At 43.7% G+C, this 288,358-nt stretch overlaps 2 protein-coding genes and 1 non-coding gene across 6 annotated transcripts; 2 read left to right on the top strand and 1 right to left on the bottom strand.

Moving 5' to 3' along the window:
* The first annotated feature begins 65,628 nt into the window (after positions 1 to 65,628).
* LOC121536555 (beta-galactoside alpha-2,6-sialyltransferase 2) lies at positions 65,629 to 150,877 on the top strand. Of its 4 annotated transcripts, XR_005994880.1 has the most exons (8): positions 65,629 to 65,812; positions 128,340 to 129,460; positions 133,205 to 133,302; positions 135,172 to 135,273; positions 143,425 to 143,599; positions 144,307 to 144,446; positions 149,053 to 149,191; positions 149,531 to 149,620. XR_005994880.1 is itself a non-coding variant. In XM_041843928.1 (7 exons), the coding sequence occupies exons 2-7, from the start codon at positions 128,434 to 128,436 to the stop codon at positions 149,059 to 149,061; spliced, it is 1,551 nt and encodes a 516-aa protein (XP_041699862.1). In that variant the 5' UTR covers positions 65,629 to 65,812; positions 128,340 to 128,433; the 3' UTR covers positions 149,062 to 149,318. The 4 variants fall into 4 exon arrangements, 3 of the variants coding, with proteins under 3 accessions (XP_041699862.1, XP_041699860.1, XP_041699861.1); XM_041843928.1 differs by lacking the exon at positions 149,531 to 149,620 and having other exon boundaries at positions 149,053 to 149,318; XM_041843926.1 differs by lacking the exons at positions 144,307 to 144,446; positions 149,053 to 149,191 and having other exon boundaries at positions 149,531 to 150,877.
* trnat-ugu lies at positions 106,770 to 106,845 on the top strand. The gene has a single exon. It is a non-coding gene; the product is annotated as a tRNA-Thr (tRNA).
* tmtops2b (teleost multiple tissue opsin 2b) lies at positions 146,274 to 183,375 on the bottom strand. Its single transcript, XM_041843930.2, has 4 exons — positions 183,005 to 183,375; positions 168,259 to 168,584; positions 156,068 to 156,301; positions 146,274 to 146,502 (listed from the first exon to the last, which is right to left on the bottom strand). Exons 1-4 carry the CDS (start codon positions 183,369 to 183,371, stop codon positions 146,287 to 146,289), a joined length of 1,143 nt encoding a protein of 380 aa, XP_041699864.2. The 5' UTR covers positions 183,372 to 183,375; the 3' UTR covers positions 146,274 to 146,286.
* Between the last annotated feature and the right edge of the window lie 104,983 nt (positions 183,376 to 288,358).

The raw sequence follows: 288,358 nt of genomic DNA, 5'->3' as shown, positions 1-288,358 counted from the left end.
AAAATATTACATGACATATCTACCACATATCTACAATACAAAATCCATGTGTACGTGTGTGTAGAGTGCGTGTGATATCAAATCAAATCCAATGTTATTTGTCACATGCGCCGAATACAACAGGTGTAGTAGACCTTACAGTGAAATGCTTACTTACAAGGCCTTAACCAACAATTCAGTTTTAAGAAAAATAAGTGTTAAGTAAAAAATAAATAAGTTTAAAAAAACAACAACACTTTTTTAAATTAAAATAAATAAATAAATACAATTAACAAATAATTAAAGAGCATCAGTAAAATAACAGTAGCGAGACTATATATAATGTGTCTGTGCCTGTGTGTCTCTACTGCTAGCATTAGTTACCTGATGTGGAATAGAGTTCCATGTAGCCATGGCTTTATGTAGTACTGTGCGCCTCCCATAGTCTGCACTGGACTTTGGGATTGTGAAGAGACCTCTGGTGGCATGTCTGTAATTGAATTCTGATTGACTGAATATCATATCTGTTCTATAGTGAACGAAAATATAAACGCAACATGTAAAGTGTTGGTCCCATTTTTCATGATTTGAAATAAAAGATCACAGAAATGTTCCATATTCACAAAAAGTTTATTTCTCTCAAATTTTGTCCACAAATGTGTTTACATCCCTGTTAGTGAGCATTTTTCCTTTGCCAAGATAATCCATCCACCTGACAGGTGTGGCATATCAAGAAGCTGATGAAACAGCATGATCATTACACAGGTGCACCTTGTGCTGGGGACAATAAAAGGCCACAAATGTGCAGTTTTGTCACGGCAGTGGCATGGCAACTGTGCTTGAATCCGAAAGTGCAGCAAGTGAAGTGTGTGATAATGAATGGAAAATATCCCAGGAGTGGTCAGTACACGTCGCCTGACCCGTATGGTAAATGGAAGGAAGGAGAAAAGCCAGTCGATATTATTGTCGTTTGAGGAGACTCTACCTGAATATGTGAAGCTTGGATATGTGAGGTATGTCATGAGAGCATTTGTGTCCAAACCATTACAGAAGTATGATATTGAGGAATCTGTGAATGGAAAGTGTTGCAACTATGGTGGGTATCATACTCCGGACTTCCTTGAGTGCCCTGTTAGGGTGAAGGAGGTCGAGGTGTCAAGGATCAGGGCTGCGCAGCGGATCTCCTATGTGGAGGCGGTGAAGAGAGTCTAAGGGGCAAGAGGCAACAGTGTTGAAGATATGGCTGTGGATGCATTGCAACCAGTTGCTAGTGTTTTAAGTCCATCGGGTGATCTGGATACACTCATTGTGAAGAAGGTGGATTTTGTGGCATTTATAGCCACAGTGATTAATTGTACAGCACAAGTGTCTAAGAAGTCCAAGAAGATGGATATCATTATATCTGCTGCTGATAAGTTTTTGGGGCTCCAAGACTTCACGGCAGAAGCACTACAAGGACTATTGTCGCTAGGAAATGTCCCGCCCTCTGCCACTTCTGAGCCTGTGTTGGGACCTGATTAGAATTAGTTTATTATTACAGAAAAGCAGGTTGATTTTGTTTAGTTAATTTCTTTTTTGGTAGTTTGTATGATATTTTCTTTATTTATTTTCCTTTTTGGGATCCTTGTTATCCACCTGCACAGTAGGTGGCGGAATGCACATCCAATTGTTGCCAACGCCATTATACCATAGAAGAAGAAGGTTCAAGACAAACTGTTGCACACTGTTATCGCTGCCAGGAATCTCCACCAGAGCTGTTGCTAGAGAATTGAATGTTAATTTCTCTACCATAAACTGCTTCCAACGTCGTTTTAGAAAATTTGGCAGTACGTCCAACCGGCCTCACAACTGCAGGCCATGTGTAACCACACCAGCCCAGGAACTCCACATCCAGCTTCTTCACCGGCGGGATGGTCTGAGACCAGTCACCCGGACAGCTGATAAAACTGTGGGTTTGCACAACCGAAGAATGTCTGCACAAACTGTCAGAAACCGTCTCAGGGAAGCTAATCTGCATGCTCGTTGTCCTCACCAGGGTCTTGACCTGACTGCAGTTTGGCGTTGTAACTGACTTCAGTGGGAAAATGCTCACCTTCGATGGCCACTGGCACGCTGGAGAAGTGTGTTTTTCATGGATGAATCCCGGTTTCAACTGGTCTGGGCAGATGGCAGACAGTGTGTATGGAGTCGTGTGGGCGAGCGGTTTGCTGATGTTAGCAAACCATTCTCTTGAGTAGGTTCTTGTGAGGACGAGAGTGTGGAGAACGTATAAAACATTGCATTTGATAAGCGTTCGCACTCCCCCTTCTGTATTACCTCACGCTGCACATCCCCATTCACTGAATCTTCTTCTAGCCAGGACAATGGCAACAATAGAAACAAAACAATATATCACAAAGCAAACGTTTTACTTCACAATTATCAGCTAGCTCTATGTGAATCATAATAATCTAGCTAGCCAGATAGTTAAACAGGCAAAAATGACCTAAAACTAATGTTATACAAGATAGATGTACATTTTTCATGGGTAGCTAGCTACCAATTCTACGTAGCTAGCTTGCTAGCCAGTTAGCCCTATTGATTTACTATGGATTTACACATTCTCTGAACTTTCTTCCAGCCAGGACAATGGCAATAGAGGCCAAACAAGATATACACAAAGCAAACGTTTTACTTCACAATTATCAGCTAGCTCTATGTGAATCATAATAATGTAGCTAACCAGATAGTTGAACAGGCAAAAATGACCTAAAACTAATGGTCTTTGTGGTTAGCTAACAATTCTTCATGGATATCTGGCTAGCCAGTTAACCCTATTGACTTGCTATGGGTTTGCGATTTACACACACTACAGTGGGTATTGTAGACAGGTAAACATGGCAAAATTAACACAGCATGTATTTATAAACATATCAAGATAAAATATTGCAGTCAGGCAACATATGAGATGCGAATATGCAACATTTCATTCCAAAGTCGGAGTGTATTTTCTCTCGCATCAGCTCAAATAATGGCCGCCATTGACTTCAAGAAATGTAGCAAAAATTTTTACATGGTTGCATCATATTTCTGAGCATTCTTTCCGTTGAAGCTTGCATGCTTCAAAATACAGTTGAAGTCGGAAGTTTACATACACTTAGGTTGGAGTCATTAAAACTCGTTTTTCAACCACTCCGCAAATTTCTTGTTAACAAACTATAGTGTTGGCAAGTCGGTTAGGACATCTACTTTGTGCATGACACAAGTAATTTTTCCAATAATTGTTTACAGACAGATTATTTCACTTATAATTCACTGTATCACAATTCCAGTGGGTCAGAAGTTTACATATGTAACCGGTGTGAAATGGCTAGCTAGCTAGCGGTGCGCGCTAGTAGCATTTCAATCGGTGACGTCACTCGCTGTCCTCTGGTCTGATGAAAAAAAAAAAAACAGAACTGTTTGGCCATAAGGACCATCATTATGTTTGGAGGAAAAGGGGGTAGGCTTGCAAGCCGAAGAACACCATCCCAACCGTGAAGCACGGGGGTGGCTGCATCCTGCTGTGGGACTGGTGCACTTAACAAAATAGATGGCATCATGAGGAAGGAAAATTATGTGGATATATTGAAGCAACATCTCAAGACATCAGTCAGGAAGTTAAAATTTGGTCGCAAATGGGTCTTCCAAATGGACAGTGACCCCAAGCATACTTCAAAAGTTGTGGCAAAATGGCTTAAGGACAACAAAGTCAAGGTATTGGAGTGGCCATCACAAAGCCCTGACCTCAATCCTATAGAAAATGTGTGGGCAGAACTGAAAAAGCGTGTGCGAGCAAGGAGGCGTACAAACCTGACTCAGTTACACCAGCTCTGTCAGGAGGAATCGGCCAAAATTCACCCAACTTATTGTGGGAAGCTTGTTGAAGGCTACCTGAAACGTTTGACCCAAGTTAAACAATTGAAAGGCAATGCTACCAAATACTCATTGAGTGTATGTAAACTTCTAACCCACTGGGAATGTGATGAAAGAAATTAAAGCTGAAATAAATCATTCTCTCTACTATTATTCTGACATTTCACATTCTTAAAATAAAGTGGTGATCCTAACTGACCTAAGAATTTGAATTTTTACTAGGATTAAATGTCAGGAATTGTGAAAAACTGAGTTTAAATGTATTTGGCTAAGGTGTTGTCAAAGGCTGAGGTGTATGTGGTGTGGGAGTCAGGCGCAGGACACCGAAGCTAAGTCCAACAAAGTTTACTGGTGAAACTACAAGGCAAAGACACAGTAAACGGCCTCAAGACAGAGGCGAGCTATACGCAAACAATGCGTAAAACAATAAACAACGAAACAGATACAAAACACGCAGCACTACGGACAGGCGAAAAACAACACACAACCTAACCAATACAACACAGGCAACTTATAGAACACGTAATCAGACACAAACGGACACAGGTGTGACAGACAGACAAAAGCAATCACACATAGAAACATTCAACGGTGGCAGCTAGTACTCCGGTGACGACGAACGCCGAAGCCTGCCCGAACTAGGAGGAGGAGCAGCCTCGGCAGAATCCGTGACAGTACCCCCCCTTGACGCGCGGCTCCAGCCGTGCGCCGACCCCGGCCTCGGGGACGGCCAGGAGGATGCGGACCCGGGCGCGTGGGATGCCCATGGTGGAACTCCGTCAGGAGGGATGGATCTAGGATGTCCCTCCTAGGCACCCAGCACCGTTCCTCCAGACCGTACCCCTCCCACTCCACGAGATACTGGAGACCACTCATCCGGCGCCTCGAGTCCAAGATGGTCCGGACCCTGTACGCCGGGGCCCCCTCGATGTCCAAAGGGGGCGGAGGGGTCTCTCCTATCTCATGTTCTTGGAGTGGGCCAGCTACCACCGGCCTGAGAAGAGACACATGGAACGAGGGGTTAACATTATTGTACTCAATAGGCAGTTGTAACCTGTAACACACCTCGTTCAATCTTCTCAGGACTTTAAAGGGCCCCACAAACCGCCGACCCAGCTTCCGGCAGGGCAGGCGGAGGGGCAGGTTTCGAGTTGAGAGCCAGACTCGATCTCCCGGTGCGTACACCGGTCCCTCACTGCGGTGGCGATCGGCGCTCGCCTTTTGTCGACGGATGGCCCGCTGCAGATGGACATGGGCAGCGTCCCACGTCTCCTCCGAGCGCCGAATCCACTCATCCACCGCAGGGGCCTCGATCTGGCTCTCGTGCCAAGGTGCCAGGACCGGCTGATACCCTAAAACACACTGGAAAGGTGTTAAATTGGTGGAGGAGTGGCGGAGAGAGTTCTGGGCCATCTCTGCCCAGGGGATATACCTAGACCACTCCTCCGGCCGGCCCTGGCAATAGGACCTCAGAAACCTACCCACATCCTGGTTGACTCGTTCAACCTGCCCATTGCTCTCTGGGTGGTACCCCGAGGTAAGGCTCACCGAGACCCCCAAGCGTTCCATGAACGCCCCCCAGACTCTGGAGGTGAACTGGGGACCTCGGTCAGACACAATATCCTCGGGGACCCCATAGTGCCGGAACACGTGGGTAAATAGGGCCTCAGCGGTCTGTAGGGCAGTAGGGAGACCCGGCATTGGGAGGAGACGACAGGCCTTAGAAAACCGATCCACAACGACCAAAATGGTGGTATTCCCCTGGGAGGGGGGTAGGTCGGTCACAAAATCCACCGAGAGGTGGGACCATGGTCGTTGTGGAACGGGCAGGGGATGTAACTTTCCCCTGGGCAAATGTCTAGGTGCCTTACACTGGGCGCACACCGAGCAGGAGGAGACATAAACCCTCACACCCTTAGCTAACGTTGGCCACCAGTATTTCATGCTAAGGCAGTGCACTGTCCGGCCAATACCTGGATGTCCAGAGGAGGGTGATGTATGAGCCCAATAGATAAGGTGATCACGAACCTCGAGCGGAACGTACGTCCGCCCCACAGGACACTCGGGGGGAGTAGGGTCGGTACGCAGTGCCCGCTCGATCTCCGCATCGACCTCCCACACCACCGGAGCCACCAGACAAGACTCCGGCAGTATGGGAGTAGGTTCAATGGACCTCTCCTCTGTGTCATACCGCCGGGACAGGGCGTCTGCCTTACCGTTCTGGGACCCTGGGATGTATGTGATCTTAAAAACAAACCGGGTCAGGAACATGTTCCACCTAGCCTGACGAGGGTTCAATCTCCTAGCTGCCCGGATGTACTCCAGGTTACGGTGGTCAGTCAGAATGAGGAAAGGGTGTTGAGCCCCCTCAAGCCAATGCCTCCACACCTTTAGGGCCTGGACTACAGCTAACAGCTCCCTGTCCCCTACGTCATAATTACGCTCCGCCGAGCTGAGCTTCTTAGAATAGAACGCACAGGGGCGGAGCTTAGGTGGCGTGCCGGACCGTTGAGACAGGACTGCCCCAATACCGGCCTCGGACGCGTCTACCTCTACTTGGAATGGTAAAGAGGGATCCGGATGCGCCAGCACCGGAGCCGAGGTGAACAGGTTTTTCAGTTTGACAAATGCCCTGTCCGCCTCAGCTGACCACTGCAAGCGAACCGGACCCCCCTTTAACAGGGACGTAATGGGAGCTGCAACCTGTCCAAAGCCCCCGGATAAACCTCCGGTAGTAATTAGCAAAACCCAAAAACTGCTGCACCTCTTTTACAGTGGTTGGAGTTTGCCAATTACGCACGGCCGACACACGGTCAACCTCTATCTTCACACCAGACGCGGACAACCGATAACCCAAAAAGGAGACGGACTCCTGGAAGAACAAGCATTTCTCTGCCTTGGCATACAAGTCATGCTCCAACAGTCTCCTCAACACTCGGCGCACCAGGGCTACATGCTCGGCTCGTGTAGAAGAGTACACTAGGATGTCGTCGATGTATACTACCACACCCTGCCCATGCATGTCCCGGAAAATCTCGTCAACAAAGGATTGGAAGACTGAAGGAGCATTCATTAACCCGTATGGCATGACGAGATACTCGTAATGACCCGAGGTGGTGCTAAATGCTGTTTTCCATTCATCCCCCCTCCCTAATGCGCACCAGATTGTACGCGCTCCTGAGATCCAACTTTGTGAAGAACCGCGCTCCGCGTAATGATTCCGTCATAGTCGCAATCAGTGGAAGAGGGTAACTGTACTTAACTGTGATCTGATTGAGACTACGGTAATCAATACACGGGCGCAAACCCCCGTCCTTCTTCTTCACAAAAAAGAAACTTGAGGAAACCGGGGAAGTGGAGGACCGTATGTATCCCTGTGCCAAGGACTCGGCTATGTAAGTCTCCATAGCCGCAGTCTCCTCTTGAGACAGGGGATACACACGGCTCCGCGGAAGTGCCGCTCCTGTTTGGAGATCTATCGCACAATCCCCCTGTCTATGAGGTGGTAGCCGTGTTGCCCTCGTTTTGCTGAACACAAGTGCTAAATCCTCATATTCAGGGGGAATGCGCATTGCGGGCACTTGGTTCGGACTCTCTACCGAGGTCGCCCCTAAGGAAACACCTAGACATCTCCCTACACACTGGGCAGACCACTCCATAAGAGCCCTCTGTTGCCATGCAATGGTAGGATCATGGGCGCTTAACCAGGGAAGCCCCAGCACCACGGGATACGCAGGAGAGTCAAACAGATAAAACTGAATGATCTCCTCATGACCCCCCTGCGTCGTCATCTTAAGTGGTGCTGTGACTTCTCTGATCAACCCCGACCCCAACGGCCGGCTGTCTAGGGCATGAACAGGAAAGGGGGCTTCTACCGGCCGAAGGGGAATTCCTAACCTATAACAAAATGCACGATCAACAAAATTCCCAGCTGCGCCTGAATCTACTAGCGCCTTATGCTGGGAATGAGGTGCCACCTGTGGAAATCTCACAGGTATACACATGTGACCAACAGAGAGCCCTGGGTAAGTGGGGCGCCTACTCACCTGGAATGACTCCCCAGTGCGTGACCTGTTGTCCCCTCTCCCAGGAGACCCTCCCCAGCACCTGGCCGCGGTGTGTCCTCCACGGCCACAGTTGGTGCAGGGGATGGCCCCCCTCGGGTTCTCTCTCCTCCTCTCTCTAGCGCCAGCACCTCCGAGCTCCATGGGAATCGGCTCGGAGGTGCTGGAGGGTGGAATGGACAACCCCCACTCGGGACGTCCGCGGGTAGCCAGCAGGGTGTCGAGACAGATGGAGATGTCCACCAACTGGTCGAAGGATAGGCTGGTGTCCCTGCAGGCCAGCTCACGACGAACGTCCTCTCGTAGGCTACACCGGTAATGGTCGATGAGGGCCCTCTCATTCCACCCCGCATCCGCCGCTAGAGTCCGGAACTCCAGGGCGAACTCCTGTGCGCTCCTCTTCCCCTGTCGGAGGTGGAACAGACGCTCCCCCGCCGCCTTCCCCTCAGGTGGATGATCGAAGACAGTCCTGAAGCGGCGGGAGAACTCTGCGTAGGTGATGGTAGCGGCGTCTATTCCCCTCCATTCGGCGTTGGCCCACTCCAACGCCTTGCCGGATAGACAGGAGATGAGGGCGGAGACGCTCTCGTATCCCGAGGGCGCTGGGTGTATGGTGGCCAGGTAGAGTTCCACCTGCAGGAGGAACCCCTGACACCCGGCTGCAGAACCATCATATGCCCTCGGGAGCGAGAGCCGAATGCCACTGGGTCCCGGTGCTGAGAGAGGAGGACTGGCCGTTGGTGACGGGATGGTGTGAGAAGGCGTGGGCACCTCTCCCGTAACCAACCGGCGCAGAGTGTTGGACACCTCGTTCATGGCGGCCCCAAGTTGCCGGATCATGGTGTCTTGGTCGCTGATCCGATCCTCCAGCGACTTGGGTGCCGCCACTGCTCCTGCTGACTCCATACTGGTGTGTTGTTCTGTCAAAGGCTGAGGTGTATGTGGTGTGGGAGTCAGGCGCAGGACACCGAAGCTAAGTCCAACAAAGTTTACTGGTGAAACTACAAGGCAAAGACACAGTAAACAGCCTCAAGAAAAACAGAGGCGAGCTATACGCAAACAATGCGTAAAACAATAAACAACGAAACAGATACAAAACACGCAGCACTACGGACAGGCGAAAAACAACACACAACCTAATCAATACAACACAGGCAACTTATAGAACACGTAATCAGACACAAACGGACACAGGTGTGACAGACAGACAAAAGCAATCACACATAGAAACATTCAACGGTGGCAGCTAGTACTCCGGGGACGACGAACGCCGAAGCCTGCCCGAACTAGGAGGAGGAGCAGCCTCGGCAGAATCCGTGACAGGTGTATGTAAACTTCCGACTTTAACTGTATGTACAAACGGAGTACGCATTCGAGAAATGCCCTCCGGGCTCCGTTTCACATACTTTGATTTGGACTCATCCTTCGACCTTCCCGTGCTCCAATTTACGTGCTCAGGCAGGGTAGTATGCATTTTGAGAAACACCCCTTGTCACTGAGAATATGTTCCTCATTTGAAACAGGTGGCACAACACACATATCTTCTGACATGCTCCTCTTAGTGAAATTTCACAGTTCCTCATTTCACTTTCATGTTTAAAATAAACTGGTAGTGTTGTTGTCGAGAACTCACACACACTCACACACAGACTCACGTTAACACACACACAAAGACTCACGAAGATATTCACATACATGTACACACACACACATATCGTTCAATAATCTACATGGCAAAGTATGATGACAGTATGCAATGTGATGAAATGTTTCCAATCTACACCATTATTATTTTCAAAATTCTTCAAGCTCTGTCAAATTAGTTGTTGATCATTGCTAGACAACAATTTTCAGGGCTTACCATTTTCAGGACATCTACTTTGTGCATGACACAAGTAATTTTTCCAATAATTGTTTACAGACAGATTATTTCACTTATAATTCACTGTATCACAATTCCAGTGGGTCAGAAGTTTACATATGTAACCGGTGTGAAATGGCTAGCTAGCTAGCGGTGCGCGCTAGTAGCATTTCAATCGGTGACGTCACTCGCTGTCCTCTGGTCTGATGAAAAAAAAAAACAGAACTGTTTGGCCATAAGGACCATCATTATGTTTGGAGGAAAAGGGGGTAGGCTTGCAAGCCGAAGAACACCATCCCAACCGTGAAGCACGGGGGTGGCAGCATCATGCTGTGGGACTGGTGCACTTCACAAAATAGATGGCATCATGAGGAAGGATATATTGAAGCAACATCTCAAGACATCAGTCAGGAAGTTAAAATTTGGTCGCAAATGGGTCTTCCAAATGGACAGTGACCCCAAGCATACTTCAAAAGTTGTGGCAAAATGGCTTAAGGACAACAAAGTCAAGGTATTGGAGTGGCCATCACAAAGCCCTGACCTCAATCCTATAGAAAATGTGTGGGCAGAACTGAAAAAGCGTGTGCGGGCAAGGAGGCGTACAAACCTGACTCAGTTACACCAGCTCTTTCAGGAGGAATCGGCCAAAATTCACCCAACTTATTGTGGGAAGCTTGTTGAAGGCTACCTGAAACGTTTGACCCAAGTTAAACAATTGAAAGGCAATGCTACCAAATACTCATTGAGTGTATGTAAACTTCTAACCCACTGGGAATGTGATGAAAGAAATTAAAGCTGAAATAAATCATTCTCTCTACTATTATTCTGACATTTCACATTCTTAAAATAAAGTGGTGATCCTAACTGACCTAAGAATTTGAATTTTTACTAGGATTAAATGTCAGGAATTGTGAAAAACTGAGTTTAAATGTATTTGGCTAAGGTGTATGTAAACTTCCGACTTTAACACATACATGTACACACACACATATCGTTCAATAATCTACATGGCAAAGTATGATGACAGTATGCAATGTGATGAAATGTTTCCAATCCACACCATTATTATTTTCAAAATTCTTCAAGCTCTGTCAAATTAGTTGTTGATCATTGCTAGACAACAATTTTTAGGGCTTACCATACGGCCTCATGGTGAAATCCCTAAGCGGTTTCCTTCCTCTCCGGCAACTGAGTTAGGAAGGACGCCTGTATCTTTGTAGTGATTGGGTGTATTGATACACCATCCGAAGTGTAATTAATAACTTCACCCTGCTCAAAGGGATATTCAATGTCCGTTTTTTTTACCCATCTACCAATAGGTGCCCTTCTTTGCAAGCCATTGGAAAACCTCCCTGGTCTTTGTGGTTGAATCTGTGTTTGAAATTCACTGCTCGACTGAGGGACCTTACATATAATTCATTGTATATGTGGAGTACAGAGATGAGGTAGTCATTCAAAAATCATATTAAACACTATTATTGCACACTGAGTGAGTCCATGTAATGTATTATGTGACTTATTAAGCAAATGTTTACTCCTGAACTTATTTAGGCTTCCTTAACAAAGAAGTTGAATACTTATTGACTCAAGACATTTCAGTTTAGAAAAACATAATTCCACTTTGACATTATAGGGTAGTACAGTGCCTTTGTAAAGTATTCAGACCCCTTGACTTTTTCCACAGTTTGTTACGTTACAGCCTTATTCAAAAAAATTATTTTTTTATCCCCCTCATCAATCTACACACAATAGCCCGTAATGACAAAGCAAAAACAGGTTCTTAGAAATGTTTGCTAATATATTACAAATAAGAAACTGAAATATCACATTTACATAAGTATTCAAACCCTTTACTCAGTACTTTGTTGAAGCACCTTTGGCAGCGATTACAGCATCAAGTCTTCTTAGGTATGACGCTAAAAACTTGGCACACCTGTATTTGGGGAGTTTCTCCCATTCTTCTCTGCAGATCCTCTCAAGCTCTGTCAGGTTGGATGGGGAGCATTGCTGCACAGCTATGTTCAGGTCTCTCCAGAGATGTTCGATTGGGTTCTAGTCCGGGTTCTGGCTGGGCCACACAAAGAAATTCAGAGACTTGTCCCGAAGCCACTCCTGCATTGTCTTGGCTGTGTGCTTAGGGTTGTTGTCCTGTTGGAAGGTGAACCTTCACCTCAGTCTGAGGTCCTGAGTGCTCTGGAGCAGGTTTTCATTAAGGATCTCTCTGTACTTTGCTCCGTTCATCTTTGCCTCGATCCGGACTAGTCTCCCAGTCCCTGCCACTGAAAAACATCCCCACAGCATGATGCTGCCACCACCATGCTTCACCGTAGGGATGGTGCCAGGTTTACTCCAGATGTGAGGCTTGGCATTCAGGCTAAAGAGTTCAATCTTGGTTTCATCAGACCAGATAATCTTGTTTCTCATGGTCTGAGAGTCTTTAGGTGCCTTTTGGCAAACTCCAACGGGCTGTCATGTGCCTTTTACTGAGGAGTGGCTTCCGTCTGGCCACTCTACCATAAAGGCCTGATTGGTGGAGTGCTGCAGAGATGGTTGTCCTTCTGGAAGGTTCTCCCATCTCCACAGAGGAACTCTAGAGCTCTGTCAGAGTGACTACCGGGTTCTTGGTCACCTCCCTGACCAAGGCCCTTCTCCCCCGATTGCTCAGTTTGGCCAGGAAGAGTCTTGGTGGTTCCAAACTTCTTCCATTTAAGAATGATGGAGGCCACTGTGTTCTTGGGGACCTTCAATGCTGCAGAAATGTTTGGTACACTTCCCCAGATCTGTGCCTCAACACAATCCTGTCTCGGAGCTCTATGGACAATTCCTTCAACCTCATGAGCTTAGTTCAACTAGGGTTGCAAAGCTACCTGTAATTTACCAAAGTTAACGGAATCTTGGGTCATTTTGGTAATTAACAGAACATCTATGGCAATCTATGGTAACTTTTGTAATTTATACTTGAATAACTTAAAAAATATATATTCATATATAGTATCGATTTTTTATATCTGTGTCCATGTTGTCCATGAGTTTCTAATAGATAGACCATATGGTTCAAGAGAAAATAGCTCAATTAATGAAAAAAGCATCTAATCAACAATGGAATTATTTTCCATTAACTCTGCAACTCTTCCAACTATTTACTTTTTTCACAACTGCCACCAGTTTGAAGCCAAAACATTGACAACAAATGAATATTGATGTAGAAAAAAAAAAAGTGTGTAAATATTTTTTTTTATAGATATTTCATGCTTAAACCCTCATATTAAACACCAATGGTATTCACTAAGTTGATGGTTTATATTTAGGATAATGTTTTCAAATAAAATCATCTTATTTAATTATTTCATATATTGTACATGTGATAAGGCCACACAGAAGGCCATAAATAATTACAGACACCTGTGATAATCTGAAGTACCCAAAAATGCAACTAGATTTAATCTTACAAAATTCCAAATAAACCTTGAAAGTTACAAAAATTCTGGTAGTTTACTGGTAAACCTCAAACGTTTCCAGTAATATCTTAGCTAGCACATTTGGTTCCTTGTGGGAACGTACGTTTTTGGTTTCCCATTGGTCCTGGGAACAAAGCCACACACAAACGGAAATTAATCTGTTTAGGCATTAATCAGCAAACACATTTCTTTTTTTATTGTGGCATGGCGTCAGTGAGAGTCAAACCTATGATCTTCTTTTCTCTAGCCTTCACTGATACAAAGCTGTTAATTTTAGTCTATTTAATTAGACCCCATATCAAAGGAAACAAGCGCTCATTAAGATCGGGTGTGTCCAATTAGAGGGCGCGGACAACACACCTGAACACACTTAACAAGATAGAGGATAGAGAGAGTTTTGTTGACGCTGAGAACAGAATGTATATGTTTTTAAATAACATTCTTAGAACATTCTTTGAATATTACTAATGTTTTCTTGTGTTTTTTATGGAAAGTTTTCTTAATGTTCTGAGAACATGACTTTAAATAGAACCATGAGGAAACCTGCAGAAAACATTATGCTGTAGTACTGAAATTCCCACAGAAGAATGTTGTTTCTTAACATTCTCGGAACGTTCTAAGAACATAATTTTAAATAGAACCATAAGGAAACCTGTAGAAAACGTTATGCTGAAGTACTGAAATTCCCACCTAAGAAACATGGTTCTCAGAATGTTATGTGCTAGCTGGGTATCCTGTACCATTCCCAGAACATTGTGGGAAGGTTGTATGCAAAATAACCATAGGACAACCATGCTCTCACCAAGCTCTAAGAAACATATGGAACGTTTTGTGCTAGCTGGAATACCCTCCATTTGCAACCCAAGTCGTACCCCATCAGAACCCAAAGTATACGTTTATTTTACTTCAATGTTTGTAAATAATGTGAAATGTAAACAAACACTGTATAGCCTCAAAACATGGTTAAAACTATACATTTGATATCATAGATGGTCAGTCCTTGCATCCATAGCTCTGTCTATTAATCTGAGAATGGTTACATTTCGCCAGACCCATCCCTTAGCTTTTTACAGAAAGAGGCACAGGGAGAACGTATTTTCAATGAAGGATTCTAGCCATAAACCACTCCAAAGTGGGTTGGAATGGAACGGATAGCGCTAATAACTCCGGTTCTAGTTCCTGTTAGAGCTCTGTAACACCAAGGCTGTGCCCTGGTCCCACTCCTCCCAGCCTGACAGTAGTAGAGTGAGAAATAGCAACATTAAAAAATTTAAACCCTGCACGAAGACAGGCCCTCAGAGCGCCATAAAAAATGCATGGGCCGGTCCTCTCACACTGCCAAGAGAGGGGCCTACTACTGTGTGTGTTTGTGTGCGTGTGTGTGTGTGTGTAAGTGAAATACACTAACATGTCTATGCTTGTGGTGGAATTGATTCTATTAATTCCTTTTGTGTTTCCATTTGACTGTTTTAGTTCTGTTTCCATATTGTACATCTGTTTAGCTTTGCTCAGTATCTTTTCTCAGTTCTGGGTTCTATTAATATACAGCCTGAATTTAAAATGGATGAAATATGTTTTGTCACTGGCCTACACACAACACCCTATAAAGTCAAAGTGGAATTGTGTTTTTCAAAATTTTTACAAATTAATAAAAAATGAAAAGCTGAAAGCTCTTGAGTCAATAAGTATTTACCACAAAGACCAGGGAGGTTTTCCAATGCCTCGCAAAGAAGGGCACCTACTGGTAGATGGCAGGGACAAAAAAGACATTGAATCAGTGGAGGCTCCTCAGAGGAGGAAGGGGAGGATCATCCTCCTCAGTGAATTTCATTTAAAAAAATTAAATCATTTTTAGATAGAAATATAATAAATATATTCACGTCACCAAATAATTGATAAAACACACTGTTTTGCAATGAAGGTCTACAGTAGCCTCAGCAGCACTCTGTAGTGTGCATCATGGTGTAGCCGGAGGACAGCTAGCGTCTGTCCTCCTCTGGCTACATTGACTTCAATACAAAACCTAGGAGGCTCATGGTTCTCACCCCTTCCATAGACTTACACAGTAATGATGACAACTTCCGGAGGACGTCCTCCAACCTATCAGAGCTCTTGCAACATGAACTGACATGTTGTCTACCCAATCAATGGATCAGAGAATTAATCTAGTACTGAAAGCATAAGTTACAGCTAGATAGCACTGCAGTGCATCAAATGTGGTGAGTAGTTGACTCAAGAGAAAGACAATAGTTGAACAGTTTTTAACAAATTAATTTCTTCCAAAATTAAGGAGAAGCGAAAGAGAGCTATATTTGGTTGTATTATTTTAAACTTTCACTTTCACTTGCGAATGCAGCTAGCTAGTTTAGCCTACTAAAACACCCAGCTCAAACAGAGAGGGATGCTATGTTAGCTAGCTGGCTATGGCTATTCAACACTGGAACTTTTTAAGTCTAGGTAAGCTTTTGGTTGTATTAATTTATTGTCACTGTGACCACCGGAGTAATTGCTAAACTGCATTCTGACTGTACACTGTACTGCATGATTGTAGCGGGTTTATTCATGCGTTAGTTCTAGTATGTTGACTATGACGTGACAATGATGTAGGCTGTGTGTAGCTGTTAGCGGTCATGATATGAAGGTTTGGCTTGGAAAGGTTTTTTCGCCTGGTCACAGACAGCTGATGTGTTGTACACTGAAGTCCACAAACAAAGGGAAAAGGTGAGAGGAGGAGAGTGCACAGATACAGTGGGGGAAAAAAGTATTTAGTCAGCCACCAATTGTGCAAGTTCTCCCACTTAAAAAGATGAGAGAGGCCTGTAATTTTCATCATAGGTGCACGTCAACTATGATAGACAAAATGAGAAAAAAAAATCCAGAAAATCACATTGTAGGATTTTTAATGAATTTATTTGCAAATTATGGTGGAAAATAAGTATTTGGTCAATAACAAAAGTTTCTCAATAATTTGTTATATACCCTTTGTTGGAAATGACACAGGTCAAAAGTTTTCTGTATGTCTTCACAAGGTTTTCACACACTGTTGCTGGTATTTTGGCCCATTCCTCCATGCAGATCTCCTCTAGAGCAGTGATGTTTTGGGGCTGTCGCTGGGCAACACAGACTTTCAACTCCCTCCAAAGATTTTCTATGGGGTTGAGATCTGGAGACTGGCTAGGCCACTCCAGGACCTTGAAATGCTTCTTACGAAGCCACTCCTTCGTTGCCCGGGCGGTGTGTTTGGGATCATTGTCATGCTGAAAGACCCAGCCACGTTTCATCTTCAATGCCCTTGCTGATGGAAGGAGGTTTTCACTCAAAATCTCACGATACATGGCCCCATTCATTCTTTCCTTTACACGAATCAGTCGTCCTGGTCCCTTTGCAGAATAACAGCCCCAAAGCATGATGTTTCCACCCCCATGCTTCACAGTAGGTATGGTGTTCTTTGGATGCAACTCAGCATTCTTTGTCCTCCAAACACGACGAGTTGAGTTTTTACCAAAAAGTTATATTTTGGTTTCATCTGACCATATGACATTCTCCCAATCCTCTTCTGGATCATCCAAATGCACTCTAGCAAACTTCAGACGGGCCTGGACATGTACTGGCTTAAGCAGGGGGACACGTCTGGCACTGCAGGATTTGAGTCCCTGGCAGCGTAGTGTGTTACTGATGGTAGGCTTTGTTACTTTGGTCCCAGCTCTCTGCAGGTCATTCACTAGGTCCCCCCGTGTGGTTCTGGGATTTTTGCTCACCGTTCTTGTGATCATTTTGACCCCACAGGGTGAGATCTTGCGTGGAGCCCCAGATCAAGGGAGTTTATCAGTGGTCTTGTATGTCTTCCATTTCCTAATAATTGCTCCCACAGTTGGTTTCTTCAAACCAAGGTGCTTACCTATTGCAGATTCAGTCTTCCCAGCCTGGTGCAGGTCTACAATTTTGTTTCTGGTGTCCTTTGACAGCTCTTTGGTCTTGGCCATAGTGGAGTTTGGAGTGTGACTGTTTGAGGTTGTGGACAGGTGTCTTTTATACTGATAACAAGTTCAAACAGGTGCCATTAATACAGGTAACGAGTGGAGGACAGAGGAGCCTCTTAAAGAAGAAGTTACAGGTCTGTGAGAGCCAGAAATCTTGCTTGTTTGTAGGTGACCAAATACTTATTTTCCACCATAATTTGCAAATAAATTCATTAAAAATCCTACAATGTGATTGTCTGGATTTTTTTTCTCTCAATTTGTCTGTCATAATTGACGTGTACCTATGATGAAAATTACAGGCCTCTCTCATCTTTTTAAGTGGGAGAACTTGCACAATTGGTGGCTGACTAAATACTTTTTTTCCCCACTGTAGTTGCGATAAGGAATTATATATACAACGAGCAAACTGATCATGCTGTTTTTATGTGGCTGCTATGAAAGTGAACTGTGTTTGCGTGTGATCAGGGATGTATTCATTCCGTCTATTCTGTTGAAAAACGCTTCTTAAATGGAAGCAAACTGAACGAAATGGGGACATACATACCTGAATTTGTCCAATAGAAACTCTCATTTGCAACTGTTGGACTAATGATTACACCCTAGATCAGCTAGATGCAGGCAAGAATGTGCAAGACAGTATTGAATGTGTCACTGTCTGTCACCTTGATTACTCAAAATGATCTCGACCTGTGCACCTATGTTGTAAACTTTAATTCATAGGTGGTTACAGGGAAAATTTGAGTATCATGTATTAGCCTAAACCTGTCGATGTTACATTGAGCTGGGTGAATGGAATATGAATGACAGTCATCCAATATGCTATAATAGAAATAAGGCCATGATAATATATATATTTTTTAAACATCCTCCCTCATCTTAAATGGCACCGACTGCCACTGCATTGAATATCTCTTTGAGAATGGTGATGTTATTAATTACATCTGAGTCATTTAGCAGACACTCTTATCCAGAACGACTTACAGAAGTGAGTGCATACATTTTCATACTTTTTTCATACTGGTCCCCCGTGGGAATCGAACCCTGGCGTTGCAAGCACCATGCTCTAACTACTGAGCTACACGGGACCAATTACACTTTGGATGGTGAATCAATACACCCAGTCACTATAAAGTTACAGGCTACCTTCCTAACTCAGTTGCCGGAGAGGAAGGAAACCGCTCAGGGATTTCACCATGAGTCCAATGGTGAATTTAATGTTTAATGGCTGTGATAGGAAAAAAAATGATGATGGATATACAACATTGTAGTTACTCCACAATACTAACCTAATTGACAGAGGGAAAAGAAGGAAGCCTGTACATGATATAAAATATTCCAAAACATGCATCCTGTTTGCAACAAGGCACTAAAGTAATATTGCAACAAAACAAAAATGGCAAAGCAATTCACTTTTTGTCCTGAATACAAAGTGTTATGTTTCGGGCATATCCAATACAACACATTACTGAGTACCACTCTCCATATTTTCAAGCATAGTGGTGGCTGCATCATATTATGGGTATGCTTGTAATCGTTAAGGACTGGGGAGTTTCTCAGGATGAAAAAAAAAAACGGAATGGAGCTAAGCGCAGCCAAAATCCTAGAGAAACCCTGGTTCAGTCTGCTTTCCACCAGACACTGGGAGATGAATTTACCTTTCTGCAGGACAATAACCTAAAACAGAAGGCCAAATCTACACTGGAGTTACTTACCAAGAAGACAGTGAATGTTCCTGAGAGGCCGAGTTACAGTTTAGACTTAAATCTACTTGAAAATCTATGGCAAGGCCTGCAAATTGTTGTCTCACAATGATCAACAACCAATTTGACAGAGCTTGAAGTATTTTGAAAATAATAATGGGCAAATGTAGCACAATCCAGGTGTGGAAAGCGCTTAGAGACTTATCCAGAAAGTCTCACAGGTGTAATCACAACCAAAGGTGCTTTTACAAAGTATTGAATCAGGGGTGTGAATACAGTGGGGGAAAAAAGTATTTAGTCAGCCACCAATTGTGCAAGTTCTCCCACTTAAAAAGATGAGAGAGGCCTGTAATTTTCATCATAGGTACACGTCAACTATGACAGACAAATTGAGAGAAAAAAAACCAGAAAATCACATTGTAGGATTTTTAATGAATTTATTTGCAAATTATGGTGGAAAATAAGTATTTGGTCACCTACAAACAAGTAAGATTTCTGGCTCTCACAGACCTGTAACTTCTTCTTTAAGAGGCTCCTCTGTCCTCCACTCGTTACCTGTATTAATGGCACCTGTTTGAACTTGTTATCAGTATAAAAGACACCTGTCCACAACCTCAAACAGCCACACTCCAAACTCCACTATGGCCAAGACCAAAGAGCTGTCAAAGGACACCAGAAACAAAATTGTAGTCCTGCACCAGGCTGGGAAGACTGAATCTGCAATAGGTAAGCAACTTGGTTTGAAGAAATCAACTGTGAGAGCAATTATTAGGAAATGGAAGACATACAAGACCACTGATAATCTCCCTCGATCTGGGGCTCAACGCAAGATCTCACCCCGTGGGGTCAAAATGATCACAAGAACGGTGAGCAAAAATCCCAGAACCACACATGGGGGGACCTAGTGAATGACCTGCAGAGAGCTGGGACCAAAGTAACAAAGCCTACCATCAGTAACACACTACGCCGCCAGGGACTCAAATCCTGCAGTGCCAGACGTGTCCCCCTGCTTAAGCCAGTACATGTCCAGGCCCGTCTGAAGTTTGCTAGAGTGCATTTGGATGATCCAGAAGAGGATTGGGAGAATGTCATATGGTCAGATGAAACCAAAATATAACTTTTTGGTAAAAACTCAACTCGTCGTGTTTGGAGGACAAAGAATGCTGAGTTGCATCCAAAGAACACCATAACTACTGTGAAGCATGGGGGTGGAAACATCATGCTTTGGGGCTGTTTTTCTGCAAAGGGACCAGGACGACTGATCCGTGTAAAGGAAAGAATGAATGGCGCCATGTATCGTGAGATTTTGAGTGAAAACCTCCTTCCATCAGCAAGGGCATTGAAGATGAAACGTGGCTGGGTCTTTCAGCATGACAATGATCCCAAACACACCGCCGGGCAACGAAGGAGTGGCTTCGTAAGAAGCATTTCAAGGTCCTGGAGTGGCCTAGCCAGTCTCCAGATCTCAACCCCATAGAAAATATTTGGAGGGAGTTGAAAGTCCGTGTTGCCCAGCGACAGCCCCAAAACATCACTGCTCTAGAGGAGATCTGCATGGAGGAATGGGCCAAAATACCAGCAACAGTGTGTGAAAACCTTGTGAAGACTTACAGAAAACGTTTGACCTGTGTCATTGCCAACAAAGGGTATATAACAAAGTATTGAGAAACTTTTGTTATTGACCAAATACTTATTTTCCACCATAATTTGCAAATAAATTCATTAAAAATCCTACAATGTGATTTTCTGGATTTTTTTTTCTCATTTTGTCTGTCATAGTTGACGTGTACCTATGATGAAAATTACAGGCCTCTCTCATCTTTTTAAGTGGGAGAACTTGCACAATTGGTGGCTGACTAAATACTTTTTTCCCCCACTGTACTTATGTAAATGAGATATTTCAGTATTTCATTTTCAATATACAGTGAGGGAAAAAAGTATTTGATCCCCTGCTGATTTTGTATGTTTGCCCACTGACAAAGACATGATCAGTCTATAATTTTATTTGAACAGTGAGACACAGAATAAAAACAAAAAAATCCAGAAAAACGCATGTCAAAAATGTTATAAATTGATTTGCATTTTAATGAGGGAAATAAGTATTTGACCCCCTCTCAATCAGAAAATTGCTGGCTCCCAGGTGTCTTTTATACAGGTAACGATCTGAGATTAGAAGCACACTCTTAAAGGGAGTGCTCCTAATCTCAGCTTGTTACCTGTATAAAAGACACCTGTCCACAGAAGCAATCAATCAATCAGATTCCAAACTCTCCAGCATGGCCAAGACCAAAGAGCTCTCCAAGGATGTCAGGGACAAGATTGTAGACCTACACAAGGTTGGAATGGGCTACAAGACCATCGCCAAGCAGCTTGGTGAGAAGGTGACAACAGTTGGTGTGATTATTCGCAAATGGAAGAAACACAAAATAACTGTCAATCTCCCTCGGCCTGGGGCTCCATGCAAGATCTCACCTTGTGGAGTTGCAATGATCATGAGAAATGTGAGGAATCAGCCCAGAACTACACGGGAGGATCTTGTCAATGATCTCAAGGCAGCTGGGACCATAGTCACCAAGAAAACAATTGGGAACACACTACGCCGTGAAGGACTGAAGTCCTGCAGCGCCCGCAAGGTCCCCCTGCTCAAGAAAGCACATATACAGGCCCGTCTGAAGTTTGCTAATGAACATCTGAATGATTCAGAGGACAACTGGGTGAAAGTGTTGTGGTCAGATGAGACCAAAATCGAGCTCTTTGCCATCAACTCAACTCGCCGTGTTTGGAGGAGGAGGAATGCTGCCTATGACCCCAAGAACACCATCCCCACCGTCAAACATGGAGGTGGAAACATTATTCTTTGGGGGTATTTTTCTGCTAAGGGGACAGGACAACTTCACCGCATCAAAGGGACGATGGACGGGGCCATGTACCGCCAAACTTGGGTGAGAACCTCCTTCCCTCAGCCAGGGCATTGAAAATGGGTCGTGGATGGGTATTCCAGCATGACAATGACCCAAAACACACGGCCAAGGCAACAAAGGAGTGGCTCAAGAAGAAGCACATTAAGGTCCTGGAGTGGCCTAGCCAGTCTCCAGACCTTAATCCCATAGAAAATCTGTGGAGGGATCTGAAGGTTCGAGTTGCCAAACGTCAGCCTCAAAACCTTAACGACTTGGAGAAGATCTGCAAAGAGGAGTGGGACAAAATCCCTCCTGAGATGTGTGCAAACCTGGTGGCCAACTACAAGAAACGTCTTACCTCTGTGATTGCCAAAAAGGGTTTTGCCACCAAGTACTAAGTCATGTTTTGCAGAGGGGTCAAATACTTATTTCCCTTATTAAAATGCAAATCAATTTATAACATTTTTGACATGCATTTTTCTGGGTTTTTTGTTGTTATTCTGTCTCTCACTGTTCAAATAAACCTACCATTAAAATTATAGGCTGATCATGTCTTTGTCAGTGGGCAAACGTACAAAATCAGCAGGGGATCAAATACCTTCTTCCCTCACTGTATTTGCAAAATGGGTTATTGTCTGTAGATAGGTGAGAATATTTTTTTTTTAATCCATTTTGAATTCAGGTTGTAACACAATGAAATGTGGAAAAAGTCAAGGGGTGTGAATAATTTCTGAAGGCACTGTTTACACTGAGTATACCAAACATTAGGAACACCTTCCTAATATTGAGTTGCACACCCTCAATTCGTCGGGGCATGGACTCTACAAGGTGTCGAAAGCGTTCCACAGGGATACTGGCCCATGTTGACTCCAATGCTTCCCACAGTTGTGTCAAGTTGGCTGGTTATCCTTTGGGTGGTGGACTATTCTTGATACACACGGGAAACTGTTGAACGTGAAAAACCCAGCAGCTTTGCAGTTCTTTACACAAACCGGTGCAACTAGCACCTACTACCATACACCGTTCAAAGGCACTTCAATATTTTGTCTTGCCCATTCACCCTCTGAATTGCACACACACAATCCATGTCTCAATTGTCTCAAGACTTAAAAATAATTGTTTAACTTGTCTCTTCCCCTTCATCTACACTGCTTGAAATGGATTTAACAAGTGACATCAATAAGGGATCATAGCTTTCACCTGGATTCACATGGTCAGTCTATGTCATGGAAAAAGGAGGTATATAACAATATATGCAATTTAGCAGATGCTTTTATCCAACGCAACTTACATTCAGGCGTGTGTAGCACATTGGGATGTGGGAAACATAGTCATCCCAATTGCATGCCAAAAAGCTAGCTTTTCACGTGGTGTTATGCTTCAGGAGGGCGGTCACATGTGCTAGCAAAGCAGAAGTCCTGGGTTCAAGCCTCGGTGTGAGACAAATCAGGAGGAAGTGGTACTCGCTAAGCAAGCAGCGTGACATCCTTTGCAAATTTTTTTTATATGGGTGGCCCCACGAATCGAACCCACTATCCTGGCATTGCAAGCACCATGCTCTACCAACTGAGTTACAGAGGACCACTGTATTATATACGGTTCAGTATCAATCTCAAAGGACTCTGACAATAGCATGCTAGTTAGTTTGTCTTTTTCTTTCTAATGACTGCAACGGGACCTTCTGAGAGATGCCTTTTTCTGGAGCCCTATGAATATGACCAGGAGTAATAAGGACCAGGAAAAACAATATTTTGTTGTTCAATAGAGAACTATGATATTCTGGCCTCTGACCCATACTGCAGCACTGTGGACAGTGTAGGGTTCCGTTCAGGAGAGTGGAGTATATTTGTACGTGTGTGTGTATGTGTGTGTATGCAGGCTATTTAATGCTGCATAACTTCTGCTCCATAACTCCTGCTCCATTGCATCTGATCTGAAAACAGTACCAAAAAAACAAACACACACACACACACACACACACACACACACACAAACACACACACACACACACACACACAGAGAGCTATGTGTTATACTTGTGAGGATGTTTTGGGGACCAACAATTGATTCCCATAAAAAATGATATTCTCTGAATTTTTGTTGGTTTTATAATTGTGAGGACTTCTGGCACACACACACACACACACACAGACACACACACAGACACACACACACACACACACACACACACACACACACACACACACACACACACACACACACACACACACACACACACACACACAGTCTTGCGCTGCTAACCTATTTTCTCTAACCCCTAACCCTAACCCTAAACCGTACCCTAACCCTAAACCGTACCCTTACCATAAACCTAATTCTAACCCTAACACTAATTCTAACCTTAACCCTAAACCCCCTAGAAATAGCATTTGACCTTGTGGGGATCAACAAAATGTCCCCAGTTGGTCAAATGTTTCTTGGTTTACTATTTCTGGTCCGCACAAGTATAGTTAAACACGTCCAAACACACACACACACACACACACACACACACACACACACACACACACACACACACACACACACACACACACACACACACACACACACACACACACACACACACACACACACACACCTCCCCAGCTGCCGATATGGAGCTCGGTTCACATATTGATTCAATTGTCCCCAACTAATCATTACAAGCTTCACCCATGGCTGGGCCTGTACATGAAGACTTATGACACTGTCGGATTTGAGATGAACTGCCATGTTTGTGAGAGAGTCTGTGTGTGTCATGAAAGTAGAAGTTCAACTTTAACTTTAATAAGTTCAAGCTGACCAGATGACAGTGATAGTGCCGAGCGATTAGTGGTTTTTGAGGTCGGTTCGGTTTCGGTTCTATTATTTTACGGTTTTTGGTTTTGATTATTTCTTTAGATGTTAAATGCACTTTGCATTATATGGGTTGAATGCTGTAACACAGAATAAAACAATTAATAAAAGTCCCATGATGGTAGTGACTGCCCATTTGTCACGGATTCAGCCGAGGCTGCTCCTCCTCCTTGCTCGGGCAGGCTTCGGCGTTCGTCGTCACCGGAGTACTAGCTGCTACCGATCTATGTTTCTGTGTTCTACTTGTCTTGTCTTTATTGTTCACACCTGGTTCCCATTAGGTATTGATTACTTCCCTATTTAACCCTCTGGCTCCCACTGTATGTTGTGCGTGTTTGTTCATGTTTGGTTGTCGTCTGGTGAGCGGGTTTGTTCCTCCCTGCGTGGAGGTTATGTTATTTACGTTACCTACGAGTAAAGTATGTTTTCGATTAGCTCTGCGTCCTGCGCCTGACTTCATCCTACCGCATCACACTGACATCCTGACACCATTACTGCTGATCACTTATTAACCATCATTTATTCACATGACTTATTTGTTTTATTTGTGACTTTAATATTTAAATCCAAGTCTCTATAGAGCTGCTGCCTATGCTGTCTGACAAAATCACTATTTGAGTAGTTCTTCAAAGTAAATAAGGCATACTAACTATCAATCACTTAGTTCATGTATTTTCGGCTGGCGAAGCAACTGCTTTCTATTCCTCGCCATCTCTCTCTTTGTCTGCTCTGCAGAGACTGGACAAGTTTAAGCAGATGCGGAATGGATTATGGTCATTGTAGTTAATTACCACTTTGTCTGCACTAAACTGTGTAGAATATTGGCCTGTTGGAAACTACAACTCCCTACTATATTGCACAGCTCAGGCTGGATCTGATTTATCTCTACAGAAACTGCACATGGAGGTCACAGAAAGAAAAAAAACCCAAATGGAATTCAAATAATTGAACCGATGTTGATCAATTAGTTGTTTAAAAACCGAAAAATTACCAAAAGTTTTGTTAATCACTCAGCACTAGACAGTGATGAACCTGCCTATATCTACTTCAGACCAGTGGTGTCTAGGACCCTGTGATGCTATGCAGAGTGTCATTTGATAAGCCTGTTTAACATTCAGCAAGAACCCTCAGCTCTCAAGTAGCCCCAGTAATATGCTTTTAACTCATCCTCCCGAGAGAGACGAGAGTGTGAGGAGGAAAGTGAGAGGAGGGAGACAGAGGGGATGGAGAGAGAGAGAGAGAGAGAGAGAGAGAGAGAGAGTGGAAGAGATATCCTTGAAGGAAGAGTGAAATTTCACAAGACATATTTAATTCTTGCCATGATACTCAGGATAATGCCTACAGGGCCCAGGTCCCAGACACTTTTAAAAGCTTTTGATAAAAGACAGACAGAAGCCCATCCCCATCTGATTTCGTTAGCAGGAACAGTGTTACTGCAAATGACTGCCACAGGCTGTTGGATGGAGGCCATCTCAACTAGTTCTAGTTGTGGATTACACGATGAAGCTTCTCATTCAGACTCAAAATTCTCTAAACATCTCTAAAGTTTCTCACTTCATCCATGATGTGCAGAATATAATCCATTTTGAGCTGACAGTAGATACGTTCAACACACTGTTGCGTCCCACATAGACCATTAGCATAGTCTAGGCTCTGCTGAAGACTTCAATAGATTGGGTTTAAGCAATATGGTAATTGCAAAAAAATTCTCCAGATTGCTTACACCTAAGCAATCATTTTATACAGGATATGGGGTTGATTTGGGATTCAGAATGAGTGTGGAGGGGTGAGGTACCTGAGTGGTTGTCTGGGAGTGATTAGCTGACCAAGGAGATCATAATAACACCTGATTGCTTTGAGTCGCTTTCAGGCCCTCAGCTCATCAACACGCACGCACACACACACACACACACACACACACACACACACACACACACACACACACACACACACACACACACACACACACACACACACACACACACACACACACACACACACACACACACACACACACACACACACACACACACACACACACACACACACACACACACACACACACACACACACACACACACACACACACACACACAGGGGCATCTCTCACATCTCAAATCAACCAGATGAATATTCAACTAAGTAAATAAACTGCCCAGTAATTTGATCAGTCTCACAGATGAACAAACAGTGGCAGGCTTCCACTCTATGAAAAGCCAAGTGACATTTACTCCTGATGTACTGAGCTGTTGCAACCTCTACAACCACTGTGATTATTATTTGAGCCTGCTGGTCATCTATGAACGTTTGAACATCTTGGAGAAAAATCTGGCCTTAATGGCCATGTACTGTTATAATCTCCACCCGGCACAGCCAGAAGGGGACTGGCCACCCCTCAGAGCCTGGTTCCTCTCTAGGTTCTACATCTGCATTGCTTGCTGTTTGGGGTTTTAGGCTGGGTTTCTGTATAGCACTTTGTGACATCTGCTGATATAAAAATGGCTTTATAAATAAAATGTGATAGTAAAACAAACACCATTTATTTTTTACATATCAAGGTGCATTTATGTAATGCACCTTGGTATGATCGTGGGGTAGCAACAGATCCGCAGTCTAGGAAATGAAAACAGCCATGACATCAAATAGGGATATTTTGGTGTGTTCTGAAGATTATACAATTCTGATGGATTATTGGAGATGGCCCTCCTAATCTTGTGGGATTATTTGGAATGCTCGGTTGGGAGAGGTGGATTATTAGGTAACAAAGGGTTGCGAGTCAGGAGATGGAAAGAGGGGCTGACAGGACATCAGAACATATCCTGTTTATACCTGACTGGGTTTAACAGATCCGCCTACGAATGTCTGGGCACGTTGTAGCTACACCTGGCATTAAAATGTGTCACTGCCATGTGCCCCATTCAAAGAGTGTAGAGGAAACACTAAGAGAAGTGGAGAGTAGTGGAGAAGAGAGATAAGTTTCGATTAACCTTGCTGAACACGTCCCTCATGCCTGGGTCCAACTCTCAGACCTTTTTCTCTTGATCTCTTCCCCTTGTTCCTTCTCTATCTGTCCGTTATTCAACCCCCCCCCCTCTCTCTCTCTCTCTCTCTCTCTCTGTCTCTCTCTCTCTCTCTCTCTCTGTCTCTGTCTCTCTCTCTCTCTCTCTCTCTCTCTCTCTCTCTCTCTCTCTCATCTCTCAGCCCCCCTCTCTCTCTCTCATCTCTCAGCCCCCCCCTCTCTCTCTCTCTCGCTCTCGCTCTCTCGTCTCTCAGCCCCTCTCTCTCTCTCTCTCTCTCGTCTCTCAGCCCCTCTCTCTCTCTCTCTCTCTCTCTCTCTCTCTCTCTCTCTCTCTCTCTCTCTCTCTCTCTCTCTCTCTCTCTCTCTCTCTCTCTGCCCCTCTCGCTCACTTTTTTCTCTTCTCACTCTCTCTCCTCTCTCAATTTCAATTCAATTCAATTCAAAGGGCTTTATTGTCATGGGAAACATGTTTACATTGCCAAAGCAAATGGAATAGACAATAAACTGAGTGGCGCAGTGGTCTAAGGCACTGCATCGCAGTGCTAACTGTGCCACTAGAGATCGTGGTTCGAATCCAGGCTCTGTCGCAGCCGGCCGCGACTGGGAGACTCATGGGCGGCGCACAATTGGCCCAGCGTCGTCTAGGGTAGGGGAGGGAATGGCCGGCAGGGATGTAGCTCAGTTGATAGAGCATGGCATTTGCAACGCCAGGGTTGTGGGTTCGATTCCCACGGGGGGCCAGTATAAAAAAAAGATGTATTCACTAACTGTAAGTCGCTCTGGATAAGAGCGTCTGCTAAATGACTAAAATGTAAATAAACAAAAGGGAAATAAACAAGGGAAACATTAGTAAACATGACACTCACAAATGTTTTAAAAGAATATAGACATTTCAAATGTTATATTATTGGCTATGTACAGTGTTGTAACAATGTGCAAGTAGGTAAAGAATGAAAGGGAAAATAAATAAACAGATAAGTATAGGTTGTCTCTCTCTGTCTGACTCTGTGATTAAAGGAGAGGGTGTATCCACCTCAGGCCCTCCGTTGAGAGAGAGTGCTTTCCATGATTACAGGAAGTTAAAATATCACCACACTACTCCAGTCTGCTCTTTTTGCTTTTATCAACAATCAACTTATCTAAGTCTCTGCCACTCAGTCCTCCATCCTCTCTCCTTTTGATTGTAACCTCCTTCTCTTTCTCTCAATCTCCCTCAGTCAGTCAGTCAGTCAGTCAGTGAGTGAGTGAGTCCGTCAGTCAGTGAATCAGTCAGTGAGTCAGCCAGTCAGTGAGTCAGTCAGTCAGTCAGTCAGTCAGTCAGTGAGTCAGTCAGTCAGTCAGTCAGTCAGTCAGTGAGTCAGCCAGTCAGTCAGTCAGTCAGTCAGTGAGTCAGCCAGTCAGTGAGTCAGTCAGTCAGTCAGTGAGTCAGCCAGTCAGTCAGTCAGTCAGTCAGTGAGTCAGCCAGTCAGTGAGTCAGTCAGTCAGTCAGTCAGTCAGTCATTGAGTCAGTCTTCTGACTGTCTTCTGTCCCCAGCGTTGTCTGGTTCAATCGGATCAAAGCTGCCCCACCAGCCTCTGTGTAGATGGATAGAGACAGTGTGAAGCTTGGGGAGCCTCTGTGTAGATGGATAGAGACAGCGTGAAGCTTGGGGAGCCTCTGTGTAGATGGATAGAGACAGCGTGAAGCTTGGGGAGCCTCTGTGTAGATGGATAGAGACAGTGTGAAGCTTGGGGAGGGGGTGGAGAAGGAGGGAGAGAAAGAGAGGGGATGTGAGTGTGACATCGGTTTGAAAACAGAGCTCCAAACCAGGCCCAGTATATCAAACCCTGTCAGCATTTTCTGTTATTTTGCTATTCTCTTCATCAATATGTAGAGATACCCTTCAGTGAAGGATCTTGAAATACAATTCTAGAGAAATGTTAGAGTGGGAAATCATCGACAGATAAACAGAGACAGTGAATGAAATAAAAAGAGAGCAGGTGCCAGTGTCAGAGAGAGCCAGAGGGAGGGAGAGAGAAAGAGAGCCAGAGGGAGGGAGAGAGAGAGCGGGGGAGAGAGAGAGAGAGAGAGAGAGAGAGAGAGAGAGAGAGAGAGAGAGAGAGAGGGGGGGAGGGGGAGAGAGAGCCTCCACTGGGATATATCTGTCTCACACTGTAAATCAATGGAAGCCATTAATAATTCCCCTGGAACTGGATATATTGCTTTCATTGGGGACGGACCTATACCATCCGTCTTTCTCTCCTTTCTCATTCATTCTATCCATCATATTCATCCGCCGTTATCCCTCAATCACTATCACTCTATCCATCATATTCATCTGCCGTTATCCCTCACTCACTATCACTCTATCCATCATATTCATCCGCCGTTATCCCTCAATCATTATCACTCTATCCATCATATTCATCCTCCATTATCCCTCAATCACTATCGCTCTATCCATTATATTCATCTGCCGTTATCCCTCACTCACTATCACTCTATCCATCATATTCATCCGCCGTTATCCCTCAATCATTATCACTCTTTCCATCATATTCATCCGCCGTTATCCCTCAATCATTATCACTCTATCCATCATATTCATCCTCCATTATCCCTCAATCACTATCGCTCTATCCATCATATTCATCCGCCGTTATCCCTCAATCATTATCACTCTATCCATCATATTCATCCGCCGTTATCCCTCAATCATTATCACTCTATCCATCATATTCATCCGCCGTTATCCCTCAATCACTATCACTCTATCATCATATTAATCCGCCGTTATCCCTCAATCACTATCACTCTATCATCATATTAATCCGCCGTTATCCCTCAATCACTATCACTCTATCCATCATATTCATCCGCCGTTATCCCTCAATCATTATCACTCTATCCATCATATTCATTCCGCCGTTATCCCTCAATCATTATCACTCTATCCATCATATTCATCCTCCATTATCCCTCAATCACTATCGCTCTATCCATCATATTCATCCGCCGTTATCCCTCAATCATTATCTCTCTATCCATCATATTCATCCGCCGTTATCCCTCAATCATTATCACTCTATCCATCATATTCATCCTCCATTATCCCTCAATCACTATCGCTCTATCCATCATATTCATCCACCGTTATCCCTCAATCATTATCACTCTATCCATCATATTCATCCTCCATTATCCCTCAATCACTATCGCTCTATCCATCATATTCATCCGCCGTTATCCCTCAATCATTATCACTCTATCCATCATATTCATCCGCCGTTATCCCTCAATCACTATCACTCTATCATCATATTAATCCGCCGTTATCCCTCAATCACTATCACTCTATCCATCATATTCATCCGCCGTTATCCCTCAATCATTATCACTCTATCCATCATATTCATTCCGCCGTTATCCCTCAATCATTATCACTCTATCCATCATATTCATCCTCCATTATCCCTCAATCACTATCGCTCTATCCATCATATTCATCCGCCGTTATCCCTCAATCATTATCACTCTATCCATCATATTCATCCGCCGTTATCCCTCAATCATTAATACTCCCTGTCTGTCCCTCTCTCATTCCCTGTGTCTGTGCATCTCTACACTCTTAGAAAAAAGGTTCCAAAATGATTCTCCGGCTGTCCCCATAGAACAACCCTTTTTGGTTCCAGGTAGAACTCTTTTGGGTTCCATGTAGAACCCTCTGTGTAAAGGGTTCTACATGGAACTCAAAAGGGTTCTACCTGGAACCAAAAGGGTTCTACCTGGAACCAAAAAGGGTTCTTCAAAGGGTTATCCTATGGGGACAGCCGAAGAACCCTTTTAGGTGCTAGATAATACCTTTTTTTCTAAGAGTGTACTGTACCTTTCTCTGCGAAAAGGGTCTCTCTCTCTCTCTCTCTCTCTCTCTCTCTCTCTCATCCCCATGCATGGAGAGTCTTTAAAACTAGTTTTTCAACCACTCCACAAATGTCTTGTTAACAAACTATAGTGTTGGCAAGTCGGTTAGGACATCTACTTTGTGCATGACACAAGTTTTTCCAATAATTGTTTACAGACAGATTATTTCACTTATAATTCACTGCATCACAATTCCAGTGGGTCAGAAGTTTACATACACTAAGTTGACTGTGCCTTTAAACAGCTTGGAAAATTCCACAAAATGATGTCATGGCTTTAGAAGCTTCTGATAGGCTAATTGACATCATTTGAGTCAATTGGAGGTGTACCTGTGGATGTATTTCAAGGCCTACCTTCAAACTCCTGGGAATCATGGGAAAATCAAAAGAAATCAACCAAGACCTCAGAAAATAAATTGTAGACCCTCACAAGTCTGGTTCATCCTTGGGAGCAATTTCCAAACACCTGAAGGTACCACGTTCATCTGTACAAACATTAGTATGCATGTATAAATACCATGGGACCACGCAGCTGTCATACCGCTCAGGAAGGAGACGCGTTCTGTCTCCTAGAGATGAACGTACTTTGGTGCGAAAAGTACAAATCAATCCCAGAACAACAGCAAAGGACCTTGTGAAGATGCTAGAGGAAACAGGTACAAAAGTATCTATATCCACAGTAAAACGAGTCCTATATCGACATAACCTGAAAGGCCGCTCAGCAAGGAAGAAGCCACTGCTCCAAAACCGCCATAAAAAAGCCAGTCTACGGTTTGTAACTGCACATGGGGACAAAGATTGTACTTTTTGGAGAAATGTCCTCTGGTCTGATGAAACAAAATTAGAACTGTTTGGCCATAATGACCATCGTTATGTTTGGAGGAAAAAGGGGAAGAAGAACAAGCCGAAGAACACCATCACAACCGTGAAGCACAGGGGTGGCAGCATCATGCTGTGGGGGTGCTTTGCTGCAGGAGGGACTGGTGCACTTCACAAAATAGATGGCATCATCAGGAAGGAAAATTATGTGGATATATTGAAGCAACGTCTTAAGACATCAGTCAGGAAGTTAAAGCTTGGTCGCAAATGGGTCTTCCAAATGGACAATGACCCCAGGCATACTTCCAAAGTTGTGACAAAATGGCTTAAGGACAACAAAGTCAAGGTATTGGAGTGGCCATCACAAAGCCCTGACCTCAATCCTATAGAACATTTGTGGGCAGAACTGAAAAAGCGTGTGCAAGCAAGGAGGCGACAAACCTGACTCAGTTACACTAGCTCTGTCAGGAGGAATGGGCCAAAATTCACCCAACTTATTGTGGGAAGCTTGTGGAAGGCTACCCGAAACGTTTGACCCAAGTTAAACAATTTAAAGGCAATGCTACCAAATACTAATTGAGTGTATGTAAATTTCTGACCCACTGGGAATGTGATGAAATAAATAAATCATTCTCTCTACTATTATTCTGACATTTCACATTTTTAAAATAAAGTGTTGATCCTAACTGACCTAAGACAGGGCATTTTTACTAGGATAAAATGTCAGGAATTGTGAAAAACTGAGTTTAAATGTATTTGGCTAAGGTGTATGTAAACTTCTGACTTCAACTGTAGATATGAAAAACAGGCAGAGTGTTGTCTCTGCTTTATCACAGGATAAGGCTGTCTAACAACCCCTCTGCTCCACCCTTGAACCCCTCTGAACCCATTAACCCCCCTCCATAGATCTCTAACCCTGACTGGACCCCCCTCCATAGATCCCTAACCTTGACTGGACCCCCTCCATAGATCCCTAACCCTGACTGGACCGCCTCCATAGATCCCTAACCCTGACTGGACCCCCTCCATAGATCCCTAACCCTGACTGGACCCCCCTCCATAGATCCCTAACCCTGACTGGACCCCCCTCCATAGATCCCTAACCCTGACTGGACCCCCCTCCACTTGTCATTTCTTCTAATTTTTCTACCGCTCCCTCTCTCTGCCCCTCTATCTTTCCATCCACTCCTACTTCTTCCCTTGTGGAGATTTATCACGCGTCTCATTGGTCCAGACAGACAGGAAGTCACACAGGAAGTGCCACTGCAAGATGCCTCAATCAGGAAACAGCCGAGAGGAAGATTGGCTGTTTTTGTAGTATATTGGCAGGGATGGCACACACGCACCTCTCTCGCTCTCTCTCTTTCTCTCTCTCTCTCGCTCTCTCTGACACAGAGACAACACTCTGCCTGACTAATCATTATGTCCCTAACTGGAAGTTTCCTATCTGGGGATAAGAAACACATGCTTCCTCTCTCCAATGTAAGACTGCATAATAAGGAAGTTCAATATGAGTCCTGAACAGCTATTATACAATTCTAGCAGAGAACATCCAACATCATAAACACATATGGTACAGAACAGAGGAGGAGAGACAGAGAGATGGAGGGAAAAAAGATAGAGGGAGGGTACCAAAGAAAGAAATACAAAGAGAGAGAGAGGAGAGAGAGATGTAGAGGGAGATACACTCTTAGAAAAAAAGGGAAACGTATTTGTTTTTCATCTTTGCAGACCTCAGGAGGGAGGAGGGTGTTAGTTTCTCTTTCAGCCCTCCAGTATCTGTCACTGAACTCAGGAGGGAGGAGGGTGTTAGTTTCTCTCTCAGCCCTCCAGTATCTGTCACTGAACTCAGGATGGAGGAGGGTGTTAGTTTCTCTCTCAGCCCAAATGAGTCAGCACAATTTCATGTAGTTCAACAGGGAGTCATTTCAATCAGTTCAATGAGTAGTCAGTTCAGTTCGGTGTTTTTTAAACTGCAAAACAAATACATTTCCCACTGCTGGGATAATCAATCTAACGTGAACTTGAACTAAATTCAGTGTGGTGTCAATTCAATTCAATGTGGTGTCAATTCAATTCAGTGTGGAGTCAATTCAGTTCAGTGTGGTGTCAATTAAATCCAGTGTGGAGTCAATTCAGTTCAGTGTGGTGTCAATTAAATTCAGCGTGGAGTCAGGTCAGTTCAGTTCACTAATCTAGTCAGTTCAGTTCACTAATCTAGTCCACTTCAATTAATCCAGTCAGTCCCTAGTGTCTCTGCATATCTAACTGATGTCTCATTAATGGCTCTGTGTGAGAAACATGAGGAGACGTGCGCACGTCGCAGGCAGGCAGCGTCTAGTTGAGTTCTGGCGGACTTGTTATTCCACCTCAGTCTGCCAGGAGGATGAGTCATTCATGTGTATTAATGTTAACGTCTTCTGATGCACAGCACTGTGACACATCTTGCTATTTCCTGTCATAACACATGGACCACGTGTCCGAAGAAGGAACAACTCCTGGTCATACTTACGAACTCAAACGTGTTGATGTGTTTGTTTGTTGCTCTGCGTTGGCTAACGTGCTGCCAATCATTAAGTTCTACAACTCTACAGGACACTTCTAGATAAACAATAGAAGACTCAGAAACGTATCCCACCCATTTCAGAGGCCTAATTGTTTTCTTTCTCAGTGCTTTCCTTTTAACTGTAAGTGGCATGGAATCTCTGATCTCTGCCATCATACCCCCCCGTCCCCTTAACCCCCAACTATCCTCCCCCAGTGTCCCGCATGCATCTGGGCCATGCAGGCCAGTCAGTCCAGTCAGGCGTGGGGAGGGTTGTATAAATGTTATCTCAAGGTCTACCAGTCTTTTAAAGGCATGCTGCCAGGGCAACACCATTGGTTGCCAGCGCTGAATGGGTCTGTGCTGACCCCCATTCTCGTTGCCGTCACACTCGGGTGAACATGCAGAATGACCCTCTCATTCCACAGCCTTAATGGTCGCCCCCGGGCAGCCCTTGGCAGCATTTCACAGAGATGCACTATGGGTAGAGAGGAGAGGAGGAGCAAGGCTGAAGGTTTTCAATGGTTTGGGTTTATGTTCTGACTGTATGTTACCGTGAGTGAGTGAGTGTGTGTGTGTATGTGTGTGTGTATGTGTGTGTGTGTGTGTATGTGAATGTGAATGTGAATGTGTGTGTGTGTGTGTGTGTGTGTGTGTGTGTGTGTGTGTGTGTGTGTGTGTGTGTGTGTGTGTGTGTGTGTGTGTGTGTGTGTGTGTGTGTGTGTGTGTGTGTGTGTGTGTGTGTGTGTGTGTGTGCATGTGTGTACGTGTGTGTACTACATCTAGAGAGATGGTGGTTCCATTGTCCTTCCCAGTTTTAGGTGTGCACGCACACAAAGTTGAAAGGGTTAAGATCTGTGAAGGGTTATGGGGATCAGGCCTGATTTCCAATGATGACATCATCATTGTTCTGGATTAGGGGCTGATCTAGAGGGGTTTGAGGTTCAGAAGACCAGGTCAGAGATCAGATCACAGAGGAACACAAAGAGGATAGGGAGGTTCAGCGCGGAGCTAGTTTGTTAAGAACCTGGATTTATTTGTAAGACCTTTCAAATCCTTTGACTGGGGAACACTCTTCAATAGAGTATGCTAGGGGGGGGGGTAGCGGAGTTCTTCGAAAAGTAGAAAGGAACAGTAAACCTGGTTTAAAAAAACAGATAAAGCAACACCTCAGGGCACAACGCCTCTCCCCTATTTGACCTGGATAGTTTGTGTGTATGTATTGATATGTAGGCTACGAGTGCCATAAAAAAAAATATATATATATGTAGTTCTGTCCTTGAGCTGTTCTTGTCTATTCATGTTCTGTATTATGTTATGTTTCATGTTTTGTGTGGACCCCAGGAAGAGTAGCTGCTGCTTTTGCAACAGCTAATGAGGATCCTAATAAAATACCAAATACCCATCATCCAGAAATGTAGCTCAATATACTGTCAAGAACTGAGATGTGTTTAATAGGCGAATCCTTTCCATTTTGAATATGGACATATACACCGCAGTATATTAATTGGTTGTATACCAGTACACCGCAGTATATGTCCATACAGCTTTTTTCTATAGTTCCTCAGAGTGTAAAAGGATCTGTGCTGAACACACACTTTCTGACCACATGCAGAACAGGAAGCAGTACATTGTGATGAAACTGCCGATGGTGTGTGTGTGAGTGTGAGTGTGTGTGTGTGTGTGCTTCCAGACAGCAGAGGATATTCAGCATGTAGCCTATACCCTATGAAAGTCCCGCCTACTTCCTGGTGCAAGCCTGTCTGTTTTTGAATTGCCGTCAAGATTATATAATCAAATTCATGAAAATGGGGTCATTTAAGAGATATGTAAAATTATATTTGTATTTAACTTTACCAAATGTATTTTATGAAGGTTTTCGATTACGAAAAAAATAGCACAATCAAAAACCTTCATGAAAGGCATCAGGTAGAAATAAATTAATCCACGAATACGAATATAATTTTACATATATCTTAAATGAACATGTTTTCATGAATGTGATGATGTAAGCTTGAAGCCCATTCAAAAACAGTATGGGACTTGCACCAGGAAGTAGGCGGGACTTTCATAGGGTATTCCCTTATAGTCAGCCAGTGGAGGGTCAGTGAACTGAGCTATGTATTTTCACAGTAAATACCAGGTCATTTAAAGTAAAGTGCTTCCAGAAAGGCATCTAAAATGTATTTTAACTATAATGTGGTATATTTCCTTGACCTTGGTTGACGTTATCAATAGTATTTAATGAAAGAACGCTGCACCCTGCAACAGTATAATAACTTAGCCCAAACTCTCCATGCTTTCAGCTCTGTGGAACTGAAGGTCATATGATTGAGGCAGAATTCCTGTCCTCTCAAAATATATTCTCCTCCATCCCTCTGTTGATGTCTGTTAACTTATCTTTTTCCCTTTTGCATACCGATATCGAGATGCCCTCATCCACGGAACATCAGACTGAAAGTCAAATTGCTGTCAATTGCATGACTATCTGGCCATTCGGCATTCTGAATAGCTCTTTGTAATGTTTCTGCTCACACGGAAGTGTTTAAAGTTACCTGCTTCCCCCTCCTTTTGCTAACTGTACCAATACTGTGAAAATACTTGTACAGATGTCTCTAAGCAACTCAACTATGTGTTTTAGTATGTGTAGCACATGGGGATGTGTGAAACATACTCCTCATCCTGAAGTGTCTCCCACTTGCACCACCGAATAGCGCAGACTGGTAAGACGCTTCAGGAGGGCGGTCACGTGTACTGGCAAGGAAGAGGTCCTGGGTGTGCGCTGAATTAGGAGGAAGTGGTACTCGCTAAGCAAGCATCTTGACATCCTTCATATACAATATGCTTGATTATATGTTCTGGCAAATTCGTCCTTATACTAATCAAAGAACCAATGCATTTCAGAGTTTTTGTAGAATGAAGATAGACTTTATTACATACGTAATAGAGCCGAGGTGGTTTGCAAAACATCTAATTGTCCACCTCCCAGCTCTCAGTTATATGGTAATTTTACATACATTTTTATCTTAACCCCTCACTGTTGGGTTCCACCACCACTGTCTTCAGTTTCCCCCTCTTGACCGCTCCGCCCACTTCCTTAGTTTATGATAGTGGCGAAATCTGACTTCTATTCAGTTTGGAAACAATGGTGGTGTGACCAATCAAGCTTTGTCATGCACAAATAACAGCCCTGTCATGTAAAAAATAATCATGTTCAGTTTGAACTTTGTTCAACCCTGGCTCACCCTGGCTTGACCTGGAGATGGATTGTGGACAACATGGCAGGCCCACAATCAATCTCTCAAACATACCCAAGCCTAACCCCTCTGTCCAAAGCTGTCACGCTATAATTTAATCAGGAAGACGCTCAAGGAGAGACAAAGGGTTCAGCCTGGTGTCAGTCACTGATAATATAATACAACCGAAGACAGGTCAGATGACCAGAGAACAAACACATAAACCCAGTGAGAGAAACCAATTACGTTCTTGCCTATCAACAGAGATGTATCAATGGTTATCCCTGGCTCCGTGTTTGTTGATTAATCATGTCTATCCCATAGTCCACTGAACAATCCTCATCATATGGTTAAAATCTAACAGAGCCATTTCACAATTCCCTGAGCTATTTCCTTGCTCTGTTTCAGGCCTCTTCTTGTCATGTTGTGATTAACTATTTAACCATACATTGTTAGCTTGTCATTATGTAATTAACTATGCTTACTATGCTTAAATGGAAAATCCCCATCAGTTTCAAAAGCAACTATGTTGGAGAACATGTTTTACGCTGGTGGGTTGATGTTGTGCTAGAGAAGTGTCGTCCATGACATTGGGTAGCAGATGTGTTGTATGCTACACTCTTAGAAAAAAGGGTTCCAAAAGGGTTCTTCGGCTGTCCCCATAGGAGAACACTTTGAATAACCTTTTTTGGTTCCAGGTAGAACCCTTTTGGGTTCCATGTAGAACCCTCTGTGGAAAGGGTTCTACCTGGAACCAAAAGGGTTCTAAGGTTCTAGATATAACTTTATTTTCCAAGAGTGTAGCAATTGTGTTGGGAGCTGACCAGGGTGAATTTCATCCTGGAGGGTTAAGGAGTTGGCGAGTGTGTTTGGCACTAGTGTTTGAAGCTAGCAAGTTTGACTGGCTCTGAGGAGTATATTCTCCTCTCATGTGTGAGCTTCTCCACGTGCTCTGCTACTCTGCAATCAGCCTCCATTGTTTTTGTGACCAGCAGGTGCTGATAAGCTCTGAGGGGAGCCAGGCATGACAAGTTGCACAGCACCCACTTAGGGGAAGGAGTGCCAGGCATAGCAAGTTGCAAAATGAAAATTCATATTTTCATTAGCGAGTGCTAAAAAATGCTCACACTCCACTTTCACACTCCACAATCTAACTCAAACGACTTGCATCCAACCATGTGAAATAACTGCAAGTATGCTGTTATGTGTGCCTGGAGTTTTTCATGGTCTGCCTACTATTGACTCTTCTATCATAACAAACTAGTGACCAGAAGAGAGGTTGCTGGTGTCTTCTCTATTAAAGCTGCAATATGTAACTTTTTGGGGCGACCAGACCAAATGAACATAGAAATGTGTGTTACAGATCTGTCATTCTGATTAAAAGCAAGTCTAGGAAGCAGTAGATCTGTTCTACGTGTGCTATTTCAATGCTTCCCGTTCGTAAGTTTCACGTCTTTTACTTTAGGTTTTGTACACCAGCTTCAAACAGCTGAAAATACAATATTTTTGGTTATGGAAAATATATTTCACAGCAGTTTAGATGGTACAATAATTCTCTACACTATACTTGCTTGTTTTTGTCACATAAACTGAAATTAGGCGAACTATTAGAATTTTACCAACCAGGAAGTGGCAGAGCGATTTTTGCACAGTGCATCTTTAACTATCTGCATTAAATTAAGGATGTAAGGTCAAACAAGATGTAAGAGGGCAGCAGTCTCAGTTTCTTTCTTTCTTTCTTACTTTCTTTCTTTCTTTCTTTCTTTCTTTCTTTCTTTCTGTTCGAGGCGAGAAGAGCAAAAAAAGGAGAGCGAGGAATCAGGTCAACACTCAACACACAGTAATCCTCTAAAGAAGGCTTTGCATCAGTCCACTGCCAAACACTCTGATGTGTCCTTCAAAAGAACGACTGGAAAAAGGGATGAAAACAATAGGAGGGAAGTATCAGGAAGGAGTGGAGGATGGGAGAGAGAGGTAAAGAGAGGGATATGAGAATTGTAATCATTTTATGCCTATCTCCCATCCTAGCTTTTATAAAACAGCTTGAAGCACTCCCACTGACACTGAAGCAGGTTTTCATCTAGAAAACCATTGTACTTGGCAGAACATTTAATTTGACTTGGAGGAGACGGATTCATGTATCTCAAGGCTAATTTTGAATTGCTAAACTTTATTTGAAGTCACAAAAGGCTGCCATGAGACTAACATCACCTGTCACAACTAGTGAAAGTGCACTGCAGTGTTATGACCAATGAGACACAACTTGTGTCTAACGTTTACCTTTTGTCATAAGAGGATTTTGTTGTTATAAGTTCTCTATGAGCGATGCTATATGATTCATTCGACAGCATCATGTTTCCTTTATCATGGACCCCCCCTGTAAAGTGCTGATGTTATAATCTCTTTGACGTGTTGCTCTGAGATCAACTTCTGCTCTGCTCTGCCTGGCGGCTACAGTAGGAGTTCTGGGGAAGAAAGAGACCAAATCTGCCTAGGTAATGCCTCAGCAATAGGACAAGTAGTGCCAAATAATCAAGGTTGCCTGTAACATATTCTTGAATAATATATAGCTGACTTGAATAATCTCAACTCTCTTGTTTTAAGAATGCAGACTTCATGCACAAAGACTTCCTGCACATCAGATTAGGCTGCAGAGCAATGACAGCTGTGTCACAACAGCAGAGATAACACAGTGTGTTATATATAGAAAAGACAGGGCCTGGCTGTTGGTTTGTTTGTTTGTAGTTAGGACGTGTGTGTGTGTGTATGTGTGTGTGTGTGTGTGTGTGTGTGTGTGTGTGTGTGTGTGTGTGTATGTGTGTGTGTGTGTGTGTGTGTGTGTGTGTGTGTGTGTGTGTGTGTGTGAGGTGTGTGACTGCTTCTGTTTGTACATGATGTGACTGCATTGTTGATGTTGTATAAGTCAAGTGTTTGTATTGAGTCTAGGTGTTTGCACATACGTGTGTATGTATGTCTTGACTATTGACGTATAGGTGTGTGTGTGTGTGTGTGTGTAGGTCTTTGTGTGTGTTTGTGTGTGTGTGTCGTGTGGCGTAATAGAGCTGCTAATTGCTTAGCGTCTCGCTGGTGGAGCTGTAGCAACCGATGGAGACGTTCCTCACTGAGGGCCAGTGCACATACACAGACATGTCCGTCAAGCGCTCCGTCACCATGGCAACAACCTACTTCCCAGCGAGAGAGCTAGCGAGCGGCGGGCGAGCGTAACGGAGCCCCTGTCAGAGGAGTATGAAGAGACAGAGCTCTGCCAGGGGAAGGTGTAACGGTTATTACCGCCCCCACCATGTCTGGTTGTGTTAAAAGGAGTGAGGGGGAGGAGAGAAGGAGACGTGAGAGAGGCACAAAGTGAATGTGAAACAACTAGAAGTGAACTAGAACCATTTCTCCATTATTGTGCCTGGGTATAAGCCTGTTTGTGTAGATAGAAGTGGACAAGTCCCTGTGTGCGTGTGATTATGCGTGTGTGTGTATGTGTGTGTATTCGTGTCTGCGTGAGTGTTTTCAGGAATACGTTTGGGTAGGCACGCATTATGCAGGTGTATGCTTTTACAGTACATACACATATGATGTTCATAGTTCACAGTCATATTTTCCTATCCTCTTTCCCCTTTTCCCAATTGGTTGTCAGACTGGACTGATTCTGACAGTCCTGACAGTGAGCCTGGAGCCTTATCTGTCAAACACCATATAACCATTACAGACATTACATCCAGCTTACATCTCACCACCAGCCTGATAATGAGCAGATTACTGAGAGAAATCAGGGGAGAGAAGTGTGTGAAAGATGTGACACACACTGTGTGGTTGTGTGTGTGTAAAAGAGAAAAAAACATCAAAGACATGCCAAGCTTAGCCGACTGTTATAACTGTACATAATATGTCATTTGTGTAAGACATTAAGATCAAAATGTGTTCATCATATTGAAATACAGAGTTGTGTTATCACCTTACATTGTTGGATTTGGAGAGGATACTGTTTGTTAGATGGGTATGATGAGTAACACCATGTTCTACTTCAGAGAGAGTAAGCGGGTAAACGACAGATGAACAGAGGAAGAGAGGGTGTGAAGACAAGAGAGTTAGAGAACATCACGGAGGAAACAGTGTAAATGAGGTGGCGATGATAAGGGGAAAGTCCCTAATGTTCTGGGAATTGAGAAGGGGTTATATTTAAAAGATAGATTCAGAGAAAATGTAAAGGATGCTGGGGAACAACAGAGGGTTCAAATTTCTCGTGTGAAAATTGAGAGCGAGAACAGAACAGCAAAGTGAACAGGATGGAGAGAGAAAAAAGAGGGGAAAGGGTGAGAGAAGGGGACAGGAGTTGATGTTAAGAGGGAGAGTGGGGGTGGGGGGGCTACTAATTGGCCTTCAGAGAGAGGTGAGAGAGCTAGCCACACACACACAGAGAGGTGAGAGAGCTAGCCACACACACACAGAGAGGTGAGAGAGCTAGCCACACACACACAGAGAGGTGAGAGAGCTAGCCACACACACACAGAGAGGTGAGAGAGCTAGCCACACACACACAGAGAGGTGAGAGAGCTAGCCACACACACACAGAGGGGGTGAGAGAGCTAGCCACACACACACAGAGGTGTAGCGTTATGTTTACAATCACAGCTAGTCTCCAAAGGGCTCTGGTGTTTTCATTCTGTAATGACCAACAAACCATTTGGCTCATCTCTCTCTCTCTCTCTCTCTCTCTCTCTCTCTCTCTCTCTCTCTCTCTCTCTCTCTCTCTCTCTCTCTCTCTCTCTCTCTCTCTCTCTCTCTCTCTCTCTCTCTCTCTCTCTCTCTCTGTCTCTCTCTCTCTCTGATCTGTGGGAAATATGTGTCTCTAAGGTGGTCATACATTTGGCAGGAGGTTAGGAAGTGAAGCTCAGTTGTCCATTTTGTGGACAGTGGGCACCAGACATGGGACAACTTGTTAGGCCTACTGCTGCTAGGTAGCTCTCTCTCTGCTCTCTCCCTCCCCTCTGTCTGTCCTTGATTGCAGGAGTGAAGTCTGGTGTGCGGGAGTCAGGGTTCCAGCTGCAGCTCATTCACCATAATCACCTCAGCCTTTAAGACCCGGTCAAACTTACCACTCATCGTCAGATCATAGTCAAGACGACCATGTTAGTCTCGCTGCCGACTCAACCTGTTTATTTTTGCTCTTTGTGTTTTGGCCTGTTCTATTTACTTTTTCTCCTGTGCCACAGATATTTGGAACCTGACTCCTGCCTCCGCTTCACTCCTGCCACCACCATCCTGCTCTCCACTACCGGACCTCTCTTTTGGACTCACCACGGACACTAGGACATTACGGTACCACACCTACCCTGACCTGGATCTGTTACCCTCCCTGTAACCTGGACTTGCTCTTCCCCTATTATTGGAAACCTGGACTATTGAACATTTTAAATAAACCTGTTAAACCTTCTCTGGCTTGGTGTACTTGTCTGCATTTGGGTTCTAATACTGGTAAATCATAACAGTATGATCTGACCATCATGAACCCAGCAGACAGTAGCTTGGATACCACCCCAGAGTGCACTCAAATTTGGACTGCCATAGCCAATCAGGGCATTTTACTTGGCCAACATGATACCCTGTTTAAGACGATTGCTGAGGACAGTCAGGTGCTGCTTAATCAGGTTCAATTACTCACCAATCAAGTGTCTGCCCTTACTACCCCTTCAGCCCAGATCAGAGAGCCTTTTGTTCCTGCTCCAGAGCGCTATGACGGGAACATGGGAACCTGTGGCGATTTTTTGACTCAATGCTCGTTAGTGTTTGAACAACAGCCCCTCACCTACGCCTCAGAAAGAGCCCGTATTGCCTACCTTATCAACTCTACTAGCGGTTCCGCTCGTGCCTGGGGATCCGCGGTCTGGGAGAGTCAGTCGGACATTTGCAACGCTTACGTTGCCTTCACCACTGAGATGAGGAAGGTTTTTGACCACCCCGTACGAGGCAAGGAGGCTGCGAAACGGTTGTTTTCTCTTCGGCAGGGGGCTCGCAGTGTGGCGGAGATGGCAGTGGAGTTTCGGACTTTAGCAGCAGTGAGTGGTTGGAATGACGAGGCATTACAAGGAGTGTTCATCAATGCTTTGTCTGAGACTTTAAAAGATGAATTGGTGTCATATGATGAATCGCCTAAGCTGGATAATCTTATTTCACTCACCATCAGGTTGGATAATCGGATTCGGGAGCGCCGCCGGGAGAGGAGTGTTAGTTCCAAGCAACCTGTCTGTCATCAACAAACTCCTCCCCGCATCTTCCCTACGGAGAAAGCCGTGTCTTCCCGAGTCGATACGAGGAGCACTGAACCCGAAGCCATGGAGGTGGGTCGGGTGCACGGTTGTCCTCAGAGGAGCGTGCACGTCGCATTCAGGCTCGGGTCTGCCTGTATTGTGGAGAAGCTGGTCATTTCGTTCCTTCCTGCCCAGTTCGTCCGGGAAAAGGGCCGGCTCATCATTAATGGGAGAAGTTTTGGTGAGCCGAGCAGCGGATTCTTCCTCTTCTCCCCGCATTCTGCTCCAGGCATCCCTCCAGTGGCAGTTCCAGAATCTCTCTGTTAGTGCGCTGATTGACTCTGGTGCAGACGAAAGCTTTTTGGATAGAGAGTGGGCTCAACAAATGGATTTGGAGACTGTTCCTATGGACTGTCCGCTGCAGGCTAAGGGTCTGAATGGACAATTGTTGACCCATATTACCCATCAGACTGTTCCTGTTTGTCTTAGAGTGTCGGGAAATCATCAGGAGAACATTCAATTCCATATTATCGACTGCCCACAGACCCCTCTGGTCCTTGGTATCCCCTGGCTCATAAGACACAATCCACACATTGATTGGGTGACAGGTAGAATTGTTTCATGGAGCACATTTTGTCATGTGAATTGTTTGTGTTCTGCTCTGACTCCTGCCAGTACTGTGCCTCGACCTCCACTGGAGTCCATGGATCTTTCTAATGTTCCTGACGTGTATCATGACCTGGCATCCGTTTTCTGCAAACACAGAGCTACTTCTCTTCCTCCTCACCGGCCTTACGACTGTGCCATTGACCTCCAGCCAGGAGCCCCGCTCCCCCAGCAGTCGCCTGTACAATCTCTCCCGGCCGGAGACGGAGGCTATGGAGAACTACATTCGGGACTCCTTGGCGGCAGGTATTATGCGTCCTTCCTCGTCACCTGTAGGAGCGGGATTCTTTTTGTTGCTAAGAAGGATAAGACCCTCAGACCCTGTATTGATTACCGTGGACTTAACAACATCACCATTAAGAACAAGTATTCTCTGCCTTTGATTAATTCTGCTTTTCCCCTCCTTCATGGTGCTACCATCTTTACGAAACTGGATCTACGAAATGCGTATCACCTGGTGCGCATTCGTAAAGGTGATGAATGGAAGACTGCCTTCAACACACCCTTGGGACATTTTGAGTATCTGGTTATGCCTTTTGGGTTGTCTAATGCCCCTGCTGTTTTTCAGGCACTAGTCAATGATGTCCTTCGGGACATGTTGAATCGGTTTGTTTTTGTCTATCTGGATGATATCTTGATTTTCTCAGAGTCCTCCCAGGAACATGAACTGCATGTGCGCCAGGTGTTGCAAAGGTTGTTGGAGAACAAACTGTTTGTGAAGATGGAGAAATGTGAATTTCATGTGTCTGAGACCTCTTTTTTGGGTTACATCATCGCTCAGGGGGAGTTGCGGATGGACCCAGCTAAGATCTCTGCTGTCACGGACTGGCCAGCCCCCTCTACCCGCAAACAACTTCAACGATTTCTGGGGTTTGCGAACTTCTATAGGAGGTTCATCAAGGACTACAGCCGCATTGCGGCGCCACTCACCGCTCTCACCTCCATCTCACGACCGTTCGCTTGGAATGAAGGGGGCCGAATCAGCGTTCGAAGAACTGAAACATCGCTTCGCCTCGGCTCCCATTCTGATGCAGCCGGACCCCGACCGCCAGTTTGTCGTGGAGGTGGATGCATCTGACACTGGGGTAGGTGCGGTGTTGTCACAGCGTTCTCCTGAAGATAACAAACTGCATCCCTGTGCTTTTCTCTCAAGGAAACTTTCTCAGGCAGAGAGGAATTATGATGTTGGCAATCGTGAACTGCTCGCCGTTAAGCTGGCTCTCGAGGAGTGGCGACATTGGTTGGAGGGGGCAGAACAACCCTTCATCGTTTGGACGGATCATAAGAATCTGGCTTACCTCCAGTCAGCGAAGCAGCTCAACCCCCGTCAAGCCAGGTGGGCACTATTTTTTGGGAGATTCAATTTTTCTCTGTCTTACCGTCCTGGGTCACGCAACGTCAAGCCTGACGCCCTGTCTCGTGTTCATTCGGCTGTTGATACTGGTAGTAACCCTGAACCCATTTTGCCTCCTACCTGCAGTATTGCGGTCGTCACATGTGACATCGAGGGGATTGTTAGACAGGCTCAACATCATCAAGCTGACCCTGGGAGGGGTCCTCCTAACCGGATGTTTGTCCCTGAGTCTGCTCGCTCCCAGGTACTTCAGTGGGCTCACTCGTCTCCCCTTACCTGTCACCCTGGAGTTTCGCGGACCCTTGACTTTGTGCGACGGAAGTTCTGGTGGGCCACGATGGAGGCGGACACTCGAGCCTTCATTGCTGCTTGTACGGTATGTGCACGAAGTAAGAACTCCACCCAGGCCAGCGCTGGTCATCTACGACCTCTACCTATACCCAGCCGGCCCTGGTCGCATATCGCTATAGATTTTGTCACTGGACTTCCCCCTCGTCTGGAAAGACTGTAATTCTTACGGTGATTGATCGTTTTTCTAAGTTCGCTCATTTTTTGGCCCTACCTAAACTGCCCACTGCCAGAGAGACGGCTGATATTTTGGTTGAACATGTGTTCCGCTCTCATGGTCTACCCACGGATATTGTCTCTGACAGGGGTCCCCAGTTTGTCTCCCAGGTGTGGAAAGCTTTCTGTAAAGCTTTGGGCATTACATCCAGCCTGTCCTCTGGATATCACCCCCAGACCAACGGGCAAGCCGAGAGAGCGAACCAGGAGATGGAGACCGCTCTTCGGCTGTGTCACAGGGTCTAACCCTGGGTCATGGAGCTCCATGCTCCCCTGGGTGGAATATGCTCATAACACCTTGACTAACGCTTCCTCTGGTTTGTCTCCTTTTCTGTGTGCTCTGGGTTATCAACCTCCCCTGTTCCCTTCTCAAGAGAGGGAACTGGCGGTACCCTCGGTGCAGTCCCACATGCGCCGCTGCTTCAAGGTCTGGAGGAAGGCCAGGGTAGCTCTGTCCCGAGCTTCGGCGTACATGCAGAGGCAAGCCAACCGTCACCGGTCCCAGGCTCCCGGTTACTCTCCTGGTCAAGAGGTATGGCTGAAGTCACGGGACCTTCCATTGAAGGTGGAGTCTAAGAAGATGGCGCCTCGTTTTATAGGACCGTTCAAGATACTGTCTATTGTTAACCCCTGCGCGGTTAAGCTACAGCTTCCTGCCTCCCTACGGGTTCATTCCACCTTTCATGTTTCCCAGATTAAGCCTGTGTCGGTTAGCCCTCTGTGCCCGCCCTCTCGTCCCCCTCCTCCGCCCAGGATCGTGGGTGGGGGTCCGGTCTACACTGTCCGGCGACTTCTGGATGTTCGCCGCCGGGGTCGTGGTTTCCAGTACCTGGTGGATTGGGAGGGTTATGGTCCTGAGGAACGTTCCTGGGTGCCCAGGAGCTTCATTGTGGATCCTGCTCTGGTCCGAGAGTTTCATAGGTTACATCCCGATAAACCCGTCGGCCGCCAGGTGGCGTCCGTAGAGGGGGTACTGTTAGGCCTACTGCTGCTAGGTAGCTCTCTCTCTGCTCTCTCCCTCCCCTCTGTCTGTCCTTGATTGCAGGAGTGAAGTCTGGTGTGCGGGAGTCAGGGTTCCAGCTGCAGCTCATTCACCATAATCACCTCAGCCTTTAAGACCCGGTCAAACTTACCACTCATCGTCAGATCATAGTCAAGACGACCATGTTAGTCTCGCTGCCGACTCAACCTGTTTATTTTTGCTCTTTGTGTTTTGGCCTGTTCTATTTACTTTTTCTCCTGTGCCACAGATATTTGGAACCTGACTCCTGCCTCCGCTTCACTCCTGCCACCACCATCCTGCTCTCCACTACCGGACCTCTCTTTTGGACTCACCACGGACACTAGGACATTACGGTACCACACCTACCCTGACCTGGATCTGTTACCCTCCCTGTAACCTGGACTTGCTCTTCCCCTATTATTGGAAACCTGGACTATTGAACATTTTAAATAAACCTGTTAAACCTTCTCTGGCTTGGTGTACTTGTCTGCATTTGGGTTCTAATACTGGTAAATCATAACACAACTATAGTTTAAAATATGCTTTGTGGAAAGTAAAAAAATGTTTAGCGGAACAAATAGTTAGATTGGAGGTGACTACAACTATTTGAATACAGATCTGAGAAAGTGGGAGAACCTATTCAAGTAAGTAAATATATTTTGAAAATGATAGCTACAGGAACTTTGTGTGCAGGCTAACTCAAATGAGCTGCTAACGTAATGTGTTCGCTAGCTAGCTAACTTTACATACTGTATAGCTAGCCAATAGCTAACTTAATATTAGCTAGTTAGCTACCTATCTTGATGTATTTATTGTTGTAACTCGAAATGCATTTGTAGCTAGGTAGCTAGCTAACTAACAGACATGGAAGAGGGCGTAGGGATTAGCTAGCAGTTCCAGCTGTCAGATGGGAGAGCAGGTTACTCTGGATAGGGCAGGTACCTTTGTGGGAGGACATTATGAAAAGATTCTCCAGTTCCAATCCCTAGCAAGAAACTATGAGGACAGAGAGATATAGCAACATAATATTCAGTGCTGTCTAATTTGATTATAATTTCTTTGTGATGTTTTCTGTCCTTAGATACAGAGAGCCATGAAACCCTGTTTGCAGATGAAGCGGTCCCAATGAATGTCCCAAGAGGGTACATCCTTGTATGCCATGGAATATATGTGATTATATTGTTAGCAAATTTTGTAAACAAAAATACAGTTTGCTCAATTAGTGACAAAACATTTGAGACCCTGATGTTCATCAAATTCAATTGCCATCTTAAATGATTAAGCAAGATCTAAAATGACCATTAAAGAACCATTATGACGATGACGTAACGAGTAATGTAGTGTTTGATGTAGAGAAATTCTGAAAAATAAATGTTAAACAATAAAACAAAATCTGTTTGGTTTATATTTGTTTTGCTTTCCATTATTTCGATCGATAAATGTTAATGTTTAGCACGTTTTAATTTTTTTCTTCAATTATTAATTATTTAATTCTAGGCTATTAAGATTAATATCTGAAAGCCCTCCAAACCACGTGATAATATATTTAGACTCATTAAACTAACTGTTCTAGTTTTTGGTTCTTCATAAAATATTTGGCATCAAATACATATTTTGGGGTTTTCAAATAGAGGAGCAAGTTCAGAAGGGAAACCCGAGTGCGCCGCCTCAGGCTGACGCATCAGCTGAGATGGCATCAATTAGAGGAACAATCACGCCTACCTTATTAGTGGTCTATTCAAGCTGAGCAGGGTCTGCTCACTCATCCTGCTACTGCTACTATGCGCTGGCTTCTTACTCCCACCACCACCCCAGCCTCCACCTGTTAGGTTTTGTGTTCCTGCCAGGGGGGATTGGTATAGTTTACCGCGCTCACTGCCTGTAGGCTATTTTATATTGATGCTTTGATTGGGCAGTGAGCTACCCTGAAGGAGCAGAGCCTATATCACCAATACTTGCATTATTCATTGCTTAATGAATGGTTAAACATATTTCTACGTTTTCTTTCTGAACTTACATACTGTATATTCAAATACCTTCAAATATTATTTGTTTTTCTGAGACCTGTATTTGAATATGAAAGGAAATAATTGCCAATAATTGACTTTAGTTGATTCTCTATATTCGACTACCTCAAGTATTTTAAAAGTTGGTATTTTCAAATAAACTACAAAATACAACTATTTTCTGCCCAGGTCTGGTGGGTACATATCTTGTATTTTCTTGAGAGCCAGGTCTGCCTATGGCGACCTCTCTCAATAGCAAGTCTATGCTCACTGAGTATGTATATAGTCAAGGATTTTCTTAATTTTGGGTCAGTCACAGTGGTCAGGTATTCTGCCACTGTGTACTCTCTGTATAGGGACAGATAGCATTCCTGTTGCTGTCCTGGGGCTCTGTGGGGTCTGTTTGGCTGAGGGGACTCTTCTCTAGGATTATCTCTCTGTAGGTGAGGGTTTTGTGGTGGAATGTGTGGGCACCGCTTCCTTTTAGGTGGTTGTAGAATTGAACAGCTCTTTTCTGGATTTTGATAACTAGAGAGTATAGTCCTAATTCTGCTTTGTGTTGTACACAAAGTATATTTTAGCAGAATTCTGCATGCTGTGTCTCAATTGGGTGTTTGTCTCATTTAGTCAATTCTTGGTTGCTGAGTGGACCCCAGACCTCACAACCATAGAGGGCAATGGGTTCTATAACTGACTGAAGTATTTTTTGCCAGATCCTAATTTGGATGTAAAGTTTTATGTTCCTTTTGATGGCATAGAAGGACCTTCTTGCCTTGATCGTTCACAGCCTGGTGGCATTGTTGTTTAGGCCGAGGTAGATATCATTATTTGCGTCTAGATAGAATTTGTATTTGTTGTCCTGGCAACTGAACCTTTTTTTGTAACACCACTATGTTCGTCTTATGGAGATTCCCTGTCGGGCCCAAGTTTGACAGAATCTGTGCAGATTGATTTCTGAGTCCAGTAGGGTGAGGCTGGGTGCTGCAGACTGTTCTACATTTACATTTACATTTACATCATTTAGCAGACACTCTTATCCAGAGCGACTTACAAATTGGTGCATTCAACTTATGATAGCAAGTGGGACAACCACTTATTATTATATTTTTTTTTATGGGGGGTGGGGGAAGAAGGATTACTTTTATACTATTCCAGGTATTCCTTAAAGAGGTAGGGTTTAAAGTGTCTCTGGAAGGTGGTCAGTGACTCCGCTGTCCTGGCGTCATGGGGGAGCTTGTTCCACCATTGGGGTGCCAGAGCAGCGAATAGCTTTGACTGGGCTGAGCGGGAACTGTGCTTCCGTAGAGGTAGGGGAGCTAGCAGGCCAGAGGTGGATGAACGTAGTGCCCTCATTTGGGTGTAGGGTCTGATCAGAGCCTGAAGGTAAGGAGGTGCCGTTCCCCTCACAGCTCCGTAGGCAAGCACCATGCATGGTCTTGTAGTAGATGCAAGCCTCAACTGGAAGCCAGTGGAGTGTGCGGAGGAGCGGGGTGACATGAGAGAACTTGGGAAGGTTGAACACCAGATGGGCTGCAGCGTTCTGGATAAGTTGAAGGGGTTTAATGGCACAGGCAGGGAGCCCAGCCAACAGCGAGTTGCAGTAATCCAGACGGGAGATGACAAGTGCCTGGATTAGGACCTGTGCCGCTTTCTGTGTAAGGTAGGGTCATACTCTACAAATGTTGTAGAGCATGAACCTGCAGGATCGGGTCACCGCTTTGATGTTAGCGGAGAACGACAGAGTATTGTCCAGGGTCACGCCAAGGTTCTTTGCACTCTGGGAGGAGGACACAATGGAGTTGTCAACCGTGTTGGAGCGGGCAGTCCTTCCCCGGGAGGAAGAGCAGCTCCGTCTTGCCGAGGTTCAGCTTGAGGTGGTGATCCGACATCCACACTGATATGTCTGCCAGACATGCAGTGATGCGATTCACCACCTGGTTATCAGAAGGGGGAAAGGAGAAAATTAATTGTGTGTTGTCTGCGTAGCAAAGATAGGAGAGACCATGTGAGGATATGACAGAGCCAAGTGACTTGGTGTATAGAGAGAATAGGAGAGGGCCTAGAACTGTGCCCTGGGGGACACCTGTGGTGAGAGCACGTGGTGCGGAGACAAAAAATAAACTAAAAACATGCTTCATATTGAATTCATATTGAGGTGAATTACTACATAAAGTTAATAATGAGAATTATTGTTATTATGATTTGGTTTTTGTGATTATTAATTTGATTTGATACCTGTTATTCTGTTTCCTTTGTTATGCAGCACACAAAAAACTATCCAGTAAATATACCACTTTGTGATTAAAGGAAATCCTGCCTCAGTCTCCTCCATTCCTCTCAGTCACCTGACCCGTAACCACCTGTTCACCCTCACTATTGTCAGTCATCCTACCTGTCCGGCTACACCCACAGATTCCAATAACCTACCTGTCCGGCTACACCCACAGATTCCAATAACCTACCTGTCCGGCTACACCCACAGATTCCAATAACCTACCTGTCCGGCTACACCCACAGATTCCAATAACCTACCTGTCCGGCTACACCCACAGATTCCAATAACCTACCTGTCCGGCTACACCCACAGATTCCAATAACCTACCTGTCCGGCTACACCCACAGATTCCAATAACCTACCTGTCCGGCTACACCCACAGATTCCAATAACCTACCTGTCCGGCTACACCCACAGATTCCAATAACCTTTCAGTGTTATTGTAATTCGTCAAGTCATATGCTGCATGTGCCACAGAACATGTCTACAGATCCACGTCACTCACTGTATCTAATTAATTTGAGACAGTCAGAATCTTTATTGGGAATGCCCTGACTCTTGCCAGCAGTGGTCAGAGATTGGCTCAATCTATTTAGCAAGCCTGCTGTTGCCAATGCATCAGGGTTGGGGTCAACTCCAATTCAATTCCAGTCAATTCAGAAACCAAACCAAATTCCAATTCCAATTCAAAATGTTCCTCATTGAAAAGCACTGAAGACCCCAACCCTGCCATGTTGACCCCATGCTATGTTGACCCCAACCCTGACTACTAGATAGCCATGCTACCAAGGACATGATTGGCTATATCGTCACAACTATTGAATCAAGGACAACTACAACTTGAGGGTTAGGGGTGAGGTTAATTTTGGAGTCACCTCTCAATGCACAGAGGTTTAGAACACATGAAGAACATTATAAAGAAAGTTGGTACCATCTGCTGTAATCCAAGTCACAATGCTGTTCCTGGTGTCCCTGCCTTCAGCCCATCTTCTAAGAGCCGAACCAGTATCCGGACGGGTGTTTTTCAACACTGCTTTGTGACATGTTGACTCAATCAGTGGCGACACGCTAATCAGTGGAAACAGATGGGATGAAATGACCAGGACGACCGCCGAGGTAGGATGGCTCCATCGCTATGGAAACAGCTATGCTTGTTTTGCGTTGCTAATGGCCCTGATTACAGTGGCTGGGATGGATCTGAGCAATGACCAGATGTTCAGAGGATGTTTAGAGACCAAAGATGAAGAAGATGATACGCTCCCTGACTCCATCATATGGTCATAATACTGAACAGAAAATTATGATGATGATGATGATGATGACAACATTGAGAAAGAGAGTAGGAAGACGAGGACCACAATAACAGTGATGACATACAGCAGATAATGATAATGTGACATAGAGACTAATTCATTAGGAGATTAAAATGGAAACCGCATGGTCACCCAAACACTGCTCTACAGTTTCAAAACATCACAGACAGGAAGCTAATGAACTACAGCACCAACGCCGTCAGTGAGAGGAAGAGTGATGAAGCTCACCCGTTAACGAGAGAGGTGATTTAATCTCAAATGGGTCAACTAAAATGGTGAGGAGGAGAGTAATCTAAAATGAGGAGAGTAATCTAAAATGAGGAGAGTAATCTAAGATGGTGAGGTTTAGGAGATCAGTCTAAAATGGTGAGGAGGAGAGTAATCTAAGATGGTGAGGTTTAGGAGATTAGTCTAAAATAGTGAGGAGTAGGAGAGTAATCGAAGATGGTGAGGAGGAGAGTAATCTAAGATGGTGAGGTTTAGGAGATCAATCTAAAATGGTGAGGAGGAGAGTAATCTAAGATGGTGAGGTTTAGGAGATTAGTCTAAAATGGTGAGGAGTAGGAGAGTAATCTAAGATTGTGAGGAGGAGAGTAATCTAAAATGAGGAGAGTAATCGAAGATGGTGAGGAGGACAGTAATCTAAGATGGTGAGGTTTAGGAGATTAGTCTAAAATGGTGAGGAGTAGGAGAGTAATCTAAGATGGTGAGGTTTAGGAGAGTGATATAAAATGAGGAGAGTAATATAAGATGGTGAGGAGGAGAGTAATCTAAAATGAGGAGAGTAATCTAAGATGGTGAGGTTTAGGAGAGTCATCTAAAATGGTGAGGAGGAGAGTCATCTAAAATGAGTAGAGTCATCTAAAATGGTGAGGAGGAGAGTAATTCAAGATGGTGAGGAGGAGTGATATCTAAAATGAGGAGAGTAATCTAAGACGGTGAGGTGGAGAGTAAGCTAAAATGGTGAGGAGGAGAGTAATCTAAAATGAGGAGAGTAATCGAAGATGGTGAGGAGGAGAGTAAACTAAGACGGTGAGGTGGAGAGTAAGCTAAAATGGTGAGGAGGAGAGTAATCTAAAATGAGGAGAGTAAGCTAAAATGGTGAGGAGGAGAGTAATCTAAAATGAGGAGAGTAATCGAAGATGGTGAGGAGGAGAGTAAACTAAGATGTTGAGGAGGAGAGTAATCTACGATGGTGAGGTTTAGGAGAGTAATCTAAAATGGTGAGGAGGATAATCTAAAATGGTGAGGAGGAGGAGAGTAATCTAAAATGGTGAGAAAGAGAGTAACCTAAAATGGTGAGAAGGAGGAGAGTAATCTAAAATGGTGAGGAGGAGGAGAGTAATCTAAAATGGTGAGAAAGAGAGTAACCTAAAATGGTGAGAAGGAGGAGAGTAATCTAAGAGCCAATAGGACGCCAGATGCAGGCTCAGATGCTGATTCTTAAAGTATTTAAAGCAGCCAGCCTGGTCAATAGCTATGTTCAAAGAAACGGCTCAGAGGAGGTACTGGATGTTGAAAGATGAGATATACAAACATGCGCATGCATGCACACATCACACACACACACACACACACACACACACACACACACACACACACGTCTCACGCTCAATGCTCTCTCTTTCTCACACTTACACACGTGCGAACACGGGCACACATCAGTCAGTCACTATAATCCATGCCCGGTGCAAAGGCAGGGATACGAAGTGTTGGTGATTGACACTCTGTACTGTACATATATGGACACTGGCATACCTGGATAAGATGATAAGAACCTGGCTCAGGTGCTCAGCTACCACACCTGACCTGGGGGGAGGGGAGGGGGGGAGGAGGAGAAAGAGGGGAGGGGAGGGGAGGCAGAGAGGTTTCAGGATAGTTTAGGGCAGGGGTGTTTAATCCGGCCCGCGAGATGATAAAAAAAAAAAAAAAATTCAATAAAATAAACTGCTGTTCCAATTGCGTCCACTGGATGGCGCAATAGCAATTGTGTTAAGCAAGCAAACTGTTTATACCGGGGCAGAGCAAGTAGGTCAAGCACGTGCAGCCAATGAGCTACTTTGTTTTGCCCGCGATATTTATTACGGCTTCTACTTTTAACATTATGTGCTTTGGCACCCTCATTGCCCCAATATGTCTCTGTCAAAAAAGAGAAAAGTGGACGCAGAGTGCAGAGTGTTCCAAGAAAAATGGTCATCCTATTTATTCACGGAATTGAATGGGAAAGCTGTATGTTTGGTGTGTTCAGAGCATGTTGCAGTGCTGAAAGAATATAACCTTCGTCGCCACTATGTGAGTCTTCATGCTGACAAATATGACAACTTTCAAGGACAGCGGAGATGAGAGAAGGTGAATGAACTGTTGGCGGGTCTGAAGAAACAGCAGTCTGTGTTTACTCACAGCCGAGACATCAGTGACGCTGCAGTGAAAGCTAGCTACCTCATTGCTAATGAAATCGCAGTGGCTTCAAAACCATTTAGTGAGGTTGAATTTGTAAAAACATGCATGATGAAGGCAGCGGAGATTGTGTGCCCTGAAAAGCGGCAGGCTTTTGCAAATATCAGCCTGACAAGAAACACAGTTGCAGACAGGATTTCTGATCTTTCAGTGGATTTGGACAGCCAGTTGAAGCAAAAAGTAAAGTCATTTATTGCGTTTTCGTTGCAATTGATGAAAGCACGGACATTACAGATGTTGCACAACTGGCCATTTTCATCCGCGGAGTTGATGACACATTGACCGTCACCGAGGAGTTCGTGGAGTTGGTGCCGATGACAGATACAACGACAGCAGCTGATATTTTTACCGCACTCGTCGGGCGCGCTGGACAGGGTCGGAGTGGACTGGTCCCGCGCTGTCAGCCTGGCTACAGATGGTGCGCCCTCAATGATCGGGAAAAAAGCAGGCGTTGTGACAAAGTTCAGAGAGAAAGTGCAATCTGCAAATGGAGGACGTGATTTTTGACTTTTCACTGTATTTTGCACCAGGAGGCTTTGTGTTGCAAGTCATTAAAGATGGATAACGTCATGAAGGTGGTCATCCAAACTGTTAATTTCATCCGATCCAGAAGCCTGAATCACCGTCAGTTTGACAGCCTTCTCAGAGAGAAAGACCACATCTATGGCCTGCCATACCACACTGAGGTAAGATGGTTAAGCCGAGGTGCTGTGCTGAGGCGTTTCTTTGATTTACGAGAAGAAATTGAACAGTTCATGAAAGAAAAGGGCAAAACAGTGTTAGAATTTCATTCCGCAGAATGGATGCAGGACCTTGCATTTATGGTGGATGTTACAGAGCACCTGAATAACTTCAACAAACAGCTGCAAGGATGCAACAAAGTTGTCACGCAGTATTATGACAGCATACGTTCTTTCAAGTTAAAGCTGTCATTGTGGGAGACGCAACTTGCCGGTGGTGATGCAGCTCACTTCCCCTGTCTGAAAAATGTGTGCGCGACCCAACATGTGGCAGACATGAAGCGGTTCAAAGATAAAATAACGGGACTGTTACGGGAGTTTGAGCAACGCTTTCAGATTTATGTTTATATGTTTTTATGTTGATGTGCTATTGTTTTTAATTGATTTTATTTTATTTGTATATTTAACCTATTCTTGACTCTGTGGTTCTTGCACTTGTTTGGGGAACAGGATTTCATTATTTTTATCTACATTTCTGCCTGAGAAATGACACCCTGATATAGTTCTGTGATCAGTGATATACTTCTGTTAATCACTGAGGCATTGTGTGTTTGTGTGTTCTTTGTCCTCAGAACTTTCAAATAACTTGAGGTGTTTTATGATTAATAGTGATGTTGTGCTTTTGGACACTGTCCTCAGGCTCCAGCTTTATGTTTATATGTTTTTATGTTGATGTGCTATTGTTTTTAATTGTTTTTATTTTATTTGTATATTTAACCTATTCTTGACTCTGTGGTTCTTGCACTTGTTTGGGGAACAGGATTTCATTATTTTTATCTACATTTCTGCCTGAGAAATGACACCCTGATATAGTTCTGTGATCTGTGATATACTTCTGTTAATCACTGAGGCATTGTGTGTTTGTGTGTTCTTTGTCCTCAGAACTTTCAAATAACTTGAGGTGTTTTATGATTAATAGTGATGTTGTGCTTTTGGACACTGTCCTCAGGCTCCAGCTTTATGTTTATATGTTTTTATGTTGATGTGCTATTGTTTTTAATTGTTTTTATTTTATTTGTATATTTAACCTATTCTTGACTCTGTGGTTCTTGCACTTGTTTGGGGAACAGGATTTCATTCTTTTTATCTACATTTCTGCCTGAGAAATGACATCCTGATATAGTTCTGTGATCTGTGAAACAGTTCTGTTAATCACTGAGGCATTGTGTGTTTGTGTGTTCTTTTTCTTTAGAATTTTCAAATAAACTTGACGTGTTTTATGATTAATAGTGATGTTGTGCTTGTACTATTTTGGACACACTGTCCTCAGGCTCCAGCTTTATGTTGTATGTTGATCGTATTAAAACAAAGAAAACAATCTGAAGTTGTTGTTTTTAAGTTATATATACCATGATTTTTCCGGTCCGGCCCACTTGGGAATAGATTTTCCTCCATGTGGCCCCTGAGCTAAAATGAGTTTGACACCCCTGGTTTAGGGCCTAAGGCAATTTACCTTGACTTATTTCCTGAAACTGCTCAGGCCATACAGACCATTTACACAGACACACGCTCGCTCACATACACACACACACATTCCCAACCCCTATACATTATGTAATTTGAGGTGGGAGAGAATTCAACACAGTGACAGCTCAACTGTGACAGTGTGAGTCATCTGCTCTGAAGTGGTCTGTGAGTGTTTCTCTGTGGAGATCTATGAGTGTTTGAGTGTGTGCGTCTGTCCGTGCATATGTGTGTATGTGTGTGTGGGGGGGGCGGGCGGGCGGGCGGGGGGGGTATTTAACAAGTGGTGAAGTCTATGTGTGAGTGTGTGCAACTAATTGCTCATCCATTTTCAGTAGATAGATATGTAAGTGTGTGTATAAACAGATGTTTCTGTGTAAAGGTTTTGAGTATTGGTGAGTATTGGTGTTGTTCTGTGACTGTGTGTATGTCAGTCTTTCAGTGCTGCACATCCTCTGTTAGTCTAAGCTGCATGGGTCATCTCTGCTGCTCTATCTACTGAGATCTCTCCTCTGCAACATGTTTTTCCTATAGGTCATTGCTGTACGACAATATGCTCTCAGCCAGTATATAGTACCTAGTAGGCCCTATACCTGCTAAAACAAAGATCAAATGAAATAAAAAGTATTGCTCTCTCTTTGTGTCCATTCTCTCCGTGTAGCTGTGACTGTACATGTCCATCCGGCTGGCCAGCTTCTCTCTGTGTAGCTGTGACTGTACATGGCCATCCGGCTGGCCAGCTTCTCTCTGTGTAGCTGTGACTGTACATGGCCATCCGGCTGACCAGCTTCTCTCTGTGTAGCTGTGACTGTACATGGCCATCCAGCTGGCCAGCTTCTCTCCGTGTAGCTGTGACTGTACATGGCCATCCGGCTGGCCAGCTTCTCTCTGTGTAGCTGTGACTGTACATGGCCATCCGGCTGGCCAGCTTCTCTCTGTGTAGCTGTGACTGTACATGGCCATCCGGCTGGCCAGCTTCTCTCTGTGTAGCTGTGACTGTACATGGCCATCCGGCTGGCCAGCTTCTCTCCATGTAGCTGTGGACAGTACATGGCCATCTGGCTGGCCAGCTTCTCTCTGTGTAGTGATGTATTATTCATGGTAATATGCCTGTGTTCTGATGTAATTGCAGTGTGTTACAGAAGTGTCTGCGTCTGATGGAGCACAAATGAATAAATAAATCGGGATGGCGGAGCCATTTGGACGTTTGACATTTACTGATGAGACAATTAAGTGAGCAGCGCACAAACCCACAGGCAGCGGCGCAGGAAAACACATGCCCACACTTCCACAAACAGTTTAAACACAACACACACACGCTGAGCACAAATGAAAGACGAACACACACCAACCAATAGTGGAGCTCAAACAAACACACACATGATACACACACATGATACACACACATGATAAACACACATGATACACTCACAAAAGCACACACACATGACTGCATGCAAACTAACACAAACTATCATGTGATGTCTCCGCTAATTTCTACCTTTTTATTACACATGGACTCAAAGAAATAGTGGCACCAGGTGATATAGTGGCACCAGGTGATATAGTGGCACCAGGTGATATAGTGGCACCAGGTGATATAGTGGCACCAGGTTAGGTAAGTCTTGGAAAAGACAATAAGATACACACACACACACACACAAACACACACACACACATAAAAACACACACACACAAACACACACACACACACACAAACACACGCACACACACACACAAACACACACATACACACAAACACACACACAAACACACACACAAACACACACAAACACACACATGCAGCAGCCATGCCTCACTCCATGGGACTACATATAAATGTGACTTTGCTATTTAGCATCCTAGAGATAATATTCCTTCATCATGTAAGTGTAGGTCTGCAAAATGATGTGACAGATTTAACAGTCAAGCAAATTAGGCTACACGTTTTTCATGATAGGCTATGAGTTGTCACCCCACAAGCAGGTCTATGAGGGAAATATTTACAGTTTTTCCCAATTGCTAACACACTAAAATGACATGCACAGCACAATTATTTAAACTGACACACAGAGAGCAAAACCTCTTCTCAAGTCTCCAAAAGTCTAAACACATTTTCTGCTTTACACACATTTTGCAATTCAAAATTGCACTTTTTAAATGCCCTGCACACAGTTCTCTGCATAAGACACAACAATCTGACATAAAGTCACATGTTTGCCATTTCAAAACACTGCCATTCAAAATGACACTACATTAGCTAATTGGCCAATACATGTGCCACCTGACCAAACACCTCAATGGTTAATTGTTACCACTTCAATCAGGAAGTAAGCACTGTGAAAAGACCACAGGTGAGCACCTTTTGTTTTACAACAACAATGGAAGAGATTGCAGAGAGAGGAAGAGGAAGAGGAAGAGGGAGGGTGAGAATGAGAGGGGGAGGAAGAGTGAGAGGTAGGGGTAGAGCTGGTAGAGGAGTTCATGGCCAAAGAAGACGACAACTTTCAAATGAAATCAGAGCAACCTTAGTTGATCATGTCATCAACCATGGGCTGACAATGCGAGAGGCTGGACAGAGAGTGCAGCCCAACTTGAGCCGTTTTACTGTCGCCTGTGTCATCCGGACATTTAGACTGGAGTACAGGTATGTAACCAACATTTCTTTCACACTATGTAGTACACCCCATGTCATAATGTATCAGTTGGGTGACACCTGTTTATTCATGAATGGCTGATGTCATACACTAACTGCACAAGTTTCCTGTACAATTTACTCTACTGTGGGGGAAATATCTTTAGGCTGCATTGTCCAAGCCCTATATTTTTTATATTTTTGTTTTTCTGAAGGACTGAGAGACGCAACCATGGTGGAGGAAGGGTCCAAATGTTCACCAGGGTACAGGAAGCTGCCATTGTAAACTTGGTTTTGGAAAATAATGAAATCAGATTACGATAAATTCAAAGCCACGTCATCCAAGACAACACCATATTCAACAACATTCAACGAGTCAGTCTGTCCACATTGGCTCGCATTCTCAAGCGAAAACAAATCAAAATGAAACAAATGTACAGTGGGGAAAAAAAGTATTTAGTCAGCCACCAATTGTGCAAGTTCTCCCACTTAAAAAGATGAGAGGCCTGTAATTTTCATCATAGGTACACGTCAACTATGACAGACAAAATGAGGAAAAAAATCCAGAAAAGTCACATTGTAGGATTTTTAATGAATTTATTTGCAAATTATGGTGGAAAATAAGTATTTGGTCAATAACAAAAGTTTCTCAATACTTTGTTATATACCCTTTGTTGGCAATGACACAGGTCAAACGTTTTCCTCTAAGTCTTCACAAAGTTTTCACACACTGTTTGTCACGATCGTCATACACAGAGGACCAAGGCGCAGCATGGAATGCGAACATACTTTTAATTTGAATGATCACACGAACAAAACAACAAACGATACGAAACGTGAAGTCCTTGGTTACAATACAAACCATATGGAACAAGATCCCACAACACACTGTGGAAAACAGGCTGCCTAAGTATGGTTCCCAATCAGAGACAACAAGCAACAGCTGATACACGTTGCCTCTGATTGAGAACCACACCGGCCAACATAGAAACAAAATAACTAGATAATAACCCTAGCACACAAAACACATAGAAACAACACACCCTGGCTCAACATAACAGAGTCCCAGAGCCAGGGCGTGACACTGTTGCTGGTATTTTGGCCCATTCCTCCATGCAGATCTCCTCTAGAGCAGTGATGTTTTGGGGCTGTCGCTGGGCAACACGGACTTTCAACTCCCTCCAAAGATTTTCTATGGGGTTGAGATCTGTAGACTGGCTAGGCCACTCCAGGACCTTGAAATGCTTCTTACGAAGCCACTCCTTCGTTGCCCAGACGGTGTGTTTGGGATCATTGTCATGCTGAAAGACCCAGCCACGTTTCATCTTCAATGCCCTTGCTGATGGAAGGAGGTTTTCACTCAAAATCTCACGATACATGGCCCCATTCATTCTTTCCTTTACACAGATCAGTCGTCCTGGTCCCTTTGCAGAAAAACAGCCCCAAAGCATGATGTTTCCACCCCCATGCTTCACAGTAGGTATGGTGTTCTTTGGATGCAACTCAGCATTCTTTGTCCTCCAAACACGACGAGTTGAGGTTTTACCAAAAAGTTATATTTTGGTTTCATCTGACCATATGACATTCTCCCAATCCTCTTCTGGATCATCCAAATGCACTCTAGCAAACTTCAGACGGGCCTGGACATGTACTGGCTTAAGCAGGGGGACACGTCTGGCACTGCAGGATTTGAGTCCCTGGCGGCGTAGTGTGTTACTGATGGTAGGCTTTGTTACTTTGGTCCCAGCTCTCTGCAGGTCATTCACTAGGTCCCCCCGTGTGGTTCTGGGATTTTTGCTCACCGTTCTTGTGATCATTTTGACCCCACGGGGTGAGATCTTGCGTGGAGCCCCAGATCGAGGGAGATTATCAGTGGTCTTGTATGTCTTCCATTTCCTAATAATTGCTCTCACAGTTGATTTCTTCAAACCAAGCTGCTTACCTATTGCAGATTCAGTCTTCCCAGCCTGGTGCAGGTCTACAATTTTGTTTCTGGTGTCCTTTGACAGCTCTTTGGTCTTGGCCATAGTGGAGTTTGGAGTGTGACTGTTTGAGGTTGTGGACAGGTGTCTTTTATACTGATAACAAGTTCAAACAGGTGCCATTAATACAGGTAACGAGTGGAGGACAGAGGAGCCTCTTAAAGAATAAGTTACAGGTCTGTGAGAGCCAGAAATCTTGCTTGTTTGTAGGTGACCAAATACTTATTTTCCACCATAATTTGCTAATAAATTCATTACAAATCCTACAATGTGATTTTCTGGATTTTTTTTCCTCAATTTGTCTGTCATAGTTGACGTGTACCTATGATGAAAATTACAGGCCTCTCTCATCTTTTTAAGTGGGAGAACTTGCACAATTGGTGGCTGACTAAATACTTTTTTTCCCCACTGTATAAGGTGCCGTTTGAGAGAAACTCTCAAAGAAACAAACAGGTCAGACGAGCATATGTGGATGTAAGTACGATATTGACTGCAGTACACTACGCGCAACATTGTTTCCCAATGTACTGGATAACACCATATTGACTACTTTTGTTCTTTGTTTTCAGGGAGTACTGGAAATGGATGCTCATGCAATCCCACATGAGTTCATCTTTATAGATGAGGCTGGGTTCAACCTAGCAAAGACCAGAAGAAGGGGGAGAAATGTAATTGACCACAGAGCCATTATAGATGTTCCTGGCCAACGTGGTGGAAACATCACAATGTGCGCTGCCATCTCCAATAAGCATGGTGTCCTCCACCGTCATGCCAACCTTGGACCATACAACACAGCCCATATTCTCACATTTCTGGACAGACTCCACAACATTCTCATACCAACAGAGCGTATGAATGATGCAGACCATCAAAGAACCCGGTACGTTGTAGTATGGGACAACGTGAGCTTTCATCGTGCAGCCCCAGTCCAAAACTGGTTTGCTGACCACCCACCATTTCTCGTGCAATACCTCCCACCATACTCACCATTTCTGAACCCCATAGAAGAGTTCTTTTCGGCATGGCGGTAGAAGGTATACGACCGGCAGCCTTTGTGCGCATGCCTCTTGTGCAGGCTATGGAAGAGGCATGTGATGAGATTGATGTGGGTGCAATTCAGGGATGGATAAGGCACTCAAGGCACTTCTTCCCTCGATGTCTGGCAAGGGAAGATATTGCCTGTGATGTGGACGAGGCGTTGTGGCCAGACCCTGCTGTGCGGCAAGATGCTGACTAATTATCTTTCTTGCCTCTTTTTTTTCTATATATTTTCTCTGCACATTTTTTCTGCAATTTTCTTTTTCAGTTTACTGTTTTTTGTGAGCATATTTTTGTTCAGTCCAATGTAAATATATCTGCTGTGCATATGTTGCACTGACTTGTTTAGTGAAAAAATAAAAAAAATGAATGATTCAACAGCATGTGTGTGTATCTGCAAATATTTATGTGCATGTGAACAATCTGAAGAATATTCAGCAAATTTGAACTATTTTAGCATTATGGCAAAGCATACTAAAGATGAGTGTGCTTTTCATTATGCCCAAAAGTGTGTAGTTGGTTAGACAAAAATCTGGCAATATGAATAAAGTGTGTGCCATTTCGTGCAAACGTTTGATTTTGATAATGCTGTATGTAATTTTGGTTGCAGTGCTTCATTTTGCAGGATATATGAGGTGTTTTGCAGTTTGGGTGTGTGGTTTTGTGAATTGTGTTAAGTATTTTGATAAAACCAGCCTATTTTGCAAAATTGTGTTTTAGCAATTGGGAAAAACTGTAAGTTTCAACTTCCTACATCAAAAAGTATTATTATACACTGAGTGTACAAAACATTAAGAACACCTGCTCTTTCAATGACATAGACCAGTGTTTCCCAACCACAGGTGTACTACTGTAGGACCCCTGTGGGGTACTTGGCCTATCCACAGGGGGTACTTGAGAAGAGTCCTGAGACCATAGGCCTTCTGGTAAAATACACTATGAGGGGGTACTCTGAGCAAATCAAAATTCAGTTGGTGGTACAGTAACCGAAAATGGTTGGGAACCACTGACATAGACTGACCAGGTGAATCTGGGTGAAAGCTATGATTCCTTATTGACGTTACTTGTTAAATCCACTTCAATCTGTGTATATGAATGGGGGGAGACCGGTTAAAGAAGGATTTTTAAGCCTTGAGACATGTATTGTGTATGTGTGCCATTCAGAGGGTGAATGGACAAGACAAATTATTGAAGTGCCTTTGAACAGGGTATGGTAGTAGGTGACAGGCGCCCTGGTTTGTGTCAAGAACTGCAACGCTGCTGGGTTTTTCACCCTCAACAGTGTCCTGTGTGTATCAAGAACGGTCCTCCAAACAAAGGACATCCAGCCAACTTGACACAACTGTGGGAAGCATTGGAGTCAACACGGGCCAGCATCCCTATGTAACGCTTTGGGCACCTTTTAGAATCCATGCACTACGAATTGAGGCTGTTTTGAGGGCAAGGTGTTTTTAATGTTTAGGAAGGTGTTCTTAATGCTTTGTGTAGGTCCTATGGGTAGCTAAAATTGTAAATTAACTTTCTGGCCATTTACCTCGCTGAATAACAGTTGTCTGCTTCAAATAAACTCGTGGTTGATCCCGAACACTCAAAGGCTTTATTTCACGCTAGGTTACAACCTTCAAGAGGAAGAGCCATCGAGTCTCCGCCTACCAGACTCAAGCTGAGGGAGCATGAAAAAGGATAGCAACAATGTGAGACGACACCTAAAGTGCAGCTTTCATGAATCGGATTTGAAACAGCACTGTGAAGCCGGACCACTGCCCACACAGCTCGGTTAACGGGAGGAACAAACGGACAATAGCCTACCTTCTCCTAAAACAATGAAGACGGGGCACATTTCCTAGGTAAGGCTTTAATTGTTCCCTGCAGGATTTGCAGGCAGTTGCGCCTCATGCTTCAGAGCGCTTTGTGCTAAAAGCCCGCATTAGACTACATTTTAACTATGAGCAGTCACTTGGCAAAAGATGTGGCTCAAGAGATTCAACCAGCGGTCGATGTGGTTTTTAGAATGGATGTATAAACGAAACATAATTGGGCAAGAATATTCAATAGCAAATAAATAGCCTGAACGGTTTACATTAACGGTTTTATCTTTGCACAGTCAGAATGATAAAAGAACCATAGCCTACTGCACTGTTATATTGTTTTTATCCTAGGCTATCATCATACTAGCCTACTACTGAATAGATTTAGAAGCTAACGACAACCTTTGGATCATAATTAAAGCATGCAATACCGCGTGCGTCAACATTGTAGCCAAGCCACACATTTAACACACAGCCTACTTTGTGTAAATACAGTGGGGGAAAAAAGTGTTTAGTCAGCCACCAATTGTGCAAGTTCTCCCACTTAAAAAGATGAGAGAGGCCTGTAATTTTCATCATAGGTACACGTCAACTATGACAGACAAAATGAGAAAAAAATCCAGAAAATCACATTGTAGGATTTTAAATGAATTTATTTGCAAATTATAGTGGAAAATAAGTATTTGGTCAATAACAAAAGTTTCTCAATACTTTGTTATATACCCTTTGTTGGCAATGACACAGGTCAAACGTTTTCTGTAAGTCTTCACAAGGTTTTCACACACTGCAGGTCTACAATTTTGTTTCTGGTGTCCTTTGACAGCTCTTTGGTCTTGGCCATAGTGGAATGCAAATTAATTACTTAAAAATCATACAATGTGATTTTCTGGATTTTTGTTTTAGATTCCGTCTCTCACAGTTGAAGTGTACCTATGATAAAACTTACAGACCTCTACATGCTTTGTAAGTAGGAAAACCTGCAAAATCGGCAGTGTATCAAATACTTGTTCTCCCCACTGTATAGCAGTGGTGTGTGTTTGTATTGTTGAGATATAGCAGTGGTGTGTGTTTGTATTGTTGAGATATAGCAGTGGTGTGTGTTTGTATTGTTGAGATATAGCAGTGGTGTGTGTTTGTATTGTTGAGATATAGCAGTGGTGTGTGTTTGTATTGTTGAGTTATAGCAGTGGTGTGTGTTTGTATTGTTGAGATATAGCAGTGGTGTGTGTTTGTATTGTTGAGTTATAGCAGTGGTGTGTGTTTGTATTGTTGAGATATAGCAGTGGTGTGTGTTTGTATTGTTGAGATATAGCAGTGGTGTGTGTTTGTATTGTTGAGATATAGCAGTGGTGTGTGTTTGTATTGTTGAGTTATAGCAGTGGTGTGTGTTTGTATTGTTGAGATATAGCAGTGGTGTGTGTTTGTATTGTTGAGTTATAGCAGTGGTGTGTGTTTGTATTGTTGAGTTATAGCAGTGGTGTCACGATCGTCTATAAAGGGAGCAGACCAATACGCAGCGCGTTGAGTGAACATGATGACTTTAATTGATAAAGCACGTAAATACAAAACAAAAGACGATAGTGAAGTCCAACAGTGACTATGACTGAAACGGAACAATAACCCACAAAGACAAAGTGAAAACACCCAGTATATATATGGCTCCCAATCAGAGATAACGAGCCGACAGCTGACACTCGTTACCTCCGATTGGGAGTCATATGACTACACAGCCAACATACCCAAAAACACAACAAAACGAACACACCCTGACTCAACATACAAAGTCCCAGAGCCAGAGTGTGACAGTACCCCCCCCTAAAGGCGCGGACTGCGACCGCGCCTCAATCCAGGCTAAACCAGGGAGGGCTGGGCGGGCATACCTCCTCGGCGGTGGCTCTGGCTCCGGCCTAGACCACCACCCCACCATAGTCACTCCCCGCTTACGTCGCCTCCTCCATATGACCACCCCCAACTAAACCCCACTGGATTAAGGGGCGGCACCGGACTAAGGGGCAGCACCGGACTAAGGGGCAGCACCGGACTAAGGAACAGTACCTGACTAAGGGGCAGCACCGGCCTAAATGGCGGATCCTGGCTGGCTGGCTCTGGCGGATCCTGGCTGGACGGCTCTGGCGGATCCTGGCTGGCGGAAGGCTCTGGCTGATCCTGTCTGGCAGAAGGCTCTGGCTGATCCTGTCTGGCAGAAGGCTCTGGCTGATCCTGTCTGGCAGAAGGCTCTGGCTGCTCCTGTCTGGCGGAAGGCTCTGGCTGATCCTGTCTGGCGGAAGGCTCTGGCTGCTCCTGTCTGGCGGAAGGCTCTGGCTGCTCCTGTCTGGCGGAAGGCTCTGGCTGATCCTGTCTGACGGAAGGCTCATGGCAGACGGGCGGCTTTGCAGGCTCAGTACAGACGGGCAGTTCAGACGGCGTTGGGCAGACGGGCAGTTCAGGCGCCCGTTGGGCAGACGGGCAGTTCAGACGGCGTTGGGCAGACGGACAGTTCAGGCGCCCGTTGGGCAGACGGGCAGTTCAGACGGCGTTGGGCAGACGGACAGTTCAGGCCCCGTTGGGCAGACGGCAGACTCTGGCCGTCTGAGGCGCACCGTCGGCCTGGTGCGTGGTGCCGGAACTGGAGGTACCGGGCTGAGGACACGCATCTCAGGGCTAGTGCGGGGAGAAGCAACAGGGCATGCTTGGCCCTGGGGACGCACCGTAGGCCTGATGCGTGGTGCCGGAACTGGAGGTACCGGGCTGAGGACACGCATCTCAGGGCTAGTGCGGGAAGCAGCAACAGGGCATGCTTGGCCCTGGGGACGCACAGAAGGCCTAGTGCGGAGAGCAGCAACAGGGCATGCTTGGCCCTGGGGGACGCACCGTAGGCCTAGTGCGGAGAGCAGGAACAGGCCGGGCTGGGCTGGCGACGCGCACCGTATCCCTGGTGCGAGTGGCCGGAACAGGCCGGGCCGGGCTGGCGAAGCGCACCGTATCCCTGGTGCGTGGAGTAGGAACAGGCCGGGCTGGGCTGGCGACGCGCACCGTATCCCTGGTGCGAGTGGCCGGAACAGGCCGGGCCGGGCTGGCGAAGCGCACCGTATCCCTGGTGCGTGGAGTAGGAACAGGCCGGGCTGGGCTGGCGACGCGCACCGTATCCCTGGTGCGAGTGGCCGGAACAGGCCGGGCCGGGTTGGCGGCGCACCGTATCCCTGGTGCGAGTGGCCGGAACAGGCCGGGCTGGGCTGGCGGCCGCGCACCGTAGGCTTCGTATGAGGCTCAGGAACAGGCCGGGCTGGGCTGGCGACGCGCACCGTACACTTAGTGCGAGAGGCCGGAACAGGCCGTACCGTACTGGGGACACACACTACTGGCTGTACCTCGGGATTAGGAACGGGCCGGACCGGACTGGATACACACCTCAGTCTCTCACGCCGTGCCTCTACATCTCCTTTCCCTACTTTGGCCAGTGACCCCCTTAACCTGGTAGCCTCCTGAATCCGTCCCTTCTCTGCCTCCGTCAGCCCCCTTAACCTGGTAGCCTTCTGTATCTGCCTTGTGGCAGCCTCCTGCTGCTCAGTCGCCCAAGCCATGTGCCCCCCCAAAAACTTTTTGGGGTTGCCTCCCGTCCTTCCGACGATGGCCCTGCTGACGCCCGTTGCTCCTCTCGCCGTCGCCTCTCCACCGTCTCGCTCCAAGGACGGCGATCCATCCCATCGAGGATCTCCTCCCAAGTCCAGGACCCTTTTCCGTCCACCAGTTCCTTCCATGTCCAGACCCTTTGTTCCTGGACGCGCTGCTGGTTCCTTTATGGTGGGTTATTCTGTCACGATCGTCTATAAAGGGAGCAGACCAATACGCAGCGCGTTGAGTGAACATGATGACTTTAATTGATAAAGCACGTAAATACAAAACAAAAGACGATAGTGAAGTCCAACAGTGACTATGACTGAAACGGAACAATAACCCACAAAGACAAAGTGAAAACACCCAGTATATATATGGCTCCCAATCAGAGATAACGAGCCGACAGCTGACACTCGTTACCTCCGATTGGGAGTCATATGACTACACAGCCAACATACCCAAAAACACAACAAAACGAACACACCCTGACTCAACATACAAAGTCCCAGAGCCAGAGTGTGACAAGTGGTGTGTGTTTGTATTGTTGAGATATAGCAGTGGTGTGTGTTTGTATTGTTGAGTTATAGCAGTGGTGTGTGTTTGTATTGTTGAGATATAGCAGTGGTGTGTGTTTGTATTGTTGAGATATAGCAGTGGTGTGTGTTTGTATTGTTGAGATATAGCAGTGGTGTGTGTTTGTATTGTTGAGATATAGCAGTGGTGTGTGTTTGTATTGTTGAGTTATAGCAGTGGTGTGTGTTTGTATTGTTGAGTTATAGCAGTGGTGTGTGTTTGTATTGTTGAGATATAGCAGTGGTGTGTGTTTTTATTGTTGAGATATAGCAGTGGTGTGTGTTTCTATTGTTGAGATATAGCAGTGGTGTGTGTTTGTATTGTTGAGTTGTAATAAGGGTGTCTTTTTTTCATTTTTTGATTGTCCAAACTCTTGGGGTCTGTTATAATATGGGCTCAGCAGTTATTCAGTACCCCCGAGAGAGATGGAGCTGTGGGATCAGTCAGTGACAGAATGTGCAGCTCTCCCCAGCTCTATTCTGTATTTATATATTTATCTATCCATTCATCTGCTACATGGACTAGAGCGTGACACTAGATGTGCACTCTCTTTCTCAAGCTATCCTCTCTGTCTTGCTCACTGTCTTTTCTTTCTTTCTTTCTTTCTTTCTTTCTTTCTTTCTTTCTTTCTTTCTTTCTTTCTTTCTCTTTTCTCACCTCTCTCGCTCTCTCTATTAATTTTCAATTTAAGGGGCTTTATTGGCATGGGAAATATAAGTTTACACTCACAAAAGTTCCAAAAGAATAAAGACATTTCAAGTGTCATTATGTCTATATACGGTGTTGTAATGATGTGCAAATAGTTAAAGTACAAAAAGGAAAATAAATAAACATAAATATAGGTTGTATTTACAATGGTGTTTGTTCTTCACTGGTTGCCCTTTTCTTGTGGCAACAGGTCACAAATCTGTCACAAACGTTGAGAGACGGGTCAGACCAAGGTGCAGCGTGAAAAGCGTACATGTTTATTAACTAAATAAACATTCAACAAAACAAGAAACAACGTAACGTGAAGTCCAAAGGGCTATACACATACCAGCCTAACAGGAACAAGATCCCACAACTAAGGTAGGCAAACAGGCTACTTAAGGATGATCCCCAATCAGAGACAACGGTCGACAGCTGCCTCTGATTGGGAACCACACCCGGCCAAACATAGAAACACAACCTAGAACTGCAACATAGAAATAGATTAAACATAGAATATATAACATAGAATTCCACACCCTGACTCAACAAACAAGAGTTCTATAGGTCAGGGCGTGACAACATCTTGCTGATGCTATGACGCTGTCATAGTCCATGTGGGGTCAAACGACATCAGGAGGGCTAGCTCAGAACATCTGAAAAATGGATTTTAAAGAACTGATTTTAGCATTAAAAGACAAAAAAACGGTCAATCATTTCAGGTCCAGTACCACTCGCCTACAAATTCTCACAAGGCACCCCAACCTCCACCCCCTTTTTCTCCGTCTTTTCTTCATGCGAATTACAGGGATTTGGGCCTGGTCTCGAGAAAGCAGTATATCCTTCGCGTTGGACTCCTTAAAATAAAAAGATTTGTCCAGTTTGAGGTGAGTAATCGCTGTTATGATGTCCAGAAGCTCTTTTCGGTCATAAGAGATGGTAGCAGCAACATTATGTACAAAATAAGTTACAAACAATGCGAAAAAACAAACAAAATAGCACAGTTTGATTTGTTGATTTGATTTGAATTGGTTAGGAGCCCGTAAAACGGCAGCCATCCCCCCTTGGCATTACATGTATAAGCCAAGCTGTCACATGAAACCGCTCGCATGTGCAGTGCTCGTTTGACCACAGTGTTTTCCCGCTAATTGCATTATGGAATGAACATTCACGCGTAACCTACTGCCTTGTGCGAATTGCTGCGCTTATAATGTGAAGAAATAATAGTTTATTAACATTTTAAGCTAAATGTTCTGATCTGTTGCATCCGACTCATTGCTTTTTAACGTTGTTTTTAAATGTAGCCTAAGCATACTGGTTGGATGAATTTGGGATCTATCGTCCCATAACAGTCCCAGGGTCTGTTTGGAATACAGTGCTTTCGGAAAGTTCAGACCCCTTCCCTTTTTCCACATTTTGCTAAGTTATTAAATGGCAAAAATGTCTGTTTTTGCTTTGTCATTATGAGGTATTGTGTGTAGATTAACAAGGAAAAAAAACAATTTAATCAATTTTAGAATAAGGCTGTAATGTAACAATGTGGAAAAAGTCAAGAGGTCTGAATACATTCCGAATGCACTGTAGGCTAGTTCTTTCTCGAATAGGTACACTTTTCTACTATGGGGGATAGTAGATTGACATAGGCTAGTGATTTTGCTGTTTGATACTCATCTTGTTGGCTGGGGAAAAGTAAATGTGGACAGTTATTGTAACATCTTCAAAGTGCACATAAGAATTCGGTAAGAAGGACCGCAAATCGTTGCATCCTCGACTTGCATGTTCTGTTAATCTAAATGGGATTTGTGTCATTCTGAGCACCGTGGGTAGACGTCCTAATCAGGTTACGCACCCAACGCATATGGTGCCGGCAGATTTCACGGTAAATGTAAATGTTGCCGGTCAAATGTCCGGCACCACATTTTCCTAACGGAAACCCTGGTGTGTGTGTGTGTGTGTGTGAGTGAGAGAGTGTAACATGTAGAAGATAATCTAATCCAAGATGGCGTAGCAGTGCAGTCGTGTTTTTGTCGTGTGTCTGTAAATAGCCTGTAAATATCCTGTTTTTTTGTATTTTCGCACATATTTCCCTATCAGACTTTTCATCCTTCTACAAAATATACTTTCCTGCAACCCGCCTCACTCAATGTGGAACGGATTCTATTATTGACTTACCTTTTATCTAGAATCTCCAGTTGAAACTAGCTAGCCAGCTAACTAGCTACGTGCTATTAGCCACAGTTAGCGGTATTTCACCCAGAACATTGGATTTTTCTGCCAGAATAATTTAATCACTGGACATTAATCACCGGATCGCAACTAGCTAGCCGCAACCGAATGGATGTTGCTGTTTGGCTAATCACCACTGCCCCCGATGCAAGCACCAGTTAGCCTCGAGCTAGCCTAGAGCCAGGCCCATATCCCGGCTATCTACCTCTCGGTCTACCGGACGGGAGTAGCCAGCTAACTAGTTACTTGCTATTAGCTACCGTTAGCGGTTTTTCACCATTGTCCGTGGCCTGCACCACCTACCAGCCAGCTCTAGTCTGGACTATTATTCGGCCAGTCTGCACTGTCTGCACAGTGCGTTATCGACCCAGAACATATCGGTTTTTCTGTCGGAATCACTGAATCACTGGACCTTTAACACGGGATTCATCGCTACCAGCTAGCTGTAACAAAATTGCCGTTGTGGTTTGGCTAATCAGCCTGAGCTAGCTTTGAGCCAGGCCCATGAGTTGAGCCAGGCCCATCTCCCGGCTATCTACCTCTCTGTCAACCGGACGGGACCACCTAGTGTTGACACGGAGCCCCGCCGATCCAACACGACTGGTCTGCCGACAAAATCGTCTGATGTGGTTACAACAGGCTTCCCGTTACGACGTCGACCACGAAGATTCCATCTGCTAGCCCCGGCCCGCTAGCACACGCTAGCCGTGGCCTCTTGCTCGCTAGTGCTTTAGCAGCCCCCGAACTACCTCCGAACTATCCTATTGCTGTTCACCGGACCTTATGATAACTCAGCTATACAGCTGATGCCTGCTGGACTGTTCCTTTTTACGGTACCGCATCCTGTTTATGTTTAGCCTCAGCCCAAACTGTGTCGCCATTACCAGCTGATGTCTTAGCTCTCTCAAATTACACCTGTGATTGCTTTATGCCTCTCTCCCATGTCAATATGGTTTGCTTATTGTTGTTTCGGTTATTTCTTATTGTACTATTTCACTGTAGATCCCCCAGCCCAGCTAAACCTGCCTTAGCTCCTTTGTCCCACCCCCCATACACGCGGAGACCGACTCAATCGGTGCCTCCAGTGATTTTATCTCTTTCATTGTTACCCAACGATTAGGTTTACCTCCACTGTACTCATATCCTTCCATATCCTTGTCTGTACATAATGCCCTGAATCTTTTCTACAATGCCTGGAAATCTGCCCCCTTTATTCTCTGTACCCAACGCACTAGAAGACCAGTTCTTTAAGCCTTTAGCCGTATCCTTATTCTAGTCCTCCTCTGTTCCTCTGGTGATGTAGAGGCTAACCCAGGCCCTGCAGCCCCCAGTATCACTCCTACTCCCCAGGCGCTATCATTTGTTGACTTCTGTAACCGTAAAAGCCTTGGTTTCTTGCATGTTAATATCAGAAGTCTCCTTCCTAAGTTTGAGTTATTCACTGCGTTAGCACACTCCGCCAACCCTGATGTTCTAGCAGTGTCTGAATCCTGGCTTAGGAAGGCCACCAAAAATTCAGAAATGTCCATCCCCAACTATAACATTTTCCATCTAGATAGAACTGCCAAAGGGGTGGAGTTGCAATCTACTGTAGAGAGAGCCTGCAGAGCTCTATCATACTATCCAGGTCTGTGCCCAAACAGTTTGAGCTTCTACTTCTAAAAATCCACCTTTCCAGAAATAAGTCTCTCACTGTTGCCGCTTGCTACAGACCACCCCTCAGCCCCCAGCTGTGCCATAGACACCATATTGTCAAGAACAGAAGAGGACCCAAGAGCGCAAGTTCAAATTCAGAGTTCTTATTCAAGGTTACAGGCGGGAAGAGGAGTCCCAGGGTGTCAGGGGTCTTTCAGGGTCCTCCTGTGGGTACCTGTGCTCGGGGGTCACCAAATGTCCGGGGGTGTCCAGTCCAAGTGCTTAGTGTGTGTGTTCCCCAGTGATGGAGCGGCGTATCGGGCTGAGGGTGGTGAAACGTCTGGGCACGCTCATCTGGTGGTCGGAGACCTGGGGAACACACACACACAACAGCAATATGAATGGCAGGCAGAAGTACAGATCAGGGCTGGGCAAATATCGTGGTGAGAGACAGAAGGCAGAAACGAGTTACCGGAGGGGCTGAAGATCGGAGAGTAGTCGAGGTCCAGAAGGCAGGTTGGGATAGACGGGGCAGTAGAACAAGGAGGCAGTCAAGAAAGGATCGGTATCACAAACAGGAGTCAGAGCGCAGACAGGCAGGTTACTGGTCCGGGTTTGAAGACGATCTGACAGGGCTTGGCTGAAAACCAGGGCTTGATATACTGGGAGAGGTAGTGGGGAAATGCAGTTCAGCTGGCAGAGTAATTAGAACAGAGTGAGGCAAGGTGAGGATGGTGAGTGGGAAATGCAGTGCAGCTGGCCAGGTAACAAGAGCAGAGCAGGGCAGGTGGAGCTAGTTAGGCTGAGTAGAGAGAGGGAGGTGAGCAGAGTGGAAGATAATTGAATACAATTAATGTTGCTACCAGGGAGAGAGAGTGCTCATGACAGGACCCCCCCTCCAAGGGACGGCCCCAGAAGTCCCAAGAACAACATCATGCCGGGAGGGTGGAGGGGAGCAGGCGGCGGGTCAGAACTCCTCCGAGCGGTCCGAGTGAATCTCCTCATCCTCAGAAGGAGCTGGAGGGTCACGGTCGGGAGACAGGACAGGCACTGAGACAGGAGCAGGGCGGGCCGGACGGCTAGGAACCCCTCTTGGACGGCCCCCTACGGATTGCAGGCTGATCAGGATGTAGTCGGTGGAAGTCAGTGATAAGGGTCCGGTCCACTATCCTCCTGGCCGGGATCCAGGTCCTCTCCTCTGGACCATATCCCTCCCAATCAACGAGGTACTGGGAGACCCCTACCCTTCGCCTAGAGCGGAGCAGCCGCCGGACGGTGAAGACAGGACCGCCATCTACGAGGCGCGGAGGAGGTGGCGCCGGAGCTGCAGGGACCAGGGGACTTTCATGGACCGGCTTGACCTTGGAGACGTGGAAGGTGGGGTGGACCCGCATGGAAGCGGGCAACTGAAGTCGGACCGCCGTTGGACTGATGACTTTCTGCACAGGAAAAGGACCAATGAAGCGAGGGGCCAGCTTTCGTGATACAACCCGCAGCGGCAGATCCCGGGCAGACAGCCAGACCTTCTGACCAACCCGGTAAGTAGGTGCTGGGGTCCTCCGTCGGTTGGCACCGACGGCGTAGCTGGTTCCAGACTTCAGGAGCACAGTGCGAGCCTGGGCCCAAGTGCGGCGGCAGCGGCGGGCATACGCAAGAGCAGACGGACAGGTGGCATCCGCCTCCTGGCTGGCAAACAGTGGAGGTTGATACCCGTAGACACACTGAAAGGGGGAGAGCCCGGTGGAGGAACTGGTGAGTGAATTATGGGCATATTCCACCCAGAGCAGGTGTTGAGCCCAGGCCCGGGATTTTGGGAAGCCACACACCTCAGTGCCTTCTCCAGCTCCTGGTTCATGCGTTCAGTCTGGCCGTTTGACTGCGGGTGGAATCCAGACGATAGGCTGGCGGTGGCCCCAAGGAGATGACAGAACTCCTTCCAAAAGGTTGCTGAGAATTGCGGGCCCCGGTCTGACACTATATCCTGGGGTAGGCCATGGATACGAAACACATGTTCCAGGACCACCTGGGAGGTCTCTTTAGCAGAGGGTAGTTTGGGAAGGGGGCACGAAGTGGGTCATCTTACTAAAGCGGTCAACAATGGTAAGGATGACTGTGTGTCCGTCAGAGGGCGGAAGGCCCGTAACAAAGTCCAGTGAAACGTGGGACCAGGGCCTCTTGGGTATGAGTAGGGGTTGCAGCAACCCAGCAGGAGGCTGGTTGGGAGTCTTGTTTCGGTTACAAGTGGGACAAGCTCGGATGAATTCTCGGACATCCCGTCTCATCCCCCGCCACCAGAACCGCTGGCGGACCAGATGAAGGGTGCGAGTGATGCCGGGATGACAGGCCAGACGGGATTCGTGCCCCCACTGAATCACAGGTGACCTGAGATTTGCTGGAACAAACAGACGGTTGGGGGCGCTGGTGCTTGGACCTGGCTGGTCCCGAAGAGCCTCCATGACCTGCTTCTCGATCTCCCAGGTGAGGGCCGCTACGACCAAGTGGCTGGGAAGAATGGGAGCTGTCATGGCGGTGGTCTCGTCCTTCTGAAACATCCGGGAAAGAGCATCAGGTTTGATGTTGCGAGATCCCGGGCGGTAGGAGAGCGTGAAATTGAAGCGCGTGAAAGAACAGAGACCACCGCTGTTGACGGGAGTTCAGCCTCCTGGCTGTTTGGATATACTCCAGGTTCTTGTGGTCTGTCCACACTACGAATGGTTCCTTTGACCCCTCTAACCAGTGCCGCCATTCTTCAAGGGCGAGCTTGACAGCCAACAGCTCGCGGTTCCCAATGTCGTAGTTGCATTCGGCAGGGGTTAGCCGACGGGAGTAGAAGGCACAGGGGTGCATCTTGCCATCCTCAGCTGCTCTTTGAGAAAGCACTGCACCCACTCCCACGTCCGAAGCATCTACCTCCACCACAAACTGCCTTGCTGCATCTGGCATCTGGAGGATGGGAGCAGAAGTGAAACATGTCTTGAGGATATTGAAGGCCTTATCAGCAGCTGATGTCCATTGGTACGGTTGTTTAGTGCTGGTTAGCGCCGTGAGGGGTGCAGCCACTGTGCTATAGTTTCTGATGAATCTCCTATAAAAGTTGGCAAAGCCCAGGAACTGTTGCAACTTCTTCCGAGACTCAGGAACTGGCCAGGAAGTGACAGCCGACACCTTCGTGAGATCCATCTGAATGCTGCCCTCGGTCACCACATACCCCAGGAATGAAACGGTCTTGGCATGGAACTCGCACTTCTCTGCCTTCACGAAAAGAGAGTTCTCCAGCAGGCGGCGCAGGACCAACCGGACGTGGTGCGTGTGTTCTGACAGAGTCTTTGAGAATATTAAAATATCGTCCAAGGTACACAAATACGAACGTATTTAGCATGTCCCTGAGGATATCATTCACTAGGGCTTGAAAAACTGCTGGGGCATTGGTGAGGCCGAAGGGCATGACGAGATATTCATAGTGGCCGGTTGGTGTGTTGAACGCTGTCTTCCATTCGTCTCCCTCCCTCATCCGCACCAGATGGTAGGCATTGCGAAGGTCCAGCTTAGTGAATACAGTGGCTCCCTGCAGCAGTTCGAAGGCAGACGAAAGTAAGGGCAGTGGGTAGCGATTCTTAACCGTGATGTCGTTCAGACCCCGGTAATCTATGCATGGACGAAGAGAACCGTCCTTCTTGCCGACAAAGAAGAATCCCGCTCCTGCGGGGAAGACGACGGTCTAATTATCCCCGGAGGCAAGAGAGTCATTAATGTAGTCCTCCATGGCCTTTCTTTCCGGGGCTGACAGTGAATACAGACGACCCTTGGGAGGTGCTGTGCCAGGCAGGAGATCAATCGCGCAGTCATAGGGTCTGTGTGGGGGTAGAGATGTCGCCTTGGATTTGTTGAACACCTCTTTCAGGCTGTGGTAACAGGCCGGAACATTGGATATGTCGGAGGTAGCGCTAGATCCTTCCCCGGTGAACGGGCAGGGTGGCCCCCCTTAAACAGGTCTGGTGACAACTCCTTCCCCACTCACGGACTGTTCCTGTCTCCCAGTCGATGTGGGGGGTTGTGCTGACGGAGCCACGGGTATCCAAGAATGAGTGGTTGGCCAGGTGAGTGTAGGAGGTGAAACTGGATGGACTCCTGGTGGTTTCCTGACAGCAGGATTGTCACAGGGGCGGAGATATGAGTGACAGTGCCAAGATGATGCCCATCCAGGGCTCGTGCAGGAATGGGTTGTGTCAGTTGATGATGGTTCACGCCCAGTTGCTGTGCAAGCTCAGGGTCCATGATGTTTGCTTCGGCTCCGGAATCCACAAGGGCGGCCAATGTATGAGTCTTGTCAGAAAGCTGAAGGCGGAGATGAAGCAGGGTCTTTCGGATGGAGGGAGACTGAAGGCTTGTTGAGCTCACCCGGATCTCCCCTACACCTGGTGAGCTACGGCTTTTGCCGGACAAGTAGCGACACGGTGATTCTCGCCACCACAGTAGAGGCAAAGGTTGGAGCTTAGACGGCGCCGACGCTCCTCGGGAGTCAGAGAGGCACGGCCAATCTCCATGGGCTCAGGCTGATTGAGTTGGCTATGGGACTTGACAGGCAGGGGCTGGACAGAAGCGGTATCGACCCGAGTACGGATGGCAGGTTGACTGAGACGGCCCTTCTCCCTCCTCCGGGTCTGTATACGGCGGTCAATGCGAACGGCAAGGTCAATGGCGGCATCAAGCGTTGAGGGCGGGTCATGGGAAACAAGCTCGTCCTTGATATAGTCCGCCAGGCTATGGAGGAAGGCTTGCACCAGTGCCTCTGGGTTAAACGAGCTTTGACTGGCCAGGGTACGAAAGTCAATGGAGAAGTCTGCCACTGTCCGATTGCCCTGACGGATGGTGAGCAGAGCTTGTGACGCTTCGGCTGTTGGCGAGCCTAGGTCAAAGACCTTTAACATCTCCTCCTCAAAGGCACTGAAGGAGGCACAGGCTGGGGTTTGCCGGTCGAATTCCGCCGTTCCCCACAACCGAGCTCGACCGGTGAGATGTGTGATGACATACCCCACCTTGGCTCCCTCTGTTGAGAAAGTCCTGGGCTGTAGTGCAAACTGGATTCGGCAGCTGCTCAAGAATGGTCTTACTTGCTTCTGGTTGCCATCAAAACGTTCCGGGTTCCCAATCCTTGGTTCAGGAGCGTGGGGATCTGGTGGCAGCACTGCCGGGCCTGCAGCATTGGGACCTCCAGCGGAGGGATGAAGGAGTATCGGTGGTACAGGAACAAAAGGACCAGGGGGGGTGCAGGTGGAGTAGCCGGGCTTGAGAGTAGTTGCAGGGCTTGGGCTAGCTGTTGTTGCTGCAGTTGGAACTGTTGTTGCTGCTGGTTGAATAGCTGGAGAAGGGAAGCGATGTCGCCAGCCATCCGATTTATGTCTCCCTCAGAGCGTTCCAGTCGCTGTAGGGCAGTCCTCTCTGGCTCTTCCTCCATCGTGGTCAGGGGAGTGCGCTGGGTCCATGATGGTCAGATCGTTCCGTCCAAGAACAGAAGAGGACCCAAGAGCGCAAGTTCAAATTCAGAGTTCTTATTCAAGGTTACAGGCGGGAAGAGGAGTCCCAGGGGTGTCAGGGGTCTTTCAGGGTCCTCCTGTGGGTACCTGTGCTCCGGGGTCACCAAATGTCCGGGGGTGTCCAGTCCAAGTGCTTAGTGTGTGTGTTCCCCAGTGATGGAGCGGCGTATCGGGCTGAGGGTGGTGAAACGTCTGGGCACGCTCATCTGGTGGTCGGAGACCTGGGGGAACACACACACACAACAGCAATATGAATGGCAGGCAGAAGTACAGATCAGGGCTGGGCAAATATCGTGGTGAGAGACAGAAGGCAGAAACGAGTTACCGGAGGGGCTGAAGATCGGAGAGTAGTCGAGGTCCAGAAGGCAGGTTGGGATAGACGGGGCAGTAGAACAAGGAGGCAGTCAAGAAAGGATCGGTATCACAAACAGGAGTCAGAGCGCAGACAGGCAGGTTACTGGTCCGGGTTTGAAGACGATCTGACAGGGCTTGGCTGAAAACCAGGGCTTGATATACTGGGAGAGGTAGTGGGGAAATGCAGTTCAGCTGGCAGAGTAATTAGAACAGAGTGAGGCAAGGTGAGGATGGTGAGTGGGAAATGCAGTGCAGCTGGCCAGGTAACAAGAGCAGAGCAGGGCAGGTGGAGCTAGTTAGGCTGAGTAGAGAGAGGGAGGTGAGCAGAGTGGAAGATAATTGAATACAATTAATGTTGCTACCAGGGAGAGAGAGTGCTCATGACACATATGTGAATTGATTGCCCCCCATTTATCCTCAGAGTTCGTACTGCTTGGTGACCTAAATTGCGACTCGTTCATTTTAGACGTTAGTTCGCTTGACCTGCTGGCCGCAATGAATACAGCAGGATTAATACGCAATCCTCCGGCTCAGCGGCTCCGGAGACATGCTCCGACCATCAACTATAAAATAGATTATGCTGCATTCACCATAGATAAGAAAAATACATGTTTAGAACTGATAATTGATCGCATGGTGCAAGAATGAATGCAATTCATTATTGAATGTTATGATGGACACAGCTTTGTAGAATCAAAACATACACACAACCTCTGCTCAACAAACTCAAACTCGAGAACGAATCGTTTGTGGTGCTGCTGTTCCCGAACGATATGTGCTTATCACTCTCATGGCAGTCAAGCAATGCATTCCGACGAGTCGTTCACAATCTAGTCTGGTTGTGGCCACAACTAGACCTCATTTCAAATGTATCAAGAAATAATCGTATTTGAATGCCTAGCAATCAACAAATGTACATTGTTTTAAAGCACACTTTTACAAGTCTGTCACAAATGACCGCTCCAATAAGCCCCTCGTGGTGAACGACATGTGAATGAGAGGCTTGTATAATAATGACTCTTTAGAGTTTTCAGTTTATCATTCGCCGGTGGGTGATCCTGCATGCTCTGGGCATTACTGACTCAAAATAACGAAATGAGTCGAAAGATTATTTATTTTGACTGAACGAGTCAAAGATCCATGTCAGTAAAAAGAGACTAACTTCCCCATCACTACATGCAGAGTGAACGGCAAGAAAGTGCTTGTGACTCCGTGGTCGAGCAACTGCTCTTGCCATGAGTGACAGGGGGCAGGGATTGGTGTGGTAAGCGGCAGTTAGCAGCAGGAAGAGAGAGAGCGAGAAAGAGGACTCAAGTAGCAAACCAACTATAAAAATTGACATTACACATGCCAGAATTGCGTATCACATTTAACAAACCAAACATTGAAATACTGTTATAGAACGTGAAGTAAAAACCCAAACCGGTCCGTGCATTAATACCGGTATATAATAAAATACGGTATACTGCCCAGCCCTAACACACACACACACACACACACACAACAGGATATTCGTTACTCTTAAACCGTATATTGATACGAGGATATTCAGTGCAGTACAGAACAGTACAGTACAGTACCTTATCATTACTTCCCCCTCCCCACCAACTCTGAAAAGCAGGATAATGCAGTTACTACAGGGCCATTGGACAGTAGAAAGGAAAGAATCGGCTATGAAGATTTGAGCAAGTACATGGGCAGAGATATCTGTCCTTAATTGAGGGTTATGGTTTAAGAGTAGCGGTTATATGAGCCCAGCCTTCAAAGGAGGAGGGCTACAGTCATCAAAACCAGCTGTGGCCCTCACTCTGTCTCTCTGTCTGTCTGTGAGAGGAGAGGAGCGGAGGAGGATGAGGACACGCGGGGCAATGAGAAACACGTGGGTAATTAGACAGTAATAATTGGTTATAAACACCCTGTGAAGTTGTATAGGGGCTTTAGTGAGACGTTTGTTTAGCTGTTGTGTCTTTCTATTAGGTGACAGGAGGTGTAAGTCACCTGTTTTTCAGTGTGGTGTGCTGTTTACATAAGGACTGTTTAACGTTTGGACAATGTAACTAGAGCAGGAAAAACTCATTTTTCTAGATGCACCTAGATGGCAGAGAGAGATCAAGCTGTCAGAAGAGATGTATGTCCTAGTCCAGTGTGCTGTGGCTGTAGTTTAGTGAAACCCGACCCTCATATAGTCTGCTAACCCTAACATGTGAAAGCCTGTGATGTAATCAGCTCAAATCCTGTTAACTTCTCGCTGGAACATAATGTTTGACTACCTGTGTGTGTGTGCACTTCACCTCCGGGGCTATCAGAGGTTATCCGAACCTAAACCCCTTATGTAATTGACTGTCTCTTGTCCTGTGATTAGTGGTAATTTATTGCGGGCCCTAGTCTATCAAAATAGATTGCTGGGTTTCCGGCCTTCCAGGCTAAGACTACTCCTTAGACGTCTTGCCCTGCGGTGTTGCAGGATTTGAAAACATTTTCTATTCAAAACATACAATAATTCCAAACCTCATACAGTGCCTTGCAAAAGTATTCATTGCCCTTGGCGTTTTTCCTATTTTGTTGCATTACAACCTGTAATTTAAATGGATTTTTATTTGGATTTCATGTAATGGACATACACAAAATAGTCCAAATTGATGAAGTGACATGAAAAAAATAACTTGTTTAAAAAAACTATACAAAATAAATAACGGAAAAGTGGTGCATGCATATGTTTTCACACCCTTTGCTCTGAAGGCCCTGAATAAGATCTGGTGCAACCAATTACCTTCAGAAGTCACACAATTAGTTAAATATGTCACATGATCTCAGTATATATACACCTGTTCTGAAAGGCTCCAGAGTCTGCAACACCACTAAGCAAGGGGCACCATGAAGAACAAGGAGCTCTCCAAACAGGTCAGGAACAAAGTTGTGGAGAAGTACAGATCAGGGTTGGGTTATAAAAAAATATCCGAAACTTTGAACATCCTACGGAGCACCATTAAATCCATTATAAAAAAATTGAAAGAATATGGCACCACAACAAACCTGCCAAGAGAGGGCCACCCACCAAAACTCACAGACCAGGCAAGGAGGGCATTAATCAGAGAGGCAACAAAGAGACCAAAGATAACTCTGAAGGAGCTGCAAATCTCCACAGCGGAGATTGGAGTATCTGTCCATAGGACCACTTTAAGCCATACACTCCACAGAGCTGGGCTTTACAGAAGAGTGGCCAGAAAAAAGCCATTGCCATTGCTTTTTGGCCATCAAGGAAAACGCTATGTCTGGCGCAAACCCAACACCTCTCATCACCCCGAGAACACCATCCCCACAGTGAAGCATGGTTGTGGCAGCATCATGCTGTGAGGATGTTTTTCATTGGCAGGGACTGGGAAACTGGTCAGAATTGAAGGAATGATGGATGGCGCTAAATACAGGGAAATTCTTGAGGGAAACCTGTTTCAGTCTTCGAGAGATTTGAGACAGGGATGGAGGTTCACCTTCCAGCAGGACAATGACCCTAAGCGTACTGCTAAAGCAACACTTGAGTGGTTTAAGGGGAAACATTTAAATGTCTTGGAATGGCATAGTCAAAGCCCAGACCTCAATCCAATTGAGAATCTGTGGTATGACTTAAAGATTGCTGTACACCAGCGGAACCCATCCAACTTGAAGGAGCTGGAGCATCCCTTGAAGAATGGGATGTGCCAAGCTTATAGAGACATACCCCAAGAGACTTGCAGCTGTAATTGCTGCAAAAGGTGGCTCTACAAAGTATTGACTTTGGGGGGGGGGGAGGGGGGGGTGAATAGTTATGCACGCTCAAGTTTTCAGTTTTTTTGTCTTATGTCTTATTTCTTGTTTATAAAATATTTTGTATCTTCAAAGTGGTAGAAATCAAATGATACAAACCCCCCAAAATCAATTTTAATTCCAGGTTGTAAGGCAACAAAATAGGAAAAATGCCAAGGGGGTGAATACTTTCGCAAGCCACTGTATATAACATTTTTTTTATATTTATTTTTTCCCCCCATTTTCTCCCCAATTTCATGATATCCAATTGCTAGTTATGGTCTTGTCTCATTGCTGCAATTCCCTAACGGGCTCGGGAGAGGCGAAGGTCGAGACATGCGTCCTCCGAAACATGACCCGCCAAGCCGCGCTGCTTCTTAACACACTACTCGCTTAACCCGGAAGCGAGCCGCACCAATGTGTCAGAAGAAACACCGTTCGACTGACGACAGCTTGCAGGCACCCGTCCCGCCACAAGGAGTTAAACCCTCCCCTAAGCCGGACGGCGCTGGGCCAAATGTGCGCCGACCTATGGGGCTCCCGGTCACGGCCGGTGGTAACACAGTCCTGGGATCGAACCCCAGGCTGTAGTGGCGCTTCAGCACTGCGATGCAGTGCCTTAGACCGCTGCGCCACTCGGGAGGCATAACATTATTTTCTTACTGCACACACATCTTTTTTTCCCCTCATCGGTCACAAACTCTGTTAGTGGTTTAGATTGAATACCACCTCCAGACAGTCCACTCCCCTGGGTGAGGTCACTTGAGATATACTGGTCCCCCAGAGCGTTTACGGACGGTCATCCTTCCTATGGTCATTACTCCCAAACGGCCCTCCAGAGGACAATGAGAACGCGTATAGCGGCCAGGGGGAAGTGTCCTTTAAGTGTCACTGTGAGTTGACTCAGTCCACTTCTTCAGATGGAGTGGCTGTGCCGCTTTCAGCCCCTGTGTTTATGGGCCATAATGGGAGATGTAGTGCTGCTGTAGAGCTGGGATCCCTTCACAGGACCTTGCTCCTGGCAGGTTGCGTTCGAGAGCACTCAGCGGTCTGTCTCCGCAGCCCAAAGGCTGTCATTAAAAGACGTGTGATTTATCAGAGAGCGGATGCGCTGCGAAGGTCGCAATTACACAAGAGACCATGCATTGCCTGGAGTCTTGTCTTGTCTGTCTTCTGTTCTGTTCTCTTCTCTTCCAGGGTTTTTTCTGGATCAAAAAGGGGCTTAGGTGGCGGGCATGGCAGGGGGTGTGGCAATGTGTGCAGTCGTCACGATTTTAGAGAGCATTTTAGAGCCCCCCCCCATTTTTAAAGCACATTTTCTGCAATTCTACACATTTTGCCTTGGAGCTGACAGAAAATGTTGCGGTTTTAAAAATAATTTCCTGCAATTTGACACATTTTCCATGAAGCTGAGAAAATGGTAAACATGAAAACATGGTGCATTTGTAACGCTAATTTCCTGCAATTCTGTGCATTTTGCCATAGCTAATGCTGTTTGTTTTTGGTTGTGTTTCAGATATTTTTTGGCCCAATAGCCATTAATGGTAAATTGTGTCATTTTGGAGTCTCTTTTTTTGCTAAATAAGAATAGAATATGTTTCTAAACACTTCTACATTAAAATGGATGCTACCATGATTAGCGATAGTCCTGAATATATTGTGAATAATGAGTGATTAGTGACACAGATGCACAAATACCTGAGAGGTTAGCATGTCTTGGGGGTATGATATCTGTGCGTCTAACTTTCTCACTAATCATTATTCACGGTCCATTCAGGACTATCCGTAATTATGGTAGCATCCATTTTAATGTAGATGTGTTTAGAAACATATTCTATTATTTACAATAAAAGTGACAAAAAAATGACACAATACATTATTTACCATTCATTTCTATAAAACAGCAAATTCATCCAACAAGTTTTCAGAGTCACAAGCTTGATGTAATCATTGCATGCTAGGAATATGGGACCAAATACTAGACTTTTGATTACTTTAATACACATATATGTGAATTTTGGTCCCCTAAAATGGGGGACTATGTACAAAAAGGGATGTAATTTCTAAACGTTCACCCGATATGGATGAAAATACCCTCAAATTAAAGCTGACAGTCTGCACTTAAACCCAATAGTCATTGTATGATTTCAAATCCAAAGTGCTGGAGTACAGAGCCAAAACAACAAAAATATGTTTCACTGTCCCATTTATCTTTTCTAAAAACGGTATAATCTTTTAAAAATAATATCATAAATAGGACTGGTGGATTTAAGTCACACATACATGCAACTAACAAAAATATATGGAAATGTCTGCTCTATCCAAAATTACAACCAACTAATTGCTCCATTTCCGCAAAAATGGAAGAGGCAAGTGGAAGGGGGAGAAGGTAAGGAACTTGTTTGTTGGCCCTGTATTAAAGACCAACACTGGTTAAAGAAAATTGTCATAAATAAAAAAGTATACATTTCATTTAAGGACCAACAAATGTACTGCTGTGCCATACAGGTTGCAAAATAGTTGGGAAGAGATTTATATATATATTTTCCTTCTTAATTATTTTATCCTAACCATACCACCCCTCCCCTAATTGGAGTAAACTAATGGACAACAATATTTAGGCTTCTACTTCCAGCTTATACATACTATATACATTTTACAGAGACAGTATATTTTATAGTAGTTATCTTGTTTATTTTTTTAGTCCCACCCTTCAGCTCCCCTCAACCCCTCCCATCTACCTCTGAACAGCATCCAGTTTTGATTTCTATTTGCTATATATTTTTCAACTGTGCTGTGATGTTCAACAAAAGTTCTGAACCTTTCTATTCTACATTTTTTTGCTAAGAGTATTATTATATTATTGATCGATTTGACTATGGCTTTTCAAATCACCCTGCAGTGCTATTTGCAGACTTAGCTCTAGGTAAGTGTTGCAATTCTTCAGCCATTCCTGAACCTGCTACCAAAAACAAGCTACATATGGGCAGTACCAAAACAAGTGATCTAAGGATTCTGTCTCTACGCAGCAAAATCTGCAGCGCTGGGATGGTTGTATCCCCCATATATACATATTTATTTATTTATATATTTGTTTGTTAGCTGCATGTATGTGTGACATAACTCCACCAGTCCTATTTATGATATCATTTTTAAAGATTATACAGTATTGCAAAAAACAAAAAAAACAAAAATTAGTATAGTTGAGTTTAACCATAATATTTGTTGTAATATTTGATCTGTCTTTTCTGGTCTATGAAACTGAAATAGAAACCAACTTTCTATGGCTTGTTTTAAAAACAGCGATATTTTTGAGATTATTTCATTTTCAAATAACCGAAAGTGAGAGGTTGTAATCTGAATAAAGGGAAAAAGGCCATTCTTGAACATCTGGTGAGCCATTCTTACTAATCTGCTAGAGAACCAGGTCGGATTTAAGGATAACTTTTGTGTGACTGCAGCCTTTAGTGCTTTAATATTTAATAATTTCTGCCGTCCTAATTCATATTCATTATATAAATAGGCCAGTTTAATTTTGTCTTGCTTGCCATTCCAAATAACATATTATGTTTTTGTTCAGATAATTTAAGAAACAAGTCGTTAGGCGTAGGCAGGGCCATAAGCAAATAGGTCAACTGGGATATGACTAAAGGGTTTATCAGGGGGATTTTTCCACAAATAGAGAGGTATTTTCCATTCCATGGTAGCAAAATCTTATCTACTGTATTTCTGCGAACTTTCTATTAAAATGTATTGTAGTGAGATCATTTCTTTCTTTCGGGATGTGAATACCTAGTATGTCCACTTCACCGTCAGACCATTTTCTTGGTAAACTGCACGGCAATGTAAAAGTTGTTTTTATTTTTTTGTGATCCAATACGTAATATAGTACACTTATCATAATTTGGTTGTAATCCAGAGAGGTTAGAAACATTATCTAGATCCTCTGAGGCTGTGGAGGGATCCAAATTGTAGATTTAAAAGAACACGAATCATCAGCGTGCAATGGCACCTTTTGTTTTTAAGCCCTGTGGAGTGATTATTTTGTTACTGAAGAGGAGATACATTTATTTTTTATTTTTTTAGATACCACTGGGTTTGGCTGTTGTTATTTCTGTTGTCTCAGGATGTGGGTGAAGTTGAATCTTATATAATCTTGCAATGCCTCTATAGCAGTTTTCTCATGAACTACGGAAATGGTGTTTCACTGACTGCAGAATGAGTGGTTGTTTAAAAATATTTTGAAAGGTCTTGTGTGTATTGGCACTCTTATGGTGTAATGTCTGTGCTTGCCCATTTAAGATAAAAACGTATCTTAAGCAAGGCTTATCAATCAGTCAATGCAGTGAATCAGCAGTGCTACCGTCTGGCAATGAAAAAGCAAACAGGACATCTGCTGACTGACACATGGCTGTGTGTTTTCGTGTGTGTTAAGCAAGAGATCATGCACACTGCATGATTAACACATCGGTCATGTATTTTGGAGGGATCACTGTCTCCCCTCTTGCTTTCTCTCTCCCTCTATTTTCATGTATCTCCTCTCTCTCCCCTTCTGTTACTCTCTCTTTCCCTCTCTCCCTACTTATTTATCTCTCTCTTGCCATCATTCTAAATGAAACGTCCTCCACTCTAATAATTACAGGAAGTCTGTACCCTTCCCATGGTGCACTGGTGGGTGACGGAGGACTAAATTGGTGCAGTGTGTGTGGGTGGGTGGGTGGATGGGTGGGTCTGTCCAGGTGGGTGCTAAATATAAGCACAGTTAGAGGTAGAGGGACACAGTTTGGTGCTGTAGGGGTGTTGGGGATTGTTTGTTATAAGCCTTGTGTTCTCACAACCAGGTGGAGCACTGACACTTCGTGTGTGTGTGTGTGTGTGTGAGGGAGGGAGGGAGGGAGGGAGGGAGGGAGGGGGGGGCTGGCTTTTGGCCTAGCACAGGCCCTCCCTGTTTTGAGCCACAGGTCAGGTGTGAATCCTGTGGAACAGATGGAAGGTGATACAATCACAGATGTGTGTGTGAATGGGGTGTATGTGTGTTGTTGGAGAGGGTTCTGGTCCCCTATGGTACGTCTTGTCTAGGGTGTAGCTCATTCAATAAGAAATATGTGAAAATAATACGAAATACAGTACTAGCACACTGATGCCTGTTTGAGAGTATTTTAGCACTACTAATGCAGACACTGCCATTATAAAGATGATCATTATTAATATTACACTTTCCAGGTGTTCAGAATCCTTTCCATGGTACAGTATGGGGGAAACTCACCTAATTGTATTTTTCACTAACAATCTGTTGGTTTAGTAAGAGAATGCTAGAGGGGGAGGATGTCTAGACAGAGACCATAATCCCACAATAACTATAATAACAGTAATATCAACCATAATAACAGTACTAACATAATGACCATAATAACAGTAATAACATAATAACCATAAAAACAGTAACATAATAACAGTAATAACATAATAACCATGACAACAGTAATATCATAAGTGATAACATAACATAAGTGATATCTTAACAGTAATAGTATAACAGTCATAACATAACAGCAATACAATAACCAAAATAACAGTAATAACATAACCATAAGTACTATAATAATCATAACTGTAAAAACATAATAACCATAATACCTGTAATAACAGTAATAACATAACAGTATTAACATAACCATAACTGATAGCATATCAACCATAATACCTGAAATAACCATAACTGTAATAACAGAACCAAAATAAAAGTACTAATGTAATAACATTATAACAAAACAGTACTAAAATAACCATAATAACAGTAACATAATAACCATAACAGTAATACCATAATGGTAATAACAAAATAACCATAATAACAGTAATATCATAACTAATATAAGTCATAACATAATAACAAGTTATAACATAACAGTGATAGCAACCACAATAATATATATATATATATCGTACTATCATAACAGTCATAACATTATAACATAATAACAGTAATAACAGTAATAACATAATAACCATAACAGTACTAAAATAATAACCATAACAGTAATAACAGTCATATATCATAACAGTACTAACGTAATACCAGTAATAACATAATAACCATAACAGTAACATAACTGTAATAACAGTACTAACATAACAGTGATATCATAACAGTAATATCATAACTCTAACAGTCATAACATATTAACAATCAACATAAGTAATAACCATATTAACTTTAATAACATAACACAAAACCATAACAGTAATAACCACAACAGTAATAACATAAGTCGTAACATAACAGTAATAACAGTAATATTATAACAGTAATAATGTAATAGCAGTAATAACAACCATAATAACAGCATAACATAAGTCATAACAGTAATAACAATACAGCCATAATAGCAGTAATAATAACAGTAATAACAGTAACATAACATAATAACAGTCATAACATTAATAACATAACCATAATAACAGTCATAAGATAAGAACCATAACAGTAACATAATAACACTAACATAATAACTATGACAGTAACATAATAACAGTACTAAAATATAACAGTAATAACATAATAATCATAATAGTAATAACATAATTACTATAATAACAGTAACAACATAATACCAGTACTAGCCATAATAACCATAACAGTAATGTCATAACAATAGTAATAACCTAACCATAATAACAGTAATGACATAATAACCATAACAGTAGTAACATACTGACCCTAATAACAGTAGTAGATCAGCTCATTATCTTAGGTCAAAGGGCTTCCCTGAAACATCATGAGACCCTACCAGAGCCTATGTAACCACATGGATGGGTGTGTGTTTTTTAAAGCAAGAGATGGCGATTAAGCGTGCACTGCATTCTCTGTGTGTGATTGGGAGTGTGTGTCTGTGCACTAGCCTTTGTCTGTGGCTGGCACCTAGCATGTGGAGCTGAGCTCACACTGCAGGCCACTGAGACCCACAGCTCATTCCAGCCATCACACCGCCTGCCACTCAAACACACACAAAGCCTAGTGCACAGATAGAGTTAAAGTCGGAAGTTTACACACACTTAGGTTGGAGTCATTAAAACTAGTTTTTCAACCACTCCACAAATTAGGACATCTACTTTGTGCATGACACAAGTAATTTTTCCAACAATTGTTTACAGACAGATTATTTCACTTATAATTCACTGTATCACAATTCCAGTGGGTCAGAAGTTTACATACACTAAGTTGACTGTGCCTTTAAACAGCTTGGAAAATTCAAGAAAATGATGTAATGGCTTTAGAAGCTTCTGATAGGCTAATTGACATCATTTGAGTCAATTGGAGGTGTACCTGTGGATGTATTTCAAGGCCTACCTTCAAACTCGGTGCCTCTTTGCTTGACATCATGGGAAAATCAAAAGAAATCAGCCAAGACCTCAGAAAAAAAATTGTAGACCTCCACAAGTCTGGTTCATCCTTGGGAGCAATTTCCAAACGCCTGAAGGTACCGCGTTCATCTGTACAAACAATAGTACGCAAGTATAAACACCATGGGACCACGAAGCTGTCATTGGGTTCCCGAGTGGCGCAGTGGTCTAAGGCACTGCATCTCAATGCTTGAGGCGTCACTACTGACCCCCTGGATCGATTCCAGGCTGTATCAAAACCGGCCGTGATTGGGAGTCCCATAGGGCGAAGCACAATTGGCCCAGCGTCGTCTGGGTTTGGCCAGTGTAGGCCGTCATTGTAAATAAGAATTTGTTCTTAACTGACTTGCCTAGTTAAATAAAGGTAAAATAAAGGTAAAATAAATACGCGTTCTGTCTCCTAGAGATGAATGTACTTTGGTGCGAAAAGTGCAAATCAATCCCAGAACAACAGCAAAGGACCTTGTGAAGATTCTGGAGGAAACAGGTACAAAAGTATCTATATCCACAGTAAAATGAGTCCTATATCGACTTAACCTGAAAGGCCGCTCAGCAAGGAAGAAGCCACTGCTCCAAAACCGCCATAAAAAAGCCAGACTACGGTTTGCAACTGCACATGGGGACAAAGATCGTACTTTTTGGAGAAATGTCCTCTGGTCTGATGAAACAAAAATAGAACTGTTTGGCCATAATGACCATCGTTATGTTTGGAGGAAAAAGGGAACAGCTTGCAAGCCGAAGAACAACATCTTAACCGTGAAGCACTGGGGTGGCAGCGTCATGCTGTGGGGTGCTTTGCTGCAGGAGGGACTGGTGCACTTCACAAAATAGATGACATCATGAGGAAGGAAAATTATGTGGATATATTGAAGCAACATCTCAAGACATCAGTCAGGAAGTTAAAGCTTGGTCGCAAATGGGTCTTCCAAATGGACAATGACCCCAAGCATACTTCCAAAGTTGTGGCAAAATGGCTTAAGGACAACAAAGTCAAGGTATTGGAGTGGCCATCACAAAGCCCTGACCTCAATCCTATAGAACATTTGTGGGCAGAACTGAAAAAGCGTGTGGCCTACAAACCTGACTCAGTTACACCACATCTGTCAGGAGGAATGGGCCAAAATTCACCCAACTTATTGTGGAAAGCTTGTGGAAGGCTACCCGAAACATTTGACCCAAGTTAAACAATTTAAAGGCAATGCTACCAAATACTAATTGAGTGTATGTAAATTTCTGACCCACTGGGAATGTGATGAAAGAAATAAAAGCTGAAATAAATCATTCTCTCTACTATTATTCTGACATTTCATTTACATCATTTAGCAGACGCTCTTATCCAGAGTGACTTACAGTTAGTGAGTGCATACATTTTCATACTGGTCCCCAGTGGGAATCGAACCCACAACCCTGGCGTTGCAAGCGCCATGCTCTACCAACTGAGCTACACGGGACTTAAAATAAAGTGGTGATCCTAACTGACCTAAGACAGGGAATTTTTACTAGGATTAAATGTCAGGAATTGTGAAAAACTGAGTTTGAATGTATTTGGCTAAGGTGTATGTAAACTTCCAACTTCAGCTGTACACACACAAAGCGTAGTGCACACATACACACACAAAGCCTAGTGCACACATACACACACAAAGCCTAGTGCACACATACAGTGCCTTCAGAAAATATTCATACCCATTGACTTATTCCACATTTTGTTGTTACAGCCAGAATTAAAAATTGATTAAATGTATATTTTTCTCACCCATCTACACACAATACCCCATAATGACAAAGCTGGGTCTCCCGAGTGGCGCAGTGGTCTAGAGATCCTGGTTCGAATCCAGGCTCTGTCGTAGCCGGCCGCGACCGGGAGACCCATTGGGCGGCGCACAATTGGCCCAGCGTCATCCAGGGTAGGGGAGGGAATGGCCGGCAGGGATGTAGCTCAGTTGGTAGAGCATGGTGTTTGCAACGCCAGGGTTGCGGGTTTGATTCTGAAGGGGGGGGTATGAAAAAAATACAAAAAATAATAATAAATAAATACTCAAAATAATGTATGCACTCACTAACTGTAAGTCGCTCTGGATAAGAGCGTCTGCTAAAGGACTAAAATGTAAATGTAAATGTTTTTAGACATTTCTGCAAATTTATTGAAAATGAAATACAGAAATCTCATTTACATACAGTGCATTTGGAAAGTATTCAGACCCCTTCCCTTTTTCCACATTTTGTTGCGTTAAGCCTTATTATAAAATTTATACAATTGTTGTTTTTTTCTCATCACTCTACACACAATACCCCATAATGAGAAAGCGAAAACAGGTTTTTAGAAAGTTTTAGACATTTATTAAAACTAAAAAACAGAAATACCTCATTTACATAAGTATTCAGACCCTTTGCTATGAGACTTGAAGTTGAGCTCAGGTGCGTCCTGTTAACATTGATCACAACTTGATTGGAGTCCACCTGGGGTAAACTCAATTGATTGGACATGATTTGGAAAGGCACACACCTGTCTATATAAGGTCCCACAGTTGACAGTGCATGTCTGAGCAAAAACCAAGCCATGAGGTCGAAGGAATTGTCTGTAGAGCTCCGAGACAGGATTGTGTTGAGGCACAGATCTGGGGAAGGCTATCCAAAACTTTCTGCAGCATTGAAGGTCCCCAAGAACACAGTGGCCTCCAGTGGCGGCTGGTGAAAAATATTCTCGGTGGGGCTGTGCCATACTTTTTTTTTCCTGTAACCATCGCGATATATTTTAACACAAACTGCAGGACAGCAGTGCTCAGTGAAACATTCAGTAATTATTTAATGCCAATATTAAAAGTTGAGGCATTCTTACACAAAAACATATTACACAAACCCAAGCCTTTCATTTGCATTTAAAGTGAACTTTTTACCATTGGTAGTAAACAGGCAACGCAACAGGCATGCTGTCAGAACAGAGTGGAAAGTGGACAATAACATGAAATTATTATAAAGTTTATAGGAAATCTTACACTGTATAAAAGGATGTATAATATAGAAATGGATATCAAGTGGATGAACTCAAACCTTTGACTGGAAGAATAGCATACAGTATTTTATGATCATACTAAATGTGACTAATTGTTAATGTGCTCCAGAACTGCAACAATTAATTGATACAAAACAACATATATACAGTAATATTAGCAAAGACACTATTAAGACTTTCTAGAGTACCATATATAACTGGATTTTTTATGCTAAGGTCAACTATATACAAAGAAACATGCGGCCAGAGCTGCTCTGTGTGTGTGTGTCTGTCATCTTATTTGTACAGGAATTTTGCCCGTCTGTCCTTCTGAGTGGCAAACCTCTCAATGACCCTTTGATTAAAGTCAGGAATGTCCCTGACAAGTTTCTTCTCCATGGAGAGCATGGCCAGAGCGTTCAGGCGATCCTGTGTCATGCTGTTTCTCAGGAAGGTCTTGATCCTTTTCAGTGTAGAGAAGCACCTTTCTGACTCAGCAGTTGTCATGGGTGTGGTGATGAGGATCTTGAGGAGGCTGGCAGTCTCTGTGAAAGTGCTCTGAAGGTTGTTCTCCATGAAGAACTGGTACAGGGGCACTGCACCACTACAAGCCTTGAACTCACTGTTCTCATAGATGAGGGACAGTTCGGTTTTGAGCTTGGCCTTGTTCAACATGGGGTACGCCTCCACGGTTGTTTCAAGCGCTGTATCGGGAACTTCACACTGTGTTGTGGGAACAACTCTCCGTGCAATAGTGTTGCGCTGATGAGGTGCTGGGTGAAGGAGAACCTCTCTTTGGCATGACTCAGGATGGTATCACATACCTGTAAAAGATACATCATCAGCTTTAATTTGCAATTAAGCTATTTTGATGCAAGTGATCCTGACTGACACATGCCTATGTCCAACTCAAGTATATGATTACCAAGGTGCTGATTGTTCAGGGTTTTGGCTACATACTACCAGGCCTGAAAAAAGTTCTATGGGGAAACACTGACAATTACATCACAACTTACCTCTATAGCCAACCTCTGTTGTTCTCCTGGTCCCAGCATCCTCCGTCGCTTGATGGGCTGTTGCTGCTCGTCAGATGCGCTGTCCCCACACAAAGAGGGAATTGAGGCCCTGGGTCCAAAAAATAAAGTTTAATTTGATAACTTGCAATCAGACTTCTTAGCTCACTGTAATTCCCCCTCAACACACAACCAGTGACTTATATATATATATAGACAGACAGACAGACAGACAGACAGACAGACAGATAGTGTGTATATACACACAAACTATGTCTAGTAACTGCTTTTAACCTGTGATGTACATAATTAACTGATGTTATTACGTTTTAAAGCCTTTTTCTATTACATTTGTGAGAGGGATGCAACATAATTTTGTTCTGCTGTGCACTTAGCAATAAAGTTAATCTTCAATAACAACTAGGCCTCTTCTAGAAATTGACCTGGTGGACACCTGAATAATTATTACAAACTGTGTAGTACTTTCCTGCATTATTATCAACGTCTGATTGTGTCTTTTGGACAAACACTTGTTCTCGTGGTCGAGTAACAACAACTGCGCTCCTTGAGTGACGGGGTGGTACTTGGTGAGAGAGGGAGAGAGACGACCCAAATTGCGGAGTAAACTAGAAAAACGGACATTACACATGGCGGAGTGGCATTACCACATTTAACAAACCAAACATTGAAATACCGGTATATAGTAATATATAGGCAACATACCGTAAATCTGTATCAATTATGTATCAGTTTTACATGTGACCCATATCAAATTTGCGCATTCACACTGAAGGAGCACACAAATGCAATGCTCATTTGGCGTGATTGTCGTGGTAACACAGGTGAAAAAAATCCTGAATGGCATCCTAATGGCAGCCATTTTGGTTAGGGAGAAATACAAACAACTCTACTGCCATACATTCCAATTAGACTGAAGGCATACAGTTGTGTCCAAATATATTGGCACCCTTGGGCTTTTCTTAAATAATTCCCTATTTCTTCTAAAATCAGTTGAAATTTGAGAGGAAAAAATGGGTCTCCACACCTTTAATTATATTTCTGTAAACTTAAGTTTACAATTGTAATTTAGAAAATATAGACAAATGTCATGGACTAAATTATTGGCACCCTGGAGCTAGTACTTGGTTGCACAGCTTTTGGCCAAGATAGCTGCCAACATATGCTTATTGTAGACATCAATGAGCTTGCTGCACCTTTTCTGCTGGCAATTTGGCCCATTCTTCAGCAGCAAACTGCTGTAATTCTTCAATGTTTGAGGGTTGCACTCCACCAACTTCTTTTTTCAGATCTTGCCAAAACTAATGTGGTCCCGTGTAGCTCAGTTGGTAGAGCATGGCGCTTGCAACGCCAGGGTTGTGGGTTCGTTTCCCACGGGGGCCAGTATGAAAAAATGTATGCACTCTTAACTGTAAGTCGCTCTGGATAAGAGCGTCTGCTAAATGACTAAAATTTTATGTAAATGTCTTCTCTTTCCTTTTAAAATACTAAAACAAATATAATTGTGACGGCTCTATGATAATCACTCACTTTGATGACCAGACACATTTAGGCTTTTAAACTGTTGTAAGTGAACTATTCATCTTTCTAACAGCATCTTTATCAGCCAATAGTAAATATAGTTATTTACCTGATTGTTAGCATGCTTTCTGTGAACCTCTGGACAAGTGCTTTAATGAAGACAGGGTCGATGTTCCTCTTCTGCAGCTGGCTGAAAAGCATGTCCACATTTGGCATGATCTTGTGGAACAGTGCCAGGAAAAACAGAAAGCCTCGTCTTCGAGCATCCTCACAAAGCCCCCCGCCTCTCTGACAGTCGGGGCATCAAAGTTCCCAGAGTCTCTGATGGTCTGGAAACACGTTAGGAGGTCATCCCTGTACTCGTACACAGTGTTTACAGCGCGACTGTGGAAGTTCCACCGTGTTGTAGAGGCTCTGGGAGTCTCCTCGTGCCCACGCAAGGCCAACTCAAAAGCCCCACAGAACTTCACACAATCGATAATTTTGGATAGAATGTGCCTGTTTTTATCCACCTCCTCATTGTGTTTCCTCACCGCAATCCTGTGGCCGTCATCCAGCTGCGTAGCAATGTTCACCCTTCCTAATACAGCTAGCTTTACAGAGTTGTCCATGTGTGCCCTGGTGTTCTCATGTTTCTTTACCTTCTCTGACAGGTGCTTCATATCCCTCACTCCGGTACCTGTCCATGCTGAATCTGACCCCGTCGTTTTAAAAAAGCAAGCACGGAAAGCAAAATAAAGCATTAGCATCAGTGCACCCAGCTAGCCAAGCCTTCCTGGTGTACCAGCTACGGGAGAAGCCGCGCATATACTGCTTCCCTTTCTCGCTAGCCTGCTGTCTGATTGAGAGGTCAGGTTGATCTGGGCCCAGCTCTTTCACCCGAACTTTCTCTGACAAAGTTCTCCTCTCAAACGGATCTTGGAGGAGAGATTTCACCGAGTTAGGGTTGGGTCTTGGAGGAGTAACGTTTGCGTTCGCCATTGTCGTCTAGTAAAAATGGCGCCACTGGAGCCCGGTCCTTATTTTATCAGGGGCGAGCTTGGGGCGATAAAATAATCGCCCTCCTTGGATTCGAATTAAAATCGCTGATTAGCTACATTTTATGTCATACATTCATATCTTAAATTAGCAATTGGCTTAACTGCTACGTAGACCCGCCTCCTCGGGGCACTTTCTGTATCGCCCAGAGCTGACGAGGCGTTTGACAGGCAGAGGAAAGGTTGCGAATATGATTTTCTATCATATCTTACACATATTACTGTGTGCATTCCATATTTCAAACACACAAATATTGACATACTGATGTTTTTATTATTATTATTATTATTTTTATTTTTTTATTTTTAAAAAAAATAATTTTATTTAAGGGGGCGGCGCCCTAGCGCCCTCTATCGGCCAGCCGCCACTGGTGGCCTCCATCATTCTTAAATGGAAGAAGTTTGGAACCATCAAGACTCTTCCTAGAGCTTGCCACCCGGCCAAACTGAGCAATCGGTGAAGAAGGGCCTTAGTCAGGGAGGTGACCAAGAACCCGATGGTCACTCTGACTGAGCTCCAGAGTGCCTCTGTGGAGATGGGAGAACCTTCCAGAAGGACAACCATCTCTGCAGCACTCCCCCAATCAGGCCTTTATGGTAGAGTGGCCAGACGGAAGCCACTCCTTAGTAAAAGGCACATGACAGCCTGCTTGGAGTTTGCCAAAAGGCTCTCAGACCATGAGAAACAAGATTCTCTGGTCTGATAAAACCAAGATTGAACTCTTTGGACTGAATGCCAAGCGTCACATCTGGAGGAAACCTGGCACCATCCCTACGGTGAAGCATGGTGGTGGCAGCATCATGCTGTGTGGATGTTTTTCAGCGGCAGGGACTGGGAGACTAGTGAGGATCGAGGGAAAGATGAACGGAGCAAAGTACAGAGAGATCCTTGATGAAAACCTGCTCCAGAGCACTCAGGACCTCAGACTGGGGCGAAGGTTCACCTTCCAAAAGGACAATGACCCTAAGCACACAGCCAAGACAACTCAGGAGTGGCTTCGGGACAAGTCTCTGAATGTCCTTGAGTGGCCCAGTCAGAGCCCGGACTTGAATCCGATAGAACATCTCTGGAGAGACCTGAAAATAGCTGTGCAGCAACGCTCCCCATCCAACCTGACAGAGCTTGAGAGGGTCTGCAGAGAAGTATAGGAGAAACTCCCCAAATACAGGTGTGCCAAGCTTGTAGCGTCATACCCAAGAAGAAGTCCTGTGTAGCTCAGTTGGTAGAGCATGGCGCTTGCAACGCCAGGCTTGTGGGTTCGATTCCCACTGGGGACCAGTATGAAAATAACTAAAAAACATGTATGCACTCACTAACTGTAAGTCGCTCTGGATAAGAGCGTCTGCTAAATGATGTAAATGTAAGACTTGAGGCTGTAATCGCTGCCAAAGGTGCTTCAACAAAGTACTGAGTCACGGTTTCGGCTGAGACTGCTCCTCCTCCTGGTTCGGGCAGGCTTCGGCGTTCGCCGTCCCCGGAGAATTAGCTGCCACCGTTGAATGTTTCGTGGTGTGATTGTTTTGGTCTGTGTTGTACTCCTGTGTCTGTTTGTGTTCTGATTACGTGTCCTATAAGTTCCCTGTTTTGTATTGGTTAGATTGTGTGTTGTTGTCTGCCTGTATTTCGGAGCTGCGTGTTGACGCTCTGTTTGTTTGTTTAGTGTTTACGTATGGTTTACGTATTCACTCGCCTCTGTTTGTTTCGAGGCCGTGTATTGTATTTTTGCACTTTTGACTAGTAAAGTCTGTTGGACGAAGCCTCTGTGTCCTGCGCCTGACTCCTCAACCACATCCACATCGGTTCTTCTGACAGAACAACACACCAACTATGGAGTCAGCAGGAGCAGCTGCGACACCCAAGTCGCTGGAGGAACGGATCAGCTATCAGGACACCATGATCCGGCAACTTGGGTCCGCCATGGACAAGGTGTCCAACACTCTGCGCCGGTTGGTTACTGGGGAGGTGCCCACGTCTTCTTACACCATCCCACCACCAACGGCCAGTCCTCCTCTCTCAGCACCGGAACCCAGGGGCATTCGGCTCTCGCTCCCGAGGGCATATGACGGTTCTGCAGCCGGGTGTCAGGGGTTCCTCCTGCAGGTGGAACTTTACCTGGCTACCCTACACCCAGCGCCCTCGGGATACGAGAGCGTCTCCGCCCTCATCTCCTGTCTATCCGGCAAGGCGTTGGAGTGGGCCAACGCCGAATGGAGGGGAATAGACGCCGCTACCATCACCTACGCGGAGTTCTGTTCCACCTCCGACAGGGGAAGAGGAGCGCACAGGAGTTCGCCCTGGAGTTCCGGACTCTAGCGGCGGATGCGGGGTGGAATGAGAAGGCCCTCATCGACCATTACCGGTGTAGCCTACGAGAGGACGTTCGTCGTGAGCTGGCCTGCAGGGACACCAACCTATCCTTCGACCAGTTGGTGGACATCTCCATCCGTCTCGACACCCTGCTGGCTACCCGCGGACGTCCCCGAGTGGGGGTCGTCCATTCCACCCTCCAGCACCTCCGAGCCGATTCCCATGGAGCTCGGGGAATGGCGCTAGAGAGAGGAGGAGAGAGAACCCGAGGGGGGCCATCCCCTGCACCAACTGTGGCCGTGGAGGACACACCGCGGCCAGGTGCTGGGGAGGGTCTCCTGGGAGAGGGGACAACAGGTCACGCACTGGGGAGTCATTTCAGGTGAGTAGGCGCCCCACTTACCCAGAGCTCTCTGTTGGTCACATGATTATTCCTGTGAGATTTCCACAGGTGGCACCTCATTCCCAGCATAAGGCGCTAGTAGATTCAGGCGCAGCTGGGAATTTTATTGATCGTGCATTTTGTTATAGGTTAGGAATTCCCCCTTCGGCCGGTAGAAGCCCCCCTTTCCTGTCCACGCCTAGACAGCCGGCCGTTGGGGTCGGGGCTGATCAGAGAAGTCACAGCACCACTTAAGATGACGACGCAGGGGGGTCATGAGGAGATCATTCAGTTTTATCTGATTGACTCTCCTGTGTACCCTGTGGTGCTGGGGCTTCCCTGGTTAAGCGCCCATGATCCTACCATTGCGTGGCAACAGAGGGCTCTTATGGAGTGGTCTGCCCAGTGTGTAGGGAAATGTCTAGGTGTTTCCTTAGGGGCGACCTCGGTAGAGAGTCCAAACCAAGTTCTCGCAATGCGCATTCCCCCTGAGTATGAGGACTTAGCACTTGTGTTCAGCAAAACGAGGGCAACACGGCTACCACCTCATAGACAGGGGGACTGTGCGATAAATCTCCAAACAGGAGCGGCACTTCCGCGGAGCCGTGTGTATCCCCTGTCTCAAGAGGAGACTGCGGCTATGGAGACTTACATAGCCGAGTCCTTGGCACAGGGATACATACGGTCCTCCACTTCCCCGGTTTCCTCGAGTTTCTTCTTTGTGAAGAAGAAGGACGGGGGTTTGCGCCCGTGTATTGATTACCGTAGTCTCAATCAGATCAGGGTTAAGTACAGTTACCCTCTTCCACTGATTGCGACTATGACAGAATCATTACGCGGAGCGCAGTTCTTCACAAAGTTGGATCTCAGGAGCGCATACAATCTGGTGCGCATTAGGGAGGGGGATGAATGGAAAACGGCATTTAGCACCACCTCGGGTCATTACGAGTATCTCGTCATGCCATACGGGTTAATGAATGCTCCTTCAGTCTTCCAATCCTTTGTTGACGAGATTTTCCGGGACATGCATGGGCAGGGTGTGGTAGTGTACATCGACGACATCCTAGTGTACTCTTCTACACGAGCCGAGCATGTAGCCCTGGTGCGCCGAGTGTTGAGAAGACTGTTGGAGCATGACTTGTATGTCAAGGCAGAGAAATGCCTGTTCTTCCAGGAGTCCGTCTCCTTTTTGGGTTATCGGTTGTCCGCGTCTGGTGTGGAGATAGAGGTAGACCGTGTGTCGGCCGTGCGTAATTGGCAAACTCCAACCACTGTAAAAGAGGTGCAGCAGTTCTTGGGTTTTGCTAATTACTACCGGAGGTTTATCCGGGGCTTTGGACAGGTTGCAGCTCCCATTACGTCCCTGCTAAAGTGGGGTCCGGTTCGTTTGCAGTGGTCAGCTGAGGCGGACAGGGCATTTGTCAAACTGAAGAACCTGTTCACCTCGGCCCCGGTGCTGGCGCATCCGGATCCCTCTTTACCATTCCAAGTAGAGGTAGACGCGTCCGAGACCGGTATTGGGGCAGTCCTGTCACAACGGTCCGGCACGCCACCTAAGCTCCGCCCCTGTGCGTTCTACTCCAAGAAGCTCAGCTCGGCGGACCGCAATTATGACGTTGGGGACAGGGAGCTGTTAGCTGTAGTCCAGGCCCTAAAGGTGTGGAGGCATTGGCTTGAGGGGGCTCAACACCCTTTCCTCATTCTGACTGATCACCGTAACCTGGAGTACATCCGGGCAGCTAGGAGATTGAACCCTCGTCAGGCTAGGTGGAACATGTTCCTGACCCGGTTTGTTTTTAAGATCACATACATCCCAGGGTCCCAGAACGGTAAGGCAGACGCCCTGTCCCGGCGGTATGACACAGAGGAGAGGGCCATTGAGCCTACTTCCATACTGCCGGAGTCTTGTCTGGTGGCTCCGGTGGTATGGGAGGTCGATGCGGAAATCGAGCGGGCACTGCGTACCGACCCTACTCCCCCGAGTGTCCTGTGGGGCGGACGTACGTTCCGCTCGAGGTTCGTGATCGTCTTATTTATTGGGCTCATACATCACCCTCCTCTGGACATCCAGGTATTGGCCGGACAGTGCACTGCCTTAGCGTGAAATACTGGTGGCCAACGTTAGCTAAGGATGTGAGGGTTTATGTCTCCTCCTGCTCGGTGTGCGCCCAGTGTAAGGCGCCTAGACATTTGCCCAGGGGTAAGTTACATCCCCTGCCCGTTCCACAACGACCATGGTCCCACCTCTCGGTGGATTTTGTAACCGACCTACCCCCTTCACAGTGGAATACCACCATTTTGGTCGTTGTGAATCGGGTCTCCAAGGCCTGTCGTCTCCTCCCAATGCCGGGTCTCCCTACTGCCCTACAGACCGCCGAGGCCCTATTTACCCACGTGTTCCGGCACTATGGGGTCCCCGAGGATATTGTGTCTGACCGAGGTCCCCAGTTCACCTCCAGAGTCTGGGGGGCGTTCATGGGAAGCTTGGGGGGTCTCGGTGAGCCTTACCTCGGGGTACCACCCAGAGAGCAATGGGCAGGTTGAACGAGTCAACCAGGATGTGGGTAGGTTTCTGAGGTCCTATTGCCGGGACCGGCCGGAGGAGTGGTCTAGGTATATCCCCTGGGCAGAGATGGCCCAGAACTCTCTCCGCCACTCCTCCACCAATTTAACACCTTTCCAGTGTGTTTTAGGTTATCAGCCGGTCCTGGCACCGTGGCACGAGAGCCAGATCGAGGCCCCTGTGGTGGACGAGTGGATTCGGCGCTCGGAGGAGACGTGGGACGCTGCCCATGTCCATCTGCAGCGGGCCATCCGTCAACAAAAGGCGAGCGCCAATCGCCACCGCAGTGAGGGACCGGTGTACGCACCGGGAGATCGAGTCTGGCTCTTGACTGGAAACCTGCCCCTCCGCCTGCCCTGCCGGAAGCTGGGTCGGCGGTTTGTGGGGCCCTTTAAAGTCCTGAGAAGATTGAACGAGGTGTGTTACAGGTTACAACTGCCTATTGAGTACAAGAATATTAACCCCTCGTTCCATGTGTCTCTTCTCAGGCCGGTGGTAGCTGGCCCACTCCAAGAAGATGAGATAGGAGAGACCCCTCCGCCCCCTTTGGACATCGAGGGGGCCCCGGCGTACAGGGTCCGGACCATCTTGGACTCGAGGCGCCGGATGAGTGGTCTCCAGTATCTCGTGGAGTGGGAGGGGTACGGTCCGGAGGAACGGTGCTGGGTGCCTAGGAGGGACATCCTAGATCCATCCCTCCTGACTGAGTTCCACCGTGGGCATCCCACGCGCCCGGGTCCGTGTCCTCCTGGCCGTCCCCGAGGCCGGGGTCGGCGCACGGCTGGAGCCGCGCGTCAAGGGGGGGGTACTGTCACGGTTTCGGCCGAGACTGCTCCTCCTCCTGGTTCGGGCAGGCTTCGGCGTTCGCCGTCCCCAGAGTATTAGCTGCCACCGTTGAATGTTTCGTGGTGTGATTGCTTTGGTCTGTCTTGTACACCTGTGTCTGTTTGTGTTCTGATTACGTGTCCTATAAGTTCCCTGTTTTGTATTGGTTAGATTGTGTGTTGTTGTCTGCCTGTATTTCGGAGCTGCGTGTTGACGCTCTGTTTGTTTGTTTAGTGTTTACGTATGGTTTACGTATTCACTCGCCTCTGTTTGTTTCGAGGCCGTGTATTGTATTTTTGCACTTTTGACTAGTAAAGTCTGTTGGACGAAGCCTCTGTGTCCTGCGCCTGACTCCTCCACCACATCCACATCGGTTCTTCTGACAAAAGGGTCTGAATACTTATGTGAATGTAATATTTCCTTAATTTTTTAAGCTCTGTCAAATTGTTTGTTGATCATTGCTAGACAACCATTTTCAAGTCTTGCCGTAGATTTCCAAGCAGATTTAAGTCAAAACTGTAACTCGGCCACTCAGGAACATTCACTGTCTTCTAAGCAACTCCAGTGTAGATTTGGCCTTGTGTTTTAGGATATTGTCCTGCTGAAAGGTGAATCCATCTCACAGTGTCTGGTGGAAAGCAGACTGAACCCGGTTTTGCTCTCGGATTTTGCCTGTGCTTAGCTCCATTCTGTTTCTTTTTTATCTTGAAAAAGTCCCCTGTCCTTAACAATTACAAACATACCCATAACATGATGCAGCCACCACTATGCTTGAAAACACAGAGAGTGGTACTCAGTAATGTGTTGTATTGGATTTGCCCCAAACATAAGACTTTGTACAAATGTTTTGGGTTATTACTTTAGTGCCTTGTTGCAAACAGGATGCATGTTTTTGAATATTTTTTATTCTGTACAGGCTTCCTTCTTTTCACTCCATCAATTAGGTTAGTATTGTGGAGTACCTGCAATGTTGTTGATCCATCCTCAGTTTTCTCCTATCACAGCCATTAAACTGTTTTAAAGTCACAATTGGCCTCATGGTGAAATCCTTGAGCGGCTTCCTTCCTCTCCGGCAACGGAGTTGGGAAGGATGCATGTATCTTTGTAGTGACTGGGTGTATTGATACACCATCCAAAGTGTAATTAAAACTTCACCATACTCAAAGGGATATTCAAAGTATGCTTCTTTTTAATTTCTACCCATCTACCAATAGGTGCCCTTCATTGTGAGGCATTAGAAAACCTCCCTGGTTTTTGTGGTTGAATCTGTTTGAAATTTACTGCTCGACTGAGGGACCTTACAGATAATTGTATGGGTGGGGTACAGAGATGAGGTAGTCATTAAAAAAATAATGTTAAACACTATTACTTATTATGTGACTTGTTAAGCAAATGTTTACTCCTGAACTTATTTAGGCTTGCCATAACCAAGGGGTTGAATACTTATTGACTTAAGACATTTCAGCTTTTCATTTTTAATTCATTTGTAAAAAATACAATAAAAACAGTTCCACTTGACATTATGGGGTATTGTGTAGGTCAGTTACAAAAAATCTCAATTTAATTCATTTTTTATTCAGGATAAACACAAAAAAATGTGGAAAAGGTTAAGGGGTGTGAATACTTTCTGAAGGCACTGTATACACACACACACACACACACACAGAGACAGACTGTCGAAGGCATTCATCTAGGCCTAATCGACTCTCCCCAGCCACTTCGTTGCACAAGACCCAATAATAACAGGCGCTCTGCTGGCCTGTTCCTGCCCTAGCCCTAACCCAGCAGGCTCCCCCAGCCTGAACCTACCCTCAGCTAAAGCTAAGTCACTCTCTCTCCAGCCCCAACCTGAGCCCCAACCCCAACAAGCTGAGAGCTGCTTCAACTGGTGTTAGGAACATTTGTTTCAAGGAACTGTTAGGCTGTTATATCTGACCTGTACAGTGTAGCTCTGCAATGAAAATAGAGGATACAAACAAACAAACACTCACGCTCACATAAAAACACATATACACACCTTTTCCCAGCTATTCTCTTTGGAATCTAGCATTAGAACAGGGTTTCCCAAACTCGGTCCTGGGGCCCCCCCTGGGTTCACGTTTAGTTTTTTTGCCCTAGCAGGACCAAGTTTGGGAACCCCTGCATTAGAAGACTGTGTGAGAATGGGAGTGAGCAGGGCAGGGCCAACGGCCTACAGCTCTCCTGTTTTCACACAGCTTTTTTCAGGGCCTGGCCTGGCTGTTATTGGCTGCTTCTAAGACAGGTTCACATTCTCTATTTCTCACCCCCATCTCTTTCCCTCTCTCCCCCTTTTTTTCTACCCTTCTGACTGAAACATCAGATGTCACTCGTTCAGACCATTGATGAGAAATGGGGGAGTTCTATTGTCTCAGTCAAGCCCTTCATTAACTCTTCTCCTCTCTGGTTCATGTTATCGTTCATCCTGCGAGTATTATAGTTACCTCTCTATCTTCAGTTTGGATACACACACACATACCTGTACACACAAAGTATCAGGGAAGTGAGGGTGGCCTCCTGTAGCTCAGTTGGTAGAGCATGGCACTTGTAACGCCATGGTTGTGGGTTCGATTCCCACGGGGGGCCAGTATGAAAGATGTATGCACTCACTAACTGTAAGTTGCTCTGGATAAGAGCGTCTGCTAAATGACTAAAATGTGGAAGGAGAGAAGATAAGTGTTTTTATTCTGAAATAACGTTATTGTTGGCCGATGGATTAAGGTTTTGCCTGAGTGTGTGGGAAGGATTTACCCTCCAATATTTAGCTCATAGGATGAGGAGGAGATATGAACAACAGATTATCCCTCACTCCAACAGAGATCTCTGCTTCCCTCCATCTCCATTCCTCAGCATCCCTCTCTTCCTCCTGCATCTCTCTTTCATCTTTCTTTCTCCTCACATCTCTCTCTCCTTCTTTATCTCTTTCTCTCTCCCTTCCTGTCTTTGTTTCTCTTTTTTGGGGTTGGGGGTTTGGGGGTGTATTATTTTCCCCTAACACTGATGGGCAGTACCAAAACAAATGATCTAATGATTCTGTCTCTTTGCAGCATAGTCTGCAGAGCTGGGATGATTGTATCCCCCATATACATAACATTCTATTGGTTGCAATAATTGTGTATAATAATTTAAATTGAAAAACTCAAGTTTGGAATCAGGCGTTGTTTTGTGTATAATTCATAAACCATGTTCCATGGAACCGGCATTTTGCAACCTGTATGGCGCAGCTGTCAATTTGTTGGTCCTTAAATGGAACTGGTCTACTTTTTTATTTATCCCTTTTATTTTTTTAACCAATTGTGGTCTTTAATGTAGGGCCAACAGACAAGTTCCTTACCTTCTAATGTAGGGCCAACAGACAAGTTCCTTACCTTCTCCCCCTTCCACTTGCCTCCACCATTTTTGTGGAAATGCTGCAATCAGTTTGTTGTAATTTTGGATAGAGCAGACATTTCCATATATTTTTGTTACCTGCATGTGTGATATAGTAATAAATTATGTATCATTAAGGCAAAATGTTGGGAAATGTCAAAAGTTAAATATAGTAAACATGATTGACATTCTATAATTCAGATGTATGTTTAAATAAGCAATATAGCCAATACAGTGTGTAACCATGCCTTAATGTATGAATGTGTATTATTTTTGAGAAAGGGTCTGCCACCAATATAATGAGATAAGGGGAAGAGGCCATATAGAAAAGCGCCCATGGTCTTTTGGAGTAAACAACATGTGTTGTTGGACTTTGAAAGATAATAGTGGCGTGGCAGTTAAAGAAGTTAATCAGTGATCTTAAGGGGAGTAGCTTTGTAAGCTATGTATACATGACTGTGCATTTGTGTGTTATATAAGAGATATCTAAGCAAAAGAGAGACAGTTGTTCCATGGAGCAAGCTCGGCTTTATTATGCAATAAAGTCTAATTTTAAGTCGCTCTGGATAAGAGCGTCTGCTAAATGACGTAAATGTAAATGTAAATGTAATTCTTGGATTCACAAGCTCCGGTCTCTTGAGAGATATTTTTTAGTTGACTATTTTCTAGTCAAATATTTCTACGACAGTGACAACTCCACCAGTCCTATTTATGATATAATTTACTTTTTGTTGTTGTTGATTAATTCATATATTTGGAATTTATCCATAATATTTGTTGTAATATTTGTTCTGTCTTTTCTGGTGGATGAAAGTGTCTCTCTTTTTGCCTGAGCAGTCTGTGGTTTCTAGGCCAGACACTAGGCATGAGGGTGGAGTTGAGATGATAATCTCAGAGAGAGGCAGAGAGAGAGAGAGAATGAGAGGGAGTGGGCGTGAGCAGAAGATCTGCTGGAAAGGTCATCTGATCCATGCATGCTTTTATTTTTTTTCTTAACAGTTCACTTCACCACTCTACATTATCCTATCCTCTACTATCTAGGAGTAATCCTATTTTATAACATACTGCTGCTCAATCCAGCCTTAATCCAATGGAACAGTCCTACTGTACTTTACTATAACCCTTTACATCAGCGTACTCTGATGCAGTCCTATGCTATCCTGTGGCAGCTATAAGAAACTTGATGGTAAAAGGACCTAGCAGGGTTGCCAACTCGGACCAACCTCAATCATGGGGATTATGGGATTTCTTTAACATTGTTTACGTTTCAGTTATTTTATATTTCATTCAGGAATATTCCTGAATATCTCCAAGCCAAACTAGGGGGGTTAGCATAGCAACCTTCTGAGCTGGCATTTCACTCCACTAGCACTAGAGCTGGGAGATCCAATATGCCATTTCAGCAAGACAAACTAAAACGCTAGCAGTTAGTAGATACAGGATTGGATATGAGAGTAATATCACCTCTCTGGCCCCTGCAAGTGGAGTAGGGTGAACCTGTAGGTGAGGAGCAGGGAGAGAGTGGAGACGGATCCTGGCAGGCAGCATAAGTACTGAGTAAATGGAAATATGATATTTCAGTTTTTTATTTTTAATACATTTGCAAATAATTCTAAAAACCTGTTTTGGATTTGTCATTATGGGGTATTGTGTGTAGATTTGATGAGGGGGAAAATCAATTTAATCCATTTTAGAATAAGGCTGTAACGTAACAATGTGGAAAAAGTCAAGTGGTCTGAATACTTTCCGAATCCACTGTATATAAAGGATGTGTAAAGAGAAAATTAAAGGGTGTATCTAGTCAGTTATCTAGTCAGGTATCTAGTCAGTTACACAACTGATTACATTCAACCGAAATGTGTCTTCCGCATTTAACCCCTCTGAGCAGATGTGTGGGTTAACAGCCTTCCTCAAGGGCAGAAAAAAATAAGCAAACACATTTGCTGTTCGCCAAAAGACATGTAGGAGACTCCCTAAACATATGGAAGAAGGTACTCTGGTCAGATGAGACTAAAATTGAGCTTTTTGGCCATCAAGGGAAATGCTATGTCTGGCGCAAACCCAACACCTCTCATCACCCCGAGAACACCATCCCCACAGTGAAGCATGGTGGTGGCAGCATCATGCTGTGGGGATGTTTTTCATTGGCAGGGACTGGGAAACTGGTCAGAATTGAAGGAAGGATGGATGGCACTAAATACAGGGAAATTATTGAGGGAAAACTGTTTGTCTTCCAGAGATTTGAGACTGGGATGGAGGTCACCTTCCAGCAGGACAATGACCCTAAGCATACTGCTAAATCAACACTTGAGTGGTTTAAGGGGAAACATTTAAATGTCTTGGAATGGCCTAGTCAAAGCCCAGACCTCAATCCAATTGAGAATCTGTGGTATGACTTAAAGATTGCGGTACACCAGCGGAACCCATCCAACTTGAAGGAGCTGGAGCAGTTTTGCCTTGAAGAATGGGCAAAAATCCCAGTGGCTAGATGTGCCAAGCGTATAGAGACATACCCCAAGAGACTTGCAGCGGTAATTGCTGCAAAAGGTGGCTCTACAAAGTGTTGACTTTGTAGAGCCACTGGGATTTTTTGTTTGTTTCACAATAAAACATATTTTGCATCTTCAAAGTGGTAGGCATGTTGTGTAAATCAAATGATACAACCTCCCCAAAAAATCCATTTAAATTCCAGGTTGTAAGGCAACAAAATAGGAAAAATGACAAGGGGGGTGAATACTTTTGCAAGCCACTAAGTCTTATCAACCAGCGCATAAACTGAGAGACTAGTCCGTCTGTCTTCTGTTTGACAGATTTGTGCAGGTATATTTGTAGTTCTATATCTGTTGTATCTCTGTTGTAGTCTCCTGAGTGGCACAGTGGTCTAAGGCACTGCATCGCAGTGCTAGCTGTGCCACTAGAGATCCTGGTTCGAATCCAGGCTCTGTTGCAGCCGGCCACGACCGGGAGACTCATGGGCAGCGCACAATTGGCCTAGCGTTGTCCAGGGTAGGGGAGGGAATGGCCGGCAGGGATGTTGATAGAGCATGGCGTTTGCAACGCCAGGGTTGTGGGTTCGATTCCCACGGGGGACCAGTATGAAAAAAATATATATATATGTAGTCGCTCTGGATAAGAGCGTCTGCTAAATGACTAAAATGTAAATGTATATTTGTCTGCCATGTCTTTTGTCTCTCCTCTCTTTCATTCCCTTGCTCTCCCACACCCTAATCCCCCTCTCTCATCCTAGCTCCTCTTTCTTTCCTTCTCTCTCTCTTGCTCTCTCTCTCTGTCTCTCTGTCTCTGTGTCTCTGTCTCTGTCTCTCTCTCTGTCTCTCTCTCTGTCTCTCTCTCTCTGTCTCTCTCTTTCTCTCTCTTTATCTCTCTCTCTCGCTCTCTCTCTCTCGCTCTCTCTCTCTTGCTCTCTCTCTCTCTCTCTGTGTCTCTCTCTTTCTCTCTCTTTCTCTCTCTCTCTCTCTCTCTCTCTCTCTCTCTCTCTCTCTCTCTCTCTCTTGCTCTCTCTCTCTCTCTCTCTCTCTCTCACACATACAATAGTTTCTCATTGTGTCTCTCTTTGTTTCTCTCCCCCTCCCCTCTCTCTCTTGCTCTCTCTCTCTCTTTCAGTATGTGGTTTGGTCTGCCATGTAAAGTAACGACCACAAACCTCCTTGGGGTAAAGGGCTAACGCTTAGGCTAATGTTCTTAACGCTCTCTTTTTTCTCAGAGGGATTTTAGAGAGTATTAAAAAGATGGTGTTGAGTGTGTAGACCTACAGGGACTGTGTGAATGGTGAGAATGCTTCTAGAGATCTGAAACAATTGGATATTAAAGATGTAGTCCGGCCTCCCGAGTGACGCAGCGGTCCGGCGCCACTACAGCCTGTGGTTCAATCCCTGGCTGTGTCACAGCCGGCCGTGACTGGGAGCCCCATAAGGCGCCGCACAATTGGCCCAGCGTCGCCTGGCGGGTCATGTTTCAGAGGACTCATGACTCGACCTTCGCTTCTCCCGAGCCCGTTGGGGAGTTGCAGCAATGAGACAAGATCGTAACTACCAATTGGATATCACGAAATTGGGGAGAAAAAGATGAAGTACGGGATCTTATTTAGCACAACAAATTCATAACATATTGTATGAATTAGATTCGTAACATATCATACGAAATGGATGACGTAGTACGTAAAAAACGGGGACCTGTTTTCGCTCGTGAGTCAAAAAATTGTCTGTCCTCGGTTGCAACACTCACTACAGAGTTCCAAACTGCCTCTGGAAGCAACATCAGCTCAAGAACTGTTCGTCAGGAGCTTCATGAAATGGGTTTCCATGGCCGAGAAGCTGCACACAAGCGTAAGATCACCATATGCAATGCCAATCGTCAGCTGGAGTGGTGTAAAGTTCGCCGCCATTGGACTCTGGAGCAGGGGAAACGCGTTCTCTGGAGTGATGAATCACGCTTCACCATCTGGCAGTCCGACGGAAAAATCTGGGTTTAGCGGATGCCAGGAGAACGCTACCTGCCCGAATGCATAGTGCCAACTGTAAAGTTTGGTGGAGAAGGAATAACTTGACTGGCCTGCACAGAGCCCTCAACCCCATCGAACACCTTTTGGGATGACTTGGAACGCCGACTGCAAGCCAGGCCTAATCGCCCAACATCAGTGCCCGACCTCACAAATGCTCTTGTGGCTGAATGGAAGCAAGTCCCCGCATCAATGTTCAAACATCTAGTGGAAAGCATTCCCAGAAGAGTGGAGGCTGTTATAGAAGCATATTAATGCCCATGATTTTGGAATGAGATGTTCGACCAGCAGGTGTCCACATACCATGCAGTGTATTCATACTATTTTTTTCTTTCCTTGTATTTTGTGAATGAGTGTTCTCTTCTCTCTCTCTCTCTCTCTCTCTCTCTCTCTCTCTCTCTCTCTCTCTCTCTCTCTCTCTCTCTGTCTCTCTGTCTCTCTGTCTCTCTCTCACTCTCATATATACAGTGTATATATACAATAATTGTTTTGGTTCCTTGTATTTCATATTCCAGGGTGTGTGTACCTTTTCCTCTATCTGTCCTCCCTTGGGCCTCATCCCAGTTCTGACTCAGTGTAGCCCAGGGTTCCCTGTGTGGCCTGGTGTGGGAGGTCTGGACAACCACAGGGGCTCCCTGAGACAGCTGCTTCCCTGGGCTTGGCCACTGCATGGTCAGCCCTCAGGGCCGGAGAACCATAATTAGGAGAGAAGGCGTTTCCTGCCCTCTCATAGTTTCCCCGTCTCCAGAGATGTGTTCCAACAATACAGGCCCAAAACATATTAATAGAACCGTGCAGTTGAAGTGTCAAACAATTTAATGGTTTATTTATTATTACTCTGTGTATGTGTATGTGTGTGTGTGTGTGTGTGCTTGTGCTTGTGCTTGCGTATTGTAACATAATTTCACATCATAGTCAGATCATCCATAGTATACTGTACAGCTAAATATCCAACATAGTGTTAAAGAGAATACAGCCTGTGAACGGGTTAGGCCGTTAGAGTTAGCAGAAGTTCAAGAGAAACCTTTACTACAAAACATACACTGTAGTTGTTTTGAGGAAGTGATGTGTTTGAGTTATTGATAGAGCTCTGAGGCCTCATTTATAAATGTTGCGTATGCACAAAATATGCCCCAAAACATGCCTGAGCCAGTTTTCACGCAAAAATGGGCATTTATAAAAAGTGAAGGTGCTTATCCTGCCGCACAGTTTCTAGTGGTTGAAGTCTTGCATTGCAAGAAACTAGAAGTAGCCTTGTGCAGGAATATATGACGACACTCTTATTCATAACAAAAGAACAGGTAGCTAACTATAATAACAAGATGCAATAATTTAGTGAGAAGAGCGAAAATCTATTTATTTTATCTTTTCATTCTAAAATAATTAGAAATAGGCATGTTTCCTATTATCTATTTAGTTTCCATGATCATTGCAGAATAAATTCCTCACATTTTCTGACTGTGTTAGTTTCATACTCGTGAAATAGCCTATAGGCCTACAACAAGTTAGAATAGGCTACCATTCGTTCCATCGCTCATTTAACTGGACCCACTTCACAGTAGCCCAGTAAATGCAGTGGCTTGCGAAAGTATTCACCCTTGGCATTTTTCCTATTTTGTTGCCTTGCAACCTGGAATTAAAATTGATTTTTGGGGGGTTTGTATCATTTGATTTACACAACTTTGAAGATGCAAAATAATAAGACAAAGAAACTTGAGCATGCATAACTATTCACCCCACCCCCAAAGACAACACTTTGTAGAGCCACCTTTTGCAGCAATTACAGCTGCAAGTGTCTTGGGGTATGTCTCTATATAAGCTTTGCACATCTAGCCACTGGGATTTTTGCCCATTCTTCAAGGCAAAACTGCTCCAGCTCCTTCAAGTTGGATGGGTTCCGCTGGTGTACTGCAATCTTTAAGTCATACCACAGATTCTCAATTGGATTGAGGTCTGGGCTTTGACTAGGCCATTCCAAGACATTTAAATGTTTCCCCTTAAACCACTCGAGTGTTGATTTAGCAGTATGCTTAGGGTCATTGTCCTGCTGGAAGGTGAACCTCCGTCCCAGTCTCAAATCTCTGGAAGACTGAAACAGGTTTCCCTCAAGAATTTCCCTGTATTTAGTGCCATCCATCATTCCTTCAATTCTGACCAGTTTCCCAGTCCCTGCCAATGAAAAACATCCTCACAGCATGATGCTGCCACAACCATGCTTCACTGTGGGGATGGTGTTCTCGGGGTGATGAGAGGTGTTGGGTTTGCGCCAGACATAGCATATACCTTGATGGCCAAAAAGCTCAATTTTAGTCTTATCTGACCAGAGTACCTTCTTCCATATGTTTAGGTAGTCTCCTACATGCCTTTTGGCGAACAGCAAACGTGTTTGCATATTTTTATCTTTAAGCAATGGCTTTTTTCTGGCCACTCTTCCGTAAAGCCCAGCTCTGTGGAGTGTACGGCTTAAAGTGGTCCTATGGACAGATTCTCCAATCTCCGCTGTGGAGCTTTGCAGCTCCTTCAGGGTTAGCTTTGGTCTCTTTGTTGCCTCTCTGATTAATGCCCTCCTTGCCTGGTCCGTGAGTTTTGGTGGGCGGCCCTCTCTTGGCAGATTTGTTGTGGTGCCATATTCTTTCCATTTTTTAATAATGGATTTAATGGTGCTCCGTGGGATGTTGAAAGTGTGGGATATTGTTTTATAACCCAACCCTGATCTGTACCTCTCCACAACTTTGTCCCTGACCTGTTTGGAGAGCTCCTTGGTCTTCATGGTGCCGCTTGCTTGGTGGTGCCCCTTGCTTAGTGGTTTTGCAGACTCTGGGGCCTTTCAGAACAGGTGTATGTATGTGTGTGTGTATATATATATATATATATATATATATATATATATATATATATATATATATATATATATATATATATATATACACAGTGGGGGGAAAAAAAGTATTTAGTCAGCCACCAATTGTGCAAGTTCTCCCACTTAAAAAGATGAGAGAGGCCTGTAATTGTCATCATAGGGACACGTCAACTATGACAGACAAAATGAGATTTTTTTTCTCCAGAAAATCACATTGTAGGATTTTTTATGAATTTATTTGCAAATTATGGTGGAAAATAAGTATTTGGCCAATAACAAACGTTTCTCAATACTTTGTTATATACCCTTTGTTGGCAATGACACAGGTCAAACGTTTTCTGTAAGTCTTCACAAGGTTTTCACACACTGTTGCTGGTATTTTGGCCCATTCCTCCATGCAGATCTCCTCTAGAGCAGTGATGTTTTGGGGCTGTCGCTGGGCAACACGGACTTTCAACTCCCCTCCAAAGATTTTCTATGGGGTAGAGATCTGGAGACTGGCTAGGCCACTCCAGGACCTTGAAATGCTTCTTACGAAGCCATTCCTTCGTTGCCCGGGCGGTGTGTTTGGGATCATTGTCATGCTGAAAGACCCAGCCACGTTTCATCTTCAATGCCCTTGCTGATGGAAGGAGGTTTTCACTCAAAATCTCACGATACATGGCCCCATTCATTCTTTCCTTTACACGGATCAGTCGTCCTGGTCCCTTTGCAGAAACACAGCCCCAAAGCATGATGTTTCCACCCCCATGCTTCACAGTAGGTATGGTGTTCTTTGGATGCAACTCAGCATTCTTTGTCCTCCAAACATGACGAGTTGAGTTTTTACCAAAAAGTTATATTTTGGTTTCATCTGACCATATGACATTCTCCCAATCCTCTTCTGGATCATCCAAATGCACTCTAGCAAACTTCAGACAGGCCTGGACATGTACTGGCTTAAGCAGGGGGACACGTCTGGCACTGCAGGATTTGAGTCCCTGGCGGCGTAGTGTGTTACTGATGGTAGGCTTTGTTACTTTGGTCCCAGCTCTCTGCAGGTCACTATGTCCCCCCGTGTGGTTCTGGGATTTTTGCTCACCGTTCTTGTGATCATTTTGACCCTACGGGGTGAGATCTTGCGTGGAGCCCCAGATCGAGGGAGATTATCAGTGGTCTTGTATGTCTTCCATTTCCTAATAATTGCTCCCACAGTTGATTTCTTCAAACCAAGCTGCTTACCTATTGCAGATTCAGTCTTCCCAGCCTGGTGCAGGTCTACAATTTTGTTTCTGGTGTCCTTTGACAGCTCTTTGGTCTTGGCCATAGTGGAGTTTGGAGTGTGACTGTTTGAGGTTGTGGACAGGTGTCTTTTATACTGATAACAAGTTCAAACAAATGCCATTAATACAGGTAACGAGTGGAGGACAAAGGAGCCTCTTAAAGAAGAAGTTACAGGTCTGTGAGAGCCAGAAATCTTGCTTGTTTGTAGGTGACCAAATACTTATTTTCCACCATAATTGCAAATAAATTCATAAAACATCCTACAATGTCATTTTCTGGATTTTTTTCTTCTCAATTTGTCTGTCATAGTTGACGTGTACCTATGATGAAAATTACAGGCCTCTCTCATCTTTTTAAGTGGGAGAACTTGCGCAATTGGTGGTCCCTCCTATGAACAGCGCCGGAGAAGATGGCTGCCGTTTTACAGCCCTCTAACCAATTGTACTATTATGTGTGTTTTTCCGCGTTATTTGTAATTTATTTTGTACATAATGTTTCTGCCATCGTCTCTTATAACCAAAGAGAGCTTATGGATATCAGGACAGCGATTACTCACCTCGCATTGGACGAAGATTTTTTCTTCAACGAGGCGTTCGCGAAGGATATCCTACAGACACCCGACAAGGCCCAGATCCCCGTCATTCGCGTGAGGAAGAGACGGAGATATCGCGGACGCAGATCCGGGTGCCTTGTAAGGATCCGACGGCGAGCGAGTAAACTGCCTCTCCCATCAATCCTATTAGCCAACGTTCAATCTTTTGAGAATAAAATTGACGATTTAAGATTACGGTTATCCTACCAACGGGACATTAAAAACTGTAATATCTTATGTTTCACGGAGTCGTGGCTGAACGACAACAATGATAACATTCAGCTAGCAGGCTATACGCTACATCGGCAGGACAGAACGTCTGACTCTGGTAAGACAAGGGGTGGCGGTCTCTGTATATTTGTAAACAACAGCTGGTGCACAAAATCAAATACTAAGGAAGTCTCGAGGTTTTGCTCGCCTGAGGTAGAGTATCTTATGATAAGCTGTAGACCACACTATTTACCAAGAGAGTTTTCATCTATATTTTTCATAGCTGTCTATTTACCACCACAAACCAATGCTGGCATTAAGATTGCACTGAATGAGTTGTACAAGGCCATTAATCAACAGGAAAACGCTCATCCAGATGCAGCGCTCCTAGTAGCCGGGGACTTTAATGCAGGGAAACTTAAATCCGTTCTACCTAATTTCTACCAGCATGTTAAATGTGCAACCAGAGGGAAAAAAACTCTAGACCACCTTTACTCCACACACAGAGACGCATACAAAGCTCTCCCTCGCCCTCCATTTGGCAAATCTGACCATAACTCTATCCTCCTGATTCCTGCTTATAAGCAAAAACTGAAGCAGGAAGCACCAGTGATTCGGTTAATAAAAAAGTGGTCAGATGACGCAGATACTAAGCTACAGGACTGTTTTGCTAGCACAGACTGGAACATGTTCCGGGATTCTTCAGACAGCATTGAGGAGTACACCACATCAGTCACTGGCTTCATCAATAAGTGCATCGATGATGCTCGTCCCCACAGTGACCGTACGTACATAACCCAACCAGAAGCCATGGATTACAGGAAACATCCGCACTGAGCTAAAGGGTAGAGCTGCCGCTTTCAAGGAACGGGACTCTAACCCGGACGCTTATAAGAAATCCCGCTATGACCTCCGACGAACCATCAAACAGGCAAAGAGTCAATACAGGTCTAAGATTGAATCATACTACACTGGCTCTGACGCTCGTCGGATGTGGCAGGGCTTGAAAACTATTACAGACTACAAAGGGAAGCACAGCCGCGAGCTGCCCAGTGACACAAGCCTACCAGACGAGCTAAACCACTTCTATGCTCGCTTCGAGGCAAGCAACACTGAAGCATGCATGAGAGCACCAGCTGTTCCGGACGACTATGTGATCACGCTCTCCGTAGCCGATGTGAGTAAGACTTTTAAGCAGGTCAACATTCACAAGGCCGCAGGGCCAGACGGATTACCAGGACGTGTACTCCGAGCATGTGCTGACCAACTGGCAAGTGTCTTCACTGACATTTTCAACATGTCCCTGACTGAGTCTGTAATACCAACATGTTTCAAGCAGACCACCATAGTCCCCGTGCCCAAGAACTCTAAGATAACCTGCCTAAATGACTACCGACCCGTAGCACTGACGTCTGTAGCCATGAAGTGCTTTGAAAGACTGGTCATGGCTCACATCAACAGCATAATCCCAGAAACCCTAGACCCACTCCAATTTGCATACCGCCCCAACAGATCCACAGATGATGCAATCTCTATCGCACTCCACACTGCCCTTTCCCACCTGGACAAGAGGAACACCTACGTGAGAATGCTATTCATTGACTACAGCTCAGCATTCAACACCATAGTGCCCTCTAAGCTCATCACTAAGCTAAGGATCCTGGGACTAAACACCTCCCTCTGCAACTGGATCCTGGACTTCCTGACGGGCCACCCCCAGGTGGTAAGGGTAGGTAACAACACATCTGCCACACTGATCCTCAACACGGGGGCCCCTCAGGGGTGCGTGCTCAGTCCCCCTCCTGTACTCTCTGTTCACCCATGACTGCATGGCCAGGCACGACTCCAACACCATCATTAAGTTTGCCGACGACACAACAGTGGTAGGCCTGATCACCGACAACGAAGAGACAGCCTATAGGGAGGAGGTCAGAGATCTGGCCGTGTGGTGCCAGGACAACAACCTCTCCCTCAACGTGACCAAGACAAAGGAGATGATTGTGGACTACAGGAAAAAAAAGAGGACTGAGCACGCCCCCATTCTCATCGACGGGGCTGTAGTGGAACAGGTTGAGAGCTTCAAGTTCCTTGGTGTCCACATCACCAACGAACTATCATGGTCCAAACACACCAAGACAGTCGTGAAGAGGGCACGACAAAGCCTATTCCCCCTCAGGAGACTAAAAAGATTTGGCATGGGTCCTCAGATCCTCAAAAAATTCTACAGCTGCACCATCGAGAGCATCCTGACTGGTTGCATCACCGCCTGGTATGGCAACTGCTTGGCCTCTGACCGCAAGGCACTACAGAGGGTAGTGCGTACGGCCCAGTACATCACTGGGGCAAAGCTCCCTGCCATCCAGGACCTCTATACCAGGCGGTGTCAGAGGAAGGCCCTCAAAATTGTCAAAGACTCCAGCCACCCTAGTCATAGACTGTTCTCTCTGCTACCGCACGGCAAGCGGTACCGGAGTGCCAAGTCTAGGTCCAAAAGACTTCTCAACAGCTTCTACCCCCAAGCCATAAGACTCCTGAACAGCTAATCATGGCTACCCGGACTATTTGCACTGCCCCCCCACCCCATCCTTTTTACGCTGCTGCTACTCTGTTAAGTATTTATGCATAGTCACTTTAACTCTACCCACATGTACATATTACCTCAACTACCTCAACTAGCCGGTGCCCCCGCACATTGACTCTGCAACGGTACCCCCCTGTATATATAGCCTCCCTACTGTCACTTTATTTTACTGTATATATAGCCTCCCTACTGTCACTTTATTTTACTTCTGCTCTTTTTTTCTCAACACTTTTTTTGTTGTTGTTTTATTCTTACTTTTTTTGTTTAAAATAAATGCACTGTTGGTTAAGGGCTGTAAGTAAGCATTTCACTGTAATGTCTGCACCTGTTGTATTCGGCGCATGTGACCAATAAAATTTGATTTGATTTGATTTGACTAAATACTTTTTTTCCCCACTGTATATATATATACTGAGATCATGTGACAGATCAAGTGACACTTAGATTGCACACAGGTGGACTTTATTTAACTAATTATGTGACTTCTGGTAATTCAGGTAATTAGTTGCATCAAATCTTATTTAGGGGCTTCATAGCAAAGGGGTAGAGCAGGGGTGTCAAACTCATTTTAGCTCAGGGGCCACATGGAGGAAAATCTATTCCCAAGTGGGCCGGACCGGAAAAATCATGGTATATATAACTTAAAAACAACAACTTCAGATTGTTTTCTTTGTTTTAATACGATCAACATACAACATAAAGCTGGAGCCTGAGGACAGTGTGTCCAAAATAGTACAAGCACAACATCACTATTAATCATAAAACACGTCAAGTTTATTTGAAAATTCTAACGAAAAAGAACACACAAACACACAATGCCTCAGTGATTAACAGAACTGTTTCACAGAACACAGAACTATATCAGGGTGTCATTTCTCAGGCAGAAATGTAGATAAAAATAATGAAATCCTGTTCCCCAAACAAGTGCAAGAACCACAGAGTCAAGAATAGGTTAAATATACAAATAAAATAAAATCAATTAAAAACAATAGCACATCAACATAAAAACATATAAACATAAAGCTGGAGCCTGAGGACAGTGTCCAAAAGCACAACATCACTATTAATCATAAAACACCTCAAGTTCTTTGAACGTTCTGAGGACAAAGAACACACAAACACACAATGCCTCAGTGATTAACAGAACTGTTTCACAGATCACAGAACTATATCAGGGTGTCATTTCTCAGGCAGAAATGTAGATAAAAATAATGAAATCCTGTTCCCCAAACAAGTGCAAGAACCACAGAGTCAAGAATAGGTTAAATATACAAATAAAATAAAATCAATTAAAAACAATAGCACATCAACATAAAAACATATAAACATAAAGCTGGAGCCTGAGGACAGTGTCCAAAAGCACAACATCACTATTAATCATAAAACACCTCAAGTTATTTGAAAGTTCTGAGGACAAAGAACACACAAACACACAATGCCTCAGTGATTCACAGAAGTATATCACAGAACTATATCAGGGTGTCATTTCTCAGGCAGAAATGTAGATAAAAATAATGAAATCCTTTTCCCCAAACAAGTGCAAGAACCACAGAGTCAAGAATAGGTTAAATATACAAATAAAATAAAATCAATTAAAAACAATAGCACATCAACATAAAAACATATAAACATACATCTGAAAGCGTTGCTCAAACTCCCGTAACAGTCCCGTTATTTTATCTTTGAACCGCTTCATGTCTGCCACATGTTGGGTCGCGCACACATTTTTCAGACAGGGGAAGTGAGCTGCATCACCACCGGCATGTTGCGTCTCCCACAATGACAGCTTCAACTTGAAAGAACGTATGCTGTCATAATACTGCGTGACAACTTTGTTGCGCCCTTGCAGCTGTTTGTTCAAGTTATTCAGGTGCTCTGTAACATCCACCATAAATCCAAGGTCCTGCATCCATTCTGCGGAATGAAATTCTAACACTGGTTTGCCCTTTTCTTCCATGAACTGTTCAATTTCTTCTCGTAAATCAAAGAAACGCCTCAGCACAGCACCTCGGTTTAACCATCTTACCTCAGTGTGGTATGGCAGGCCATAGATGTGGTCTTTCTCTCTGAGAAGGCTGTCAAACTGACGGTGATTCAGGCTTCTGGATCGGATGAAATTAACAGTTTGGATGACCACCTTCATGACGTTATCCATCTTTAATGACTTGCAACACAAAGCCTCCTGGTGCAAAATACAGTGAAAAGTCAAAAAATCACGTCCTCCATTTGCAGATTGCACTTTCTCTCTGAACTTTATCACAACGCCTGCTTTTTTCCCGATCATTGAGGGCGCACCATCTGTAGCCAGGCTGACAGCGCGGGACCAGTCCACTCCGACCCTGTCCAGCGCGCCGACGAGTGCGTAAAAATATCAGCTGCTGTCGTTGTATCTGTCATCGGCACCAACTCCACGAACTCCTCGGTGACGGTCAATGTGTCATCAACTCGGATGAAAATGGATGAAAATGGCCAGTTGTGCAACATCTGTAATGTCCGTGCTTTCATCAATTGCAACCGAAAACGCAATAAATGACTTTACTTTTTGCTTCAACTGGCTGTCCAAATCCACTGAAAGATCGGAAATCCTGTCTGCAACTTTGTTTCTTGTCAGGCTGATATTTGCAAAAGCCTGCCGCTTTTCAGGGCACACAATCTCCACTGCCTTCATCATGCATGTTTTTACAAATTCACCCTCACTAAATGGTTTTGAAGCCACTGCGATTTCATTAGCAATGAGGTAGCTAGCTTTCACTGCAGCGTCACTGATGTCTCGGCTGTGAGTAAACACAGACTGCTGTTTCTTCAGACCCGCCAACAGTTCATTCACCTTCTCTCATCTCCGCTGTCCTTGAAAGTTGTCATATTTGTCGGCATGAAGACTCACATAGTGGCGACCAAGGTTATATTCTTTCAGCATAAATAGGATGACAATTTTTCTTGGAACACTCTGCACTCTGCGTCCACTTTTCTCTTTTTTTGACAGAGACATATTGGGGCAATGAGGGTGCCAAAGCACATAATGTTAAAAGTAGAAGCCGTAATAAATATCGCGGGCAAAACAAAGTAGCTCATTGAATGCACGTGCTTGACCTACTTGCTCTGCCCCGGTATAAACAGTTTGCTTGCTTAACACAATTGCTATTGCGCCATCCAGTGGACGCAATTGGAACAGCAGTTTATTTAATAGAAAAATTGCAGCGCATTTTTATACTTTACAAAATTATTATTATTATTATTATTATTATTTTTTTTTTTAAATCATCTCGCGGGCCGGATTAAACCCGTTTGCGGGCCTGATCCGGCCCGTGGGCCGGACGTTTGACACCCCTGGTCTAAACAATATAGCGCATCATCTAAGACAAGTGTAGCCGCTGAAACAGTGCTATGTCCAGGTCTAAAACCAGATTGGTGCTCATTAAGAATAGAATGAGAAATTAAAGTTCTAAGCTGAGATTTGGCCAGGGACTTTGGCAAGACAAGATACAGTAGCTACCTTGAAAATTGGACGATAGTTATCCAAGTCAGAAGGATCTCTGCCTTTGTGTAAGGGGAGGACTTGTGACGTTTTCCAGATTTTAGAGAGAACCTCAATAACAATTGCAAGTAAATAATATAGGTTAATGATTCTGCAATAAGTGGGGCAGAAAGCTGCAGGAAAAAGGGATCAAGTGAGTCAGCCCCAGGTGGATATTTTTTTTACATCGATCTTCAGTAAGGCACTTAGTACATCATTGATATCAAATGGTTGAAATGAAAATGAGGAATGTGTATCTGGGACTCTATCGGTCTCTGCAACATGTCTCGAGGTGAGTAAAGGACTCCCTCTGCTGGAATCAGTTTTCAGAAGCTATTTTATTAAATATTAAAAGCACCATAAATGTCCATCTTATACAGTGCATTGGGAAAGTATTCAGACTCCTTGACTTTTTCCACATTTTGTTATGTTACAGCCTTATTCTAAATACCCCATAATGACAAAGTGAAAACAGGTTTTTAACAATTTTTGCAAATTTATATAAAAAAAAAAAGACTAGCCATGAGGTGGAAGGAATTGTCCGTAGAGCTCCGAGACAGGATTGTGTCGCGGCACAGAGCTGGGGAAGGGTACCAAAACACGGTGGCCTCTATCATTCTTAAATGGAAGAAGTTTGGAACCACCAAGACTCTTCCTAGAGCTGGCCGCCCGGCCAAACTGAGCAATCGGGGGAGAAGGGCCTTGGTCAGGGAGGTGACCAAGAACCAGATGGTCACTCTGACAGAGCTCCAGAGTTCCTCTGTGGAGATGGGAGAACCTTCCAGAAGGACAACCATCTCTGCAGCACTCCACCAATCAGGTATTTATGGTAGAGTGACCAGACAGAAGCCACTCCTCAGTAAAAGGCACATGACAGCCCACTTAGAGTTTGCCAAAAGGCACCTAAAGACTCTCAGACCATGAGAATCAAGATTCTCTGGTCTGATGAAACCAAGATTGAATTATTTTGCCTGAATGCCAAGCGTCACGTCTAGAGGAAACCTAGCACCATCCCTACAGTGAAGCATGGTGGTGTTAGCATCATGCTGTGGGGATGTTTTTCAGCGGCAGGGACTGGGAGACTAGTCAGGATCGAGGGAAAGATGAACGGAGCAAAGTACAGAGAGATCCTTGATGAAAACCTGCTCAAGAGCGCTCAGGACCTCAGAATGGGGCAAAGGTTCACCTTCCAACAGGACAACGACCCTAAGCGCACAGCCAAGAGAACGCAGGAGTGGCTTCGGGACAAGTCTCTGAATGTTCTTGAATGGCCCAGCCAGAGCCCGGACTTGAATCCAATCGAACATCTCTGGAGTGACCTGAAAAATAACTGTGCATCCAACCTGACAGAGCTTGAGAGGATCTGCAGGGAAGAATTATATAAATTCCTCAAATATAGGTGTGCCAAGCTTGAAGCGTCATACCCAGGAAGACCTGTAATCACTGCCAAAGGTGGTACAACAAAGTACTGAGTAAAGGGTCTGAATACTTATATAATACAAACTGTTTTTTTCTTCGTCGTTATGGGGTATTGTGTGTAGATTGATGAGAAAAAAAACGGTTTAATCAATTTTAGAATAAGGCTGTAACAAAATTTGGAAAAAGTCAAGGGGTCTGAATATTATTTCCAAATGCACTGCATCTGTTATGGGACCAGAGGCTGTCATAACCTGCTGGGGTAATGAGGGGATGGAGTTTTGTTTCAGATATATGACTACCTTCCGGAAGGCAGCTGAGTGCACTATGGTGTTGAACGCTGCGCTGTAGTCAATTAACAGCATTCTCACGTAGGTGTTCCTTTTGTCGAGGTGGGAAAGGGCAGTGTGGAGTGCAATAAAGATTGTGTCATCTGTGGATCTATTGGGGCGGTATGCGAATTGGAGTGGGTCTAGGGTTTCTGGGATGATGGGGTTGATGTGAGCCATGACCAGCCTTTCAAAGCACTTCATGGCTACAGACGTGAGTGCTACGGGTTGGTAGTCATTTAGGCAGGTTACCATGGCATTCTTGGGCACAGGGACTATTGTGGTCTGCTTGAAACATGTAGGTATTACAGACTCGGTCAGGGACAGGTTGTAAATGTCAGTGAAGACACTTGCCAGTTAGTCAGCGCATGCTCTGAGTACACGTCCTGGTAATCTGTCTGGCCCTGCGGCCTTGTGAATGTTGACCTGTTTAAAGGTCTACGGAGAGTGTGATCACACAGTCATCCGGAACAGCTGGTGCTTTCATGCATGCTTCGGTGTTGCTTGCCTCGAAGCACGCATAGAAGTAATTTAGCTCGTCTGGTAGGCTCGTGTCACTGGGCAGCTTGCGGCTGTGCTTCCCTTTGTAGTCTGTAATAGTTTGCAAGCCCTGCCACATCCATTGAGCGTCAGAGCCGGTGTAGTAGGATTCAGTCTTAGTCCTGTATTGACGCTTTGGCTGTTTGATGGTTCGTCGGAGGGCATAGCGTGATTTCGTAACCGGGGAGAGACTTTTATTTCTCAAGCATCTGAAGGACTGCCAGTCAGACAGACATAGAATCAGTCAGCCTTTCTCTGATAGTTCATGAACCAGGGATTAGCTCTATCCCTTACCCTTAGTTTCTAGAACGGAGCATGCTTATCTGCAATAGAGTTGAGCAAAGAAGTAAAACAAATTAGGGCCTGATCCGAGTCAGAGATATCTGAAACAACCCCCCATTCAGACATTCCCTGATCAGACAATAATTTTTGCTAATTGAAATTCCTCTCATTTCTCTGAAATAATGTGAGGGCGAGATTTAGGTAGCTTTGCATCTCTTATGCAGGCAACGGGACAATGGTCACTGAACTCATTAGTAAAAATTCCATTGGCTGTATATTTATGAGGGGTATTTGTCCAAATAATATCTAAAAGAGTAGATTTTCTTGGTGTTTAAAGTTGGGGCGGGTTGGTTCAGTTATCAACTGACTTAGGCTGAAAGATATCTGCATTGAGCTAAATCTATCAGAAGCTGGCATTAACTCATCCAGATTAATATCACCCAAAATGTATAATTCAGATTTAGCATAGTTAGATAGCAAGTCAGACAATTACCGAAGAACACATGTTGAGGTAGAGGGAGGATGATAAATTCCCACTAGCGTAAGTTGGGCATTATTACCAAGGCCCACATTTGGGACTAGACATTCATATTGCTAGGGACAGAGGTAGTGAGAGATACATAAAATGTAAGGTGTCTTTTGTAAATATGATGACACCTCCAACTCTGCCAACTCTGTCAGATTTAAAAACATTATAACCAGCCAGAGACACATCAGTATCTGGCACAGTCTTATTTAGCCAAGTTTCAGACATTACCAGAATATCCACGTTGGTTTGAGAGGCCAGAATTATATACCTAGGGGGAAAAAAGTATTTAGTCAGCCACCAATTGTGCAAGTTCTCCCACTTAAAAAGATGAGAGAGGCCTGTAATTTTCATCATAGGTACACGTCAACTATGACAGACAAATTGAGAGAAAATAAATCCAGAAAATCACATTGTAGGATTTTTAATGAATTTATTTGCAAATTATGGTGGAAAATAAGTATTTGGTCACCTACAAACAAGCAAGATTTCTGGCTCTCACAGACCTGTAACTTCTTCTTTAAGAGGCTCCTCTGTCCTCCACTCGTTACCTGTATTAATGGCACCTGTTTGAACTTGTTATCAATATAAAAGACACCTGTCCACAACCTCAAACAGTCACACTCCAAACTCCACTATGGCCAAGACCAAATAGCTGTCAAAGGACACCAGAAACAAAATTGTAGACCTGCACCAGGCTGGGAAGACTGAATCTGCAATAGGTAAGCAGCTTGGTTTGAAGAAATCAACTGTGGGAGCAATTATTAGGAAATGGAAGACATACAAGACCACTGATAATCTCCCTCGATCTGGGGCTCCATGCAAGATCTCACCCCGTGGGGTCAAAATGATCACAGGAACGGTGAGCAAAAATCTCAGAACCACACGGGGGGACCTAGTGAATGACCTGCAGAGAGCTGGGACCAAAGTAACAAAGCCTACCATCAGTAACACACTACGCCGCCAGGGACTCAAATCCTGCAGTGCCAGACGTGTCCCCCTGCTTAAGCCAGTACATGTCCAGGCCCGTCTGAAGTTTGCTAGAGTGCATTTGGATGATCCAGAAGAGGATTGGGAGAATGTCATATGGTCAGATGAAACCAAAATAGAACTTTTTGGTAAAAACTCAACTCGTCGTGTTTGGAGGACAAAGAATGCTGAGTTGCATCCAAAGAACACCATACCCACTGTGAAGCATGGGGGTGGAAACATCATGCTTTGGGGCTGTTTTTCTGCAAAGGGACCAGGACGACTGATCTGTGTAAAGGAAAGAATGAATGGGGCCATGTATTGTGAGATTTTGAGTGAAAACCTCCTTCCATCAGCAAGGGCATTGAAGATGAAACGTGGCTGGGTCTTTCAGCATGACAATGATCCCAAACACACCGCCCGGCAACGAAGGAGTGGCTTCGTAAGAAGCATTTCAAGGTCCTGGAGTGGCCTAGCCAGTCTCCAGATCTCAACCCCATAGAAAATCTTTGGAGGGAGTTGAAAGTCCGTGTTGCCCAGCGACAGCCCCAAAACATCACTGCTCTAGAGGAGATCTGCATGGAGGAATGGGCCAAAATACCAGCAACAGTGTGTGAAAACCTTGTGAAGATTTACAGAAAACGTTTGACCTGTGTCATTGCCAACAAAGGGTATATAACAAAGTATTGAGAAACGTTTGTTATTGACCAAATACTTATTTTCCAACATAATTTGCAAATAAATTCATAAAACATCCTACAATGTGATTTTCTGGATTTGTTTTTCTCATTTTGTCTGTCATAGTTGACGTGTACCTATGATGAAAATTACAGGCCTCTCTCATCTTTTTAAGTGGGAGAACTTGCACAATTGGTGGCTGACTAAATACTTTTTTCCCCCACTGTATAGTGGCACCAGGTGATTTAGGGGTACCAGCTGAGGGAAGTCTTGGAAAATACAATAAGATACACACACACACACACACACACACACACACACACTAATACCAAAACCTCTGAAAAGACTGGGGATTTATCATTTTAATCAAAGTCAAAACATTCAGGTCCACTTTAGATGAAGACTAACTGTCACGTTTGACCTCTCACCTCTGCAGGCCGTCCGGCTGTCCTCTCTGCTGTGACCCGGCCTCTGACTACTGATTGGAGCTGGCCTGGTGTGCGTATAGGTGTGTGAGAGAGTGTGAGGAGATGAAGTCCAGTATGCGTCAGTGGCGGAGGCTGCTGTTGGTGGGCATGTTGACGTGGGCCCTCCTCTTCCTGGCTCTGCTCTCCTACTTCCTGGACACCTACGTGTACAACGAGCCACATACCTCCGCCAGCTCCTCACTCTCCCAGCACCCCGACACACGGCGCCTGGCATCCATCCAAGGCACCCCCCACCAGCAGCACCGCTCCATCATAGGCTCCCGGCCCGAACCCACCTACACCACCTTTACCATCCCCTACCCCGACTCCGACCCTAACCATTACCCAGACTCAGAGCCTAGCTCCACCTCCACCACCCCAGAGCCTGGCCTGGAGCTGAGCTACGGGACCAGCCAGGAGAGGGAGGGGGGCAGCCACCAGCAGCAGGACTACCTGGACCCCCAGACCCTGGCTGCCTGGTCCTCCTTCAGCACGGAGAACGTGGGTTCCCACTTTGACCAGACGGTGACTCGCAGCCGTGAGAGAACTGCCTGGACCGCCTCCGACCGGGGGCCCAACCGCACCACGCGCCGGTCCTCACGTGAGGACGAAGAGGAGGAGGAGGGGGTAGAGACAAACAACAGCCACAAGAGGAGGACCATGGTGGGGGGGCATGGGGGGGAGAGGCGAGGAAAAGAAGAGGATGATTTAGAGGAGTACTACTTCTCCAAGTCTTCCCCGCTGCTGCAGCGACTCTGGCGGGGCAAAGTGTCCTCTGGGATGCTGTCCCCGCAACTGCAGCTTTCCATGCGGAACTACCAGAGCGCCAACAAGCACCACGTGGCCTATAAAGGAGGCCGGCGGACTGCCCAGAGCCCCAGGGAACTGCTGTGTGAGCTGAAGGACCAGGCCCGGCTGAGGACGCTGGACGGGTCCGAGCAGCCCTTCTCTTCGCTGGGCTGGGCCCGCCTGGTACCGCGCCTGGCCCTGGAGAAGCTCTACAGACAGGGGGGCCAGAGGGGCTTCAGGAGCTGTGCTGTGGTGTCCTCTGCTGGGGCTATTCTTCACTCAGGCCTAGGGAAGGAGATCGGTGAGTGGAGGGTAGAGGGGGAGGGAGGGGAGGGAAGGAGATCGAAGACAGGGGGATGTAGGGATGCAGGTTAAACGGGATGAAGGGATTAAAGGAGAACTGGGAAACTTGAAGCTTTTATCAGTACAGTAGATTAAAAAACAACTTTGTTTTCGCTTTTCCCTAATACCCTAATGAATAATACCCTATGTGTTGTGACACTTTTGTGACTGTGTTATGACTGTGTGTCTCAGAGTGTGAAATACAGCATTGATCCTGATCAATTTTCTCTGTGACAACCCTGCCTCTGTGGCAGTCTGTCTGTGTGAGGGGAGAATGATGGCTCTTTACGCCGTGACATCCACAGCATTGATTGGAAAGTAAAATTGTCATGTAACTCTATGGACTTCCCCATTCGCCTCTAGCATAGTGTTAGTTTATTGTAGCAGAGAGACGTTTTGGCTTGGGCTTTATACTGTCTCTCACACACTGAGTAGCAGACATCGGTCACCCTGTAGTAACAATCTCTGTGATTGGCTGAAAGGGCTTTGGCATAAGTAATTCAAAGCCAATCAGATCTCCAGAAGGGTCTTGATGAGTTAGTTTGGAAATCATCTATATACTTTTAGAATACTTTGGCCAACTGCATTGTGTTACCTGTGTGTGTTTGTGTGTTCTGTTCTCTGTGTTTGAGGCTCTATGGTGCATGGGGAGAGTGTGAACTCAGGGACAGATGGCTCACTTTGGAGAAAAAAAGGAACCCTTCTGGTAACGAATCAAGTTAGTTCACATCACCCATGTAGATTAGTGATGCAAATTTTGGTAAATTTTGCTGCCGACTAACTGACCCTCATGAACCAGTAAACAAATGTTGTTGTTTTTTTCTCACAAAGTACAATGACGTGACCAACAGAAAATACTACCAGTAATCTGTATATAATGACGAGATGCTTATGTTTCCGCCATAACAATGGGAGTCGTCCCAAGATGGGAAGGCAGGCGACAAGTTTAGGCCCAAAATAAGCCCATAGAAACGCATTTGACTTATTTTGGACAGATTTTGGCGACAGTGAAATCTCTCGCTTCGTCTCTTCCTCTCTGATACTATGCATGCATACAAGGACCGGACATTTTTCATTAACATACAACATTAGCAAGCCTATCTTCTCACAGTCAAAAGGCTGTAACTTATTATTGAACATGGAACTCCTGTAATGAAGCAGCTAATAAAACTTCATTTTCAAACATTTGCCCAAATACAATTCGCGGAAAATGTCCAGTTCTAAACTGCGCACCTAATGCGAGCAGTTCCATATGTTACACGGTATTGACTAGATGGGATACAGTTTGTCAGAATTGACTTTTCGTAGCAGGTTAGGATAATTAACGTAGCAGGTTAGGATAATTAGGTTAAGGTTAGGAAAAGGATTTGGGTTAACTAAAATTCAAGAAAAATCGACTTTATACATCAATTTGACATAAACCGTATATCATCTAGCCATGATCGCAATCCTCCTCCTGAAAAAAAGCTAATAGTAGCCAGCTAGCTAATCGCTACATCTCGGTTTGTGGTTGTGCGTGGTACTGTGTAGCATTATATCCATCTTTTCACTATTATGGCTGTACGCTGGTTATGCAGGTAAGAATGAGGACATGTAGCTTATCATATATTCCTTACAGTTTATTAGCTATCTAAATTATTTATAATGTATTTATTTAACTAGCACCGTTCAGATATCTACAATGTAGCTAACTAGCCTACATTTAGCTTGTACCTAAAAGGCAAAACAAATTTGACGCCACAGTGATGTTTTCATTCATATGTGTGGATTTATTGCACTTTGGCTGACATTTATGTTCTCAGAGAGCAAAATTGCTGTCAAGGAACCGAGTATGAAAAATGTATGCACTCACTAACTGTAAGTCGCTCTGGATAAGAGCGTCTGCTAAATGACTAAAATGTACAGTTCGTACTGGTAGAGCAGACCAGTGCCTGTCAAAGTCCCTTCAGTTACACACGTTGACCACTAGGCAGCACTCTTTCTGTGTCTATGAGTAGTGATACTGTCATGCGCTGTTACATCAATGCACAGAGCTGAATCCTGCACCAGATCGTTCATGTACCGGAATGTTCATGTCAAATGGCTATTCACACCTACCAGTCATTCAGCACAAGTGTTTTGGCTATGGCTGAAAGCAGAGGGCTTTTTCTGTCACTATGGATGGATGGAGGGAGGAGAGGAGCAGTCAGGGTGAAGGGAAAGCGGTCCCTTCTTTCAGGTCAGGGAGACTTACTTGTGAAGAGCTTCAGCTCCACTGCCAGGCTTCTCAGTGTATCACTAGAGGTAAAGAAGATGCAGGTACTCCTGCTCTCTCTCGCACTCTCTTTCTCTCTATAGATATTTTGTGTTCTTTGTGCATTTAACCCTGTTTGTCTGTTTTGAGCTGTAGGTGAACATTGTGTGTGTGTGAATCCTGTTTGTTCTAATTCCCCAGAGCCACCATGCAGACCGATGGCCTTAAACAGCTAAATCATAGTATTTGGCCAGAGTAAACAGTCTGGACCAGCTAAATCATAGTATTTGGCCAGAGTAAACAGTCTGGACCAGCTAAATCATAGTATTTGGCCAGAGTAAACAGTGTGGATCAGCTAAATCATAGTATTTGGCCAGAGTAAACAGTGTGGACCAGCTAAATCATAGTATTTGGCCAGAGTAAACAGTCTGGACCAGCTAAATCATAGTATTTGGCCAGAGTAAACAGTGTGGATCAGCTAAATCATAGTATTTGGCCAGAGTAAACAGTGTGGATCAGCTAAATCATAGTATTTGGCCAGAGTAAACAGTGTGGACCAGCTAAATCATAGTATTTGGCCAGAGTAAACAGTCTGGACCAGCTAAATCATAGTATTTGGCCAGAGTAAACAGTGTGGATCAGCTAAATCATAGTATTTGGCCAGAGTAAACAGTCTGGACCAGCTAAATCATAGTATTTGGCCAGAGTAAACAGTCTGGACCAGCTAAATCATAGTATTTGGCCAGAGTAAACAGTCTGGACCAGCTAAATCATAGTATTTGGCCAGAGTAAACAGTCTGGACCAGCTAAATCATAGTATTTGGCCAGAGTAAACAGTCTGGACCAGCTAAATCATAGTATTTGGCCAGAGTAAACAGTCTGGACCAGCTAAATCATAGTATTTGGCCAGAGTAAACAGTCTGGACCAGCTAAAACAGTCTGGACCAGCTAAATCATAGTATTTGGCCAGAGTAAACAGTCTGGACCAGCTAAATCATAGTATTTGGCCAGAGTAAACAGTCTGGACCAGCTAAAACAGTCTGGACCAGCTAAATCATAGTATTTGGCCAGAGTAAACAGTCTGGACCAGCTAAATCATAGTATTTGGCCAGAGTAAACAGTCTGGACCAGCTAAATCATAGTATTTGGCCAGAGTAAACAGTCTGGACCAGCTAAATCATAGTATTTGGCCAGAGTAAACAGTCTAGACCAGCTAAATCATAGTATTTGGCCAGAGTAAAGAGAAGACGGACTGTTGGATGCCATCTAGGGGCTGGTCCTTTATGAGCACTTGATTGATTGGCCTTCCATATTTTTCTTTGACTTAGTTTAATGACACTTGATTGTCTAAATTGAATGACGCTTGATTTTCTTAGCTGAGTGACATTTGATTTTCTTAGTTGAGTGACACTTGATTTTGTTAGTTGAGTGACATTGAATTGACTTATGTTGTCTTTGTCTGTCTCCCAGATTCCCATGATGCAGTTATGCGGTTCAACACAGCACCTACAGAGGGCTATGAGAGGGACGTGGGGAAGAAGACCACCATCCGCGTCATTAACTCGCAGGTGTGTGTGTGTGTCAGTCCAGTGATGAAGGAATTATTTATTTTCACAGGGGGTGCAATAAAAAAAATAAAAAAAATGTTTTTAAGCCCAGTTGAGATATTTTTCTGGTTATCATTTCTGGCATTTCTGTAATAAGATACACGCAGCTTGTCTTCTGTCATAACTTGTCGCCCCAGAATAATAAATAAAGCGCTGCTCACCAGAATAATGTCATAAATCAATAGAATGAATGCATCAATAATCTGACATCATAAAGTTTTCTTTCATTTCTGCTTCTCTTGTGCAACGAGGACGTTTAGGGGCCGGGGAGGAAAACATTAAAATTCTTCCCGTGCAACATTTCCAAATGACATCAGTTTGACCTCTTTTCAAGAAATGAAACGCTGCAAAAACGATCAACCATGTTTCTGATGAGATTTCAGTTCGACTTGGATGCATTTATGCGTTTGAAATACTGTCAGTTTAATGTAACAGTGTCAATTGATGAAAAATATTGAGTTCCTAACCGCGCATTCGCATTCTCTCAAGAGATGGTGAAAGAAATAAATCACATTTCTCCTGTCCTGTTCCCGAGACAAAATCAACATTTGGTGTAGTTACCATTTTACTACAAGAAATTCATAATTATGCAGGAGTTCATATTATATTACGCTACATGTTAGAGGTTATAAGCCTACAGTCAGTGTCCAGATGTCAGTTACTGTTCCATTTAGCCCATCTAAACGTCAAACCGCCGTGTGTGTGTGTATGTGTGTGTGTGTGTGTGTGTGTGTGTGTGTGTGTGTGTGTGTGTGTGTGTGTGTGTGTGTGTGTGTGTGTGTGTGTGTGTGTGTGTGTGTGTGTGTGTGTGTGTGTGTGTGTGTGTGTGTGTGTGTGTGTGTGTGTGTGTATGTAATAAGACCAAGAGGAACTACAACAGGTCTCACAACACAGCATGAATATGTGCCTGCAATCAAGTACCATTTCTGAGGAGTGGTTCAGCATTTTGAATGGGCCATTTCTCATTCAGATACACAACAACATGCGTCCAGACATATCAGCCTGATTTGCACTTGAATGACAATGTGATTCAATCTAAGCATGGCCACAGTCACAGGCACAAGTGTGTAATGAGCGTGTGTATGTGTGTGAACCAGCTGTCCTCCAGTAAGTGGAGTGATCACCCTCCTTGATACCAGAGGCATTATGACTACGGGGGAAATCACCACAGCTCCAGTTGAGCCATCTTCTCCCTACTCCCACTCTCAGCACAGAGTACAATGGAGTAATCACACACATACACACACAACACACACTCACACTCACTGACACACACACTGACACACACACACTCACACTCACACTCACACTCACACACACACACTCACACACACACACACACACACACACACACACACACACACACACACACACACACACACACACACCCACACACACTCACACTCACACTCACACTCACACTCACACTCACACTCACACTCACACACACTCACACTCACACTCACACACACACACACACACACACACTCACACACTCACACTCACACTCACACTCACACACACACTCACACACACACACACTCACACACACACACACACTCACACTCACACACTCACACTCACACACTCACACACTCACTCACACACACACTCACTCTCACACACACACACACACACACACACACTCACTAGTACATTCTACTACTGTGACACTAATAATCCAAGCACCCGCTGAGCACATTCTACAGTGGACCCACAGCTACCATGGTTAGAGAGAGAGAGCTATGGAGAGTGTGTGTTTTCACTTGTTTGGGCACTGCAGTGTTGCATCTAGTTTCCAGTGTAAACTTTGACCCCTCCCCTTTACAGATCCTGGCCAATCCCAAGCACCGCTTCAGCACCAGCTCCCTGTATAAGAACGTGACTCTGGTGGCCTGGGACCCTGCTCCGTACGCTGTCAACTTACACAAGGTGTGTGTGTGTGTTTGAACCAGACACTATTCTCTACTCTTACCTTGCCCACTCCTCTCTGAGAGGCCCAGTAACGGCATCTAAAAGGCGATTATTTAAAGAGCGTCGCTCAGCAGAGCCCCAAAGTCCTGTTGAATGGGTGGAGGACAGTAATGTTAATGAGGACCTGTAGTTGTGGAAGAGTTAGCCCCGTTTGTCTCTCTAACCCACGGCCTGAAGGGACAGGATGCTACATCATGTCAACTTTCTATACCCCACACTCCTCCTTTCTCCTCTTCTGCCCTCCATCCTCTTCCTCCCTTTTACATATTTTACGTGTCCTTGAAATCTCTCCGATTTCCACTTAATCACCACCTACAGTTGAAGTCGGAAGTTTACATACACTTAGGTTGGAGTCATTAAAACTCGCTTTTCAACCACTCCACAAATGTCTTGTTAACAAACTGGCAAGTCGGTTAGGACATCTACTTTGTGCATGACACAAGTAATTTTTCCAACAATTGTTTGCAGAAAGATTATTTCACTTATAATTCACTGTATCACAATTCCAGTGGGTCAGAAGTTTACATACACTAAGTTGACTGTGCCTTTAAACAGCTTGGAAAATTCCAGAAAATTATGTCATGGCTTTAGAAGCTTCTGATAGGCTAATTGACATAATTTGAGTCAATTGGAGGTGTACCTGTGGATGTATTTCAAGGCCTACCTTCAAACTCGGTGCCTCTTTGCTTGACATCATGGGAAAATGAAAATAAATCAGCCAAGACCTCAGAAAAAAATTTGTAGACCTCCACAGGTCTGGTTCATCCTTGGGAGCAATTTCCAAACGCCTGAAGGTACCACGTTCATCTGTACAAACAATATATGCAAGTATAAACACCATGGGACCACGCAGACATCATACCGCTCAGGAAGGAGACGCGTTCTGTCTCCTAGAGATGAACGTACTTTGGTGCAAATCAATCCAAGAACAACAGCAAAGGACCTTGTGAAGATGCTGGAGGAAACAGGTACAAAAGTATCTATATCCACAGTAAAACGAGTCCTATATCGACATAACCTGAAAGGCCGCTCAGCAAGGAAGAAGCCACTGCTCCAAAACTGCCATAAAAATCCAGACTACGGTTTGCAACTGCACATGGGGACAAAGATCGTACTTTTTGGAGAAATGTCCTCTGGTCTGATGAAACAAAAATAGAACTGTTTGGCCATAATGACCATCGTTATGTTTGGAGTTAAAACTAGGTTGTTTGCAAGCCGAAGAACACCATCCCAACCGTGAAGCACGGGGGTGGCAGCATCATGCTGTGGGGGTGCTTTGCTGCAGGAGGGACTGGTGCACTTCACAAAATAGATGGCATCATGAGGAAGGAAAATTATGTGGATATATTGAAGCAACATCTCAAGACAGTCAGGAAGTTAAAGCTTGGTCGCAAATGGGTCTTCCAAATGGACAATGACCCCAAGCATACTTCCAAAGTTGTGGCAAAATGGTGTAAGGACAACAAAGTTGTGGCCATCACAAATCCCTGACCTCAATCCTATAGAAAATTTGTGGGCAGAACTGAAAAAGCGTGTGTGAGCAAGGAGGCCTACAAACCTGACTCAGTTACACCAGCTCTGTCAGGAGGAATGGGCCAAAATTCACCCAACTTATTGTGGGAAGCTTGTGGAAGGCCACCCAAAATGTTTGACCCAAGTTAAACAATTTAAAGGCAATGCTACCAAAAACTAATTGAGTGTATGTAAACCTCTGACCCACTGGGAATGTGATGAAATAAATAAAATCTGAAATAAATCATTCTCTCTACTATTATTCTGACATTTCACATTCTTAAAATAAAGTGGTGATCCTAACTGACCTAAGACAGATCATTTTTATTAGGATTAAATGTCAGGAATTGTGAAAAACTGAGTTTAAATGTATTTGGCTAAGTTGAATGTAAACTTCCGACTTCAGCTGTACATGTATGTTGACAGTCATAAAGCTGCTAGTTTTAGGTTTCCCCCTTCTCTCTCTCTCCCCTCCTTCCCTCTCTCCCTTTCCTCATTTCCCCCGCTTTCTTTTTCTCTCACTTCCCCCTCCTCCTGTCACCTCTATTTATTCAGAGACTATTACGTCAGCCACAGGACCAATCAGCCTCTCTCTCATCCTCTCTCATCCTCATTCTTCATCTATCTCCCCCCCTATCCCTACCTCTCTCTGAGCTGAGGTGTTTGCTCAGTAATAAGTCCCGGGGAAAAGGACAAGGCTATGATGATCATTGTGAATCAGAGATTAATAGACTTCATGAGACTCCTGGGTCCGGCAGGTTAATCCTCCTGGAATTGCACTCGGAAATGTAATCACCCCCCTACTTCACCCTATCCTCCTCCTCCTCTCCTCTCTTTTCTAATATATATTGAATTATTTAGTCCTTAGCCCAGGTCTGTTATGTCATCACTTCAGGAGACATTCTGTCCTCTCTCTCTCTCTCTCTCTCACTGATTAATACATTTTACGATGGCTTTTAGACTAATACAGTGTTTAATTAAACAGGAGCGAACATAAGTGGAGACTGTTAGCAGGTGTTGCCTGAATTGTTGCAAAAGATTGTTGCACAGATCTACACACACTATTGTGTGTGTGTTTAGCAGTTTTACGTCAGTAGAGCCCAGACGTCAGGCTGTTAACTTGCTGACCCTGTCTTTCTCCAGCGCTGCGCTGTCTCTCTCCGTCTCTCCGTCTCTGAGAGCTGCCTGCCATCCATCACTCAGCACTTCTGACCGTTCATTAGGAACAACTCTTAATTGAATGAACACTTATCAGCCCAGAATTTGATTAAACATTTATTCACACCACTAAAGTGGTGTGGTGGCCACTAGAGATCTTGGTTCGAATCCAGGCTCTGTCGTAGCCGGCCGCGACCGGGAGACCCATGGGGCGGCGTCGTCCAGGGTAGGGGAGGGAATGGCCGGCAGGGATGTAAGCTCAGTTGGTAGAGCATGGCATTTGCAACGCCAGGGTTGTGGGTTCGATTCCCACGGGGGGCCAGTATGAAAAATATAAAAAGAATGTATGCACTCACTAACTGTAAGTCGCTCTGGATAAGAGCGTCTGCTAAATGACTAAAATGTAAATGTAAAGTCTGCACAACAATTGTTTTTTCACCCTGCTCAAATTGGTCTCACTAGACTCCCAGCCGACAGAAAATAACAGCTGTAAAAATGTGTATCCCTGTGTGTGTGTGTACTTGATTGCAGGTCTGTTTGCCAGTGTCAAAATGTTTATATATGCGTCCAGCTCGCTCCGTTCAACGCTTGCTTTGTTATCATACCAATTTGCTGTGGCTGAGGCGTGGAGCTGATGTGTGGAGCTCCTTGGTAACAGCAGAGAGCTGAATGGCAGTCCGACAGGTTGCCTGTCTTTCTCCAGAGCCCTCACCCACCCTCCCAGGCAATTACATCCTGCACTGGGACTCACTCGACTATTTATCCAATTACACACTAACTCGTTTAACCAGTACCAGGCATTTAACCTAGAGTCTCAGACCATAACAAATAAATGTTCCATTTTAAATGGATTCGGCTGAATGGCATGTACAGTGAGGGGGAAAAAGTATTCAATCTCCTGCTGATTTTGTACGTTTGCCCACTGACAAAGAAATGATCAGTCTATAATTTTAATGGTAGGTTTATTTGAACAGTGAGAGACAGAATAACAACAAAAAAATCCAGAAAAACGGATGGCAAAAATGTTATAAATTGATATGCATTTTAATGAGGGAAATAAGTATTTGACCCCTCTGCAAAACATGACTTAGTACTTCGTGGCAAAACCCTTGTTGGCAATCACAGAGGTCAGATGTTTCTTGTAGTTGGCCACCAGGTTTGCACACATCTCAGGAGGGATTTTGTCCCATTCCTCTTTGCAGATCTTCTCCAAGTCATTAAGGTTTCGAGCCTGACGTTTGGCAACTCAAACCTTCAGCTCCCTCCACAGATTTTCTATGGGATTAAGGTCGGGAGACTACCTAGCCACTCCAGGACCTTAATGTGCTTCTTCTTGAGCCACTCCTTTGTTGCCTTGGCCGTGTGTTTTGGGTCATTGTAATGCTGGAATACCCATCCACGACACATTTCAATGCCCTGGCTGAGGGAAGGAGGTTCTCACCCAAGATTTGACGGTACATGGCCCTGTCCACCGTCCCTTTGATGCGGTGAAGTTGTCCTGTCCCCTTAGCAGAAAAACACCCCCAAAGCATATTGTTTCCACCTCCATGTTTGACGGAGGGGATGGTGTTCTTGGGGTCATAGGCAGCATTCCTCTTCCTCCAAACACGGCGAGTTGAGTTGATGCCAAAGCGCTCCATTTTGGTCTCATCTGACCACAACACTTTCACCCAGTTCTCCTCTGAATCATTCAGATGTTCATTGGCAAACTTCAGACGGGCATGTATGCTTTCTTGAGCAGGGGGACCTTGCGGGCGCTGCAGGATTTCAGTCCTTCACGGCGTAGTGTGTTACCAATTGTTTTCTTGGTGACTATGGTCCCAGCTGCCTTGAGATCATTGACAAGATCCTCCCGTGTAGTTCTGGGCTGATTCATCACCGTTCTCATGATCATTGCAACTCCACGAGGTGAGATCTTGCATGGAGCCCCAGGCCGAGGGAGATTTACAGTTATTTTGTGTTTCTTCCATTTGCGAATAATCGCACCAACTGTTGTCACCTTCTCACCAAGCTGCTTGGCGATGGCCTTGTAGCCCATTCCAGCCTTGTGTAGGTCTACAATCTTGTCCTTGACATCCTTGGAGATCTCTTTGGTCTTGGCCATGGTGGAGAGTTTGGAATCTGATTGATTGATTGCTTCTGTGGACAGGTGTCTTTTATACAGGTAACAAGCTGAGATTAGGAGCACTCCCTTTAAGAGTGTGCTCCTAATCTCAGCTCGTTACCTGTATAAAAGACACCTGGGAGCCAGAAATCTTTCTGATTGAGAGGGGGTCAAATACTTATTTTCCTCATTAAAATGCAAATCAATTTAGAATATTTTTGACATGCATTTTTCTGGATTTTTTTGTTGTTATTCTGTCTCTCACTGTTCAAATAAACCTACCATTAAAATTATAGACTGATCATTTCTTTGTCAGTGGGCAAACGTACAAAATCAGCAGGGGATCAAATACATTTTTCCCTCACAGTATGTATATATATATATATATATATATATATATATATATATATATATATATATATACAGTACCAGTCAAAGGTTTGGACACACCTACTCATTCAAATCAAATCAAATCAAATTTTATTGGTCACATGCGCCGAATACAACAGGTGCAGACATTACAGTGAAATGCTTACTTACAGCCCTTAACCAACAGTGCATTTATTTTTAACAAAAAAAGTAAAAATAAAACAACAACAAAAAAAGTGTTGAGAAAAAAAGAGCAGAAGTAAAATAAAATAACAGTAGGGAGGCTATATATACAGGGAGGTACCGGTGCAGAGTCAATGTGCGGGGGCACCGGCTAGTTGAGATAGTTGAAGTAATATGTACATGTGGGTAGAGTTAAAGTGACTATGCATAAATAATTAACAGAGTAGCAGCAGCGTAAAAAGGATGGGGTGGGGGGGCAGTGCAAATAGTCTGGGTAGCCATGATTAGCTGTTCAGGAGTCTTATGGCTTGGGGGTAGAAGCTGTTGAGAAGTCTTTTGGACCTAGACTTGGCACTCCGGTACCGCTTGCCGTGCGGTAGCAGGGAGAACAGTCTATGACTAGGGTGGCTGGAGTCTTTGACAATTTTGAGGGCCTTCCTCTGACACCGCCTGGTATAGAGGTCCTGGATGGCAGGAAGCTTGGCCCCAGTGATGTACTGGGCCGTACGCACTACCCTCTGTAGTGCCTTGCGGTCGGAGGCCAAGCAGTTGCCATACCAGGCGGTGATGCAACCAGTCAGGATGCTCTCGATGGTGCAGCTGTAGAATTTTTTGAGGATCTGAGGACCCATGCTAAATCTTTTCAGTCTCCTGAGGGGGAATAGGCTTTGTCGTGCCCTCTTCACGACTGTCTTGGTGTGTTTGGACCATGATAGTTCGTTGGTGATGTGGACACCAAGGAACTTGAAGCTCTCAACCTGTTCCACTACAGCCCCGTCGATGAGAATGGGGGGCGTGCTCAGTCCTCTTTTTTTTCCTGTAGTCCACAATCATCTCCTTTGTCTTGGTCACATTGAGGGAGAGGTTGTTGTCCTGGCACCACACGGCCAGGTCTCTGACCTCCTCCCTATAGGCTGTCTCATCGTTGTCGGTGATCAGGCCTACCACTGTTGTGTCGTCGGCAAACTTAATGATGGTGTTGGAGTCGTGTCTGGCCATGCAGTCATGGGTGAACAGAGAGTACAGGAGGGGACTGAGCACGCACCCCTGAGGGGCCCCCGTGTTGAGGATCAGTGTGGCAGATGTGTTGTTACCTACCCTTACCACCTGGGGGCGGCCCGTCAGGAAGTCCAGGATCCAGTTGCAGAGGGAGGTGTTTAGTCCCAGGATCCTTAGCTTAGTGATGAGCTTAGAGGGCACTATGGTGTTGAATGCTAAGCTGTAGTCAATGAATAGCATTCTCACGTAGGTGTTCCTCTTGTCCAGGTGGGAAAGGGCAGTGTGGAGTGCAATAGAGATTGCATCATCTGTGGATCTGTTGGGGCGGTATGCAAATTGGAGTGGGTCTAGGGTTTCTGGGATAATGCTGTTGATGTGAGCCATGACCAGCCTTTCAAAGCACTTCATGGCTACAGACGTCAGTGCTACGGGTCGGTAGTCATTTAGGCAGGTTATCTTAGAGTCCTTGGGCACGGGGACTATGGTGGTCTGCTTGAAACATGTTGGTATTACAGACTCAGTCAGGGACATGTTGAAAATGTCAGTGAAGACACTTGCCAGTTGGTCAGCACATGCTCGGAGTACACGTCCTGGTAATCCGTCTGGCCCTGCGGCCTTGTGAATGTTGACCTGCTTAAAAGTCTTACTCACATCGGCTACGGAGAGCGTGATCACATGGTCATCCGGAACAGCTGGTGCTCTCATGCATGCTTCAGTGTTGCTTGCCTCGAAGCGAGCATAGAAGTGGTTTAGCTCGTCTGGTAGGCTTGTGTCACTGGGCAGCTCGCGGCTGTGCTTCCCTTTGTAGTCTGTAATAGTTTTCAAGCCCTGCCACATCCGACGAGCGTCAGAGCCAGTGTAGTACGAGTAGTTCTTGCCATAATATGGACTTGGTCTTTTACCAAATAGGGCTATCTTCTGTATACCACCCCTAACTTGTCACAACACAACTGATTGGCTCAAACGCATTAAGAATGAAAGAAATTCCACAAATGAACTTTTAACAAGGCACACCTGTTAATTGAAATGCATTCCAGGTGACTACCTCATGAAGCTGGTTGAGAGAATGCCAAGAGTGTGGAAAGCTGTCGTCAAGGCAAAGGGTGGCTATTTGAAGAATCTCAAATATAAAATATATTTTGATTTGTTTAACACTTTTTTTGGTTACTACCTGATTCCATATGTGTTATTTCATAGTTTATGATGTATTCACTATTATTCTACAATGTAGAAAATAAAGAAAAGCCCTGGAATGAGTAGGTATGTACCAACTTTTGACTGGTACTGTATATAGAGATATTATGAATGCTGCAGTAGCCACATTACATTTACATTTTTGTCATTTAGCAGACGCTCTTATCCAGAGCGACTTACAGTTAGTGAGTGCATACATTATTATTATTATTATTATTATTTATTTTTTTATATACTGGCCCCCCGTGGGAATCGAACCCACAACCCTGGCGTTGCAAACGCCATGCTCTACCAACTGAGCTACATCCCTGCCGGCCATTCCCTCCCCTACATTGAAAGCCACATTTAAATAGGTTGTAACACACCTGTTCACCTGCAAATGACTGTCTGTCTCTGTATGTATGTCTGTCTGTCTCTGTCTCTCTTTCTGTTTCTCTGTCTGTGTCTGTCCATCTCATATTTCTCAGGTATGCCAGTCTAGTGTAGACTATAACTATTATTCCCCTCTTTTTCTCAAAACTCCCTCCTTCCTTTCTCTCTCTTTCTCTCTCCCTCTCTCTTTCCCGTCTCTCTCTCTCGCTCTCGAACAGTGGTATGCCAATCCAGACTATAACCTGTTCAGTCCGTACGTGGAGCACCGGAGGCTCCACCCCACCCAGCCCTTCTACATCCTCCACCCCAAATATTTGTGGCATCTCTGGGATGTGATCCAGGGCAACACCCAGGAGACCATCCAGCCTAACCCACCCTCCTCTGGGTTCATAGGTGAGACTATGTAGACACATACATGTGTGTGTGCGTGCTGTGCGCGCACATACACACGTACAAGTGCACGTGTATACACACACGCACACACACTCACTCACACACTTGCACAAGTGTTATATAAAGCAGGCTCTGTAGTTCTAATGTTAATGTCAGAGAGTCAGAGAATCGGCCAGTCGACCTCTCTATGTTGTGTAATAGAGTGCTTGTGCCCAGCGGCTACTTGGCGTCATGTTATTGTATTATTATAAAACAGCCCTACAGGACCCGTCCTATAGCAACACATAAGTGGTGGTCGGGGGGGCATCCTGTGCAATTTTGTTTAGGTATACGGTAGTCGTTTAGTTCAATTTGTCTCACAAAGATTGTATTGTCCCCAGTGGTGGTGTATTGCAGTGTGATATTACATATTGCTTTGGTAATTAGGTCATTTTGGATTGCTTAGTAGACCAGTGAAACGGAAAATCACACAAGAAACACAGATCCACAACGTCAGACTGAATTCAGCACTTTCTTTGTACTGGTTGGGAGGCGGGGCGGGGGGGGCAGAAGACGTGGGGGGGGCACCACCCCAAACATCACACATGAGTTAATGAGTTCAAAGCCAATTCTCCCCAAACAAAATGCTGGCAGGTCCAGCAAAGTCCCATCCCCCATCTGTGAGATCCATGTAGTTCCTCAATAGAAAAGTTCACGATCACCCACAGCCGCCAGATCTCCCACAGCCGCCAGATCTCCCAACGCCGCCAGATCTCCCAAAGCCGCCAGATCTCCCACAGCCGCCAGATCTCCCAGAGTCGCTAGATCTCTCACAGCCGCCAGATCACCCATAGCCACCAGTGTACCAGTATCCTTCAGATCTCAACGGATCCGTATCCTGTAGAAATTAGTCTTTGTTCTCTTGATTAACTTGTATAGTCTTTGTTCTCTTGATTAACTTGTATAGTCTTTGTTCTCTTGATTAACTTGTATAGTCTTTATACAAGTTAATCAAGAGAACAAAGACTATACAAGTTAATCAAGAGAACAGTCTTTGTTCTCTTGATTAACTTGTATAGTCTTTTGTTCTCTTGATAAACTTGTATAGTCTTTGTTCTCTTGATTAACTAGTATAGTCTTTGTTCTCTTGATAAACGTGTATAGTATTTGTTCTCTTGATTAACTTGAATAGTCTTTGTTCTCTTGATAAACTTGTATAGTCTTTGTTCTCTTGATTAACTTGTATAGTCTTTGTTCTCTTGATTAACTTGTATAGTCTTTGTTCTCTTGATTAACTTGTATAGTCTTTGTTCTCTTAATGAACTTGTATAGTTTTTGATCTCTTGATAAACCTGTATAGTATTTGTTCTCTTGATTAACTTGAATAGTCTTTGTTCTCTTGATAAACTTGTATAGTGTTTGTTCTCTTGATAAACTTGTATAGTGTTTGTTCTCTTGATAAACTTGTATAGTCTTTGTTCTCTTGATAAACTTGTATAGTCTTTGTTCTCTTGATTAACTTGTATAGTCTTTGTTCTCTTGATTAACTTGTATAGTCTTTGTTCTCTTGACTAACTTGGATAGTCTTTGTTCTCTTGACTAACTTGTATAGTCTTTGTTCTCTTGATTAACTTGTATAGTCTTTGTTCTCTTGACTAACTTTGTATAGTCTTTGTTCTCTTGATTAACTTGTATAGTCTTTGTTCTCTTGACTAACTTGTATAGTCTTTGTTCTCTTGATTAACTTGTATAGTCTTTGTTCTCTTGATTAACTTGTATAGTCTTTGTTCTCTTGATTAACTTGTATAGTCTTTGTTCTCTTGATTAACTTGTATAGTCTTTGTTCTCTTGATTAACTTGTATAGTCTTTGTAGTCTTTATCATCTCTTTACTGGTTAATATAATGTAATATAATATAATATAGCTAATATATCCCATAGCTTATTGCACTTTAGTCAGTGACTGCGTCTCAAATCACACCCTATTCCCCTTACTTCTTTCCAGAGCCTTATGTAGTGCACTACTTTGGGGAATAGGGTGAGATTTGAGACGCAGCCTCAAACTCTCATCAGTCTTCACAGTTCGGACAGCACAGAGGCTGGTAGTAGCATAAGCACTGGCTGTGTATGTGTGTGGGGGTTGGGGTGAAATGTGACAGAGATGCACCTTATCACTTGGGCAGTGCTGTGTGTTTAGAGAACAAGCACTGGGGTTTGCCAGTGTGTTGAGCGGTGGTATTTACATCAAGACAAGCAGACTGTCAATAGAGCAGAGTGACATCAAATGGTACACACACACACACACACACACACAGAATTCATACACACATACACAGAATTCATACACACACTTCGTCTTATGCATGCAGAACACATGCTCACTATTGTACAGCCTCCGTCCCATCCTCCATCCTCCATCCTCCATCCCCCATACACTCACTTACTTTCTCTTGCACACACATGGACAATTTCACTCCCACATACACACTTCCACATGTACAGGTAAACACAGCAGTCAGTAAACAAATCGAAGGGGTTGGGCACGAGTAGAGGAGAGACCCCCGAGGGGTTTTATGCATGGGGCTTGGAGCATTCACGGTCGTGATGGTCTATTGGCGTGCACCGCTCAGCTAGCTAGCTAGCTACTGTATCATCATCATCCAACAGTCATCATTCAGGCTTCCCCGTCGGCCTTCCTGGCGCACCTGCTCAGGAAGTGACCTCTGGAGGGTTGGTGCGCTCAGTGGCCGGGGTGCTGCAGCCATAGTTGTGGGTACCAGTGGAGATCTGGGCAGTGCAAGCCACTGTGTTGCTGTATACACGCCGGTTGAGCTGGATGACGGTGGTCTTGGAGGGCATGGAGGAGAGGCCGTTCTCCATGGAGCGCCGTTCACACCGGAACAGGATCAGGAAACACCTGTAGAACTGAGGGAGGGAGGAGATATTAGTGGCGAGGGAGAGATTAAAGGGGAAGAATGGGTAGGGCAGATATGGAAGAAGGGGGTGAGGTGAGCAGGACAGAAGGAAGAGGTGGAGGAAAAGGCTGTTGCTACAGCAATGAGAAGCCAAAACATCATTATCCATGTTCTCTTTTTGCTAATTTGGTTGCATGCACCAACCAGGATTCATACATGGAGATCGTTTATTTACAATTTCTATGTGCGTATTGTTACATGTTACCATGGTAGCTGATGATTCTATGACCTCTATCATGCAATGTCTCTGGGTTGTATGAACAGAGTGCTAATATGACGCCACTTCCATTCTTGGTCAATAACGTTTTAACACTTTAACTGCACTTTGATTATTTGGTGGCCTTCTCCCTTTTGTGTCTATAGCAACAACACACACTAGCAAGAGAGGTCGTGGAACAGTCACCTGCAGAGTGACTTGGTGTGACCCTTGTTCCGTCTGCCTTGAGAGGTTGGACAAATGAATCCATTCCCTGAGTTTACCTGTCACATTTCTCTCTGATGTCTCAAAGCTAAACAGGAAGAGAGGTAGACGGAGAGGAAATGCCCCTCTAAGGACCTCACTGCATCAGCAGAATAGCATCAAAGACAGTACAGTAAGAAGATAGGCAGAAACTGCTTCCCAGATCACACTTGTTGGCTAGCTAAGCTCATGCGCAGAAACACCTCATTGGGTCCAACTTTCGTGTAGCGCCGAACTCGCATGTGCAGGCCGTCAAATCAAAGGCACTCTTTCGCTATAACGTTGGTTTTGATGATAATTTAAATGTCAGATTGTCACTTTCACAAGGTTTGTAGTAATGACAGTTTTGGCTACTTAAAACATTGGCTCCAATCTTTGCATTTAGATTTCGAGAAAATGACCAGTGTGAAAACGGGGGTGAATTTAGGGCTGTATATGTGAGAGATGGGCACATGGTTACGAGGGGTATGCAGACTCTAGTCTCTGTGTTGTAGGTGTGTTTGGGACGTGTCTATGTCAACACTGTGTCCTGTTCACTGGGTGGTTCATCATTTGCCTGGTATCCAGACTGAATGTATGTTCCATTTCACTATAGTTAAGTGAAACAATAGTGCAACAGAGCTTGTATACCAGGCAACTTCATAATCACATAATTCAATGTATGGATTGTAGGGCTGACCCCAATTGGTCGATTGTTTTGTCGATAGGCTGTTGGTCGACCAAGATTTGTTTTAGTCGATCAGTAGCAAATATATGTGTATATATATATATATATATATATATATTTTTTTTTTTTTATAGCACACAACACACCTGACTTATTCGTGCCCATTTCAGTGAACAAATCCATTGCGGAGGCCGAGACTAATCCATTGTGGAGGCCGCGGGGATGGCACTGTCCAAGAAGAAGGGGAGTGTGGCTAAGATGCACAATGCACTTCTCTCTCCAGAATGCGCTCTCTCCCGCCAATTTGTCCACATTCATTAATCCATAAATGAATTGTGTGAATTGTTTGCGTTTGGTTGTTAGTGTCTATCAATTCCACATTACATATATCACCAGTAGTACATTTACTGTTAATTCCTATCATTTCTAATCTACAATGTTTGTTTGGTTATGGTCATTTCTGTTAATACATTCAATATGTTATTATTCCAGTATTTTACTGCTCTCATTGTCGGAGTGGACACATTGTTTGCAGAGCGCACAACCTATGCTACACTTGTGAGAGACAAGTTTTGGTGTATTTCATTCCATTTACAAGTTTTGTCAATGTTGAGTAAGGACGCACCCCTGATTACGCATAGAAGTAGGCCTATAGTGCCCATTTGGGGATCTGATAGTATTTCTGATTGGCTTAACGCACCACCACTAATGATCTGTGGAGCTTCTCAAAGTAATGTTTTCTTCACCTCAAACAGCAAGCAAACAAAGTCTGTTTTTACATCCATTGAAAATGACAGTAGTTCCTCATTGTATTTGAAAAATCTTTCCAGCTCTCTCCCTTTCGATAACCACTCAGCGTGAAAGGGGAAAAATGTCATGCTGATCCAGTGGAAATGTCAAAAAATAGGCCTACCTGATTCTTATCCCTTGCGCAAATAGCCAACAGCTGTGTCTGTCTTGAGCTCACTGGCGCAGGAAACTCTGAGGGCCCAGAATATTTTATACAATGTTGCAAGTTTGCTAGCACGAGCTTCAGGTCAGACCCAAGTTAATAGTTGATACAATGTTTCAAGTTCGTTGCAGACAGGCCATGCGTAGCCAATGTGATCTTATAGGATATTTATTTTTATCAGGATATTTTCTACCTGCAGTCTGCAATGTTTTTATTTGTTGGCTTTATAGGCTGTTTTTACATAGTTGGCAATGGCGATATAAGTTACTTTTTAGGTTTGTATCATTTTCATTTAGATTTTGATAGACCTTTGATTAACCACATTACAATGAATTTGAGATACGAAGACGACGTTATAAATTAAATGAAATTGTTCCACGAAAATGTGCATTTGAAAACCATAACTGGCATGCAATTGTAGAAATTGTAGAAATTGTAAGATAAATTGCCATTCCACATGAGAAAGGTTGCCGACTTCTCGTGTAGACTATTACCGGCAACTTCGGGAGAGTAACGGCAGAATCTGCGAAAGCCAGTAGGAGCGGGAGGAGGATGGTCAGGTTAAGTTTTTTTTCTTCTGCTTATCTTGATCTTTGGCTCCCTCTTGAATCATTTGTGTCTTATTTCATCTAACAGTGTGCTTAAAGCATCAGACAAGGTAAATGCATATATAGTTGATTTTATTAAAACACATGGGGTGTGTCTATGTATGTAAAAATGCACATTTAAAAATGTCTACCAATCGATTGGTCTAAAGAACAGACGACTTTCAGTCGATCAAAAACTTTTTTTGTCAGGGACAGCCTAATGGATTGTGTGTTTTGTGGAACGTGTAACTTGTCTGTGTGTATGCTAGAATATCTAACCCCTCATGCTCTGCCTTGTCGTTGTAATTACAGGCATCCTCCTGATGATGGCGCTGTGTGAAGAGGTCCACGTGTACGAGTACATCCCGTCGCTGCGGCAGACAGACCTGTGCCACTACCACGAGCAGTACTACGACGCCGCATGCACCCTGGGGGCGTACCACCCGCTGCTCTATGAGAAGAGTCTGGTGCAGCGCATCAACACAGGCCCTGAGAGAGACCTGAAGAAGAAGGGCCGCGTCACCCTCCCCGGCTTCAGCACCGTCAACTGTGACCTCTGAACTAGGAACTCATGAACTCTGACCCTCAGCAGAAGCCAAACATGGAACCACCACGACTCCACAGGACTAAGGGAAAACAGTGGAGAACCCAAGCCATAGCCCCTCTGTGTGGGATGGGATCAAACTGGAGGGTACAGCTACATAGATGTAGCTCTAACTACATCTGTCAGGATTTATCGACAGAACCCACATGGGTCAAAACCCCGCCTTCCTCAGAGGTTACTTTCTAAATGTAATCAACTACAGTTACTAGTTACCTGTCCAAAATTGCAATCGGTAACGTAACTTTTGGATTACCCAAACTCAGTAACATAATCGGATGACTTTCAGTTACTTTTGGATGACTTTCCCCTTTAGAGGTGTTAGAAGTGGTCTCTGACTTGTAGTCAGACTTGCTCAGGTGGAACAAACTTAAACTTGCCCCTTTTTTCAATTCTTAATTGAATGTCATTAAGAAAACAGAACGGTGTCATAATGTATTTTTTTTCCGCAAACATCCTTTCTAAATTTAAAAGTAATCCAAAAAGTTATGAGCTAGTTTTTCAAAAGTATCTGTAATCTGATTACAATATTTTTGCTGGTGACGTTACTGATTACAGGTAGCGGTTTTTGTAATCAGATTACATGTAATCATCTACTTTTCAACCCTCAGAGGGTAACGAGCCCAAGACATGCCCAATGTGAACATCTCTATCTCTGCCATTGCTGATCCGGAAGAGAGGAGAAGAGCTGTCTAGGGTAGCAATAGATAAGTGTCTTTAGATAGAGAAACTTTTTTGATATATCTGGATGTTTTTTGCTGTTGTGAAGCGTTGTTTCTCCAGAGCACTGGTTGCTCTTCTTTCTTAAAAGGACTTAAAGGACAGTCCACAGTTTTTTTATGGTGGGTTATGGGTCTCATGGGGTGGTAAATTAATGTTTGAGAAAATTAGCAGTGGTCCGCACTGAATGTCTCACACACGTCCATACCAAACACACTTGAAAATGTACAAACTCGGCATACACCAGCCACACACTCCCGACAACATTTTTTATTTTATTTTTTATTTTTAGTCATTTAGCAGACGCTCTTATCCAGAGCGACTTACAGTTAGTGATTACATATTTTTTTTATACTGGCCCCCCGTGGGAATCGAACCCACAACCCTGTCGTTGCAAACGCCATGCTCTATCAACTGAACTACATCCCTGCCGGCCATTCCCTCCCCTACTCTGGGCCAATTGTGCGCCGCCCATGAGTCTCCCGGTCGCAGTCGGCTGCGACAGAGCCTGGATTCGAACCAGGATCTCTAGTGGCACAGTTAGCACTGCGATGCAGTGCCTTAGACCACTGCGCTACTCAGGAATTTGTAACATGTAACACACTTGAAGTTTTATTGGAAATGTACCTCCATACAACTTCAAAGACAATACATACACAACACACACCCATACCCTGTACATACAGGTACATATTGCTCCATACAGGCACACTGGAATTACACCAAATCCTCCTCATCTTCTCAGTATTTTCTAACCAAGATGGAGGTACATTGTTTTTTATCTACAACCGTCACATTTTGCTGTATTCGACATTCCTTAAATGTTATTTTCTATTCTTATTTGTTGTTGTCAAGGATTTTGAATGCTGTTGCTTGTGCTGCGCTTTATGCCCAGTCATTCTCCTGTCCAATCCCCAAGCTTGACTGTACGGGACCACTTACCAATAAACAGATTGTCACACTCCCCACTTAGCACTTTAAGACTGGCTGACTGGCTGGTGACTGGCTGCCACATCAAGGGCATAGCTGGCGGGTAGTTGGGTACCAAACCCTGGAAAACACATTGGTTGCCCATTCTTGGACTTAATCCAATACAATGAAGTCCTTTTAAGGTCTGTGAATACCAAAGGATGAGAGGCTAGGGGATAGGCGCTAGGGGGTAAGAGAAGGGACTCATAACACATTCTCAAAACAGCTATAACCCTGTGCCTAGTGGCCAAATTAACACTGGGTTGCCTTTCAAAACACCCACGGACTGATAATTCACATATGCCATCTATTTAACTGCAGTGTCATTGTTAAATTTTTTTATTGCTTATTTAATTGTTTAATAGTTGAGAAAAAAGAAGGCTGCTAATCAGCCCATAGCTCAAACCGTCCCGTGTTCTGTTAGTGGTGAGTAGGAGAGGTCACTAGTCAAACTCCCATACTGTCCAGTGTCCACCCCATGCCAAAAGGCAATTGAACCAACGCCCTTTCTCTGACGTCTCTTTAAAAGCAGCTGTAGCTACTGCGATGATTGACCTGTCACTTTGAATGTAAATCACACCACCTCCCACTGTCATGGTCAAACCTCTCCTTAGGGCAGTCCACTCTACGAGCACTACCCTGACTATGTACCATTTGATGGAGTCAAGTGAATGAGGGTTCCAGTCCAGCAGGGTTCAGTAGCTGGACTGCCTCCCAGGCATACAGCAGAGCATAGTCTAGTTCTACTTTAAGCCTATCATTCATCATGTGTCATTTTGACTCAATACTCCAATATTGGTCTAAAATTACTATTTTGCCTGAGCTTGCAGCAGGAGACCTTTTCTTATCGTGGCAGGGATTTAAAGCAGTAATATCTCCAGACTCACTCCTGTGTTTTAATGGGTTTTCTTATTTACCCTGACTCTGTGCCAGACTTGCCTGCAGTACATTTCAGCTAGCTATCGCCAGCGCGCGCGCGCGTGTGTGTGTGTGTGTGAAGGAAAGGAGATGGGGGTTTTCTCAGAGACCTATCCTAATAGTTCATCCTATTGGGCTCTATATGTAATTCTACAGGATCACTATCTGGCCATGCTAGAATGGACAGCGGAGGCTCAGTGCTTTCCAACCACAAATCCGCTTACAACTACTAAGCTTCACCTTTATCCCCAGCTGACCCAATTAAACCAAACAGATCATGTACTTGTTGTCCATCTCACCTATTTGTCACTGTAGTCCTCTGTGTAATGGCCAGCTAGTGACCATTCCCTGGCCAGGGACAACTGGGAGGGGTTGACATTGGCAGTCAGTGACCGAACACAAATAAGAGATGTGTGTTTGTGTATTAGCGTTTGTTATTCTGTAACGTGTTGCTGTGCCCTTGCTCCAGGAACAATGCTTAACCAGGGTTGCAGAAATGAATTTATCCAGTTGTAAACATGGCAGACAAACGCTGCTTGGGATAAACTGAGGCATCTGTTGTTGTATTCAGGTGACAGAAGAGAGACTGAACAGGAATACCATTTAGAGTTAGAGCTGTTTTTAAATCTTTGATGTGAGGACTGTGTCTGTGTGAGGGGAACTCTGATGGCTCTTTGCAATTTTTTTAATTGCTTGTAGTATTGTATGTTTTTTTTTCACGTTGAATGTTGTACATTTTTATAAATTGTGTTCATGCAGGGCTCCCTTGGAAAAGAGGCCTTGGTCTCAATGTGACTCCCTGCTAAAATAAAGGTTAAATAAAAATAAATAAAGCCTTGGCAGTAGCTCGGGTAGCTAACGCAAGTCTTCAGGTCTCAGGCAAGGTTACTCAGCACGCAAGCGTGGTTCCGAATAGCTGTTACACCACAGGCAAGAAAAATATCACACCTAATGGAAATAAAATATTTTGAGCCAGATCTGACATCTCATTAAGACATGGCTTTAAGGAAAAAGGCGCACTGCTGTGTAGGGCCAAGAGATCTAAGAGTGGAACAAGGCTTTGGTGAATCTGTCTGGAAGAGTCTCTCTCACACAGTGTATCAAATAAAATCAAATTTTGCAGGTGTAGACCTTACCGTGAAATGCTTACTTTCAAGTCCATAACCAACAATGCAGTTCAAGAAATAGAGTTAAGAAAATATTTACTAAATTAACTAATGTATGACTTGGGTGACTGGAGACTTTGACAAATATTTGGGCCTTCCTCTGACACCGCCTAGTATATAGGTCCTGGATGGCAGGAAGCTTGGCCCCAGTGATGTACTGGGCCATACGCACTACCCTCTGTAGCGCCTTACGGTCAGATGCCGAGCAGTTGCCATACCAGGCGGTGATGCAACCGGTCAGGATTGTCTCCTGAGGGGGAAAAGGTGTAGTCGTGCCCTCTTCACGACTGTCTTGGTGTGTTTGGACCATGACAGTTTGTTGGTGATGTGGACACCAAGGTGTGGACACCAACTCTCGACCCGCTCCACTACAGCCCCGTTGATGTTAATGGGGGCCTGTTCGGCCCTCCTTTTCCTCTAGTCCACAATCAGCTCCTTTGTCTTGCTCACATTGAGGGAGAGGTTGTTGTCGTGGCACCACACTGCCAGGTCTCTGACCTCCTCCCTATAGGCTGTCTCATTGTTGTCGGTGATCAGGCCTACCACTGTTGTGTCGTCAGCAAACTTAATGATGGTGTTGGAGTCGTGCTTGGCCACGCAGTCATGGGTGAACAGGGAGTCCAGGAGGGGACTAAGCACGCACCCCTGAAGGGACCCAGTGTTGAGGGAGTTGTTTAGTCCCAGGGTCCATAGCTTAGTGATGAGCATTTGTGGGCATTATGGTGTTGAACGCTGAGCTGTAGTCAGTGAACAGCATTCTCACATACTGTAGGTGTTCCTTTTGTCCAGGTGGGAAAAGGCAGTGTGGGGTGCAATTGAGATTGCGTCATCTGTGGATCTGTTGGGGGGGGTATGCGAATTGGAGTGGGTCTAGGGTTTCCGGGATAATGGTGTTGATGTGAGTCATGACCAGCCTTTCAAAGCTCTTCATGGCTACCGACGTGAGTGCTACGGGGCGGTAGTCATTTAGGCAGGTTACCTTCGCTTTCTTGGGCACCGGGACTATGGTGGTCTGCTTGAAACATGTAGGTATTACAGACTCGGTAAGGGACAGGTTGAAAATGTCAGTGAAGACACTTGCCAGTTTGTCCGCGCATGCTCTGAGTACACGTCCTGGTAATCCGTCTGGCCCCGCGGCATTGTGAATGTTGACCTGTTTAAAGGTCTTGCTCACATCGGCTACAAAGAGCGTGATCACACAGTCGTCCGGAACAGCTGATGCTCTCATGCATGCTTCAGTGTTGCTTGCTTCGAAGCAAGCATAAAAGGCATTTAGCTCTTCTGGTAGGCTTATAATCTCTGATTCATCCCTTATCACATGTAACATATATTAAATAATTTAATAAGATATATATAAAAAGAATGACAGCTGTAAAACATTATCCTAAGTATAAACCATGAACTTGGTGAATACCATTGGTGTTTAATATGAGGGTTAATAATAATATGCCATTTCGCAGACGCTTCTTTCCAAAGCGACTTACAGTCATGTGTGCATAAATTTTTATGTATGGGTGGTCCCGGGGATCGAACCCACTACCCTGGCGTTACAAGCGCCATGCTCTACCAATTGAGCTATAGAAGACCACATCTCTTATTTGGGTTTCAACATGAATTTTACTTTTTTACACACTTTTATTTATTTTACTATGTCAATATGTATTTGTTGTCAATGTTTTGGCGTCAAACTGGTTGCAGTTAATTGAAGATGATTCCCTTGTTGATTAGATGCTTTTTTTCATTAATTTGGCTATTTTTTCTTGAACCATATGGTTAGAAACCCATGGACAACATGGACGCAGATATAATAAATGAATACTATATATGAATACATTTTTTATCTCGCTCGCATCCTTTTCTGTACGGTGGAGATTCGCAGCGCCGCAATACTGACTTTGAAATGGAAACATTTCACAGCTTTTAAGTTGGAGCCTTGTAAGTTGTCCTCTGAGATTTCTAAGAGGGCTTTGAACAAAGGCCGAGAGGAGAGGTAGAGAGAGAGTGGGGGATTCATCATGACCAATGTGTTATTAAAAAGCCTATTTCATTTTCAGCCTTTTGATTAGTCATTTACAGGTTTTTTATTCAACTTGAAAAAGTATTTAAGTTGACTGTTTGGATAAAATTAAATTGTTGTTCATTCATTGTTCTTTTTTTACCATGTAAATAAAGAAGTTGTACATGTACAAAGGATCTGTGTGGAGTTCTAAAGACTTAGGTCAGGATTCAATCTGTGTCGACAATGCGCCATTTAAAGGTAATTTCCAATTGAGCCGACCTCTCAGCGTTTAGCGTGAATGCAATCAGAAACATTGCCTTTAAAAGCCACATCCTCAACAATGCGCAATCGGATTGAATCCCGGCCTTAGATTACCGACAAGACTAACACATGCACACACATACATTACCAAGCACACCACATACACACTACTACCCCATCCTCTCCCCTCCACAAACAACCCCCTGCTGCCTCACCTGTTTGTTCATGAGGATGTAGATGAGGGGGTTGATGACGGTGCTGCTCTTGGCCAGGAGGGAGGGCACCACGGCAGCCACGGGGGTGATGATGCCGGGCCGGCCGAATGTGGCCATCATGGCCACCACGCCGTAGGGCATCCAGCACAGTATGTAACACACCACCGTGGTCAGCACCATAAACAGGATGTGGTGCTCTCTCCGCCGCGCCGCCGTCTTACGGATCTTACCCACCTAGAGACAGGAGAGAGTGAGTGAGGGGAGGAGAGAAGAAGAGGAGAGAGGAAGGGGGAAGAGGAGAGGAGTAGGAGAGAGAGGAAGAGGGGAGAGAGGAAGGGGGAAGGGAAGAGGAGAGGAGTAGGAGAGAGAAGAAGAGGGGGGAGAGGAAGGGGGAAGGGAAGAGGAGGAGGAGAGAGAAGAAGAGGGGAGAGAGGAAGGGAGAAGGGAAGAGGAAGAGGAGGAGAGAAGAAGAGGAAGGGGGAAGGGAATAGGAGGAGGAGAGAGAGGAGGAGAGAATGTGTTTTCACCCCAGGGACAGACTAAAATAGTATTTTGTCCAAATAGACATTTGTTTGCTGTTTTCTGTATTTGTTTGCTGTTTGTTATTGTCAATCCTCTGGACACCACACACACACACACACACACACACCTAATGTACCGTAAGACTCTGGACTCTAATACGTTTGATAAATGTGTATATTGAGGAGGGAATAGTATTACGATAGGGAGGCAGGTAAGAGGGACTGTGTGTGTGTGTGTGTGTGTGTGTGTTTGAGCTGAAACAGCATGGTGGCGATAAGGTGAGAGTTTAATAGAAGTCCTCTTAGACACGACAGAGTCCCTGGGGGTGAGCACACAATCTGCTCAGGTCTAATATCTCTAACTTTCTCACGCTGTCTATCTCATTCACCTGATATCTCCCTCCCTCCCTCCCTCTCTCTTTCTCTCCCTTTCTCTGGTTGTGCCCCAATCCTGCAGCATGCTCATTGTTCTGCCTGAGGGCTTCTGTCCTAACCCACAGAGAGACAGTGATAATCAGTCCATCCGTTCTGTGCCGCTAACCTCCCATTTCAGCAATGGAATGCCTGACGCTCCATCCATCTCCCCCCACGCTCCCTGTCAGCCCAAAGAACGAAAGGGACAGTAGAGAGAGGGAGAGATGAAGAGAGAAAGAGATTCTATTCTCATTCCTCAATTTCAGAGGATTAAGGCACTTCCCCTCTCTCTCCATCCTGTTCGCCGTTCAACTGAGAATGAGAACGTGCACATAAACAGACCCCTTGTGACCGACAAGGTTCGAACCCAGTGTGTTAATCTATTGAGCTAATGCCTAAGGCATTCTGGTCTCAGGCAAGGTTTAATCTGCCACGCTGATCCTCAACACGGGGGCCCCTCAGGGATGCGTGCTTAGTCCCCTCCTGTACTCCCTGTTCACCCACGACTGTGTGGCCAAGCACGACTCCAACACCATCGTGAAGTTTGCTGACGACACAATGGTGGTAGGCCTGATCACCAACAACGAAGAGACAGCCTATAGGGAGGAGGTCAGAGACCTGGCAGTGTGGTGCCAGGACAACAACCTCTCCCTCAATGTGAGCAAGACAAATGAGATAGTCGTGGACTACAGGAAAAGGAGGGCAGAACACGCCCCCATTCACATCAACAGGGCTGTAGTGGAGCGGGTCGAGAGTTTCAAGGTCCTTGGTGTCCACATCACCAACAAACTATCATGGTCCAAACACACCAAGAAGGTTGTAAAGAGGGCACGACAATGCCTTTTCCCTCTCAGGAGACTGAAAAGATTTGGTATTGGTCCCCAGATCCTCAAAAAGTTCTACAGCTGCACTGTCGAGAGCATCCTGACCGGTTGCATCACCGCCTGGTCTGGCAACTGCTCGGCATCCGACCGTAAGGCGCTACAGAGGGTAGTAGTGTGTACAGCCCAGTACATCACTGGGGCCAAGCTCCCTGCCATCCAGGACCTCTATACTAGGCGGTGTCAGAGGAAGGCCCAAAAAATTGTCAAAGACTCCAATCACCCAAGTCATAGACTGTTCTCTCTGCTACCGCACGGCAAGCGGTACCGGAGCGCCAAGTCTAGGTCCAAAAGGCTCCTTAACAGCTTCTAACCCCAAGCCAAAAGACTGTTGAACAATTAATCAAATGGCCACCCAGAGTATTTGCAAGATGTTCTTATCACTATCTGATCGAGATCTGTTGCATCTACACATGGTAATAAAATGTATCTTATCTGCCCACTGAATGTCTCTTATCTGCCTGCTTTGTCAGTATTGTGACCAGATTCCCTGGTCCCTCCCTGCATGCAAATGAATCCAACCTGCCTTGGATCTCCTGTTATGACACAAGCTGTATACATTGACAGAAAACATCACACTTTTATAGTCAATAGTTTTACACTCTCACCATCACAGCCTACTTTTGTTATCCAACAATTTAAATAACATAAAATCAAATGTTATTGGTCACATACATAAGACATAATTGGCTACTGTCCGGATAACCTCGACCTGTCCACAGCCGTACAAACAAATATTCAGAGAATCTCTCCCATCCCTAGAAAAGACACCACACAAACGAGTTGCGTATCTCTATGTGTGTACACAATACAATTATTGCACAGTATACATAAAAATTACACGTGGCCCCTAATGCACAGTACAAAAAACAGAAACAGGCTTAAGTTACAGAGTAGGCTACAAAGTGCATCTCCGAATGGCGCAACGCATTATCCAAACAGGTTCGGACAGGGTTGGATGTTGACATACATTGTCTTTATATTATTGTAATCTTGTATTGTAAATAACCTTTAGAATAGGCCTAAACAATACCAAAGGTAAAAAGGCAACATGCTGCGAGTACGACTACGGTTTAGTTTCCTCCAAATCATTGATCAGTGATACTCCGCTAACGGAACGTCAATATGATAACCTATAGCAAGGATTGATTTTGCTCTCCTCCCCAACTCTTTGAGAATGCAAACACATTCTGACCGTTCTGATTGGTCCCAGACACCGATGGGTTGGGCCAGAGCTGGCCTACAGGAATCATGAATCACGTCATTTTGACGTCAGCACAAATTACTTCTAGGATGGCAGGTTAACACTGATGTATGGAACGATCAATAGAGCAGCGGAAGTAAATTCAAGATGAGTCGTCAGGGGCAACGTAAATACTGCTCTAATAGCAGAACAGCTGTATTCATCGTCGATTGGTCAGTTCTTGACACCATGCAGTGACCCTGACCATCCATGGGGATGCTGTTGAGTAATGTTGCAGACTCAAATTAATTTGTCCACTGAGCCCCACAGTGCGGTAATTGCGTGAGCAAGACACCTTTAGTGAAAGCTACTTATTCTTATCAGAGGAAGTCCTAACAGAAGAAAGGAATTATTTAGAGGCGGGGTTAAAGCGGAGGCGGGGTTAAAGCGAGGAATCAGTGACTAACAACATTGTTGGGGATGCTACTCTGAAAACTTAGTTTACCAAGCTACCAATTACGTCACACTGGAATTTAAACGACACTAAAGCTACCCTTAAGAAAAATATAGTTTACTTAACTAAAGTTACTTTGAAAAAGTAGTTCACTACATCCAAACTACTTCTTGAAAAAATTTACATGTCATGCCCTGACCTTAGAGATCACCTGTATTCTCTGTTTGGTTAGGTCGGGGTGTGATTTGGATAGAATCTATTTTATTATATTTCTATGTTGGCCGGGTGTGGTTCCCAATCAGAGGCAGCTGTCGATCGTTGTCTCTGATTGGGGATCATACTTAGGCAGCCATTTTGCCTACCTTTAGTTGTGGGATCTTGTTTCTGTTTAGGCTTGTTGCTGTTAGCGGTTAGAACTTCACGTTCAGTTGCTTTTGTTATTTTGTCAAGTGTTTCTTTAATATATTAAACATGTACGCATACCACGCTGCACCTTGGTCCAATCCTTTATACAACGAACGTGACAGTACATCCGAAATGTCATAGAATACAAATTGCAATAACAAATTTCTTTGGGGTCATACGTTAACAGAATGTGTAATTTTGCCTATTAAACACAAAAACGATGTGTCAAGTGAGAATTAGGCAGGTCTGATGTGGGAAAATAAATGAATATCTTGCCAACTTCACCCATAGCTTATTATTTTGTGCAAAAAAGTTGTGTGTAGTTCCAGTAGATAGCTACACCACTACACAATTAATTAACTACTGAAAACACTACCAAGATTTGAATTAAGTTAAACTACAGTACCACCAAGCAACTGCAAAATGTAGTACATTTCTAGTTGACCTAAATGTAGTTCACTACTCCCCAACACTGACTAACAACACACACATTCACAGCAAAAAAACGAAAAGTCACGCCAGAAACTACAGAGAGTATGTGTGCATGTACGTTCATGCATGTACAGTGCCTTGCAAAAGTATTCATCCCCTTTGGCGTTTTTCCTATTTTGTTGCATTACAACCTGTAATTTAAATTGATTTTTATTTGGATTTCATGTAATGGACATACACAAAATAGTCAAAATTGGTTAAGTGAAATGAAAAAGATAACTTGTTAAAAAAAAAATCGTTAAAAAAAATTACGGAAAAGTGGTGCATGCATACGTATTCACCCCCTTTGCTATGAAGCCCGTAAATAAGATCTGGTGCAACCAATTACCTTCAGAAGTCACATAATTAGTTAAATAAAGTCCACCTGTGTGCAATCTAAGTGTCACATGATCTGTCACATGATCTCAGTATATATACACCACTGTTGCATTGGCTCTGAGTCGGGTTCTCTGTCTTCAAATGTTCAGCCTAAAGAGAGGGGATTTTTGTGTGTGTGTGTGTGTGTGTTTAACAGTGATGATGTGTGTGTGTGTGTGTGTTATCAGTGATGATGTGTGTGTGTGTGTGTGTGTGTGTCCTCAGAGCAAGAACTCGTGAGTTGGAAGAACTGAGAGACCTATGGCGTGGGTGTTGTCCTTGGCCACCTGCTGACAAGGCTGACAAGATAGGACTCTTTTGTCCATTGTTATAGGATAGGAACAGCATTGATTGAAAACAAACGCCCAACACAAAATGGGTCATGCACAAGATTTTAGTCAGACCAAGCTATAACATTATATATTTACTACGACAGTACATTCAACCAAAAGCTAATATAACAAAGGCATCAGAGATTATTTATAATCTGTCACAGAAACTGGAATCCATCTCCCCAGATCAGTCAATAAATGCTTCTGGTATTGACTTATATGCTGCCCCTGTCTTCATGTTGTTGCTGGACATATCTTTTTTAAAATGTGTGTAGGTCACCTAAATCATCAGAAAAATTGCCCCTCCTGAGAATTTTTTCAGGAGCCGCCACTGTATACACCTGTTCTGAAAGGCCCAAGAGTCTGCAATACCACTAAGCAAGGGGCACCACCAAGCAAGCGGCACCATGAAGAACAAGGAGCTCTCCAAACAGGTCAGGGACAACGTTGTGGAGAAGTATAGATCAGGGTTGGGTTATAAAAAAATATCACACACTTGGAAAATCCCACAGAGCACCATTAAATCCATTATTAAAAAATGGAAAGAATATGGCACCACAACAAACCTGCCAAGAGAGGGCCGCCCACCAAAGCTCACGGACCAGGCAAGGAGGGCATTAATCAGAGAGGCAACAAAGAGACCAAAGATAACCCTGAAGGAGCTGCAAGGCTCCACAGCTGAGATTGTAGTATCTGTCCATAGGATCACTTTAAGCCGTACACTCCACAGAGCTGGGCTTTACGGAAGAGTGCTCAGAAAAAAACCATTGCTTAAAGAAAGAAATAAGCAAACACGTTTGCTGTTAGCCAAAAGGCACGTGGGAGACTCCCCAAACATATGGAAGAAGGTACTCTGGTCAGATGAGACCATCAAGGAAAATGCTATGTCTGGCGCAAACCCAACACCTCTCATCACCCTAAGAACACCATCCCCACAGTGAAGCATGGTGGTGGCAGCATCATGCTGTGGGGATGTTTTTAATCGGCAGGGACTGGGAAACTGGTCAGAATTGAAGGAATGATGGATGGCGCTAAATACAGGGACATTTTTCAGGGAAACCTGTTTCAGTCTTCCAGAGATTTGAGACTGGGACGGAGGTTCACCTTCCAGCAGGACAATGACCCTAAGCATACTGCTAAAACAACACTTGAGTGGTTTAAGGGGAAACATTTAAATGTCTTGGAATGGCCAAGTCAAAGCCCAGACCTCAATCCAATTGAGACTGCTGTACACCAGCGGAACCCATCCAACTTGAAGGAGCTGGAGCAGTTTTGCCTTGAAGAATGGGCAAAAATCCCAGTGGCTAGATGTGCCAAGCTTATAGAGACATATCCCAAGAGACTTGCAGCTGTAATTGCTGTTTTTTTGTCTTATTTCTTGTTTGTTTTACAATAAACATCTTTTGCATCTTCAAAGTGGTAGGCATGTTGTGTAAATCAAATGATACAAACCCCCCAAAAATCAATTTTAATTCCAGGTTGTAAGGCAGCAAAATAGAAAAAATGCCAAGGGGGGTGAATACTTTCGCAAGCCACTGTACATGCTCACATGTTTCTCAGGGCATTTGCCTGCGCTCACTTGGAGTGGCTTAGAGTTTTGTGAAAGCTGCTGGTTGTGAGTCCGGGACTCCGAGTCCCACTAAACAGATTGGTATTTGGTAATCCAGCCAGCACTCAGCTAACCCCCTCATTCACTCATTCCTGGCCCTGGCTCTATCTGAGGTGCATTAAAGTGTGATGGGTTGGCATCAGGATCGCATACACAGACGTTTCGGCTTAACAGTCTTCTTCAGTTCGAACCTACACTGAGAAATGTCCCTTAACCCAAACCCTCACACGTCAACTACACACACTAGCTGAGGCTGGGGCAATATTTACACAGCTTCACTTGAACATTTGTTTTGGCAGCATTAATCCACCCAGAGATGTTTACTGGTTGGCGCCGACGAAGATGGCGGCCTTGCGACTAGCTCTTAGGAAACTTTGCAGTATTTTGTTTTTTTATGTATTATTCTTTACATTATTAGCTCAGAAAGTGTTTTGTATCATTACATACAGCCGGGGAAAACTATTGGATATCAGAGCAGTGGTAACTCACCAGCATTACGACCAGGAATACGACTTTCCCGAAGCAGATCCTTTGTTTGCTCTCCCCAGGGCAACTGAACTGATTCCAGTGGCTGACCCTAAACATCGCCGGCGGAGGAAAGGCACTCAGAGAGGCCTGCTGGTTCGACTTAGGAGGCGCGCACACCACCCACCGCTTCCAAGTATACTACTGGCTAATGTTCAGTCTTTGGTTAACAAGATCGACGAACTCCGGGCAAGGATTTTTTTCCAGAGAGACATCAAGGCCTGTAACATACTTTGTTTCACGGAAACATGGCTCTCTTGGGATATTCTGTCGAAATCGGTCCAGCCAGAGGGGTTCTCAGTTCATCGCGCAGACAGGAATAAATATCTCTCCGGGAAGCAAAGGGCGGAGGTGTGTGTTTCATGATTAACGACTCATGGTGTAATTGTAGTAACATACAGGAACTCGAGTCCTTTTGTTCACCCGACCTAGAATACCTCACAATCAAATGCCGAACGTATTATCTCCCAAGATAATTTTATTTGGTTAGAGTCACAGCCGTGTATATCCCCCCTCAAGCAGATACCACGACGGCCCTCAAAGAACTTCAATGGACTTTATGCAAACTGGAAACCACATATCCTGAGGCTGCATTTATTGTAGCTGGGGATTTTAACAAAGCAAATTTGAGGACTAGGCTGCCGAAGTTCTATCAACATATCGACTGTTGTACTCGCGCTGCCAAAATCCTCGACCATTGCTATTTGAACTTCCGGGATGGTTATAAGGCCCTAGCCTGCCCTCCTTTCGGGCAAATCTGACCACGACTCCATTTTGCTCCTCCCTTTCTATAGGCAGAAACTCAAACAGGAAATACCTGTGCTAAGGACTATTCAATGCTGGTCTGACCAATCAGATTCCACGCTTCAAGATTGTTTTGATCACGTGGACTGGGATATGTTCCTGGTAGCTTCCGAAAATAATTTAGACGAATACACTGAAATGTTGACTGAGTTTATCAGGAAGTGTATAGGTGATGTTGTGCCCACTGTGACTATTAAAACCTACCTTAACCAGAAACCGTGGATAGATGGCAGCATTCACACCAATCTGAAAGAGCGAACCACCTCATTCAACCATGGCAAGGTGACTGGGAATATGGCAGAATACAAACAGTGTAGCTACTCACTCCGCAAGGCAATTAAACTGGCAAAACATCAGTATAGAGACAAAGTGGAGTCGCAATTGAACAGCTCAGACACGAGACGTATGTGGCAGGGTCTACAGACAATCACGGACTACAAAAGGAAAACCAGCCACGTCGCTGACACCGACGTCTCGCTTCCAGACAAGCTAAACACCTTCTTCGCCCGCTTTGAGGATAACACAGTGCCACTGACGAGGCCCACTACCAAGGACTGTGGCCTCTCATTCTCTGTGGCTGACGTGATTAAGACGTTTAAGCATGTTAACACCCGCAAGGCTGCCGGCCCAGACGGCATCCCTAGCCGCGTCCTCAGAGCATGTGCAGACCAGCTGGCTGGTGTGTTTATGGACATATTCAATCTCTCCCTTTCCCAGTCTGCTGTTACCACATGCTTCAAGATGGCCACCATTGTTCCTGTACCCAAGAAAGCAAAGGTAACTGAACTAAATGACTATTGCCCTGTAGCACTCACCTCTGTCATCATGAAGTGCTTTGAGAGACTAGTCAAGGATCATATCACCTCTACCTTACCTGTTACCCTAGACCCACTTCAATTTGCTTACCGCCCCAATAGATCCACAGATAATGCAATCGCCATCACACTGCACACTGCCCTATCCCATCTGGACAAGAGGAATACCTATGTAAGAATGCTGTTAATTGACTATAGCTCAGCATTCAACACCATAGTACCCTCCAACCTCATCATCAAGCTTGAGGCCCTGGGTCTGAACCCCGCCCTGTGCAACTGGGCCCTGGACTTCCTGACGGGCCGCCCCCAGGTGGTGAAGGTAGGAATTAACATCTCCACTTCGCTGATCCTCAACACTGGGGCCCCACAAGGGTGCGTGCTCAGCCCCCTCCTGTACTCCCTGTTCACCCATGACTGCGTGGCCAAGTACGCCTCCAACTCAATCATCAAGTTTGCAGATGACACAACAGTAGTAGGCTTGATTACCAACAATGACTTGACCACCTACAGGGAGGAGGTGAGGGCTCTGGGAGTGTGGTGCCGGGAAAATAACCTCTCACTCAACGTCAACAAAACAAAGGAGATGATCGTGGACTTCAGGAAACAGCAGAGGGTGCACCCCCCTATCCACATCGACGGGACCGCAGTGGAGAAGGTGGAAAGCTTCAAGTTCCTTGGCGTACACATCACCGACAAACTGAAATGGTCCACCCACGTAGACAGTGTGGTGAAGAAGGCGCAACAGAGCCTCTTCAACCTCAGGAGGCTGAAGAAATTTGTCTTGGCACCTAAAACCTTCACAAACTTTTACAGATGCACAATTGAGAGCATCCTGTCGAGCTGTATCACCACCTGGTACGGCAACTGCACCGCCCGCAACCGCAGGGCTCTCCAGAGGGTGGTGCGGTCTGCCGAACGCATTATCGGGGGCAATGTCACACGATGTCACAGGAAGGCCAAAAAGATCATCAAGGACATCAACCACCCGAGCCACTGCCTGTTCACCCCGCTATCATCCAGAAGGCGAGGTCAGTACAGGTGCATCAAAGCTGGGACCGAGAGAATGAAAAACTGGTTTTATCTCAAGGCCATCATACTGTTAAATATAATATAATAATATAATATGCCATTTAGCAGACGCTTTTATCCAAAGCGACTTACAGTCATGTGTGCGTACATTTTTACGTATGGGTGGTCCCGGGGATCGAACCCACTACCTTGGCGTTATAAGCGCCATGCTCTACCAATTGAGCTACAATAGCCATCACTAGCACATTAGAGGCTGCTGCTGCCTATTGAAATCACTGGCCACTTTAATAAATGGAACACTAGTCACTAATAATGTTTACAGTCACTTTAATAATGTTTACATATCTTGCACTACTCATCTCATATGTATATACTGCCTTCTATTCTATAATATTCTACTGTATCTTAGTCCATGCTGCTCTGTCATTGCTTGTCCATATATGTATATTTTCTTAAATTCCATTCCTTACTAGTTTTTGTGTGTATTAGGTATATGTTGTAAAATTGTTAGATATTACTTGTTAGATATTACTGCACTGTCGGAGCTAGAAGCACAAGCATTTCGCTACACCCGCTATAACATCTGCTAAACACGTGTATGTGACAAATACAATTTGATTTGGTTTGATTGGATTTGATTTGAGAAGGTATCTTGGAGGTGTCCTGAACTCAAGCCAAACGGCCATTCTGATTGTAAATGTAGAAACACCAAGTAATGGAGGATAAAATAACAAGCTTGAAATTAGTGATGGGGAAAATCGATACAGTTACATATCGCAATATTATTTGGGATGATATTATTTCGATAGTTTGACTCCAAGTATCGATTTGTATTTTTAAAAAAACGTTTTTTTATTGTTAGGGAGCGTCATAGCCCTGGGAAATAGGGGTGCTGAGGGTGCTGCAGCTCCCCCTGAAAAATCGAAAAAATAATAATAATATTAATTAAAAAATAATAATACAGCACCCCCAAACTACTTCCCGCAGCAATGGGTAGCGTTAGCTAGCGCTAGTCGGCTGTACCTGTGCCAAAACTCTGGTATTTTTCATCCTATAACTTTAAATAGTGAGCCAACAAGTTTTCACCACTTTTATTTCCATTACTGATCAAAACTAATTTTCTCATGCTTTCTCTTGTCTCTCTGCAGCAGACATATAATGAGCAATATTTTTGTAACATCAAATTGCAATAAAATCACAGTATCAAATCGTAATACATATAGAATCGTGAGAATCGCAATACATATCGTATCGGCACCTAAGTATCATGGTAATATCGTATCGTAAGGTCCCTGGCAATTCCCAGCCCTAGTTGAAATGACCTCCTTTTCCAGACTCACTAGGTGTTCTAGGAGGTGATCTTGGAGTTAATTGACCCCCAGAATAACATGCATGGGCAGGTGCATGGATCACACTAATCTGGATTAAAACACAATAAGGGTTTAGTTTAGTTGTGGGTATAGTTCTGAAATTGATCTCAATAGTGAGTCAGATTCAATTCAATTTGGAGGGCTCTCCAAACACACACACACACACATTACTCACTCTTTCACATCTCCAAACACACACACACACGCATTACTCACTCTTTCACATCTCCAAACACACACACACACGCATTACTCACTCTTTCACATCTACAAACACACACACACACGCATTACTCACTCTTTCACATCTACAAACACACACACACACGCATTACTCACTCTTTCACATCTACAAACACACACACACACGCATTACTCACTCTTTCACATCTACAAACACACACACACACGCATTACTCACTCTTTCACATCTCCAAACACACACACACACACGCATTACTCACTCTTTCACATCTCCAAACACACACACACACGCATTACTCACTCTTTCACATCTCCAAACACACACACACACGCATTACTCACTCTTTCACATCTACAAACACACACACACACGCATTACTCACTCTTTCACATCTCCAAACACACATACACACGCATTACTCACTCTTTCACATCTCCAAACACACACACACACGCATTACTCACTCTTTCACATCTCCAAACACACACACACACGCATTACTCACTCTTTCACATCTACAAACACACACACACACACACACGCATTACTCACTCTTTCACATCTACAAACACACACACACACACACGCATTACTCACTCTTTCACATCTCCAAACACACACATTCTTTCTGTCTTTCGTTTGCTCCGTCTCTCTTTTAGTACATCGCTCAATGTCAATACTTTACTCTCTCCGCGTCTGTCTCTGTCTCTCTCTCTCCCATCATCCATCTACCTGCGCTCTTCTGGGATGAGGGGGTTATAGTCCCCCCCCCCGAACCCCTACCCACACACCCACCTGTTTGATGGCCCACAGCAGCCGACAATAACAGTAGACCATGATGACGATGGGCAGACCCAGGCAGAAGATGAACAGACAGATGATGTAGGCGTGGGACTGAGCCGTCCTCTGGGTCCAGGACACGGAGCAGCTGGTGCCGGCCCCCTCCAGGTCATAGCTACTCCAGCCCAACAGGGGGGGTACCGTCCAGATCAGGGAGTACAGCCAGGAGCCCCCCACGGCCAGCAAGGGCTTGCGGTAGTTGGGACCACGCTTGTTGTATACAGTCAGGGTACTGTAGCGGTCATATGAAAGGACCACCAGGGAGATCAACGACACGATACCTGGGGAGGGGAGGGAGAGGAGAGGAGAGGAGAGGGGGAGGTGGAGAAAGAGTGGTAAGAGCAGCGGAAGAGAGGGAGAGAGACATTGGGTGGGAGTGAGGAAGGGAAAAGGGAGAGAAGACCGAAGGAAGGAAGGAGTGAGGAAGGAGGAAGGAGGAGAAAGAGAGATTCATTGACCAATTGTTGGCTGACTAAATGAGAAAGCAGATTGAGTTGAAGAGTTCCACAGATCGATCTATTGGGAAATTAACACACTCATAAAGGGTTAGTAATAAAAACGCCTTGGGGAGACATGGTGGCCCTCTAAAGTCAAAGCACTAAACATAGGAGCTGGATAAGAAGAAAGATAGCTAAAGAAAGAGGGTAAATGTCTGCTCGTTGATTGTTGCTCCCTCCGGTGATATTTTAACAGCTCGCCTCAATCTCTTTCTGCCCACCGTGATCCTCTAGCATTTTTATTAGCTGCTTTGATAAATCTTCAATGAAATGTCTGACTGGCAGCACATCTCTCTACACTTTTTCTTTGGGTGCTTGAACACATTTGAGGTGTTCTAACACTCAGACAGACAGTAAGGACATGAGGTGGGGACACAGGCAAGTGGGAGAAACAGTGGATGCTGGGATTGAACCCTGGTCTCCAGTGGGGAGCCGTACAGCTCTGTGCAAAGATCTCTATTTGTAACATCTTTCTACCGCCTCTGTGCCTAAAGACCAATACGCGGTCCCTCCGGGATTCCTTTTACAAAATCAACAACTTCCTGCATATTATGTGAGGGCTTGCAAATTTGACCAATCACCACACTATTTCCGCATAAAACAGTCAAATCATTGCAATATTATTGCATAAAACTGACCCATCACCGCAGCACAAAAAAGAGGGCTTGCAATTTCAACCAATCACATCACATCAATGCATTTTCACAACAAATTCATTGCAAATTGCCTTGCAAATTGTCCGAATAGTCACACCAAAATCAATAATTTTTGCCCACAAATATCACAATAAATCCCCACTAAATCCTGGAGGGACTGAATACATAATTTCATAGTACTTGGTGAAAAATCTGTGTTGTTTCTTCCTGTCTTGAAACGTGGTGGTTTTGCTCTAAATACCAACACCAACAGTTTGAGCTAGAGTTTTTAAGGAGAAACAAGTGGAAAGGATCACAAGAAGCGACAAATTGACCTTTGCTGTGACACAACTTTATTGGTGGGAGTCTTATGATCAACTTTTCTGATAATGAGCCAAAGCTTCCTACATCGTACTGGTGTATTCAAGTCATAAGTTAAACGTAAAGTACATTATAACACTATCTCCTCCAAAGAAAGCTGCAGCAACTTCATCAATGTTTGACGTAAGCAGATGAGATTGTGTGTGTGTGTGTGTGTGGATCCAATGTTTTTGCCCAGTGGTTACTGTTGCCTTCTCCCTGGGCTGCATTTACAAGTCAATTTTCCCCTTACAGGAAGGTTGATGTTTGTGTGTGTGTGTGTGTGTGTTTAAGTCAAGGGAAAGAATGAAAATCCGCAATACTGCTGCTGTCCCTGAGGAGTTGAGTTTACCACCACAGCTTTCCCTCTACAGAGAGGTGGGATTGTCTGTAAACTCCATCTAACCTTGGCCTTGGAGGCAGATTCTGACCTACAGTGGGTGAGGAAGGCTTTACCTCCCTCTCTTCTCTGCTCTTTTTGTATCAGAGAGCTGCCAAATTCACGAACCGCTTCTCCAAGAGGCTTTGATCTCAGCCACAGTCTAATCTAGCACAACTATGTGTCTAATTGTAACATCTGAATGTGCAACAACACATAGAGAACACATGTAAATGTACTGAATATAAACATGAACACATTTAGCTATCTCATCTCCATAGTTATGTGACAGTGCTTCTAGGAAGGTTCCACACTGATTTAATAACGCATTGTCTCACATCAGCAGAACGCGAGGTGATTCTATTGGGCACATCACTGACTAAACGCACGCACGCATGCACACACACACGGCACAAGCACACGCACACACTCTTTCTCTCTCTCTCTTTTCCTCTGTCGCTCTCTCTCTTTCTCTCTGTCTCTCACGCTCTCTCTTTCTTTCTCTCTCTCTCTCTCTCTCTGTCTCATAGTGAGAATGGAAATACGAGAATTGAATCTTTTTATTGTTCCTGCATTATGTATTCCATCTGCCTGCCGTCTGCCTAGAGAGCTGTTGGCGACTGTCTACCATGGTGCATCACTGGCCAGATCTGGGCTTTTATTACCTTGCTTTATTTTGGAAGGCCGTATGGTAATTTTATGCATTCTAAATCAATTTTATGTGCAGGAATATTAAAATTACAACATCTAACCTTTCTGTTATTTTCAAGCAATGTGGAAATGTTTCTGACTATCATTATATTAATTGCCTTGTTGACACAGGATTGATTATATCATAAATTACACTTTGGGGATGTTACAATATGTCATGACCACACTGGTAAGGTAGGTAACAATGTGAAAATGTCATAGAGACATGATGAGTTCAGAATGTGATGATGTCATAAAGGCAGGTATGATTAGGAGCATAGAGATCCTATTAAATTACTAGAGGGGCTGTGTCATAAACCCTCAAAGTTCCAGAATGGTCTGAAAATGGCAGCCATTGTGGTCAGGGAGAAATCCAAAACCAGTCTGAAAAAGAGCGCCACCATGTGTCTGAAAGAGGTGCCGGTTTAGATTATAGGTACAACTGTCCAAGCGCCCCGGTTAGAGGACGTAAATGACCAGTAGGAAACAGGGATACAATTCACACTTTATTTCCATAGACCAAACAGACACACATACGGCAAACAGGAAGAGGAGACTAGCAGGGCCGTAACTATGAAAACACAGAATGTTTGTTCTAATTTGAAAAAATATATTATAATGAAAATATATTTTTTACACAATAAAGAAGATAAATTACGGGTCAACATCTAAATATTGCTCCCAGCGTAGATCAAAGCTCAGAACGGTTATATTATTGATCTGAATGAGTTCTAATCGCGCCTACCCTCTTTGCAAACGAGTGGAATCATTAACAGTGGTTTGTTAATTATGTTCGCCTGTGTCCCCCGGATTTGCCTTTTTAGCGGCACATTCACCACTTTCTCAAACGGCTAACTCCGCCCTTTCGCAACACAGGCTTCCTACACAGGCCTTTTATCCGCCTGAGACGTGAAAGAAACTACTTCAGCTTGGAGTCGGCTCAATTAGGCATCTAGAGACGCTGCTGACACCGAGATGCCGGATAAAAGGCCATTTTAAAACCTTCCGGCGACTCCTTTTGTGTCTACAGAGAATGAGTGCACAACTGGTAAATAAAAAGTTGCTTATATGTCAGTCAGTTAGGTGGCTAGCTGCCAGCAGAGACTTCTATTGCATTAACGTTAAAGGGTTCTGGCTAGTATTACTTAGCCAGTTAGAAGGTTGAAGTAAAAAGCTAACATTAAACGCAGCCTACCTCAGCAGGAGCAAAAAATAGGCTACTAAGTTCTCATAATAACTTTACTTTACAGAGAGTAGGCTACTGAGACAGACAGTGATGTGGCGCTCAGTGGTGAGGCTGAGGCAGGCTGCAATGCACCGAGGAGGAAGAAGAGGAGATAGATACTTTTTTTCAATTTTGTACTTTAACTATTTGCACATCGTTATAACACTGTATATAGGCACACTATGCCATTTGAAATGTCTTTATTCTTTTGGAACTGTGAGTGTAATATTTACTGTAAACTTTTTATTGTTTATTTACATTTACATTTACATTTTAGTCATTTAGCAGACGCTCTATTTCACTTTTGTTTATCCATTTAACTTGCTTTGGCAATGTAAACATATGTTTCCCATGCCAATAAAGCCCCTTGAATTAAATTGAATTGAGAGAGGAAGCAAGCAGAGAGAGAGGTTAGTACAGTGGTTCCCAAACTTGGGGTCGGAGAAAATCTGTACTAATCTTATCAAACAAGTAAGGTCATTTATTAAAAGAAGATACTGTATGTTTCAATATGAACCTCCACAGGACCTGTCTCCCCTACATTAAAATGCAATCAAAATGCAAACAACACAGTTCTAAAAATGTTGTTGGTCTTATCTCAATCACCCACTGGAGTTTATAGTTTACCCATCACCCACCTTTTTTTTTTCTTTACCACTGAATCACTGATGTTAAAACAGAATCGTAAGTAATATTCTAATAATTAATATGAACGTGATTATCGATCATCTGTGTGCTCTATTGATGTCTGTTTGTGCAGAGCTTGATTAGTAATGCCTAGCAATGTAAACGCTATGTAATTTGAGAAAAGAGATATCTATGTAAAGAGTTTATGATTTTATGCAATTCATCATTACAACTGACTGAACAGTTGCTGATGCTACATGTCAGTGTGAATCATTTCTCATATTTCCCCCCTTTCAGGGGTATAACATTACAATTGCAAAGCTAATAGGCTATGTGTTTGTAGATGGAATGAGGTGAATGAAGTGACAGCAGCCAAGGTTCTCCAAATATCATTTTGACATTTTTTTATTGTATAGAAATGCAGTAAATGAGCTTCAACTTTCAAAAAATGTCCCCTTCCGCACATCACAAAAACTAAAACCATGTTTTACGGCCCTGGAGACTAGTGGTAAAAGTGATAGTGTAAGTGGTTTATGGTCAGTCACTCACGTTTATTGCCCATGTGGAAGGGTCCAGCTGGTGAGTTGGTGTGGAGCCCTGGAGTTTATAGAGCTGTGGTCAACCTGGGCTCCTGGATGCAACTAAATAGTTCAGGGGCAGCTAAAACCCCAGGCTAGGCCACTGATTGGCTGACCGGCTGTCACATGATTCAGGTTACCCCTAGCAACAGAATGTTCCAGGGGAAAAGGTGTGAAAGTTGAATGGGAAAGAATGTTTGTTTTCCCGAATTTGTGGGCGTGGTCGAGGGGAATTCCTTATTATTACGTGAATATCGACTCGGAGTATCATTCCTCTAAAACTGTCTGGCTAGCTAGCTAACAAACATATAATGCAGATAATCTTCCAATTAATTGTTTTACACAATCTCTTATCACAGCACTGGCAATCCATGGTTGACCAATTCCCTGACCAAAATGGCTGACCTTTTATCCCATCATAAGAAGGTTGATATCCATTCTAGTATTCTAATTCCTAATTCTATGATTAGGATATGATGATATAATAAAGTGAGTGATGTGATGATGTAAAGACTGTGTTTTCCTAGCTCGGCTGTTTCTGAAATATGGCAATTTATCAGCAAGCTAAGTGAACTTCCTCAGGTGTTCAGATGTTGTTCGGTTTAAATACTGACACCTGTTTGTTAATAGCCAGAGGCTGTCTTTTATTGAGATACACATTTTGAATAATCAAATAAGATTCCTTACTATACACGCTGTCGCACGTGCAAACACACAGCCACCCACCCAACCGCCCGCCTACACACATGCACACACTGTGTCCTCTCCTGCAACAGCAGCAGCAATGACTGTCCTCATTAAAATGCCATTACCTGGGCTGTTCTGTATCACCAGGCTCAGTGAGGAGTGTCCAAATTAAAAGGCCATTACCTGGGCTGTTCTGTATCACCAGGCTCAGTGAGGAGTGTCCAAATTAAAAGGCCATTACCTGGGGTGTTCTGACTATCCCCAGACTCAGTGATGCATGACAACATTTAAACCTGCCTGAAGACATTTGATTTACTGCCTAAGCAGAGATTAATGAGATGATGACTTTAAGGCATGAAAAATAAGTCATCAAATAAAAACTAAGTAATATACACAACTTAAATATTTTATTGTTTCATAGTAATAATAGTTATAAAAAGACTGAATGTTCCTGAGTGTCCGAGTTAAGAGTTTTGACTTAAATCTACTTGAAAATCTATGGCAAGACCTGAAAATGGTTGTCTAGTAATGATCAACACCAATGTGACAGAGCTTGAAGAATTTTGAAAAGAATAATGGGCAAATGTTGCACAATCCAGGTGTGGAAAGCTCTTAGAGACTTACCCAGAAAGACACGCAGCTGTAATCACTGCCAAAAGTGCTTCTAAAAAGTGTTGACTCAGGGGTGTGAATACTTATGTGAAGGAGATATTTCTGTATTTACTTTTCAATACATTTGCAAACATTTCTAAAAACATATTTTCATTTGTCATTATGGGGTGTTGTGTGTAGATAGGTGAGAAAAACATCAATTTAATCCATTTTGAATTCAGGCTGTAACACAACAGAATGTGGAATAAATCAAGGGGTATGAACACTTTCTGAAGGCATTGTATTACTCCTACCATAAAGCTAGCATGCAGTAGTTGTTAAATTATGTCGTCATATACACTATATATACTTCAAGTTAGTTGATTAGGCTATTTCAGCCACACCCGTTGCTGACAGGTGTATAGAATCGAGTACACAGCCATGCAATCTCCATAGACAAGCATTGGCAGTAGAATGGCCTTACTGAAGAGCTCAGTGACTTTCAACGTGGCACTGTCATAGGATGCTACCTTTCCAACAAGTCAGTTCGTCAAATTTCTGCCCTGCTAGAGCTGCCCCGGTCAACTGTAATTGCTGTTATTGTGAAGTGGAAGCGTCTAGGCGCAACAACAACTCAGCTGCAAAGTGGTAAACCACACAAGCTCACAGAACGGGACCGCCGAGTGCTGAAGCGTGTAGCACGTAAAAATAGTGTGTCCTCGGTTGCAACACTCACTACTGAGTTCCAAACTGCCTCTGGAAGCAACGTCAGCACAATAACTGTTCGTCACCATGCGCAATGCCAAGCGTCGGCTGGAGTGGTGTAAAGCTCGCCGCCATTGGACTCTGGAGCCGTGGAAACACGTTCTCTGGAGGGATGAATCCCTAATTAGTGCATAGGTACAGTATTTTATGGTAAGGATCAGGTCTAACCTTAGCTTCATCCAAAACAGAGACCAATGGGTCCTGGTGATGTACACAGACAGCATTGCAAACCTGGGTTGATCTGCATGACTCATGACCGCATTAGCTCAGGGAGCTAACACAAATCTTCTGTTGTTCCAATTTTATTGGATCGCTAATCTTGTACTTTCATATCTGCGTTTACTTAGTAATGTGTTCATGAGATTTGTATAGGAGCTTTATGGATTACATTTTTAGCAGACACTCTTATCCAGAGTGATTTACAGTAGGGAGTGCATACATTTTTGTATTGGTCCCCCGTTGGAATCAAAACGCATAACCCTGGCATTGCAAGCGCCATGCTCTACCAACTGAGCCTCACGGGAACACAGGATAAAGTGTATCATCATTATGAACATTATAATGAGCAGGGCAGCAGATTTATTGACAGCTACAAATGGGTCCTGCATGAGTTCACAATAACAAGCTGACATCAAGGACATCTATTTAAAGTAGTTGGGTTATGTTTACTCCCTTTACCTTTTCTCCCCCTCCTCCCCTCCCTACCTCCTCTCCTCCTCCCCTCCGTAACTCCTCTCCTCCTCCCCTCCCTACCTCCTCTCCTCCTCCTCTCCGTAACTCCACTCCTCCTCCCCTCCCTACCTCCTCTCCTCCTCCCCTCCCCACTCCCTCCTCCTCTCCTCCCCCTCCCCTTTCCCTCCTCCTCCCCTCCCCTTTCCCTCCTCCTCTCCTCCCTCCTCCCCCCTCCCTACCTCCTCCTCCCCTCGCCTTTCCCTCCTCCTCTCCTCCTCCCCTCCCCACTCCCCTCCCTACCTCCTCTCCTTCTCCCCTCTGTAACTCCTCCCCTCCATTCCTCCATATCTCCTCTCCTCCTCCCCTCCCTACCTCCTCCCCTCCCTAACCCCTCCCTACCTCCTCCCGTCCCCCTCCCCTCCCCACCCCCTCCTCCCTCCCCTCCCCACCCCCTCCTCCCCTCCCTACCTCCTCACCCCCCTCTTCCCCTCCCTACCTCCTCCCCTCCCTACCTCCTCTCCTCCTCTCCTCCTCCCCTCTGTAACTCCTCCTCCCCTCCCTGCCTCCTCTCCTCCTCCCCCTCCCTACCTCCCCTCCCCACTCCCTCCTCCCTACCTCCTCTCCTCCTCCCCTCCCCCTTTCCCTCCTCCTCCCCTCCCCCTTTCCCTCCTCCTCTCCTCCCCTCCTCCCCCTCCCTACCTCCTCTCCTCCTCCCCTCCCCTTTCCCTCCTCCTCTCCTCCTCCCCTCCCCACCCTACCTCCTCTCCTTCTCTCCTCCGTAACTCCTCCCCTCCATTCCTCCATATCTCCTCTCCTCCTCCCCTCCCTACCTCCTCCCCTCCCTAACCCCTCCCTACCTCCTCCCGTCTCCCTCCCCCTCCCCACCCCCTCCTCCCTCCCCTCCCCCACCCCCTCCTCCCCTCCCTACCTCCTCACCCCCCTCCTCCCCTCCCTACCTCCTCTCCTCCTCACCTCCTCTCCTCCTCTCCTCCTCCCCTCTGTAACTCCTCCTCCCCTCCCTGCCTCCTCCCCTCCCCCCTCCCTACCTCCTCTCCTCCTCCCCTCCCTACCTCCTCTCCTCCCCACTCCCTCCCCCTCACTACCTCCTCCCCTCCCCACTCCCTATCTCCTCTCCTTCTCCCCTCCATAACTCCTCTCCTCCCTAACCCCTCCCTCCTCCCTCCCCACCTCCTCTCCTCCTCCCCCTCCCTTCCTCTTCTCCTCCTCCCCTCCCTTCCTCCTCTCCTCCTTCCCTCCCTATCTCTTCCCCTCCCCCCTCCCTACCTCCTCTCCTTCTCCCCTCCGTAACTCATCCCCTCCTCTCCTCCTCCCCTACCTTGTCCCCGCCCTACCTCCTCCCCTCCCTATCTTTTTCCTCCTTTCTCTCCGTTGCACATTCCACCACCATTTCTCTTTCTCAGTTCTCCACTCTGTCAACACTGTCAAATACAGTATAAGGCTTCATGAACTCTGGGCACCTACACAAACCCAGTTGATATTATTGATACAGAGCTGCATTCGTCATGAGGTCCGTGAATGCTCCCTTCCATTCTCGTCCGCTGGTTCTAAATCGACAGGGATAACAACAGTGTGATGGAATCTGTTTAGAGCAATATTCCACACAGCGCTCTAACCATGCATGTTTGGTTTGATTTTTAAAAAAGATGTGCGGCCCTCTGTTTCGATGTGGCACTCGAGCCAAAAACTTTGCCCACCCCTGGAACACTGCACCAACTACGCAGCACTCTCTAAGCAGATCAGTTGTGGTACAAGTGAAGCCATAGCATCTCTCTCTAAAAAGTAATGATGGATGACACTACTTGTCAAGTTTTATTGGTGTTTATTTAAGTTTATTTGTGTTTATTTGTCCTTATCAATGTTCATTCCTCCTGACTGCTTAACTCTGTTTTAAGGAGTGACGTAACAGATGCAACACAGTTCTTTGTTCTCTGTTTAGAAGCCTCCAGAGTTATAGCGCAGCAAATCCTCCAGCACTGTGGGGTTCTGGTGGGTTACCAGTGGTTCAAAGGTTGCTTCAATAACATTCTATGGGCATCTAAACTTTTTTTTAGCCTGCACCTTAAATGTGGTATATATACCTGGAAATAAACAACCAGGATGTACAGTCGTGGTCAAAAGTTTTGAGAATGACACAAATACTAATTTTCACAAAGTCTGCTGCCTCAGTTTTGATGATGGCAATTTGCATATACTCCAGAATGTCATGAAGAGCAATCAGATGAATTGCAAAGTCCCTCTTTGCCATGAAAATGAACTTAATCCCCCAAAAACATTTCCACTGAATTTCAGCCCTGCCACAAAAGGACCAGCTGCCATCATGTCAGTGATTCTCTCATTAACACAGGTGAGAGTGTTGAGGAGGACAAGGCTGGAGATCACTCTGTCATGCTGATTGAGTTAGAATAACAGACTGGAAGCTTTAAAAGGAGGGTGCTTGAAATCATTGTTCTTCCTCTGTTAACCAGGGTTACCTGCAAGGAAACATGTGCCGTCATCATTGCTTTGCACAAAAAGGGCTTCACAGGCAAGGATATTGCTGCTAGTAAGATTGCACCTAAATCAACCATTTATCGGATCATCAAGAACTTCAAGGAGAGAGGTTCAATTACATTTACATTTTAGTCATTTAGCAGACGCTCTTATCCAGAGCGACTTACAGTTAGTGAATACATTTTTTTGTAGTATTTTTTTTTTTCATACTGGTCCCCCGTGGGAATCGAACCCACAACCCTGGCGTTGCAAACGCCATGCTCTATCAACTGAGCTACATCCCTGCCGGCCATTCCCTCCCCTACCCTGGACAACGCTAGGCCAATTGTGCGCTGCCCATGAGTCTCCCGGTCGCGGCCGGCTGCGACAGAGCCTGGATTCGAACCAGGATCTCTAGTGGCACAGCTAGCACTGCGATGCAGTGCCTTAGACCACTGCGCCACTCAGGAGTGCAATTGTTGTGAAGAAGGCTTCAGGTTGCCCAAGAAAGTCCAGCAAGCGCCAGGACTGTCTCCTAAAGTTGATTCAGCTGCGGGATCGGGGCACCACCAGTGCAGCGCTTGCTCAGGAATGGCATCTGCACGCACAGTGAGGCGAAGACTTTGAGGATGGCCTGGTTTCAAGAAGGGCAGCAAAGAAGCCACTTCTCTCCAGGAAAAACATCAGGGACAGACTGATATTCTGCAAAAGGTACAGGGATTGGACTGCTGAGGACTGGGGTAAAGTCATTTTCTCTGATGAATCCCCTTTCCGATTGTTTGGGGCATCCGGAAAACACCTTGTCCGGAGAAGACAAGGTGAGCGCTACCATCAGTCCTGTGTCATGCCAACAGTAAAGCATCCTGAGACCATTCATGTGTGGGGTTGCTTCTCAGCCAAGGGAGTGGGCTCACTCACAATTTTGCCTAAGAACACAGCCATGAATAAAGAATGGTACCAACACATCCTCCGAGAGGAACTTCTCCCAACCATCCAAGAACAGTTTGGTGACGAACAATGCCTTTTCCAGCATGATGGAGCACCTTGCCATAAGGCAAAAGTGATAACTAAGTGGCTCGGGGAACAAAACATCGAAATTTTGGGTCCATGGCCAGGAAACTCCCCAGACCTTAATCCCATTGAGAACTTGTGGTCGATCCTCAAGAGGCGGCTGGACAAACAAAAACCCACAAATTCTGACAAACTCCAAGCATTGATTATGCAAGAATGGGCTGCCATCAGTCAGGATGTGGCCCAGAAGTTAACTGACAGCATGCCAGGGCGGATTGCAGAGGTCTTGAAAAAGACTCTTTCTTCTCCATCTCTCCCACCCACTTCAGTCCATCCCTATCCAAAACAGTGGGAGTGTGTGTGTGTGTGTGTTTGTTTGTGTGCGTGCCTGCGTGTGTGTGTGTGCGTGCATGTGTGTGCGTGACATGAAGTCTCTCACTAACATGTCTGTCTGTGTTTGACGGTCTCTCACTGACAAGTCTGTCTGTCACTAATATGTTAGTGAGAGACCGTCAAACACAGACATGTTAGTGAGAGACCGTCAAACACAGACATGTTAGTGAGAGACCGTCAAACACAGACATGTTAGTGAGAACCTGTCAAACACAGACATGTTAGTGAGAGACCGTCAAACACAGACATGTTAGTGAGAGACCGTCAAACACAGACATGTTAGTGAGAACCTGTCAAACACAGACATGTTAGTGAGAGACCGTCAAACACAGACATGTTAGTGAGAGACCGTCAAACACAGACATGTTAGTGAGAGACTGTCAAACACAGACATGTTAGTGAGAGACCGTCAAACACAGACAGACATGTTAGTGAGAGACTGTCAAACACAGACATGTTAGTGAGAGACCGTCAAACACAGACAGACATGTTAGTGAGAGACCGTCAAACACAGACATGTTAGTGGGAGACCGTCAAACACAGACATGTTAGTGAGAGACCGTCATACACAGACAGACATGTTAGTGAGAGACCGTCATACACAGACAGACATGTTAGTGAGAGACCGTCATACACAGACAGACATGTTAGTGAGAGACCGTCATACACAGACAGACATGTTAGTGAGAGACCGTCATACACAGACAGACATGTTAGTGAGAGACCGTCATACACAGACAGACATGTTAGTGGGAGACCGTCAAACACAGACATGTTAGTGAGAGACCGTCAAACACAGACATGTTAGTGAGAGACCGTCAAACACAGACAGACATGTTAGTGAGAGACCGTCATACACAGACATGTTAGTGGGAGACCGTCAAACACAGACATGTTAGTGGGAGACCGTCATACACAGACATGTTAGTGAGAGACCGTCATACACAGACATGTTAGTGAGAGACCGTCATACACAGACAGACATGTTAGTGAGAGACCGTCATACACAGACAGACATGTTAGTGAGAGACCGTCATACACAGACAGACATGTTAGTGAGAGTAGGCAAGTCAAGGAAGCAGCCAGACCCAAAGACATGTTCACTGAGTTCAGAGAAAGTCCAATGTAGTCACAGTCGAAGTAAGAACAATGAGAAAGTTGGAAATAACCGAAAATATCTTAAAATATTCCTTCTTAAAGCCTTGGGGTTGGTCTTCTGGAAAGAATGACATATTCCCTGCTTGTCTGAGTTAGATAACGGAGTGGAAACAAAAAAAAATTATTCACTTCAAACCAATCGGCACCTTTCATGAAGACATCCACCTGCTGTTTCTTCACGGTTGCAATTTCAGGGATGTACACATGCCCAAAAGTATGTGGACACCTGCTTGTCGAACCTCTCATTCCAAAATCATGGACATTTAAATGAAGTTGGTCCCCCCTTTGCTGCTTTAACAGCCTCCACTCTTCTGGGAAGGCTTTCTACTAGATGTTGGAACATTGCTGGGGGGGAAGAAGGCAAAGGCTTCACTAAGGCAAAATAATCATAATTAATTGGACTTATATATAATATATATACAGTAACGTTTAGATAAATTATAAATGATAATTTATCCAATAATTTACTGTCCTTATATATATGGATAAATTATACAAATTATAAATTATATGGACAAATGATTGGATTATATATAATCCAATCATTTATCCATATAATTTATAATTTATCTAAACGTTACTGTATATATATTATATAAGTCCAATAAATTATGATTATTTTGCCTTAGTGAAGCCTTTGCCTTCTATGTTTTATTACACAACGTATTGTGTACTTATTATACAGCACGTTGATGATATTGTATGCTTATTGTAGGCTAGGTCTTCTTCACTACACAGTGCATTATAACCTATGCTCTGCTTTAGCGCATTTCAAACCACCAGCCGACACCCCGTCTCACCGGCAGAAACACCTGTAGCTAAGTGGGTACCGTTATATATATGTTGATTTTATATATAGTCCAATAATTTATATTGATTGGATTTATATTTACATATTAACTAAACAATTTAATTTAATATGTGAAAAAAAAAGGTTGGAGATCCGACAAGCACTTAAGACATTATAGTTCCTGTAGAGGTGCTTTTAGCCCAGTGGGCTGCAGACTCTTAGAGTCTCTCTAGACAGACATATACACAGTGCATTATAACCTATGCTCTGCTTTAGCGCATTTCAAACCACTAGCCGACACCACGTCTCACCGGCAGAAACACCTGTAGCTAAGTGGGTACCGTTAGGCTATTACGCACATTGCGCATCTGGACATCAACGCGAGACAAACTCTCCCAAAATAAAACTCGAAATGCTCCATTGACATATTGTGACAAGTTGGGGACACATTAGGAAGAAACTTGTAGCAATTAATGTATGTGAAAATAACTCATTTGAAGACATTTAGAATCATTTTCTTAAAACTTGATTTGAGTATAAGAAACTGCTACCCGGTGATTTAGTTGCCAAGCTATTCAAATTCTTGCAGCGCGGCCAGTTAAATAAAACTAACCTATATGAATAAGGCAGGCTAAACCATCTAAAGGTTTTAGTGCAGGCTAAACGTTTTAGGACTATGTAATTACATTTTAAAGATGATACAAGTTTAAAGTCCCATTCATTGACACAGCAGCCCTACACTGTAAAAACATTTATTTGTTGAGTCATCTTAAAAAAGGTTGTTACTCTGCTGCCTTAAAAGTGTAAGTTAAATCCAATCTGAATGTCATGTTGCATTAACTTCATCTAAAGTTACTTCAACCTAGTATAGTAAGTGAAACTGACACATTTGTATTAAATGACTTGTTGAGTGAACCTGATACTTTTAGTCAAAAGTAACATTCTTGTAAAATTATTCACCATGAGCGAGCATAATTGGGACTAAACCTCATCTGGAGTTTGAACTGCTATGCCACCAGGTCTGTGGTCATGGAAGAAATTGGCAACAGATTTACTGCCAAGAGTACATTAAGCACTTTGCTATAATTTCTCACTGACAGCGCAAGCAGTGAGCCTTTATTAGGCTTTAGAGAAGCATCTCGGACAGACTCACCGAAGCAGGAGTTGATGAAGCCGTACCACAAGCAGCCGTGGCGGCCCAGGAGCCACTTTCCCTTGATACTGGAGGTGAAGCTGAGCGTGGTCCCGAACATGCACACCAACATGTCGCTCACGCTGATGTTGAGCAGGAGCATGTTGACCGGAGTACGCAGCGTTTTAAACTTGCAGAAGAGGAGCAGTACGACGAAGTTGTTGAGGAAGCCAAAGGTCATGATTAAGCCCAGGAACACGGAGAGCACGATGAAGCCAGTCCTGGACAGGGTCTCTTTCGGCGTGTCGCGCCATTCCCGGTCCAGGAAGCTGAACGGGTCGTCGCTCCCGTTGTAGGTGTAGTTGATGCCAGCCAGATCAGAAAACATCCTGGATGATGTTCACGAACGCTCATATTACTCGGGCGGGGAGAAGTTTGGCTTAGTTGGGGCAGGCAGTGCGCACGGAGCTCATACCATAATTACCTGGCCATGTCACTCTCTATCTCTTGCCCCCCATGTCAGCGCTCCACCGGAATGTTCAGACCTCCTTTTAATAGGCTAGTCTACAGCTTGTCGCGTTAATCCACGTCGTTAATCACGGTGAAATATTACTTTTACTTTCCATTGGTACAATATTATGTTACGGAAAAAAAAAAATCTACTAGACAACTGCGCTGCGGTCGTTTTCTCCAGCTTTGAGCGTCACTTGAAAAAAAAGTATATTTCAAATAACGTTGTTACAAGTGCAAGCTCACAAAAGACTTGTGGTGATATTGTGTCCCATCAAGTCTAGTGAAGATTGGAGGAGGTGATAGCTCAACTGCGTGGCGATGGCGCAAGGCAATCCCGGGGTGTGCAGCGAGGCTCATCCCGTCCCCGGTGTCCATCGCCGTTACGCGCGGACTTCACAGTTCATTCACAAATCTCGAGTGTCACAGGGTGGGTGCGTAACGTGTTTCACACACTGTTCCCACTTGCTAGGAAATTACTAAAATACATTATTGATTATTTCTCATTATATTATTGCTGACCCACATACACTAAGGGTGCATTAACCGTTAATCTTAATTTGGCAGATTTCTTGCCAATTACTTCACATGGAAGTTATATTTAGCCTACAGTATTATATTTTTGTTCAATAGAGTACACCATTTCCATTTTTTGCTTCAATGGCCAGGCGACTGTAAAAGTTGGCTCTCTTTTGTCTTTGTGATCTAAATCCCATCTTCAGTTCTTGTGTACCGCGCGCCTTTGCTACTGTTGAATTTAGTGATCAGTGAGGGCGCGCGAGCCTGAGAATCCTCTGTTCCAAGCACCGTGCAGATGATTATAGCCAGATTTTACGTCACGAGAGAGAGAGAGAGAGAGAGAGAGAGAGTATTGTCCTGCTCGACTAATCGACTGGCATCGAACCCTGGCGGTCAGCGCTCTGCATTCCAAAGTCAATTTTACCCACTTCCAGACAGAAATTAACACTTCACTTCCAAATCCAAATTATGTATGGTTAAATGTTGTAAGCGTAGGAGAGTCAGTTTAATTCTGTGACAATAATAACCCACTGGGCATAGACATCAGTCAATTCTACATCTATTCCAAGTCGGTTCAACGTAATTTCATTGAAATTAAGTGGAAACAACGTTGATTCAACCAGTGTGTGCCCAGTGGAAACATTGACAAAAGGCTTCAATGACATAATGCGTTATCGGACAGCTAGATATACTGTACCTACTTACATTTTGGAAGCCTTTAGTTAAAATATGAGACATAATTGTAATCAGAAGATACCATTAACATGTCAATTTCATTGGTAACAAAATAAAAAGCAACAGAATAACTGCAGAATAAATAATGCTGGAATTGAAAATTGTACACCCAAGGTAGGCTACTGCCCCTTTAAGAGCTAGAATAGATTCTGTACCTTATGTTGTGATTCTCATCAAATATGTTGTCTTCTCACACTATTCTAACCTCACAATCAATAAACAGCTTATGAAGCTCTCTTAGCCTATAGATCACATATTGCAAACAAATAATCTGAACTAAAAACTCCACACATTATGGAATTTCTGTGCGTCCTTGACAATCGCTAATCAATATCCAAAAAACAGCACACATTTTTTTACGCGACCCTGCACATCATCGTCTCTCTTTTGTGGCACCAATGTGAGGGTTTATGGCAGGGGAAACGGTGTTGCAGTAGTCTAGTCTGTGGTGCGTAGTGTGTGATGTGGGAATAATGACAAGCGAACCTGGCGAGCTTTGCGTTCACATTGTCCTAAAAAAAGTGAAGCAGACCACGGAATTCAAGCGAACCGAACTCAGACCACCTCTCGAGATGGTCTCAGTTCGGTTCACTTTGGGGGCTCTTTTGACAGTCTGAGTTCCTTTAGTGTTCACACTGCACAAAAAATTAAGTGAACCGCAATGAGTTCACAAAAATTGTCTGAAAGGGAATAAGTGTGAAAACACCCTAAGTCTTTGGGATAATAAAGTGGAATTTGGCCTTGTAAATAGAATGAGACAAAGCAATATAGAGATGTACTATTAATATTAATAACTATTAAGTTTGATTAATTCCCCCAAAAGGGTTTGGCCAGCTTATGGACATAAGCTTTTCTGTAACAGCAGAATTAGAGCTAAAAACGGGTAACTTCATCCAAAATAAAATCCTGGAGATGCTGTGAGCTGCAGGATTCATGACTGTATTGTCTGAGTTCGAAACATCCAGCAATCAGGTACACAGTCCTACCGATAGCATGCTTGCCAGATTAGCTCTTTTCAAATACAAAAATACTGTACGTCATATTCGTACTTTTCTTTTTGGCTGGTGTGGGCGAGTGGATGGACGGAGTCAGGCGCAGGAGTGTGAAGAAGGAATATACTTTCTTCAGCCCAATTAGGTAGTCCGCAGCAATGCGTAAACACAATCCCACTGGGATTTAAATGCCTACTGGGAACCAAACATACACGGGTAAATATTCCCGGCGATAAAATAACAAAATGCTCAACCGAGCATGCGATACCTCCACAAAGTAACAATCACACACAAAGACAAGGGGGGCAGAGGGAATACTTATACAGGTACTGATGAGGGGTATGAACCAGGTGTGTGTAATAGACAAGACAAAACAAATGGAATGATGAGATGAGGAGCGGCAGTGGCTAGAAGGCCGGTGACGACGAACGCCGAGTCATATATTGCGAACTGTACATTTTGGTGCGCTATGGTCTCTGTTGAGAGGTCTGGAGCTTTATGGCACAGGTGGTAGTGCGCTTGCCTTGTATTTGGACAGTGCTTGGTTTTAGGTCCAATGCCAGCTGTTTGATTCGGTACTTGTAAATCTGTGCAACCTGTACATTTTGAATTCTAACTGTAATCAGTGTTCGGATATGCTCCTGGTCATACAACAGATTCCTTTCAATTAATGAAACCCTGTCTGTTCCATTATTCCTTTATATTTTACTGTGTTACATTCCACATCAAGTTTTCCATGTAAGTATAGAAATTCCAGAAAAAGATAGTAGACTATTATCGAAGATCAACTCATTTTAGTGGTCCTCGTTGACATATTATGGCGTCGTTTGTTTTGCTTTCTTGGCCATATTTGGATATGTTCTGAGGAAACACTTGGCTTGGAAGCCTTTAGGGCATCTTTCTGGTTTCACAGTTCTCAGTGTGAGCTCTCAGATGTGAGAGGAGAGGGAGCTGGTCTTGCCAGAGGCTGTGGTGCCAGTGTTGCTGTGAATTCCATCCCCAGCTGTGTGTGTGTGTGTGTGTGTGGAAGAGAGAGAGAGAGAGAGAGAGAGAGAGAGAGAGGGAGAGAGAAGGTCAAAAGGGATTTCAAATAAAAGAGAAACCCACACACTGCTCTTGCTCATATCACTTATTTGACTAAAGCTTACTCGACAGCTTCTTGGAAGGCCTCTGAAGAAGGCCAAGAGGCCGACGCGTAAGGTCGAATAAAATAAGTGATACAAGCAAGAGCAGTGTGCGGGTTTCTCTTTTCTTTAAAGTTATCACATTATTCCCATGTACCTGCAATGAGATAACTCAGATGTGTGAGTACTTTTTGAATGTTAAGGTCAAGAGGGATTGACATGTAGAACCAGATAAAGAGAACGAGGGGTGGGGAGTTTGAGATGAAGTGTGTGTCTGTGTGCCAGGGAGAGAGAGGGGCAGAGATTGGGGAGATGGATAGAGAGAGGGGTAAGAGGGAGAGAGACAGGAAGTTGTACTTGTCAAATCAACACTTTGCCCCCACATGGCACCTCTGGACTCCCTTTCCAGGATATGAGAGGCCTGGATAGGTATTGACTCTATCTAGCCTTGTGGCAGGCTGAGTGGATTCTCCACCATGTTGCTTACCCCTATCTATCTTGTCAGGTCTTACCTGCAAGGGAACTAGAGAAGAAGAGCAGAGAGGTGTAGGGGTACTGGCTCAGTTTGACACTGGAGCAGCTATTCCAGCCAGGTCACTAGAGATCCAAGGCGATATTCAACATTTGTCCAGGTTCCCAGGACGTCGGGAGGGCTGTAAGTAAGCATTTCACTGTAATGTCTGCACCTGTTGTATTCGGCGCATGTGACCAATACAATTTGATTTGATTTGATTTGATTTAAAACCGGTTACTATGGGCAATGGTGAGCTCTATTACCATCAAGTAGGCTTGCGGCTTGCTAGGGCGCTGTGGATGGGGATGATGGATGGGCGTAAGCCGCGAGCACTGGCTCTGAGTGTCACATGTTCAATCCCAGTTGGGTGGCGTGTTCAATCCCAGTGCTATGCACTTGTTTTAGTGTTTTTATTTTTTTAACCCCTATCCCTATCCCAAACCTTAACCCTTACTTTCACCCTTCAGAAAGAATGCCTAAACTGTTGACATTTGACGTTTATCCCCCCCTGGACAAACGTTGAATACTGAAGTCAAACCGTGTCAAAGCGTGAGATCTTGTAGTGCTATTCAATTAAACCTGTAATGTTTATGCAGTGTCCTGGTTTGAAATGACAACACTTACTCTTCTTACTCTGAAACCTGGAAACTGCATCTGTGACCAGAGTTTACCTGCTAGTAGTGGATTTTTACAGTAACCAGTCTGTACTTTTACTTGATATTGGGCAAAAGAGCTATTGCATAAATACTACAATGCAGAATGGATTGATCTGCATAGCCTTCCCACTGGGCACAGACATCAGTTCAAACATCTAATTTTGACTTACATTTGGTTGAGTTATCAACTAACGTGAATTCAATGGGAAATCAACATATTAATCTTCTCTTTGTGCCAGACTGGGTTCAAATGCCTTCTGTTTAATTTTTCTGTATTTATTTATCTGTATATGTTATGTATGTATGTATGTATGTATGTATGTATGTATGTATGTATGTATGTATGCATGTATGTACAGTATGTGTATATATACAGTGTATATGTACAGTTGAAGTCGGAAGTTTACATACACTTAGGTTGGAGTCATTAAAACTAGTTTTTCAACCACTCCACAAATTTCTTGTTAACAAACTATAGTTTTGAAAGTCAGTTAGGACATCTACTTTGTGCATGACACAAGTCATTTTTCCAACAATTGTTTACAGACAGATTATTTCAATTATAATTCGCTGTATCACAATTCCAGTGGGTCAGAAGTTTACATACACTAAGTTGACTGTGCCTTTAAACAGCTTGGAAAATTCCAGAAAATGATGTCATGGCTTTATAAGCTTCTGATAGGCTAATTGACATCATTTGAGTCAATTGGAGGTGTACCTGTGGATGTATTTCAAGGCCTACCTTCAAACTCAGTGCGTCTTTGCTTGACATCATGGGAAAATCAAAAGAAATCAGCCAAGATCTCAGAAAAAGAATTGTAGACCTCCACAAGTCTGGTTCATCCTTGGGAGCAATTTCCAAACGCCTGAAGGTACCACGTTCATCTGTACAAACAATAGTACGCAAGTATAAACACCATGGGACCATGCAGCCGTCATACCGCACAGGAAGGAGACGCGTTCTGTCTCCTAGAGATGAACGTACTTTGGTGTGAAAAGTGCAAATCAATCCCAGAACAACAGCAAAGGACCTTGTGAAGATGCTGGAGGAAACAGGTACAAAAGTATATATATCCACAGTAAAACGAGTCCTATATCGACATAACCTGAAAGGCCTCTCAGCAAGGAAGAAGCCACTGCTCCAAAACCGCCATAAAAAAGCCAGACTACGGTTTGCAGCTGCACATGGGGATAAATATCGTACTTATTGGAGAAATGTCCTCTGGTCTGATTAAACAAAAATAGAACTGTTTGGCCATAATGACCATCGTTACGTTTGAAAGAAAAAGGGGGTGGCATGCAGGCCGAAGAACACCATCCAAACTGTGAAGCACGGGGGTGGCAGCATCATGCTGTGGGGGTGCTTTGCTGCAGGAGGGACTGGTGCACTTCAGAAAATAGATGGCATCATGAGGAAGGAAAATTATGTGGATATATTGAAGCAACATCTCAAGACATCAGTCAGGAAGTTAAAGTTTGGTCGCAAATGGGTCTTCCAAATTGACAATGACCCCAAGTGTACTTCCAAAGTTGTGGCAAAATGGCTTAAGGACAACAAAGTCAAGGTATTGGAGTGGCCATCACAAAGCCCTGACCTCAATCCTATAGAAAATGTGTGGGCAGAACTCAAAAAGCGTGTGCGAGCAAGGAGGCCTACAAACCTGATTCAGTTACACCAGCTCTGTCAAGAGGAATGGGCCAAAATTCACCCCTTATTGTGGGAATCTTGTGGAAGGCTACCCGAAACATTTGACCCAAGTTAAACAATGTAAAGGCAATGCTACCAAATACTAATTGAGTGTATGTAAACTTCTGACCCACTGGGAATGTGATGAAAGAAATAAAAGCTGAAATAAATCACTCTCTCTGCTATTATTCTGACATTTCACATTCTTAAAATAAAGTGGTGATCCTAACTGACCTAAGACAGGGAAGTTTTACTAGTATTAAATGTCAGGAATTGTGAAAAACTGAGTTTAAATGTATTTGGCTAAGTTGTATGTAAACTTCCGACTTCAACTATATGTATGTATGTATGTTTAGATATAGCCAGAGAGGAAGAGGCAAAGCGAGAGGGATAACTGGGTCCAAAATCTATCTTCTCCAGAAGGTGGCGTTTTTTTTGCTTTTTTTTGCTCACCAAGCGAGGAGTTTTTGTATGGAGGTCAATGAGAGAGTGTCGATTTTGGTTAACAAAAATTTTTATGGCTTATTTGCTACATGTGGCTTATTTGATCGAACATATGTTTCGTAATAATTAGGTTGTCACGAGTGTACTTATATAAGTAGGACACTTGACATCCCGGCAACTTTGAGAAAAAACACTTTATATCGGAGTTGGCTGGGCTCCCTGCCTGTGCCATTAAACCCCTACAACTAATCCAGAACGCCGCAGCCCGTCTGGTGTTCAACCTTCCCAAATTCTCTCACATCACCCCGCTCCTCCGCACACTCCACTGGCTTCCAGTTGAAGCTCGCATCTGCTACAAGACCATGGTGCTTGCCTACGGAGCTGTGAGGGGAACGGCACCTCCGTACCTTCAGGCTCTGATCAGTCCCTTCACCCAAATGAGGGCATTTGCGTTCATCCACCTGTGGCCTGCTGGCCCCACTACCTCTGCGGAAGCACAGTTCCCGCTCAGCCCAGTCAAAACTGTTCGCTGCTCTGGCACCCCAATGGTGGAACAAGCTCCCTCACGACGCCAGGACAGCGGAGTCACTCACCACCTTCCGGAGACACTTGAAACCCCACCTCTTTAAGGAATACCTGGGATAGGATAAAGTAATCCTTCTACCCCCCCTTACCCCACCCCAAAAATAAATAAAACATTACAAAAATGGTAAAATGGTGTCCCACTGGCTATCATAAGGTGAATGCACCAATTTGTAAGTCGCTCTGGATAAGAGCGTCTGCTAAATGACGAAAGTGGTTCTCTGTAGCTCAGCTGGTAGAGCACGGCGCTTGTACCGCCAAGGTAGTGGGTTCGAGCCCCAGGACCACCCATACACAAAAATGTATGCACGCATTACTGTAAGTCGCTTTGGATAAAAGCGTCTGCTAAATGGCATATTATTAAAATGTAAATGTAAATGTAAATGAGTTGTGCCTGGTCGTTTCTAGTTACCACAGCCACAAAGTCATAAACCCTGACTATTTCTACAATTTCTCTTCTTAAAATGTGATTTTAAACCTAACCCTAACTTTAACCACACTGCTAACATAATGCCTAACCATAACCTTAAATAAAGACCAAAAATCAAATGTTTGCTTTCATAATTTACGATATAGACAATTTTGACTTTGTGGCTGTGGAAACTGTTGTGCCTCTTGTTCACATGCATATTTGCCCTCTCATTAGCTAGAATGGTCCCACCTGATCTTGCCTCCTCCTGACTGCCTTCCATTTTTGAAGACATTTATTTTCATTGTTAGAGCGGCCACTAGAGTATCTGGTCAATATAATGGATAATTTGTGATATAGCTAGCTAGCTAGCTAGCTAGCTAGCTAGTCAAGGTGAGCCGAAGAATATACCTAACATTACATTTTGTTAACGTAGCTAGCTAGTTATCTAAATCATAACTAGCGGGTTGAAAATAGTGTTATTTTAACTTAAATTTAAACACAGCTAATGTTAGCTAGCTAGCGTGTGACGTTTCTACTGTTTTGACAGCAGCACAGGCTGGAGCAAATATAGCTACAGTATGCCAGAGGTACATTTATGTAGGATTAACAATGCATGAATGCAACAACATTCTATAAATCAGGGGTTCCCAAACTTTTTTGGCCCGACCCCATTTTGATATCATCCATGTAAAAAAAGTGATGGAATCAACGGACAATGTTTACTTTTTTAATTGGGGCTATGACAGTCTATTACAAATCAGTCTGACAGTATTTTTGAGAGTATTTCAATCTGAAGGAAGTATGGTCTAGAGTATGGTCTAAATGCATCATCAGGCAATCATTTTGTATGATCTTCTGTGTAGAAAATAACATCTTTGATGATATTATTCCCCCCCCCAGTCTGATTTAATGCCTGGTCTTGTCCACTCTGTTCTAATGAGTCCTGTGCAGCTTGTGGGCATTGTGGGCACTGTTTATTACAACCGCATCTAGCGGCTACCTGAGGTTATTAACGTAACCCCGGTTCTATGAACCAAGTGCACATTATTTTTTCAAAGTTTCTCTCGCGTCTCAATTTTTCAAGACCCCTGATTTGGGAAACGCTGCTATAAGTGCATCAGATGGATTGTGTTTTGTAATTATATGTCACGTGCTCAATGTCATTTCTTGACAGTAAGCTATCTGTTGTAGCTTACAGCCAATTTGAATGATAAAGTGAAAACAAAGTGCAAGTCTATATTCCTTGCGTCTACACGGAGCAACGCGAATAAAATAAGATGATATCTTGTCATAAAATAGACTGCTTGTGCATTGTCACCTCTGGAATTGTGAAATGTACAGTGCACTCTTAAAGGGAGTGCTCCTCATCTCAGCTTGTTACCTGTATAAAAGACACCTGTCCACAGAAGCAATCAATAAATCAGATTCCAAACTCTTCAAGGATGTCAGGGAAAAGATTGTAGACCTACAAAAGGCTGGAATGGGCTACAAGACCATCGCCAAGCAGCTTGGTGAGAAGGTGACAACAGTTGGTGTGATTATTCGCAAATGGAAGAAACACAAAATAACTGTCAATCTCCCTCGACCTGGGGTTCCATGCAAGATCTCACCTCGTGGAGTTGCAATGATCATGAGAACGGTGAGGAATCAGCCCAGAACTACACGGGAGGATCTTGTCAATGATCTCAAGGCAGCTGGGACCATAGTCACCAAGAAAACAATTGCTAACACACTACGCCGTGAAGGACTGAAATCCTGCAGCGCCCGCAAGGTCCCCCTGCTCAAGAAAGCACATATACATAGCCGTCTGAAGTTTGCCAATGAACGTTGTGGTCAGATGAGACCAAAATGGAGCTCTTTGGCATCAACTCAACTCGCCGTGTTTGGAGGAGGAGGAATGCTGCATATGACCCCAAGAACACCATCCCCACCGTCAAACATGGAGGTGGAAACATTATGCTCTGGGGTGTTTTTCTGCTAAGGGGACAGGACAACTTCACTGCATCAAAGGGACGATGGACGGGGCCAAGTACCGTCAAATCTTGGCATTGAAAATGGGTCGTGGATGGGTATTTCAGCATGACAATGACCCAAAACACACGGCCAAGGCAACAAAGGAGTGGCTCAAGAAGAAGCACATTAAGGTCCTGGAGTGGCCTAGCCAGTCTCCAGACCTTAATCCCATAGAAAATCTGTGGAGGGAACTGAAGGTTCGAGTTGTCAAACGTCAGCCTCGAAACCTTAATGACTTGGAGAAGATCTGCAAAGAGGAGTGGGACAAAATCCCTCCTGAGATGTGTGCAAACCTGGTGGCCAACTACAAGAAACATCTGACCTCTGTGATTGCCAACAAGGGTTTTGCCACCAAGTACTATGTCATGTTTTGCAGAGGGTTCAAATACTTATTTCCCTCATTAAAATGCAAATCAATTCATAACATTTTTGACATGCGTTTTTCTGGATTTTTGTTGTTGTTATTCTGTCTCTCACTGTTCAAATAAACCTACCATTAAAATTATAGACTGATCATTTCTTTGTCAGTGGGCAAACATACAAAATCAGCAGGGGATCAAATACTTTTTTCCCTCACTGTCTAGCTAGTTAACAAGTGTCTATTTAGTGTTGATAAGTTTAACTGCCAGTGCCATTATGACCTATTATACAACGGTGGTTCAAATCCTGAATGCTGACTGGTTAAAACCGCATTCCACCCGGTGGCTATTGAACGAGTTACCACCGGCTAAATCTATGACTTTAAAATGCTTATTTACTCTGTTCCATCTGACTGCACAATCCACTGTCTCATCAGCCCAGCCAGACAATTTATAAACTTGATCTCCACTATAAAAACATCTAGACATTATCTCACATTTCTTTTAGACTAACATTTCGTTTTCAACAGCGGACATTTGTATAAACCTTGCTGTCTGTCTCTCCGACATTTGCAACATTGTTTCAATATTCAAATTTGATCTCCAGCCGTCCCATAGTAATGAACGAGTCGGGACGAGACAGGCAGGCAGCGTTTCTCAGCCAGTCCAAATCATGAATCAGCTGGCATCATTTTTATGGCTATATACAAAGAAATGTCAATTGAAAAAAGGTAAAAGGAAATGAAGTGCAGTTAGTGCAGTCTTTCCAGCTTCAGTTTGAAGTGATTGTGTTAGCTGTGTTGTTGGCTAGCTCCTCTGAACAACAGTGTCCTGACGAGAGAGCACATTTTCTATGCCAGGCGAAATTGCGCCTCATTAGCTCATTGTTATGGATGTATCCAAATAAATGTCACAAGAAAACAGCTTAAACAAATGCAAATGCAGCTACTGTTGTTATTCTGGCTGCACTGTTTGACGTGACTGTAAGTTAGCCGTAGTTGGCTAGCTAGCAAGCAAGGGATAAGAACGTTGCCAGCCAGTATGGCAATGGAACATTTAGAATGAACGACTGGGTCGCGTCCATAGATACAGAACAAAAAGACTGAATGACTGGGTCACATCTCTGGCAACCAAACCAATAGAACGAACGTTCAGCCGGCTTGGGTAACAACCCTAGATTTGTGTCGGGACTATATCTTGTGGAAGGATGAAATAGTATGAATAAATTAATCAAAATAAAATGTTTTATGAAAATATGTCAATCGTTATTTAAATATGTTAATAACCCGTTGTATAAAAGTGATAAGGCCCTCGAAGCCGGTATTTGGAAGATATATTGGCATGGTTTGCCAGCCCTCGACTTCGTCTCGGCCTAACAACAGCTGTGCCAATATATCCTCCAAACACCGGCTTCTCGGGCATTAGCACTTAAATGAGTGGCTCTTACACAGCCCACTCCAATTTGTATACCGCCCCAACAGATCCACAGATAATGCAATCTCTATTGCACTCCACACAGCCCTTTCCCACCTGGACAAGAGGAACACGTACGTGAGAATGCTATTCATTGACTGCAGCTCAGCATTCAACAGCATGGTGCCCACAAAGCTCATCACTAAGCTGACCCTGGGACTAAACACCAACCTCTGCAACTGGATCCTGGACTTCCTGACGGGCCGCCCCCCAGGTGGTAAGGGTAGGTAACAACACATCTGCCACGCTGATCCTCAACACGGGGGCCCCTCAGGGATGTGTGCTCAGTCCCCTCCTGTACTCCCTGTTCACCATTGACTGCATGGTCAGGCACGACTCCAACACCTTCATTAAGTTTGCCAACGACACAACAGTGGTAGGCCTGATCACCGACAACGAAGAGACAGCCTATAGGGAGGAGGTCAAAGACCTGGCCGTGTGGTGCCGGGATAACAACCTCTCCCTCAACGTAATCAAGACAAAGGAGATGATTGTGGACTACAGGAAAAAAAAGAGGATTGAGCAGCTAATCAAATCAAATCAAACCAATTTGTATTTGCCACATGCGCCGAATACAACAGGTGTAGACATTACAGTGAAATGCTTACTTACAAGCCCTTAACCAACAATGCAGTTTTTGTGGGTAGAGTTAAAGTGGCAACCCAAACTATTTGCATTGTCCCCCCCACCCCACCCCCTCTTTTACGCTGCTGCTACTCTGTTTATTATCTATGTATAGTCATTTTAGCTCTAACCACATGTAGATATTACCTCAATTACCTCAACTAACCGGTGCCCCCGCACATTGACTCTGTACCGGTACCCCCTGTATATAGCCTCCATACTGTTATTTTATTTTACTGCTGCTCTTTAATTATTTGTTATTTTTATTTTTTACTTATCTATTTTTTACTTCACACTTTTTTTCTTAAAACTGCATTGTTGGTTAAGGGCTTGTAAGTAAGCATTTCACTGTAAGGTCTACACATGTTGTATTTGGCGCATCTGGCAAATACAATTTGATTTGATTTGACTTTGCCCATAGGAGGCCCTGACTGAGTCCTTTCAACCCCCAGCTCCCACACAACTCCCAAGGGCTCATCACAACCATATTTCTGCCATTTTCATGTAGTATTTACGATTTACCTTTATGGTCGCTCATGCTTGAGACTCTGCTTTTGTGTAATGTCTAATCGTCTCTTCTCATTGTTTCTGTGCAATCTTTGAATATCAGGTTGAGGCTGTCCTCTGAGATAGCTGGCTTGGCTGCAGGGATGCTGGCACTAACACACACGGGAGAACCACCCCCTGCTCTGTGAACACGAGCTTCAGTGAGCAGTGTCTCAACACGCCCCCCTCCTCCATGGGGGGGCTCTACACCCCAGGTTCCTCTGCTTCCACTGGGAGGAGGAACGCCCTACACCCCTCGCTACGGGACTCCATTCTCACAGGACTCAGGCTACGCTGTTGCCAGGTCAGTCTATCATGTCACCACACATGAAGTTCCCTCTCAGGAAATAAAAGTTATTTGAATTTGAATTGAAACACCCTGCACCCTGTTGGGGTGACATTTTGGGGGTCTTTGGAAGATAATACAAAAAACAATAACATGAGGTTATAACATTCATAACAGTAGCCTTGAAAACACAGACCCTAGGCAAGTGACTAGGGTCTTTGGTTTCAATTACAGACTTTTAGAAAATTGTTCCGTGGTGCGTCCTCTTCAGACCAGTGGTGTAAAGTATTAAGTAAAAATAATAAAGTCATTTTTTTTGGGGTATCTGTACTTTACTATTTATATTTTTGACAACGTTTACTTTTACTTCACTACATTCCTAATGAAAATAATGTACTTTTTACTCCATACATTTTCCCTGACACCCAAAAGTACTCATTATATTTTGAATGCTTAGCAGGACAGGAAAATGGTCAAATTCACGCACTTATCAAGAGAACATCACTGGTCATCCCTACTGCCTATGATCTGGTGGACTCACTAAACACATGCTTCATTTGTAAATTATGTCTGAGTGTTGGAGTGTGCCCCTGGCTATGTGTAAATAAAAATGGTGCCCTTTGGTTTGCTTAATATTTGAAATGATTTATACTTTTACTTTCGATACTTAAGTATATTTTAGCAATTACATTTACTTTTGATACTTAAGTATATTTAAAAACAAATACTTTTAGACTTTACTCAAGTAGTATTTTAATGGGTGACTTTCACTTTTACTTGAGTCATTTTCTATTAAGGTATCTTTACTTTTACTCAAGTATGACAATTGGGTACATTTTCCACCACTGCTTCAGACAGACAACTCTCCCAACAAATCATAAGGCAGACAAAGCCAGTACGTCGTGATTCGAAACCAAAGTTTGCAGGCAAAACCTTTGCAGTGATTTTAGTGAAGGTAGTTGATGCAAACTAGCCACTTGCGAAATGCACTCAATAAAAATGACCTCCGTGATCTCCATCTTGCTAGCTACTATTTAGTGTTTTATTCAAGCGGATAAGGCAGTGACGTAGACAGTGACGTAGTTCCTCTATGCCAAACTGATGTTCTATTACATACAGACGCTGTTAAATCGGAGCATTTGTTATGCCTAATCTAGAGAGACTAGCATAACAACTCAGAGCTCAGCAATTATCCACGTGTGTTGTTATTATGAAAAAGTATATACATTTTTCTATTCCTGAGGATCACAATATTAAATGTGGCAACTTTTGTTTTATCCAAACCCTCTTTCCATCATTGTGTTTCTGTCAGGCAGGTTGGATACAGCGCTGGGCCGTTGACCAGCAGTGGCTACACTCCCCAGGACGTTGCCCTCCTCCGCCGTCTCCTCAGTCGGGGCATACAAAGCTCCCCGTTACCCGGAGGACCTCCATGCACCTTCTCAAGACCCCTATCACAGGGGTCGCCCCACGTACCCCCTACTGCCCCCTTCCGTCCTAACGAGCCCCCACTCTACCCCACATATCCTAACGCTGGAGGGGCTGGAGAGCACATGGCACCCCCCCCTGCAGGGCCTCCACCGCCCCTTGCACCCCTTGCACCCCAGGCCAACAGGGACCCCAAGCCACCACTCACACAACCACAGCAGCTACCACAGGTGTTTACAGTTTGTGAAAAGCGCAAGGTGAAATTCAGTGTAATATTGATAAGAGCTGTGAATATCAGTGACAAAAAAGCTTTGCACTGGTATCGTGATACTACTCATAATCATGATACTTTGGCTTGGCATTGTATTGTGGGTAATATTTTGGCATTGGGACAACCCTAATAAATAATGTAATTTGATATGGGTTAAGTCGCGTTTCAGGTGAACCCTGGGTCCATTTTGACACGTGTAAGATGTTTGCAATCATCTGTTTGAGTGTTCATGTGTTAGTGACAGCAGTTTCAATTCCACACCAATTTTAGACAAGGGTGTTTGCAATAGCCTGTTTCCGTGTTTATACAGACTTTTACTAGGTCTGGAGGTGTTACAGTTTGTACCAGATACGAGCTGTTATCTTGTGACTGACCCCTTTTTAGACTGGTCCCCCAGGTATTTTGCAGGGAGTTTTCCACTTTGGCTCTGTCTTAATGGGATTAATGACAGCACTTTCAGGGATTATTTTGACTATTTTGTTATTTAACAGCAATACTATTTTGTATTACAAGCAATCTAACCTCTTCTCAGTCACTTTTTTTCGTAGGTGTTGGACAATGTTGTAAAAAAACAAAAATAAAAAATGTATAATTTAAAGAATCTGTTGTCGTAATACTTGAATGTTAATGTGTTTAATGCATGCACATAAAAAAGGATGCCTCAGTCATGACTCCAAATGCTCAGAGCTGGCTCTTCCTGTAGTCATGAATCCTGCAGCTCACAGCATCTCCAGGATTTTATTTAGGATGAAGTTACCCGTTTTTTAGCTCTAATTCTGCTGTTACAGAAAAGCTTATGTCCATAAACTGGCCAAACCCTTTTGGGGGAATTAATCAAACTTAATAGTTATTAATATTAATAGTACATCTCTATATTGCTTTGTCTCATTCTATTTACAAAGCCAAATTCCACTTTATTATCCCAAAGACTTAGGGTGTTTTCACACTTATTCCCTTTCAGACGATTTTTGTGAACTCATTGCGGTTCATTAAATTTTTTGTGCAGTGTGAACACTCTAAAGGAACTCAGACTGTCAAAAGAGCCCCCAAAGTGAACCGAACTGAGACCATCTCGAGAGGTGGTCTGAGTTCGGTTCGCTTGAATTCCGTGGTCTGCTTCACTTTTTTAGGACAATGTGAACGCAAAGCTCGCCAGGTTCGCTTGTCATTATTCCCACATCACACACTACGCACCACAGACTAGACTACTGCAACACCGTTCCCCCTGCCATAAACCCTCACATTGGTGCCACAAAAGAGAGACGATGATGTGCAGGGTCGCGTAAAAAAATGTGTGCTGTTTTTTGGATATTGATAAGCGATTGTCAAGGACGCACAGAAATTCCATAATGTGTGGAGTTTTTAGTTCAGATTATTTGTTTGCAATATGTGATCTATAGGCTAAGAGAGCTTCATAAGCTGTTTATTGATTGTGCGGTTAGAATAGTGTGAGAAGACAACATATTTGATGAGAATCACAACATAAGGTACAAAATCTATTATAGCTCTTAAAGGGGCACTAGCCTACCCTGGGTGCACAATTTTCAATTACAGCTTTATTTATTGTGCAGTTATTCTGTTGCTTTTTATTTCGTTACCAATGAAATTGACATGTTAATAGTACTGTCACGACTTCCTCCGAAGCTGCCTCCTCTCCTTGTCCGGGCAGGCTTCGGCGTTCGTCGTCACCGGCCTTCTAGCCACTGCCGCTCCTCATCTCATCATTCCATTTGTTTTGTCTTGTTTATTACACACACCTGGTTCATATCCCCTCATCAGTACCTGTATAAGTGTTCCCTCTGCCCCCTTGTCTTTGTGTATGATTGTTTATTGTGGAGGAGAGAGAAGCTTGGTGGAGCTCCGTGTATTTTGTATCGCCGGGAATATTCCCTGTGTGCCTTGTATTTTCCAGTGTGCCTTGTATTTTCCAGTGTGCCTTGTATTTTCCAGTGTGCCTGTTTTGCGCGCTGGAGTGTTTTTACGCATTACTGTGTATCTCTGTGGTTCAGAATAAATCCTGTTATTCTGTGATTTACCCTCCTGCGCCTGAATCCTTCAAAATCACCTCATCACAACCTCCACATCCAGCTTCTTCACCTGTGGGATCGTCTGAGACCAGCCACCCGGACAGCTGATGAAACTGTAGGTTTGCACAACCAATGGATTTCTGCACAAACTGTCAGAAACCGTCTCAGGGAAGCTCATCTGCGTGCTCGTCGTCCTCACCAGGGTCTTGACCTAACTGCAGTTTGGCGTCGAAACTGACTTCAGTGGGCAAATACTCACCTTTGATGGCCACTGGCATGCTGGAGAAGTTGGCTCTTCACAGATGAATCCTGGTTTCAACTGTACCAGGCAGATGGCAGTTTGCTGATGTCAACATTGTGAACAGAGTGCCCCATGGTAGAGGTGGGGTTATGGTATGGGCAGGCATAAGCTACTGACAACGAACACAATTGCATTTTATCGATGACAATTTCAATGCACAGAGATACCGTGAGGAGATACTGAGGCCCATTGTTGTGCTATTCATCCACCGCCATCACCTCATGTTTCAGCATGATAATGCACGGCCCAATGTCGCAAGGATCTGTACACAATTCCTGGAAGCTGAAAATGTCCCAGTTCTTCCATGGCCTGCATACACACCAGACATGTCATCCATTGAGCATGTTTGGGATGCTCTGGATTTATGTGTACGACAGCGTGTTAATGTTCCTGCTAATATCCAGCAACTTAGCACAGCCATTGAAGAGGAGTGGGACAAACTTCCATAGGCCACGCTCAACAGTCTGATCAACTCTATGCAAAGGAGATGTCGCGCTGTATGAGGCAAATGGTGGTAACACCAGATACTGACTAGTTTTCTGATCCACGCCCCTACCTTCTTTTAAGGTATCTGTGACCAACAGATGCATATCTGCATTCCCAGTCATGTGAAATCCATGGATTAGGGCCCAATTAATTTATTTCAATTGACTGATTTCCTTATATGAACTGTAACTCAGTAAAATCTTTGAAATTGTTGCGTTCATATTTTTATTTGTCACATGCTTTGTAAACAACAGGTGTAGACGAATAGTGAAATGCTTAGTTACGGGCCCTTCCCAACAATGCAGAGAGAAAAATTTAGAAATAATAGAAAAATAATAACACGTAATAAGAAATACACAACAAGTAAGGATAACTTAGCTATATACACAGGGTACCAGTACCTAGTCGATGTGCAGGGGTACGAGGTAATTGAGGTAGATATGTACAACTATTTAATGAACTATTTAGCAGTCTTATGGCTTGGGGGTAGAAGCTGTTCAGGGTCCTGTTGTTTCCCAACTTGGTGCATCTGTACCGCTTGCCATGCGGTAGCAGAGAGAACAGTCTATGACTTGGGTGGCTGGAGTCTTTGACAATTATTAGGGGCTTCCTCTGACACCGCCTGGTATAGATGTCCTGGATGGCAGGGCTCTGCCCCAGTGATGTACTGGGCTGTACACACTACCCGCTGTGTATAACCTGGTGTTTAGTGAAATAGCCATTTATATGCAAGCAAGGCTGCAGCGACAGGTGAGGTTGTGTCTCTCTCTGGCGGGAGATAAGCTTGGCTCATATGGTGTCGAGTAAAGATTAATCCATGTATTTAGATTGTAGGTAGGTAGGTATTGTAGGTAGGTAGTTTATCTAGGTAGTTATTGTAGGTAATAATTGTAGGTAAGTATTGTATTCGGCTGAGCCCGGTGAAGCACGAGGCTAGCTAACTCACTACCTGGACCAATAAAGCTAGCTAGCTAGCGGGTAGCTACTGGTAACTATTAGCAACTGTGGATAGTTGTTTCCAATGTTATTCCACGCTTAAGAGTACCTGTAATTATGCCAGCTAGCTACCTACCATTCAGCTGTTTTTCTAACCTCATTATCTGAAGCGTTAATGTTAGGTAGTTAGTAGCTACTGTACTCTAAATGTAGCTACCTGGATAGCTAACTAAACAATAGCTGGAACGACCTAGCGTTAATATTTGGAGACGCTTTCTCTCCGTTGGGACAGACGCGAACTGGCTGAATCGATTCAGTGGCTAGCTTTGCACTTAACTGACTAACAGTAGCTACTAAGGCTAAGCTATAACCTACATTTATTTTTGTTTTGTTTTTACATACTGGTAACCAGAGTCGTTCAAGGGAATTCGGGACATGGGTGACTAGCTAACGTTAGCTTGGGTCTCTGTGTGTTCGTGCCGTGGGAGGAGGGGTTAGTTCGTTGGCAGAGAGCAATGGCTAGCTAGTATGCTAACTATTCTAGCTAACTAACTGGCTGAATAAGCTGACGACATACTCACTCAAACTGTCAAAACTACCCCAAAACTTTACACAACGTTAGACACGGACACAAATGATCTGCTTGGCGTGTTAACACACTGGTGGTTTGTTGTAACCGAGTATTGGTGCTAAACCGTGTTATTGGAGGCTGGCATGCTAGTTGGCTTTGGCGTCATATGATTCGGTGTACCAAGTTATCTAGCTGAATAAACTAAGTTAGAGTCTATTCCTAGAAACATTGAACTGCTGTAGTTTACAACAATTATAATTTCTAAAGTGTAAGTTGGGAGAGTTATATTTAAGTGTTTCAGTGAAACGTAAGGGAGGGAGGCCCCGCTCTCTCGCTTTCCCAGATGTTTAGTTCATTTCATTCCGATCTCCTTTGCATTATTGTAGCCTTTCTCTGTAGCCTGTCAACTATGTGTCTGTCTATCCCTGTTCTCTCCTCTCTGCACAGGCCATACAAACGCTTCACACCACGTGGCTGTTGCCACTCTAATCTGGTGGTCCCTGCGCGCACGACCCACGTGGAGTTCCAGGACTCTGGCAGCCTCTGGAACTGCCGTTCTGCGGCCAACAAGGCAGAGTTCATCTCAGCCTATGCTACCCTCCAGTCCCTCGACTTCTTGGCGCTGACGGAAACATGGATTACCACAGAAACACTGCTACTCCTACTGCTCTTTCCTCGTCTAACCATGTGTTCTCGCATACCCCGAGAGCATCTGGTCAGCGCGGCGGTAGCACAGGAATCCTCATCTCTCCAAAGTGGACATTCTCTCTTTTTCCCCTGAACCATCTGTCTATCTCCTCATTTGAATTCCATGCTGTCACAGTCACTAGCCCATTCAAGCTTAACATCCTTGTCATTTATCGCCCTCCAGGTTCCCTTGGAGAGTTCATCAATGAGCTTCACGCCTTGATAAGTTCCTTTCCTGAGGATGGCTCACCCCTCACAGTTCTGGGTGACTTTAACCTCCCTACGTCTGCCTTTGACTCATTTCTCTCTGCCTCCTTCTTTCCACTCCTTTCATCTTTTGACCTCACCCTCTCACCGTCCCCCCCTACTCACAAGGCAGGCAATACGCTTGACCTCATCTTTACTAGATGCTGTTCTTCTACTAATCTCACTGCAACTCCCCTCCAAGTCTCCGACCACTACTTTGTATCCTTTTCTCTCTCGCTCTCCTCCAACACTACTCACTCTGCCCCTACTCAGATGGTAATGTGCCGTCGCAACCTTCGCTCTCTCTCTCCCGCTACTCTCTCCTCTTCCATCCTATCATCTCTTCCCTCTGCTCAATCCTTCTCCCTCCGATCTCCTGATTCTGCCTCCTCAACCCTCATCTCCTCCTTTTCTGCATCTTTTGACTCTCTATGTCCCCTATCCTCCCGACCGGCTCGGTCCTCCCCTCCTGCTCCGTGGCTTGACGACTCATTGCGAGCTCACAGAAGAGGGCTCCGGGCAGCCGAGCGGAAATGGAGGAAAACTAGACTCCCTGCGGACCTGTCATCTTTTCACTCCCTCCTCTCTACATTCTCTTCCTCTGTTTCCGCTGCTAAAGCCACTTTCTACCACTCTAAATTTCAAGCCTCTGCCTCTAACCCTAGGAAGCTCTTTGCCACCTTCTCCTCCCTGCTGAATCCTCCTCCTCCTCCACCTCCCTCCTCCCTCTCTGTGGATGACTTCGTCAACCATTTTGAAAAGAAGGTTGATGACATCCGATCCTCATTTATTAAGTCAAATGACACCGCTGGTCCTGCTCACACTGCCCTACCCTATGCTTTGACTTCTTTCTCCCCTCTCTCTCTAGATGAAATCTTGCGACTTGTGACGGCCGAACGCTCAACAACCTGCCCGCTTGACCCAATCCCCTCCTCTCTTCTCCAGACCATTTCCGGAGACCTTCTCCCTTACCTCACCTCGCTCATCAACTCATCCTTGACCGCTGGCCATGTCCCTTCCATCTTCAAGAGAGCGAGAGTTGCACCCCTCCTCAAAAAACCTACACTCGATCCCTCCGATTTCAACAACTACAGACCAGTATCCCTTCTTTCTTTTCTCTCCAAAACTCTTGAGCGTGCCGTCTCTAGCCAACTCTCCTGCTATCTCTCTCAGAATTACCTTCTTGATCCAAACCAGTCAGGTTTCAAGACTGGTCATTCAATTGAGACTGCTCTTCTCTGTGTCACGGAGGCTCTCCGCACTGCTAAAGCTAACTCTCTCTCCTCTGCTCTTATCCTTCTAGACCTTTCCGCTGCCTTTGATACTGTGAACCATCAGATCCTCCTCTCCACCCTCTCCGAGTTGGGCATCTCCGGCGCTGCTCACTCTTGGATTGCGTCCTACCTGACAGGTCGCTCCTACCAGGTGGCGTGGCGTGAATCTGTCTCCGCACCACGTGCTCTCACCACTGGTGTCACCCAGGGCTCAGTTCTAGGCCCTCTCCTATTCTCTCTATACACCAAGTCACTTGGCTCTGTCATATCCTCACATGGTCTCTCCTATCATTGCTACGCAGACGACACACAATTCATTTTCTCCTTCTGATAAGCAGGTGGCGAATCGCATCTCTGCATGTCTGGCAGACATATCAGTGTGGATGTCGGATCACCACCTCAAGCTGAACCTCGGCAAGACGGAGCTGCTCTTCCTCCCTGGGAAGGACTGCCCGCTCCATGATCTCGCCATCACGGTTGACAACTCCATTGTGTCCTCCTCCCAGAGTGCAAAGAGCCTTGGCGTGACCCTGGACAACACCCTGTCGTTCTCTGCTAACATCAAAGCGGTGACCCGATCCTGCAGGTTCATGCTCTACAACATTCGCAGAGTACGACCCTACCTTACACAGAAAGCGGCACAGGTCCTAATCCAGGCACTTGTCATCTCCCGTCTGGATTACTGCAACTCGCTGTTGGCTGGGCTCCCTGCCTGTGCCATTAAACCCCTACAACTTATCCAGAACGCCGCAGCCCGTCTGGTGTTCGACCTTCCCAAGTTCTCTCATGTCACCCCGCTCCTCCGCACACTCCACTGGCTTCCAGTTGAGGCTCGCTTCTACTACAAGACCATGGTGCTTGCCTACGGAGCTGTGAGGGGAACGGCACCTCCTTACCTTCAGGCTCTGATCAGACCCTACACCCAAACGAGGGCACTACGTTCATCCACCTCTGGCCTGCTAGCTCCCCTACCTCTACAGAAGCACAGTTCCCGCTCAGCCCAGTCAAAGCTATTTGCTGCTCTGGCACCCCAATGGTGGAACAAGCTCCCCCACGACGCCAGGACAGCGGAGTCACTGACCACCTTCCGGAGACACTTGAAACCCTACCTCTTTAAGGAATACCTGGAATAGTATAAAGCAATCCTTCTACCCTCCCCTCCCCCACCCCCCCATAAAAAAAAGAAGAAAAAAAGTGGTTGTCCCACTTGCTATCATAAGTTGAATGCACCAATTTGTATGTGGCTCTGGATAAGAGCGTCTGCTAAATGATGTAAATGTAAATGTAAATATATTGACCACATCCGGACTGAAATTTATTTTGTCATTTTCAAAAATGTTCATCATTACAGTACACACACACTGAGGTTTTAGAGGAAGAGGGATTTGGTTCGGGGATGTAGAGAACAGGAGTCCAAGCCTCACAGATGGAAATCTGTTCATCCTACAGAAAATAGGAGGCCAGTGCACACATGCTCTGCACACACACACACACACACACACACACACACACACACACACACACACACACACACACACACACAGTCTTGTACAGCTAACCTTGTGGGGACACACAATTCAGTCCCACTCAAAATCCTATTTTCCCTAACCCCTAACCCCTAACCCTAAACCTAACCCTAACCCGTACTCTTACCCTTACCCTAACCCTAACATTAATCTTAACCCTAACCTTAACCCAATAACCTAACCTTAATCCTAACCCTAAACCTAACCCTAGCTCCTAACCCTAACCCTAAGCCTAACCTTAACCCTAAGCCTAACCCTAACCCTAAACCTAAGCCTAACCCTAGCTCCTAATGCAGCAGCTCCTCTTCCGGGGGTCCAGCAACATTAAGGCCGACAACGAACAGTAAATGCAATAAGTCCGAGTTTCACAATAGTCACAGTAGTCTACTAATAGACCAATTTAAATCTAGGTCGTGACCATGATGATTATAATGCGGACAGTGGTTGTCACATTCGTTCATGAACGGGTCAGACCAAGGCGCAGCGTGATATGCGTACATGTTTATTTTTCAGAATAAACACAATGACAAAACAACAAACGAAACGTGAAGTCCAAGGTACACAAAACAAACATACGGAACAAGATCCCTCAACCCACTAGCGCCAATAGGCTGCCTAAGTATTGTCCCCAATCAGAGACAACGAGCTACAGCTGCCTCTGATTGGGAACCACACCGGCCAACATAGATCTACACGATCTAGATCTAAACATAGAAAATGCAACACAGAACATACTACACAGAAAATACACACCCTGACTCAACAAATACGAGTCCCCAGAGTCAGGGCATGACAGTGGTATTATAATTGGTGATGAGGAGGCAGCCAGCCACAGTCGGTGTTGCCTGGGTGTTATTGAGACTCTAATAGTATGCTACAGTAATTATGCTAGATAATGTGACTAGCTTTTAGCTCTTATGAATATATTATATTACTGTAATGACAGTACTAGGGCATATAGTTGCAGCTAAACTGATCATTAAAATAATGATGATGATGTCTACGATGACAATGGTGATGATTATGAAGCTGTTTCAGCATGCCACAATCTTTTAAAATATAGTGTGTTATGGAACAGTTGCTGTTATAGTTATGGATGGTATTGAATACTCAGAGCAGTATCCTAACTTGAGTTTTTGCACAAATCTCCCATGTGTTTTGACATCAATGCAGGATTTAAATTCAAGTTATGCTCATAGAAGTCATAGATTTAAAATTAGCTAAATAAACTAAAGGAAAAATAGTAACACAATAAAAATAACAATAACAAAGTTATATACAAGGGGTATCGGTACCGAGTCAATGTGCAGGGGTATGGGGTAATCGAGGTAATTGAGGTAATATCAGTGGTGTAAAAAGTACCCAATTGTCATACTTGACTAAAAGTAAAGATGCTTTAATAAAAAATGACTTAAGTAAAAGTGAAAGTCACCCAGTAAAATACTACTTGAGTAAAAGTCTAAAAGTATTTGGTTTTAAATATACTTAAGTATCAAAAGTAAATATAATTGCTCAAATATACAAGTATCAAAAGTAAAAGTAAAAGTAAAAGTTGCAATATGTAACTTTCTGGGCGACGCGACCAAATTCACATAGAAATGTGTGTTCTAGATCTGTCATTCTCATTGAAAGCAAGTCTAAGAAGCGGTAGATCTGTTCTATGTGTGCTATTTCTATGTTTCCCGTTCTTAAGTTTAGTTTTTGCTTAATTTACTTTCGGTTTTGTACACCTGCTTCAAACAGCTGAAAATGCAATATTTTTGTTTATGGAAAATATATTACACAACGGTTTAGATGGTACAATGATTCCCTACACTATACTTGCATATTTTGTCACAAACTGAAATTAGGTGAATTTTAGCAACCAGTAAATGTGGAACGATTTCTGCATAGTGCATCTTTAAGCAAACCAGACTACACAATGATCTTGTTTTTTTATTTACAGATAGCCAGGGGCACACTCCAACATTCAGACATAATTTACAAATGAAGCATTTGTGTTTAGTGAATCCGCCAGATCAGAGGCAGTAGGGATGACCAGGGATGTTTTGGAAAAGTGCGTAATTTTGAAGATTTTCCTGTCCTGCTAAGCATTCTAAATGTAACGAGTACTTGTGGGTGTCAGGGAAAATGTACGGAGTAAAAAGTACATTATTTTCTTTAGGAATTGAAGTAAAAGTAAAAGTTGTCAAAAATATAAATAGTAAAGTACAGATACAAAAAAACATATTTAAGTACATGTACGAAACCGGATGCTTGGCGAGATTACGTCGGCAAGTTGATAATCCGCCTTCACCCTCCGTTCTCCTGGCGAACGTGCATACACTGGAGATAACACTGGATGAGCTCCGTTCGAGACTATCCTATCAACGGGACATTTAAAAACTGTAATATCCTATGTTTCACCGAGTCGTGGCTGAACAAGGACATGGATAATATACAGTTAGCTGGGTTTCCCATGCATCGGCACGACCGAACAGCAGCCTCCGGTAAGATCAGAGGGGGTGGTGTGTGCCTCTTTTTCAACAACAGCTGGTGCACAATCTCTAATATTAAAGAGGTCTTGAGGTTTTGCTCGCCGGAGTTAGAGTACCTCATGATAAGCTGTCGACCACACTATTTACCAAGAGAGTTTTCATCTATATTCTTCGTAGCGGTCTATTTACCACCACAACCCGATGCTGGCAGTAAGACCGCACTCAACGAGCTGTATAAGGCCAATAGCAAACAAGAAAATGCTCATCCAGAGGCAGCACTCCTAGGGGCCAGGGACTTTAATGCAGGAAAACTTAAATCCGTTTTACAAAATTTCTACCAGCATGTCACATGTGCAACTAGAGGGAAAAAAACTCTAGATCACCTTAAATCCAATCACAGAGATGTGTACAAAGCTTTCCCTCGCCCTCCATTTGGAAAATCTGACCATAACTCTATCCTCCTGATTCCTGCTTACAAGCAAAAACTCAAACAGGAAGTACCAGTGATGCGCTCAATACGGAAATGGTCCGATGAAGCAGATGCTAAGCTATAGGACTATTTCGCTAGCACATACTGGAATATGTTCCAGGATTCATCCGATGACATTGAGGAGTATACCACATCAGTCACCGGCTTCATTAATAAGTGCATCGATGACATCGTCCCCACAGTGACCGTAGGTACATATCCCAACCAGAAACCAAGGATTACAGGCAACATCCGCACTGAGCTAAAGGCTCGAGCTGCTGCTTTCAAGGAGCGGGACAGTAATCCGGATGCTTATAAGAAATCCCGCTACGCCCTCTGACAAACCATCAAACAGGTAAAGCATCAATTCAGGACTAAGATCGAATCCTTCTACACCGGCTCTGGCGCTCGTCGGATGTGGCAGGGCTTGCAAACTATCACAGATTACAAAGGGAAACCCAGCCGCGAGCTGCCCAGTGACGTGAGTCTACCACACAACCTAAATGCCTTCTATGCAAGCAACACTGAACCATGCATGAGAGCACCAGCTGTTCCGTACAACTGTGTTATCACGCTCTCTATAGCCGATGTGAGTAAGACATTTAAACAGTTTAACATTCACAAGGTCGCAGGGCCAGAAGGATTACCAGGACGCGTACTCAGATTATGCACTGACCAGCTGGAAAGTGTCTTCACTGACTTTTTTAACCTCTCCCTAACCCAGTCTGTAATATCTACATGTTTCAAGCAGACCACCATAGTCCCTGTGCCCAAGAACGCCCAGAAACCCTGGACCCACTCCAATTCGCATTCCGCCCCAACAGCTCCACAGATGACACAATCTATATTGCACTCCACACTGCCCTTTCCCACCTGGACAAAAGGAACACCTACGTGAGAATGCTGTTCATTGACTACAGCTCAGCGTTCAACATCATTGTGCCCTCCAAGCTCATCACTAAGCTAAGGACCCTGGGACTGAACATCTCCTTCTGCAACTGGATTCTGGACTTCCTGATGGGCCGCCCCCAGGTGGTGAGGATAGGCAACAACACATCCACCATGCTGACCCTCTTCACGCGGGCCCCTCAGGGGTGCGTTCTTAGTCCTCTCCTGTACTCCCTGTTCACCCATGATCTCTATACCAGGTGATGTCAGAAGAAGGCCCTAAAAATTGTCAAGGACTCCTGCCACTCATGTCATAGACTGTTCTCTCTGCTACCGCATGGCAAGCGGTCCTGGAGTGCCAAGTCTGGGACCAAAAGGCTCCTTAACAGCTTCTACCCCCAAGCCATAAGACTGCTGAACAGTTAATCAAATGGCTACCCGAACTATTTGCATTGACCCCCTTATTTTATTCTTATCTATTCTTATTTTTTGCACTGACTGTCTTGCACAGGTTCTATTGACTCTAACCACACACTTACCCATTCTATACTGACACTCCAACACACACACACACACGGACACACACAAAACACACACACACATGCATGTGTGGCCCTCTGTAGCTCAGCTGGTAGAGCACAGCGCTTGTAACGCCAAGGTAGTGGGTTCGATCCCCGGGACCACCCATACACAAAAATGTATGCACGCATGACTGTAAGTCGCTTTGGATAAAAGCATCTGCGAAATGGCATATTATTTATTTATTTATTTATTTATTTATATGTTGACGCCACACAGACACACACACTCACATTCACATTCACATTCCTTCACATACACTGCTGCTACTCTCTGTTTATTATCTATGTATAGTCACTTTACCCCTACCTACATGTACATATTACCTCAATTACCTTGACTAACCCGTAACCCTGCACATTGACTCAGTACCAGTACCCCTTGTATATAGCCTTGTTATTGTTATTTACTGTGTTACTATTTTTCTTACTAACTTTTTAAAAACTCAGCATTGTTGGTTAAGGGCTCATAAGCATTTCACGGTAAGGACTACCATACTTGTTGTATTCGGCGGATGTGACAAATAAAATGTTATTTGATGCATCACTGTTCACCTGTGAGAATAAGGTTGTCTACATTTTCCATCCCATCTATGCAGGGAACAGAGAAACAATGAATAACAATGATCAAGAGACTCCTTGTCATTTTCGGAGATTTGTTCATTCCCTATGCATTATGAAGGGAACGTAATTATATAAAGTTGAGACCAGGAGAAAAGTGGATGTCACATCTTGGCTGTCATTTCCCCTCTATCTAATTGTAGCTGTGGTTTTAACGAGCGTCTAACACACCCGGCATCTAAACAGATTTAAACTTTACAGTGTTTTACGCCCTTGATCATATTAAGGAGGCCCATCGCGCCCCATCCAGTTCCTTCAGATCTGGCGGGCGGGTGGGCACAAGAGGGCATGCCAGTTGTCCCGATGCCCACCATCGTGGCTGGCGTGGGTTTCGCTGGGCCGCTAGAGAGAAGAGCCGATGCTTCATGCTCATACCAGCCAGCTATGGGGAGCTGGAGAGAGAGGGGACAGCCGTGTCCGTCGTCGCCCAGCCTGGCTCACTCTGCACTGGGCTGAGGGACGGAGGGAGCAGGGCTTTTAATGAAGCTCCATTTGGGTGTTCTCCTGCCATTAGCAGCTGTCTGCTGGTTCATTACTAACCACACAAATCCACAGATGGGCCGTTCCGGAATTAACTGATCTGATTAATGAGCCTGCTCTCCAGCGCTAATAGTAACACACTAGAAAGACGAACCAGCCAGAGAGAGAGCGTTTTATTTCCTTCCTCGTCTTTCGATGTACCTTGGGATGTGTGTGTGTTTCCCCCATCACTCTGACTTTCAGTTCATTCCTGTCCTGTGATCTACTGTGGGACTCTGTGTTGAGATGGGTGTGGCGGATGCAGACATAACCCTTTAATGACAAATCCTAAATGCCGTTGCCTGCCATTGTGCCTTTGATCAAGGCACTTAACCCCCCACAACAACAGCTCCCCAGGCGCCCAGCAGTGGTGGAAAAAGTCCCCAATTGTCATACTTGAGTAAAAGTAAAGATACCTTAATAGAAAATGACTCAAGTAAAAGGGAAAGTCACCCAGTAAAATACTACTTGAGTAAAAGTCTAAAAGTATTTGGTTTTAAATATACTTAAGTATCAAAAGTAAATGTAATTGCTAAAATATACTTAAGTATCAAAAGTAAAAGTATAAATCATTTTAAATTCCTTATATTAAGCAAACCAAACCGCATCATTTTCTTGTTTTTATTTATTTACGGATAGCCAGGGACACACTCCAACACTCAGACATAATTTACGAGGTAAGCAAGTGTGTTTAGTGAGTCCGCCAGATCAGAGGCAGTAGGGATGACCAGTGATGTTCTCTTGATAAGTGTGTGAATTGGACAATTTTCCTGTCCTTCTAAGCATTTAAAATTTAACCAGTACTTTTGGGTGTCAGGGAAAATGTATGGAGTAAAAAGTACATTATTTTCTTTAGGAATGTGGTGAAGTAAAAGTTGTCAAAAATATAAATAGTATGTCTATCTAGTGTCTATCTAGCGTCTATCTAACGTCTTTCTAGTGTCTAAAAAAAATAAAAAAATAATCAATGTGGCACTGCTCATTAACCCCTAACCTCATGTTAACCCAAAGCCAACAATAAAATAATGAATGATTGTGTGTGTGTGATAGACGCTAGATAGACACTAGATAGACGCTAGATAGACGCTAGATAGATGCTAGATAGACGCTAGATCGTAGGCCGTCATTGTAAATAAGAATTTGATCTTAACTTACTTGCCCAGTTAAATAAATGCTAAATAAGAATAAAAAATAGCTGCTAGATAGACACTAGATAGACGCTAGATAGACACTAGATAGACACTAGATAGACACTAGATAGATAGACGCTAGATAGATAGACACTAGATAGACACTAGATAGATAGACACTAGATAGACACTAGATAGACACTAGATAGATAGACGCTAGATAGACACTAGATAGACACTAGATAGACACTAGATAGACACTAGATAGACACTAGATAGACACTAGATAGATAGACACTAGATAGACACTAGATAGATAGACACTAGATAGATAGACACTAGATAGCTGCTAGATAGACACTAGATAGACACTAGATAGACACTAGATAGACACTAGATAGATACTAGATAGACACTAGATAGACACTACATAGATAGACACTAGATATACGCTAGATAGAAACTAGATAGACACTAGATAGATAGACACTAGATAGACACTAGATAGATAGACACTAGATAGACACTAGATAGACACTAGATAGATAGACACTAGATAGACGCTAGATAGACACTAGATAGATAGACACTAGATAGATAGACGCTAGATATACGCTAGATAGACACATGATAGACACTAGATAGACACTAGATAGACACTAGATAGATAGACACTAGATAGACACTAGATAGATAGACACTAGATAGACACTAGATAGATAGACACTAGATAGATAGACACTAGATAGATAGACACTAGATAGCTGCTAGATAGACACTAGATAGACACTAGATAGACACTAGATAGACACTAGATAGATACTAGATAGACACTAGATAGACACTACATAGATAGACACTAGATAGACGCTAGATAGACACTAGATAGACACTAGATAGATAGACACTAGATAGACACTAGATAGACACTAGATAGATAGACACTAGATAGACACTAGATAGATAGACACTACATAGACACTAGATTGACACTAGATAGACACTAGATAGATAGACACTAGATAGACACTAGATAGACACTAGATAGACACTAGATAGATAGACACTAGATAGACGCTAGATAGACGCTAGAGAGACGCTAGATAGACACTAGATAGACACTAGATAGATAGACACTAGATAGACACTAGATAGACACTAGATAGATAGACACTAGATAGATAGACACTAGATAGATAGACACTAGATAGACACTAGATAGACACTAGATAGACACTAGATAGATAGACACTAGATAGACACTAGATAGACACTAGATAGATAGACACTAGATAGACACTAGATAGACACTAGATAGATAGACACTAGATAGACACTAGATATACACTAGATAGACACTAAATAGATAGACACTAGATAGACACTAGATAGACACTAGATAGACGCTAGATAGACACTAGATAGACACTAGATAGACACTAGATAGATAGACACTAGATAGACGCTAGATAGACACTAGATAGACACTAGATAGATAGACACTAGATAGACACTAGATAGAGGCTAGATAGAAACTAGATAGACACTAGATAGACACTAGATAGATAGACACTAGATAGACGCTAGATAGACACTAGATAGACACTAGATAGATAGACACTAGATAGACACTAGATAGACACTAGATATACACTAGATAGACACTAGATAGACGCTAGATAGACACTAGATAGACACTAGATAGACACTAGATAGATAGACACTAGATAGACGCTAGATAGATAGACACTAGATAGACGCTAGATAGATAGACACTAGATAGACACTAGATAGACACTAGATAGACACTAGATAGATAGACACTAGATAGACGCTAGATAGAAACTAGATAGACACTAGATAGACACTAGATAGACACTAGATAGAAACTACATAGACACTAGATAAATAGACACTAGATAGACGCTAGATAGATAGACACTAGATAGACACTAGATAGACACTAGATAGACACTAGATAGATAGACACTAGATAGACACTAGATAGACACTAGATAGACGCTAGATAGACACTAGATATTCGCTAGATAGACGCTAGATAGACACTAGATAGACACTAGATAGACACTAGATAGATAGACACTAGATAGACACTAGATAGATAGACACCAAATATACGCTAGATAGACACTAGATAGACACTAGATAGACACTAGATAGACACTAGATAGACGCTAGATAGATAGACACTTGATAGACACTAGATAGATAGACACTAGATAGACACTAGATAGAGAGACACTAGATAGACGCTAGATAGATAGACACTAGATAGACACTAGATAGATAGACACTAGATAGACACTAGATAGAGAGACACTAGATAGACACTAGATAGATAGACACTAGATAGACACTAGATAGATAGACACTAGATAGACGCTAGATAGATAGACACTAGATAGACACTAGATAGACGCTAGATAGATAGACACTAGATAGACGCTAGATAGATAGACACTAGATAGACACTAGAAAGACACTAGATAGACACTAGATAGATAGACACTAGATAGACGCTAGATAGAAACTAGATAGACACTAGATAGACACTAGATAAATAGACACTAGATAGACGCTAGATAGATAGACACTAGATAGACACTAGATAGACACTAGATAGACACTAGATAGATAGACACTAGATAGACACTAGATAGACACTAGATAGACACTAGATAGACACTAGATAAATAGACACTAGATAGACGCTAGATAGATAGACACTAGATAGACACTAGATAGACACTAGATAGACACTAGATAGATAGACACTAGATAGACACTAGATAGACACTAGATAGACGCTAGATAGACACTAGATAGACACTAGATAGATAGACACTAGATAGACACTAGATAGATAGACACTAGATAGACGCTAGATAGATAGACACTAGATAGACACTAGATAGACGCTAGATAGATAGACACTAGATAGACGCTAGATAGATAGACACTAGATAGACACTAGAAAGACACTAGATAGATAGACACTAGATAGACACTAGATAGATAGACACTAGATAGACACTAGATAGATAGACACTAGATAGACACTAGATAGAGAGACACTAGATAGACACTAGATAGATAGACACTAGATAGACACTAGATAGATAGACACTAGATAGACGCTAGATAGATAGACACTAGATAGACACTAGATAGATAGACTCTAGATAGACGCTAGATAGACACTAGATAGATAGACACTAGATAGACACTAGATAGATAGACACTAGATAGACACTAGATAGATAGACACTAGATAGACACTAGATAGATAGACGCTAGATAGACGCTAGATAGACACTAGATAGACACTAGATAGACACTAGATAGATAGACACTAGATAGACACTAGATAGACACTAGATAGATAGACACGATAGACACTAGATAGATAGACACTAGATAGACACTAGATAGACACTAGATAGAAAGACTCTAGATAGACGCAAAATAGACACTAGATAGACACTAGATAGATAGGTGATAGATAGACGCTAGATAGACCCCAGATAGACGCCAGATAGACACTAGATAGAGAGACACTAGATAGACGCTAGATAGACATTAGATATACACTAGATAGATTAACACTAGATAGACGCTAGATAGACACTAGATAGACACTAGATAGACGCTAGATAGATAGACACTAGATAGACGCTAGATAGATAGACACTAGATAGACACTAGATAGACACTAGATAGATAGACACTAGATAGACGCTAGATAGACACTAGATAGACACTAGATAGACACTAGATAGAAACTAGATAGACACTAGATAAATAGACACTAGATAGACGCTAGATAGATAGACACTAGATAGACACTAGATAGACACTAGATAGACACTAGATAGATAGACACTAGATAGACACTAGATAGACACTAGATAGACGCTAGATAGACACTAGATATTCGCTAGATAGACACTAGATAGACACTAGATAGACACTAGATAGATATACACTAGATAGACACTAGATAGATAGACACTAGATAGACGCTAGATAGACACTAGATAGACACTAGATAGACACTAGATAGACGCTAGATAGATACACTAGATAGACACTAGATAGATAGACACTAGATAGACACTAGATAGAGAGACACTAGATAGACGCTAGATAGATAGACACTAGATAGACACTAGATAGATAGACACTAGATAGACACTAGATAGAGAGACACTAGATAGACACTAGATAGATAGACACTAGATAGACACTAGATAGATAGACACTAGATAGACGCTAGATAGATAGACACTAGATAGACACTAGATAGATAGACTCTAGATAGACGCTAGATAGACACTAGATAGATAGACACTAGATAGACACTAGATAGATAGACACTAGATAGACGCTAGATAGATAGATACTAGATAGACACTAGATAGATAGACTCTAGATAGACGCTAGATAGACACTAGATAGATAGACACTAGATAGACACTAGATAGATAGACACTAGATAGACACTAGATAGATAGACACTAGATAGACACTAGATAGATAGACGCTAGATAGACGCTAGATAGACACTAGATAGACACTAGATAGACACTAGATAGATAGACACTAGATAGACACTAGATAGATAGACACGATAGACACTAGATAGATAGACACTAGATAGACACTAGATAGACACTAGATAGATAGACACTAGATATACACTAGATAGAAAGACTCTAGATAGACGCAAAAATAGACACTAGATAGACACTAGATAGATAGATGCTAGATAGACACTAGATAGACGCTAGATAGACACTAGATAGACACTAGATAGACAGACACTAGATAGACACTAGATAGATAGACACTAGATAGACACTAGATAGATAGACGCTAGATAGACGCTAGATAGACCCTAGATAGACGCTAGATAGACACTAGATAGATAGACACTAGATAGACAATAGATAGACACTGGATAGACACTAGATATATAGACACTAGATAGACGCTAGATAGACACTAGATAGATGCTAGATAGACGCTAGATAGACACTACATAGACACTAGATAGATAGACACTAGATAGACACTAGATAGACGCTAGATAGACACTAGATAGACACTAGATAGACGCTAGATAGACGCTAGATAGACGCTAGATAGACGCTAGATAGAAGCTAGATTGACAATAGATAGACACTAGATAGACGCTAGATAGACACTAGATAGACACTAGATAGATAGACACTAGATAGACGCTAGATAGACGCTAGATAGACGCTAGATAGACGCTAGATAGACACTAGATAGACACTAGATAGACGCTAGATAGACGCTAGATAGACACTAGATAGACACTAGATAGACGCTAGATAGACACTAGATAGACACTAGATAGACACTAGATAGACACTAGATAGATAGACACTAGATAGACGCTAGATAGAAGCTAGATAGACACTAGATAGACGCTAGATAGACGCTAGATAGACACTATATAGACACTAGATAGATAGACACTAGATAGACGCTAGATAGACACTAGATAGACACTAGAAAGACACTAGATAGACACTAGATAGATAGACACTAGATAGACGCTAGATAGAAACTAGATAGACACTAGATAGACACTAGATAAATAGACACTAGATAGACGCTAGATAGATAGACACTAGATAGACACTAGATAGACACTAGATAGACACTAGATAGATAGACACTAGATAGACACTAGATAGACACTAGATAGACACTAGATAGACACTAGATAAATAGACACTAGATAGACGCTAGATAGATAGACACTAGATAGACACTAGATAGACACTAGATAGACACTAGATAGACACTAGATAGATAGACACTAGATAGACACTAGATAGACACTAGATAGACGCTAGATAGACACTAGATAGACACTAGATAGATAGACACTAGATAGACACTAGATAGATAGACACTAGATAGACGCTAGATAGATAGACACTAGATAGACACTAGATAGACGCTAGATAGATAGACACTAGATAGACGCTAGATAGATAGACACTAGATAGACACTAGACACTAGATAGATAGACACTAGATAGACACTAGATAGAGACACTAGATAGACACTAGATAGATAGACACTAGATAGACACTAGATAGAGAGACACTAGATAGACACTAGATAGATAGACACTAGATAGACACTAGATAGATAGACACTAGATAGACGCTAGATAGATAGACACTAGATAGACACTAGATAGATAGACGCTAGATAGACGCTAGATAGACACTAGATAGATAGACACTAGATAGACACTAGATAGATAGACACTAGATAGACACTAGATAGACACTAGATAGATACTAGATAGACACTAGATAGACACTACATAGATAGACACTAGATAGACGCTAGATAGACACTAGATAGACACTAGATAGATAGACACTAGATAGACACTAGATAGACACTAGATAGATAGACACTAGATAGACACTAGATAGATAGACACTACATAGACACTAGATTGACACTAGATAGACACTAGATAGATAGACAATAGATAGACACTAGATAGACACTAGATAGACACTAGATAGATAGACACTAGATAGACGCTAGATAGACGCTAGAGAGACGCTAGATAGACACTAGATAGACACTAGATAGACACTAGATAGACACTAGATAGATAGACACTAGATAGATAGACACTAGATAGATAGACACTAGATAGACACTAGATAGACACTAGATAGACACTAGATAGATAGACACTAGATAGACACTAGATAGACACTAGATAGATAGACACTAGATAGACACTAGATAGACACTAGATAGATAGACACTAGATAGACACTAGATAGACACTAGATAGACACTAGATAGATAGACACTAGATAGACACTAGATAGACACTAGATAGACGCTAGATAGACACTAGATAGACACTAGATAGACACTAGATAGATAGACACTAGATAGACGCTAGATAGACACTAGATAGACACTAGATAGATAGACACTAGATAGACACTAGATAGAGGCTAGATAGAAACTAGATAGACACTAGATAGACACTAGATAGATAGACACTAGATAGACGCTAGATAGACACTAGATAGACACTAGATAGATAGACACTAGATAGACACTAGATAGACACTAGATAGACACTAGATATACACTAGATAGACACTAGATAGACGCTAGATAGACACTAGATAGACGCTAGATAGACACTAGATAGACACTAGATAGATAGACACTAGATAGACGCTAGATAGATAGACACTAGATAGACGCTAGATAGATAGACACTAGATAGACACTAGATAGACACTAGATAGACACTAGATAGATAGACACTAGATAGACGCTAGATAGAAACTAGATAGACACTAGATAGACACTAGATAGACACTAGATAGAAACTAGATAGACACTAGATAAATAGACACTAGATAGACGCTAGATAGATAGACACTAGATAGACACTAGATAGACACTAGATAGACACTAGATAGATAGACACTAGATAGACACTAGATAGACACTAGATAGACGCTAGATAGACACTAGATATTCGCTAGATAGACGCTAGATAGACACTAGATAGACACTAGATAGACACTAGATAGATAGACACTAGATAGACACTAGATAGATAGACACCAAATAGACGCTAGATAGACACTAGATAGACACTAGATAGACACTAGATAGACACTAGATAGACGCTAGATAGATAGACACTTGATAGACACTAGATAGATAGACACTAGATAGACACTAGATAGAGACACTAGATAGACACTAGATAGATAGACACTAGATAGACACTAGATAGATAGACACTAGATAGACACTAGATAGAGAGACACTAGATAGACACTAGATAGATAGACACTAGATAGACACTAGATAGATAGACACTAGATAGACGCTAGATAGATAGACACTAGATAGACACTAGATAGACGCTAGATAGACAGACACTAGATAGACGCTAGATAGATAGACACTAGATAGACACTAGAAAGACACTAGATAGACACTAGATAGATAGACACTAGATAGACGCTAGATAGAAACTAGATAGACACTAGATAGACACTAGATAAATAGACACTAGATAGACGCTAGATAGATAGACACTAGATAGACACAAGATAGACACTAGATAGACACTAGATAGATAGACACTAGATAGACACTAGATAGACACTAGATAGACACTAGATAGACACTAGATAAATAGACACTAGATAGACGCTAGATAGATAGACACTAGATAGACACTAGATAGACACTAGATAGACACTAGATAGATAGACACTAGATAGACACTAGATAGACACTAGATAGACGCTAGATAGACACTAGATAGACACTAGATAGATAGACACTAGATAGACACTAGATAGATAGACACTAGATAGACGCTAGATAGATAGACACTAGATAGACACTAGATAGACGCTAGATAGATAGACACTAGATAGACGCTAGATAGATAGACACTAGATAGACACTAGAAAGACACTAGATAGATAGACACTAGATAGACACTAGATAGATAGACACTAGATAGACACTAGATAGATAGACACTAGATAGACACTAGATAGAGAGACACTAGATAGACACTAGATAGATAGACACTAGATAGACACTAGATAGATAGACACTAGATAGACGCTAGATAGATAGACACTAGATAGACACTAGATAGATAGACTCTAGATAGACGCTAGATAGACACTAGATAGATAGACACTAGATAGACACTAGATAGATAGACACTAGATAGACACTAGATAGATAGACACTAGATAGACACTAGATAGATAGACGCTAGATAGACGCTAGATAGACACTAGATAGACACTAGATAGACACTAGATAGATAGACACTAGATAGACACTAGATAGACACTAGATAGATAGACACGATAGACACTAGATAGATAGACACTAGATAGACACTAGATAGACACTAGATAGAAAGACTCTAGATAGACGCAAAATAGACACTAGATAGACACTAGATAGATAGGTGATAGATAGACGCTAGATAGACCCCAGATAGACGCCAGATAGACACTAGATAGAGAGACACTAGATAGACGCTAGATAGACATTAGATATACACTAGATAGATTAACACTAGATAGACGCTAGATAGACACTAGATAGACACTAGATAGACGCTAGATAGATAGACACTAGATAGACGCTAGATAGATAGACACTAGATAGACACTAGATAGACACTAGATAGACACTAGATAGATAGACACTAGATAGACGCTAGATAGACACTAGATAGACACTAGATAGACACTAGATAGAAACTAGATAGACACTAGATAAATAGACACTAGATAGACGCTAGATAGATAGACACTAGATAGACACTAGATAGACACTAGATAGACACTAGATAGATAGACACTAGATAGACACTAGATAGACACTAGATAGACGCTAGATAGACACTAGATATTCGCTAGATAGACACTAGATAGACACTAGATAGACACTAGATAGATATACACTAGATAGACACTAGATAGATAGACACTAGATAGACGCTAGATAGACACTAGATAGACACTAGATAGACACTAGATAGACGCTAGATAGATACACTAGATAGACACTAGATAGATAGACACTAGATAGACACTAGATAGAGAGACACTAGATAGACGCTAGATAGATAGACACTAGATAGACACTAGATAGATAGACACTAGATAGACACTAGATAGAGAGACACTAGATAGACACTAGATAGATAGACACTAGATAGACACTAGATAGATAGACACTAGATAGACGCTAGATAGATAGACACTAGATAGACACTAGATAGATAGACTCTAGATAGACGCTAGATAGACACTAGATAGATAGACACTAGATAGACACTAGATAGATAGACACTAGATAGACGCTAGATAGATAGATACTAGATAGACACTAGATAGATAGACTCTAGATAGACGCTAGATAGACACTAGATAGATAGACACTAGATAGACACTAGATAGATAGACACTAGATAGACACTAGATAGATAGACACTAGATAGACACTAGATAGATAGACGCTAGATAGACGCTAGATAGACACTAGATAGACACTAGATAGACACTAGATAGATAGACACTAGATAGACACTAGATAGATAGACACGATAGACACTAGATAGATAGACACTAGATAGACACTAGATAGACACTAGATAGATAGACACTAGATAGACACTAGATAGACACTAGATAGATAGACACTAGATAGACACTAGATAGAAAGACTCTAGATAGACGCAAAATAGACACTAGATAGACACTAGATAGATAGATGCTAGATAGACACTAGATAGACGCTAGATAGACACTAGATAGACACTAGATAGACAGACACTAGATAGACACTAGATAGATAGACACTAGATAGACACTAGATAGATAGACGCTAGATAGACGCTAGATAGACCCTAGATAGACGCTAGATAGACACTAGATAGATAGACACTAGATAGACAATAGATAGACACTGGATAGACACTAGATATATAGACACTAGATAGACGCTAGATAGACACTAGATAGATGCTAGATAGACGCTAGATAGACACTAGATAGACACTAGATAGATAGACACTAGATAGACACTAGATAGACGCTAGATAGACACTAGATAGACACTAGATAGACGCTAGATAGACGCTAGATAGACGCTAGATAGACGCTAGATAGAAGCTAGATTGACAATAGATAGACACTAGATAGACGCTAGATAGACACTAGATAGACACTAGATAGATAGACACTAGATAGACACTAGATAGACGCTAGATAGACGCTAGATAGACGCTAGATAGACACTAGATAGACACTAGATAGACGCTAGATAGACGCTAGATAGACGCTAGATAGACACTAGATAGACACTAGATAGACGCTAGATAGACACTAGATAGACACTAGATAGATAGACACTAGATAGACGCTAGATAGAAGCTAGATAGACACTAGATAGACGCTAGATAGACACTAGATAGACACTATATAGACACTAGATAGATAGACACTAGATAGACGCTAGATAGACGCTAGATAGACGCTAGATAGACACTAGATAGACACTAGATAGACACTAGATAGGTGCTAGATATACGCTAGATAGACGCCAGATAGACGCCAGATAGACACTAAATAGACACTAGATAGACGCTAGATAGACACTAGATAGACGCTAGATAGACATTAGATAGACACTAGATAGATAGACGCTAGATAGACGCTAGATAGACGCTAGATAGATGCTAGATAGATAGACACTAGATAGACGCTAGATAGATAGACACTAGATAGACGCCATATAGACGCCAGATAGACACTAGATAGATAGACACTAGATAGACGCTAGATAGACACTAGATAGACACTAGATAGGTGATAGATAGACGCTAGATAGACGCCAGATAGACGCCAGATAGACACTAGATAGATAGACACTAGATAGACGCTAGATAGACATTAGATATACACTAGATAGATAGACACTAGATAGACGCTAGATAGACACTAGATAGACACTAGATAGACGCTAGATAGACGCTAGATAGACGCTAGATAGACGCTAGATAGACGCTAGATATATAGACGCTAGATAGACACTAGATAGACGCTAGATAGATAGACACTAGATAGACGCTAGATAGACGCTAGATAGACGCTAGATAGATAGACGCTAGATAGACGCTAGATAGACACTAGATAGAAGCTAGATAGATAGACACTAGATAGACTCTAGATAGACACTATATAGACACTAGATAGACGCTAGATAGACGCTAGATAGATAGACGCTAGATAGACGCTAGATAGACACTTGATAGACACTAGATAGATAGACACTAGATAGACGCTAGATAGACGCTAGATAGACACTAGATAGACACTAGATAGACGCTAGATAGACACTAGATAGACACTAGATAGATAGACACTAGATAGACGCTAGATAGAAGCTAGATAGACACTAGATAGACGCTAGATAGATGCTAGATAGACACTATATAGACACTAGATAGATAGACACTAGATAGACGCTAGATAGACGCTAGATAGACGCTAGATAGACACTAGATAGACACTAGATAGACACTAGTTAGACACTAGATAGGTGCTAGATAGACGCTAGATAGACGCCAGATAGACGCCAGATAGACACTCAGATAGACACTAGATAGACGCTAGATAGACACTAGATAGACGCTAGATAGACATTAGATAGACACTAGATAGATAGAACGCTAGATAGACGCTAGATAGATGCTAGATAGATAGACACTAGATAGACGCTAGATAGATAGACACTAGATAGACGCCAGATAGACGCCAGATAGACACTAGATAGATAGACACTAGATAGACGCTAGATAGACACTAGATAGACACTAGATAGGGTGATAGATAGACGCTAGATAGACGCCAGATAGACGCCAGACAGACACTAGATAGATAGACACTAGATAGACGCTAGATAGACATTAGATATACACTAGATAGATAGACACTAGATAGACGCTAGATAGACACTAGATAGACACTAGATAGACGCTAGATAGACACTAGATAGACGCTAGATAGACGCTAGATAGACGCTAGATAGACGCTAGATAGACGCTAGATATATAGACGCTAGATAGACACTAGATAGATGCTAGATAGATAGACACTAGATAGACGCTAGATAGACGCTAGATAGACGCTAGATAGATAGACGCTAGATAGACGCTAGATAGACGCTAGATAGAAGCTAGATAGATAGACACTAGATAGACTCTAGATAGACGCTATATAGACACTAGATAGACGCTAGATAGACGCTAGATAGATAGACGCTAGATAGACGCTAGATAGACACTTGATAGACACTAGATAGATAGACACTAGATAGACGCTAGATAGACGCTAGATAGACACTAGATAGATAGACTCTAGATAGACACTCGATAGACGCTAGATAGACGCTAGATAGACACTAGATAGATAGACACTAAATAGATAGACACTAGATAGACACTAGATAGACGCTAGATAGACGCTAGATAGACACTAGATAGACGCTAGATAGATAGACACTAGATAGATAGACACTAGATAGATAGACACTAGATAGATAGACACTAGATAGATAGACAGTAGATATACGCTAGATAGACGCTAGATAGACACTAGATAGACGCTAGATAGACGCTAGATAGACGCCAGATAGACGCTAGATAGACACTAGATAGAGAGACACTAGACAGACGCTAGATAGACACTAGATAGACACTAGATAGATGCTAGATAGACACTAGATAGACACTAGATAGATAGACACTAGATAGACACTAGATAGACGCTAGATAGACAATAGATAGACACTAGATAGATAGACACTAGATAGATGCTAGATAGACGCTAGATAGACGCTAGATAGACACTAGATAGACACTAGAGAGACACTAGATAGATAGACACTAGATAGATAGACACTAGATAGACACTAGATAGACACTAGATAGATGCTAGATAGACGCTAGATAGACGCTAGATAGACACTAGATAGACACTAGATAGACACTAGATAGATAGATGCTAGATAGACACTAGATAGACACTAGATAGATAGACACTAGATATACGCTAGATAGACACTAGATAGACACTAGATAGATAGACACTAGATAGACGCTAGATAGACGCTAGATAGACGCTAGAAAGACGCTAGATAGATAGACACTAGAAAGACACTAGATAGATGCTAGATAGACGCTAGATAGACGCTAGATAGACGCTAGATAGATGCTAGATAGATAGACACTAGATAGACACTAGATAGACACTAGATAGATAGACACTAGATAGACACTAGAAAGACGCTAGATAGACGCTAGATAGACACTTGATAGACGCTAGATAGACACTAGATAGACACTAGATAGACACTAGATAGATAGACACTAGATAGACACTAGAAAGACGCTAGATAGACGCTAGATAGACACTAGATAGACACTAGATAGAAAGACGCTAGATAGACGCTAGATAGACGCTAGATAGACGCTAGATAGACGCTAGATAGACACTAGATAGACACTAGATAGACACTAGATAGATGCTAGATAGACACTAGATAGACACTAGATAGATAGACACTAGATAGACACTAGATAGACGCTAGATAGACAATAGATAGACACTAGATAGATAGACACTAGATAGACACTAGAAAGACGCTAGATAGACACTAGATAGACACTAGATAGACGCTAGATAGACACTAGATAGACGCTAGATAGACGCTAAATAAACGCTAGATAGACACAAGATAAACACTAGATAGACACTAGATAGATAGACACTAGATAGACGCTAGATAGACACTAGATAGACACTAGATAGATAGACGCTAGAAAGACGCTAGATAGACGCTAGATAGACGCTAGATAGACACTAGATAGACACTAGATAGACACTATATAGATAGACACTAGATAGACGCTAGATAGACACTAGATAGACACTAGATAGACACTAGATAGACACTAGATAGATAGACGCTAGATAGATGCTAGATAGACACTAGATAGACACTAGATAGACACTAGATAGACACTAGATAGATAGACACTAGATAGATAGACACTAGATAGATAGACGCTAGATAGACACTAGATAGACGCTAGATAGATAGACACTAGATAGACGCTAGATAGACACTAGATAGATAGACAGTAGATAGACACTAGATAGACACTAGATAGATAGACACTAGATAGATAGACGCTAGATAGACACTAGATAGACACTAGATAGACGCTAGATAGACGCTAGATAGACACTAGATAGATACTAGATAGATAGACACTAGATAGATAGACGCTAGATAGATAGACACTAGATAGATAGACACTAGATAGATAGACACTAGATAGATAGACGCTAGATAGATAGACGCTAGATAGACGCTAGATAGACGCTAGATAGACACTAGATAGACACTAGATAGATAGACACTAGATAGATAGACGCTAGATAGATAGACACTAGATAGATAGACACTAGATAGACGCTAGATAGACACTAGATAGATAGACGCTAGATAGACACTAGAAAGATGCTAGATAGACGCCAGATAGACGCTAGATAGACACTAGATAGACGCTAGATAGACGCTAGATAGACACTAGAAAGACGCTAGATAGATAGACACTAGAAAGAGCTAGATAGACGCTAGATAGACGCTAGATAGATGCTAGATAGATGCTAGATAGATAGACACTTGATAGACGCTAGATAGACACTAGATAGACACTAGATAGACACTAGATAGATAGACACTAGATAGACACTAGAAAGACGCTAGATAGACGCTAGATAGACACTAGATAGACACTAGATAGACGCTAGATAGACGCTAGATAGACGCTAGATAGACGCTAGATAGACACTAGATAGACACTAGATAGACACTAGATAGATAGACACTAGATAGACACTAGAAAGACGCTAGATAGACACTAGATAGACACTAGATAGACGCTAGATAGACACTAGATAGACGCTAGATAGACGCTAGATAGACGCTAGATAGACACTAGATAGACACTAGATAGACACTAGATAGATAGACACTAGATAGACGCTAGATAGACACTAGATAGACACTAGATAGATAGACGCGTAGAAAGACGCTAGATAGACGCTAGATAGACGCTAGATAGACACTAGATAGACACTAGATAGACACTAGATAGATAGACACTAGATAGACGCTAGATAGACACTAGATAGACACTAGATAGACACTAGATAGACACTAGATAGATAGACGCTAGATAGATGCTAGATAGACACTAGATAGACACTAGATAGACACTAGATAGATAGACACTAGATAGATAGACACTAGATAGATAGACGCTAGATAGACACTAGATAGACGCTAGATAGATAGACACTAGATAGACACTAGATAGACACTAGATAGATAGACACTAGATAGACGCTACATAGACACTAGATAGATAGACAGTAGATAGACACTAGAGAGATAGACACTAGATAGATAGACGCTAGATAGACACTAGATAGACACTAGATAGACGCTAGATAGACGCTAGATAGACACTAGATAGATACTAGATAGATAGACACTAGATAGATAGACGCTAAATAGACACTAGATAGATAGACACTAGATAGATAGACACTAGATAGATAGACACTAGATAGATAGACACTAGATAGACGCTAGATAGACGCTAGATAGACACTAGATAGACACTAGATAGATAGACACTAGATAGACGCTAGATAGACACTAGATAGATAGATGCTAGATAGACACTAGTAAGATGCTAGATAGACGCCAGATAGACGCTAGATAGACACTAGATAGACGCTGGATAGATGCTAGATAGACACTAGATAGACGCTAGATAGACGCTAGATAGACACTAGAAAGACGCTAGATAGATAGACACTAGAAAGACGCTAGATAGACGCTAGATAGACGCTAGATAGACGCTAGATAGATGCTAGATAGATAGACGCTAGATAGACACTAGATAGACGCCAGACAGACGCTAGATAGACACTAGATAGACACTAGATAGACGCTAGATAGACGCTAGATAGACACTAGATAGACGCTAGATAGACGCTAGATAGACGCTAGATAGACGCTAGATAGACACTAGATAGACACTAGATAGATAGACACTAGATAGACACTAGATAGACACTAGATAGACATCTAGATAGATAGACGCTAGATAGACGCTAGATAGACGCTAGATAGACGCTAGATAGACGCTAGATAGACGCTAGATAGACGCTAGATAGACACTAGAAAGACGCTAGATAGATAGACACTAGAAGACGCTAGATAGACGCTAGATAGACGCTAGATATACGCTAGATAGACGCTAGATAGACGCTAGATAGACACTAGATAGATAGACACTAGAAAGACTCTAGATAGACGCTAGATAGACGTTAGATAGACGCTAGATAGACGCTAGATAGACGCTAGATAGACACTAGATAGACACTAGATAGACACTAGATAGATATACACTAGATAGACACTAGAAAGACGCTAGATAGACGCTAGATAGACACTAGATAGACGCTAGATAGACACTAGATAGACACTAGATAGATAGACACTAGATAGACGCTAGATAGATAGACACTAGATAGACACTAGATAGACGCTAGATAGACAGACACTAGATAGACGCTAGATAGATAGACACTAGATAGACACTAGAAAGACACTAGATAGATAGACACTAGATAGACACTAGATAGATAGACACTAGATAGACACTAGATAGATAGACACTAGATAGACACTAGATAGAGAGACACTAGATAGACACTAGATAGATAGACACTAGATAGACACTAGATAGATAGACACTAGATAGACGCTAGATAGATAGACACTAGATAGACACTAGATAGATAGACTCTAGATAGATGCTAGATAGACACTAGATAGATAGACACTAGATAGACACTACATAGATAGACACTAGATAGACACTAGATAGATAGACACTAGATAGACACTAGATAGATAGACGCTAGATAGACGCTAGATAGACACTAGATAGACACTAGATAGACACTAGATAGATAGACACTAGATAGACACTAGATAGACACTAGATAGATAGACACGATAGACACTAGATAGATAGACACTAGATAGACACTAGATAGACACTAGATAGAAAGACTCTAGATAGACGCAAAATAGACACTAGATAGACACTAGATAGATAGGTGATAGATAGACGCTAGATAGACCCCAGATAGACGCCAGATAGACACTAGATAGAGAGACACTAGATAGACGCTAGATAGACATTAGATATACACTAGATAGATTAACACTAGATAGACGCTAGATAGACACTAGATAGACACTAGATAGACGCTAGATAGATAGACACTAGATAGACAGCTAGATAAATAGACACTAGATAGACACTAGATAGACACTAGATAGACACTAGATAGATAGACACTAGATAGACGCTAGATAGACACTAGATAGACACTAGATAGACACTAGATAGAAACTAGATAGACACTAGATAAATAGACACTAGATAGACTAGATAGATAGACACTAGATAGACACTAGATAGACACTAGATAGACACTAGATAGATAGACACTAGATAGACACTAGATAGACACTAGATAGACGCTAGATAGACACTAGATATTCGCTAGATAGACACTAGATAGACACTAGATAGACACTAGATAGATATACACTAGATAGACACTAGATAGATAGACACTAGATAGACGCTAGATAGACACTAGATAGACACTAGATAGACACTAGATAGACGCTAGATAGATACACTAGATAGACACTAGATAGATAGACACTAGATAGACACTAGATAGAGAGCACTAGATAGACGCTAGATAGATAGACACTAGATAGACACTAGATAGATAGACACTAGATAGACACTAGACAGACACTAGATAGAGACACTAGATAGACACTAGATAGATAGACACTAGATAGACACTAGATAGATAGACACTAGATAGACGCTAGATAGATAGACACTAGATAGACACTAGATAGATAGACTCTAGATAGACGCTAGATAAGACACTAGATAGATAGACACTAGATAGACACTAGATAGATAGACACTAGATAGACGCTAGATAGATAGATACTAGATAGACACTAGATAGATAGACTCTAGATAGACGCTAGATAGACACTAGATAGATAGACACTAGATAGACACTAGATAGATAGACACTAGATAGACACTAGATAGATAGACACTAGATAGACACTAGATAGATAGACGCTAGATAGACGCTAGATAGACACTAGATAGACACTAGATAGACACTAGATAGATAGACACTAGATAGACACTAGATAGATAGACACGATAGACACTAGATAGATAGACACTAGATAGACACTAGATAGACACTAGATAGATAGACACTAGATAGACACTAGATAGACACTAGATAGATAGACACTAGATAGACACTAGATAGAAAGACTCTAGATAGACGCAAAATAGACACTAGATAGACACTAGATAGATAGATGCTAGATAGACACTAGATAGACGCTAGATAGACACTAGATAGACACTAGATAGACAGACACTAGATAGACACTAGATAGACACTAGATAGATATACACTAGATAGACACTAGAAAGACGCTAGATAGACGCTAGATAGACACTAGATAGACGCTAGATAGACACTAGATAGACACTAGATAGATAGACACTAGATAGACGCTAGATAGATAGACACTAGATAGACACTAGATAGACGCTAGATAGATAGACACTAGATAGACGCTAGATAGATAGACACTAGATAGACACTAGAAAGACACTAGATAGATAGACACTAGATAGACACTAGATAGATAGACACTAGATAGACACTAGATAGATAGACACTAGATAGACACTAGATAGAGAGACACTAGATAGACACTAGATAGATAGACACTAGATAGACACTAGATAGATAGACACTAGATAGACGCTAGATAGATAGACACTAGATAGACACTAGATAGATAGACTCTAGATAGACGCTAGATAGACACTAGATAGATAGACACTAGATAGACACTAGATAGATAGACACTAGATAGACACTAGATAGATAGACACTAGATAGACACTAGATAGATAGACGCTAGATAGACGCTAGATAGACACTAGATAGACACTAGATAGACACTAGATAGATAGACACTAGATAGACACTAGATAGACACTAGATAGATAGACACGATAGACACTAGATAGATAGACACTAGATAGACACTAGATAGACACTAGATAGAAAGACTCTAGATAGACGCAAAAATAGACACTAGATAGACACTAGATAGATAGGTGATAGATAGACGCTAGATAGACCCCAGATAGACGCCAGATAGACACTAGATAGAGAGACACTAGATAGACGCTAGATAGACATTAGATATACACTAGATAGATTAACACTAGATAGACGCTAGATAGACACTAGATAGACACTAGATAGACGCTAGATAGATAGACACTAGATAGACGCTAGATAGATAGACACTAGATAGACACTAGATAGACACTAGATAGACACTAGATAGATAGACACTAGATAGACGCTAGATAGACACTAGATAGACACTAGATAGACACTAGATAGAAACTAGATAGACACTAGATAAATAGACACTAGATAGACGCTAGATAGATAGACACTAGATAGACACTAGATAGACACTAGATAGACACTAGATAGATAGACACTAGATAGACACTAGATATACACTAGATAGACGCTAGATAGACACTAGATATTCGCTAGATAGACACTAGATAGACACTAGATAGACACTAGATAGATATACACTAGATAGACACTAGATAGATAGACACTAGATAGACGCTAGATAAGACACTAGATAGACACTAGATAGACACTAGATAGACGCTAGATAGATACACTAGATAGACACTAGATAGATAGACACTAGATACACACCTAGATAGAGAGACACTAGATAGACGCTAGATAGATAGACACTAGATAGACACTAGATAGATAGACACTAGATAGACACTAGATAGAGGAGACACTAGATAGACACTAGATAGATAGACACTAGATAGACACTAGATAGATAGACACTAGATAGACGCTAGATAGATAGACACTAGATAGACACTAGATAGATAGACTCTAGATAGACGCTAGATAGACACTAGATAGATAGACACTAGATAGACACTAGATAGATAGACACTAGATAGACGCTAGATAGATAGATACTAGATAGACACTAGATAGATAGACTCTAGATAGACGCTAGATAGACACTAGATAGATAGACACTAGATAGACACTAGATAGATAGACACTAGATAGACACTAGATAGATAGACACTAGATAGACACTAGATAGATAGACGCTAGATAGACGCTAGATAGACACTAGATAGACACTAGATAGACACTAGATAGATAGACACTAGATAGACACTAGATAGATAGACACGATAGACACTAGATAGATAGACACTAGATAGACACTAGATAGACACTAGATAGATAGACACTAGATAGACACTAGATAGACACTAGATAGATAGACACTAGATAGACACTAGATAGAAAGACTCTAGATAGACGCAAAATAGACACTAGATAGACACTAGATAGATAGATGCTAGATAGACACTAGATAGACGCTAGATAGACACTAGATAGACACTAGATAGACAGACACTAGATAGACACTAGATAGATAGACACTAGATAGACACTAGATAGATAGACGCTAGATAGACGCTAGATAGACCCTAGATAGACGCTAGATAGACACTAGATAGATAGACACTAGATAGACAATAGATAGACACTGGATAGACACTAGATATATAGACACTAGATAGACGCTAGATAGACACTAGATAGATGCTAGATAGACGCTAGATAGACACTAGATAGACACTAGATAGATAGACACTAGATAGACACTAGATAGACGCTAGATAGACACTAGATAGACACTAGATAGACGCTAGATAGACGCTAGATAGACGCTAGATAGACGCTAGATAGAAGCTAGATTGACAATAGATAGACACTAGATAGACGCTAGATAGACACTAGATAGACACTAGATAGATAGACACTAGATAGACACTAGATAGACGCTAGATAGACGCTAGATAGACGCTAGATAGACACTAGATAGACACTAGATAGACGCTAGATAGACGCTAGATAGACGCTAGATAGACACTAGATAGACACTAGATAGACGCTAGATAGACACTAGATAGACACTAGATAGATAGACACTAGATAGACGCTAGATAGAAGCTAGATAGACACTAGATAGACGCTAGATAGACGCTAGATAGACACTATATAGACACTAGATAGATAGACACTAGATAGACGCTAGATAGACGCTAGATAGACGCTAGATAGACACTAGATAGACACTAGATAGACACTAGATAGGTGCTAGATATATCGCTAGATAGACGCCAGATAGACGCCAGATAGACACTAAATAGACACTAGATAGACGCTAGATAGACACTAGATAGACGCTAGATAGACATTAGATAGACACTAGATAGATAGACGCTAGATAGACGCTAGATAGACGCTAGATAGATGCTAGATAGATAGACACTAGATAGACGCTAGATAGATAGACACTAGATAGACACCATATAGACGCCAGATAGACACTAGATAGATAGACACTAGATAGACGCTAGATAGACACTAGATAGACACTAGATAGGTGATAGATAGACGCTAGATAGACTCAGATAGACGCCAGATAGACACTAGATAGATAGACACTAGATAGACGCTAGATAGACATTAGATATACACTAGATAGATAGACACTAGATAGACGCTAGATAGACACTAGATAGACACTAGATAGACGCTAGATAGACGCTAGATAGACGCTAGATAGACGCTAGATAGACGCTAGATATATAGACGCTAGATACCACTAGATAGACGCTAGATAGATAGACACTAGATAGACGCTAGATAGACGCTAGATAGACGCTAGATAGATAGACGCTAGATAGACGCTAGATAGACACTAGATAGAAGCTAGATAGATAGACACTAGATAGACTCTAGATAGACACTATATAGACACTAGATAGACGCTAGATAGACGCTAGATAGATAGACGCTAGATAGACGCTAGATAGACACTTGATAGACACTAGATAGATAGACACTAGATAGACGCTAGATAGACGCTAGATAGACACTAGATAGACACTAGATAGACGCTAGATAGACACTAGATAGACACTAGATAGATAGACACTAGATAGACGCTAGATAGAAGCTAGATAGACACTAGATAGACGCTAGATAGATGCTAGATAGACACTATATAGACACTAGATAGATAGACACTCAGATAGACGCTAGATAGACGCTAGATAGACGCTAGATAGACACTAGATAGACACTAGATAGACACTAGTTAGACACTAGATAGGGTGCTAGATAGACGCTAGATAGACGCCAGATAGACGCCAGATAGACACTAGATAGACACTAGATAGACGCTAGATAGACACTAGATAGACGCTAGATAGACATTAGATAGACACTAGATAGATAGACGCTAGATAGACGCTAGATAGATGCTAGATAGATAGACACTAGATAGACGCTAGATAGATAGACACTAGATAGACGCCAGATAGATGCCAGATAGACACTAGATAGATAGACACTAGATAGACGCTAGATAGACACTAGATAGACACTAGATAGGTGATAGATAGACACTAGATAGCGCCAGATAGACGCCAGATAGACACTAGATAGATAGACACTAGATAGACGCTAGATAGACATTAGATATACACTAGATAGATAGACACTAGATAGACGCTAGATAGACACTAGATAGACACTAGATAGACGCTAGATAGACACTAGATAGACGCTAGATAGACGCTAGATAGACGCTAGATAGACGCTAGATAGACGCTAGATATATAGACGCTAGATAGACACTAGATAGACGCTAGATAGATAGACACTAGATAGACGCTAGACAGACGCTAGATAGATAGACTAGATAGACGCTAGATAGACGCTAGATAGAGAGCTAGATAGATAGACACTAGATAGACTCTAGATAGACGCTATATAGACACTAGATAGACGCTAGATAGACGCTAGATAGATAGACGCTAGATAGACGCTAGATAGACACTTGATAGACACTAGATAGATAGACACTAGATAGACGCTAGATAGACGCTAGATAGACACTAGATAGACAGACTCTAGATAGACACTCGATAGACGCTAGATAGACGCTGATAGACACTAGATAGATAGACACTAAATAGATAGACACTAGATAGACACTAGATAGACGCTAGATAGACGCTAGATAGACACTAGATAGACGCTAGATAGATAGACACTAGATAGATAGACACTAGATAGATAGACACTAGATAGATAGACACTAGATAGATAGACAGTAGATATACGCTAGAAAGACCTAGATAGACACTAGATAGACGCTAGATAGACGCTAGATAGACACCAGATAGACGCTAGATAGACACTAGATAGATAGACACTAGATAGACGCTAGATAGACACTAGATAGACACTAGATAGATGCTAGATAGACACTAGATAGACACTAGATAGATAGACACTAGATAGACACTAGATAGACGCTAGATAGACAATAGATAGACACTAGATAGATAGACACTAGATAGATGCTAGATAGACGCTAGATAGACGCTAGATAGACACTAGATAGACACTAGAGAGACACTAGATAGATAGACACTAGATAGATAGACACTAGATAGACACTAGATAGACACTAGATAGATGCTAGATAGACGCTAGATAGACGCTAGATAGACACTAGATAGACACTAGATAGACACTAGATAGATAGATGCTAGATAGACACTAGATAGACACTAGATAGATAGACACTAGATAGACACTAGATAGACACTAGATATACGCTAGATAGACACTAGATAGACACTAGATAGATAGACACTAGATAGACGCTAGATAGACGCTAGATAGACGCTAGAAAGACGCTAGATAGATAGACACTAGAAAGACACTAGATAGATGCTAGATAGACGCTAGATAGACGCTAGATAGACGCTAGATAGATGCTAGATAGATAGACACTAGATAGACACTAGATAGACACTAGATAGATAGACACTAGATAGACACTAGAAAGACGCTAGATAGACGCTAGATAGACACTTGATAGACGCTAGATAGACACTAGATAGACACTAGATAGACACTAGATAGATAGACACTAGATAGACACTAGAAAGACGCTAGATAGACGCTAGATAGACACTAGATAGACACTAGATAGAAAGACGCTAGATAGACGCTAGATAGACGCTAGATAGACGCTAGATAGACGCTAGATAGACACTAGATAGACACTAGATAGACACTAGATAGATGCTAGATAGACACTAGATAGACACTAGATAGATAGACACTAGATAGACACTAGATAGACGCTAGATAGACAATAGATAGACACTAGATAGATAGACACTAGATAGACACTAGAAAGACGCTAGATAGACACTAGATAGACACTAGATAGACGCTAGATAGACACTAGATAGACGCTAGATAGACGCTAAATAAACGCTAGATAGACACAAGATAAACACTAGATAGACACTAGATAGATAGACACTAGATAGACGCTAGATAGACACTAGATAGACACTAGATAGATAGACGCTAGAAAGACGCTAGATAGACGCTAGATAGACGCTAGATAGACACTAGATAGACACTAGATAGACACTATATAGATATACACTAGATAGACGCTAGATAGACACTAGATAGACACTAGATAGACACTAGATAGACACTAGATAGATAGACGCTAGATAGATGCTAGATAGACACTAGATAGACACTAGATAGACACTAGATAGACACTAGATAGATAGACACTAGATAGATAGACACTAGATAGATAGACGCTAGATAGACACTAGATAGACGCTAGATAGATAGACACTAGATAGACGCTAGATAGACACTAGATAGATAGACAGTAGATAGACACTAGATAGACACTAGATAGATAGACACTAGATAGATAGACGCTAGATAGACACTAGATAGACACTAGATAGACGCTAGATAGACGCTAGATAGACACTAGATAGATACTAGATAGATAGACACTAGATAGATAGACGCTAGATAGATAGACACTAGATAGATAGACACTAGATAGATAGACACTAGATAGATAGACGCTAGATAGATAGACGCTAGATAGACGCTAGATAGACGCTAGATAGACACTAGATAGACACTAGATAGATAGACACTAGATAGATAGACGCTAGATAGATAGACACTAGATAGATAGACACTAGATAGACGCTAGATAGACACTAGATAGATAGACGCTAGATAGACACTAGAAAGATGCTAGATAGACGCCAGATAGACGCTAGATAGACACTAGATAGACGCTAGATAGACGCTAGATAGACACTAGAAAGACGCTAGATAGATAGACACTAGAAAGACGCTAGATAGACGCTAGATAGACGCTAGATAGATGCTAGATAGATGCTAGATAGATAGACACTTGATAGACGCTAGATAGACACTAGATAGACACTAGATAGACACTAGATAGATAGACACTAGATAGACACTAGAAAGACGCTAGATAGACGCTAGATAGACACTAGATAGACACTAGATAGACGCTAGATAGACGCTAGATAGACGCTAGATAGACGCTAGATAGACACTAGATAGACACTAGATAGACACTAGATAGATAGACACTAGATAGACACTAGAAAGACGCTAGATAGACACTAGATAGACACTAGATAGACGCTAGATAGACACTAGATAGACGCTAGATAGACGCTAGATAGACGCTAGATAGACACTAGATAGACACTAGATAGATAGACACTAGATAGACGCTAGATAGACACTAGATAGACACTAGATAGATAGACGCTAGAAAGACGCTAGATAGACGCTAGATAGACGCTAGATAGACACTAGATAGACACTAGATAGACACTAGATAGATAGACACTAGATAGACGCTAGATAGACACTAGATAGACACTAGATAGACACTAGATAGACACTAGATAGATAGACGCTAGATAGATGCTAGATAGACACTAGATAGACACTAGATAGACACTAGATAGATAGACACTAGATAGATAGACACTAGATAGATAGACGCTAGATAGACACTAGATAGACGCTAGATAGATAGACACTAGATAGACACTAGATAGACACTAGATAGATAGACACTAGATAGACGCTATATAGACACTAGATAGATAGACAGTAGATAGACACTAGAGAGATAGACACTAGATAGATAGACGCTAGATAGACACTAGATAGACACTAGATAGACGCTAGATAGACGCTAGATAGACACTAGATAGATACTAGATAGATAGACACTAGATAGATAGAGCGCTAGATAGACACTAGATAGATAGACACTAGATAGATAGACACTAGATAGATAGACACTAGATAGATAGACACTAGATAGACGCTAGATAGACGCTAGATAGACACTAGATAGACACTAGATAGATAGACACTAGATAGACGCTAGATAGACACTAGATAGATAGATGCTAGATAGACACTAGTAAGATGCTAGATAGACGCCAGATAGACGCTAGATAGACACTAGATAGACGCTAGATAGATGCTAGATAGACACTAGATAGACGCTAGATAGACGCTAGATAGACACTAGAAAGCGCTAGATAGATAGACACTAGAAAGACGCTAGATAGACGCTAGATAGACGCTAGATAGACGCTAGATAGATGCTAGATAGATAGACGCTAGATAGACACTAGATAGACGCCAGACAGACGCTAGATAGACACTAGATAGACACTAGATAGACGCTAGATAGACGCTAGATAGACACTAGATAGACGCTAGATAGACGCTAGATAGACGCTAGATAGACGCTAGATAGACACTAGATAGACACTAGATAGATAGACACTAGATAGACACTAGATAGACACTAGATAGACACTAGATAGATAGACGCTAGATAGACGCTAGATAGACGCTAGATAGACGCTAGATAGACGCTAGATAGACGCTAGATAGACGCTAGATAGACACTAGAAAGACGCTAGATAGATAGACACTAGAAAGACGCTAGATAGACGCTAGATAGACGCTAGATATACGCTAGATAGACGCTAGATAGACGCTAGATAGACACTAGATAGATAGACACTAGAAAGACTCTAGATAGACGCTAGATAGACGTTAGATAGACGCTAGATAGACGCTAGATAGACGCTAGATAGACACTAGATAGACACTAGATAGACACTAGATAGATATACACTAGATAGACACTAGAAAGACGCTAGATAGACGCTAGATATACACTAGATAGACACTAGATAGACACTAGATAGACGCTAGATAGACGCTAGATAGACGCTAGATAGACGCTAGATAGACACTAGATAGACACTAGATAGATAGACACTAGATAGACACTAGAAAGACGCTAGATAGACGCTAGATAGACACTAGATAGACACCAGATAGACACTAGATAGATAGATGCTAGATAGACACTAGATAGACGCTAGATAGACGCTAGATAGACACTAGATAGACGCTAGATAGACGCTAGATAGACGCTAGATAGATAGACACTAGATAGACGCTAGATAGACGCTAGATAGACACTAGATAGACACTAGATAGACACTAGATAGACACTAGATAGATAGACACTAGATAGACACTAGAAAGATGCTAGATAGACACTAGATAGACACTAGATAGAAAGACGCTAGATAGACGCTAGATAGACGCTAGATAGACGCTAGATAGACGCTAGATAGACACTAGATAGACACTAGATAGATGCTAGATAGACACTAGATAGACACTAGATAGATAGACACTAGATAGACACTACATAGACGCTAGATAGACAATAGATAGACACTAGATAGATAGACACTAGATAGACACTAGAAAGACGCTAGATAGACACTAGATAGACACTAGATAGACGCTAGATAGACACTAGATAGACGCTAGATAGACGCTAAATAAACGCTAGATAGACACAAGATAAACACTAGATAGACACTAGATAGATAGACACTAGATAGACGCTAGATAGACACTAGATAGACACTAGATAGATAGACGCTAGAAAGACGCTAGATAGACGCTAGATAGACGCTAGATAGACACTAGATAGACACTAGATAGACACTATATAGATAGACACTAGATAGACGCTAGATAGACACTAGATAGACACTAGATAGACACTAGATAGACACTAGATAGATAGACGCTAGATAGATGCTAGATAGACACTAGATAGACACTAGATAGACACTAGATAGACACTAGATAGATAGACACTAGATAGATAGACACTAGATAGACGCTAGATAGACACTAGATAGATAGACAGTAGATAGACACTAGATAGACACTAGATAGATAGACACTAGATAGATAGACGCTAGATAGACACTAGATAGACACTAGATAGACGCTAGATAGACGCTAGATAGACACTAGATAGATACTAGATAGATAGACACTAGATAGATAGACACTAGATAGATAGACACTAGATAGATAGACACTAGATAGATAGACACTAGATAGATAGACGCTAGATAGATAGACGCTAGATAGACGCTAGATAGACGCTAGATAGACACTAGATAGACACTAGATAGATAGACACTAGATAGATAGACGCTAGATAGATAGACACTAGATAGATAGACACTAGATAGACGCTAGATAGACACTAGATAGATAGACGCTAGATAGACACTAGAAAGATGCTAGATAGACGCTAGATAGACGCTAGATAGACACTAGAAAGACGCTAGATAGATAGACACTAGAAAGACGCTAGATAGACGCTAGATAGACGCTAGATAGATGCTAGATAGATGCTAGATAGATAGACACTTGATAGACGCTAGATAGACACTAGATAGACACTAGATAGACACTAGATAGATAGACACTAGATAGACACTAGAAAGACGCTAGATAGACACTAGATAGACACTAGATAGACGCTAGATAGACGCTAGATAGACGCTAGATAGACGCTAGATAGACACTAGATAGACACTAGATAGACACTAGATAGATAGACACTAGATAGACACTAGAAAGACGCTAGATAGACACTAGATAGACACTAGATAGACGCTAGATAGACACTAGATAGACGCTAGATAGACGCTAGATAAGACGCTAGATAGACACTAGATAGACACTAGATAGACACTAGATAGATAGACACTAGATAGACGCTAGATAGACACTAGATAGACACTAGATAGATAGACGCTAGAAAGACGCTAGATAGACGCTAGATAGACGCTAGATAGACACTAGATAGACACTAGATAGACACTAGATAGATAGACACTAGATAGACGCTAGATAGACACTAGATAGACACTAGATAGACACTAGATAGACACTAGATAGATAGACGCTAGATAGATGCTAGATAGACACTAGATAGACACTAGATAGATAGACACTAGATAGATAGACACTAGATAGATAGACGCTAGATAGACACTAGATAGACGCTAGATAGATAGACACTAGATAGACACTAGATAGACACTAGATAGATAGACACTAGATAGACGCTATATAGACACTAGATAGATAGACAGTAGATAGACACTAGAGAGATAGACACTAGATAGATAGACGCTAGATAGACACTAGATAGACACTAGATAGACGCTAGATAGACGCTAGATAGACACTAGATAGATACTAGATAGATAGACACTAGATAGATAGACGCTAGATAGACACTAGATAGATAGACACTAGATAGATAGACACTAGATAGATAGACACTAGATAGATAGACACTAGATAGACGCTAGATAGACGCTAGATAGACACTAGATAGATAGACACTAGATAGACGCTAGATAGACACTAGATAGATAGATGCTAGATAGACACTAGTAAGATGCTAGATAGACGCCAGATAGACGCTAGATAGACACTAGATAGACGCTAGATAGATGCTAGATAGACACTAGATAGACGCTAGATAGACGCTAGATAGACACTAGAAAGACGCTAGATAGATAGACACTAGAAAGACGCTAGATAGACGCTAGATAGACGCTAGATAGACGCTAGATAGATGCTAGATAGATAGACGCTAGATAGACACTAGATAGACGCCAGACAGACGCTAGATAGACACTAGATAGACACTAGATAGACGCTAGATAGACGCTAGATAGACACTAGATAGACGCTAGATAGACGCTAGATAGACGCTAGATAGACGCTAGATAGACACTAGATAGACACTAGATAGATAGACACTAGATAGACACTAGATAGACACTAGATAGACACTAGATAGATAGACGCTAGATAGACGCTAGATAGACGCTAGATAGACGCTAGATAGACGCTAGATAGACGCTAGAAAGACGCTAGATAGATAGACACTAGAAAGACGCTAGATAGACGCTAGATAGACGCTAGATATACGCTAGATAGACGCTAGATAGACGCTAGATAGACACTAGATATACACTAGATAGACACTAGATAGACACTAGATAGACGCTAGATAGACGCTAGATAGACGCTAGATAGACGCTAGATAGACACTAGATAGACACTAGATAGATAGACACTAGATAGACACTAGAAAGACGCTAGATAGACGCTAGATAGACACTAGATAGACACCAGATAGACACTAGATAGATAGATGCTAGATAGACACTAGATAGACGCTAGATAGACGCTAGATAGACACTAGATAGACGCTAGATAGACGCTAGATAGACGCTAGATAGATAGACACTAGATAGACGCTAGATAGACGCTAGATAGACACTAGATAGACACTAGATAGACACTAGATAGACACTAGATAGATAGACACTAGATAGACACTAGAAAGATGCTAGATAGACACTAGATAGACACTAGATAGAAAGACGCTAGATAGACGCTAGATAGACGCTAGATAGACGCTAGATAGACGCTAGATAGACACTAGATAGACACTAGATAGATGCTAGATAGACACTAGATAGACACTAGATAGATAGACACTAGATAGACACTACATAGACGCTAGATAGACAATAGATAGACACTAGATAGATAGACACTAGATAGACACTAGAAAGACGCTAGATAGACACTAGATAGACACTAGATAGACGCTAGATAGACACTAGATAGACGCTAGATAGACGCTAAATAAACGCTAGATAGACACAAGATAAACACTAGATAGACACTAGATAGATAGACACTAGATAGACGCTAGATAGACACTAGATAGACACTAGATAGATAGACGCTAGAAAGACGCTAGATAGACGCTAGATAGACGCTAGATAGACACTAGATAGACACTAGATAGACACTATATAGATAGACACTAGATAGACGCTAGATAGACACTAGATAGACACTAGATAGACACTAGATAGACACTAGATAGATAGACGCTAGATAGATGCTAGATAGACACTAGATAGACACTAGATAGACACTAGATAGACACTAGATAGATAGACACTAGATAGATAGACACTAGATAGACGCTAGATAGACACTAGATAGATAGACAGTAGATAGACACTAGATAGACACTAGATAGATAGACACTAGATAGATAGACGCTAGATAGACACTAGATAGACACTAGATAGACGCTAGATAGACGCTAGATAGACACTAGATAGATACTAGATAGATAGACACTAGATAGATAGACACTAGATAGATAGACACTAGATAGATAGACACTAGATAGATAGACACTAGATAGATAGACGCTAGATAGATAGACGCTAGATAGACGCTAGATAGACGCTAGATAGACACTAGATAGACACTAGATAGATAGACACTAGATAGATAGACGCTAGATAGATAGACACTAGATAGATAGACACTAGATAGACGCTAGATAGACACTAGATAGATAGACGCTAGATAGACACTAGAAAGATGCTAGATAGACGCTAGATAGACGCTAGATAGACACTAGAAAGACGCTAGATAGATAGACACTAGAAAGACGCTAGATAGACGCTAGATAGACGCTAGATAGATGCTAGATAGATGCTAGATAGATAGACACTTGATAGACGCTAGATAGACACTAGATAGACACTAGATAGACACTAGATAGATAGACACTAGATAGACACTAGAAAGACGCTAGATAGACACTAGATAGACACTAGATAGACGCTAGATAGACGCTAGATAGACGCTAGATAGACGCTAGATAGACACTAGATAGACACTAGATAGACACTAGATAGATAGACACTAGATAGACACTAGAAAGACGCTAGATAGACACTAGATAGACACTAGATAGACGCTAGATAGACACTAGATAGACGCTAGATAGACGCTAGATAGACGCTAGATAGACACTAGATAGACACTAGATAGACACTAGATAGATAGACACTAGATAGACGCTAGATAGACACTAGATAGACACTAGATAGATAGACGCTAGAAAGACGCTAGATAGACGCTAGATAGACGCTAGATAGACACTAGATAGACACTAGATAGACACTAGATAGATAGACACTAGATAGACGCTAGATAGACACTAGATAGACACTAGATAGACACTAGATAGACACTAGATAGATAGACGCTAGATAGATGCTAGATAGACACTAGATAGACACTAGATAGATAGACACTAGATAGATAGACACTAGATAGATAGACGCTAGATAGACACTAGATAGACGCTAGATAGATAGACACTAGATAGACACTAGATAGACACTAGATAGATAGACACTAGATAGACGCTATATAGACACTAGATAGATAGACAGTAGATAGACACTAGAGAGATAGACACTAGATAGATAGACGCTAGATAGACACTAGATAGACACTAGATAGACGCTAGATAGACGCTAGATAGACACTAGATAGATACTAGATAGATAGACACTAGATAGATAGACGCTAGATAGACACTAGATAGATAGACACTAGATAGATAGACACTAGATAGATAGACACTAGATAGATAGACACTAGATAGACGCTAGATAGACGCTAGATAGACACTAGATAGATAGACACTAGATAGACGCTAGATAGACACTAGATAGATAGATGCTAGATAGACACTAGTAAGATGCTAGATAGACGCCAGATAGACGCTAGATAGACACTAGATAGACGCTAGATAGATGCTAGATAGACACTAGATAGACGCTAGATAGACGCTAGATAGACACTAGAAAGACGCTAGATAGATAGACACTAGAAAGACGCTAGATAGACGCTAGATAGACGCTAGATAGACGCTAGATAGATGCTAGATAGATAGACGCTAGATAGACACTAGATAGACGCCAGACAGACGCTAGATAGACACTAGATAGACACTAGATAGACGCTAGATAGACGCTAGATAGACACTAGATAGACGCTAGATAGAGCGCTAGATAGACGCTAGATAGACGCTAGATAGACACTAGATAGACACTAGATAGATAGACACTAGATAGACACTAGATAGACACTAGATAGACACTAGATAGATAGACGCTAGATAGACGCTAGATAGACGCTAGATAGACGCTAGATAGACGCTAGATAGACGCTAGAAAGACGCTAGATAGATAGACACTAGAAAGACGCTAGATAGACGCTAGATAGACGCTAGATATACGCTAGATAGACGCTAGATAGACGCTAGATAGACACTAGATAGATAGACACTAGAAAGACTCTAGATAGACGCTAGATAGACGTTAGATAGACGCTAGATAGACGCTAGATAGACGCTAGATAGACACTAGATAGACACTAGATAGACACTAGATAGATATACACTAGATAGACACTAGAAAGACGCTAGATAGACGCTAGATAGACACTAGATAGACACTAGATAGACACTAGATAGACACTAGAAAGACGCTAGATAGACGCTAGATAGACGCTAGATAGACGCTAGATAGACACTAGATAGACACTAGATAGATAGACACTAGATAGACACTAGAAAGACGCTAGATAGACGCTAGATAGACACTAGATAGACACCAGATAGACACTAGATAGATAGATGCTAGATAGACACTAGATAGACGCTAGATAGACGCTAGATAGACACTAGATAGACGCTAGATAGACGCTAGATAGACGCTAGATAGATAGACACTAGATAGACGCTAGATAGACGCTAGATAGACACTAGATAGACACTAGATAGACACTAGATAGACACTAGATAGATAGACACTAGATAGACACTAGAAAGATGCTAGATAGACACTAGATAGACACTAGATAGACGCTAGATAGACACTAGATAGATAGACACTAGAAAGACGCTAGATAGACGCTAGATAGACGCTAGATAGACGCTACATAGATAGACACTAGATAGACGCTAGATAGACGCTAGATAGACACTAGATAGACACTAGATAGATAGACACTAGATAGATAGACGCTAGATAGACACTAGATAGACACTAGATAGACACTAGATAGACACTAGATAGATAGACACTAGATAGATAGACGCTAGATAGATAGACACTAGATAGATAGACGCTAGATAGACGCTAGATAGACGCTAGATAGACACTAGATAGACACTAGATAGATAGACACTAGATAGATAGACGCTAGATAGATAGACGCTAGATAGATAGACACTAGATAGACACTAGATAGACACTAGATAGACGCTAGATAGACGCTAGATAGACGCTAGATAGACACTAGATAGACGCTAGATAGATAGACGCTAGATAGATAGACACTAGATAGACACTAGATAGATGCTAGATAGACACTAGATGCTTATTTGATATTTCTGGTGATGGTACTGTAGGTCTGCTTTCTGAGTGGTGGTGTTGTGAGTTATCATCCATTTGGTTTTTGAATATATATTTTGTTAAGCTATTTTCAAAGCCCTAAATTATTTCAGCTTCCTCTGCACACTTGGAAGCTGTTGTAAGTAGGAACAGGTAGCCTTTGGATGGTTCAGATGCATCGGTGCCCTTCCGGCAATTCACTTGGTTGAGGACCTCTTTACTGAGTAATGTGGTTGTTTTTCATGATTGTGTTTTGTATTTTGGTATTTTCTTGGTATTTTCCTGTGCTCCTATGCTGCTAAAATGAGCTAGATTCAGTTAGATTCACATTCCAGCTCAGGCTTCATCCATGTTACGAAGGTAGATATTGATTGTCGCACAAGGCTAGTCAAACTACAAACTCTTCATTGAGACAATGCTGAAACATCAATCCATGGGTGAGTCAGTGCCACGTTACATTTTTTGACAGAATCAAAATGAAAGAGAAGTTAATGTGCAAATTCATCATGCTATGGTGTGAAATGGGCTATTAGAAGTGCCGTCTTTCTGATGCATATTCTATAATTGTATATAAAATAATTGTATTGCACCCTTTCATTACTAACTTGTATTGTGTGATATGTATTTGAATATTACTATTTTTAAAACACAAGAACATTTGATTAATAAAATATGTAATCAGTCGTCTTCCTTAAATATGGTCCGGAGAATGAAGGGATGACAACGCACTCTTTACTCTACCTCTTCATTCTGGATAAGTGGAGAAATGCTGTGTTCATAACCAAGTGCTAAGGCGGTATTTACCACATACGACTGGGAAAAATCCACTTGAACACCCCTCTAACTGGCAATTACTAGTGGGAAACTCGTCTATCAACCCTGAGCTCAAATGCAACAACAAAACATTATTTATGAAAAGCGGTCTAATAATATAGTTTTTTAACACTATAATTTGTTTACAGTAGATTCGTAGTACACCAATCTGAACAATGACCGAGAGAGACAGCGATGTAGAATGTGTGTATGATGCCAGTACTTGTGCTCCAAACTCTGAAACTCCTACCTGATGCTATAATCCAACAGACAGCGTTAGTCAAAGCGCTAAGAGAATTGGTTTTGGAATTTAATTGCAGACGGTTTGGTTAGTGGAATGAAGATGGAAGAGATGGGAATGGGGTGGGGGGAGGGATGGGGGAGGATGTTGCCTGCAGTAAATACAATCGCTGGATAAGGTCATCCAACTGCAAGAAATCCCTTTGTCACATCAAACACACAGGATTTGCTCTTTTACAGGAAAAATCTGCACTCACGTAGGCTTTTTCTTTCTTTCTCTCTTTCTTTCTTTCTTTCTTTCTTTCTTTCTTTCTTTCTTTCTTTCTTTCTTTCTTTCTTTCTTTCTTTCTTTCTTTCTTTCTCTTCTTCCTTCCATCTGTCTCTGGCTTTTCAGGATACGGCATGGATGAAAGGATGATTTTGTTGGTGATCCTACCCTTCCTCTCACCTTCACCTCACCTATTTCAAAGGCCCTTCAAAAACACTCCCTCCTTTCTGAGAGCTGAACATGGTCAGAGGTCAGAGGTTAGAGGTAGATAATGTTGTTACTGGAGTACAACAAAATGGCCGATTGTGTCACGGTTTCGGCCGAGGCTGCTCCTCCTCCTCCTCCCCGGAGTACTAGCTGCCACCGATCTATGTTTCATGTTCGTTTGGTTTTGTCTTGATGTTGTACACCTGTGTCTTGTTAGTCCTCGTTAGTGTCCTATTTAGTTCTCGTTGTGTGTGTTTGTCTTTGTGTGTGATTGCTCTTCTGTTTTGTGTTGGAGCTACGTACTTCCCTCCAGTGTTTGGAGAGGTTTTTCGCACATGTTATTGCGCCGTTTGTTTGACGCCTGTGTGCGCCGTTATTTCGCCTTCGGGCTTATTGTGCTTATTTTCACGTGAATATTGCACTAAAGTCTTTGGACTGAGCTTCTGCATCCCTGCGCTTGATTCATGCACCACACCCACCTTCAGCACCCCTTGACAGATTGAAAACCCTTCATCCTTGTATTCAGACAGAATTACATGAAGATGTTAATACAAATTGCTTCCACGCCTCACAGAATCTCGTTCGTTCAACATTTGAAGGTCTCACTTTATATTTCATTATTTATTTTTATTTATTTATTTTAAAGATGCTTCAGAGATTATTTTAAGTGCTGTGGAAAGACTAATTAAAAAATGGGATTCAAGCTGCTTAGCATGAGAAATAGATTTCCAGAGGAAATGGATGTTTGAAGTGGTGGCCATGACAGCAAGAGATACAGTATTTCACACGATGATGATGATGATGATTTTCAATCTAAGGGAGGTTGCTTGATGGAGGCTGTTTGGTGAAGGCTGGTTGACGTGACGGTGAGGATGATGAAGATCATGATGATGATTGTCAATGTAATGGAGACTGCTCATTACATTGATGACCTCCTCATGAATGCTGACTCTGGGGCTGCCAGCATCCTCATACTGCTGGACCTCAGTGCAGCATTTGACATGGTCTGCCATGCCATTCTGCTGGACTGCATGAAGAAGCTTCTTGCCTGTCAGACACTGTCCTGGACTGGTTCAGGTCCTATCTCACTGATCGCTACCAGTTTGTAGCCATCGGTTCTAGTAGGTCAGATACAGTTGTGGTCCGACAGGGGGTCCCTCAAGGCTTGGTCCTGGGGCCACTACTGTTTTGTATCTACATGCTCCCACTGGGAAACATCTTGAGGAAACACGGACTGGGCTTTCACTTTTATGCTGACGACACTCAGCTGTATGTCTCCACAAACACTGTCACTGCTAATGCCTCTGCACTCCTGGTCAGCTGCCTGCAGGACATCAAAGCGTGGATGCAGTTGAGTTTCCTGCAGTTAAACTGCAAAAAGACAGAGGTCCTACTGATTGGCACTTGCACCATCATAAACAACAACAGCAGCTACAGCCTCAATACTGATGGTGTCAATGTCCTCCCCCCCAGGGAGGTTCAGCAGCTACAGCCTCAATACTGATGGTGTCAATGTCCTCCCCCCCAGGGAGTTTCAGCAGCTACAGCCTCAATACTGATGGTGTCAATGTCCTCCCCCCCAGGGAGTTTCAGCAGCTACAGCCTCAATACTGATGGTGTCAATGTCCCTCCCCCAGGGAGGTTCAGCAGCTACAGCATCAATACTGATGGTGTCAATGTCCTCCCCCCCAGGGAGGTTCAGCAGCTACAGCCTCAATACTGATGGTGTCAATGTCCTCCCCCCCAGGGAGTTTCAGCAGCTACAGCCTCAATACTGATGGTGTCAATGTCCTCCCCCCCAGGGAGGTTCAGCAGCTACAGCCTCAATACTGATGGTGTCAATGTCCTCCCCCCCAGGGAGGTTCAGCAGCTACAGCATCAATACTGATGGTGTCAATGTCCTCCCCCCCAGGGAGGTTCAGCAGCTACAGCCTCAATACTGATGGTGTCAATGTCCTCCCCCCAAGGGAGGTTCAGCAGCTACAGCCTCAATACATACATGTACATATTACCTCAATTACCTTGACTAACCGGTGCACCCGCACATTGACTCGGTACCTCCTGTATACAGCCTCGCTATTGTTATTTTTACTGCTGCTCTTTAATAATTTTTTTGTGTGATTTTTTTTGCTATTCTTTCTTAAAACTGCATTGTTAGTTAAGGGGTTGTAAGTAAGCATTTCACTGTAAGGTCTACACCTGTTGTATTCGGCTCATTTGACAAATAACATTTGATTTGATTTGTATTACAGACTCAGTCAGGGACAGGTTGAAAATGTCAGTGAAGACAATTGCCAGTTGGTCAGCGCATGCTCGGAGTACACGTCCTGGTAATCCATCTGGCCCTGCGGCCTTGTAAATGTTGACCTGTTTAAAGGTCTTACTCACATCGGCTACGGAGAGCATGATCACACAGTCATCCGGAACAGCTGATGCTCTCATGCATGCTTCAGTGTTGCTTGCCTCGAAGTGAGCATAGAAGTCATTTAGCTCGTCTGGTAGGCTTGTGTCACTGGGCAGCTCGCGGCTGTGCTTCCCTTTGTAGTCCGTAATAGTTTGCAAGCCCTGCCACATCCGACGAGCATTGGAGCCGGTGTAGTACGAGTCAATCTTAGTCCTTTATTGACGCTTCGCCTGTTTGATGGTTAGTCGGAGGGCATAGCGGGATTTCTTATAAGTGTCCGGGTTAGAGTCTCGCTCCTTGAAAGCGGCAGCTCTACCCTTTAGCTCGGTGCGGATGTTGCCTGTAATCCATGGCTTCTGGTTGGGGTATGTACGTACGGTCACTGAGGGGACAATGTCATCGATGCACTTATTGATGAAGCCAGGGACTGATGTGGTGTACTCCTCAATGCCATCGGAAGAATCCCAGAACATTTCCAGTCTGTGCTAGCAAAACAGTCCTGTAGCTTAGCATCTGCGTCATCTGACCCCTTCTGTATTGAGCGAGTCACTGGTACTTCCTGCTTTAGTTTTTGCTTGTAAGCAGGAATCAGGAGGATATAATTATGGTAAGATTTGCCAAATGGAGGGCGAAGGAGAGCTTTGTACGCGTCTCTGTGTGTGGAGTAAAGGTGGTCTAGAGTTTATTTTCCTCTTGTTGCACTTCTTTTTTTTCTTCTTTTCTTTATGTTTTTATTTTCTCGCAAATGTATATATATATATATATATATATATATACAGTGGGGGAAAAAAGTATTTAGTCAGCCACCAATTGTGCAAGTTCTCTCACTTAAAAAGATGAGAGAGGCCTGTAATTTTCATCATAGGTACACGTCAACTATGACAGACAAATGGAGAAAAAAAAATCCAGAAAATCACATTGTAGGATTTTTAATGAATTTATCTGCAAATTATGGTGGAAAATAAGTATTTGGTCACCTACAAACAAGCAAGATTTCTGGCTCTCACAGACCTGTAACTTCTTCTTTAAGAGGCTCCTCTGTCCTCCACTCGTTACCTGTATTAATGGCACCTGTTTGAACTTGTTATCAGTATAAAAGACACCTGTCCACAACCTCAAACAGTCACACTCCAAACTCCACTATGGCCAAGACCAAAGAGCTGTCAAAGGACACCAGAAACAAAATTGTAGACCTGCACCAGGCTGGGAAGACTGAATCTGCAATAGGTAAGCAGCTTGGTTTGAAGATATCAACTGTGGGAGCAATTATTAGGAAATGGAAGACATACAAGACCACTGATAATCTCCCTCGATCTGGGGCTCCACGCAAGATCTCACCCCGTGGGGTCAAAATGATCACAAGAACGGTGAGCAAAAATCCCAGAACCACATGGGGGGACCTAGTGAATGACCTGCAGAGAGCTGGGACCAAAGTAACAAAGCCTACCATCAGTAACACACTACGCCGCCAGGGACTCAAATCCTGCAGTGCGAGACGTGTCCCCCCTGCTTAAGCCAGTACATGTCCTGGCCCGTCTGAAGTTTGCTAGACTGCATTTGGATGATCCAGAAGAGGATTGGGAGAATGTCATATGGTCAGATGAAACCAAAATAGAACTTTTTGGTAAAAACTCAACTCGTCGTGTTTGGAGGACAAAGAATGCTGAGTTGCATCCAAAGAACACCATACCTACTGTGAAGCATGGGGTGGAAACATCATGCTTTGGGGCTGTTTTTTCTGCAAAGGGACCAGGACGACTGATCCGTGTAAAGGAAAGAATGAATGGGGCCATGTATCGTGAGATTTTGAGTGAAAACCTCCTTCCATCTGCAAGGGCATTGAAGATGAAACGTGGCTGGGTCTTTCAGCATGACAATGATCCCAAACACACCGCCCGGGCAACAAAGGAGTGGCTTCGTAAGAAGCATTTCAAGGTCCTGGAGTGGCCTAGCCAGTCTCCAGATCTCAACCCCATAGAAAATCTTTGGAGGGGAGTTGAAAGTCCGTGTTGCCCAGCGACAGCCCCAAAACATCACTGCTCTAGAGGAGATCTGCATGGAGGAATGGGCCAAAAATACCAGCAACAGTGTGTGAAAACCTTGTGAAGACTTACAGAAAACGTTTGACCTGTGTCATTGCCAACAAAGGGTATATAACAAAGTATTGAGAAACTTTTGTTATTGACCAAATACTTATTTTCCACCATCATTTGCAAATAAATTCATTAATAATCCTACAATGTGATTTTCTGGATTTTTTTCCCTCATTTTGTCTGTCATAGTTGACGTGTACCTATGATGAAAATTACAGGCCTCTCTCATCTTTTTAAGTGGGAGAACATGCACAATTGGTGGCTGACTAAATACTTTTTTTCCCCACTGTATATATATATATATATATATATATATATATACAGTTGAAGTCAGAAGTTTACATACACCTTAGCCAAATACATTTAAACTCAGTTTTTCACAATTCCTGACATTTAATACTAGTAAAAATTCCCTGTCTTAAGTCAGTTAGGATCACCACTTTATTTTAAGAATGTGAAATGTCAGAATAATAGTAGAGAGAATGATTTATTTCAGCTTTTCACTCTTTCATCACATTCCCAGTGGGTCAGAAGTTTACATACACTCAATTAGTATTTGGTAGCATTCCCATTAAATTGTTTAACTTGGGTCAAACGTTTCGGGTAGCCTTCCACAAGCTACCCACAATAAGTTGGGGGAATTTTGGCACTTTCCTCCTGACTGTCACGGTTTCGGCCGAGGCTGCCTCTCCTCCTTGTTCGGGCAGGCTTCGGCGCTCGCGTTGCGCTCCGGAATTCTAGCTGCCACCGATAGATGTTTCATGTTCGTTTGCTTTTGTCTGTTTGTGTCACACCTGTTTCTGTTTTACGTAATTAGTGTCCTATAAGTTTCTCGTTGTGTTTGTCATGTGTTGTGTATGATTGTTTTTCGTCAGTGTTGTGTTTGCTCGGTTGAGCATAGTTTCTCCACTGCGCTGGAGCATAGTTGCACTTGTTCGTGCACCACTTCGTTTGTCGCACCTGTTTGTGCGCATTTGCCTTTTCGCCTTGTGCGTAATTTAGCTGTTGGGCTTAGTTGTCCTGTTGCCTGTGTTGGGCCAGTAATACAGCATTTTGGAACCTACAGTCGGCGTCCTGCATTTGATTTCTACACTACACCTACACACGCCCTGACAGAATCATACACCAGCCATGGAATCAGCAGGAGCCGAAGCAGCCCAGACAAGACTGGAAGCCCAGGTTCGGGACCAGCAAGAGCAACTCCTGCAGATGGGGAACGCCCTGCAGGAGGTGATTACCACACTCCGAGGCTGGGGGTTCGCCTCCACCACCGCCCGCCCTGCCAGCACCATCGGCCAGCCCGGCCATTCCAGCGCCGGAACCTCGAGGAGTCCGACTATCTCTCCCGAGGGCTTACGACGGGACAGCGGCTGGGTGTCAAGGATTCCTGCTCCAGGTAGAGCTATACCTGGCCACCGTGCACCCGGCACCTTCAGGGCATGAGAGCGTGTCCGCCCTGATCTCCCTGCCTGGCCGGAAACGCGTTGGAGTGGGCCAACGCGGGTGGAGGAAGATCGACGCCACGACCATCACGTACACCGAAGTTCTCCCGCCGCTTTAGGGGCGGTGTTTGACCATCCCCGGAGGGAAAGCGCGGGGAGCGTCTGGTCTTCCTCCGACAGGGGAAGAGAAGTGCCCAGGAATTCGCGCTCAATTCCGTACTCTGGCGGCAGATGCAGGGTGGAATGATCGGGCCCTCATCGATCTATACCGATGCAGCCTCGTGAGGACGTCCGTCGGGAGCTGGCGTGCAGGGACACCAGTCTCACTTTCGACCAGCTGGTGGATATGTCCATCAGGCTGGATAACCTGCTGGCTACCCGCGGACGTCTTGCGGAGGGTCCGTCCATTCCACCCTCCAGCGCCTCCGAGCCTTGTCCCATGGAGCTCGGGGGCGCTGGCGCTAGAGAGGAGGGTCGGCAGGCTAGGGGGGTCCATCCACTGCACCAACTGTGGTCGGGGAGGACACACCGCGGCTAGGTGCTGGGGATGGCCTCCTAGGGGAGATGACGACAGGCCCCGCACTGGGGATTCCCTTCCAGGTGAGTAGGCGCCCCACTCACCCAGAGCTCTCTGTTGCCCATTTCTGTATGCCTGTATGTTTTCCACAGGTAGCACCTCATGCCCAGCATAAGGCGCTGGTAGATTCAGGCGCAGCTGGGAATTTTATTGATAAAAAAGTTTTGTTTAGCGTTAGGGATTCCCCTCATTCCTGTTGATGTTCCTTTTCCCGTTCACGCCCTAGATAGTCGTCCGTTGGGTACGGGCTTGATCAGGGAGGTCACGGCGCCACTTAGGATGTGTGCGCAGGGGGATCATCAGGAGATGATTCAGCTGTTCCTGATTGACTCTCCTGCGTATCCGGTGGTGCTGGGCATGCCCTGGTTGAGTACCCATAACCCAGTGATTTCGTGGCAGGAGAGGGCTCTGATGGAGTGGTCTGCTCAGTGTGTGGGTAGATGTTTGGGTGTTTCCGTAGGGGCTACCTCGGTGGAGAGTCCAAACCAGGTGCCCGCATTGCACATTCCACCTGAGTATGGGGATTTGGCTATCGCGTTTAGTAAGGCGAGGGCGACGCGGTTGCCACCCCCATAGGCAGGGGGATTGTGCGATAAACCTTCAGGCAGGAGCTGCGCTCCCACGGAGTCATGTGTATCCTCTGTCTCAGGAGGAGAAGAAAGCTATGGAGATTTACATAGACGAGATCGCTGAGACAAGGATACATACGGCCGTCCACTTCCCCAGCGTCCTCGAGTTTCTTTTTCGTGAAGAAGAAGGATGGTGGTTTCGCGTCCGTGCATCGATTACCGTGGTCTCAATCAGATTACGGTGAAGTATAGTTATCCACTCCCGCTGATTGCGACCATTGACTGAGTCGTTGCATGGGGCGCGCTTTCTTCACGAAATTAGATCTCAGGAGCGCGTACAACTTGGTGCGCATCAAGAAGGATGATGAATGGAAAACAGCCTTTAGTACCACCTCGGCCATTACGAGTATCTAGTCATGCCATACGGGTTGATGAATGCTCCATCAGTTTTCCAATCATTTGTGGATGAGATCTTCAGGGACATGCAGGGACTGGGAGTCGTTGTGTACATAGATGACATTCTCGTGTACTCACCTACCCGTGTCGAGCATGTGGCCCTGGTGCGCAGAGTGTTGCGGAGGCTGGTGGAGCACGACCTGTATGTGAAGGCAGAGAAGTGTCTGTTTTTCCAGGAGTCGATCTCCTTTTTGGGGTATCAGTTGTCAGCGTCAGGGGTGAAGATGGAGGTAGACTGAAGCGTCGGCCGTGCGTAATTGGCAAACACCAACCACTGTGAAAGAGGTGCAGCAGTTTTTGGGGTTTGCGAATTACTACCGGAGGTTTATCCGGGGTTTTGGGCAAGTGGCAGCTCCCATCACGTCTCTCTTGAAGGGGGGTCCGGTGCGTCTGCAGTGGTCAGTCGAGGCGGACAGGGCGTTTGGGAGGCTGAAGGACCTGTTTACCTCGGCCCCGGTGCTGGCGCATCCGGATCCCTCTTTACCATTTCAGGTAGAGGTGAACGCGTCTGAGGCCGGTATTGGCGCCGTGCTTTCACAACGGTCAGGCGCGCCACCTAAACTCCGCCCCTGTGCCTTCTATTCCAAGAAGCTCAGCCCGGCGGAGACGAAATTATGACATAGGGGACAGGGAGCTGTTAGCTGTGGTACAGGCCCTTAAGGTGTGGAGGCACTGGCTTGAGGGGGCTCAACACCCTTTCCTCATTTTGACGGACCACCGTAACCTGGAGTACATCCGGGCAGCGAGGAGGCTGAACCCTCGGCAGGCTAGATGGAGTATGTTTTTGACCCGTTTCTCTTTTAAGATCACCTACATCCCTGGGTCACAAAACGGGAAGGCAGATGCGCTGTCTCGGCTGTATGACGGGGAGGAGAGGTTCGTGGAGCCCACTCCCATACTGCCGGAGTCGTGTCTAGTGGCACCGGTGGTGTGGGAGCTTCGATTCTGAGCTCGAGCGGGCATTACGCACCGACCCTAGTCCACCACAATGCCCGGAGGGTCGGAAGTATGTTCCGCTCGAGTGTCGGGATCGATTGATCTATTGGGCTCACACGTCACCCTCCTCTGGACACCCGGGTATCGGCCGGACAGTGCACTGTCTTAGTGCCAAATATTGGTGGCCCACGTTGGCCAGGGATGTGAGGGTTTATGTTTCCTCCTGCTCGGTGTGCGCCCAGTGTAAGGCGCCTAGACATCTGCCTAGGGGTAAGTTACTGCCCCTGCCCGTTCCACAACGACCATGGTCCCACCTCTCGGTGGATTTTATAACTGACCTTCCTCTCTCCCAAGGGAATACTACCATCCTGGTCGTTGTGGACCGGTTCTCTAAGGCCTGTCGTTTGCTCCCCATGCCGGGTCTTCCTACGGCCCTGCAAACTGCCGAGGCACTGTTTACCCATGTGTTCCGGCACTACGGGGTGCCCGAGACATTGTGGCTGATCGGGGTCCCCAATTCACCTCCAGGGTCTGGAGAGCGTTTATGGAGCGGTTGGGGGTCTCGGTGAGCCTCACCTCGGGCTACCACCCGGAGAGCAATGGGCAGGTGGAACGCGGTAAACCAGGATGTGGGTAGGTTTCTCAGAACATACTGCCAGGACCGGCCGGAGGAGTGGTCAAGGTACGTTCCCTGGGCCGAGATGGCCCAGAATTCCCTACGCCATTCCTCCACGAACCTAACCCCATTTCAATGTGTGTTAGGTTACCAGCCGGTTCTGGCACCCTGGCAGCAGAGCCAGATCGAGGCTCCTGCGGTGGATGAGTGGGCGCGGCGCTCGGAGGAGACTTGGAACGCTGCACACGTCCACCTGCAGCGGGCCCTCCGACGTCAGAAGGCGAGCGCTGATCTCCACCGCAGTGAGGCACCGGTGTACGCACCTGGTGATCGAGTCTGGCTCTCTACCAGAAACCTGCCCCTCCGCCTGCCCTGTCGGAAACTGGGTCGGCGGTTTGTAGGGCCATTTAAAAGTCCTGAGGAGGTTGAACGAGGTTTGTTATAGATTACAGCTTCCTGTGGAGTATAAGTGTATTAACCCCTCGTTCCATGTGTCCCTTCTCAGGCCGGTGGTAGCGGGCCCACTCCAAGAAGATGAGATCTTGGAGACTCCCTCCGCCCCGTTGGACATCGAGGGGGCACCGGCGTACTCCGTGAGATCCATCTTGGATTCGAGACGTCGGATGGGGGGTCTCCAGTATCTAGTGGAGTGGGAGGGGTACGGTCCGGAGGAGCGGTGCTGGGTGCCGAGGGAGAGCGTGTTGGACCCGTCGCTCTGACGGAGTTCCATCGGAGGCGTCCGACGCGCCCTGCGCCGCGTCCCCTGGCCGTCCCCGAGGCCGGGAGTCGGCGCGCGTCTGGAGCCGCGTCGTCAAGGGGGGTACTGTCACGGTTTCGCCGAGGCTGCCTCTCCTCCTTGTTCGGGCAGGCTTCGGCGCTCGTCGTCTCCGGAATTCTAGCTGCCACCGATAGATGTTTCATGTTCGTTTGCTTTTGTCTGTTTGTGTCACACCTGTTTCTGTTTTACGTAATTAGTGTCCTATAAGTTTCTCGTTGCGTGTTTGTCATGTGTTGTGTATGATTGTTTTTCGTCAGTGTTGTGTTTGCTCGGTTGAGCATAGTTTCTCCACTGCGCTGGAGCATAGTTGCACTTGTTCGGCACCACTTCGTTTGTCGCACCTGTTTGTGCGCATTTGCCTTTTCGCCTTGTGCGTAATTTAGCTGTTGGGCTTAGTTGTCCTGTTGCCTGTGTTGGGCCAGTAATACAGCATTTTGGAACCTACAGTCGGCGTCCTGCATTTGATTTCCTACACTACACCTACACACGCCCTGACACTGACAAAGCTGGTGTAACTGAGTCAGGTTTGTAGGCCTCCTTGCTCGCACACGCTTTTTCAGTTTTACCCACAAATGTTATATAGGATTGAGGTCAGGGCTTTGTGATGGCCACTCCAATACCTTGACTTTGTTGTCCTTAAGCCATTTTGTCACAACTTTGGAAGTATGCTTGGGGTCATTTCCATTTGGAAGACCCATTTGCAACCAAGCTTTAACTTCCTGACTGATGTCTTGAGATGTTGATTCAATATATCCACATAATTTTCCTTCCTCATGATGCCATCTATTTGTGAAGTGCACCAGTCCCTCCTGCAGCAAAGCACCCCCACAGCATGATGCTGCCACCCCCCTGCTTCACGGTTGGGATGGTGTTCTTCGGCTTGCAAGCACCCCCTTTTTCCTCCAAACATAATGATGGTCATTATGGCCAAACAGTTCTATTTTTGTTTCATCAGACCAGAGGACATTTCTCCAAAAAGTACGATCTTTGTCCCCATGTGCAGTTGCAAACCGTAGTCTGGCTTTATAAATGGCGGTTTTGAAGCAGTGGCTTCTTCCTTGCTGAGCGGCCTTTCAGGTTATGTCGATATAGGACTCGTTTTCCTGTGGATATAGATACTTTTGTACCTGTTTCCTCCAGCATCTTCACAAGCTCCTTTGCTGTTGTTCTGAGATTGATTTGCACTTTTCACACCAAAGTACATTCATCTCTAGGAGACGAACGTGTCTCCTTCCTGAGCGGTATGATGGCTGCGTGTTCCCACTGTGTTTATACTTGCGTACTATTGGTTGTACAGATGAATGTGGTACCTTCAGGAATTTGGAAATTGCTCCTAAGGATAAACCAGACTTGTGGAGGTCTACAATTTTTTTTCTGAGGTCTTGGCTGATTTATTTTTCCATGATGTCAAGCAAAGAGGCACTGAGTTTGAAGGTAGGCCTTGAAATAAATCCACAGGTACACCTTCAATTTACTCATGATGTCAATTAGCCTATCAGAAGCTTATAAAGCCATGACATCATTTTCTGGAATTTTCCAAGCTGTTTAAAGGCACAGTCAATTTAGTGTATGTAAACTTCTGACCCGCTGGAATTAGTGATACAGTGAATTATTAGTGAAATAATATGTCTGTAAACAATTGTTGGACAAATTACTTGTGTCATGCACAAAGTAGATGCCCTAACCGACTTGCCAAAACAATCGTTTGTTAACAAGAAATTTGTGGAGTGGTTGAAAAACGAGTTTTAATGACTCCAACCTAAGTGTATGTAAACTTCCGACTTCAACTGTGTATACAGTGGGGAAAAAAAGTATTTAGTCAGCCACCAATTGTGCAAGTTCTCCCACTTAAAAAGATGAGAGAGGCCTGTAATTTTCATCATAGGTACACGTCAACTATGACAGACAAAATGAGAAAAAATATCCAGAAAATCACATTGTAGGATTTTTAATGAATTTATTTGCAAATGATGGTGGAAAATAAGTATTTGGTCAATAACAAAAGTTTCTCAATACTTTGTTATATACCCTTTGTTGGCAATGACACAGGTCAAACGTTTTCTGTAAGTCTTCACAAGGTTTTCACACACTGTTGCTGGTATTTTGGCCCATTCCTCCATGCAGATCTCCTCTAGAGCAGTGATGTTTTGGGGCTGTCGCTGGGCAACACGGACTTTCAACTCCCTCCAAAGATTTTCTATGGGGTTGAGATCTGGAGACTGGCTAGGCCACTCCAGGACCTTGAAATGCTTCTTACGAAGCCACTCCTTCATTGCCCGGGCGGTGTGTTTGGGATCATTGTCATGCTGAAAGACCCAGCCACGTTTCATCTTCAATGCCCTTGCTGATGGAAGGAGGTTTTCACTCAAAATCTCACGATACATGGCCCCATTCATTCTTTCCTTTACACAGATCAGTCGTCCTGGTCCCTTTGCAGAAAAACAGCCCCAAAGCATGATGTTTCACCCCCATGCTTCACAGTAGGTATGGTGTTGTTTGGATGCAACTCAGCATTCTTTGTCCTCCAAACACGACGAGTTGAGTTTTTTACCAAAAAGTTATATTTTGGTTTCATCTGACCATATGACATTCTCCCAATCCTCTTCTGGATCATCCAAATGCACTCTAGCAAACTTCAGACGGGCCTGGACATGTACTGGCTTAAGCAGGGGGACAAGTCTGGCACTGCAGGATTTGAGTCCCTGGCGGCGTAGTGTGTTACTGATGGTAGGCTTTGTTACTTTGGTCCCAGCTCTCTGCAGGTCATTCACTAGGTCCCCCGTGTGGTTCTGGGATTTTTGCTCACCGTTCTTGTGATCATTTTAACCCACGGGGTGAGATCTTGCGTGGAGCCCCAGATCGAGGGAGATTATCAGTGGTCTTGTATGTCTTCCATTTCCTAATAATTGCTCCCACAGTTGATTTATTCAAACCAAGCTGCTTACCTATTGCAGATTCAGTCTTCCCAGCCTGGTGCAGGTCTACAATTTGTTTCTGGTGTCCTTTGACAGCTCTTTGGTCTTGGCAATAGTGGAGTTTGGAGTGTGACTGTTTGAGGTTGTGGACAGGTGTCTTTTATACTGATAACAAGTTCAAACAGGTGCCATTAATACAGGTAACGAGTGGAGGACAGAGGAGCCTCTTAAAGAAGAAGTTACAGGTCTGTGAGAGCCAGAAATCTTGCTTGTTTGTAGGTGACAAAATACTTATTTTTCACCATAATTTAAAAATAAATTCATTAAAAATCCTACAATGTGATTTTCTGGAATTTTTTCTCTCAATTTGTCTGTCATAGTTGACGTGTACCTATGATGAAAATTACAGGCCTCTCTCATCTTTTTAAGTGGGAGAACTTGCACAATTGGTGGCTGACTAAATACTTTTTTCCCCCACTGTATATATATACAGTGGGGAGAACAAGTATTTGATACACTGCCGATTTTGCAGGTTTTCCTACTTACAAAGCATGTAGAGGTCTGTAATTTTTATCATAGGTACACTTCAACTGTGAGAGACGGAATCTAAAACAAAAATCCAGAAAATCACATTGTATGATTTTAAGTAATTCATTCGCATTATATTGCATGACATAATTATTTGATCACCTACCAACCAGTAAGAATTCCGGCTCTCACAGACCTGTTAGTTTTTCTTTAAGAAGCCCTCCTGTTCTCCACTCATTACCTGTATTAACTGCACCTGTTTGAACTCGTTACCTGTATAAAAGACATCTGTCCACACACTCAATCAAACAGACTCCAACCTCTCCACAATGGCCAAGACCAGAGAGCTGTGTAAGGACATCAGGGATAAAATTGTAGACCTGCACAAGGCTGGGATGGGCTACAGGACAATAGGCAAGCAGCTTGGTGAGAAGGCAACAACTGTTGGCGCAATTATTAGAAAATGGAAGAAGTTCAAGATGACGGTAAATCACCCTCGGTCTGGGGCTCCATGCAAGATCTCACCTCGTGGGGCATCAATGATCATGAGGAAGGTGAGGGATCAGCCCAGAACTACACGGCAGGACCTGGTCAATGACCTGAAGAGAGCTGGGACCACAGTCTCAAAGAAAACCATTAGTAACACACTACGCCCGTCATGGATTAAAATCCTGCAGCGCACGCAAGGTCCCCCTGCTCAAGCCAGCGCATGTCCAGGCCCGTCTGAAGTTTGCCAATGACCATCTGGATGATCCAGAGGAGGAATGGGAGAAGGTCATGTGGTCTGATGAGACAAAAATATAGCTTTTGGTCTAAACTCCACTGCGTCGTGTTTGGAGGAAGAAGAAGGATGAGTACAACCCCAAGAACACCATCCCAACCGTGAAGCATGGAGGTGGAAACATCATTCTTTGGGGATGCTTTTCTGCAAAGGGGACAGGACGACTGCACCGTATTGAGGGGAGGATGGATGGGGCCATGTATCGCAAGATCTTGGCCAACAACCTCCTTCCCTCAGTAAGAGGATTGAAGATGGTTCGTGGCTGGGTCTTCCAGCATGACAACGACCCGAAACACACAGCCAGGGCAACTAAGGAGTGGCTCCGTAAGAAGCATCTCACGGTCCTGGAGTGGCCTAGCCAGTCTCCAGACCTGAACCCAATAGAAAATCTTTGGAGGGAGCTGAAAGTCCGTATTAACCAGCGACAGCCCCGAAACCTGAAGGATCTGGAGAAGGTCTGTATGGAGGAGTGGGCCAAAATCCCTGCTGCAGTGTGTGCAAACCTGGTCAAGACCTAGAGGAAACGTATGATCTCTGTAATTGCAAACAAAGGTTTCTGTACCAAATATTAAGTTCTGCTTTTCTGATGTATCAAATACTTATGTCATGCAATAAAATGCTAATTAATTACTTAAAAATCATACAATGTGATTTTCTGGATTTTTGTTTTAGATTCCGTCTCTCACAGTTGAAGTGTACCTATGATAAAAATTACAGACCCCTACATGCTTTGTAAGTAGGAAAACCTGCAAAATCGGCAGTGTATCAAATACTTGTTCTCCCCACTGTGTATATATATATATGCAGTGCCTTGCAAAAGTATTCATCCTCCTTGGCGTTTTTCCTATTTTGTTGCATTACAACCTGTAATTTAAATGGATTTTTATTTGGATTTCATGTAATGGACGTACACAAAATAGTCGAAATTGGTGAAGTGGAATGAAAAAAAGAACTTGTTTCAAGAAATTCTAAAAAATAAATAACGGAAAAGTGGTGCTTGCATATGTATTCACCCCTTTGCTATGAAGCCCCTAAATAAGATCTGGTGCAACCAATTACCTTCAGAAGTCACATAATTAGCTATATAAAGCCCACCTGTGTGCAATCTAAGTGTCACATGATCTGTCACATGACCTCAGTATAAATACACGTGTTCTGAAAGGCCCCAGAGTCTGCAACACCACTAAGCAAGGGGCACCACCAAGCAAGTGGCACCATGAAGAGCAAGGAGCTCTCCAAACAGGTCAGGGATAAAGTTGTGGAGAATACAGATCAGGGTTGGGTATCAAAAAAATATCCGAAACTTTGAACATCCCATGGAGCACCATTAAATCCATTCTTAAAAAATTGAAAGAATATGGCACCACAACAAACCTGCCAAGAGAGGGCCGCCCACCAAAACTCACGGACCAGGCAAGGAGGGCATTAATCAGAGAGGCAACAGAGCCCAAAGATAACCCTGAAGGAGCTGCAAAGTTCCACAGCGGTGATTGGAGTATCTGTCCATAGGACCACTTTAACCCTCCCGTTGTACTAGGGTCAAAATGACCCGCCACTGTGTTGAACCAACTTTATTTAATTTTTATATTTTGGGGATCATTTGTGAGAAGGAGACAGTGATACTTTCTTTAAAGTCTCACTGCCTCCTTCTCACAAATGATCCCAAAAATATAAAAATTAAATAAAAGTTGGTTCAACACAGTGGCGGGTCATTTTGACCCTAGGACAATGGGAGGGTTAAGCCGTACACTCCACAGAGCTGGGCTTTATGGAAGAGTGGCCAGAAAAAAGCCATTGCTTAAAATTTTTTATAAGCAAACACGTTTGGTGTTCGCCAAAAGGCATGTGGGAGACTCCCCAAACATATGGAAGAAGGTTCTCTGGTCAGATGAGACTAAAATTGAGCTTTTTGGCCATCAAGGAAAACGCTATGTCTGGCGCAAACCCAACACCTCTCATCAACCCGAGAATACCATCCCCACAGTGAAGCATGGTGGTGGCAGCATCATGTTGTGGGGATGTTTTTCATCGGTAGGGACTGGGAAACTGGTCAGAATTGAAGGAATGATGGATGGCACTAAATACAGGGAAATTCTTGAGGGAAACCTGTTTCAGTCTTCCAGAGATTTGAGACTGGGACGGAGGTTCACCTTCCAGCAGGACAATGACCCTAAGCATACTGCTAAAGCAACACTCGAGTGGTTTAAGGGTAAACATTTAAATGTCTTGGAATGGCCTAGTCAAGGCCCAGACCTCAATCCAATTGAGAATCTGTGGTATGACTTAAAGATTGCTTTACACCAGCGGAACCCATCCAACTTGAAGGAGCTGTAGCAGTTTTTCCTTGAAGAATGGGCAAAAATCCCAGTGGCTAGATGTGCCAAGCTTATAGAGACATACCCCAAGAGACTTGCAGCTGTAATTGCTGCAAAAGGTGGCTCTACAAAGTATTGTCTTTCTTTTTTTTGGGTCTTATTTCTTGTTTGTTTCACAAGAAAACATATTTTGCATCTTCAAAGTGGTAGGCATGTTGTGTAAATCAAATGATACAACCCCCCAAAATCAATTTTAATTCCAGGTTGTAAGGCAAGCCACTGTATTTTTGTGTGTATATGTATATACAGTACCATTCAAAAGTTTGGGGTCACTTAGAAATGTTCTTGTTTTCGAAAGAAAAGCACATTTTTTGTCTATTAAAATAACATAAAATTTATCAGAAAAACAGTGTAGACATTGTTAATGTTGTAAATGGCTATAGTAGCTGGAAACGGCTGATTTCTAATGGGATATCTACATGGGCATACAGAGGCCCATTGTCAGCAACCATCAGTCCTGTGTTCCAATGGCACGTTGTGTTTGCTAATCCAAGTTTATCATTTTAAAAAGGCTAATTGATCATTAGAAAACCCTTTTGCAATTATGTTAGCACAGGTGAAAACTGCTGTGCTGATTAAAGAAGCAATAAAACTGGCATTCTTGAGACTAGTTGAGTATCTGGAGCATCAGCAATTGTGGGTTCGATTACAGGATCAATATGGCCAGAAACAAATAACTTTCTTCTGAAACTCATCAGTCTATTCTTGTTCTGAGAAATGAAGGCTATTCCATGCGAGAAACTGTCAAGAAACTGAAGATCTCGTACAACTCTGTTTACTACTCCTTTCACAGAACAGCGCAAACTGGCTCTAACCAGAATAGAAAGAGGAGTGGGAGGCCCCGGTGCACAACTGATCAAGAGGACAAATACATTAGAGTGTGTTGTTTGAGAAACAGACGCCTCACAGGTCCTCAACTGGCAGCTTCATTAAATAGTACCCGCAAAACACCATTCTCAACGTCAACAGTGAAGCGAAAACATGTTTTAAGGAATGTTTGCAAATGTATTGACAATTAAATACAGAAATATCTAATTTACATAAGTATTCATGCCCCTGAGGCAATACTTTGTAGAAGCACCTTTGGCAGGGATTACAGCAGTGTCACAGTTGAGTGTAGAAGTGGTGTGGAATCAAGCGCAGGACACACAGAGGCTTGGTACTGACGTCTTTAGTGAAGACAAAAAAGAACAAGCCAAACACGGCTACATACAACCTGGCAGGCAAGCGAACTTTACGCACACTGGTAATGTACATACAAAGGCACAAAAGTGCAGAGCTCTCTACTACACCGAACAGAGAGAAAAACTAACTAGCATCCCACAGTGTCAACGAACAATTACACACAACACATGACAAAACTCAGGAGAACTTATAGGATGCATAATTAACACTAACAAGGAACAGGTGTAACAAAACAGACAAAACCAATCAAACATCGAAACATAGAACGGTGGCAGCTAGTACTCCGGAGACGACGACCGCCGAAGCCTGCCCGAACAAGGAGAAGGAGCAGCCTCGGCCGAAACCGTGACAAGCAGTGAGTGTTTGTCACGAGAATTTATATCTCTAATGAATCAAACTTAATGCTTTGAATAATTCCCAGAGGGTGTAAGGCTCTGGTTTAATCATGAATTAAACGAAGGTCCGCAACCAACAAGAATGATCTGTATGTTTTAATCATGGAGAGCTCTGGCGCCAAAAAACATACATACAGCTTTTATATCCCTTGACACACAAAGGCACTTTGCTCCGCCACCTTTAAACAGTTTCTTAGTCCCCTTCACCCTGGAATGCCTTCTCAACAGTTTCTAACTTCCCCCCTCTGTTAGTGGGTTGACACTACATTATAACTCTAACACCGTTCACACATTTATACTGTATTTGGGGTGAAATCCTTTAGTCATTATTCTTAAAATACAAATTAATCTATCAATCCACCCCTTTGACTAAATATTTTCACATTCAGGATAAATGTGTTTATAAGCATGATTAATCTCAGAGATTACGTCAGAACTAATAAACATTTCATCCAATTGCGGTCTTTCAGGGTCAAAATCCTCGTCATCCACCAAACCTGGAGGATCGTTTTTCACATTCCCCTGGTCAGAGTCCGGAGTCGGTCCATCTCTCATCATTGTTGAGATACTGCATTTCACCGACGCCTTACTCACCAATCCTCGGACACAGGGAACAAGACAACAACCACATAATACAAGAATACCCATACAAACACTGACCGCCCCTAAGATGGTGGCTGCTATGGTTTTCCATTTACCAAACATTTAATCAAACCACCCTATCCACGATGTACTAACTTCTGAGTTCTCAGCTCATTCTTCACTTAGTGCAGTTAATTCTGCAAGAGCTCTGGTGACCGTCCCATCCGGTGTGGTGTTGTTAGGGATAAAATGTGCAACAATGGCTTATCATTCTATAGACACCGGCCCTTTCTGCCTGATCTAGAGCCAACCTCTTTTACTAAGTCATGAGTGGGATGGCGGATAATTGTTCAGAGATCCCTTTACTGCATCCCTAGTCTGGCCAATAAATCGTTGTTGGTCGTAATAGATATCATTAATCCAATCCACAATTTTGTTTATTGTCACCCACCAAAAGAACGTGGTAGTAAACCCTTCCCCTAATTCTTTCATAGCTTGTTATCCATCCGATACCCCCCTTGGTATCCCAATCGCATCCATCTAAATAGGGCTATTCTCCTTTTTGTTAAAACTCCTCCTACATCTGTTTAACCCGTTCCTTGGTTCCTGGTGACTAATTCTAACTAGCTGAATCAGTAGAACCAGGCGCACGTATCTAGCCACCCTTTTGGTATTCTCTGCCTTATACTGTCTTTACTGGCACACGCCCACCACACATCGGTTACAGGGCCTGTGAGGTTCAGAATTCTCTCCCTGTGCTTCTGAACTTAAGTCAATCACATTACTACTATCTCCAATTGATAATTGGTGATGTCTTTGTTTCTCTTTACCCCCCAGTCTAGAAACAATCTGCCGTGGGGACCGAACACGAATATAATGGGATTTTTATAATCCCAAATTGCTTAATGACATGTACCCCACCCGCTGGCTACGTCCCCTAACCTTTATTTTGAATCCTACAGTCTGCCCTTCTCTGACTCCCATTTTGTAGGCCACTCGTCCTTGACGGTCAGTATGTCGGGTCTCTTCTCTTCTTTTACTTCTTAACAATGGTAAGGGCATAGCGTAATTGGTGGTGGATCTTGACATATCAAGACCATTGCCGAGACTATGATGCAGCTCAAGTTACCCCTATTCCCAAAAACCGCCATACTCACACCCTGAGAACACACTACAGTGATGATAGGTCGGGGTAGGAGATCTTCGTTAACAGAGGTGATCCCCAGACCCTATTGGGCCAGTTCTTCTCTCTAACTCTGCGTGTGTTCAGTGGTGCTTGTATGTGTTCTTACCTTTTTGCAGTGGGTAACGTGGACCCAGGTTGCTCTTTCTGCTATTCTAATGGCAAAGGCAGTGACCAATATAACCTGATAGGGCCCTTCCCAACAGGCCTGCTTCCAGTCTTTCTTCTTTAGGGACTGGATCCTCACCAGTCACCTGGTTAGATAGAGTGGGTCACCTTCTCCTTTAGTTCACCTGTGGGGCACAACCCCCTCTGACATACCGGTGTGGTTAATAACTACCTTCTCCACGTTGTACCCCATTTCTTCCTGTTCTCCTGTGTGTTTTCCTTAACCCCCTCTCTAATCATACCGTTCACATCAGTATTGTCTTTCTAGACTGTATCTAAGTATTTTGTCCTCTCCTTCGTATATTATTTAATCCTACCACTAGCCTCTTCCCCTCTTGACACATGGTTCTGCTCATGTGTCAATATTACCACCTACGTAAACAATCACTTAGGTAATATTGGTAATTTATCATCCAATTGCCATCCCTTATTTATTTTTGAGACTGTCCCTTGCTTCTTTATTGCTCCTCCCACTTCCTTTGTCTTTTATGGCTCTAGATTTGACTTTCATTCAGTTCAGAATCAATAGTAATCCAATCAATCAATCTCTTATCTTGTAAAAACACTCATGTTTAGTTCAAACTCTGTTCTACCCGGCTCTCCCGGGCTTGACCTGAAGACTGATGGTTGGACATGACAGGTCCATACTTAAATCTTTCAAACCTAACACAAACCCCACTTCATGCTGTAATCAATCAAGAAGATAGCAAAGGAGAGACAGGTTTTAGCCTGAACTTTGCTTAACCCTGGCCGCTTTTTCCTCTCTGTTTGAGGAGAGAAGCAAAAGGCTCCCTTCTGCTTTCATTCACTGATAACGTAGGACAGCCATAGGACTTAAGTAAGAGAGCAATTCGACCCTAGGTCACCTAAGTCTTCTGCCTAGCAACAAATAATTAAAAAAACTCTATGTTCGTGATTAACCCAGTTATATCTAATAGCCCACTAAAAAAATTCCCTCATCACCATCTTTAAATCACGACCAATGTCATATATCCCTCTTTACTCTCTACCAGTTGGGTAAAATCCCTGTTATATGTAGGAAAAGCTAAGACTGTTTGGGAAGTGAGCAACTTTTTTCTCTTCATAAATTGTTCTTCCTCCTCAGAGTTCCAAACGATTTTACCATGTGCTGCCATTGCCTTCCCATAGATAAGATCACTTAATTTACCAGTATGCAGTACATAATGGAGTACCCAAGCTCTATAGTATTTCTGCATTTATTCCTAACTCCTCCTTCTTCATCTATTTCTGGACAACTAATCCCTATAACCACACGGGGGGACCTGATCTGATAATCTCCTCGATCTGGGGCTCCACGCAAGATCTCACCCCGTGAGGTCAAAATGATCACAAGAACGGTGGAAGAAGCATTTCAAGGTCCTGGAGTGGCCTAGCCAGTCTTCAGATCTCAACCCCATAGAAAATCTTTGGAGGGAGTTGAAAGTCCGTGTTGCCCAGCGACAGCCCCAAAACATCACTTCTCTAGAGGAGATCTGCATGGAGGAATGGGCCAAAATACCAGCAACAGTGTGTGAAAACCTTGTGAAGACTTACAGAAAACGTTTGACCTGTGTCATTGCCAACAAAGGGTATATAACAAAGTATTGAGAAACTTTTGTTATTGACCAAATACTTATTTTCCACCATAATTTGCAAATAAATTCATTAAAAAATCCTACAATGTGATTTTCTGGATATTTTTTTCTCATTTTGTCTGTCATAGTTGACGTGTACCTATGATGAAAATTACAGGCCTCTCTCATCTTTTTAAGTGGGAGAACTTGCACAATTGGTGGCTGACTAAATACTTTTTTTCCCCCACTGTACATCGCCAGTCACTCTACAACGATTCTTTCAAAGCAACTACTTCCAGTTCATAGAGCAAGTGACGTCACCAAATGAAAATCGCACTAGCTCTCACCTCATTCAGCAACACAAAAACTCTCTCTCCCTACACCCATTCTCTATTGAATAAGTGAGTCTTTCTATTTAAACCAAACCACGCTACAAATCTCCCATTCAACATCACCAAACCAAATACTCAGTAGTATCCGGTTACCACCCATACCAGCCGTTGAATTCACTCATACACACAGATTTCACCTTATGCCATTGAAATGCCCAACAAAACATAATAGTTCAATGGAACCCTCTATTGGCTCTCTACTATTTATACATTAATTCTATAACCACATTAGTTATGGTCCGATTACCCATTAAACCTTATCACACTCCAAACTCCACTATGGCCAAGACCAAAGAGCTGTCAAAGGACACCAGAAACAAAATTGTAGACCTGCACCAGGCTGGGAAGACTGAATCTGCAATAGGTAAGCAGCTTGGTTTGAAGAAATCAACTGTGGGAGCAATTACTAGGAAATGGAAGACATACAAGACCACTAATAATCTCCCTCAATCTGGGGCTCCACGCAAGATCTCACCCCGTGGGGTCAAAATGATCACAAGAACGGTGAGCAAAAATCCCAGAACCACACGGGGGGTCCTAGTGAATGACCTGCAGAGAGCTGGGACCAAAGTAACAAAGCCTACCATCAGTAACACACTACGCCGCCAGGGACTCAAATCCTGCAGTGCCAGACGTGTCCCCCTGCTTAAGCCAGTACATGTCCAGGCCCGTCTGAAGTTTGCTAGAGTGCATTTGGATGATCCAGAAGAGGATTGGGAGAATGTCATATGGTCAGATGAAACCAAAATATAACTTTTTGGTAAAAACTCAACTCGTCGTGTTTGGAGGACAAAAGAATGCTGAGTTGCATCCAAAGAACACCATACCTACTGTGAAGCATGGGGGTGGAAACATCATGCTTTGGGGCTGTTTTTCTGCAAAGGGACCAGGACGACTGATCCGTGTAAAGGAAAGAATGAATGGGGCCATGTATCGTGAGATTTTGAGTGAAAACCTCCTTCCATCAGCAAGGGCATTGAAGATGAAACGTGGCTGGGTCTTTCAGCATGACAATGATCCCAAACACACCGCCCGGGCAACGAAGGAGTGGCCGTAAGAAGCATTTCAAGGTCCTGGAGTGGCCTAGCCAGTCTCCAGATCTCAACCCCATAGAACATCTTTGGAGGGAGTTGAAAGTCCGTGTTGCCCAGCGACAGCCCCAAAACATCACTGCTCTAGAGGAGATCTGCATGGAGGAATGGGCCAAAATACCAGCAACAGTGTGTGAAAACCTTGTGAAGACTTACAGAAAACGTTTGACCTGTGTCATTGCCAACAAAGGGTATATAACAAAGTATTGAGAAACTTTTGTTATTGACCAAATACTTATTTTCCACCATAATTTGCAAATAAATTCATTAAAAATCCTACAATGTGATTTTCTGGATATTTTTTTCTCATTTTGTCTGTCATAGTTGACGTGTACCTATGATGAAAATTACAGGCCTCTCTCATCTTTTTAAGTGGGAGAACTTGCACAATTGGTGGCTGACTAAATACTTTTTTTCCCCACTGTACATCGCCAGTCACTCTACAACGATTCTTTCAAAGCAACTACTTCCAGTTCATAGAGCAAGTGACGTCACCAAATGAAAATCGCACTAGCTCTCACCTCATTCAGCAACACAAAAACTCTCTCTCCCTACACCCATTCTCTATTGAATAAGTGAGTCTTTTTATTTAACCCAAACCACGCTACAAATCTTCCATTCAACATCACCAAACCAAATACTCAGTAGTATCCGGTTACCACCCATACCAGCCGTTGAATTCACTCATACACACAGATTTCACCTTATGCCATTGAAATGCCCAACAAAACATAATAGTTCAATGGAACCCTCTATTGGCTCTCTACTATTTATACATTAATTCTATAACCACATTAGTTATGGTCCGATTACCCATTAAACCTTATCACATGATCAAACAACGGCACAACCTTAAACTCATATGGGGCGGCAGGTAGCCCAGTAACCAAGAGCACCGTGCCAGCAACCGAGAGGTCGCCGGTTCCAATCCCCGAGCCGACCAGGAAAAAAATCTGCCGATGTGCCCCCGAGCAAGACACCCAACCCCAATTGCTCCTGCAAGTCGCTCTGGACAAGAGCGTCTGCTAAATGACCAAAAATGCAAATGTAAATATTCTCTACTTTCTCACCCATGACGTACGTCTACGTTTGGGTGAGAAAGTTAATACATATTGTTAGAAATGTATAGGTACCTCTCAAATAATCGCTTCGTGGTGTTTTTAGCCAATTCTTAATCGACACAAATCACTTCTTCAAACATTTTACACTGGAACCAAAAATAGACTGTCATTTCCCCGGACACTGCCCTTTCCGTTATCTCTGCAGTCGCGATGGTTATGACCTGTTTTGTTACAGTATTTACACGGGCCTTACACTCTCTAGGAAAATTCTCTAGTCTTTCCTGACTCTCCAAAAGCCATACTCTCGCTGTGTCTAGCCCCTCCCCTCGCTGTTTCTTCAAATCCGTTTCACAGTTTAGCCTCTAATTTCTCCACATCGAGATGCCCAATAAATCCATACCTCTTCTCCCAAATGGATCCATAAAACATATTTCTTCGATCCCTTCCTAACATATTTCTTTCATCCCCCGTTAATTCTCGGACCACTTTAGAATATTTATTTCCCATGGTAGAAAAATAAGAAATCCCCCCGTTTAGTAATAATTCAATCCAGAATTATTTTCCTTGGGACTTATTATCTGGTGCGACTCTTGAGCCAATGTTTATGATCTGTTTTGTAATTAACCATTTAAATTATCCAACCCGTAACCCAGAGTTTTAAAACCCCAGTTTCATGAAAGGGATGGGACAACCATTTTTTTCTCACGCGACCCTTCCTTGAAACAATTATCACGTATTTCGATGGATCATTAGGTCTCACACGTATACAACCTTATACGATTTTTGCTAACACTATCCGTAACCTAGAGGTCGTAACTGCTCCAGTTTCATGAAATAGACAGTTAGAGCAAATCCCCAGCTGTTTATGACTCTTGACTTGTTTAATGTATCTATCTCACACGCTGATAATTATCTCCCTTCCTGTTTATATTGTAAACACTGTACCCTGTACAATCTCAATATTAACTAGTTTATTTTGGTAATGGCCATTTACCTTGAGTCATTTCAGACCCCCTTCCTTCCTTTTAATTCTCCTATGAGATTTTGGTAACTATTCTCTGCCCTTCACAATAATTACTATTCTCATACAAGTTCAAATAATTACACCAAAATCCATGAATAAAAATTACTGACCTCCTCCTTGAAGTTGGGATTTAATTGCTTTTTTTTAGATCTCGTCAACGTCTTTATCGTTCATAAGATTCATCACCGGCCTGTTTAGAACCTTAACGTCGAAGGCCAGGTCTATTCTATACGGATGCTATCATCCACCTCGTGCACGGTTTTCGGTGTCCTCAGAACGATAAAGACGTATTTTGAGATCCGGCTCGAAGGACCATTTGTACGAGAATTTCTATCTCTAATTAATCAAACTTAATGCTTTGAATAATTCCCAGAGGGTGTAAGGCTCTGGTTTAATCATGAATTAAACGAAGGTCTGCAACCAACAAGAACGTTTTAATCATGGAGAGCTCTGGCGCCAAAAAACATACATACAGCTTTTATATCCCTTGACACACAAAGGCACTTTGCTCCGCCCACCTTTAAACAGTTTCTTAGTCCCCTTCACCCTGGAATGCCTTCTCAACAGTTTCTAACTTCCCCCCTCTGTTAGTGGGTTGACACTAAATTATAACTCTAACACCGTTCACACATTTATACTGTATTTGGGGTGAAATCCTTTAGTCATTATTCTTAAAATAAAAATTAATCTATCAGTGTTTCTGGGTAAATCTCTAAGAGCTTTCCACACCTGGATTGTGATACATTTGCCCATTATTATTTTCAAAATTCTTCAAGCTCTGTCAAATTGGTTGTTGATCATTGCTAGACACCCATTTTCAGGTATTGATATTCAAGTAGATTTAATTCAAAACTGTACTTTGGCCACTCAGGAACATTCACTGTCTTCTTGATAAGCAACTCCAGTGTAGATGTGGCCTTGTGTTGTAGGTTATTTTCCTGCTGAAAGGTGAATGATATCCCAGTATCTGGTGGAAAGCAGACAGGCACAATTCCTCTAGGATTTTTCCTGTGCTTATCTCCATTTTGTTTTTGTTTTTATCCTGAAAAACTCCACAGTCCTTAACAATTACAAGCATACCCATAACATGATGCAGCCACCACTATGCTTGGAAATATGGAGAGTGGTACTCAGTAATGTGTTGTATTTGCCCCAAACATAACACTTTGTATTCAGGACAAAAATGTTAACTGCTTTGCCACATTTTTTTGCAGTATTACTCTAGTGCCTTGTTGCAAACGGGATGCATGTTTTGGAATATTGTTAGTCTGTACAGGCTTCATTCTTTTCACTCTGTCAATTAGGTTAGTATTGTGGAGTAACTACAATGTTGTTGAGCCATCCTCAGTTTCTCCTATTACAGCCATTAAACCATGTAACTGTTTTAAAGTCACCATTGGCATCATGGTGAAGTCCCTGAGCAGTTTCCTTCCTCTCCGGCAACTGAGTTAGAGGGACGCCTGTATCTTTGTGACATGCTCAAAGGGATATTCAATGTCTGCTTTTTTTTTTTTACCAATAGGTGCCCTTTGTGAGGCATTGGAAAACCTCTCTGGTCTTTGTGCTTGAATCTGTGTTTGAAATTCACTGCTCGACTGAGGGACCTTACAGATAATATGTATGTGTGGGATACAGAAATGAGGTAGTCATTTAAAAAATGTATGACAGGTCTGATTTATAACGGGAAATGTGCGTATGTGTGGCGTGTGGAAGTTTATAGATCTCTATATTTTTATACATACGTAATCTTTTCAGAAATGGCGCATGCAGATATTTAGTTTGAAATTTACGCAACGGTTATAAATGAGGCCCCTGGTGCGCGGACAACTTTGCAAAGAGCCCAGCACTGCCCCAAAGGACCCAAAGCCATCTTTGAGCTGCAGTGTCTTGAAGGACATGAAGGAAGGTAGTACAGCTTGAAGAGAGAGGAACCTCTGTACCTTCAATGTGTGACCGTTTTTAAAAAGGCCAAACTCCTCATGCTGTAGCTAAACTAAGGGGATTTGGCTCTGGATGATATTGAACCAGCAACTCTCTGGTCCCCAACTGGTTGCACTAGTACTACCTGCAGTGCCAATAGGACTAAATCACTTGGAAGAGATTGTGTCGTTCTTGAGGACAGGATCGATACAATATCAACAGCAGGATTAATTCAGCCTGACGTCTGTGCACGGTTGAACGCAAAGATTAGGAACCTTATTCATTGTCGAACTCTAATTCCATTTAGTCCCACTGATCAATATGTTGCTGCAGAAATGATCTGTTATAGCATTAGTTAGCTAATCTAGGCAGTAATCCAGTCATCAATAAGAGATTCCAAGCAAATGTGTTTTCTTGAACTTTGAAAGATAACATTAGTAAGAATATTGGAGTATTGGTAAGATGAAAAGAGGGATTGAAATTAACTTCAATTGAACAGAACTGATAAGAATGGTTTGTTGAATCTGTCTCCCCCTCAAGTCATTCATTTACTACATCAATTACAGTTACAGCTCGCCTCCAGCACACACGCACTTACACACACACCGCAGACTTTGGACTGATCTCAATTTTAGGTAGGCTAATTAACTCGTGAAGCTTATTATGTGAGCTTACTCAGAAACACTTTAATTAACTAGTATAGGCCTACTATTTATTTATTTTATCTCATACTTTTATAGCCTACTGGACTCATAGAGAGCTACTCTCTCAAGTTATTTTGTTTGGGCGAGTGACTCTTTGAACTTACAATGGCTAGCCCCAAGTCGTTATATTTTTTTATTGTGCTTTATGCTATTTGCCTCATGACTCCTGCGTGCTTTGTTGACTATGAACTTGCTTGTTTACCCAACCGTGGGACAGACTATGTTTGTTTCCACACTCGAGACTCTGACTCTCTATTGGTTACACAGACTCTTGGCCTCCCATCCTATTCTAACCACTTCTCGCCGGCTTTGTATTCATGTTACCTGATGAAATTGCTGTACAATATGATCTTGTTGCCATCTGATGCACATTCAGATGTCATAAAAAATCAACACTGCAGAGCTCTCCCTGTCCTCTGCTGTGCCCTGATTTTATTACTGCTGATGATATCTGGAAATGTGCATGTACACCCTGGCCCATCTACTGTTGCTAGCCCCAATTCTGACGTGCTCTGATATCTGTTTCACTGATTTCTGCTCTCGTAAAAGCCTTGGTTTTCTGCACGTTAACACTAGAAGCTTATTACCTAAAATTGATCAATTGAAAGTGTGGGTTCACAGCTCCAATCCAGATGTGTTGGTCATTACTGAGACGTGGTTAAGAACGAGTGTTTTGAACACTGATGTTAACCTTTCTGGTTATAACCTTTTTCGGCAAGACAGATCTTCCAAAGGTGGTGGAGTGGCAATCTTTACCAAGGAACACCTTCAGTATTTGGTTGTCTCCACCAAGTCTGTCTCCAAACAATTTGATTTGCTGGTTTTAAGCATTAAACTTTCAAATAGCTCTTTGTTGACTGTTCCTGGGTGTTATCGTCCACCATCAGCACCGGCCTGTACCCTAAATGCCCTAAGCTCTCTCATGGTCCCTTACACTAAGTCTGAATTTGTCCTGCTAGGTGACCTAAACTGGGACATGCTTAAACCACCTGACCAAGTCCTAAAGCAATGGGACTCCCTAAATCTTTCTCAGATTATTACCAATCCCACAAGGTATGACTCCAAACACCTAGAAAAGGCTACTCCTTGATTTTATCCTCACAAATAATCCTGATAGGTATCAGTCTGGTGTTTTCTGTAATGACCTTAGTGATCACTGTTTTACAGCCTGTGTTCGTAATGGCTGCTCAGTGAAATGACCTGTCCTGATTTGTCATAGACTCTTGCTAAAAACTTTAATGAACAAGCCTTCCTTCATGACCTGGCCTCTGTAAATTGGTATAGAATCCGGCTTGATCCCCTCTGTCGAAGACGCTTGGACCTTCTTTTTTTGATATTTTCAGTGGTATTGTTAACAAACACGCTCCCATAAAGAAAATGATAATTAAAAACAGGTTCAGCCCCTGGTTCGACCGTGATCTGACACAGTTACTCCACCTCAAGAATTCAATTTGGCGAAAGGCTTGGCACATGCATACTCAGGCTGACTGGCTCTCGTTCAGGCAAATGAGAAATAAGTGCCCTCAGGCTATCTGGAAGGCCAAAGTTAGTTACTTTAAGGAGCAGTTCTCTCTCTGTGAGTCTAACCCCAAGAAGTTAAAGACCTGCAGAATAAACCCTCCTCCTCACAGCTGCCCATGTCCCTTAATGCTGATGATGTGGTTGTTACTGACAAGGAGCACATGGCTGAACTCTTTAATCACCACTTCATTAGGTCAGGATTCCTATTTGACTCAGCCATGCATCCTGTCCATCCAACATTTCCTCATCTCCCAGCCCTTCTAATGCGACTAGCCCCGATGCTCCCCTCTCTTTTCCCCTGCCTTTCTACAAAGTTTCTCCCTGCAGGCAGTCACTGAGTCTGAGGTGCTAAAGGAGCTCCTTAAACTTGACCCCAAAAAACCATCTGGGTCAGAGTGCATCCTTTATTTAAAGGGTGAGATCAAGCTGATCCTAACTGTTATAGGTCAATTTCTATTTTGCCCTGTTTATCAAAAGTGATGGAAAAACTTGTCAATAATCAACTGACTGGCTTTCTTGATGTCTATAGTATTCTCTCTGGTATGCAATCTGATTTCCGCTCAGGTTATGGATGTGTCACTGCAACCTTAAAGGTCCTAAATGATGTCACCATTGCCCTTGATTCTAAGCAATGTTGTGCTGCTATTTTAATTGATTTTGGCCAAAGCTTTTTGAGACCATACCATTATTGTGGGCCGGCGAAGGAGTATTGGTGTCTCTGAGGGGTCTTTGGCCTGGTTTGCTAACAACCTCTCTCAAAGAGTGCAGTGTATAAAGTCAGAACATCTGCTGTCTCAGCCACTGCCTGTCACCAAGGGAGTACCCCAAGGCTTGATCCTAGGCCCCACGCTCTTCTCAATTTACATCAACAACATAGATCAGGCAGTAGGAAGCTCTCTCATCCATTTATATGCAGATGATACAGTCTTATACTCAGCTGGCCCTTCCCCAGATTTTGTGTTGAACGCTCTACAACAAAGCTTTCTTAGTGTCCAACAAGCTTTCTCTGCCCTTAACCTTGTTCTGAACACCTCCAAAACAAAGGTCATGTGGTTTGGTAGGAAGAGTGCCCCTCTCCCCACCGGTGTGATTACTACAGTGAGGGAAAAAAGTATTTGATCCCCTGCTGATTTTGTAAGTTTGCCCACTGACAAAGAAATGATCAGTCTATAATTTTAATGGTAGGTTTATTTGAACAGTGAGAGACAGAATAACAACAACAAAATCCAGAAAAACGCATGTCAAAAATGTTATAAATTGATTTGCATTTTAATGAGGGAAATAAGTATTTGACCCCCTCTCTTGGTGAGAAGGTGGTGAGAAGGTGACAACAGTTGGTGCGATTATTCGCAAATGGAAGAAACACAAAACAAACTGTCAATCTCCCTCAGCCTGGGGCTCCATGCAAGATCTCACCTCGTGGAGTTGCAATGATCATGAGAAAGGTGAGGAATCAGCCCAGAACTACACGGGAGGATCTTGTCAATGATCTCAAGGCAGCTGGGACCATAATCACCAAGAAAACAATTGGTAACACACTACGCCGTGAAGGACTGAAATCCTGCAGTGCCCGCAAGGTCCCCCTGCTCAAGAAAGCACATATGCAGGCCCATCTGAAGTTTGCCAATGAACATCTGAATGATTCAGAGGAGAACTGGGTGAAAGTGTTGTGGTCAGATGAGACCAGAATCGAGCTCTTTGGCATCAACTCAACTCGCCGTGTTTGGAGGAGGAGAAATGCTGCCTATGACCCCAAGAACACCATCCCCACCATCAAACATGGAGGTGGAAACATTATGCTTTGGGGGTGTTTTTCTGCTAAGGGGACAGGACAACTTCACTGCATCAAAGGGATGATGGACAGGGCCATGTACCGTCAAATCTTGGGTGAGAACATCCTTCCCTCAGCCAGGGCATTGAAAATGGGTGGTGGATGGGTGTATATTATATGTAGCTCAGCTGGTAGAGCACGGCGCTTGTAACGCCAAGGTAGTGGGTTCGAACCCGGGACCACCCATACACAAAAAAAATTATGCACGCATGACTGTAAGTCGCTTTGGATAAAAGCGTCTGCTAAATGGCATATTATTATTATGTTATATTCCAGCATGACAATGACCCAAAACACACGGCCAAGGCAACAAAGGAGTGGCTCAAGAAGAAGCACATTAAGGTCCTGGAGTGGCCTAGCCAGTCTCCAGACCTTAATCCCATAGAAAATCTGTAGGGGTAAGTAGTTATAAATATATTGGGCACAGTGACAAACAATACCCAACAGAATAGAGGATATTGAGGATATTCTATGGTATCCTTGGATACTGCATTGACTCATTAACAGAGGCAATAATGTAATATATACAGTGAGGGAAAAAAGTATTTGATCCCCTGCTGATTTTGTACGTTTGCCCACTGACAAAGACATGATCAGTCTATAATTTTAATGATAGGTTTATTTGAACAGTGAGAGACAGAATAACAACAAATAAATCCAGAAAACGCATGGTAAAAATGTTATAAATTGATTTGCATTTTAATGAGGGAAATAATATTTGACCCCTCTGCAAACATGACTTAGTACTTGGTGGCAAAACCCTTGTTGGCAATCACAGAGGTCAGACGTTTCTTGTAGTTGGCCACCAGGTTTGCACACATCTCAGGAGGGATTTTGTCCCACTCCTCTTTGCTGATCTTCTCCAAGTCATTAAGGTTCCGAGGCTGACGTTTGGCAACTCGAACCTTCAGCTCCATCCACAGATTTTCTATGGGATTAAGGTCTGGAGACTGGCTAGGCCACTCCAGGACCTTAATGTGCTTCTTCTTGAGCCACTCCTTTGTTGCCTTGGCCGTGTGTTTTGGGTCATTGTCATGCTGGAATACCCATCCACCACCCATTTTCAATGCCCTGGCTCAGGGAAGGAGGTTCTCACCCAAGATTTGACGGTACATGGCCCTGTCCATCGTCCCTTTGATACGGTGAAGTTGTCCTGTCCCCTTAGCAGAAAAACACCCCCAAAGCATAATGTTTCCACCTCCATGTTTGACGGTGGGGATGGTGTTCTTGGGGTCATAGGCAGCATTCCTCCTCCTCCAAACACGGCGAGTTGAGTAAATGCCAAAAACTTCGATTTTGGTCTCATCTGACCACAACACTTTCACCCAGTTCTCCTCTGAATCATTCAGATGTTCATTGGCAAACTTCAGACGGGCCTGTATATGTGCTTTCTTGAGCAGGGGGAACTTGCGGGCGCTGCAGGATTTCAGTCCTTCACGGCGTAGTGTGTTACCAATTGTTTTCTTGGTGACTATGGTCCCAGCTGCCTTGAGATCATTGACAAGATCCTCCCGTGTAGTTCTGGGCTGATTCCTCACCGTTCTCATGATCATTGCAACTCCACGAGGTGAGATCTTGCATGGAGCCCCAGGCCGAGGGAGATTGACAGTTATTTTGTGTTTCTTCCATTTGCGAATAATCGCACCAACTGTTGTCACCTTCTCACCAAGCTGCTTGGCGATGGTCTTGTAGCCCATTCCAGCCTTGTGTGGTCTACAATCTTGTCCCTGACATCCTCGGAGAGCTCTTTGGTCTTGGCCATGGTGGAGTTTGTAATCTGATTGATTGATTGCTTCTGTGGACAGGTGTCTTTTATACAGGTAACAAACTGAGATTAGGAGCACTCCCTTTAAGAGTGTGCTCCTAATCTCAGCTCGTTACCTGTTTAAAAGACAACTGGGAGCCAGAAATCTTTCTGATTGAGAGGGGGTCAAATACTTATTTCCCTCATTAAAATGCAAATCAATTTATAACATTTTTGACATGCGTTTTTCTGGATTGTTTTGTTGTTATTCTGTCTCTCAATGTTCAAATAAACCTACCATTAAAATTATAGACTGATCATTTCTTTGTCAGTGGGCAAACGTACAAAATCAGCAGGGGATCAAATACTTTTTTCCCACACTGTACACTACCGTTCAAAAGTTTGGGGTCACTTAGAAATGTCCTTGTTTTCCATGAAAACATACATAATATGAGTTTGAATAGGAAATATAGCAAAATGCATAGGAAATGTAGTCATTGACAGGTTAGAAATAATTATTTTTAATATAAATAATAATTGTGTCCTTCAAATGTTGCTTTCGTCAAAGAATCCTCCATTTGCAGCAATTACAGCCTTGTAGACCTTTGGCATTCTTGTTGTCAATTTGTTGAGGTAATCTGAAGAGATTTCACCCCATGCTTCCTGAAGCACCTCCCACAAGTTGGATTGGCTTGATGGGCACTTCTTACGTACCATATGGTCAAGCTGCTCCCACAACAGCTCAATAGGGTTGAGATCCGTTGACTGTGCTGGCCACTCCATTATAGACAGAATACCAGCTGACTGCTTCTTCCCTAAATAGTTATTGCATAGTTTGGAGCTGTGATTTGGGTCATTGTCCTGTTGTAGGAGGAAATTGGCTCCAATCAAGCGCCATCCACAGGGTATAGCATGGCGTTGCAAAATGGAGTGATAGCCTTCCTTCTTCAAGATCCCTTTTACCCTGTACAAATCTCCCACTTTACCACCACCAAAGCACCCCCAGATCATCACATTGCCTCCACCATGCTTGACAGATGGCATTAAGCACTCCTCCAGCATCTTTTCATTTGGTGTGCATCTCACAAATGTTCTTCTTTGTGATCCGAACACCTCAAACTTCGATTCATCTGTCCATAACACTTTTTTCCAATTTTCCTCTGTCCAGTGTCTGTGTTCTTTTGCCCATCTTAATCTTTTCTTTTTATTGGCCAGTCTGAGATATGGCTTTTTCTTTGCAACTCTGCCTAGAAGGTCAGCATCCCGGAGTCGCCACTTCACTGTTGACGTGAGATTGGTGTTTTGCGGGTACTATTTAATGAAGCTGCCAGTTGAGGACCTGTGAGGCGTCTGTTTCTCAAACTAGACACTCTAGTGTATTTGTCCTCTTGCTCAGTTGTACACCGGGGCCTCCCACTCTTCTTTCTATTCTGGTTAGAGCCAGTTTGCGCTGTTCTGTGAAGGGAGTAGTACACAGCGTTGTACGAGATCTTCAGTTTCTTGGCAATGTCTCGCATGGAATAGCCTTCATTTCTCAGAACAAGAATAGACTGATGAGTTTCAGAAGAAAGTTATTTGTTTCTGGCCATTTTGATCCTGTAATCGAACCCACAATTGCTGATGCTCCAGATACTCAACTAGTCTCAAGAAGGCCAGTTTTATTGCTTCTTTATTCAGCACAACAGTTTTCAGCTGTGCTAACATAATTGCAAAAGGGTTTTCTAATGATCAATTAGCCTTTTAAAATGATAAACTTGGATTAGAAAACACAACGTGCCATTGGAACACAGGATTGATGGTTTCTGATAATGGGCCTCTGTACGCCTATGTAGATATTCCATTTAAAATCAGCCGTTTCCAGCTACAATAGCCATTTACAACATTAACAATGTCTACACTGTATTTCTGATCAATTTCATGTTATTTTAATGGGCCAAAAAATTGCTTTTCTTTCGAAAACAAGGCCATTTCTAAGTGACCCCAAACTTTTGAATGGTAGTCCTCACAAGACTCGTCTGAAGGTCCCCCGGTACCAGTTGAAAAAATTAATGGAAGTACAGTATACTGTATATGGAGACTGCTTAGTGACAAAAATATGGGGTTAAATACATGCAAAAAATTACAAATGTTTCCTGACCTTTCTTATATCGCTCAGATATAGGACAGACACTTCAGAACAAACTTCCTTTAGATTTCTTTGGGGGGGACTATCTGTTGTTCCATGTAGTGAATCTGTTATTCAATGCATTTGTATGGGCTAATAGCAGTAAGGCCAAAAATAATTTTCCATCAAATATTAGTTTATATTAGTTGGGGGTATTTATGTCAACATTATTGTGTTTTGACATATTTCAAATAACCTTTTAAGACTTTTTCTGCTAGATGTTTGCTAAGCCCCCTCTTCCATCTGTTTATCTAGAAATCAACGCCTTTACTTATGCCTCATTTTTAAGATGGAAAATGGTTCAAAATGTAAATATGCCTTCATTTCCCCAAAATACAGACTCTTAGCTTTCATTTGACACCCAATTTGATATGCTCCTATGAACTTCATGTTGGTGCCCATGGGTCCTTTTAGATGGAAATGGACATGTCTATCTTAAAAAGTGGGTATATCATAGAATACATATAGGATCTCTGTGGGTTATACACTGTATAAAACATTAGGAACACCTGCTCTTTCCATGACATAGACTGACCAGGTGAATCCAGGTGAAAGCTATGATCCCTTATTGATGTCACCGGTTAAATCCACTTCAAATCAGTGTAGATAAAGGGGAAGAGACAGGTTAAAGACATAGAGACAATTGAGACATGTATTGTGTATGTGTGCCATTCAGAGGGTGAATTGGCAAGACAAAAGATGTAAGTGCCTTTGAATGGGATATGGTAGTAGGTGCCAGGCGCACTGGTTTGAGTGTGTCAAGAACTGCAACGCTGCTGGGTTTTTCACGTTCAACAGTTTCCCGTGTGTATGAAGAATGGTCCACCACCCAAAGGACATCCAGCCAACTTGATACAACCGTGGGAAGCATTGGAGTCAACATGGGCCAGCATCCCTTTGAAACGCTTTCGACACCTTGTGGCGTCCATGCCCTGACGAATTGAGGCTGTTCTGAGGGCAAAAGGGGGTGCAACTCAATATTAGGAGGTATTCCTAATGTTTTGTACACTCAGTGTATATCCAAAGTGAATCCAATGTACAGTATCTGATCCGGCGAACACCCTTCTTACACCCACCTCCATTTTTGTCTGGTTAGCCTCTGAGCCTCTGGCACCCAGAATCAAAAAAAAAAAATCAGTAGAGGGAGTCTTTTAGCAATTTGACAGACTGCGGTAATTAGGGGCGTCCTGAGGACCCCTGGAGAACCCATTACTGGACTCAGTCATCTCAATAAAATCCAATTTGCAGATGCAAAACCCATCTTCTGCACTGATATTGGGCAAGGGGTTTCTTATATTAATTTTAGCTCACATCTGGGAAACTGGCCGTCACGCAAAGCTGAGCAGCAGCATTTTGGAACATTGTCTCTTGTCCAAGTAGTCCTGTCATAACTCAAAAGCCTCAGTGAAAGTCAAAACTTACTTATTTAGGCCAGTCGCTCCCAGGGACTCGATGACTCCTCGCCATCGCACTCTGCTCTGACCCATCTTCTCAATCTCGCCCCAACCAATGCCGGATCTTCTGGTGGCTCCGCAGTGTTTTTGTTAGGCCAGGATAGAGCGTGGTGATGTTGGAGAGGGGTTTTCAAAGGCTGATCCATCCCCACCTTGTCCATCAGACCTCCTCCTCAAAATCACTTCTCTGAAAAACAAAGAGTTGTTAATTTACTTCTTTACTTGCTATTTAGTGAATAAACATGACTTAATCTGCCCAGTCAGGCATACAAAGAAACATTAACATTGCAGTAATGAGTGAACCAAATGATACTACGAAATGCAGAGAAAAACAATGACAGCAATGCAGAACCATCCATCTGAGTGGCTCTTCTCATCATAAGACAGGTTTAAAACAGGTACAGTGCATTCGGAAAGTATTCAGATCCCTTGACTTTTTCCACATTTTGTTACGTTACAGCCTTATTCTAAAATTGATTAAATATTTTTTCCCTCATCAGTCTACACACAATACCCCATAATGACAAAGCAAAAACAGGTTTATAGAATTTTTTGCTAATTTATTAAAAATAAGAAACAGAAATACCCTATTTACATAAGTATTCAGACCCTTTGCTATGAGACTGGCAATTGAGCTCAGATGCATCCTGTTTCGTTTCCATTGATAATTCTTGAGATGTTTCTACAACATGATGTTGGAGTCCACCTGTGGTAAATTCAATTGATTGGACATGATTTGGAAAGGCACACACCTGTCTATATAAGGTCCCACAGTTGACAGTGCATGTCAGAGCAAAAAACAAGGCCACGAGGTCGAAGGAATTGTCCGTAGAGCTCCGAGACAGGATTGTGTCGAGGCACAGATCTGGGGAAGGGAACCAAAAATGTCTGCAGCATTGAAGGTCCCCAAGAACACAGTGGCCTCCATCATTCTTAAATGGAAGAAGTTTGGAACCACCAAGACTCTTCCTAGAGCTGGCCGCCCGGCCAAACTGAGCAATCGGGGGAGAAGGGCCTTGGTCAGGGAGGTGACCAAGAACCCGATGGTCACTCTGACAGAGCCCCAGAGTTCCTCTGTCTAGATGGGAGAACCTTCCTGAAGGACAACCATCTCTGCAGCACTCCACCAATCAGGCCTTTATGGTAGAGTGGCCAGACGGAAGCCACTCCTCAGTAAAAGGAACATGACAGCCCGCTTGGAGTTTGACAAAAGGCACCTAAAGGACTCTCAGACCATTAGAAACAAGAATCTCTGGTCTGATGAGACCAAGATTGAACTTTTGGCCTGAATGCCAAGCGTCACGTCTGGAGAAAACCTGGCACCATCCCTACGATGAAGTATGGTGGTGACAGCATCATGCTGTGGGGATGTTTTTCAGCGGCAGGGACTGGGAGACTAGTCAGGATCGAGGGAAAGATGAACGGAGCAAAGTACAGAGAGATCCTTCATGAAAAACTTATCCCGAGCGCTCAGGACCTCAGACTGGGCGAAGGTTCACCTTTCAACAAGACAACAACCCTAAGCACACATGCTCTTAATGTCCTTGAGTGGCCCAGCCAGAGCCCGGACTTGAGCCCAATTGAAAATCTCTGAAGAGACCTGAAAATAGCTGTGCAGCAACGCTCCCCATCCAACCTGACAGAGCTTGTGAGGCTCTGCAGAGAAGAATGGCAGAAACTCCTCAAATACAGGTGTGCCTAGCTTGTAGCGTCTTACCCAAGAAGATTTGAGGCTGTAATCGCTGCCAATGGTGCTTCAATAAAGTACTGAGTGAAGGGTCTGAATACTTATTTAAATGTGATATTTCCGTTTTTT

Source organism: Coregonus clupeaformis, chromosome 23, assembly GCF_020615455.1.
Source record: "Coregonus clupeaformis isolate EN_2021a chromosome 23, ASM2061545v1, whole genome shotgun sequence".
Classification (NCBI taxonomy): Eukaryota; Metazoa; Chordata; class Actinopteri; order Salmoniformes; family Salmonidae; genus Coregonus; species Coregonus clupeaformis.
The sequence above is the reverse complement of the archived record's forward strand: the minus strand, read 5'-3'. Positions and strand labels throughout refer to the sequence as shown.

Excerpts from the sequence above, each read along its gene's own strand:
- LOC121536555 (XM_041843926.1), top strand. The coding sequence starts at position 128,434 with ATGAAGTCCAGTATGCGTCAGTGGCGGAGGCTGCTGTTGGTGGGCATG. Across the intron at positions 133,303-135,171 it reads TCCGCGTCATTAACTCGCAG|ATCCTGGCCAATCCCAAGCA; the intron begins GTGTGTGTGTGT and ends TCCCCTTTACAG. Across the intron at positions 135,274-143,424 it reads ACGCTGTCAACTTACACAAG|TGGTATGCCAATCCAGACTA; the intron begins GTGTGTGTGTGT and ends GCTCTCGAACAG.
- tmtops2b (XM_041843930.2), bottom strand. The coding sequence starts at position 183,371 with ATGTTTTCTGATCTGGCTGGCATCAACTACACCTACAACGGGAGCGAC. Across the intron at positions 168,585-183,004 it reads CTTCATCAACTCCTGCTTCG|GTATCGTGTCGTTGATCTCC; the intron begins GTGAGTCTGTCC and ends TCCCCTCCCCAG. Across the intron at positions 156,302-168,258 it reads TGCTGTGGGCCATCAAACAG|GTGGGTAAGATCCGTAAGAC; the intron begins GTGGGTGTGTGG and ends TCCTGTCTCTAG.